Below are 288,358 nucleotides of genomic sequence, written 5' to 3' on the forward strand. Positions count from 1 at the left end.
GATTTTGGTGGCCTACTTGAGGCGGGAAAATTGTGAGAGAAGTTAGTCTGCTGGAAACCCATGAATCCATGACATTTTTAGCAAATGTTTAATTTATGGCCACTTTTTATTCACTTTCTCAGGCCTTAGGAGTCAGTGCTTCCAGTTTTATGGTGTGTGGCACAGGTGCAGATGCGTTAATAGCCCCCAATTAAAGCGTTAAGTCAGCTGCTTTCTCTATTCACACTGTTAAAAAAAAACATTCTGCCAGTGTGTTAAGGAATCAACCAACATTAACCATCCCAGCTAAACTAACAAATTACCTAGTTAAATTTAGCAATTATGTTTTATTTCTTATAAAGCTTATTTCAAAGGGACTGACAGGGCTATTCACAGTTCAGAACACAGGACCAATGTGAGTCATAGTGAATAAGATAAGACTTGAAAGGAAGAGCAACGATTCTTTGCTAACATAGAGCAAATGACCACCGATAACTGGAGCAGAATTGAGATTCATTCAGACTTACTGTAAATACATTGCTCTATACACCCCAGATTGCAACATCAAGCTTAAAACCATCTGAGGTAGTGCTGGATTTCAGTTTAGATATGTTCAATTATCTGAGAGTTGAATTACATAAATTATTGTACACCTGTCTCCATTAAAGTTAAGATTGAACTCCTAACCTCTGGCTTCATAGTATAGAAAATAGAGAAGTAAAGCTTACATAAATTGTGCCATCCCAGAATTGGTTACATTTTCCGTATTTTTTCTTTCTATCTTTTTTTAAGATCTATGACTGGCAGGATTCCTTTTCTGTAACAATGAACATGTAAACATGTAACAATGAATTTGCAGTTCATAATGTTCAACTGTTTAATTGTTTAGTTTGTGGAAAGTTCATTCTAATATTAGAAAGAGGTTACATTGCTGAGACATGATTGCCATAAAGTCTGATTTTGTGGCACAATGGAGGATATTGACAGCACGTAGTGTGATAGCATTACCAGTGACAATGACAGCAGTTACCATACAATGCTGAAGGTTTATAAGAGGGAAGATCACAATGATGGGAAGGGCGGAGACAACCCTGACTTACCCTGTACTTGCATTCTCTTCCAAAACTTCTGCCAAACTTTCCAAGTCCAGCAAATGATTGCAAGATGAACTTGCCCATTTTGTCTTATCCATACAGTCAATGGTCAAGCACAATCTAAATAAAAATCCACCACCAACTCCAAATCTAGCCTCAATTTACGGTTTTTAAATCAACGTGTTATGTAGCATGTCCATTTAAACTCCTGGTGGTAGGGGAAGCTGCTAGTTACTCTATCTCTTTCAGCAGGCCTTCCCTTGATTCATTATTCCACTGGAATAATAAATGACTCAGACCCCTCTCTGATAGGGAGGACAGAGAACAGAGTTTGGTTTTTACATGGATAAACATGCATGAGTGTGCTGGTTTTGTCCGTCTGTGCCACAGAAGATTTTACGTCCAAGGAAAAACATCAATGACTGGTTGCTCTGAATGAAATGAAAATTTATTTGGGCTGATTGCATTCTTTTTGTTACTTGAGACTGCAATGGGCCAGCAACTTGCAGATGCTCTTTTGTGAATGTTCCCTGATGAAGGCCCTACTTAGCTCTAAAAACTGTTTTTTTTTTTTTGTGTGTGTGTGCTAATATGAGGAACAATGATATTTTTCACAATGTGCATAACTTTATTATATTCTAATTCACTCATGTACAGGACTATAAAGGTGTATTCAATGTCTAAGAGCACCTGTAACACATTTAAATGATGAAAGTCTGATATGGATGCCTGCTTGCTTAATCTGGGCCAAGGTTTTGGGAGTCCCATGGTAGTGTGGGCCACTGAAGGAGGAGATTAAGTTCTGAAGTAAGAGGAGTTATGTTATGGCTATGAGGACTTTGAAAGCACATTGATCAGAAGTTCAGCAGGCTTACATTTTAGAAAGCTTATAAAAATAATGCCTTGTTTTGCATTCACATTTGGCCAGGATATGGTTGCACGGAGGAATATACAGTTTGTTAGTGTCACAGTTTCTGTGCAGGGTAGATCATTTTTCTGTGCCTGCACCGGCTCAGTGGTTAGCATTCCGATTAGCCACTCGGCTAATCGTTATTTTGGTGTGTGGGGACGATTAGTTCGAGCTTGCAGATTAGCCACTTGGCTAATCGTTATTTTTGGTTCCTGTGGGAGGATTGTTCCTGCTTGAACATTCCCTGCATTCCTGCAGGGTTACCTCTGATCTGTTTCACCTGTGGGTTGCTCACATCTTCCGCTGATTACCAGCCACACCTGTGGCTGGGTATTTAAAGCGTCAGTAGGCAGTGGAACGGTGCTTGAGTGTAACGTGTTTTGCTCTAGCCAGTTCCCTGTCGTACTTCTGAGCAAGGTGTAAGGATTTTAAGAACAAAGAAATTTAAAAGAATTCTGACTTCAGTTTGTTTGTTTTTTTGGGAAAAAGGTATTAGGACGGTATATGTCCAGATTCTGAGGTTGGCGGTTTTAAGGGGTTATTGTGTCACCGTTGGGGCACAAACCTTTCTGCCTCTTGCTAACCAGTTTCCCCCCTGCTTTTAGTTGGCCTCAGAACGTCTTCTGTTTGTTTTTGAAAAGACATTTTCTTTTTCTCTGCTTCGGGTCGAAGTCGTTTTTTCTTCTTTTCTTTTCCCTGTTCCTTTATTTTCTTTATATACTCCTTCTTCCTCAGTTACCCGTTTAGGGGTTTATTCATTTTTTGGGATACGTCCCTTAGGAGTATAGCACCCCCTTATTTCGTCTCTCACGAGACTCAGTGGTTACTGGAGTGCCCCTTTGGTAACTTATAGATCCCCTGTTTGGTCGCATCTGGTCTTCACACTTCCCCTCCCTCACAGTTAGCTGTTGGGCCTTGCTGCCAAGGACACTGTCATGGAACTGCCACGTTTGTGTCTGTGTAGTATGTCTGTGGTCCTCCATCCCTGATTAAAGCATCTTACAGGCATGGCTATTTACACACTGTGGAATGCTTAGGGTTTAGTAGATCCAGGCAGTTTACAAACTGGTTTCTGTTGATGAAAAAGTAAATGCAGTATCCCAGGCAACTTATCACTTACAGAGCATCTGCAATGGAGCTGTGAGCTAAGTTGCAGAGAAGCGTTACACATTTGTTATTGAAGTCCCCTACATCTCACACTATTGAGTTTCTCATTTCACTCACACAACCTATGAGACCAAAGCACAAATGCTACTCTGCCAGTACCTTTAGAAACTAATGAAGCCAGTGCTGATACCATTGACTGGAACACAATCTCTGCACTCTCAGAACCTGGGGCATTGTTGCTCATTTCTTGAGTTGGAAGGGAAGTTGATCTGTCTTGCAACATCTGTCTGAACATGCGCTGCATTCCCCCAGAAAGTGTATCTGTGAAATAAGAAACTTGCACTCACACATGTCCGAAATGAGGGGTGAATTAGATGTTTTAACAGGACATAAATGATGCCAGCCAGGAGCTTGATGAAACCGCCCCGCCCAGCACAAATTACACACTCAGTTCAAGTAGCAGGGTGAGTTTGGATTGAAACCAAAAGATTAGTGTAAATTATATATAAGAAGCCGCTTTTGGTATTTTTATTAAACCGAACAGGAAGACTCATGCCAAGTACTGACAGGGCGCCCAGACTTCCCCGGTCACTTATCATAATAATAATGAGAAGAAAACCATAACCTTTATGCTCCTGTCTGGATTTACTGAGGATCGGTTGCCAATATGTCTGCTTATGCAGTGTTTTCAGGCTGTAATCATACCATGATGATAACATGATTTGGGATACAATGTGGAGCATCAAATGGCTAGTATTTGTATCATTTCTATTTTTATTAGGTTTGTGAAAAGTAAAATTTAATTACAGGGCTTGAGTTATCAGTTTTTTCCTGCTCTTTCTTTTTGGATTTTGATGGAGAATTGGCTCTTCAAAATAATACATTATAACCCATGCTGCTTGAATGTGCATTAAATGCACAGTGTTTTTGTGTGTGTGTGTGTTTGTGTGGGAACGGAGAAAAATGTTTGCAACAATGTGGTCTTTTGCCCCGAAATTTGAGACACAGCTAAAATAAATACTAACAATAAACAACAGTCAGATCCAGGAGTACTAGAATTCTGAATACTCAAGTCCTTCTGAATTGGGACGAGAGTGCGAGGACAGTCAGTGAAAGGGGGGTAAATTAAACCTGAAACTGAATTTGGCAGTGCACACTTGCTTTGCAAGGACAGACTGAGTAATTAATGCTATTATTTTTAGCAACACAAAACAAATAGCTTGGACATGTCACAGAATTTTAAGGACATGACATCACTAAAAGTCCAGGTGTACAATGTCTTTGTTCTGCAGCCCATGTGTATTCCCATACCAGGAAACATCCTGCTCACATCCCTCTTTGGCAGCCTTTCAGACTCTTATCTTAAAGAAGTTTGCATTTGCATTGATTCCTCAAACAGAACAATGGGAAATGGCTGCTTGGACCTCTGTTATCCACAGAAGCATGTGTCATAGGAGCTGACTGAGAAAATGTTCTTTACTTTAAGGTTTAATAGGTTCATGGGATAGTGGATGTAAGGAGGGAGAGGTTGTTTAAACGGACCACCACCCATCATCTCCATGCTATCAGGTCCGAGAGTTTTCATTGGTCTTATCAGAGCTTTGGCCCATTTACTTGTGAGCAGACTATTCACAATAAAACCAACTTTGTGTGTGAACACATTAATGTGCACTTTGACAGATATTATTTCGATTGGACTGGCAAAAAAAACTTCCTTTGGGCTTAATTTAGTCCATTAAGCAATAAGCCGTATCTAAATGACCCTGTTTTTTCTTTGTTCCTGAGTGAAGTAAAGTCTCACAGAATAAGTCCCGTGGAACAAGCATAGAAAAATATCCACTAGACACTACATGCTGTAGTGATACTCCATGTTTACAATACAAATGGTACATTTTGAGGAAATTATTCCAGTGGTCTTTTTCACCTCACTCCTCGCCGGGCAATTCTTATGTTACATGGTCAGAATTTATCTACTGATAAATACAGAGGCTGTGTGATGATGTTGACTCAGTGGTGCCTGTTGTTGTGCTTCCTAGCCTCCCTCCAGTTGTTTCTCTTGCCTTGTTTGGGGGGGACTCTTGCAATCCTTCCCTCTCCAGGCACTTTGTTCTCCCGCCCATCTCCTCGCAGGCCCTCATAGCCAGGCCTCACAGATGGCAGCGCTGCGATAACGCTCCGGTCCGTCCCCAAGGATCAGTTCAGACGAGATGCTAATTGTCGAGCCTCCCCTCTCCCCACATACTCCCTTATTTACTCTCAGGAAAAGGGAGGGGCAGAGACTGCACTAAGAACCAGATTGGGGGCATAACTGTTGAAAATCAGTGCTGATCTTACATTTTTTTTCTAAAAGCCTTTAAATTTTAACCTGAAATTGAAGATGATGCTGAAGGCACTCACACAGGTGTGCACTGTGAAATAGCACATTATATCTACTCCTGGTGTCTCCTAGCAACAGCTGGAGGCTTCATTGTGAATAAATTTAATATTAATGCTTGTTACCGCCCTCACAGAACTCTGAATTCTATGCACCTGCTCAGGTGTACTATATTGAATGAAGTGGGCAGATTACTAATGCTCAGCCTATGGCCATGTTAATGAAGATGAAGAGAGGTATGAAGCTTAAAGTGTACATTTGCTTTGTTGTATACTGTATATCCTTAATTTAATGTCTCAGGTTCTAAAAGACCATCTAGAGTTGTTGGAAAAACTGCCTCTCTGTTGAGAAAAGATTGCAAGACTCGTTCTCTTTAATTTGTCAGATCTTAGCCAGGTCCGATCCCAATTTGAACTCTGGTTGAAAAACAATCCCTCTCATTGGATTATTTTATGACCATTAGTATAATACAGCAAATGTCCGTTTTTGCATGTTTGTTATGTTTGAAATAAAATGTACATGTGCACCTGGAACTGGTCAGACTTTTTGGCCCAGGGCCCATCCCCCTCTCCTGGTGACAGAGCTCCCTTCTGCAAAGGGCATTTTTAACTAAGCCAGAAATGTTTTAAACGGTCTTTAAAAATTTAACCCCCCGGGAGCTTGTGTGAATACAGCTTCAATATGAGTGGGTTTTGGCTCTCATCCAATCAGAGCCAGTCTGCTCTAAACAGGTCCAACTTTGGCTCATTGGCACATGTTGACACAGATCACAACTAAGATTTGCGATGTCACTGTCTGCCGTAGTTCCCCAGATCACCAAGTCTCCAGACGTTGCGTGTTGAAATGCAGGATTAGTAGCTCTTAAATTCATTGCAGCGTGGCGTTAATGCAGCCCGCCCACCATGGGCCCCAGGGGAGCTGTTGCACACAGACCAGTAGGGAGGGCAGTCAAGGCAGGGGAGTCTCTGAAGTGCCGCCTGAGCAGGGTGTTAAGTCTTTCACCGGGCTGATACTTGCAAGTAGCCACATTGGTGAGTGAGTGGTGGCGCTTCTTACAAGCAAGCGATCAGCAGGGTGTTAAATAATGTTTACATGATCTTATCTGTGGAACGTCAGTCTCATGCATCTGGGTTTTTTCCAATAATTCCTGAAGTTTTAATACCAGCACCAGTTCCCACAACTGAATTCCCATTCTTAACACGGACAGAGTCATATTTCTTTGACTGTTAGACTAACAGTGTGTGGTGAGACACCCATGAAGCAAATCTGTAACAGACATGGACTGTAGACCATTTGCAGATGGGATCTTGGTCCCCACAGAGAAATAAGATTGGAAAATAGCCAGAAAATCAGACTAATTTAGAGTAAATGAGCATGTTTAGTTTTTAATTAAATAATCTCGACAGAGAAGACACTTGGTGTGTTATACTAATGGTTATAAAGTAATGTTGCTGGTAAGAATTCAGTTAATTTACACAAACTTTCAAAATAATGTATTATCTCAGTTACTTCACCTTAGAAATATGTAAAAGATGTGTGTTCAGACAAATTTAAACACAGTGTTTTCACAAATTACCACAACTAAAAAAATAAATTAATAAACAAAAGAAAATATAGTTTTAAAAAATGTTATTTAGCTTGCTGAAAAGTAATCAAAAAACAAACCAACTAATAAATGTACAGGAATTGAAGAACCATGTACAGGAAGTAGCATACCAGTGTTACAAATGTATGGAACTACAGACTACAGTCAGTGCGAATCTCTAACTCCACATTTTTGAAGATATGAAAATTCCACTATAGTTGCACTGAGATCACATGTATAAACTGTGGGTGGTCCAATCATAAGGTTGTAGCAACCAGTCAGCATCTCTGGGATCTGGTTGATATCCAAAAAATGAAAGCGTGTGAACATAGCTCTAGATGTCCCTGGGAATCTTTTACAATGCTAAATGCATCCAAGCCACAGTAAAATGCAAGTGACATACAAGTCCCATGGATGGTGCTCTAGCTGCGTGTTGTATTCTGAAATCCGATGTTTTTCAAGAGCACTGCAGTTGCTCTTGAGTGGCATGCCCTTCGGCCTGATCTGACAGGAGAAGATTTGAAAATAGGAGGCAAGATCATGGCTAGGGTGCGTGGGCTGCTTTTCGCTGAGAAAGGAAGAAACAAGGAAATGAAGACAGACCAGATGAGGTCATTCGGTTCCTGGCAAGGAGATGAATACGGCCATGGGACGGTGGATGTTTGAGCTTTAAAAACTACACCACAATGGACGAGCCTGAAAAATATTTGACACGTGACGTGTGTAAGGCATACATAGCGTCCTCCCATGCTGTAATGTGTTCTTAGCTCTTCATATTGTTCACCTTTCTTTTTTCTTTTTGCTTCTTTCACCATTAGTTTCCTGTTTCACCCCAGAGGGTTCTGTTGACTCGCACACTGTCACTTCCCAGCACATCCTGTGGAGGCTCCACCCATGTCATTGTCCATTTCCTGTGCATGTTGAGTCTGAAGACCATGGTGCTTGCAGTCACCTTGTGGTATGGGGCAGCACTTTTTAAATCTTGAGGGACATCAAAGGAACCACTGCTAAGCACGGGCAGGAAATGGAACAGGGCATCATGTTCATTTGACCTGTTTTTGTGGGGTGATTTTCCTTTTATGGCTTGGGCTTTGCTGCCAACTGTCCTCACAGACAGAGAGACCAGAGCAAAGGCTTTCGGTTGCCATTAATGAGGGATGGTTCCTCACCCACAGTTCACAGGCAATCAATCATCAGCCAATAAAATAAATGATATTTAACAGTACACTCTTCTGTCAGTCTCGTCACAAAAACTTCTCTCTGTGGATACTGTCATTAAGCATTTATACGCATACACACATGCACACACGCACACAAACACACACACAAGCATGCATAGTCAAAGAATAAAACATTCAAGTGTGTGCCACAAGAGTCTCAAACACACACAGACAAGCTGAAGCTTGTTTCACCATGTACCCAACAGATGCACTGTCCAATGCAAGCATAACGAACGTAGAGAAAGTAACTTCTAGGGGGGGAAAAAATTGAAAACAGGATATTTATGTCTACCAAGGACTTCACAGCTTTGTCTTTGCTGTGTATTTGTGTGACAGCAAGAAAACAGTCCACTGCAGCTTCCCTGTTAAAAGACTTTACTACTATAGCAGGCCTTAAGGGGCAAATGATAGCATCTGACTAGTGTCTCTGATGGCTAATCACAGTTCAAAAACGCACAAAGATGCAAAACTACCATTTGGTACACAGAGAGAAGTGACTCATTCTTTTTTGTCTCATATAGAGGAGTGTCCTCCTACACAGGCTTCCACACGGACGGACACTGGGACAATGAGGTCCTCGAGAGGACCTGTCAATGCATTCAGCTGCCTCTTTTATTTGGGCCTGTGATTTATCTTCCATGCTTCTCTCTTGTGCTCTCTCTCTTTCTCTCCAGCCCCAGACAGGAAGGATCCTCAGTGCACAGGAGAGGAGCTTAACTGAGAGCTTAACCCAGATCAGTGAAGGAGACACTGGAGCTACTGGACCAGACCTGACAAGGGGCAGGTGGTAAACGCATTAACTAAGGGGCTCCAGCCTGGAACATCCCTTCTACTTCCACAGGCTCTCATAAATTAGATTGAAATGATAGGATGGCAATTAATTGCGAATACATATTTCATTTAGTGATGAGGCAAGTCTGAGGTAAAATAATGAATGCTTGTAGGGAACCTGTGACACACCTTATGGAGTTCCCACGGGGGACCCTCTGATCCTTGAATGCCTTGTCATTGTATGTCCCTTTTCAAAGTGAGCTCACTGCAAGTTAGTTAGGGGGTTCAAAGAAGACTTCTATCTTTGGAGTGGATTGAATGCCCTGCATCTTTATCCCATTTCGTAAAACAAACAGTTCTCATCTCCCGAACAATCCATGCATCACTGTCAAAGCAATGGGGGGGTTGGGGGTTGAGCTTATTTTGAGGAGACATAAGATGCGCCAGAGGAGTTGGTGGGTGCCCTGAATCCCTGGATCAGTGGGAACATCCCCCCACAAGGGGGTTAGGGGGTCAGGGCTTGCATTCCCTTTGGATTGGGTAGAAGATGCCAAAAGGATCACAAGAGTGCCACTATCAAATGAAGACAGGAGTGAGTTTGGGGTTTTTGACACTATGGTCTTACAGTTCTCCTGTCAGTGTGTTATGTTCCCTGGGGAAATCATGTGAGACAGACAGTGTAATTATATGGATTTTTGAGGTCAATGGGAGTATTAGAGCCACACTCTCTTCAACCACTTTGACGCCATTAAATCTGGGGTTCCTGTGCAACACTGATTCCCTGCGTGTGTGTGTGTGTGTGTGTGTCTGTATGTCTGTTCTCTTTCATGAACCATGGAATTCCAAATGGGTCAAAATATGTGAAATTGACGTCTGGAATGACACGTTGTCAACATTTTTGTCAGCATGTTGTTTAACAACACATTTACAGTACATATCAAGGTGTTGAAAAAGCCAAACAACACATTTAAAACACATGATTCCAGACATGAATTTCACATATTTTTGACCTGTTTGGTCATAGTAGGAAAGGCCAAAAAAGGAAGCAAGGACAGATAAAACAAGCAATTGGAATGAGCCCCATGAACTGGTGCAGATGTCTCAGCTCAGACCCATCAATATTACCCATTTTGTTAAATTGCATTATGGGAAAGGTTGTTCAGAATAAATAGTGAGAGTGCTGTCTGCAACTCTTATTCAGTTCGAATGAGAACGACAGTGAAAAAAGATTGATTATTCTATGATTTTCAGTGCCTTCACATCTTTGAGGATTTCAATCTTCTTAAATATGAATGCAATTATTCTGACAAATTCTAGAAGTATTTATTTTTTATCTTTAGATATTCCATGCTGAAAATATTCCATAACAAAAGAATTATTTCAAAACAAGCAAGTTCCTTATAAAACTGATAGTATAATCTGTACTCAAATATCATTATAATTAGCTTTTGTAGTATTAGCAATATGGTGCAGAGAGCAAATTTTCCAATTCTGCAGTGACAGAAACAGCAGATCTGATCTCCCCCTGCTGGTTCTTGTGTGTATTAACATTATGCAGACCAAACATCTATATATTATTTTTGACAACTTTATTGACAATTAAATCAAGTCCCAGTTTCAATGAACGTAGGGGGATGAATGGTATTAATTAAAATAATAAACAACTGTCTTCAATGTCTTTTAGAGGTGTATAAACATTAGACAGTGGTAGCGAAACATGTTGCATACTCACCTTTGGTCCAGAGTTGTTACAAAGCTTAAATCAAACCACATCAATTCCAATTGTAAAACCGTCATTCTGTGATTATTTTTAGATCCTGAGAAAAATCATTTAGTGGCCATTTTGTTTTTCAGCACCCTCAGTTATTTGTATTTCACAGTGAACAGTGTGATTTATTGCTACCCCTGCTGCTACCTTAGCTGAACAATGTATGCACAAGTGTTCTTAGTTTTGTGCAATGGATTGTTTATTTGCTTTGACCTTAGGAACCCAGTGGAAAGAGAACTGGATATGAGAGGATGTCTGTATTTTGCAGACAGGTCAGTAGGACAGATACAGCAAAACATACCAACTTTTACAAAGAAATCTCTTAGGAAGCATTGGTGGTTTGTGAAGACATATTTAATTCCACAGCCAACCCCTAAAAAACATGAAGTGCTCAGAAAGAGGCAGAAAAAAGTGTGTGCAAGTGATAACAGTGAAGAAACATTACCAGCGAAGAAACATTACTGCTCCCCTTCAGCTTGATTTACACATTCTTGACTTCACAGGAATGCAGCCTGTATGAATGGTGTGCCAAGACTGGCTAAGATGGGGTCCCCTTTGTTGTTGGAGTGGCCACTGTTTGATTCAAGATTAGGGGGACTTGTTCAGTTAAGCAGCTGAACCTCTGGAGATGGCCGTTTGAGGCTGAATTCCAGGAGTGGCAGAGGTGATGGAGAGAATTGGCCCTGACCTATCCTCCTACAACTCTATCTGTGCATCAGGAGGGGCTGAGCTTGGTTCCCTCATCCACTGGTATACAAACAGTGATAAAGATAGAGCTGTATTCTAAAGTAGTAAAACAGACTAGCCTAATGGAAGTTTACTGAGAAGTAGAAGAAATGACTGCCAGAGTTCTTCTCTGGAATTGCAGTGGCAAATTGAAGAGTAAAAGGCAAACAATGGCATATAGACTAGAGAACACAATGGTGTATATCATATAATATCAATAAACGCAAGCTGTGGTTGTGTAATGGATATATCTATTTGTCTTTCCCCTGATTTGTAAAACATCCACTATTAAAACATTCCTCCATATTTAACTGCTTTTAGACTGCTTTTAGATAATAATCACTTGCAAAATAGATTTTAATCTCACTGGGACTAACCTGGTTAAGTTAATGTTAAATGAAAAAAGATTGGTGAAGAAAGGTAAATAGATAAGCTGCAGTTGCAACAGGAGATTTAATGTTGTTCATTTTAATCTGCAGTTTAAAATTAAATAGAGCTTGTTTTACAGTTACAAGTACAATCTAACAATATGTTTATATGATATATAAAAAGATACACAGTATCTACCACTGTAGTTGCAATGTACAAATGTATTAGGGCCCTTAAAATAAAGTGGGACCCAGTCTTTTATTATTTTTATTTTATTCTGATTGTATTGTTCTTGCCTGGTCCTTCATTTCATTGTGTACACAACATTATTATAGGGACCCATAAAGAAGTAATCATTAGTTTTTTTCTGGATGCAGGAGTAGGTCAGACAATGAATACACAAACAAATTTCATCCACCCACCGATTGAGGCTGAGCAATAACAGTGCACTATACATCTGGGAATTAACTTTAACGAAAGAGATTGTTAAACTCTAGATTGTATCTACATAAAGGTAAAATGTACATTGCACATTGCTTTAACACCCCACCAAAAACCTATAAAAACTAGACTTTTTGATGAAGGAGTTGGATATTAAGCAAATTAACATTTATCTATTGCTCAGACTAATTCAATTAATGTTTTCTAAAGGAATAAAACCCCATATTCACTGATGCCTATCACCAAAGATTTATATATCATAGATAATATTATACACATGAACACATATCAGTTCAGAATCTAATCTAAAATGTTTTGTGTGCATGGTAATGGATAGTTTGGGGGATCTTAAAGTTTGACTGTGTTTTTCCATTGATATCCTCAATTAAATATTCTCTATCACTTGACTGTGGTAATGACTGAGTCTGCACAGAGAGGAAAATGATTTTTATGGCTACACCATGAGCGGCAGTTCCTAAATTAATAAAGTTCCAACATGTGTCCTACTGAAAATTTGGGACTGTCTCCAGGGACCAGACTCCTAGAAGACGGGGGACAGGGGTCATGCCTTTGAAGTTAAAAGTACTGCTGCATAGTCTTTGTAAACCTGACACACTTTGATGGTACTAATCTTGCATTATGTAGCCAAATCCAACCCTTATGAATATTGAACAGTGAAATGTTTTGCCAATTAAATATTTTGCTTTGAGTCATTTGAAACCAAGGATTGTGATGTAACAAAAATGTCCTTTAGGGGAAGTGTTTACAAAAACATTAGGCATATTTACGGTATTTACTAAAAATTTTAAATACCTATTTTTGTGATAAAAGATGCCATGCATGCTAGAACATCTATTTAAACTATACCAATAAAAACTGATCATTGAGTAAACGTTTTAATTACCTGCACCCAAAAAATGCACCCAGAACTGTGAGGCTCTGAGTTGTTGATACTTTGTTGTGTTGTCAGTGAAAAGGATCTTCTTCGTGTCATACAAAGATGTAAGAGCCCACGGAACTACTTTCACAGCCATCATTACACAAAAGGACACATAACATAAGCACACTGTCACTGATTGGCACGCATTCTAGTCTTTCTCTTCCTCAGTCTGCTCATCTGTCGCCATTTGTCCACAGACTTAAATGTGGGCTAATGCTCAGATAAGATCTGAGATGTGCACTCATAATGCAGATAATCTGACCTTTGGAGAAAGGATTTTGTCTTTAGTCTCAGAGACAAGTCGACACAGTGATACCTGACCCAATGAGACCCTGGCAAAGTGCAATTGGAGACTAGTTATCACCTAAATTCATGCAGACTGAATTGAGACCACTATTCTTTTCCCTTGCTAGATGAGGGAAAAGGATGTGGAATTAATAAATTAATAAACACAAATCCATTTGACTCAGGAAACTGTGCTTTTTGTGCTTGTTCATAGCATGCCTTTATTTTCATATTGTACTTATTCCATGACTTCTTGGTTGTTCCTTTGTGCTGTTTATTGAACACAGGACACCCTTTAATTCTTTTTATGTTTCCTGTCTTCTTTTTATTTAACAGTTATGAGCACCTAAGGATGATGATGTTTCCTCCTGCAGCAGTGGATGATTGCCACTTTCAAACCTGATTAACAGCCTGGCTGAGGCCATGCTGAGAAGGGAGTATACATTTGGGAAGCTGAGCTTTGAGAAGCTGATTGGCTGGATTAAACCCAAACTGTTTCATGCTTGCAGCCAGTGTCCTAGAGTGACTGTTTTTATTGAGTTACTGTGTTTTATTGTGTATAGATAACTGTGAAACAGTATATGTAGGGCCTATTACAGTTCTTATCTGATGGTGAAATGTCTAGCATTGTCCCTAATTTGACTCCCCATTTTCAGAGAATGGGTACTAACAGTGTCCTCCCTGGGGTTCTTCACTTAATCTTTCCTGATTAAAGAAACAGGTACCTCAATTCTAATTATAACCAGGTGTTTTATGGTAATAATGTCCCAAAGTCATGAATCAGCATGATTTTTAGGAGTGGGGTCAATACTGTACTTGATAAAAAAACAAACCTGCAAGAAAACCTTCCAGCATGCATATCTGTGCCACAGGTATTAACATTTCCCCTCCGATTTAGTGCCAATGTTTAATTTTGTGCACATACTCCTCAGTCACCTAAAACTGAATCTGCCAAAAGATAAAGTTGTGGTTAAAATATCAGTTTTTCTTCCAAGATGAAAAAAAGAGGACTGTGGAATAAGAGGGACAATGGCAATAAGGCACCAGAACCAAATAGTAATAGCACCAAATAATAATAGTAGTAGTAGTAGCAGCAGTAATAGTATCAGTAGTAGTAGTTGAAGCAGTAGTAGTAGTAGCAGAAGTAGCATCAGTAGCAGTAATAGTGTCAGTAGTAGCAGTAGTAGTCGTAGCAGTAGTAGCAGCAGCAGTAATAGTATCAGTAGCAGTATGGAGAAGCGGATTGGTCTCGGCTGCGCCGTCTGGTGGAGAGAGTACACACACCTGGGCTGCATTAGCTAATCAGCACAGGTGCTTAAAGGTGTGCTGCTCTCCACAGTTCAGATTCCTTTCTAAAAAGAAAGGAATCCTCAGCTGGGATGCTGGAGGAGCTGGACCTGGCTGGGAAGGTGGGTCAGCTACAAAGCAGGGAACTGAAAAGTTGCTGCTCTGTTGTACTTTCTTTTGTCTTTGTTATTTTAGCTTGTTGATTTAGTTAATTGTTTTTGCCCGGAACCCGTGAAGGGGAAGGGTGAAGGTGTCTGTTTATTTTATTTCATATTTGTGTGGGTGCGCTCTCTCTCTCTCTCCATACGACAGACAAGGGTGTTGCTTGGTACTGCCACATCTCCCTCCCAGGGGTGTCACGCTTGGCGTGTGACACAGTAGTAGTAGCAGCAGCAGCAGTAGTATCAATAATAGTAGTAGTAGCAGCAGCAGTAATAGTATCAGTAGCAGGGGTAGTAGCAGCAGCCACGGTAGTAGTATCAGTTGTAGTAGTAGTAATGTCAGTAATAGTAATAGTCACATGAAAGCTCAGCACCCTCCTATGAATCCCCTTCTGGAACTGATGTAGGCCCTTTCCTGATAACTAGCTGTAACCTATTCTAAACTTATGAACAGGTGATGTGAAGATAAGAGCACAGTGGAAGACATTGGTGAGTCATACAGCTCTACCGATGAAAAGATGCACAGGATAATTTATAAGCTGTGGCCATGGTGGATGATAGATGGCTAACAGGTGGGGACGCAGTGGGTTATGGGCTGGAAGCGACATGGATTACTACTAATATGACTGGATTTCCGGCTGCAGCAAGATACTGTAGATCAGGGGTGGGCAATTCTGGTCCTGGAGGGCCAGTGTGTATGCAGGTTTTTGTTTCCACCAGTTACCCTGGGTAAATGAGCTAAATGTCTGTGTACACCAATACTGGTTTACTCATAAATTATATCACAGTATAGCATTTTATATAGCGACACATGAAGAATCTTCAGTTGTCATTCATGTACCTTTCAAGACATGTAGCTAAAATATCATATGGTGGAAACATTGGGGCTAATTAAATAATTAAGACCAGAAGTTGGCATGAAATCCAGAAACAGATATTGCCCTCCTTGCCTACTTCTGCTGTAAGTCAAAAGCACATGATTCATGAACTTCTTGATCATTCCTTTCAAATGAATTTTTGTTGGGTTATACATGCTGTAAGTGCATGTTTTGTGAATGTTAAAGTTCAGAATTCAGAGAGAAACAACAGGGCTATAGGAGAACTTCATTATCTGTTAAATCAAGCACAATCCAGATTAAATATTTTGGATGAATTTGTGTTAATTTATGTCATGTTTTATATTACAATATTACACCAGTGCTAGCACTGGGGGCTGTGAGTACATCGGAGTAGTGCACTATAGACCAGAGCATTGAATTAAGGTTTTCCAGAAAGGCGTCTGCCCACAAATCTGATTAAAAGATGAAGGCAGCTTAAAAGAGAAGGAATATTTAAAAATATATATATTTATAGCAATTTGTTAAAATTCTGACATTACAAGTAATTCTATTTTTACAGTATTGCTTCTTTTTTGGGAATGTGTCCAGTGGCTTCTTTAAGGAAAAAAAAAGGAAAATAAGAAAAAAGGTTTATTTTCCAAATCTGGTCTGTGTTTGTGCAGATCTCTTGGATAACAGAGGCAGACGCTGCCAAGTGTCAGTGGAAACGAAAGCATGTTGCGTTTGTGCAGTCTCAGCTTTCCTCGTTGTAGCGCTTTGGCCCCGTCAAAGGAAACCGAATCCGTCGTTGTCTGTTATCTCTGCCTGCAAGAAGTTCTGTTCTTTGTCAGTGACCTCGCCCTCGTTACCTTGTGCCCTCCAAGGGGAGAAGGGAAAGCAGCACAGCTCCTAAACTTCAGCCATAATTAATACCATTTGCCCTGTATGTCCCAAAAGCTGGCTTACAGTTGGCTGCCAGAAGGCTCTGAAAAAACGTCCTTTGTTTGTGCCATCTTTCCCCACAGGCCAGCTCCCGATAGCTGATTTATCCATCCCTGCTCCATGGAGCCCCTCCAGGTTCCTATCACCTTGAACGTTGTGATTTATTTCTCTGTTCTTGTTAACCTGTCACAGGGATGATTAAAAAGATCTTGTCCCCTGGTACAAGCAGATTACATAACAGACAGGCCAAGTTACATACCTATATCAAGCCAGACCAGGTCAAGTTACATACCTATATCAAGCCAGACCAGGTGAAGATTGAACTCATGCACCTTTTGAAGACTAGTAAAGTGTCTTTCCCTTTTCCTAAAAATCGCTAATCATTTTCACTGAAAACAGACTGTCAAGCAGTTGTATTTTTTTGGACACTTTAGAAAACACTTTCAGTTCTTCCTCCCGATTTGTAAATGTGCCAATAGTTTTCCATTATGAAGAAAAAAACTGTGTCTCGTTGCAAACCCTAGGCAGTCAAGAGTAGACAGGATGCAAACATGGTTCTGATAAGGACTATCCATAATAATGTGTTATATATAGCAATGGCCTACTGTTGCTTTACCTGTACGGTATGTGCCATTTCATCATAGTATCTCCACCTCTTACTGACTAATTATATCTCATCACTTGCTCACTAAGCTATGGCTTTACACCCCCAACCCCTCCACTTTCTCACTCACAGCCTGAACATCCCCATTGCTCCCTCTCTCAGCCCCGGGAGGGTGAAAGAATTATAGGTTGCAGACTGCTGTAGAATCCATCAGAGCTGGCTAGCCAGGCATGGCAACAAAACTAACCCAGGGATCACTGGCAATACGCATTACCACCTCAGCTTCCAATCAGCATTAAAGTACCTCACAGCAAGGGGGAGGGCTGGCAGAAAAACATTTGGTTTCCATAAACCAATTACATTCCCCCTTAAAATAGAAATCCTTCATAAAATGGCCTGGAGAGAAAATGAAACAAAAGATGACCCGGGTCAAATAAAGTGCACCTTTACTGGATAATGGACAAAAAAAGACACTCAATGTTTTGTTGTCTGGCGTACAGAATGTAAAAGCTTGAATGGTGCCTGGCTGCGGCAGTCCTGTTTAATGTACAACCCCTAAATGAATTATTGCCGTAATAACATGGGGAGGGGAGTCTGTTTGTGTCTGAGCCATGTGCTTGTTGTGCTTTGGTGCTCCAGTCAGAAACGTACATGTCAGCAGATGGGAGAGTGTGGTTTACTCAGTTTTTAAAGTCTGGGAGGAAAACATGAACCGCACTCAAATATCAGCTTGCATTTGTTTCAGATAGAGAAAGCCTCATTAATCATGAGCGGTTTAGTTCTCGTCATTCTCCTGGAATCACCACTGCATGTGTTCTCCGGGTACACTTCCCTGTGATGTAGTACATTAATGGAACTCAGAAGAACAGGCATATGGCAGACCACCCCAGGTGTTTCTGGAAATGTGTAATATAGAGAGGCATGGTTGTGGTTAACATTTGGATGGGGTAGGTCAGGCATGTACACTGTTGGTGGCATTGTCCCCATCAGAGTCACAAGCAAGAAACTTCAGGAGCAGACTCCAGCTTCATCTCAGCATCTCTGATTTTTTCTCTGTTATTAAGTCAGACTCCCGGTGATGAAACACATGCCATCTTTTCGACTACAGATATTGATATAGATATTTCACAGACAATATTTGTGTTATTTGAGACATACTGCTTGATTGAACTTCACAATGTAAAATGCATGATTTCTTTCATGTGGAGTTCAAATCAACAACCTTTATTGTCACACATTGTACATTTCTCAGTGTACAATGCCAACATGCCTCAGTCACAGACACAATATGCATAACTCACTTGTAGCTAACTGGTAGCTACCTGCCTTTGTTAAAAAAATAAAAAAACAGCCTCTTATATTTACATTTATTTTAAAACTGCACTACTGTAAATATAGCAAGTGCATAATTTTGAGGCACATATATTTAACTGTATAGTTAATTAAATTTTTATGCTACTATTATTCTGTGAAATTCAAATGTTGTGAAAAGACTTAAAAACTAAAAATACAAAAAGCACTCAGTTATGTGATTCTGAAGTGTTGCCGTGTCCTTATGCTCTTGCCCCGCATTAATATTTTGCTTCATCCTGGCAAAATGTTATGTACATTATAAAATATTACTTGAGAGCTTTTGTACAGAAGAATAATAGTGAAATAGGGACACTGGGTAGAAGCTACAGTCTGAGACAGACCTAAGAATTACAGTTTTACAGCTATGTTGACATCGGTTCCTTTGGTGGTCACTGCTTGCAATATTTATAAGAGTTTATGGAGCAGAAAGTTCAACTCAGCATTTACCTAAATGAGTCTTTTGGATTAATAAAACCAAGAGAGACACTGTTTTCACCAATGAAAGAAAAATAACAAAAAAAAAGAATCTGTCCTCAATACACAGTTTGAATATACTGACATTTCCCAATGGTGAGGTAATAACCCAGTGCCATAGTTTTTCTTAGTCCATATCTCATTCCATAAACCAGGCTGTGTGTGGGGGATTTAAACAATACTGAGACTGTATCTGTAGGCAGTGATTTATAATCACCCCTCTGTATGAGAGAGTGGTAACATGAATAATATAACCCCTCTTGTGTTATATTATGTTGCTAGTTTTTTTTTTTTTTTTACATCATTGTTTTCACTGGTCCTCTTACTGAACCTTCTACTATTCTAGATTCTACTGTATCTGGCAAGTGGCTCCATTTGACATGGCAGCAATACTGTGGTAGTCAACAACAGCCAGTATAAATACTCATGGTTGTACGTGAAAATTCCTGGAGCCAGGTTTCTTTTTCATCAGTCTCTCTAAATCACAATAATGATGTTGCAACATCGCACTTGAGAAACAGCCAGCACCCTGAGACAAAATCAGGGTCTGGAAAATATGCATGCTGCTTCATTGATAACTGATTATATCTCCACTCCTGGCACCATCCAAAACCTTTTCTGCAAATAATAACCGACTTGAAAACATATCGCAAAAAAACACTGCAAGGTACTCGATTAATTTGAGTGATTTAATGTTAAATGAGTTTTGGAATAAAAATGTGGCTATACTGGAATAAATTTGTCTAATTACCATTTTAAAGCTGCCTAATATACAAGACAATTAATGAACGATCTCTGGGGGTCACCAGCTTACTATTCATGAAGCAGGTTAAATGGATAGTTCCTCATTATTGGCACCTTACATTTTAGAAGGCATATTTCCAAAATTATACAATTGGTAACATTCCTGTTTAAAGATATAAAATATTGAGATAGCATATTAAATGTTTTAAATTTGCTGTTTCTCATTCAGTTTTGTTATTGTTTTTGGCTCTTTCATAATTGATGATGGATAGGCTCCAGCACCTCCCATGACACTGACCTGGAGTAGAGCGAGTAGAGATAACGGATGGATGGATGAATGGATGGATGGATGGATAATTGATGATGGAAAATATGCCTCCTAACACATGGGAGTGACTGAAATACACATTACACTTTACAGTGAGCAGTTCAATCAAAGCATAGCACACTTTGTCCTTGACTAAAACATGAAATTAAGGAGTTGGATTGTTTCAATAATTAGTCGTGCTTGGCAGCTGCTATAATAAAGAACAAAAAGGTAACAGCTAAATATATAACACTATAAATTCTGAATCTAAATTTTGGAAACTGGAGTTAGACTGTGCCTGGGCCTAAATCTGTAAATCTCAAAAGGCCAGAATTTTAAAGACGTTACTATTCACTGACAACTCAAGGAAATATCATAATCCGGGAGTCTGACAGTTCTGGGCACCACATCAAAGGTGATTAAAATGGGAAGAAAAAACCCAGTGGACACTTCTTCTCTGGCTGTCTTATTTAGTGCCATTTACCTAGATGTGAGAGCGGAGTCTGGCGTCCTTCTCTATACTGTAAAATAATCACTGTATCTCATTAAATCCACAGATACTGATATCTCAGCATGTCTTTCGCAAATCTCGCAGGTGGACTACAATCACCATGGACTCAACTACTACTGATTTTTGTATAGCTACATTACGCCATTGCTGTGTTGTGGATACCCTGAAAAAAAATGCATTAAAAATTTATACTTTTTTGTGCAAACGTAACTCAATATAAACCCAACGGATCCTGACACAAGACCTGCTTTTAATTTGATTAAATTTGATTGAGACCTCAAAATTCTAAATTTGGACGCAGAAATGTCCATGGACTTAACATGGGAAGGCACCAATAATAGAGTCACAGGCAGGCACACCGACAGTGGCAACAGTGAGTCATACTGACTCTGTCCAAAGGACTTCGTTTGTGATAACATGTCGGATTCAGTAAAGCACAGCCAAAAGAGACCATCTAGGTCGATGCAAATCACCGAAAACTTAGCTACAGCACCCCATCGTTGCTCTGCACAAACTAAATATAAACATATATTAACATTTATTGATTCCCTGTACAAGGTAAGGTCATTTCAAATGCCATCTTGACCATCTTGGGAATTATATCTTTAACAATATTAACATTGGTCTAAATTCTTCAGAGTGCAAACATTTATATGGTTGTCAATCCACTGAATAGTATAAATTAGCCTCTTTGGGATAAGGTTTAAATCTTAAGCAATCTTCCCAATGGTGAGTACATGCCTTTTGAAGTACAGTAGGCATATACAGAGCTGTAGCAGTTGTCAAAGATCTGTGCTGATACCCCTTGATGGAGAGCAGGCTGATGTTAGGGCATTAGGGCCGATCAATTTCATTTCCTGTCTTTTGAGGCTTTTGGCAAATGCAGACATTTCATTTAATATGTAGGTTTATTTGTGATTAATACAATATTTATACCAACTCTGAATTCTTATGTCCACAAAACAAGAATGCACGTCCAAGAGCGATAAACCTGAATTATGGTCGCACAAATTCCGAAGAATTTGGTCATTAGCCTGAAACTATACTTTTACGCCATCTTGTGGCATTTTGTGGTACTAAAGGGATCATTCAGCTCTGTGGTTATTTGTCTGAACTATCTCGTATAATTAGCCTAGTTCCTTGAACTTATTTCCACAATGCAAGTTTCGCTCGTGATCACTTGCTTTGTATTTAAATTCTTCATTATCTATCAAATTGTTAGTTTGGCGGCCATTTTTGTAAGCTGTTGCATGTGTACCTCTTTTTATACTTCTATATTACCTGAACTTTTGCCTTCGAACCGGCGTCGCGATAATTATGTCTTCTTTATTGGTGAGCAAACAGCACCAGAAGCATTGTGTGTGTGTGTTTTAACCCTCCTGTTCTGTTCATTTTTTAGGTACAGCAAAAATGTTCCCGGGTCAATCCCCATACAGGGGGGGTTTGCAAATACATGAAATGAACCATTTTCATTTAAAATGTTGATTACACTAATTAAGGCCAGTAGAAGAAGTTTCATACTGAAAAAATAATTTTAATGATTTTCAAACTTTAAAAAGGGTCAATTTGACCCGCAACATAACAGGAGGGTTAATGATATAATCTATTTATTCCATCTGTAGGTTTGCATTGAAGCAGCATACTAATGTGTGAAACTATATATTGCATTAATATATTTTTACTTTATATAACCCATTAACTTTTATACATATAGTCTTGCTAAAATTGATATGCCAATCAAATTCTGACATACAATTAAGCCATGAGACCACCTTCATAATGAAAGGTCGCATGTATGCCTAAATAAAACACAGGTCCACGTTACATTAATGAATTTAAAGGGGGTAATACAAGTGTAAACGTTTACTTTGGGATAATTCATTTAGTTTTCTTTTTAAACATAAAGGTCAAATTTTCACGCGTCTTCATTTAGATACACTGAAATTTTAACAGGGAAAAGAAGAGTGGCTCAGACGAATGACGGTAGAGTGACGTCATGTTGAATCGCGGATTTGAGAGAGGAAAATAGCTAGCTATCCGTCTAACGTTCTCGCGTGTGCAGTTGTGCGATAAAGTCACGATTCAGTCGTCAGTTAGATAGCAGTCCAAAGTTTCTGTGCACTGCTAATTCTTTCAATTGTAGCATTTAAGTCGGAGAATTGTGTATTTTGCTAGTTGGTAAACTTGAGGTTAGCTTGCTAGTTAACACCAATTTGAGTGACTACTCACGGTGGCAATTTTGTACACGCTTAGTTATTGTTTAAAGCTAAACTCCAAAACAAAAGTAACGGCATGTCAGAAAAATGTCGTTTTTCCTCAGTTCATTTACGTTAGGCGACGAATCATGTGGTTACTAAGTTTGTTTTTCTAGTTAGGATAAGACGATAGGGTTCCTCATAGCTAACGACATAACAGTCAGAGATGCGTTTCAAGACTTTATTGCTAATTCTCATATGGTGGTTTGTGGTAATTGCAACAGCAATCGAACCAATCAGCACGGGAATCGCTGTTGGAATGGCAGCCGCTCTCTCGGGCTTCCTCGCCTGCTACCAGAACGTGTTGTATTACTTCCACGAGTGTTGCAGACAAGAATGGATATCATATAATTCATCAGGTGGGATGTTTATTCAGATCGAGCTAGTTAACTGTATCTCACAAAGCTTGCTAATTAGGTAATTCATGTTTCATATTTTAGTAAATCTGGCTTTGCCTGTATTTATATAACATCAAGCATCAGTCTAGACTGCTGTCGATCAATGACGTTAGACAGATGCGTTAGATCAGAACTAGAAAGTTATTAACTACTGTAGCTACTTAAACTCCGCATTTATTTTGTACAAAACCCCAAATGCCTTATTGACCACATACGCAGAGTGGTGGCTTATTTTGTCTTATAAGTATTTAACCTTACATGTAAATACGGTGCTATTCGCTGGTGTCCCAGGCGATTAATCAAATGCCACCCCTAAATCAGTGATTCGTCGAGCGGTATGACCACAGAACTGTATGAAAACCAATGAAGTTCAGTACTAAGAATCCTCCAGTATTCTCCACCATAGAAATGGACGCACCCTTTGAAATGTGCACTCGTTGAGCTGTATTGAATAATTTGAATTTACCCTTTCCACTTCAATCAGGGGAATCCACAGGAGTTCTGTGGAGAGTTTGAACATTTCTTGGTAGTTGGTGGGTGCGTGTCACATATAGCGTCGTAACTGGAGAGGATAGGAGGAGCCAGGTGGTGCAGCCTTAGACGTAACTGGAAACAGCCCCTACCGTGCATGCTGAGGGAAAAAAAGCTTGCTTGCATTTAATTCAATGTAGAAAACCAAGGTGATTTAACAACCGTAGAAAACCTCATCGGTAATTTTTTGTGATCATAAATTTCATTATGTATAGAAGTTTGGGAAATAATTGTTTTGGCCAAAGTCTTGGGAGAATATGTATTAAAATGTCCATATTTTAAAATATGACATTTTAATTTGTAACGTAACGATCGTTAATCAAGTTTTAGAATACCGTCGAGGAAGTTTTATTTTGCCTTCAAAAGTCTGAGCTTCCCCATTGGTTTTAATGGCAGCTCCAATGTTTTCCCGTCAACATGCGCAGTACAAGGGACTTCAAACTTAGATGAGCTCAAGGCAATGGACCCCCTATATCAGCCGAATGAACGATGAACTAGAAGGAAAACGTGGTCACGTGGTGCCATTATATTCTATACTTCCCAGTGTCAGTGATACTTCCGCATGTGGCACCACCGCAAGATGGCTGCCACGGCCCGGAAATAGAATTATATGATGAACCTACCATTAATTTGCTGTGAGTGTTGTAGAAATTCATCGAACTCCCCCCAGCGCGAATTATGTGTCAAAAGCTCATATTGTGGTAATCAGTAGAAGCAGGCAATAACTTTTCAAATTTTTCCTGGATCAAAAATTTTTCTAGGCTGAACAGAATAGAAAAAAATATTTCTATTATAACTTCTGATTTTGTTGACTAGGCGCACTGATCTCTGATTGGTTAAGAACAAACGAGATTTGTAACAGGGTCTTGAGCTAACCATAGTAGCTTTATGACTGCATCATGTGATGGGGCCTATCTGCTCAGTGGGCCTCATTCACCAATATCTTCCTAAGTTTTTTCTTAAATTTGTTCTTAAGAAAGATCCTAAGAAAAGTCTACGTCAGATTCACAGCGTGTTCTTAAACCGCAGAATTGTTCGCACATGTGGGCCTCATTCACCAACCGTTCTTAAGAAGAATTTTCTTCTTAAAACCCACTTACGCAGCTTTCACGAAGATTCTGACATTCACCAATGTTTTCTTATTTGGGATTTGTTCATAGGTATGAACAGAATCTACGCACACTTACGCACATTTGAGTGCTGACATGTTCGTGCAAAATAATTGGTTATTGCGTTTTCTTCAATTCTACAGTTGTATAATATTATAGGATTTAAATTACAATAATATATTTATCATTTATAATATTTCTTAATAATTAGTTTCATTATTTTACAAAGCATTAAGGTGCCAGGTTCCATCTCAGAGGGTGGTTGCCTCAGCGGGAGTAAATGATAAAAATCAATCCATTGTAGTGACCTTTTATTTTTGGGGGTTTCAATTATGCAATGTTTGGTCTATACTGCAAAAGCAAATGTTTACATTTTGAATACAAACTAAGCACTTAATTAACACTTTTTAAACACATGGACATGTTGAAGAAGAGAACGTCACTAGGGGAGTGACTGGCAATACATTTTTTGTGCAGTGTGTTGTGCAGGGTTTACTCCGATGCAGTTTACTGCCGGTTGATTTAATTAGCGGTATTAGTGTGACATCTATACATCTATTTTATTTTTCACACGTTGGGATATGATATCCCTGAAGATATTGGGGTGGTTTTCCGATAGATGCTTTGCTAGGCTGCAGGTGTTGCCTACCTTTTTTTTTTTTTTTCAAACTGGTGCTGTAATGTTGTCATGTTCGCCCTTGTCGTTGCCTTTGTAGGCAAAGAACTGCCATAGGGTTGACATGTACACAAGTGGAGTTCTTGAAAAAAGTATAGCAATAGTGCAGATGTAAAGTGTAATATTTACTTTTGTGTGTGCATCTAATTACTTATTTTTTATATTACATTTTAAACTTGTATGTGCATAGTTTACATCGGTGCAGAGGTTCATATTTAGTTGGAGTAATGTGACAAAAGTGACTGCCTCCATAAGCTTGTGCACACCGGAAATTCGAGTAGGAACTGTTTTGTCGAAAGTTCAAGTTGTAGTAAGTGTCTTTCTTCCGGTGGCACACAATGATGACAGTCCGCCGCTGCACTGATAGCCAACACATAGTTTCGTTTCTTAATAACTAGTATAACGTCTTTTGCTTTATTTACAAGCTTTTCGCAATGCGTAAAATTATCAAAGGATTGCTTATTTTCCTTTCCGTATCGGTTTGTTTTGTGAATGCAATCGAGCCCATCTCAACTACATTTATTGTAGGAGGAATAAGTGCTTTATTAGGAAAGAAATTGTACAACTATTTTCATGAAACTTGTGGTGACAGTTGGATTGTGTACAATTCAACGGGTAAGTTAATTATTTGAAATGTGGCATCTCATCGAAGATTAGTAAATAACTAGCTTGGATGTCAGCTGTTAGTTAACAGATAAGAACATCAACTAGCACTAGCATTGGTAGCAGGTCTGCGTTTTTCTTTTATCTTGCTAGATGGACAGTCGTCAGCCAGTCATATACGCCACTAACTATCCATTAGCGTTAGTAGCGTAACGTAGCGTTAGTTGCTAGATAGTCAGCTAGTTAGCGATCAACGAATGAATTCGTAAACTGTTAATTATAACAATTTCTTTAGCTTCGTGACTAATGCTTGACAATCTTCATGGGTAGCTCGTTAGCTTCTTGTCTGTCATTTCATGCCAATGCAGTTGTTTCCAGATGCAAGCTTCAACTTCGATCATATGGTAAACTCACTTAAAATATCAAGGCTAATTGTTATTTGTTGATTTACAACCCCCATCCCCAGGTTTGGAAATCGACCTGACGAGGAAGCTATTCGGTCAACATGTTGCCTCACGAGTTATCATGAAAGCAGTGACTGGATTCATGAATAACAAAAACCCAAAGAAGCCCCTGGTTCTGTCCCTCCATGGATGGACAGGGACAGGGAAGAACTTTGTCAGTCAGTTAATAGCTGAAAACATCTACAGAGAAGGAATGGGCAGCAACTATGTTCATCAGTTTGTGGCCACCACCCACTTTCCCCACTTAAGTCAGACTGAATCCTACAAAGTAAGTAGTGAACAAATACAGATGATGCTAATTTTGCTGCCAGAATCCACAATGCTGGAGCTGCAGTCTACCCTGCAGCTGGAAATTTTTAGACCATTTATATGACAATTTGTTTGATATCCCCCTGCAGATGCAGATGCAGGTGCATGCTATCTGGAAATATAAGCCTGTCTTTACCATGATTATGCACTTAAGTGTTACCAATATTTCAATAGCTACCACATAGGTTACATCCCTAGTGAAACCTCATTGAGTCTGACCATAATTTTCAAGCTTTTAAAATATGCTAATGCACAAACGATAATGGAGTGATTTTAATGCATACCTGTGGAACCCATGGTGTTCTTATAGACCCAGCTGCAGCAGTGGATCAAAGGGAACGTCACAAATTGCCCTCGCTCGCTGTTCATTTTTGATGAAATGGACAAGATGCATGCAGGGCTAATTGACAGCATCAAACCTTACCTGGATTATTATGAACACTTGGATGGAGTCTCCTATCGCCAAGCCATTTTCATCTTCCTTAGGTGGGTCAGACATCTGTTCTCCACCTAGTTAAGTGCTTGTGATTATCATTATGTTGAATAGTTACGTATTATAAGAAAGCACTTTGTTGTTAGAATTTGTTTGTACTCCAGGGTGGTGGCAGTGAAACATTAGACATTGTTCAGAGAAGGAGGGTTTCTGTAGGCAAGGTGTTCCCTGCTGCTGCTGCTACTTCTACTTTTACTACAGCTGTTACTACTACTACTACTACTGTTATTATCACAGAAGTGACTCCTGAGGCTGACTGAGTGTCTGGAATCTCGTCATACCAGCTGTGTAGTGCGTGCAGTCATTTGGCACTCTGCCTGTGAAGCTCTGCTGGTGGACTGCAGTGAAAAGAAGTGGCAGCTGACTGTTGGATGGCAGTGCTAGTCCTCACCCTCCAGTGCAGTGATAGGGTTGGTTTACATTTATGATTGAGCAAACACTAACTGATTTTCTGTTGGTTCTTGCGGATCCTCGCAGTAATGCAGGGGGTGAGGACATCACACGAGTTGTGTTGGATTTCTGGAGAGCAGGCAGAGATCGAGAAGAGATACAGCTGAAGGACATTGAGGGAACATTGTCTAAACAAGTCTTCAACAACAAGCAGAGTAGGTGTTGTGAGAAGATGGGCAGTATATTTTTACATTTATTATTATTTACTAATTAAAAGAAGCATTCCACTGTTCTGTCATGTCACCACATCCTCCTCCTGCCCGTCTCACCTTTTCTCTCTTTGGGTCTGCAGGTGGATTTTGGCACACCAGCCTGATTGATAAGAACCTCGTGGACTTCTTTGTCCCCTTCCTGCCTCTGGAGTATCGCCACGTTCGCATGTGTGCTCTGGCAGAAATGGAAGCTCGAAACTTACCCCTGGACGAGGAGATCGCGAACCAAGTAGCCGATGACATGACCTATTTCCCCAAGGAGGAGAAGGTCTTGTCTGTGAAGGGCTGCAAAACTATTGTAAGCAGGCTGGAATTCCACATTTAGGGGTGCTGGTGCTACAAAAAACTGTTTATGCCCTGTGCACCTCAGAACTGTAAGTCAGCCCTTCTTGGCCAAAGCATTCCAGCAGCTGAACAGCCAAGAAAGCCAGGGAAGGTTGAGCCACTGAACTCATGGATGGCCTTTCCTCGTTCCATTGTGCTCATTGAGAGGCCATCAAGCCCCGCTTCCAATAAACATCTTTGAAGGTGAATGAAGATTAAGGTTCTGGGTGGAGGGAAATGGCCCTATTTTAATCAGCTGTAGAGTATCAATGTGTCTGATCAATTGAGAAACACTAAGGTGATTTTTTTTCAGTCATTTTGGATGTAAAGTGAAATAATGTAAGAATGATAACATTCATGATTACGTAGGCTTGCACGTAGAGACCTGGCCAGTTTCAAAAAAGCAGTCAGCTTGTCCTGTTGTGAAATCCACCCTAAGAGTTTTTATGGTTATGTAACTGGACCTAAACTGATCTTCCATTCCTGAGGAAGGTATGCCTTGTGTCTTGAAACATGTAAGGGGGAATCTTCCCAAACTAGTGTTTTTATGCCATGGTTACATTGTAAAGAACAGTCCTAAATTATACTCATTAATCCACCCAGGAACCACTAAGAAGCTATTTTGTCTTAAAAACAAACATGTCAATGAAAAGACACATCAGTCTTATCACATAATTATTTACATTAAAGTTTAAATAATTGGAAAACCCAATGAGTAAATATGGTAACAAAGCACATTACAATTTTTATTTGTACCGGGTAGTTTTTGTCTTGCATATGCTACGTGCCTTTCTTGGATTGTGTTTAGTAACCATTCACTCAAGTGTGCATCTAAGTAATTTTGGTACAGTTGAGACACATTTGATTTATCCTGAGAATCAAAGTAAATTTATCTTTCTCAGTGATGGGGCGGAATCCTTAATTCAGTTGATCTGAAAGATTGGAATGACTGTGAATTTGTGTTTTGGATCTTTCCTCTATTAAAAACAAACCTTTTCATAAGAAAAAATTGGGGTGACAGTGAAAAGTACATTTTTGTCTGTTTGGCATTGTTTTGCAGTTGTCTACAGTGGACAAGGAATCAGTCTAAATGCATCTGACTGAAGGTATTACCTGAATTATACACTCACCGGCCACTTTATTAGGTACACCTGTTCAACTGCACTTTAATGCAAATATCTAATCAGCCAATCACGTGGCAGCAACTAAATGCACTTAGGCATGAAGACATGGTCAAGACGATCTGCTGAAGATCAAACCAAGCATCAGAATTGGGAAGAAAGGTGATTTAAGTGACTTTGAACGTTGCATGGTTGTTGGTGCCAGACGGGCTGGTTTGAGTATTTCAGAAACTGCTGATCTGCTGGGGTTTGCATGCACAGCCACCTCTAGGGTTTACAGAGAATGATCCGAAAAAGAGAAAATATCCAGTGATCGGCAGTTCTCTGGGCAAAAATGCCTTGTTGTTGGCAGAGGTCAGAGAAGAATGGCCAGACTGGTTCGAGCTGATAGAAAGGCAACAGTAACTCAAATAACCACTCGTTACAACCAAGGTATGCAGAAGAGCATCTCTGAACGCACAACACATCAAACCTTGAAGCAGATGGGCTGCAGCAGCAGAGCCAACCCGGTACTAGCAAGGTATTCCTGATAAAGTGGCCGGTGAGTGTATATGGCTGGTAGAGAAAATTCAGCCACACCAAAACAGGTTGAGAACCAGTATCTGACTTGGATATTATTTAAAAATGTATGTAGACCGTCTCCTCTTGCTGTGTGCAGATTAGTCTGTAATGATCGGAGTGGGAGAAATGATGCAGTTCATTTTTCTGCTACCTTAACCTGTGTGTTCCCCTTCTCTTTTTTTATAAAGTTTACCAGAATTGATTTTTACTCAAAATCGCAGTGGATGATTTCATAGTTTGGCTGCTCCTATTAAATCTTTTTACCCATTTCATTCATGGGATCATTCAGTAACATCATCAGCTTCCCTCCCGAATTTCACCACAAACATGAACAGAACAGAAACAAGTCCTGATTGTGATGTAACAACAGTGCCTTTAAATGAATGTCATCATAGCTTCTTGATTGGTAAATCTAAGAATGATGGACTAGATTCAGTCCTTTTAGTTATGCATGTTAGATGTAACTTGGTTGTTGAACTGTAAACATTACTTTGCCACATTCAGAATTTTGATGAAATAATCTTGGGCATACTGGTATTTTCCTCAAGTGTGATATCATACCTCAGGGAAAAACTGATATTATGCAGATCTTTACAGGCAGTGCCCCCAAAGTTCTATCCGGAGTTAGTCAGGCACTTAATTATAAAGTAAATTATAATGTAAAGTGAAACTTGAGCCATTGTATAATTCTGGCCACATGATTTTTCAAAATATGTTCCATTGTCTGTTACCAAGCAACAGTGGTGTGTACCAATTGAGAATTATATAGTGTTACACTATATACTAGTCTGTACAAATTTATAGACAAATGAATATCCAGGTAAAGGCTTGATAAATTCAGTTTAGTGCTACAGTATAACTTTGGTCTGGTACACGTAGCTCCATCAGAGCTATAGTTGCTGCTTGTACAGAGGCTCATCTTGGCTGTTTATTCTGCTAAAATTCAGGAGGACGAAAGCGTTTAATGTAAAATGGCCACAAAGTCAAAATGACAGCTCTCATTCTTTCTCCCAATATTTTTAATTGGCACAGTTAACACAATGCAAAGTATTCAGTGCTCAGAAACACAAGCATACCAAATGCAACGAACAGAAAAGTGCAAAAAATACCATTTGGCAGACTTCACAGAACAAAATCAAAAATCTTAGCAAAGCAAAAAAAAAAAAAGGAACATTATAGTTAAAACCTTAAAAATAGACTTATTTCCTTTTAATCTGTTTAAATGTTATTTATATATTTATATATTTTCTGATTCTGATGAGCCTCTTCTGTACATAGGACACGTTGAGCTGTGCCGGCATGGTTTCCTTCATAGCGTGGAGAGTGGTAGGGTTTGTCCAACATCTTGCTTTTCCATGCACGAATGACCACCATTTAAACCTCAAAAAGGATGCAGCACGGCAGCGTCTGTTTCCTCTCCCTTCCCCCGACTGCAGCACTCCTTCAGGTAACTGGTTGTTGCCGATGGAGCGGCACCTCTGAATCTTCCATTGAGTTCTCACAAAGTGCATTGCCTAATGTAAATCAATGCTACTCAAACTAGATGCAACAGCTTGGTGAACATTAACCCTGATTCTCTGCCACTATGTTTGTTTTGCAATGCTGTGTAACAATCTGTGAATAATTCCCAATCCAGAGAAGTTCAGTAAATGGAGCGTCCTTTATTTGATGCTGATTGATGTATTGACACTATTTCAGTCAATTATTGGTAATGTTGCTGAAGTCATATTCTCAAAATACATTTAAACACATACTTCTGATACACATTCAGGACATAATCATATCACTTCATAGAACAATAGGAAACAAGCACTGTGTAGTCAGTGCTTGCTTTGAAGTAAAGTCACAGGACTTCAATTCCAAAGTTCAGTCTGATTTTTAAAAATCTTTTCTTGGATGATTTGATGATGGGAGAAAATGGTTTAGGTATTTAATCCAGCTAAAAAAGACGGCTTAAACCATGACCCAACAAGGAATCAATATAAAAATCTTAAAATCATTATGTGCCATCAACAGAGGAAAACATGAACGTGTTGCCTGTGTGGACTGACAATAATGTACTGTCAGATGTCCACGCAAAGAAACAGCTGTTGTCCTCTTCAAAACAAACAAAACAACATAAATTCCAACCAGTTATTTTTACATACCACAGTTCCACAGAATGCCATCTACTTGAATCATTATTACCAACAATAAAAGACCCAGTAATATAACCCAAAATAACCCAGTAATGCCTAATTTGACTGTTCCATGTTTATGGGAAATATTGAAATAGATGTGTATATGAACCACAGTATATTTCAGCAAGACAGCAGTACAACACACACCCTGCAAAAATGTCATGAGTGGGGAGATGGATGATCATATAGTCAGACCATTACAGGAATAGCCCAGAGGAAATTTACTGAAACTCAAAGACTAAATCCAGAAAATTATGATTAATAAAAAGATTTGCGAGTTACACTGCTCATATTAAGTGCAGTTGACATTTGTACATACACATAACCAAGGGCATTTTCATATTTATATGTACTATATAGAAGACATCAGAATCATAGTAAAAAATATAAACAAAAACCTTGGGATCCCAGATGTTTCTTTGTTGGGTGGAAGAGTAGAGATACCAGGAGTGCAAAACTAAAAGAATTCATGGTGTGAAGATGGGTGACCATGCGTAAATAGACGACACTTAAACAACAAACAGGTTTAAAACCAAAAACGAATACACAGGCACAAAACAAAATGTAGCAAACAGGTTAAGAACTGTACAGGCAATGGGGTTAACTTAAATGACAGGCAGTAGGGTCGGACCCCTCTTCAAGGATTGGCAGAGGCAAGGAGACAGGGCAAGCATGCATGCTTAGAAACGCGATCCCAACTGAGGAGCAAGCCGCCAGGGCAACTGCCTGAGGGTGTGAGCTCTAACTGGAGCCAATGGCCAAAGCTACAGCCTGGCGTGGGTTAGTGGCCAGAGAGAGGAGAGGATGCCAGTGAGGATATCACAAGAGCGAAAGTGCAGGTGAGTACAGTAACCTTACATCCAGGGTGCGGTCAGATGTGTAGGTGCCCCATATGCCATGCCAGTGATGATGACACAGTAAATGAATGCTTTGTTATCTGAGGGCTTATTATGTTTAGACTCAGTAATAGTAACTGGCACGCCTCCACTGTGTCACTGGTTTGTCTTTCTGATCGTGATAATGTGTTCTATTGTGACATCAGTGCCTGGCATTGTACAGAACCTGCCCAGGTTTTTACAGTAACTGAATATACGGCATTCAGTTATATGGGAATGATGCAGTTTCAGCTCCTGCCGCATATTCGGCTAGTCCAGATCCAGTCTCTGACCACGAAAGGCTGTGCTTGGGGGTTCAAAGCAAGAGCCATCAGCCGCCACACACACAGACACGGAAGCCAAGTTAGTACACCAAAAAGCAAGCTTTGCAGAAACAATAGAAGCAAAATTATCAAATAATATGATGGGTGCTAAATTTGGTTCGGTTTTCCTTTTATCTTTTTTTTTTTTGCGTCTTTCAGCTACCATTGCAGAAGGAGCACTCAATGAATTTCTGTATGGAGTTGAAAATTGTAATGCCTCATAACTTGTCCCCTTTCTGTCAGTTGATTCTGACTAATGACCTTTAAAAGGAAGATGGGTTTTCTCCGAGGCAGCTTGCCCTGCCATTCCTGTGCCAGCCCCACACTTTTAGGAATCTGCAATTCAAAAAAATAAAAAATAGAACAACAAACAAACAAAAAGAAATGACAAAAACATGTTAGAGAAGATGCATGGAAGAAAAGGAAAATCAACCCAAAAAAGAGATGAGGGGAAATCACTCTGTCACATTCCCTTGTCAGGCAGAATATTTGATTCTATGTGAGGTCAAAGGCTACAGTAGTTGCTAAACAATGGCAGTTCAGATAGTGAAAATCCAATATGTCATAAAGTAGTAGCTCCTCCTGGCTGCAGTAATAATGCTTATGTGAAAATATATTCCCATGCTTTAGTCCAGTCTGAATATTACTTTTTCATTTGACAAGCTAAATGTCACAGGGAAAATTTTAGCTTGTGTTTATGCCAAAAAACCATGCAAAAACCATTTGTTATGCAGTTAAAATAAGACCATCATGCTTTCATCATTGGCAATGGTCACATTTCATTTCTGCCATGATTGCATCTGTTGGACGATGAAATGCCTGGGTTAATACTACTCTGTTTGAAATTTCCAAGACAACATTTTTCTTTCATTTCAACCTGAAATTCATGAAAAATGTTGTGCAAATGAGAAAGCAACTGATTGTATTTGTCAAAGTTAAGGTCAAAACAAAGTCTGGGTCAAATTAAGTTCTCTTTGAAGTGTGTATTGGTACAGTTAGAGGGAATTTTTGGTTTTTAAATTTAGCCGGACACCCATGGTATGCTGAAATATAGCTACTTATGTATAAAGCTTTTAAAAAAGCGCTTAAAACACTTATATTAAACCATGCTTGTCAAACTAACATTTTGTGGAAATTTGAGAAAATTCACTCAAACCCATGCAAACAGAGACTGTTTTGAAAAAAGCAGGGCTTCTGGGCTCACGTTGACAAGGGCATGATCCACTCTGTTATCACCAAATTTAGCCATCTCTGTTCTGCCACACAAATCATTCAGACGAGTCTAAAATTACCCCCACAACCCCTCCTCGACCCCTGCACCAAACCCAAGGACAACATGTTACATGCTGGTTTCAAACCGATTCCGGAAACCTCTCCCTCTCGTCATGCTTGTTCCCCTGGCATCGGCGCTTTGTGTTTTCTCGTTATTCTACACTGATGAAGATGTTGGAGAGGATGTGTGACTTCATAATGGAAATGTTGGAAAAGAACATCATTTGATTCATTACAGAACATGTGTTCACCCAAAGCATGCATAGACGCCTATAGCGATTATTACAGGAGAGAGAAGCGTTACTTCTGGGTACGAAGCCTTTTACAGTAATATATAAAAAAAACTTGCATATTAATATTAATTTATTTTTAAAAAAAGGAACAAATAACATTGTATTTGCATAATTTAACACTGCACAATCTGGCATGCTTTCCTACATTATGTGGTTCAGGTCTTTTGTGCATTCTGTAAAGCACTCCCACTTCATTACAAATTTGAGAGTAATTTATACCATCATTTTCACATACCCTGTCCTTGCTTCATGTATTAAAAATGACACCTCACAGTCAATTAATCAGTTTGGGTTTGGCTGTCTTTTAGATCATGAGAATTGAGAATATTCAAAGACCACATGAGATACATTTTCCTCAGCTGAACTTTACAGAGAATTTGAGAAACCGGACATTGTAATCGCGACCTTTCTGCATTTATGATTTCGGCCACTGCACTGCAATGTTTGCAGAAGTTGGAGCAGAAACTGCTGATACATTTCCTCAAAAATAAGCCAATTCGTTCTCTGATCTATAGGACTATTTCACCAGTGAAGTGATTCTCTCTCACATTAAAGCTGCCAAAAAACAGGAAGCTATCCACAGAGGCCTTTTAAGAAGAAACTGGCACAACTTCAAAATGTCCAACAGCCTATAAGAGCTCTTGAGTAGTGGACATTAAAAAAATATCCAGGGATTTCAAAACCAAGAAAGTCTTTACAAATAATCTTTTCTCAAAGGCATAAAATAAGATATTTCATTGTGACCAATGATTTTTTTCTCTTGCCTTATTTGTTCCGTAATAAAAGTCTCCTGTTTGTGACTGCAAGTTAGCACTGTGGCAGAAAAGCAGAGCATAAGAAGCAGAACCTTACTTGCTTTACACAGCAGTAATCGGGCTGCAATTCACACTGTGATGAACGCAGAAAATATCAGCTGAAAAAAAAAAACCTCCTTAAGTTAAATACTTATGCTCATCTCTTACAGTCCCTTACACATTACCCCTTGCTGGTTTGAATCATAAATAAAATACAGCCAACCCAGCAAAGATGGAGTGTATTTGACTCCTCATAGTTAAGGGGTAACAGAGTAGGGAACCATGCATGGTGAACGTCACAGATTCCACACCTGTGCCATCTGTCTTGTCTTACCCAGAATTCTTCCACAGTTACCAGCCCATTGGAACTGACTGTACAGAATATATTATATACATGCTTTTTGATAAAAGAATCAGAAGAGGAGAAGGAATAAAATTACACAGTAGAGAGCACAGGTATGAAATCTTCATACAGTCCAACATCACGCGTGCCTCGGCCTGACACAATGGAAAAGCGGGGGTTTGAATTGTCCTGCACTGCAGTAGCACATTTTAAAAAGAGGGTCCTCTACCCGGCTCTACCAGTAACCCCACTGTATTGGGTAGAGAACCCCCACCCTAGCCCACCCCCCTTCCCCCATGGTGCGACGCCCCTCCCAAGTCTAGTTAGATGTATGTCATAGCACCTTTGGCATTTGTGTCCAAAAAGACCTCGACGTAAGACGTGGGCACGTATCCCTCCTCTTCCTCGTTCCTGCGCACGCGCGTCCAGCCGTCGCCCTTGTCTTCCTCGATCACGTACAGCAGCTCGCCCTCCGCCACCGAGATTGTGCCTTCATTGTGACCTGGGACAGAGATGGAAAGAAGAAAGAAGGCGTGCTAAATGTCACAGACAGGGAAAGTTATGAAATAAAGTTAGTGAAATATTTTTTTAAAGCGCATGTTGTAATTTAATATTTACACTTTCTTACAACGTATTACATTACACCTTCATCCGGGTCCCGTAGAGGGATGACTCCATAATACAACAGCAACACTCCAATATAGGATGTATTTATGTTCATTGATATTGCTCTATATACACAGTACTGATGAGAGTACTGAGGTATCTGTATCTATGCAAACACAAAACAAATAGTAATTATTTGAATGTCCCATTAATATGAAAAATAACCTGTCGTCATAAAGCCTATTTATAGCTATATCTAAAACATATGTACTTTTCTGATTGTATGGGCAGATTTTGTTTGCAGGTCAGCATTGCCTGTGATTGTCCAACAAGTGGTCAATGCTGAGTAAGACATTACCTTCAAAGGGATAGAGGGCTTTGCAAGTTCCAATAGTGGGCAGTGTCTCTTCATCATCAAACTCGTCATCAAACTCTGTGCTGGGAACCTTGATCTGAGTCTCGGAACTCTGCTCCTCTGTGTAACTGCCATCTGGGCTGCTCAAGGAGGAACAGAGACAGTAACTATAGCAACAGCACCTCTCCAACAGCCATTTTGAGATATCTTTTGAATTGCTTTCCTCTGAAGGTAGAGGCTCTACTGTACCTCTCACGGTCTTGGGCGCAGTTGTTGACAGTTGTCTGAATGTTGTTCTGGGTCTCATACAGTCCACTCTGTCTCCGGGGAGGGTCACTCTTCACTGGCAACCGCCCTTCCACCTCTGCAAGCCACCCCTGTGGGGAGCGTACACAGATACAGAAACGCACAAACACACACACACACAGACACACAAACACACGCACACGCATGCACGCACGCACGCACACACGCACACACACACACACATGCGCACACACAAATGCACGCAAAACACATACACACAACACACACATGCACAGGGCAGACAAATGTAATATAATTCTGACATCATCAGAGGTTTATGTTAGAAAATGAAACGTGTACAAACTGCGTTCGATGAGCTTGACCTACAGTCTGGACCACTAAGAAAAGCCAGTACTTAGAGCCAGATCCCCAGCTGGCAGCAATAGCTCTAACTCAACAAGCTGTTCAAATAAGGTAAAAAGAGCAGGCTCTTAGAATACACTAATATTTGTTTTATGTTACTCACCACCATTCATTTTACAAGCAAACATCTGCATCTAGGGCAATCTGCAAGAGTTTCTTTCTGTTGCATAATCGTATTCAACCTGATGTTTTATGACAGCAAAATTAAGCACCTGCCTTTGTAATCAAAGTCTGACATTTGCGGTAACTCCCCTCTATTACTCAACTGGTAATTTTGCTCAAAGCATAGGTTTCAGCAATCAAATGTACATTACATATCATAAATAGGAAATATTCAATGGAAAACAATTTCTTTGTCATCCTGAATAATTCATTCATATGACACAAAGAGAAAAGAATGAGTTTATCACAGCTGCTGGTGCATCAGTTCTGCTGTACATCAGAGACCAGTGAGTTAAACAGTCTGTTTACAATCTTCCGTAAAACCTGATTAACACAATATAATCTCAACTGGAAAAGCCTTTAAACCATCCATCTACTAAACATTTAAATAATATAAAAGGGGGAGGCTGTAATCACTTTTATCTCTGCAAGCAAAAAAGAAGAGATGTCATTTTTCAATTAAGAAAATTCTAGCTGTTCTTTAACAAGAGCCAGAGAAACAGCACTAACATCCCACAGTGAGCACACTCGTGGTGTTGGCCTAGTATCCATGGTGGAATGCATAGACGCTGTCTTGGTACAACCACAATAGCTGGTTCTCCTGCACTACACGATTTACACCCGAAGTTTCAGATCACCTTGGGTTTATGTTCTGTTTTGATTAGTAAATTAGTATTAACTGACTGAAGGGGTTTCATTTGTATTAGTTTCTATCCTTATCTTTCCCCTTCACTGGTAGATGACTCTGAATCAACGCTGTCACTGTTAAAGAGGGTCCTAAAAGGGGACTAAGCCACCCACCTCAAATTTCTGCGCCTCAAACTGCAGCTTCTCTATGGTCTGGCTGATCTCAGCCAGCCGAGGGTCCACACTGCTGGGGTCTCCCATCTGTGGATTCTTCACGTAGACATCCTTCATCTTAGTCAAGGCATCCCTGAAAAGCAGGATCACTTCCATGCTTAGAACCTCTCTTTTGTTGCTTTAAAATGTTCTCATATCACTGTTTTCTATAATCGTGTTATACAGCTCAACTGGATTTTTGTGAGACAATCTGAATCCTCAGCCCTGCAAGCACATCCATGGAGCCTGAACAGTTTCTGTGTGCAGCTACCAATGGCAGCCATCTAAAAAAGAATAGTTATTTTACTTTTGGTCCATCTCCTTCTGGATTTCCTTGTTGATGTCATCAATCTTGGCCTGCAGTTTCTTCCTCCTCTGCTCGGGAGGCAAGTGGCTGAAATCTTCAGGACCAGAGCCCTAGAGGATTTGGGGGAGCAGAGAGACAAATGAGAACCTGCTAATCTCCCACTGCAACTAGTGTACATGGAACACAGAATACAGCCTTCTAACACCATTCTTAGCTGCACTATCCCCTTTTGTAGTTCCTTGTACTCTAGATGTAAAATGTGTCCGGGAACCTCAGATATACATCACTGAAATGGACTGTAGCTTATTCATATGGAAAACTTGGGACATGCAAAGTTGTTCATTCATGCTGACTGGGCTTTGTGTTAAAAACAACTAAGAAATACCATGCAATTGAAGTGCATGTTCATTTCCTCAAATGGTTTGTGGTGTCCTACTGCAAGCGAGGAATACATCCAAATAAATTCTGAGCTCCAATCAATTCTGCTAATGAGTGATGAAGTGAATTTAAAATCAAGGGGATAGTGCATCTTCACAGCAGCTGACCACTGCAAGGACACTTGAGATTAACCTTTTCAGTTCCAAGCCTTGGGCTATACACTGCATCTCCGCTCCTAAAGTTTTGCAAATGTCACATTAAAAGCTTTGCATTGGCTGATTCATCCTGATAAAAAACCTAGAGGCAATGGAAAGGGCATGGGAGGCTTTAGATTTGACTTTAAAATTGTGCTAGTTATCATATAATTTACTTTGAAATCATCTGAACAATAACGTCCCCAAAACAGGTTCAATTAAATATATATACATATACATATATATACATATATATATATATATATATATATATATAAAACGACTAAGTGAGGTCACACTGTTATTGTGCTGCAGTTCATGGTTCAAACAGTGGGTGCCACCAGTGAGCAATACAATTTCTCTCTACACACTCAACGAGCAGATGGCTTGCAAGTTCTAACAAAAGAAATGGCAGAATATATTTAATGACAGAATATTCCATGACAATATGCTTGTGCAGGTGACATTTCAGCTTGGACTGAAGAGGTTAAGACTCGAGTGAAACTTGTGCATACTGAAAAACCAGAAGCACACGGCCTAGAGGGGGGTCACGGTACTGGGTCAGCAATACATGCGACTATAATGGTGACCTTACCCCTTCATTCTGCATCAGAACGCAACACTTACCAGGCATGCAATACAATAAATGAGTTTCACTAAACATGTCAGATACTAACGAAAAACGCTTTATTTTCTATGAAAACACATAGAACACCCGTGATAACATAAATAAAAATAAAACAAATAAAAAAAGAATTACCCCATAGTAGAAAAAGTATGAGATTATAATACAGTCATATGAAGAACCATCCCGACATACCAAGTACTTACCTGCATATATAATAAAACAATTGAAAAAATCTGGGTTTGATCATACAGAATTACAGAATTTGATTCATAACCTTTTTGTTTTCCACGACCATTCTTTTGACACAACGCATTAAATGTTTCATTATCACTTTAAATTTGAAAGGTATTCAGTGATGGAATGAGAAATTTTAACTTAAACAAATACAATCAAAGTCATTTTATTTACTAAGAAAAAGCAACACAGGGCTCTAAACATCCATCAAACAGAATGCTACAATCTGGCGATAGAGCCAGGGAAGCATACATCTCTCATTAAATTAAAACATGAATCCACCCCCTACATTTTTTTGGGAAGCTATGCTACTTACAATACACTTTGGGTATGATGGAGATGGGATGGGGGAGGGGTGGACAGTTTTAATTTAATTCAAGTCTTTTAATCCTTCATATTCTGAAGACCTTCCTGAGAATGGCAGATAATCAATTTACAGAAACTTTATTGCTTTAAACCAGCACAATCAAAGGGGGGAAATTAACTACTACCTGTGAATGATAAATCTTTCAGCAATATACAATACAGGGGTCACATCACAATACTGCATTCCTTTGGATAGTATCAATGAATAGTATCAATGGTGCACAGCACAAAATGTCCTTAATGGCTCTGGTGGTGTTACATTTAAATGCCTGTCTCTGTTTCTGCGGCTACAGAAAGCTCTTAACATTTCTACACTTTCTTTTTTGCCCTTTTGATGACTAGACTGCTCTGTACTTAATGCAAACTCCTGATGGAGTGATGTACAGTCAGAGAGGGTTTCTCCCGTTCTCCACAAAATACCACGGTGCTGTTTTCACTAAAACATTGTGCTGTTTTTCTGCCTTATGGGCAAAATGCCATTCGTCTTGCAAAGTAGTAAACTGATAACCCTGCAGTCTTCTGTAAACTGTCAATATGAAAGGTATGATGAACTATATCTATTCACAGGATTATTTCAGAATATTCCCTATTCCTGAGAGAATATAGTGACCAACATTGTGGAGATAATTTGGTCTGTTTCAGCATATGGTATTTGGTTAATTCCCCCCCCCCCGGCTGGAAGATTCACTTCCCATCTGCAGCAAAAGATTGGTCTTTTTTTAGAGCCCTGCTTTGTGATTACCTTACAATGAGTGCTACCTATTTAATAGCAATCTACCTTTTTAGTCCTAAAAAACAACAACACAAAGCAAAAGAATAACAATGAATAATTCTGATCACCTCAATGAGATTCCGGACCTGAGCATTGAGAGTGATCTGACAGGACAGACAAACGGAGGCAGACAGTCACACGGACAAGACACAAAACAAAACGACAAAAAAAGGAGACAACAACAGGTGTGGGCAGTTAATCCTTTTTTTCACCACAACAACAATAAATAATTGAAATTAAAAAAGACAAAAAAACCCAACACAGAGATTAACTGTCAGATGTCAATAACGTGAGGAGCATGCTACGGTCATGCTTACCAGCTTGAGAGAAAGCTTCACGGTAGAAGGGAGAGTAATGAAAAAAAAAGAGAAAAGATAAAACAAAGTGAAGTCGGCATCAGCAGCAGATGAACGTTGGACATTTCTGGCACATATTGACACTTGAGCTGTTAGAATGTCATAGCTAAGAGGTGCTTGAAGGAGCACACCTGTGCTGAACTTCCATCGCATGATACCCAGAGCTGGCTGTGCCAAAGCGAGCAAATCAGAGCCATAATCATAGTTATTTCAATATTCTGAAATATTGCAATGAGGATAAATTGGGACAAATTACATGTTTACTTAAGCAAAGCTAGAACCCACAGAGACCACTGAAATAACAAGACATCTGGCTGGAAGAATTAAGGCCAAATCTCTACTTGGCCTAATCTGTCCCTTTGGCCTTGCCATACCAAAGCCAGTTCTGATGGCAGTAACAAACAGTTTGTGGTTAAATGAGTCTATATTACTCATCTAATACACCAGATGTCCCTGATTATAACCTAAAAGATCCTGAGTGGTGTACTGGGGGAATACAAGTTCAATATTTCAGTATGCCAGCACAGCCAACTGTGAATCTGGTAAAGTCTTTGTGTCATTATCATCCAGTGAAGTTCAGCGACAAGTTTCAGAGATGGACCACTTTTTCCCACTGAGATGACAGACACCAGCAGACTAGTCTATGCCTCTAGTCACCCAGCAGTGAAGGAGATGGAGGAGAGTGAACAGGAGAGACACCATCACATGGCACACACGCTCAGCCACACACACTTACCCACATACACACTCACACACGTACACAGAGCAGGTGGTCATGAGAAGTGTCCCACAAATACAGACAGGTGACCCACAGGGAGAGAAGACTCAGGAACAAGAAGAGGTGTTGCTGTAATGGGGTGGGGTGGAGGCCCCTGGGGTGTCAAACCTTACCCCTGCTCCCCCCCCTAAATTCAGCCAGGAGTAAAACTGGGCCACGCACTGCACCTGCACCCTGAAACGGCCTTCACGCGAGGCACTATCACACAGCACACATTCCCTGCAGAAAACACAGCTTAAAACTCAAATAAACCACAGCAGGTATTGTTCTGCCAGTGACCAAATCATATAAACACACTGTCCTTTAAAAAAAACAGACAAAACAATTTTCAACAAGCTAGATTTCAGAAATGAGTAGTGCAAAGAGATCTGATGATTTCCAAGTGCAATAATAAAGGAACAATAAGAAAAAAGACCAGCAAAACTTTTAAATGACAAATAATATGCAAAATGATCAACAAAGGAACAAATCTGAGGAAAACCTTGGTGGCATTATGGGCTGGTGTTTAAGGAAGCTGCTGTGTTTAAATCACTAAAACCTGATTCAGATTAAAATGACATGCAAATAATGCTAAATGCATTTTTAGAAACAATATGAATAAGCATAAAAATCATAGACATTACAGTCAGTAGTGTTTGTGTAAATGCTTAAAAAATAAGCTCAATTTTCCACATGTTGATAAGATTGTTGTTAATAAATTAGAGCAGTTTCCATTTCAATCACAGCTTGGCCAGGAGCTATTTCATTTGAATTATGGCAGTGTTAGCATCTTTGTCCTCACTTTGACCTGCCTGTGTTTGCTAAGCCTAACACCGTTTCTTTCTAACTGCTCATTTGCAGTTCCAAGCAGCACTACAGCCAGTAGAATATAAGGCCAGCAGATGTTTTTCAGGACCATAATTATTACTTCAGTGCAAAGAACCCCTAGGAGCCTGGGGGAGACCGGAATATGTGCACAGGCCCAGGGTGATGAATGTCAGCATAAAGCAACCAGGAGGGGCAAATTCTGGGTTCCCCTGCATTCCAAAGTGTTACGAGCACTCCAACACGCACAAGTGAAACTTCAGCCCTCCGAGGAGGATCTGGAGAAAGAGGAGGGAGCGGCTGGGGCAGCTGGAGGATGAGGACTTTTGTTTCTTGTTACGCTACGGAATTTTTTTCCTCCGTGCCTGCCTCTGTGCTTGTGACACTTTGTGAATTGACCCCTTGCTGCAATGCTGAATGTGAACAGCAGGGGGGAGGCACAGAACCACAAGCTGCGGTAACATACGGGAGAGCGATGATGTCGCCGCTTGCGACCATGTGATCCAAGTGGCCATGTGATATGACTATATCTTATTAAGGGCAGCTGCAGCCACAGACACTAGCCCCATTTAACAGATACCGAAAAGGCTCGCAAACAGAAAAAATAATCTAATTGCACAGGGGGAGGGTACAATAATTCTCCTTATTGTTCATCAGAAACATATACTACCATTTGTTATGTTTCAGTTTATCAGCTTGGGAACAATTTGCCTTAAGGGGACAAAAGTTATAATTATGTCACTGATGCTAGATAGTCTTACTAAAATCACAAGATCAGGAACTAAGCCTAACAAAGGCATTTATTAATGAAGGGGAACCTGAAGCGAGAGGGTGCACAGAGAACTAAGTGTACGTTCTGCCACACACCTCTTTTCTTTTCAAAAGCACGACTGCAGTTTCCAGCCTGCATGACTACTTCCTGTGCCAAATGATTAAGCAGAAGCCATGACACCTCAGCTTCCATCGTTAAATGTGGTTAGTGTCCGTGCAGCGTTCATTTGGCCCCCCACTCGGCCACACGCACGCACGCACACACACACACACACACACACACACTTACAACGTATTGCCTGGCCTCAAATGCGTACGTGGGCTTTCCCAGCGTCTTCTTCATGAGGTCTTTTTCGTAATAGTAAGAGTGAGCGGACAGCTGCCGTGGCGATGGCGGAAAAGAACACATCTTCATTAATAAAAACAAGCCCGCGCCGCACCTCTTCCTGAGGCGACACACCCAGGCACACGCGAACGCGCACACACGCAGTCTGATCCTCTGATATGGGTCCTGGCTCTCTTTAGCATCTGGCAGAAGATCAGAGACGGTGAGTGCGCCGGTGCCTAGTGGGGTGTGGAATAACAGGGCCCCCCACAGTGAGGCGGGCTGACACACAGGGGCCTGCTGGGATACATCACAGAGAGCCTTTACACTGCAGAGTGCAGCAGGACGCACTGAGCCTCAGCATCCCGAGTGTCTGTCGCCTCCTATTTTCACATTCTCTCTCTTGTTCAACAGGAAACTAAAACCAAATAACAGATGTTAACTTAGATATTCAACATACTGCTAATGACTATACATGAGCAGTAGCAGATCCCTGCACATTGCTCCCATATGACAACTATGTCAGCTAATTCCTGTGCGTCTCTCTCCATCCGCTCTGGCTTCACAAACAGTTGGGTCAAAGGTCAAGAGACAATTCAAGATCCAGTATCCATATCCAGGCAGTGGGATTATTTTATTTGTGTCTGTGGAGGTTATTTGTACTACACTATTGCTGTTGGACTGTCCATTTGGACAGCTGTTGAAAAGAGGTGTTTTCTTTTATAAGGCTACACACTTATGAAGGAAGACTTTTTACAAGAGATCAGTCACAGAGAAGATCAGTGCAGCATAAACTTTGCTTCGATTACTGTAAGAAAACCTCTTTTATTTATTAAATACTGATTACACTGGTCTGTGTACAGCTATATACCAACAACACCTACAAAAGTAAAATAAACTTATAAAAAATCAAAGATGATACTAATAACAGAATATTAATGTGAATGATGGTAATGAATGAGTTTGTGAATGTTTAACAGAGTATTACTGGGAGAAAAGCAACCGTTGGTGGTTTTCAATTCAATTCACTTCCAAAAATGCACATAGGCTAAATTCAAATTCATAGCCTGATTACTTTCCCTCCTCCTTCATCATCTTCCCTAGTTTTAACTTGTTTAACTATTTAACAGTTTCAACTTGTTTAAACAGTTTTAATGCACGATTGTAGATGCAAAAAGCAAAGTTCCTCTTAAAAAAAGCAATACCACAGAGAACATTACCTAATAATAAGGCAGTTAAAGGTCAACTCTGGTCACTCTATGAAGAACGAAACAACAGTCTTCATTTAGCAATAACCAAGCATTCAAACCAAACATTTTGTTTCTCCCTGCCACGCTCTGCAAGGCTATAATTTCTCATAAAGCAAACAGACTTCCACTGCTTTGCAAATTCAAAAAAAAAAGCAGTAGGAAGGATGCATAAGCCACCCTTCCTGCTGTAACGGCGAGATGGTGTGGCTTTGTTAAGCCTGTCTGAATAGCCACACAGGGGAAAGGAAGACTTCTGGCACAAAACCTGTCCCCTGAGTAGAGGCAGTAAACCACAGAACTGTCAAACTGAGACAGACTGAGCTGTATCATGATAGTCACCACCCTGATTCTATCTATTCTAATTCATCTTTTGTTGCAAAGTTCTAGATCACACATAAATCCACAGGGGTGTCTGTGTAAAATTAAATGAGCCTTTAGAGTCCTGTTTGAAGGCAGCAACATATATTTCATTGCAGCATGAGATCCTTTCAAGTACAACTCCACAGGTTCAAGGGGATGAACACATAATGTGTAGCAGTCACCTATCCTATGGCGTTTACTAGTTGCATTTTCTCTAGGCCAATGAGGGTGCGACGACGCCCTTCCTGTTGGCATCAAAAGAGAAAAAATGACTCATTCTGATTCTACTACATGCCATGCGTCAGCAGCTTTGTTTTAGCAGGTAATCTGCCTAGCCTTCTCTGACTTTCTAGTTGAGGTTTTCATTGCTTTAGCTGTCAGACCTGTAGATGATAAATGGTAAGAGAACTGGGGAATCTAGCTACCTTCAAGGTGTTCTATTTAAAAACACACCTTTCCTGGGTAACCTGCACTAGGGTAACTAGCATATCTAAACTGCAAGTCTCTATACTACATTCTTAAATGAGTGACTAGACATACAGGCTTAAAAGGCTTTATTTGTTTTGTTTATTAAGGTTAAGCTTTCAAACCCTCCTTTCAATTCATTTTATTTGCTGTTCCAGAAGAGAGGATTTTAAATTATATAGAGAAAGGGAAGGGGAAAGAACAAAACTGTTCTTTGAAACTGAAGAGGCATTTGTTTAGTACACGATTACTATAAAATCATTCATTTCCTTATTTTATGTGGCTGGAACTAGTATTCAGACTCCTTCCTGATCAGCTGGGGTTTGGGGATAACCATACTGCCACAAATGCATTACTTCATAGTGAACTTGGACCTTTACACTTTTGGTAGCACATTACAACATTGAGACAATTTTATTTGGTATTTCATTTTGCATAAGGATTGCAACTGTAAGGAGCTTTACTCCTGCCAGCATTTCTTTAAAATCAAAATATTACTGAGCAATAACTGAACAATAAAGGCAATGTTTAAGTCCAGACCGTCAACGTTCATCCCAACCAAGGATGGCAACTCGTCATTTGTTAAAGCTATCCACTAGATTCAATCAACTCGCACTGTACTGTATTGCTGTTCTAATGAGATGAACACATTGAACTGGATTTAACATGCTAGGAGTGTGCGACCAAAAGATACTTTTAGCCAGGAGAGTTTACAAACTACCTGACCAGTAAGATCCAAACCACTGTATCGAGCACGTGGTGTAACTGATTTTTGGTGGCTAGGACCTCTTGCTTCCAATGCCATTCTCTCTATGCTGAGAAGTACTGACTTTATGCTGATATGGTACCAGATTAATCTAGGCAGGCTGGTTTTAATTGAATTGTAAAACACTTTCAAAGAGACATTCAGACTGGCAAGAGTAGACGGAGATCCTGCATACTTGTCCACTCAATACCGATTCAAAGAATAACTATGACCAGAGTTGGTGTCATTCCCATACTCGTTAATGATCCTTTTGAGGTATATGAGCTGCTGTGGCCTCTGTACAGTACAACACAGATTAGGGTGTTTGTGGGAGAAGTCACTTTAACACCATTATTAATGATTTCCCCATGCTCAAAGAACTAAATTTCAGATAAAATAAAAATATTTTTCACTATAGCCTGACTGACACACGTCCAGCAGAGATCTGTACTTCTATAAAACTGTAATGCACTTCACACAAATCTCTGGTGATACTACAGGCAAAAAAGGAGGATCTGTATATTGTGCAGTATTTGACATTCCTATACTAATTTGAAGTATGCCACTCATCCAAATCAACTCCATGGTTGGAAAGACAATCTCAACTACACATTTGCAGAACTATTTTATTTTGATACCAGTAACAGTCCATAAGTCTGATATCCAAGAATTCCCATATCTGGACAATCCTTACAGCCTGGCTTATAAATCAAACGCCATACACCAATAGAATTACACAACTTCTATAGCAGACACTCCGAGACAGAACCCGAAGTGCCTTCGAGAGTATTTCCAGACAGAAAGGTTTGTCTGCAGTAAAATTATGAAAATAAAAGGGAGAATTTGCTACTGGAGACAGGCATCTACTACTCTGGGATAGAGATTAAATGAAGCTATGGAGGCATGCAAGAGCCAGCTAGACACAGAGAAAGAGAGAAGCAGAAGAGAGGCTGTATAGAGGGAACAATGGTGCCACCAAAATGACTGCAGTACTAGCAAGACTTAGTGGATTTTTGGAATTGGAATTTAGAATATCTTCTATATTTTTTTCATCAGTGAAGTCTATAGGCAAAGTATTAAGTGACGATTTAATGTCCACAAACTGTTTGGACAATTTGTATTCATATTGTGCTAGCGAATCTGAAATACAATTTGAATTTCTCTCCAAGGGGTGTCCCCAGGGCAGAGTTATCACTCACAAACTGTAAACAGATGATGTCTGAAATGATTGGACACCCCAGGCCCAAATTATCTGGGAAATTCCTGCTTGCTTTCTGCTCGGAACCCCGAGTTCCCTGTTAGTCTTCACCTGCTGTTTCAGGCGTGACCATGGAACCCCTCCATTACAGCGAGCAACAGCGCCACAGACACGCAGATCCACAAGACAACTTACCCCACGCTTCAGACTCCGGAAGCAGTGCATTTTGGGTTTGGAGGCCATGAACTCGTTGAGGCGGTGTGAGAGGGGCTCCTTGTGCTGCTTGGGAGACTGGGGGCCGTTGGGAACAGCAGAGGGTGAGGGCGAGGTGGAGGCAGGGGGGGGAGGGGGTGGCTGGTGGGGGGACGTTAACAGGGACATAAGCTACCAGTAAGAGAGATGGAGTAGTGGCAGAAAAAGGAGGAGCAGAACAAAATAGAGGATAAAAGGAAACACAAAAAACGAGAAAAATAAGGCTCAAAAAACAAAACAAGGGGACATCAAACGGAGCATCAAACCCGGTGTTCGAGCTGTTACCTTTTATCTTTTTAATAATTCCCAAAAAAACGACGGGAAAAAGGAGTTAGAACAGAGAATGTGAAAAGCGTAAGTATGTTAAAGCGAGTTGTTACAATTGAGAAGCTATTTGCCAGAGAGCACATGCAAACTCCCCTTTTTCCCTTCATCACATGCAAGCTCTCTGACTGGAAATTCAGCACAGTCTGAAAGCGAAGCCAGCACTACTGAATTTCAGGTCATCACAGCAGTGTTTCTCTCTTACCATCCCAAATGGCTGCTGACTGCCATTTCATTTGCGGACAGAAGGTGAAATTAATGAACCAAGGTTTGGGAATTTAAGTAGAATGTTTCACAGATGCATAGAGCGTGCCCCACAGAACTTCCTCTGATATTTCTGACTACCTTGACATGATAGGTTAAAAATGAAAGCATTCACAGCAGCAGGAATACTGGTTCACTTGAAACATCTGTATCAATATATGAAACTGCAGAACATGTTCTGTACCTAAATATATGATAAACACAAAAAGAAAACAGAAAAGACAGGCTGTCCCCATGGTACTTGTATGCCTCACCGCTTAATGCATTTATAACCCGAGAAATTCAAGGAAACTCATGATTTCTTATTCTAAAAGAGAAATGAATATAAAGTGCTCATCTGTTTCTTCTATGCACATTGTGGGTCATTGAGACGTACTGTGTGCAAGCTGTCCCTTCTAGGTCATATAACACCATTCACATTAACTGTACCTCAATCTACCATGACTTTCCATGGCCTGTACTTTCGTGGTATACACATTGGAAATGTCAGTGACTGAATAAGTTCATGCATCCTTTGGGCTTGACCAAAAATAGTGTACCCTGTATCTCTGGAAAGTGATAAGCATCTTCACTTCCATCTTTAAATAACACTTTTGATGCTTTAATGGCCAGATATGAGTCACAGCACATAACAGGTGTGATGTACAGGATGTGCATACAAATATAAAATGGATTCTGCTTCCTGTGGTGATCATCCACTAATGCCACAAAGACATCATGCTATTCATGTGCACCGCCCTGCCATGGTGTAGAACACACATCACATGCCCAAGTTTGAGGACTGCAGCTCAGCAGCACAAAGTTCTGGTTTACAGACGACAAATACATCCTAAACAGTTCAAACCCCTTCCCAGTCACCAATGGTGAACCGATGAGCCGTACAGTAGCAGGGGATTGTGGGAAGCCATTCCAGGCAGATCACAGAGAGGAGGGATACAGTTATTACAGGAGATGGTTGGGTGCAGCAAAGAGGTGTCCCACAAGAACCAGGAGGTGAATTATTCTTTGTTTGTTTTGGTGAATGGCAGTGGAACTCAAGGAATGCGTTAGTGCGTTAGAGGGGTGGTTCAACCAGAATTAAAATGACCAATGGCATATGGGAAAAGAAAACGATGACAAATGGCAATAAAAATACAACAGTAAAAATAATAAAGTAAAAAGTAGTAATTATGAAAACAATACGACTGATAAAAAATGTCAAGTGTACTAGTATGAACAAAAAACAAATACAAAAGACCAACAATGCAACAACAGCAACAACAATAAAAATGGAACACAGAACTTACATACCGCTGTAAAATGGTCAGACATAAACAACAACACAAGTGCTAATGTCACAAGTTAATTCACTAAAGGATTGGGATGATTCACCATTAGATTCTAAAATAAATTGGTCTGTCCTCCAGGACATTTCTGTATAGGAAGTGATGTCACAACATACGGAATATCTTCTACACTGTTCTGGTGCATGTGTGTATGGAAAACAGCCCTGTCTGCAAACGGCGTATTAGCCCAAGGTGGAGCACGGCATCTTTACCTTGTTCTTCTTGATAAAAGGCCACAGTTTGCCCTTGCTCTTGCTGCTGGGTTTTTCTGGCTTGGCCTCCCCCCTGGAGTTGGAAAGGCTGGACTCTGAAACTGTCCTCTTCATAGGCTGGCCGTAGTCTTCAAACTCCACATCACCAGGGGGCTCAAAACCAGACTTGTAAGATTCTACAACCTGCTTTGAGTCCTGTTGAGGAGGAACCATGAAACTGATTTGGCATTTGTGCAAATGTAAAATGCAAGATATGCAAGCCAATATTTTGGTTGTACTGTAAATTTATTTTGCTTTTATTTAATGAAATACATAAATCATAAATCTGTTCTCATTGCATTGCTTAAAGCATAGAAATTAGTCAGCAGATACATCAGCCCCACCGTGTTACAAATCGAATGCTATCCACTATGGCTTAAAGGCACAGACATTTGCATTGCTGAACACCTAAAATTAAAAAATCCTCCACTTTATTTGATCAATTTTATTTTTATCTGTCAGCAAGACATTTGGGTAATTAAAGAGCAGTGTATCCATGAACGAGCCTACGTCTTATTTAGAAATACTGGATATCACTGTACATGAGAAACAGACCATCTGTCCAAGCATTTTTTTACATTATTTTTTTGTGTTGTATGATTTTTTAAACTACTTTCAATCTTCATGTAGTTTAATCAATAAACTTCAGCTGCTGCTCAAGGTAATGCTAATGTGTTGGCAAACTTTCTACAGTCTTGCATCATTGTACTGTTATGGTATTTGGAAACTAAATTGTCAGTCACATTAAATTGTATATAATTAAAGTCATAAGGTCATTATGTTTACGCCTGGTCTGCATGAATGTCATACATACATGAGGTGAGCAACCCATATTTGGTGAAACAATAATGCCATATGCTTTTTATTATGCAGCACTAGACAAGGCATAAAATGTGGAAGTAGTGCTTAAAACAGATGTCCAAGGAAAGAACAAGCAATTAGCATGCTGGACGGCATTCCAATCACCCTGGCTTTCAGGCAGAGAAAGTGCTGAATGCTAATCACCTTAACCAGGTGCAAGCCACAGCACCTGACATCGCTAACATTTGGAACTCTTCAATAAATACCTGATATAAGTTCTATTTGGTACAAATTGAAAGACTTTCCTATTTTGAATTACTAGTATTTGTTTCCCTCCTATTTATAAGGATAAAGGAAGTGTGCAGAGTTTAGGACATAATGGAATAAACCACAGAAAAATAAAAGATCACACCTTTAATCAGGTGGCTTATCAATAACAGCAAAGAGAAGGCAAAACATGAAGCTCTTAGATGAGGCACTGAGAGTCAGTGTGCAGTGAAGCTCAATGGAGAGCTGTCTAGCTCCCCGCGCTGATGTTTGAACTGCACTCCGTACACCCTGTTGCGCGATATGCGGGTATGTCGCTTCAGGCCGCGAGTGTGCATGTGGCACAAGAGCCAGTTGCTTCAGTGGGCCAGTTGAAAGAAAAACACATGATTTAATCAGCTTAGCTTCCCACCGTTTACAGCTAATGAGAGCTTTAATGGCTGCCAGGGCATTTACCCCATCCACACCTACACACAACCTGTCTCCAGTAAGGCATTATATCTATGACACATTACATTATTTCAGGTTAAACTAAACCGAGTGTACTTTTACACATTTTAGTGCATTGTGTTGTTTTGGACTGACATCCTACCCTTTAATTTCCCTATTCTGCTGAATCATTTTGGAAGTAAATGTGAAATGCGAAACTAGACGAGGCCCAGGATGCATGCAGTCTGAATGGAAGACAAAAGTACTTGCAGCTGGGGAACTGCAACCGTCCCTTTTTAAATACGGTCGACTTTGAATTGCTCTGGCAGACAATTCAGAGCAACTGCAAATGTAGCATTCTCTACTAGTGAATTAATATTATATTTGAATGTAACAATGGGTTAGGTGAGTCTGAAAATTATTTTACTTTATGGAACTGCTTCTTTTGACTGGGGGATGATTCACTGAAGACTCCCCCCTCCCTACTCCTTCACTGCTGACTGTGGGCGTAACTGAGGGGCTGGCCTGCACCTGGATCCTCTCAGACAGACTCTGTGGGAGTCCGCCTGGCAACAGTTGCAGTGCTGTGGAATGGATAAGTCCCTGGGTGGGAGTGACAAAGTCAGCCTTCAGACCGTGTGCATAATTCATCTGCTTTTCATACTGCCCTCGTTTGGCTCCGAGAAACGAGGCAGGGCCACATCTGTACTTTGATTTGGCCATGGGGGCGACGTTACAAGGTTACTTTTTTCAAATAAATAAATAAAAATAGAGAGCTTTTCTGTCTTTAAATGGTTTGGTTTGGGAGCTAGACAGCTTCTCAATTGTTCTATTTGAAACCTGAAGATAAGAAACAGTAAAATGTATTTGTATCAAACAGAAGAACAGCTTGGGCAGATCTCCTGTAGAAATTTCACAGCTCACAGTACTTCACAGCTCCCAGTTCTTGCTATGATTCACAGCTTTTTGTTCTTCCTTACCGTTTGCACTGTGTGCTAATTAATTCCATCATTCTTCTTTTATATAATAACCAGTTACACTTACTGGGTGAGAATATGCTCTATAGCTTCTATAGTTAGCCTATACTTACACTTTTGGGTTCAATGGATTCTGCTGCCTTTGTCATACCATCAAGGCATTTGCTCACGATGGGTAGAACTTGCCGGTCGACCTCTGCAAAGGTTTTCATGGACTCCCCCACCCTCTCAATTCGCCTCTCCTCCATCTCTTGGATTTTCTTCAAAGATCAGGAATTGGTCAGCATATTTCATACATACTATACCATTATGGATATATTCTAAATCATAATTCACACTCAACATTAGCAATTCTACATGGTTGGGAGGACTTAATAGCCCTTTTAAAAGATGGAGTATAATCATGCATGCTTAAGATGACTGTCTTAAAGCCTTAATACACACAAACCCCAAAATATAATCTGTGATGCATTATAATAAATGGCTCCCTCAGCATATCTGGATCATGTATAGCATGGCACTGTTTTACCTATAAGACATGTAGCAAGCCTACTATTTGTACGATGTGTGGTATGAACATTTGGTATTACTGGAACATGAAAGGTGGGGTGTGTGGTATTAACTGGATGATGTGTGGTATTAAGAATGAGGTAAAATGCATGATCAGGATTGAGGCATTGTTTACAAAAAGTGTGGCATTACCTGGAAGATGTGAGGTATGAGAGTATAGTAATGTTCATTCTGTTCCTGGTTGAACTTCTGCAGGTAGGATGAGTACTCTCCCTTGCTGTCTGCTGCCATCTGGTGCCTCATCTGGGCCTGCTGTCGTGCCTGGGAGGGCAGAGGGGCGACAGGGAGGGGGGTTCACACATACGAACTGCGGGAGACACAACGCCTGACCCCCACAATGACCAATGCGTGCCCCCACACCACACAAACACACGGCCAGATGCTGACCTGAAGGTAAAGCACAGCTGGTTGAAGCAAACGTACAGTATCTCTATTACAGGCAAAGACATTCCTCAACAATGGCGAGTGAAATGAACAGCTAGACAGACAAGAAAGGAAGGTGGGTGGTACTGACAATCCAGACGTGCTTTTCATCCAGACCATTTACATCATTCTGGGAAGTAACATACATCTCTGAAGATGAAGCACATGAATAATAACACAGTCATTAAGAGAGAATACAGACCTGCTTCTCTACAAAGGGCAATGCTGACTTGCTAGGAATTATAATGACCTGTAATAACTGACAGTAGAATAATTGAGTTGCAGTCATTTTTAGCACAGTCTGGTCATCTCTTTCAGTTACCATTCTCACAGTACAGTTTCTTTTTTGTGTTTGTATACCCTTAATTCAGGCAACAAAATTTATTTATGCACAAATTCAAATCTAGAAGTTATGGGGGCTCTGCACTGTATAAACCTTTTAAATGGCCCCATCGCTGCAATATGGCACATGTCCATCCATACATAAAAACAATAATCCCAACCATGAAGGTTAAACTGCCCTTTGGGGAACCATAAACCCCAGGAAACCAAAGAAATGGCCCCATTCTTCCATTCATGTTTTTAATTTTAGAGTTTATGAAATCATCTGTTTTACAGCCAATCACACCTCTGTTCCAGCCAACCCCTTCAAAGCACGTAATCTCCTTAGAGCAGACCACACCATCTAAGGGTAAGTTAGAAACACTGTGCTCTGTACTAAATATTGATGCTCTACAAATTTCCATTAGCAGCTGGACTGCTCATCAATGACACTTGGCTGACTGCATTGTAAGCAATCCAGTGATGGTGTAAACTGAGACTGGAGGTGAGCAGCCAGACATTCTTCCCTTCCATTCGCACAGTGCTCCCCTCATCTTACTCCAGGCTGGGAGGCCAACCAATGTGCCAGACACATGTGCGTTTGGCTAGTTAGGGCGAATGAATCCGGCTTGACCATTCAGGCTGGAGCTTCTCCGAGTTTCACGTGAGGCAGCCTCTGTGTGTAATCTGCGGGTACACGCAAATGACCACAGAATGCTGCCCGGTGAGGAAGCTGTGCCAAGCGTTGGCACCCCAATCCAAATCTCAGTGGCTGCCAACATCGAGCAACCAGCAATGCCATGGGACCACAGGTATATCTAGTGCAACAAAATTATGCCCCTGAAGAGAATTAATTCATTACCACAACACACACCCAGTTTTTCAATGGTATATTCATTCAAATCATTGTTAGGGCAGTGTTTGAGGTTGAACAGGGCAGAGATTCTGTATGTAATGCAAGCATCCATGAACACCAGTGGGTGCATATCAACAGCATAGTAATAATATCAACTACCAAAATTTAAATAATCTTTAAGTTAAATTATTAGTTAAACAAAAGTACAAAATATTTAACTTTGCTGATTAACATTAATGCTGCAGTAATGCTGTGGGTGTCACAATTATCAGAATTCTGAAAACACAGGTATTCCATACAATTCTATAAATAGTGTGCAGTACTGTCAAGAAGAGTATATTACTGCAGGTGAACTGAAAAATGTAATCTGCTGAGAGCCCCTACAATCAAGTAACTGAATAATGGTGTCACCTTGGAGGGGGAAAAAATCACCTCTCCTCCCCTGTGCGATCTCCTGACTGGCAGTCCTCCAGGACAGCCGCTGTGCATCGAGCATACCCAGAAGCGTGCAGACATACGCGCAGCACTGCAGCATTAATGACGCTCAGGCGACAGACTGAGGGTTGCATTTTAAACCCTTGCCTGATGAGTACAACCTGAACAGCAGAACCAGGAGTCCCTGTCAAGCTCTCTGTGTTTTTATCTCTCGAGTTCAATGAACTTTACAAGGATTTCTGTCAACATGGAGTACCATCGTTAGCATCAGCTAAAACCAAGTCAGGAATGTGAGAGTTCCTCTGACAAACCATTTTAGTTACATTATTAGCATTCATGTACTTTTCATTCATACAGCCCACAGCTCACATTAAGGGCCTTGAATAGAGGGACATAGGAGTGAAATCTGCACCCATGACTGGCCTGAGGCCTCAAAGTATTCCCTGAAAAATATCAGAAGGATTGCTGCATTACATTTAATCTCCAGCTTAGTAGCAAACCTTATAGAACCGCATAGCTGACAGAGATCCACCCCCCCCCCCCCACCCCAACACACACACACCAAAAAGTACAAAAACAGCTAAGTTTCTGCTTATTATTTGTGTACTCTGCTTGGCAGACTACTGGTTGCAGTCCAGTAGTCTGAACCATTCATCATAGATGGGGAAGGTTCCTTTTTAAGGCATGTGGGGTGCAGCATGCGAAGTCCTTGACCACAGACTTATCTGCAGTACACTGTATGTAGTCTTATACTGAGGACAACACAAAATGAAAAGTACCAAAGGAAAATGACCTTGCAGGTCGTTCACGGTGCGTTGCATCTTGGGACACGTTGAATAACACACAATGTGACGATGCATTAAAATAATGAAGGAGACGACCAAGGAGAAACGTGTGAGAAGGGGGGTTGGCATGCTCTCAGAGCTGTACAGGAACCCTGGAAGGAGCACAGGCTGTTTAGCGGATTCTGTTTTTCATGAGATCGAGCAGGCTATGGGAAGTGTGATTACAACACAGCTAAGCCATCACATCCTACTCCTCCTCCTCCTGGAGGGCAAGAGACACTTTTAATCCTGTGTTTCAGCTCCACTACCATGAAAACAGTCATCCAACCTTTTTGTGTAATGTAACATACCGACACGCGTGTACTATTTATTCAATAAGCATTAGCTTTGAACAAAGAAAAAAAAAACTACTTCAGTTACATGCTAGAAAACAAATGCAATTACACACATGCCAAATCTCCTATTCCATATGCATTTAAAACACATTCTGCATGTGAAAAGAAGAGCAATGGAAATGTTCTGGCACTGATACAAAGGCCTCCAAACTGAAAGGTAGGAGAGCAGCTCTCCCAAGGAGGGAAGCAAATAAAACTAAACACACAATGAAATCTCTGCCCACAACATACTCTCCATCATTCCACTCGTGTCAGGTCTCAGGGAGCCTCTGCAGAGCCCATAAGATCATACTCAGGGAGAAGTGAAGAGTCAGAGCAGAAGCCGTAAGACATGCACAAATGGAAATGTGGCACGCCTACCAGGAATTACACTAAAATTACACTCAGAAAAAAGAATCCTGCCATCTGCCAATCCAAAATCTCCAACAAAGCAGCAGCAAGGCTGAACTAATTAAAATGACAGGAATATCAGTCAAGCAGAGGAGCGACATCACAGCTCACCGCCAGTCAAAAACCACAGAGCAACCAACAGTCAGAATAATCTGCACTTCAATCGCCTCGCTTCCTGTTTATTGAAAAAAAACATCAAGTTCACCATGGCAAATGCGCTGCGTAGAGGAAGTGTGTTTAAGCTGCATAGAAAGTGCCAGTTACTCAGAACCCACATTCTGGGGACTTCTACGAAACATGAACTGTTAAAGTACCATTTCAACTACTCCCTCTATCCAACTCACAGGTATAGACTGCGTTAAGTGATAAATCTGTCATTGTACAGTCAACATGAATGTCTACCATCTGGCTGTAGGTACAGAGTACCTTTCGCCAACACCAGCCATGGCCATAGATCTTTTAGTTCCATAGAGAGTCAACATCCTCAACATTCTACAAACAAAGAATTCTAGCTTAAGCAAATGTAAATAGTGGGTCCATGCATTTATGCATCTGTCTTTTTGCACTATAGCACTGTTCCAGTGTCCTACTTTATGTACTGTCCCTGATGAGACAACCATGTGCTGACCGTGTGACGCACACACATTTCCTGCAAATGATCTTCCTCTCTGTTGAAACAACAGAAGGTAACAGAAAAGCACTTCACTAAGCAAAGTCTCTCCTTCATATTTGTCCTTAGTTTCAATTAATAAATTAGGCCTAATGCATGTTTTGGCTTTTGAATGTTTTTTAGCATGCACTTTATACTGTGAGTTCAGAAATCCTCAATTAAATTTCCAGTTTAAGGAAGTTTCGTCTGAAACCAGGCCTCAAGTCAGGCAGTGGGATCTCACTAGAGGGAAGTCTTGCATTAAGCCTTGAGGGAAGTGGCTTTATGAGTTTCTGACCATCTGCAGATAGACTTGCCTAACTGCTCATAGAGCTCTGAAAACATAATTACTTAAATCTGCAAAAACATGAACTCTAAAAATATCAGAACTTCCATTAAGTTGAAAAAAAAATAAAATACAGAAAGGGCTGCTGGTTGGCCATTCCTGTTAAGCAACTGTGCTAGTTCATGGGCCCCCCAGTGGGAACATGCCAGTGCCAACTGTAGCTGACAGCACCGTAGGGCTGTCCACCAGATTAACTACCCATAAGAGGTCTTCAGCCTCCAAATGAGCCCAACTCATAGACTGTAGTGTGATAAGAACCAGCACCTGACATCTCTAGCTTCAAAGGGGAGCACAAGCGTGTCTGTGCTATCTCAAATCAATAGAAATATAGATCAGCAAAAAGAACTGGCATACCAAATTCCACAACTCTTTTTAAATGAATGACACAGCGGTAAAATAGTTTCTCCCTATTAGGAAATTTTTAATTTATGAAATCCATCTACGAACGCTCATACTTGAACATGAGTGTATCTGTTTACCTGTCTGTGCACATGTGAGTGAAAACAGTAGCTGAATGAAATATAAGCAGTAAAATATACACCTGAGTAATTGTGAAGTGTGGAAGCAGGCACATCAAATGAGGATGCTCATTTCATGCTTACAGAGGCCACGAGAGGAAAATAAACAATGCTTACATACGAGTATATGCGTGAATGAATGAATAAATGGATTGATGAATGACTGAATAATTAAATAATTTGAATGACTGATGAAATAAATGGCACAAATGCTGTCCAGTACAGTCAGGCAAAACACTCAAGAAGTTCTGGTGAGATTGTGCTCGGCATGCACAGTACGCACAGATACAGTTCATGAGCAACAAGACGGACCCCACATGACGTACAAGCATACACACATACAGTATGCGCACAGGTTAGACGGAAGACCTGGATCTTATGACAACACATGGGTAGTTTTCCCTGATACAGGGAGTATTTCTGACCAAAGATGAGTCACATCTGACTCCAAACCAATACAGGCTTGGTCTGGCTACTCATCAAGACAGAAACTGTACTGTCACATAATTAATTTTTATTCAGTTTTTCCAAGGTACTAAAGACCATCCATATGCACCTTGAAATATGCAACCATATTTAAGGTACAATATAAAGAATATTCTTTAGTTCTAATTCAAAGGCTCATTAAAATAAGATGTTACCTTTGTATAGTAAATTTTGTTGGGTTTAGAGGTATAAAGCGTCACAGAACATAAATTCATGCCTAGATGGTGAGTTAGAGAAGATCAAAACAATGAAAGAAGAGATGTTGAAACTGTTTTTCAACCGGTTGTGTATCAGGTAGATACCCCTGAAACCTTGCACAGACTAGACACTAATTCCTTGGGTGGAAGATTTTGTTTAAATGCTATTAACGTTCAAACGGATGACTGTCTTTGGTGGTGAACTGGCCGTGGAGTGACTGAGTGCACGGTGAACAGATAAACAAGTCCCCACAAACATGAAAGACGTGTTGTGAACCTACCTTGTGGGAACATCGCTTCAAGGCATGTCAGAAAACAAAAATATAGGAGTTAGCTTCAGGGTACTAGGAAGGCGATTTAACAGACTGAGTCTTGGAGTACACTATATTAATAAGTAAGCTCACTGAGCCCCAGGGTAAACCCTGAATTATGAAAATGGTAGATAATTTTTATGGAACATGTATGGTGCAAATCAGCAACAGGCATGAATTACTGGGTAAAAGAGATGTATTACTGAGTATGTAGGACAATGCATGGAGGTTATTCTTCCTTTATTTTCAGTGATTAAATACTTATGTAAAAAAAAAAAAAAAAAAACTTGGATATCAGATATTGAACCCCGTTCAAAAAGCTCAGGACACACAAGTTAGAGAAATGGAAACCTATGGATATTTTTAGCGATGGGTTTGTGTGAAACCGCTAATGTGAGGAAATTCCCCCAGCAGGGACAATAAAATGTATGAGGTCACATCAACTGCTGTTTTAACCAAAACTTGGCTCAACATACTCCGATCTTTTTGTGATTGTTTGAATTAAATTATTCTGAAAACCATGGGCATGGAGAATTGGAAGTGTTCTCTGCATTAAGAGACCTTGTTGATGTACATGCAAGCCCACACATCCATTTCTCCTTAGCTTTTATGGGAAAGTCCCTATCTTTGTGTTGTTATGGCAGGCGGCACCCAGACCAAACAATGAACATTAACAGTAAACTGTGAATCAGCCTCTTTACACAAAAGAGCCCCTACAATAACCACTATACCCCCTACCTGCTATGTAAAACCATGACTATTCTGCGATGGGGGAGCCCAATTGCTCACACAGCACAGAGAATCCAAATATCAGCAGATTCTTCCTCCACTCAGAACACAACACTTTAATGCTGCTCCATTTAGCAGGCAGCAAAATGATTGTGGGGCCACTGCAATTCTAAGTCAGACCATCCCTCATTTGAATGGATAGAGGGACACATAACAATGTGTATACATAAACACAAAAATAAACATGATGGCTGATGCTATGTGGTTTATAGGAGAACTGGACTGGTCAGGCTCCTTTTCAATCAGCATAGTGAACTGCACCAATTCAGTTTATTGGATAGAAACAGTAGAAATGCAACAAAGTAAATGGTGGAGTGAAATGAATGCACACTCACCAAAAAAAATACCATAACTAAGAATAAACTGGAGCCTATACATACTCACACACACTGGTATTAGTGTCATCCCTATTCTCTGAGTGTGTTATGAAGACACCCATATGACCGAGTCCTCCAGGTAAAGCAGGGCTTGTAGAACTGATCACTGCAAAAATATCCATATCAGTCCTGGATAAATGACTGGCATTCTCTGTCCCTCTCTGTCCTGTGTGTCAATGTCCCTGGACAGAAACTTATACTTTCACAATTTGACAGAAAAAGGGCAAGGGCCACAAATTCTGATCAACACTAACTAACAAAGACCTTTTAAAGCCCCAAGCAATACTTACTACAGTGCACTGCTTCTCAGAGCATAGCAGGACTGCGCTAATATTTACCAGCTAATGGCAGCACAGTAAAGTGATGGCAGAGTCCTCAGTTTACAGGTCATAGCGGCAACAGAATGTGATGAATCACTGATGTAGATATAAAAGCACAAATGCAGGAGTTATGAAAAACTAAAATTTCCAAGAGGGTAAAGAATAATTAAAATGCATTTTTTATTTGAAATCAAATCTGTGCTTGTTTAAGGGCAGAAAAATAAACTTAACCCCCATCTGAAATAAATAAAATATAACTTAACACTCAGTGATAAAGGCGATTAAATGGACTTTAATAATAATTTTCTGAAAACACAATGATAAAATCATTAGATGTAACAATGGAAGATGAAAACCAAACTTCACCAGTCTCAACCAAATCTCCCATTGTACTATGGTAAAATATACTATATGTCAGAGCCAACTGTATACTTACATTTGTCATAACAGGTGCATCAAAATGACGTGTGTCATTACACTAAATTCTTGTAATCCCATCTCAAAAATGTGTCCCTCTTACTGCTGTCCACTAAGTTTCAGGTTCCGGTGTATACTTTTCCTATATAGCTGCTGGGGGACATTCTCTAAACAGCAATGCTCGGATGTCAGGGAAAATCTGTGTCATTCTAGGACAGTGTGATCTGCCAGGAGAGCAAAGCTTGGTATTTAACAAAGTACAACTTCATGTGAACCTGAATAAGTATGACTGCTCTCCATTGAAGAACAATACACATTCAGGAATAAACATGCACAGTGGGTACTACGTACAACTTCTTGAAGGCCCACTTCAGAGGATCTCTTGGTATATGAGGGATCTAAAGAAACCACTGTGCAGTCCAGTGGTGCTTTAGTGTGTATGTAGAGGCAACATGAAAACAAAGTGATTGTAATGAGTTTGTGTGTGTGAGAGTACAGATGCAGATTTATCTAAGAGAGGTCAGTCCCGTGTTTGTATTTATTTATTTGTTTACCCCTGTGCTCTAGGAGGTTTTAAATGTTTGTGTACATTCCATTTACTGTGACCCTCTATGAAGCTCTGGTGGAGGGCCCACACCTTGCAAATCACATACCCTACATACACTGAAATACATGTTTGTTGTGTGACTAAGAAAATGGGAATCAAGTGAGTAATGATAGTGTCTACTTTAAAATATAGTCTGTACATAGTTTTAGGCTAGCAAGATACATTAGCCTACAAAAATATGCTTCTCTTTCTGAGTATACAGTGAGGAAACGCAACCTTCCTGACATCAGTGTTTGAACTCTTCTGCTTGTTCTGTAAATAATAAATTACAGGCATTAATAAATGATAAAGCACTACTCAAGCAGAATAGAAAACTATGGGTTTTGTGTTATTTTTTCTATTTTTTTTTTAAGACCATGAATGTTCAGGGCCAGGCAAATCACTAAATTCTAGGTAATTCCAAATGATTGGAGTTTCAAGAAAGACTTGCAGGTTTCTTCACTCAGCTGGTCTTCTGTTTTCTTAAGACAACATTATATAATCAGACTTACAATGTCCTCAGATTTTTCTAGTTTTGTACAAATACCCTTCAGGCCATAGAGAAAGACCAGGGAAAATGATCTCTAACGCAACAATCTCCAACAATGTGTGATTATATAGGAATACAATCTAATAAAGGTTCACATTGATTCACACAAGTGTTTTCACTTCCAATACTGGACAGTGTCTGTTTGAGTGGCCTCAGGGGACAGTTCAGTGATCCTGTTCTGCATTCAGACCAAGTGTTAAAGAAACACAGGGCTGAATGAGAGAGAAATGTTGTTATCTCACTTCCCCACAGAAGCTGTATTCCCGAACTGAAGGCATTGCAGCCACCATGTTTCCAGGCTGAAGAAAAGGCCCTTGTCACAAGTGTATTTGCATTATAATCACATCTAAATCACTTCAGCAATTAGATCTGTAGTCCTGACTGCTGGTGGACGAGGACTGTCCGCTCACCCATTAGCTGTATACCCTTGCAGGTTTGTGGCAGCTGCTAAATATAGTAGGTGCTCTTAAGGTGAGTCTCTATCAACCTGAGCAGGTCCTGTTTAATAACAGCTATTAAAAAGGGGCAGGAGATGCATCATGCGTCACCTTCATGCTGTCCCCCTATGTCAAATAAGCATTCTGTGAAAGCCTTGTGTGAAACTCCACAATGGTTTTTACTCTACTTCCACCTCTGAAAGGGATCAGGTAATAGAGACCTCAGAAGTAAAAGCAAAAGTCCTGTCCAGTGATCCGTACAAACTCAAGACACCTACAAGTCAAAAGACTAGCAGGGTCAGAAGAAATTGGAAATGAGAGTTTGTTCACAGTTACTGTATAGCCGCTGCTTGAGACATCGCCTATAAACTAGCTGGGACTTTGGCTTATTGTTGTCATTTACAGTCATTTCTTCATGGCTCAAACCCCCACATTCTCTCATAATGGGGTTTATAGAGATTAGTGAGGCTCGCTGTCACCCTGCACTCTGTGGGCCTGAAAGAAACACACAGCAGAAGGCTAGCGGCCCACATTGACAATACCAGCCTTGTACTGCAAGGAAACTCTAACTCCATTTACATTCATCTGCAACGTCACACTGCTCCAGTGAAGCTTGTACATTTGTATATCAGATTAAAGAGGTCTGTACATCATCGCCTTCAAAGCGGTATCCCATGAGTCTTGACGATTCAAGGGTCCACTTCCGGCACCAATCAGAGTTTATTTGAGAGGAAGGAGGTGTGAGCCGGACCCAGTCTGCATGGGCTGTTCTAGTTGTGAGGGAGAATCCCTTGGTTCCGACTCGGTTGCTCACCTTCTCCACGTCTGCCTTAGTCACGTTGATGTCTGCGTCCATCTTCTCAAAGTACTGCTGCGCCCTGTCCGCTTCTTTGCAGTCCCTCTCAAACCTGCGTTTACTCTGAAAACAGTGACCACACACAGAATGAGTGGCTTCTCATTAACCACAAACAGAGCAAGGTGGAATTTGTACAGGGAACGAAAGTAGAACAGATCTCTGCAGGTTTCATACACACCACAAGGAGCTGACAGAGTTTCCTTTGCGGGTGACTGTTGTCAAGGAGACAATGCTATTTCTCCTCTTTCCCTAGAGTATGCTTTCAATAATTAAACTTAACTGGAAGAAGTATTTTAACACATATTCAAAAAAGTGGTTAGGTACATGCTAAGCACCCACGCAGTTCTTACTGGAACAAGATCAAACGTCATACTGGAAGGTGAAGTCAGTGTCCTACCGCCCTGGACTCTAATCTGCAGGCCCTCTCATAATGAACGCCCTAAACAGCACCCTACACTACTGTCAATGACAGAGAGAGGGGTTTGTTCAGCCTCTATTTGTGATTATACTGTAAAGAGGCATCATTGTGTGCAACACCATCTGAACAAACAGTGCTTGTTCTGTGTCTATATAATTTGAGCACACTGTAGCTTCCCATAGCTCTTTCTCATACAATGAAATCATTGAAACATTGAATGTCTGAAGAAGCACAAGACTGCAATATTTCTTTTAACACTGGGTGGGGGCATTTGGAGCTGGTGGGCGGAAGGCTGTGCTGCTACAGTGCTCCGGGGTGGCAATCTACCACATGCCTGGGACTCCCTCCATTCCTCCATCGCTAATTTCCTCATTCCTACACTCCCTAATTCTGCCCCCTCCAGACGCAGATGTTGTCCAGAATGGGGGGTGGAGGCAGGCTTGCAGGGCTCTCCTCTGACATTCTGGAAGCCGTAATGGATCCATCTGAATTCGGAAATCTGATCTCTGCTCACAGCCACCCCCATATCCCCAACACTTGATATCAAGCACTGTATATGGGAGGAAAAGAGTGCCATAACCCCTGGCCTTCTGAGGACTCCTCACCCTCCGCCAGTCTAGAACGTCTGGTCACCTGTGTCTGGCTCCTTATTCATTGACCTCTCATAAATCAATATTGCAAAAACAGACGATGAGGTATAAACTGGCTAACAAGGCCCTGGGTGCCAGGGTCTGGAGCTCACCAACTTAGCCCACATGCACTCTGCCTTGAATGCAACACTGCAGTAAGACAACTGTGAGACTTACAACACAAATTACTGTTATCGTCGCGATTCTTATTCTTATTCATTTGAACTTTGTAACTTACATTTTACTTACTGCCCTTGAATTTACAGTATGGAAGTAATCAAGTACTATTTGTATGTAGAAATGGTACTAGCTATGCAGTGTGTATAGAAGTGTGAACCAGAATTCAAACTAGCAATATTGTAGGTACTTAAGTCCTACGCATTTCAACAAACTATGAATCTGAATAATTGAAAATACTTTAAAGGTAACAAAAACATTTCAGTGTCAGTTTCTTGAATTTACATGATTTTATTTCCTAGTTCAGTTGGATAGGTTTCAAAAGATTAATTTGACTTAGGTTTGCAACTTAGGTTTCTCTCAAAAGGTAAAGTACCACTTTGTTAAGTGAACCGTGGGTGGTGACCCAATTGTTTACTTTTTTTACATGAAACGTTGCATCCCTACTATATGCAGGCAGCCATAATCCACACTTCTACTGCTCTTTAAAACATCTCCAGTAATACTACTAAAATATAGTTAGTGGAGAAACTCACAGATTCCAGCTGTTTCCAGGAGTTTTCAATGTGTTGCTGTGCCTTGCGTCCATCATGGAAATGCTAAACAGGAGAAACAGAAAACAACACATAAATGATAGAAACATGGCATTAGCACACATCTGTTGCTCTTCCTTGGTGCATAAGCGGATTTGAACCATATTGACATCTTAAGGCCGATTAAGTCATCCTTGTTTGTCTCCAGACAGGATGGACACAAGAGGCAGATGGACCATATAGGCGATATAGCTCAGGAGGTAAGACCGATTGTCTGGCAGTCGGAAGGTTGCCGGTTCAAACCCCGCCCTGGGCATGTCGAAGTGTCCTTGAGCAAGACACCTAACCCCTAACCTCTAACTGCTCTGGCGAATGAGAGGCATCAATTGTAAAGCGCTTTGGATAAAAGCGCTATATAAATGCAGTCCATTTACTATTACCATTTACCATGCAGTGCAGTGTGACTCTAAGGGGAGCAATGTGCAACATTGCCAATTTGGTACATAAATCCAGAACAGCTTGGGTCAGGGGCCCACTTCCGCCCAGAACTGAAAGTCTTGGAAAAAGTCCTGTTGTGTGACCACTCCTCCTCACTGTTTCTCACACAGAAAGCACTTCAGAGGCAGCTTCTAAACAATCTCCATCAGAGCCACATTTCCACATCTGCGCCCCCTCCTCTGCTTGCATCACTAAACATGGAACACGGTCAGAGGGACCTCTTTACCACGTGCTGACAGGCGGCCTTATGAATGAAGGGTGACCAACATGAGCCTGACTGTTATAAGCAAACAAAGCCCTTTTTGGGCCTCAAATAAGTGCTTTTTTCCCTCCTCTTTTTATGTTTCCAAGATCATTCAGCCTGGAAATGGCAGTGATGTATTCAAGATTCAAATCTTCATGTGTGCACGTATGGAGGCTTTGGCCTGTCGCCACTGCTCTCAAGCAGTTCATGGACACCAGATACTGCAACTTAGGCTTTGGACTTACAAGCAAGCAGCTTGTTTTCACAGCAACACCCCAATCTGATGCTGCCTGCCACAGTACCCAGATGTGACTGCACCACCACGTGAGTTTGTGAAGATTAATTGGCTCTCTAGAGGCGCTCATCTTCTCCTTACAGGGGAACCTACAATCAGATTATCATGGAGAGGTGAGGGCGTGGGCAATCACTGGAGTGAAGTGGACTCAGGAGAGAGAGCGAGAGAGTGCGAGAGGGAGAAAGCCTTGCCAAACCAACATGTTGCACAAGGCAGGACAGCTGTCGCTCCGGACATGTTCTGTAAACGAGTGAGAAATTTTTAAAGAGTCCCCAGTGCTCCCATCAGTTAAGTCAACGAAAAAAGAAAAAACAGCTTTAGCAATCCGTCAGCCTGAAAGCTGAAATAAACAAATCCTGAGGATTCTGTATCATGCACAGCAGTTACCACTCTACAACCACTTTCAGTCCCAAAGATTTAGCGTACTCATATTAAGGCTGCATGTACAGTATGCCTTGAGACAGTATTATTCTGACAATGAAGGGACAGTGCATAAGAACATGAATGCAAATAACCCACAGTACAAAACTGCAGGTAACCACAGGCTAATTCAGACTTCTCTAAAAAGGGTCAATTCATTCTGCATTAAAAAGCAAGCATGTAATCCAAGGCCTAGCCTTGTGATTACCATTGGCAAACTCTGCACCAGCGGCTTGATTTTCATGGCAATAGATTTAATTGAACACACACTGAGTGGGTGGAAGAGCGGAAAGTAAAAGCTATTAATTATTGAAAACAAGTGCCAGAACACAGATAACTGACTGTGGTCAGTGTCAGTGTATTCCATACACACTCCCGATCCTTATATAAACACCCACACAACAATAAGCCTTGGTGTACATGCTGGATCTATCCTCTTCCATTTGGAATGCAGTGCAGAAAGAGGAACATCTGGTGCTAAACCGAATGCCGTTAACTACCATTGAATAGTCGCAAACGTTGAGCAGATATTGATACTCCAAACTAACATTTTTGTTCTTCACTTTTATGGGTTATAGTGATCACACCTATGCACAATAAGTATCCACTCTTCTTCCTTGGACCTAAGTAGTAAATCTGGACCTGAAAAACCCAGTGTCACAATATCTAAACGTCATCTTTGTAAGTAAACATGCAGCAATGCCCCACAGAAATGAGTGAAGATAAGTAGCCAAATAAAACACGAAAATGGGCAACAGCATGAAAAGTGATAAAGCAGGAAAATTACAACAAGTGACATCATAGCAATACTTGAGTGTACTCTGTCAGAAAATATTTTTCGCCATGACAACCTCTCTGAGGAGAGATAATGAGAAACAGTGTAAGAGAGAAATATCCCAGTGAGTACCCACTGAGATTGGCATAAATACATTCCCTAGCACAAAGGCTAGCAACAACAAAAGATGACCTTTTGAAAAAGGCACAAAGCAAACACCCTGCCACTGTCCTGGTGTGCAGCATGCAATGTGATGCACCTCATTATAGCACAGCAGACACCACAGGGAATGCCACACCATACAGTTCTCCTATCAATAACAATGAGAGGTAAAGTACTCTCATTTGCTGAAGACATCAGATATTTCCAAGGCTGCTATGTTGACTATGTAGATGAGAATGTAAGGCAGGGAGTGTGCGACACAGAGCATCACTGCGTGTTTGTTTACTCTGCAACATTCGATTCCTGAACAGCCATGATCCACTTGGCCCAAATCCCACACTGCAAACACAGCGTACCTAAATCCCCGCCCCCCTCCCGTGGATGGCCAACATGCCATGGCCGTGCAGCCCTGGGCTGCTGGGGCTATTAATAGAAGGGGCCAAAGCAGTGGGAATCTGATAGGCCCCCTAAGACAGACAGACCCTTCCTCAGACACGGCAGTAATGCTGAACACACCACTGAGACGGCAAAGCTTTCTGAGGAATACAGTATATTGAATATATATGGAATTAAACTATATGATAAAGAGAGTGCAATATTTCACAACATGGAAAATATAGACACACTTGTATTTACATATACACACACTTAGCCCTTGACTCTGCTACAGATACGTCACATCTCTGTAATCAAACCGAGAAAGAACCTAGCTTCCACCCTTGCTGCATACGTGTTTGCTTCCATGGTAAATTAGCATACTGCAGACTGAACTGGCTCTGGGTGGTTTACCTCACCACAAAACAACAACCACACATATGGCATGGAGGAGAAATGTGTGCTGAGGGAGGAAAACACCAAAAACTCCAAAATCTAAGATGTTTAGACTGATTAGCCATCTTGACATTTCATGCCAGCTGGGACAGAGAAAACAATTAGCCTACAAGGAGGAACTCCAACATTACATTACATTACATTACATTACATTACAGGCATTTGGCAGACGCTCTTATCCAGAGCGACGTACAACAAAGTGTATAACCATAACCAGGAACAAGTATGACGAAACCCCTAGAGAGAAGACATGTTTTGTTCTCCTGAATGACTAGGACTGTATAGTTAGTACATATAGACAGGCCTATTATCATGAAAGACTTTTTTTCAGACTGTTTGTATCTCAGCACAACTGACAGGATTGAAAAGCTGACCACCCTTGGGGTCAAACCTCATCCCATTTTTTTATTTATTTTTTATTTTTTTTATGGCCTGAAACGGCCAGATACAGAAGTATTGTTCCCGGTGGAGTCATTACCCCAATCACTCTCCGCACTTACTGATTTGAAAACTTGAGCAAAGGGCTTTTAAAGGGTAGAAAGAATTGTGCTGATGGTACTCCAAACACCAGAGCGAACCTTGCCCTGGTGGAACACTGAGCAGGCACAGCCAGCCTCACAGACTGCATCTAAGAGCTGGCATGGGCTGGGAGAAGGGTGAGAGGTCATGGGACAGCATACGTCTCTCCCCCAGCCGAGAGCACCGGCATTCTCCCTCTCAGATACAGTCCTGCACACGTGCACGTGCATGCACCGCGGCAGTTAGAACAGACAGCATGCTGTGCGCGATAAGGGGGGTGAGCGCTGCTGGAACGATGGAATCATTCTGCAAATGAACCTTTTCCCAGAAGGCCGTGTTTTTCTCCTCCTGGCTCGAGGAGATAGAGCGAAATGTAAACATGAAGCTCAGGGAAGTGTAGAAATGGTATGGCTCTCAGCTCATTTCAGGTTCAGATAAAATGCAGGGATCTCAGCCTCCACTGGTTTTGCAGGTTCTTATTTTCCTGGCTTACGCTTAATTATTGTTTGTGCTCATAAAGCCATTGTGTAAGCAAATCTTTACTGAAAAATCATCCATTCAGTGATTTCCTTTTCAATATTTCTGATTTAACTGTAATGAAATCCCAAGTTATAGCTGCCAGTGATAATTCCAAGTCTGCAATGGGGAGGTACAAAGTAAATAAAGGAATTTCAAATTAATGTTTTTAGTTCATTTACAAATAATACCCGAGAGTGAATGGAATGTCAAATTATATTCAACTTAAATGAACAAACAAGCTGGGTAAAAAAGAAGAAAAGAATAATTAATACAAACGAACAATGAAGTCACAAAGAATTAAGCAAACCCCTATAAAAAAAATGAAAAATGCGACGGATAAAAATGCGAATGGATAAAAATTCAGGCCTTGTCCTAATCTGTGCTGCAGAGGCAGAAGCACAACACTCAAAGGTTTTTTCTTCTCTCGCTCTGGACCTGGTCTGCCAAATTGCTCTGTCCTTCTTCACAAGCAGTGTTTTTCCATTTAGACATTCTGGAGGCGTCTCTAATTGGCTCAGACCCCGGAAGGCCATCTGTGCGCAGGCACTAGAATCCCTTTTTTCCAGTGAGCTCACTGTATCCTTGGACCCCAGATCTGGCAATCGAGCTGGTTGGGAAAATTTGCACTTCCAGAGAAGAGATTCCAACGAATTTATCAATAATAACAACACATTTTATTTATCAGGCGCCTTTCTGAGCACTCAATGTCACCTTACGTGATATTAAAATGGTTAGCAAAATGACAAAACACAGCACATACCGGATATGGAATTTAAAATAATTTTTAAAAACACTGGATGACTAATTATCTACAAGTTATCTACATGAGGGTAGAGGATAGCTATGTCCTGTTCACGTGAAAGCTAGTGTGAGGAGGTGAGTTTCTAAATGTTCATTAAAAATGGAGAGATTCTCAGCATTACGGAGGTGGGGAGGGAGTGTGTTGCAGAGTTTGGGATGCACAGGAGAGAGCCCGATCTCCAACATCTCATGCAAAATGATGGGCATTACTATAGAGTTAGTCCACCCTTTGCTGCTATAACAATGTCCGCTGTTCTGGGAAGGCTTTATACTCATGGTTGAAGCATTGCTGCAGGGATTTGCTTCCATTCAGCCAGCCAATATTTAGATCATAGTGTTTATTTCAGGATCATCTCAATGTTACCAAGTAACATTAATGAATTTTGTTTATTCTAGATCATTAAATGTATTTAAATGTCATTATATACAATGAATAAGAAACAAATGGTTAATGGCATAGGTAATCTATAATCCATATTTAATCAATTATTTACTGTATATTTCAGAAATTATTTTTTAAAACTATAGTGCTACTATGTGAAGAATCCAGTGGCCCCTGATACTGCATCTCAATATTTATCACCAAATTCCAGGGCAAGAACTGGAGGTTTCAGCTAAAGTAATTAGGCTAGCCTCTCATTTCCAAAGAATAAAAGTGCCAGCAGGGCTTGATCCAGCTGCACAAAATGTTCTGATACCCTTTATTGTTTCCAATAGACAGGAAGACACACTCCCTGCCAAATGAACCAAGGCCATCCTAGGATGTTTCCCAGAGGGGGAAAAAAAATCTAGCTGAGATCTCTTCTTATTCATATCTATTGCACCTCTACAATAACAACCACACAATGGCACCAAAGGAAGACTTCTTTTCCCATATGTCTCATACAGGCATATATATATAAATATACATACTCAGAAAATAGAAATAAAACCGACTGTAAACATCTTCTAGGGATAATGAAATGAGATCAAATCTTTATCTGGAGATAAAGAAATGGCATCAACAGTTTTTCCTTGGGTTTGTTTCACCATGTGGATGGAGTTTCTCTTCCAGACGGAGAGCATAATATCAATCTAACACTGTTATGCATGTGCTTAGGAGGACAAGTGCAAAGGAGGGATTTTCCATAACCTCCACTAACCTTAGTAGGCACAGCCCAGATTGAGAATTCAACAGCAGGCTGAATACAGGAGATGAGTAGGCTCACCTTCTGACCACACTGTTTAACTTAAGTCTCATCAATATGTAGGAGTGCCTTGATGACAGTCTACCTTACTGTGCTCCAATGCACCATGTGACCTTTATGAACCATCATTACCATTGTACATCACTGCCTTCAGGAGTGCTTCTCTGTGTCAAGAGGTCTTTCACTGAGGGAAGGCTTAATATGATTTCTAAACACACATTAAGAGCTCAAGGGTTTAGTGTCCTCATCCGATTTCAATCCCAGCAACTACTACCTCCCTTTGTAGACAGCTACTGCCTGAGCACACAGAACATGGCCTACATTTAAGGAAAAGAGGCATACAGATTAATATTATAGTCAAACACAACTTAATCTGAAAATGAAACAGTAACTACTCTCGTGACAAAAGCCAAAAGGAGAACCTGCCAGTTGGAAGTGAAATGGAAATTGTGGGTACAGAAACAGTGAAGAACAGGGATGCATGATATGAGAATTCTGGGGTCAATATCAATAAACAATGTTTGACTGGCCATACTGGCTGATTCCGATACTTCCCTGTTTTATACGGTACTATAAAAGAAGTACAGTAGATGAGTTCATACATTAACTTATGAAGAAAAACTGTACCATTTTATTTGTAAAACTAATTATTTCAACTGGCTTACTTTATTGTTAAGCAGAATATAGTCTAGAAAGCTACAGTCTCTGTATAGCTTTGCTTGTGAGCTTGGCAGGAAAAAGAATAAATCAAAGCACAATAAATGGAAATAAAAATCTGACTATTAGGCTACTTTTTGGGCATGAAATCTTCACTTCATTTTCAGCCTCAGCGGCACATGAAATGAGTTGCCTCTCTGCCGCATGTATGTTGCGTGACCACACTGACCCTTCATACAGGCCATAATGCTAGCTGATAGTAACACAACCCTGATATTACTGTGCATGCCTAATGAAGACAGCACACATCACTCTTTCCCTCCCTTCCAATCTGTCCAACATGCAGCTCAGCTCCCTCCCTCTTTCACCACAAACTAACCTGTTCAGTGTGACACAACACAACCTTTAAGTTAAAACATTTTTTTTAATGCCAGGGAGTGACTCTAGCACTGCATTCTTACTGTACACTAACAACCCTGATGCCCTGCCCTTATTACTATGAGTACAGCATTTACTCTGCCTCAGTAGAGCAAGTTCCCTTTAGGGCATGTGTCCACATGACTGGTCCACTACAAGACCTCCACAGAAACTCCTGATGCACATCCGTTGGGAAGAGGGGTACAGACTTCATTACCACAGGATTAATATCCAGCATAAATGTAATGTAATGGTCCTTATGTTCTCTAGATGACACCTGATGTACAGTGACCAGAAAGGCCAACAGAAGGGGCAGGACTGTCTACTGCCCTCATCCTTTATTTCACTGAAATTCACATCAGACACGAGGCCACACGGTAGTGTATATAAGTATGTGACTTTAGTATCCAAAATAATATTTGCAACTGTTAAGATGAAGATGATGAAGAATTTCTCCATAAATCTCTTTTCCCAGGCACTCAGTGTTCACCCTTGCAAAAGAGATTTCAATCTCAATGGAGTTTTCCTGGTTAAATAAATAAAATATTATATTAACCTTTTACATATTTATCAAATTCATAACTCAACCATTTTTTCAGCTGGTTGCTTTTTGAAAAGCTCACACAGAGCCTTCTTTAAGGGGAAGTATTCCCCTAAGATAAGGGGAAGTATTACAACAGAATACGGAGCTAATGATTGATCGCAATGGCTAGCACAGGCTACGAGAGAGCAAATAAAATTTAACCCACTCCCAACTGCAGATATAACCATGACAGGGAGTGCAAACGAAGAGGTCACTTGTAACTTAGGCTATTGAACTGTAGAGCACTGCTGAATAGCCTCTCTGGTTCAGAGCAGAAATATTTCCACAGAACAGTCAAAGAAAAGATTTAGTGTGCAGAGAACGTGCACACTGCAGTGTAAAGTGCTACGCCTGGTCAGCCTGGCGCACAATGGGGCATTTTCTGTAGAGTGGACCAAGGTCATGACACTGTCACAATTTCAATTGACGTGGTCTCGCACGGCTGAATAAATAACTGTACAATATCCTTCAAAATTATTTATTCTGTTCAGGCCTGAAGAAAGGAGTCTTTCAGAGCTGCCTGCATACAAAGCGCTCTGTCCTTCCTGCTAATCGCTCTTTCCCACTGATCCAAACTCGGTTTGCAGATTATTCAGGAACAGCAAAGCAGCAGCAGCCGGTTTCCACATTTGACACATCATGGTGGCCACTGCCAAACCTGCAGATACTTCTTCCGGTCTCAGCTTAGCTATAAACTCAGTAACTGGGCTGCTCTTATCTGATCTGAATCTCTGGCCTCAAGCACAATTCCTGCAGCTTTATGTTCTCATTACACACGTTGTACTTCTCTGCCATTTTCTACAGTTACGGACCCTTACGGAGAGATGCTGACAGGAACAGATTCTTAATAACAATACAGGGAACCCCTGAGTCTACAGTGTAATGAACTAATTAATGTCCAAATGGCAAATGGTACACTATCTATGTGCAATATACACATCTATGTGTGTGCATGTATACTTGTGTGCAAGCACCACTGCATGTATGTGTGTAGTTAATAGCCTGAATAAACTGAAACCACTTGTGATTCCACAATTTTCAGAAAGTTCCTCTGGCTAACATGTTTCAGAACAAAAAAACCAATGGAACTTCACACATACATATGCACATTCAGTGGTCTCCTCACAAAGTGCAAACCAGAATTATCAAATGGAAAGGTTGTGAGGAATCAGTCAATGCCAGGGGATAGCAAATGAGTGACAAAGAATGCATAAAATCAATTTAATGCTATTTACAAACTTTTGAAACAACCATTAAAGACTTGATACAGAGCTGGTAAAAGATTACTCCCTTTACCTTGCAAAAAAAGACCCAACACAGTTAGAGATTTTATGATGACCAGCAAAGAGTGTATAAGAACCAACTGAGTTTCATCTGTGGTATCACGTTTTGTTGGCAGTGTAAATTATGTGATTCCCACAATGTATGTGGCTTAATGTATTTGGGTGAGAGAATTTTTAAAAATCACCACTGGAAATGATTTAAAACTTCATGTTCTTTTTGTGGTAATAAATGATGTCACTGCATACTATTGCTTTTCAGTGGAGAGCAATGTAAGTAGCATTTTTAGGGAAAAAACCACATCAAAAGCAGTTATAACTGAATGGGTTAGTTGGCAAACAAATGTTTTCCTAATTACCATTAAATATGTCCCTATTTAGTTTATTTGAGCAGTTAATTCAAAATGAATAGGTGCGCAATTACAAGGACAGTAAGGGCATGTGATATTCAAAGTTAAAGGATGTGACTTTCCATAAATGTACAATTCATAGTTTTCTGTATTTCTGTGGGAAATACAAAAGGGGGTCACAAAAGCAGATGCATTTCCATAACAAAGAAACAGTATGTGCTCTTCTAATAAAAACTGTTAAGTATCAGATCAGCATGACCTTTGGAAAATAAAAGCTGCAAGGACTCAGAGGATGCACTGGAATTTATTTAACTAGACACAAAAGCTCAGCACACACAAAAAGTGGTCATATAAATTCTAGTGTTCACACAGTCGCTACTTTCTCTGCTATTTGAATAGTTTAATGCCCTTGTATGCGACTGCAGGTACATGCAATGAACAAATAAATGACTGCGTACTGAAGTTACAGAAATGAAATCTACTGTAAAAGATTCACGTTTTATGGATTCATATATGGGGCAGAAAGGTACAGTACAGGCTTAATGTTTTAATTAAGCACTTAATTCCACATGTAACTCCTTTTAATTTTATATACTCTTCCTGTTTGAGGGGCTGGTCTGATGCACACGCACACCACACACACACACACACACACACACACACACATTACTTCCAGCCCTCAGTCCTAAACAGAGGCCTTGTGCTGCTCTCACCAGCACTGTAAAGGGGCTGGGGGGAGGGGGAGCGTAGCTGGCCATTTCCTATTGGACATCCCCACTGACCTGGATACTTAACCCAATTTTTTCTCTGGATTAACGTTAACTGGATGGAGCAACCATTGAGCAGTTTCGAGCAGCAGAACAAAGTCATGTTAATATCAGTCACCTTATGAAGTCTAAATTTTTGTACAGAACTCCAAGGGGAGCTATGGACTGTGATGGAATTTTAATGAACTCACAAAGGAGAACAGAGTAATTTAGGGAGGGGAAGAGAACGTCCCAGGTTAACATCATGGCTGCTTCTTCCATTTCTCATAACAGCAATTTTGGATGGAATTTTCATTTTAGCCATGGGGCAGAAGAGCAACATGATCTGCATAAAACAGGCACAGTATTCTGTTCATCGCCATTCTTAACTGAAATCTCCAATGGCTACAATCCCATTCAGCTCTTATAGTGTCTTTGGAATCCAAGCAGAAAAACAAAACTGTCCCTGCATGAGATTAACAGATTATGGTCGCCTCATTAATTAAATTGCTAAAGGTAAAAAATGCTGAGAGAGCTGGTACGTAGAGACACGCCCTCGCATTATCCCAGGCGCAAGCCTAAATATGGTTGCTCACATGACCTTCCAGGTACCTATTACAGCCCATACAGAAATAAGCCCCTGCGGTTCATATCCCAACCATCATAACCAGGCTGAATGGAAGGGACTTTTTCAAATTCATTTGTGAAATGAATAATCAGGAGATTATACACATCACTGGTCCTATTCGTGAACTGCAGAAAATCCCTTTTTCCCATTAGCTTGTTTTTATGTTATAGTGAGGTGATTTGCAGTAGTTTTTCCCCAACCTCATAAAAACACAATGCACAATGATTAAATTCAGTAAATGAGCAAATTAACTATTTTGCTTGCTGTCTGTTGCTTGAAGGCCTAAAAGAAAACCATTAATTTACTTATACTGGTGAATTCTTTTGAAATGTGTATGACTGGTGACTACACTTGAATTCAAACTACTAAGATATTGCTGCAAATTTAGTTTAAATAATGAACAACTATAGCTCTGGGCTAACACAGAAGTGGAATGCACACACACATGTTGGCCAGTGGATACACTGCAAAAGGGAGGGTTCAGGGGGCATCCGACAGACACAAAGCGCGGTCTTACCGATTTCCTTTCTGTCTTGAGCTCCTGGGTGTACCGCGTCAGCTCAGAGATGATCTGTGAGGTGAGGTTCTCGGCGATGAGCTCATGCTGTCCAGCATAGTCGTTCAGCTCGTTCAAGGTTGACAGGAAGGCCCGACATGACGAATATCTGTTAGAAGAAGTGACATTGCATTTCATCACCAAGAATGACTGCACAATAAATGCAAAGCAGAGTCATGCACAATTTCAATGTCTCTGCGAGGCTTTAGTCAGAAATAAGATTCACAATTAAGGGCCTGTTATTGGGCTAGCAGCAATGTAGCAATGCTGGTATGAATAGCAAGCTCTTTACTACCTCTCCAAGGACAAAGTTTTGGGAACTGCGATCGGTCATAATCTGCAGTAATGCATAACTGTGTCCAGATTGATTTCTTGTCAATTCCATGAGCAACAGGAAAATGTCTGGCTTCAATCAAATCTGAGTTGAATTTCAGCAATCACACATTTTTTACTAGCTAGAGAATGGTAAATAACATTTCTTTCCACATCTAGAGCTGAGAAGATCTGTGTTCATCATTGAATGCCACATAAATATTCTTTAATATGTAAACATTAGTAAGATGTTTGGCAGGATGTACCGTGAATGTGTTTAATCCTAGTTATTTTAGATCTAAACCTTTCTGTTCATTTGAGCCATGCCCACACTCAAAATCAAGCAATGGCCTGTTTCTGCTGATTTTTATTCTGATTATCTAAGATCAATAATACAATAATACACAATGGGCCTCATTCATGAAATGTGTATGATCACATTTGATCATAAACTGTGTGTAAGATTTGTGTCCAAGAACATTTCAGCATTCATCATTTTTATTATCTGTATTTGCCCATGGCTGTTTCCTTATGCTAATCACATGAACAGGATTAGCATTAATCACAATAACAGTCAGCATTCATCATCTCATACACCTGGGATATGCATAAAAACAAAGATCTGCATGTGTCATAAATCCCATTTTGTCTTTTCGTAGGAACATTTTTAAGAAAAGTTTTGACTGCATAAAATAGGAGGTTAGTTTTGTTTACAAAACTCACTTGTTTTCTTCTTCCTCTTTTGAATTCTTCTTGGGTTGGTATTTCTTTGAAAGGTTCCTGTGAATAAAGACAAGTGCTTTGTTACCCTGCAATTAAATATGAGGCAATATCTGGGAAGGTGGAAGGAGGAAGAATGAAAAGCATTCTGTGCAATCAGGGAGTTGATTTTGTGCCACTCTAACTAAATATAATTGGGCTGGGCAGTTCTTTCAGAAACAAGCGATTCATTATTGTGGTAACGCATGTTGCACAACAAACATTCATTATTAAACTGATTAACAATTAATAACATATAACTGTTACTTTTGTGCTCATTCATTATAAGGGCTATCTGTATTCATAATCAGGGCAGATCTTTGATGGGTGTGATGCCTGGCTTGCTGCTTGAACCAACTCTGTGGCTCAACAAAGCTCTCAGGAGATTCACCTTGCAACAGCATGTCTGCTGTGGCAACAAATTACTATCTAGGACTTTAGATATTACCAGAATACCCAACACATTCTGTTACTGTGTAAAGCTGAAACACTAACAATGCCTCGTTCTTTACTAAACACTCTTGTCCATAACTTATCTATAACTTGTCCTTTAGTGGAGTGTGAACTAAAAGGTGGAATACAGGAATTGATTAAATGTGACTCAAAATGCTAATTTTATTAATTGTCAAAGCTTTGCAAGTGTAATGTGTTCTTTCCCTGTAACAATCCAATATTTGACTTCTGTATTTTATCAAACATTTCCAAAGGCATGTAAGATCCCTCCCACCAATATCCAATTAATATGCTGTGGGAAAAGTATCACTTCTTGATTTCAGTATTTGCGTGTACAACCACTGGCATTTGTTGCATAAGAAAGCTGGGATACTGCACCAATGAAACAAGATAACTGAAGAAAGGAAGTGATTCTATTACTTGTTCCCTTTCCATGCCCTTCATGAAGACTATTTATTATCACTGATTGCATTATTACTTTCAATGTAATTATGAAATGATAAAAAAGCAGCTATCATGCTTAACATGAAGTAGTGGCATGCCCCATACCTATACAGCACATAGAGTTTGGCACTTTTCACAGTTTCCAAAACATTAAATTCTCTACCTTCTGACCTCATGTAAACAGACAAAATTCACAAGCAACTTCACACATCCACACAATAAAGCCCCAAACTTACGGGATTTTGCATTTTTTCCTTTTTCTTTTTTATGGCAATTACATCGTCACAAATGCTCCAAGCCCACAAAGCATAATTTTTCCCATTGGATATTTTGCTACCACAGCCAATAACAACACAAAATTGACATATAAGGAAGGCGTTTTCAAAAAAACCTTGGAGTCGCCGTCTTTCAAGCCTTCTTGCTAACTAAAAATTGCCAAAAAATAGTAAACTATTGTTTTTTTTTACAGCCGTGTCATCTGTGTGGGAAAATTCTGAAATGCATTCTCTATCATTTCATGTGAAAACCCCACATAATATTGTTCCATGATTAGGGATGGGTATCGTTCAGATTTTGATGACGCATCTGCTGAAACAATCTGAAACTTCTGAAATGGTATGGTGCCTTAACCAGTAGTTTACCTTCTTCGAGCAAACAACAACATTGAAGAATGTCCTTTTAAATGCAAAGATGAATCCTTTTGGGTAAAATACAACCACACTTTAGAAAGTTTCCCTTTTGGCATTTTGACCAAGTTTAAGCTAGCTGGCTAATGGTACCTGCTGTCACTGACAGAGTGAGTGTAATAATGTTTGTTAGCACATTCATGTGACAAATAAACTTGATGATCACATTCTCTACAGATGCCAAGATGAAGAAACAGGGCCAAGTAACAGGAAATAATTTAGGAAACATTGGGTAGCACTGGTAGTGTTACAAGTAGTTTCCACCCCACTTGTAACATCTCCATTTACAGTCCATTTACATCTATTTTTACGTACAATTTCCACTGGTGTACGGTTTCTAAATAACAAACAGCAGGAACTGATCATCACTGAGGCCATACAGCATCTCATTAGAGGATACCATTGTGACTACACGTCCAACATGTAAGATCTATGATCTGAATCATTACTTGTGAAGGTCACTTCTCTCCTTAATGTATATGCTTAATGTGTATTTGGTTTGATTCTTTATTGTAATGAAATCAGCACCAGAAGCTTTGCCAAAAAGATCCTGTCAGCACAACTTCATCAGGTGTGGTTTACTTAGTGGTTCTGTGAATAGACAGATAGACTTCACGCCCAGAGCTTGACGGTAGTACTTTTTTTTTTTTTTTCAGAATCTTTCAGATGAGCTCTGTGATTCAGTTTCCCTGGAGACCCAGTGCTCTTGACCTCATTTTGTCTGTCACTGTGAAACCAACCAATATTTCTCTTTTCAGTCACCAGACAGCCAGTAACGACAAGCAAGCTCAGCTCGAGTCTGCCCAGCAACCAAGCAACCATTAACAAGCCAGCTTATTATATTTAATCAAAAACCTAGTCTGCAACAATGAATCTCATTTTAATTAACAGTGCAGCACTGTAATACACTCCAGTCTATGCAAAAAGAACCATTCTCTGAAAAGGTCAGAAACAAACAATGGCAAATGTTTAATCTCTCAAAACAACATTCAATGTTTAAATGTAATGTGTAGCCTAATGCTAAACATTCAACCTTTAACCTAGGTTGCTGCACTGCTTCAACTTACTACTACTACTACTACTACTACTATTGTACTATTTATTGTGCACTTATTCAATGATCAAAAAATCCCTGTGCTATGAGGAATAAGATCAAATCCTCCACCTATCATACCAGCACATACTTTAACTGCAATGATCATAGGATTGACTAATGCATTTTCTCTGCTATTTCTAAAGGCATAACTGACACCAGATCTTCCCACCAATATTCAGCGTGTGCAAAATGTTCACACCTTTATATATTTCTATCTTGCTCTCTTGGCGGTGGACAAGAAAGCTACCCCATCCACCGATTGGTAGGGTCTGGTCTGTTGCTAGGCAGATGTCCCTCTCTCCCTCTCCTCTCTATATGAATATAGCCAGACGTCACGTCTCAACACTGTGCTGTAGGTGCCAATATCTTAATGCTGTAAACCCTTGGTTTACAAAAATACAGACAGCATTTATTGAAGATGGTATATTGAAAGTATTTAGTAAACCATTCTTTGAGCACACACACACACACCTTTACACAGCATCTCTTCACACAGCCCTTGTACTATTACAAGAAGGAACAGTTTTACTGCATGCTCCTGAACTCATGCACAGACACTACAAATGGATGATGATAAGCTAACAATGTTACTAGCGTTTACTACATTTAAACAGCAGTGCTTTTACTGGGTGAAAGCAGTGCAGTTTAAATGAAATTTAACTACGTAAATAAATTAGGCTGAATAATCAGTCTTGTGACTTCTTTGATTTTCTATTAAACAGATTAAAAGATTATTTGTGTTTCAGGCCCAGCACTGCCCCTGAAGTGTAAGGGATGTTAAATCTGCTGTGCTGTTATAGTACGAGTGGAATGGGAAGAGATCAGCCCACACCCCCTCATCAAGGACTGTCAGGCACCATCATTATCTCCAAGGTGCCTCCCCAGAGCACTAAGGCAAGGGGTTACCAGTACTGTGGGGTGTGGAGGGGGCAAAATATGGGTCAAGGCTGAGGGGGGAATGTTGCCACTTTGTTACCATGGAAATACATACGCCACTGATCACACTTCCTGTTGCGCTGTGCTGTTCATATGCAACATCTGCTGTGCATATGTGTTTATGTAACTCTTCAACCACACCATGTGCTCTTCCAGAAAATATATCTTTTTAACAGTATGTTGCTAATAAACACTCAATAAATAAAATAAGCACTTCACACATCATACCTGGACATATTAAAGTTGTGTAAACCTTCAAAGCATTGCTTCAATACATATTCATTTCGTGATACAAAAAAACTAACTGTAAAAAATGATCTATGCACACATTTCATTCCTCTGTATACTGGAACAGAAATGACACAGCCACTACTGTTTTGTATACTTCGTGACAAATAGCATTTTCAACTTTCATGTTTAGGATATTTCAATGTAAAAAGGTGTTTTCACTCACCTAATCTGCTTTGCATAGTTGATTTCGATTTCAGACCGCTCTTTTACAAATTTGGTGTACTTCTCCACAAAGTCAATACCCCACTGTGTGTGCTTTTCCAAGTTGTCAAACTGATCCTGAAAGATAAGAGAGAAGAAAGACATCAATACAACATTCCAATGAAGGAGTCAGAAGTAGTAGGCTAAGCAGCGAATATGTTAAGAAATAATAATGTGAACCCACAGATATCCAACAGAGAACGTCACTGGATATCATAAATGTCATCCAGTGGCAATGGTCTGTGGTACAACATCTGTGACAACTACAAGAAGTGAAAAAAGATTTAATTATTTTATTCTTTAAAAAAATGCCTTGATGTAGCCTACTCTGATTAGAACACATGTTTGCCAACACACTGTGATCATACTCTAATTGTGCCAGATACCCTTTATTTTTCCAGTGAACTCTCCATCTCAGTCTTTAAGTGCTTTCCCCTGTCATCTTTTCTTTTCTCATAAGGCAAACATTTTAATAATAATCAATTAGCCGTGCCTTACTGAGGCCACTTAACATGTTACCAATTCAGTTTTAGTAAACCAGGCTCTGGATTCGTTTGGAAATATTAATACGATTGGAGAAAAATGCTAAGAAAACAAAACCGCAGCTAAACAGAACTCTCAAAAAGACCTTCCCTGCAGAAAATGCCAACTTAAACTAGGCTAAACTGGTCAAACTGGTTTAAACTGTGCTTTCAACAGCTCTGCTGGTTTTAGCTGGTTGACCAGCTATCTACCAGCTGACCAGCCTATAGTTAGCTAGTCCACTAGTTGGCCACCAGCTTATTCTACCAGCTTGACCTGCCACAGATTAGGCTAGCTATGGTCATCTAGAATTGTCGAAAGCACAGCTTAAACTATCTTAGATGGTGTTAGCTGGAATTTTCAGCAGGGTTAAGGGCTTTTTTGTACAATGTAGTTTTATTTTTCCGGAAGATTACTTCTTTATACAGTTGTGATAAATCTAAGATGAATCATGTAGCCAATAAAGATGTCTTCTTACATTACTGAATGAGATACATACAGTAATGACATGCTGCATGATTATATGGCCAATCTTCAGACATAATATAGCCTAATGTTCACAACAATGTGTAGCAGTGCAGTTAAGATCTGTCACCTCAATGGTTTCCATAATGAAGAAATCAATTTGCATAATTCTTCCTCAGCTTCAGAGATTTTTAAAAAAAAAACATGACAAGGACAATGTGTGGTTAAAGTTTCTGTGTTTTTCATTTCAAATAATCAAAACTGATCACATCGACACATCAACAGGTAGCAATCCAGCATCATGCTTCATAAAAAAAAAAATATCTAATAAGCATTTTCTGCCCTCCTAATTGGCCCCATCATAAATTGTATTACCCTAATCTCTCAGGCTGAATAAAAAAACTCTTCTGTGTGCACTGTGCTCCCGACCTGCCAAAGACTTGTACCTCCTTCAACCTTCTAGCAAACGTAATGCCCACAAGTCTTTGTGGAACAGGCATGGACAGCTTATTTTACTTGAGTTAGGCTACATGGGTTCATTGTCCTCGTCTTTCCGTATGGATCCCGCAGAGGGACACATTATTTTTCAGTGAAAGCAATCGCAAACACAACACTCTGGCTCTGTCCTAAAAATACTTCAGCATTTTGTTTCACAGAACATTTCTCACAAACTCCATAGCAACAGACTAAATTATTAATAACATAACCGCTATACCCTCTCACCTGATAAAACCATAGTAGCATTGTGCAGAATAAAAGCATTTTGCTGCTTCATAAGTATGGAATAAAATATTCATAGTTTGTTTTTATCATAGTTCCGGTACTCTATAGGCTATGGTCTACACCGCATGAGGAACAGGTGTTCATTCTGAAAGTGTTGTTGCATAAGGTCATTATCCCAGTAATTTAATAATTAATCTGAAATAGTTTGCCTAAGAATGAGATGATTCTCAGTGAACCCTCAGTGGTTTCTTAGAAACAACCAGGAAGGTGGTTATACTGCAAAAAAGAGCAGCCCTCATACCTCTGGTACCACAATTACAATCTGCCGAGTGCGTGAAAAATATACAGCATTGCTCTATTTTATTACATTTTGTAATACAAAAGATATTAGTTTCCTCAGCAAAGTAGGGACGTGTTTACATGGACACATCCCTGCACATACAGTAAAACACAATCTATAGCACTTACAAGCACAATGTTTCGTTTGTACACGTCTTGAGCACTTAAATTTTGAAAGCACACACTATGTCTATGAATTTGGAATTCAGATTTAGCAGCAAAAGCCCTGTCTTGCTTGCTGCCTCACCTTAGAAATGGCTGATATGATGATCAAGTACTGCCTCTCAGAAATACAGCTCTGATGCAGCGATTTCCTCACTTTGGTTGACTCGATAAATATTCTGATAAAGAATTCACCAGTGAAGGCAGTTTCTGTACAAAAAGCTGGGTGCAGACCGCCATTAAATGCAGTTTTCAGGCTAAAAAGTAGTGTTTCTTATCAAAGCTTCTCAGAAGTATGGGAATATATTACATATTAGTTACATATATTTTTAAAAATCACCTTGGTGTAGCTCCAACAGTTCCCCATTTTTTCCTCGACCATTTCTGTTACCTTGTCCAAGCCAATTTTTGTTAATCTGTCATCTTCTAAATGTGAGCAAGATGGTTGCTCCTAGTATACAGGTTCACTGAAAGCAGCAGGTGGAAAAAAAAGTGAAAGATGAGGAGAATGACTTACTGCTTTGATTGGGGATTCAACTGTGGTGTATCACATGTCTCAAAATGAGGCTAGAGGCACAGGAAGTGGGTTCAAGAGAGTTGAGTATTTCAGCACATTATGCGCTTTCATGCACCTTTGCATGTTTTATACTGAGATACTCAAATGGTAGCCATTACAAAATGTCACCTGCATTAGCAATCATAGACACAAGCTAAAAAAAACTGAATTAGAAAAGAAAGAGGTGGGTTGTGGTTTCAAACATGTACTGGCAAAAGTCCTAAATCTCCTGAGTACTTTTTGGGGGGATTTCCAGTGTGACATTCTGTAATACAGTGGGCAGAAAAATAAGAGTGAAAAACGTAGGTCTGTGTCATCCTGTGCAACTTTGAGCTTTAGCTCATATTATTTGTTGATCCATTTAAGCATTAATTAGACTGAGAAGAATGGTTACATTACATTACAGGCATTTAGCAGATGCTCTTATCCTGAGTGACTTACACAATGTTTTACATTGTATCCAGTTATACAGCTGGATATAGCCTACACTGCAGCAATGCAGGTTAAGTACCTAGGCAGAGTCCTACAAGGGAGTCGAACCTGTGACCTTTAGGTTAAAAGACCAACTCCTTACCCATTGCCCAGGTTAACTACACAAACAGATAACCATGAATATTTCTCTAACAGAAATACCTATATCCAGTACTGTACGTGTCATCACATTCAAGAAAGGTCAGCGCATGATTATTAAGCATTCTCTTATCATTAGTCAACTGATCAATGGTGACCACATATAGCGCATGCAGTTTCACTGACCTCAGATGTAGCTTCGCTCCAAGTTTTCTACAGACTGAGTAATAAAAGTGGCAAAATATTCTGGATGAAAGTTCAAAATGCCTGTTTTAGTTTACAGGATTGTAAATTCCAACTTTAATTGAGCTTTCTGTGGGGGACAAACAAAAAGGCTTGTTTAAGCTTTTACTGTATGCCAACGTCAACAGTTAGGCTGCCCCATAATGCTCTATTTCTCTCCTACCTCTTCCTCCCTCCATGTCACTGTCCATTTCTCCCTCTCTGCCTCTATCTCTTCCTCTCTGCTGCAGATTTGCTATCCTCCACTTTCCTAAAAAACAAGCCGATCAACTGACATTCTGCCAATTAAAGCCAGCAAACCCTTCTCTACACATTTTGTTCATTGAAATAACTGAATCAGCGCAATGCAATGGATCCCATCACAAAGCAGCAGATTTAAAATCTAACCACACTCACTCCCTTTAAGAATGTCACATTGGCTTTTACTATCATTTTCATCAGCAGTATGTCCTGTGGATTTCACTGGACACTGATAGCTTTCCTGCCCACAGACCCGTCCAATGTCCAGCAAGAGATTTGGAGCAATGAATGAGGAGGACTGGAGCTCACTACGTCCCGCCCTACATAGACAGGCAGTGCTATCTGCTCATATGGGAGAAGATTCCAGAGGGACACGGCATGTGTCACAATCCCAACTGCAAAACAGAGCCAGTTCACAAACCTGATAACATGCCATTAACTAGGCTAAGCTTAATAAACCAACACATTTGTCTCAAAACGGGGACCCAAAGGGCAAGACTGGCTGTTTGCCAGATACTTAAATCAACAACTGCAATCTTGAGTAAGGTTAAGATATCCAATGTAATTCTCTTTTATAAGGGGGTACATAGTTTAAATATTTTACCTCAGATTTGAAAATATATCAGGTAATCTGGATTTTAAAGAGTAAGCCTGCATTTTCAGTGGACTCAAATACAGTAATCAAATACAGCCTGCCATTACGAAACCCAAACAATCAGCTTATCTACTCTACAGTAATTCACTGGCAGGGCAAAACCTATGAGGATGGAAAAGCCTACAGGTGTGAGATGGCAGGTCAAGCAACAGGCTCCACCTCCGATCACGACTGTACCGACTGTGAAGGCAAGCAAGCAAATGTTTATTCTTGGATTCTTTTAAAGCCCCTGAACAGTGTGCAACTCTGGACTTGAAACCTCATGCTGTTTTTGTTTTCATACTTCCTGCTAACGGGAGGCCCAATCTGAGGCTGTTCTCACCCCTGACCCCTTTCAAGCCAACTAAAATTATCTGGGGCAGTGCAAACAATATTGAACTTGTTTCATACATCATCTGATTAGCCCGAGCATGAATGTAAATGGCTCCATGCCTTAAAGTGACAAAAAAATATTGAGAGAGAGAGAGACAGACAAAGAGAGAGACCAACAGAGAGAAAGAGAGAAATATGCACAACACTGCACTTCCATTTCATATCCTTTTATGATTCTGGAAGTCGCTGATCACCATGGTAACCCCATTCATCAACTCAGTCTGTGGAAGAAAATCGGCTGCAGATAAATCCCAGTCCAGATTTCTCCACACCAGGAAGCAAAAGGTCATTGGAAAGAAAAAATCAACTCCCATTTGATCAAAAACACAGATCCTGTCAGGTTTCCTACCCCCCTCCTTCTTCCTGGTTTGGATGTATTTCACTGTCCGGTCCAATTGTTTTTTTCTTTTTTAGAAAATTTAGTTTGTGAGTTCTGTTGACTGTGGTGTAATGTTGTACATGGCAGTCAACCCATCCATTCCTATTGTACACATACAGAGTAAACTCTGGGTATGTCCAAAGACTGCTGAAACTCAATTTAAAGCCCCTGTGTTAGACGATACAATATCTACAGTATTTATTCCAGGATAGACATGAACCTTGCAAGCACACAAAAAATCACTCCCACATTAGGCCCTGCTACTGGAAAGGGGAAGGTACATGCTCAGTATGTCATTCACTCTTAAAGCTGAAATGACATACCCTACATTTTAGGTGACATGTTTGTAACATCTGTGTGTCCATGTCAATGTCAATCATATTGGCACTGAATTAATGTTGGTGATGGTGGAATTACAGCATGTTTATTTATTCAGTTCTTTCTTGGGTCAAGAGACCAGAGTTCTCTTTTTTGTGAAGACAATGTAAAAACACTAGGCCTTCTTGATGGCAGGGTTAAAAGCCCGGCTACAGTTCCAGAGTTTAATTTCCCAGGCCTATAGCCCCTAGTGGCAGACTGGCTAGCAGTAGAAATGTCTGCAAAATATCACATAACATAGTCGAAATAAATGTAGCCTATCTCTCAGTAATCTGAGACAGCATCCAGTCTTATTTGAAAATAAAGTGTGGTGAGTCTTTATTGTCCATCTCAAAATTATAAAACCACAATTTGTATTATGCTACACTGTACAAAAACAAATAGCCTAAGCGTCCACAAGAGTCCTCTAAAAGCAGGACTTCCACAGGAAATATGGAGAGTAAAAAGTTGCACATGTTCTAGGGTGACAATGCAAACAGTAGACTTCCAGATGGATACTGTTATCGCAGATGAGAAACAGGGACATCCTTGGGCAGAGGGTTTCCGCGGGTGACAGGATAAATTTGTGGGGAGAACACAAGGTTAAACCACAGCCGATTCATTTGCAAACAAGCTCACAGCTGTCTGGACCCTTTTGTCAACATGTTCAGTTTTATCAATGACAAACAATTTGGATTAAGATGAGGTGCGGTGCAGCAAATGAGAGACTATAGTCTAATAAAATCATAAAACATATAATATGCTTTTAACTGTAATATACTCATAAAATAAAAATCAATACAGTAATCCAGTAGGATCAGGGTGCTCAGTAATTGTAATACTGAATATGTTGTGATAATACCCTAACTTTGTGTTGTAGAGCATCATTAGTTGGTACCCATTGAGCTGTCAGTTAAATGTGCAAAAAAACTTGTGACACAGTCATTACCTCTAACATGTGCAAAACCCCATTTTAAAGGGCTTTATGTAATTTCTATTGCAGCAAACTAGGCTCCTGGCTGAACTAGAGCTACCCATCCCACTTCACAACTTGGGAAAACTAGGAAAATCCCTTCAGCTCATTTTCAAATTGCAAACAACTGCCTATAAAAAGGACCTGAAATCTCAAGATCTTCTTCTTTTCCACTGTATACAGCTGCACAAAAAAATAACCGTTTCAACCGTGTTGTGCAAATCCTATGGGATTTTCTGTGAGTGTCAAGGCCTATTAAACATCCTCCATCGTAGGCGTTCTGCTATAAAGAAAAATATTTGCGAGAAGTGCTGACCCTCTATCCAACACACAGTGTCTTTGTCCGCTAGCAGGCTAGAACAATGTGACTTCAGAGAGATCTTTAACCCTTGGTCTGGAGAAGGAGGTCCGCTCGAAAGGAATGCTGGGACAAAGGGCTCCAGACGGCCACAGTTTCACTGCAAACGTTTGCCTTTTGTGATACGCAAAGCCTCCCTGCACTCGAGTGCCCCCAAAACAATGACTTCACACACAAGACCAATTATGTGACTCAAAATGTTTCTACAAAAAAAAGATTATAAACAGCTTCCCTTCAGCAGTCAAAGGCTCTTCGATTTATGAGCCGACTTGCTCAGCTCTTACTCAGACCGTTTGGGAACGACATGAGAGGGGGATAAAAAAGAAGTAGCTGCATCACTCTGGAAAAATCCCTCTAGCTGCAGGGAAGCTGGATGATTCATAAAGAATGAATGAGCTTTTCCTGTACATTACAAAACTAATGACCAAAAACTAGGCATAATATCTGTGACTGCCCTGTACCAACAAAAAGCCCTGAGAATAAATGTTTAGGTTTTGAGGGTACAGCGCACATTGTGAGAAATACAGGCACATTCCTTTTTCTAACAGTGAAGGGAATGTTTTCTCTCACTGATACTGAGTAACAAAACCTGAAAGAGGCTGTGAAACTGTCCATGGGAAGAGTCACCTGTCCAGCGCAACATTTAGGCCTACACCGCTCGGAAAACAGTGAGAGGAAACAGTACTGAAGCTCTATTACACAATGACAAGATAACAGTACATTGGCTTTTTACACGTTTCATTTAAATTAATATTATATGTGCTAATCATATTTATACAGATATAAGCATTGGCTCAAATTTGGAAAAATAAAAGGTAAAAAATGTACACAACCAGAAGCCCATTTTACCGGGTTGCCAAGTCCTGTAACTCACACTGCTTGTCATCTTCATCTGAAGAAGAACCTGGAGGTACTCCTCAAATGGGGACAGCTGAGGAGTCACCTCACCTGCGCTGGATTTAACCACATACACACTATCCAAAAAGTTTAAAAAGTCATTTCTCCACATCTTTGTGTCCTTCACGGAAGCAGAACGAAGGGTGAATGAGAGAAATAATGATCCCTTTGAGAAGACGAAAGACTCTCCAAAAAACAGAGTTGTGTCCATCAAATGAAAGAAAACATTTCAAAAGTTCCACTAGATCCCTGAACACGAGCAAGCAGGAACAATTCCCAAACTTGATGAAATCTCTCAATACTGGAGGTTCCAGTGCAAATCAAAATGCATGTAGAATTGCGCAGAACAGTGTACATACTGTAGGTAAGGAGTAAGTATAACACCACTGTTCATAGGCATGAGATTAAATTACTCAAGAAAAACCTTGTTTGACGCTGTTTGTATTACTAATCTGATTAAGTCCACAAGAAAAACCTGCAATGCTCTTGCTGCAATTAAGACATCTGACTACTGGACCTACTCTGCTATAAGCTATTGTTCTTTGTGCAAGTCTGAGTGGACTCTTATGTGATTTGAGTTTTTTGGTTTACTTTTTTAGTTAATAAATTTTGTGCATTCTTATTTCTTACATAAAAATGTATTTATGAATTTATACTACAACACAGAACAACAGACAGCACAATACATGGTTCCCAGGACCTCTTAACGGAACATTGTAAATATGGAAGACATGACAGTTGTGCATACATGGGTCAATGCCCTGAGATAGGATACCTCAAAATGCAGAGTTTATTAATAGATCATTCTCGGAGTATTGGGGAAATGGAAGCGGGTCTTCACCATTTTTATGACACACAGGTCTGGGGATAGAGGGGTGTCACACCCATCTGTAATCCGCCTCTCTGTGCCCTCAGGCATGCCATGCTATTCTGGGGTCCTGCGCTATTTTTCGACCACACTGAAGCAAGCCCACCCTCACCATTAAACCTGGTAGCACACTGTTTTTCCTATCAGCACAAGGGCAGGCATAAAACTCTACAATGGAAGCAATGGAGACCCACCGGCGGTGACATACCTATCATATCCTGTGAATTATATGCAGTCATTCAATTAAAAGCATACTAAAAAGGTCCAGCCAAAAAATAGCAGGGAGAGGTCATGAAATCATTGAGGCCAAAGTCCTGGAATTATAACATTTCACTAGTCTAAGTTGCAGGACTGTACATCAATCAATTCAAAAGGTTTTAATTAGCTTTGCACACATTTTTTGAGTCTGTATGCACTCGTAAGTGCATGTGCATGTATTTCTCTTGGTTTTTTCCCCAGTCTTTTTGTACCTGGTTATATTATCATACATGCTTTATATTACAATACAGGCATTTACCAGGGCAACCTGTATAGCTTTTTGCATTTTACAGAGTATCAATGTGTACAGCTGGATATACTGAAGCAATTCAGACTTAGCACCATGCTCAAGGGTACAGCGGCAGCATTCTAACGGGGAATCAAACCTGCAACCTTTAGGTTAGAAGCCCCAGTTCCCGAACCACTGTACTACACTGCTGCCCCTGCATGCCAGCAAGAACATTGTAAAAGCAATGACAGATTTTTTACCTGTCTAAGAAATAAATATGAAACAAGTTATGAATATTAATTTCATAAATTATTTTTCAGTGCTTCTGACTATAAACTGGGATAATCTTGGGTAAGATATATTGCTGAAAAATTCTTCCAGTCAGCCAGGTCTCTGGATGGTGGGAGTAGTCTGTTGAGCTTAAGCGGGTTATCAGCCTCATGAGGCATGAGACAGGTAATCTCTGATTCTGGCTGGTAACTCAGTGGCTATATTCTGGCCTGACTGCCTTTTATGAGACACCATCTTGTTAATGAGTCTGTGAGCTGGTCTTATGCTGGCCGAAATCAGAAGGCAGCGGACGGCGTCCAATGACCACACAGTGACCACACAGCACTTTGCAAACGTGAAATGGCCCTGCTGGCAGTGCTTCTGCACAACCTACCTGGTTGAGATGGAGAGAGCCCGTGCGAGGCAATGGGGAGCTGCTGGGGGGGCTGCAGTGCACAGAATGACCGGTATCTATGCCAACCATCACATATTATAACTTTTTGCAAACAGATCGACAAATACAGTAAATGGTGTTTATCTGAATAACAATCAATAAAGATGTGTCCTGTTATGTGCAACTGTTGCAAACACCAGGAGTAGCATATTACATTATTCAGAAGCACAACGAGAGTGATCTGTCTGCTTCTCTGTTGAAATGGATCTGTGACCGGTAAATATATTTTTCAGTAACAGGCACCATCGTCATTAAGTGAAAGGGAAGCACCACTGTTGTCTTGAACACAGGAAATCGTGTCACCATGGACACTTCTCCAGAAGTGAAGCAGAGCTGAGCTCTTCTTAAAGTCACATGGTCATTATAAGGACATTACATTTCCAATATATCTCATTGAGTTATGGGGTGGGGATGTTACTGCAAGGAGACTTCCTCAGAAACCATAATAGTATAAGTCCAGAGCAGTACAACGCACACCAAATTGATGAGCTTCAAAGTCATGATGCTCATGTTTCTCATGACAGAGTCTGCCGTCTGGTAACAATTTCAGGAAAGCAGACGTCAAAGAGAGAGGAAAATCACTATAATGACCCGAGCACTCAGTATCTGTGCTGAGATTCAGTCCTGAAGATCCCTCTGATTCCGCTCTTGTTCTTTCTTTTATCACAGAGAAGGGAAACTGATGTGCAATGACACGGACAATTGCAATCATTCCTGTTGCCACCCTTTATTCCAGTGCATTTTCACCCATCACTATCTCTCTGCAAACGAGCAGAACTATCAGGACAACGCAATGACTTCCTGTTTAATGCATGTTTCCGCTCCAGCTAAGTATTGCAGGCTGCTCTCCCCGCAAAACCCTACAGACTGTTTCCTCATATGAATCAGAGCTTTATGAAAGACTGAAATATTTACTAAACAAACAATGAACAAAATTATTGAATATGGTTACATTTAGAAAGGACATGATCTCTTTAGTTAGCATCAACGACTTGGAGGAGCTCTTGCATGTGGTCATCTTCCGTGACATTAGAGCATGACTAAGTTTTTTTTTTTTTTTTTTCTCCCCACTGTTTCTGGTATTTAACCTGCTTAATCGATAATTAAACACAACTCTGTGCAATTGCTTATGTATAACCACCAAACATCCTACTTTATGCCAAATGACTTAACACCCTATGCTCAATGAGTCCATTCTTTTACAATTGAGCACAGCCACTCAGGCAGTGTATTCAGTGAGCAAAAGGTACGAGCATCCGGCTGAAAAGTGCTCTGAAACTACGGCGTAAACGAAAGAGGAAATGATGCTGAAATTGAAGACGGAACAGCGTAATACAGCGAAACAGCCATTTTATGGAAGTAAGAACAGCTCTTTCTTTGTGTTTTTCAGGTGAGGCACAAAAGCTATCCAACCAAAAAAGGGAACCTCTGAAAAGAAGTGCACTTACTCAATAGCTTCTGAGCCACACATTTTTCACTCTTGATCTCCTGTGAACTATGACAACAAATTTAGGCTATATTTTTATTACAATTTTTTTAAACGATCAATGAATCTCATTGCCCCGTATGCCTTTAAATTGTTAGTACACTGCATTTAAAAATATATAGAATATCCTTACATTTATATAGCACTTTTCCGAATGCTCAAAGTGCTATACAGTGAAGGGGAACTCACCTCACCCACCACCAATGTGTAGCACGCACCTGGGTGATGCACGGCAGCCATTTTACGCCAGAAAGCTCACCACACATTAGCAAAGGTGGACAGGGAGAGAACACTTATTTAGCCAATTAAATCTGGGGATGGTTTTGGTGGCAAGTTGGTAAGAACGGACTGGCTGTAGATTATTTGGGATTTGGAGGTGAATTTGACTGAAGGTTTACTGTAGTCCCAATATTAAACATGTTTCAACACCACAGTCGCCCTGAAGGTACCAGCTGGTTTTTCTTGACTTGAGCTGAGGCAGACATAGAATGCAATGGACAGGCACTACCCACAAGTCCTTCAGGGAACACTAATGACAAAGCAGAGTTGATCTGTTGTGGCAGATGTGTAAAATTCCCAACAATCAGCTCACACAATTGGCAATTCATTACAGTAAACAGGATTATGTTCAACTTGGCAGCAGCATAAATCAGTAAACAGAAGGTTGTTCATTTGGTAGCATTATCAAACCATAAAAGCATTCATTAATCACTAGTTGCCTACTGAGGAAAGACAGGTACATTTTATCTGTGAACTGACTCAGTGATCAGAATGGCAAAACATATTATCCAGTAGTACTGAACTGCTATCAGCATTTAAGTGGGTATACAAATATGCCCAAAATGTTTGAAAAGGGCACGTTTCCTCTTGTCACAGCAGGAAGGAGCAACAGTCACTGTGGCGCTTGCAGTCACGTCACATGACCCGTCAGCTTGCGAATGTGCCTGGCTCATACCATGCAGTGAACCCAGACACTGAGAGTTCCTGTCATTCCACCACGGCACCTCGCCACAAAAAAACATCTAATGTCTGAGGTAGTGATGAATGCTTTTAACACATGCTAGCGGTTTACACAGCTTATTGAAAAAACCCCACTCAAGAATAATGGTTGTGTCCATTGGTCTGAAGATAGCACATTTCGCGTTTTTATGAATCTTAGCAGCATTTCTAAACATATTCATTCTACACCTCATAGGGTTGCTAGGCAACACCAGAAAGTGAGCAGTAGAGGCATACGGGTCAGGCGCTTCTGCAAAAAAAGAAGCATTTCTCAGTGGTAGTTTCTGCTTCATAATGATTTAGAGTGACTGCGGGGAAAATGTATTCTTACACTCTTGAAAAATGAGCTTTAGACATAATATAAAACCATCCCTGCAGTTGGTGATCAATACGAGCACAGTTTTAGCAGAGCACAAGCTAAAGTAGCACTTCATCTATTAGCCTAAGCATAAACTCTGTCAGCAACAGAATCAGTACCTTTCCAAAATGTCTGTAAATCCAAATAAAACACCTCACCCATAATTAAAAGCCTACTTGTGTTATTTTTCCATTTCTTTAATGTTTTCAGGCCAAATATCTGAATATGCTTTTGGCTTAAATTTGCTTGTGTACTTTTTAAAACAATGTTTTTTTTTTGTTTTTTTTACAAACTCAAAGCGTTTTGAATATTAGAACATTGCATCACAGCAGCTAGCATGTATCATCCATCCTAAGGATAATGGACTGCTACAGTGCTACTATAGTGGCTACAGTTAGGCTACTAAACATAAAAAAACTCATTTACATTTTATTGTATAAAATTGCTTTATTTTATTTAAGGTGCAGGTGCAACTGAGGTGCATTTGAAGTCTGCAAACATTTACATTTTGAGAACATCAATGAAAACAGATTCACTTAGCTAGTTAGCTATGTTGGGTATAATCTGAATTATAAGTATGCCAAGGCAACATTGTCTTAGGGATCATGACTAGTTTATTCTGGGAGTTTGTGACCGAGCATAGTGCCAGTACTGCCCTAAGAAAATGCTATTTCTACAGCATTACATTGAGTTTGGACTTTATCAGTCCATGCTCCTTCAGAAAGGACTCCTTCAGAAAGTTCTTGCTATTGTTTTTCTGTTATCTGAAAAAAAAAAAAAAAAATCTCCCTGGTCAAAGATTTTTGCCTGTCTGAAAAAAAGAAAAAATAACTAATATAAGCAGGCAGTCAATTTTTTAAAGGCATTAGAGGTCTGCACAAGCATGAAATTTAAACCCAATCCTGGCTTGTACCCAATATCTTGAGACCCAACCCGACCAAATCCGACTGGTGCTGCCAAATTTGAAAAGCGAACCCGACCCGAACTCCAAATCGCTCACAAATGCGATTTTACAATGCTTTGCTCAGCTGCTATGCACTTCAGTTATATAAATAATTTTCACACACTGCAATTTACTATATTTTATTTCCATATGAGATAGTAAACATTAGCTACACTGCTTACCAAGGCATGGTGGCCCATCAGCAGAGCAGTGTGCTAGGCTAATAAAGCACTTGTCTTACCGGTTTGTAGCGATCACATCCAGTTTTTGTCAGCTGGTTAACCAGACCCATTTGCATTAGCCTATATATCTCACTAGCGCCCTCACTGCCAGCAAAGTTTCTGCCATTTTTTGAACGGTATCTCTAAGTTCAGTGGGATCAGTCTTCTTGCCATCGTAGGTCAGAACAGCATTGCAATCCCAACGCCACAAATAACCATAGAGCTTTTCATCTGTTGTCACAACATTGACAACAAGGTCATATAATTTCCATAACCAAGCTGTTCCTGACTCATTAGAAATTTTAAGAAGTTGAAAGTTCTCTCTTTGCAAATTTTCATTTCATTCACTGCGAATTTAGGGGCTCAAACACGGACTAGAAAGGGAGTGCATGTGTGCCAAACAAGTTAAAAAACATTTATTTCTTCAAATAAATATACATTGAAACAACAAAATAATTCATTTAAACTTAATAGAAAACAAACCTGAACCCGGACAGAGCCCAAAGTTGTGTGTGCGGAAAAAAAAACGAAACCATAAACTTTGTCGGGTCCCATCAGGCTTGGTTTGGGTTGCAGACCTCTAAAAGGCATACTACGCAGGATATTTACCTTCAAAAGATTATAAAATAACCATGATAAGGCATATCTATGAGGCACTGGCAATCTCTGTCTTTATGCACTTTCGCCAAATTTAATCACCTTTGCCTTTATTTGATATTCTAAAATGTGTTTAGGTCCTTTCTGGGCATGACACTCTTTTCTGTGTGAGGAGGGATGCGTTTAGCTACTGAGCCTGTGGTTTGGGATCAGGTTTGTGCTAGCTAGCCACTGCGATGGCCCAGATACAGCAAAGCAAAAAGACAAACCGACAGGGCTCGTTCAATATAGTCAACCGTTGAATTGCTTTTTCTTGGTGGCGTCAGCTTATGTTTGCCAAGGGGATGAAAAGTGACATGCAGTTGGCTTGTTTTGTGGTGGACCTGTAAGTAATATTACCTCCAGCTATCCAGCTAGGGTTGCCAGAGGTTGGTTTTTTTTTACCAGAATGTCCGGTTTTCAACTTATTTGCACATGTCTGGTCCATGGTCCCAACCGGACAATGTGCAGTAATTTATGGGAGTACTTCCTAATGAATTAGCCTAATGTGTCAGAGACTAGACTAGGCTGGGCATTCAGGGACGAGTGGGTGGGGTTGAAGATGAGGAGGAGACTTGACCATGGGTTCGCACAGGATAAAAAATCCTGCATAGTATGCCTTCAAATTCAACCATTTTTTAATTCCTGAGTAAATAACACATGATGATATATGGATTTGGAAATGCGTAGAGACTTCAGAATATGAAGGAATATGAATTAGAGACATCAAAATATGATTTTTTGCTACTGAATTCAGCTACAACCTGTTGGCAAGCTCCAGATATGGTACCTTCTTCCTGCATCAAACCTCCATCTCAGTCAGACTGCTAAGTAATGTCCTACTAAGTTTGCAAAGAAGGAAAATTACATTTTTAAAATAATAGTGATACTTTCACTGACCCATGATTGTAGCAAAGCAGGCCGACAAAGCTCTTTTGTGCTAGCTCACAGAGTATAACCGAAAGAACAGCAATTTTTATACAACAGTGATCACAGTACAAGTAGAATCTATGGCGGACGTGAGGCCCAAGGAAGCAGCTCTGGGGTGCACATCACCATGTGTTGATTAACAGAGGACACAGGTGTCTCCAGAATTTACAAGAGGCATAATCACAGAGGCTTTCCCAGCAGCAAACACGTTTACACATGTTTAGGGGGACGTCACACTAACAACTGCAGGAACTTCTCATATTTGGATGTGATGACTCTTATGCACGTGTTGGTACTGCTATTTTTGGTCAAGGACAGTTTTCACTTCTACTGATCGTGACCACTCCTGTTCCATGTTGCATCTTTTGGTCTGGCAGGCCAGCTCTTCCTTTGTGCTATGTCTGTTTTATACTGAAACTGAAACTGTCCACCTTTTACAGGAATCATGATGTGAGAATGAGGTCCACCGAACATTGTTATATAGAGAGTGTACAGAAAAAAACACAACTGGGACCTGGCCTATGATTATGTAAAGTTAGACTACTGACTCCCAAATGACCACTAAAATGTAAAAATAGTAGGCCTATGTTTTCTACATTGGGTGAAATTCCCTCCCCCTCCTATTCAAAATTCCCTCACTCTCCCTATTTACAGTTGACCAACAGAGATTATGGGAATTATGGAACATAATTTACTCCCTTCCTCTCTGTCTCCAGTCAATGTTGTGGAGACAGCATTCCCTTCATCTCTGGCATAGAATTTCCACCTTATTAGACTACACTTTGGAACTGTGGGCATAGTAATGAGTGATGACCAATGAGAGCCTAGATCAGAGGCAAACTCACTCATCGCTGTCCAGTCCTGCTAGTCAGACATTAATAACAGGGACACCCTGCAGCTGGGCGAGAGGTCCCTACATAGTGCCCCCCGGGGCACATCCTGCTAGCGTCCCTGACCCCCTGCTGCAGGAGGAAACAAGCAGGGTCGGGTTGCAGCCCTGGAAATGCCTAGATAACTAATGCACAAAACAGAGAAAACAGCAGGGACATTTCTATAAAAAGGAATCCTTTTTATACAAATAAATCATCTGGCTCATCTGATCAGGAGACAAGAATAATGCAAACAGAGCCGAATATAGCTCACAGAAAATGGGTCCTTTCATGAAGCATGAGTATCAATGGTAAAGCAACACAGTAAATGGAAAACATCCGATCTCTGACCAAAGCAAGTGGTTTAAATTTGGCATGTGTGTCTGTGGTTTGTGGATAACACTGGACACTTAGAGACCACTTACAGAACAGCATGTGAGTCCCAACATAAGTTACCAAAGTTGTCTGGACTCACCAATTTATCTCCTCAATGTCATTAGTGAGGTGGCAGGCATGCCGTTCCAATTAAAATACTAACTCAATCTGGACATTCCTCAAACTGCCTGTCAACAAGTAGGTCACAGAAATATATACTTTCAGCTATGAATGGCAAATAAATAAAAAAATTCTCAAACATGGCACCAACTAAGAATGATTAAACACACTGTGTAATAAAAGAAAGAGTCTGCCAGGTAATGTGTAGCATAACATTCCATATGCACTTAAAACTGAGACACGGGCAAGTGACACAACATTGCCAAAACTACATTGCTAATACTCACAATCCATATTCCAGATTTCGTAAGAATGTTAGACCATGTTAGACTCTATTGCTTTCAGATGTACTACAGTTATCATAAGCTATGTTGCATAGGCCTAAATATTCTCAGACAAAAAGAACCTTCTAGTTTGTCTTGTGTAGCCCACTGTGCTCCAGTATGTTTCAAGTCAAGAGTGTCGGTTATCTATTCTCTTTCCATTAAAACCCATGACTGACTTACAGCTCTAATCGTGACACTCTACCGATTGATCATCTTCACAACATCAGCAGCTCTGGATGAAGGCTTCTAAGCAGAGTCTGTATTGATGTCCAAGCAGTTCAGAACCAAGGCTGATTATACAGCAATAACACTGAGCGGTCGAGGCTGCCTTTTAGAACGAACTTACCCTCAGCTGCTGGGCTTTCACCAGCGTCTCCACTTTCCCCAAATCCATGGTGGTCCTGCACCTACAGCCTACAGAGTCAGGAGCCGAAAGGGCGGTGTACTCTCTGGTTCACTCTGATCAAACCTAACATTAGCTAAACAGAACTGAAACGTGCTATCTGGTAAAACGCATCACATCTGTCTCAACGTCCAGGCAAAGGAGGCATGCATACTTCTGATTCTGTTCTGTATCCTTATTTCATCAATAGATCACAATGGCACAGTTAATCTGATGCTCTGTACCTTCCAGTATCAAATAGTTATGTGCAATTTTTCAAAAGTGCCTTTAAAAATTTTTTTTTAAAATAAAATACATACAAATATTAATAAAACCAAGTTTTTTATAATGTTGCGCAGGAAAACCATTAATGACTTAAACAAAGGCAAGAATAGGCTATACTTATACCACACTATTGTGGCATTTATGAGTAAATAAACACAAATGCAAGCTGTATTACATTCTGAAGCAAACTCATGGTTTCATGATGGAAATGCACTACAATCACTTTTCACAGGATAGGAACTGTATTAGGGCAGAAAAGGTTATATGAATCTATTTTAAAAGGTTAGAAAAATGTCAAATGTCTAACTGATTAAACATGACAGAGAAATGTCTGTGATATGGTGTGCTGCCAAGTTCATTGTAGTGCTTTTCCTGTTTATAGTAGTTTTTTGAAGTTATTAAATAGTCTTTTCTTTTTCTAACCCATAGAGAAACAATCACATGTTCCCCACATTTGACTTCCTCCTTCAATAGACGCATTTGTGTGCCGGGCTGGGAGGGGACAGGCAATACACAGGACGCTTGTGTCCTTACTTAACAATTTCTTACGCAAAAACAAATGGCATTTCTGAGGCCGCTCAGCTTCTGATGAAATTAAGCCAGGAAATATAGACCAAGCCAAAGACCTTAGGCCTCATTGTTAGCTGAGACCAGTACAACAGTTAACTACTTGGTGGGCTCTAGTTTGAGAGTATATGAATGGGAGATGTATTAGCTACAGCAGTACTAAAATGAAGATGGTTATTGGCAAATATGGATTAAATATGTAAAAAAATACAGAGTCTAAATATGAGGCAATTTAACGTTTTTTATCTTTTATTTTATTTTTTTAATTTTTATGTGGACACAAAAACTAAATGTGGACCAGATTTAATGGGTCACTCCTCTTTTGTCTAGACTGTTCAATATTCTGGACTGAGTAACTGGCAAAAGTAGCAATCTGCTGGTCGATAGAAATTCAATTCTGGCCGGCCGTATGAAAAGGGGAACTGTGGTCGTCCCCAGCCCTTAACATACTGTGAAGGGACTGCAGTTCTCTGTACCCTGGAGTGCCCACTGAGCCCCCTGAATAACATTGTGTTTACAAAGACCTTGCATCCTTTGAGCAACCAAAAACCTCTGCTGCAAAATATAAGCAAATTGAAATTTACAATGGTCAAAAAATAGCCTAGTACTCATCAATTGCCATTATTATTACAATTTTAATAATGATTAGGCTATATTGTTTTATTTTATACCCCGTCAAGTTTAAGATCCAAGTTAGAACATGGTAAAGCATATTCATAACTATTTTTTGTTTCTTGCAGGAAGATTACATGAAAACTTCTGTAAACTGGTGGATACGTGCTGTGGTCTGGATTTTATGGGACGCATGTGCGCATGGTGTCATAGGCCAAATACTTACGCCAGATTTTATTTAAGACTTGGGTAATGCAGATAATGACGAACCTGCAGCTAAAACTTATCAAAGCTGCACAAGCGTGGCATGATATTAAGAGGCCTAAAGTACCCACTCCACCAGCATGCTAATAAACCTCATGTGCGCAGACAAACACAAAGATAACCACAAAATGACATTTCTTTCCTACCTGTCAATACACTATTTGTGAGCATGAAAGAAAAGTAACCAAAGACCCCATATTTACAGCCAAGCTATGGCACACTCATGCATTATCCTTAGTATCTATTTCTGAGGGAAAAAAGCCTCAGTGTTCATAAGTGACAAAGTATATAGTTCAGAGGACACAGCTTTAAACTGCACACCATCTGTTCAGTAGCTAAGGTGCTGCTGTTCAAACTGAGACTATGCTAAAACACATGACCATCAAGAAGGATTAAATACAGCATTCAACTTCAGCCATTAAGATAATGACGGCCCCTTACGAGCAGCCTTAAATATGTTCTTAAGTGGCTGCCATACTGAACGCAGTGACCTCCTGAGCTGAAGCGGGCTGACATTAGTATGCTTAAATAGAAATGCAAAACTTTTTTAAACAAGTATTATTATTATTATTTTTTTTCCGGTTAAGAAAGCTTCTGTTTTTTTATAGGGACTTCCTGTTTCACTTGTTCTGCTCCAAATTTGATCATTCAGAGTAATGCCTACCCATTAGAACAAGGTAGAGGAGTAAAAAAATAAATAAATAAATTTAGACACAGGGTTAAAAATGCTCTAGGCACTGTTTCAAGGCTAATAATTCATTTTAGGTGCTTTGCAAGGAAATGTAACTTCACTGAGGCGCTAACCTTGCCCTCTTAAATCACCCTTCCTTTCACTAAGCTAAAAAAAGCTGCAGTATAACACCGGAAATGAATTTTTATCACAGCATTCAAGATTTCTATAATCACACAAAAGGTAAAACACAATCAAAACCAAATTTGACACAATATAAAAGTTTTTGCCTGGTTGCAGTATAAAACTTAAAAATTCAAATTCAGCAATGGCAAAGATCTCTCACTACTACCTTACATTACTATACAGTGAAACTGCAATATGAAGTCATGTTCCATTTATTCTACTTGTTTCGTAAGTAGGCTAAATATCAAACCTTTCTGCTGCCATTTTCATTTGGGCAATGATCGACACAAGAACAATGGTACAGGGAAAAAAAGGCTTTTACATTCTTTTTTTAACCTGATCGAAAACAAACAAATTACTCTGACTCTAGGAACTCAGGAATATTACAGTTTGAGGGGGTGAAAAAAACGAATGTTGTAGCTTGTTGAAAACCTTGGCAACACTGGTGCGTTAGTAGGTCACTACAACCGTGTATTACCAGTAACCTCTCAACTTCATAAAGGCAGTCAATAAACACAAAGATATTACTTTTCATGTGTATTAGGGCTATACAGATAAAGGAGATTACTCTCTGTGCAGTCATAGTGTGTCTCCATAGGTCTCCTTCAGAATGCTGCAGACAATGCTAAGATAGGCAACAAAGGCATTAAACCTTGCGGCTCAGGTTCAGACTCCTCCTAAGCTACGGCTGCCATGACTACATATGACATTAAGCAAGCCTGAAATGTACACACTGCCAGGTTTCAGACTAACAGAAATACTTGCAATTTGAATTGCATAGCGCAGCAGAATTTTTGCTAGCCTGAATAGTGTTTGTTGGTTGAAGACTATACTGGCCATCTTAATATCAATAGGTTGAAAGCAGTAGGTGCAACTGACACATGCATGCATGCTAGCAGCTAATAACGTAATACCTTCAGGCAGCTAACAATTAAGTTTGTAATACTGTAATTATTTTGCAAACCTGAGTGTACAAGACGTCGTGGTATTCTGCAAAAACAGAACTGAGAGTTTGACTAACCTGCATTAAAATAAGTGTTTTAAGTGACCTAAAGAAAAATGTAACAAAGCCAATCAAACATTCAAACTTAAGCTTACACTTAGCTATTTAAAAAGCTAGTACCAGCTACATACTTACTGGAAAGCTTTTTCAACAATCAATGTGGTTTTAAGAGGAGCGCCTAAGAAACAACTAATTTCATAAGTGTTACTGTCTTTCTAAGATTGAGTAAGCTGCCCAACCTCCAGAAAATCCTCACTGTGCAATGGTTGCTCCATAGTACAAGATTTCCTTGGTATTTTGAGTAACCTCTATCTTCCACAATTTGTAGACATTTGTGGGGCCTCATATAAAAAAACAGTCATACACATGTTTCCATCCTTTAAAGGAATTTCTTCAAGTATTTTAATACAAAGCGTGACTATAAATACATTGTACATCATAAAAAGTTATTACGCTTTACAATACCTTTACCACATTAATACTGCTATACATCAGAAAACTTCACTGTTCAAAGATTAGGAATGTGGTACGTTACTACATTAAATGACTAATACCGACTTTTCATAATACAAACGTGACTACCTTCTCCGCAACAGTGTTTTACTTTGGTTTTAAGGAGCCCGTTTTCTTAATGGGGAGATGGAAGTAAAATCCAGAGAACAGTTTGGAGGTATTAGTTTAGCAGCCTTGTGAGGCAGTTGCACCTCTCTGCTCATGGATGACTGTGCACGTGTTTAGAGTAAATAACCTATTGAGGTAGAGTTCCTCTTTCTCGCCAAGGGATATGCATTTTCTGGCCTACAGAGAGTGAGTATGTGGATAGAGTCAGGAAGAGTCATGAGGAAGCAAGGTATCCATAGGCTGAGTCAGCCAGATGAAGCTCGAGCTCAGGAGAAGCGCGCCTCTCCTGGCTTATTGAGTTTTGTGCAAAGTGGTAGTTGGGACATTTTCCTCTCAAGGGAAACGGCGTATTGGTTCATATCCCTTCCAGCGCACTGCTGTTTCCCCCCTGGCCAAACTGATTTACATAAGCCAGATAAAAATAACAATACTTACCTGTAAAATGAAGTACATGTTTAAAACTCCTCAGAAAATAGGTAAGAGGTGTTACCTATTTAATTAATTAGCAGCAATGCCTGAGTAATGACGACTGCATCTTAGTATGTCATTCATTTCTCATATCCCAAAAAAAAAAATTTAATTAAAAGAATGATTCCATTCTTTATGAGTTCAAATGCAATGTCTGGGAATAGGTTATGATAAAAAACTGTTACAATTGAAAAGTGTGAACACAGCCAGTTTTATTGAAAATACTTTAAATGTATGCAATTAACAAGCCATTATATAATTACTTTACCAACTACATTAGGCCAATTAATGCTTTAATTGAAACATAGCTAATGCATCGAATACTCAATAGCAGCTAATGGTACACATGGTGCACTCGTCTCTAAATCACAATTCCAATGTCACAGATGATTTGAAGAATTTACTTTTTTCAAATTTGAGCAAGATATGACAAAAATAAAAAAGTAAAATTTAACTGGATGTCTCTGCTTATTAGGGCGCAACAAAAATAGCAACAGCCATACTGTAATCTTCATATTCCCATGCTGCAGTTTACGACACATGGCCTGAGCAGACCAGTGTCTGGGACGAGTGAGTAAACACTCTGGAATTCTACTTCACCAGATGACTCCTTCTATGGTGTAATCTAGCATGTGCACAGACAAGATATGAGAAAATAAACGCAAGCAAACACTACTGGAATTGAAAAACAAATAGAGAGATTATGTCCATCAAGAACAATACTTTCCTGGTGTTGTCAAATGGGACTTCTGGTATTCTAGGTTTATTGAAAAAAAAAGAAAAAAAAAAGCTGGATGGGTCTTCATCACATACAGTAATAAAATCAGCTGTTCAGTGTATAATAATCTGAAAATTTGTTCTAGCAATCCATCCAAAATCCTTAAATTGGATCATATACTGGATATTTATTATCTGATATGGCTCCAATTCCTATACGGTGTAATCTGACCCTAAATTTTGATGACAAATAATGATGGATTGAGGTGTGGTAAAAACCGCTTCACAATGTCCTGAAATGCACAACCCAGCCTGAAGCATACCAAGTGGTATAAACCCTCAGTCAGACAGCTAGCCTACATGTCAGTAACTCAGTTTAAAAAGACCATCACACACTTGCAAATCACTAACATCACGTAGATAGTAAAATACTCTCATTCTGTAATTTTGACACACTTTCTTGTAGCTATATCCTATGACAGTGAACTACTGTATGATTCTTCAGGACACGCCACATGGTGCGAACTAACAGACATGCCTTCTGGCAGTTATCCTACATTCTGCATTCTCAAGGGCTTTATTAGTAAGGGAAATCATGTGTCAGGACATTATGATGTCACTAAACTCAGGTATATTAAACTGAATTTAAATTTACATTGAAAACTTTATTACTAGTAATAACTGAAGTAATAATGTAATTCAGGTTTGATGTTACTACACACATTCTTTCATTTATGTGGTTTTGTAATCTATTTTCATCATGTATATCAAAATATTGGGTGAAGCTTGTTGTTTTTTTTTTTTCTCAGTAGTTATTTATTGTATCGCTTGCTAGCTGGCCATCATTCAAGCAATACGTGCCGTGCACAATGAACCATTCTGCGACATCATCGTGGACTATGCTAACGTTAGCATAGTTCGATTGGATTTATTGCATTCTGCTGCCTGGCAGAAAGCACTGACTATTAGCCACCTTATGCGTGTAGCAAAGGAACTGCATCTGACGAAGTCTGTGGTGTGTATCAAGCAGACACGTTTTTGTTTTTCTTAAAATGTTACAAATTTTACAGCGTGCGTAAACTGGTATAGCTCATGTTAGTTTCCCATGTACCTGTTAGGCATGCATAAGTAGCTTGCAAGGTCCAGAAAATCTGTGCAAGTCCTTCGATGCAGCCTGAAGTGTGTAACCCATCGTTATATCCTTATTTTCAGAGAAGCGACAACGTGCAGTATGTTCGATCATGCTGAATGATGATGTGAATTAAAATGCTGCGACAACACCTTGAATAACTATATAAATGAAAAGAACGTGTCGGTGCCTAAAAGTTAAATAAAAAAAAGCTTGAAAATAGAGTAGCCTAAGCTATATTATCAGCAAGGACCTTGATGGAACAACACTACCAATATGAAAGGTACAGTACAGTAAGATAGCTACAGCTTGGTACCAACCAGGATTGCTATAGGACGCATAATATAGAAGAAAGCTAAACTGACATTACATTTTGTGTCGTATAAACTGGCTAACTAGCGAGCGAGCTAATGTTAATTGTTCCACGCGCCATACGGGGTATATGGCTACATTGAGAACCGTTATCTCATAAGCGCGTCAATTCCCGAATAGCTGGCTATCTAAAGAACATAAAACGGGCTTACCCATAGCTCTGTCCCCCAGCTCATGGTTCCTAGGAAATTTCGTCGTAAAAATCCACGATTTGGACAAGTGTGTCAACAGTCAGGATAGCAGTGTGCACTTGCGTTATTTTGTGCGTTGTGGTTCGTTTGTTCTCCTATTCAATGTGGCTCTTTCACCTCCTCATTCTGTCTTCCACAAAATGGCTAGGAGCTGCAGCATAATCTTCAAACAGAATGCAGCACGAGCACCCGCCTCAACCAATGACAGCTGCACATGCGCGTGCACTGTGCAAGAGAAAAGACGCAGCCATATAAGAGATAATTACTGTTGAAATATGGTGGTGTGGGGTGCATTTAATTTTTTTCCCAGGTAAACATAAATATTTATTTTTGCAACAGTTTGTACACTATTTCAACCACGTACAGAAATATAAACAATACCGTCCAGGTAATCAAATCCCAATCACACCACTGTATATGTACTCTGTTTTTGGATTGCAACGTGGAGTTGTTTTTCTAAGGCTCTATATGAATGCTGGCCTTTTCATGATGTACCATCACACGACTGTTTAGAGTCTTAATTGTTTGTTATTGCTTATTTGTTTATTATTATGCATCCTGTTTATGCAGTTGCTCGGGACAATGTAACACAATAGTCGCTGTTTACATGTGAACGCAAAATAAACCTAAATCAGAACGTTTACGTTTTTTTTTTTGTTTTTTTTGGTAGCCTGAACGTATATGATACGTAACGAAACAAGGAAAACGCACACATTAAGAAATTAGAATTACGGATTATATAGAATTTTCCCGAAATCTATAACGTTACAGTGGTGTAAAATGAGTCACAAAATCAGTGATGCAGTCAATGTTCTCTTATTTTTAAATAAACTATGACAAACATGTTTTGAGTGATCTATTTTTAATTAGATAATTCTACATGACCCTGGATAAATGTTTTAAACTACATAAACCTCCTTAATAGAGTTGTGCATCTTCTAGTTCTTCAATTTTATTTTATGATTAGGCTACTTATTCCGTGTGTCCTCCCTAGTTGACTTACTATCATGTACTTATTTAATGGCTTAAATAATGTGGTACAATTGTGTATTTTCCATTTGCAGCTACTAGCGTAAATGGAAAATTCCCTACGGTTAGATTATTTATTTTTAATGTTTTATTCATAATACATAATAATAATAATAATTGGTCATGGGAAGGGATTCAGAGTGGAGAATTATTATTTTATTATCCATAGTCAAAGGAAACTTAATTTATATATTATTTAATTTTAAGATGAAGTTTATGCTTGAGGACTCACGAACTGATGCAAAGGTGCATAGTGACATCTATTGGGTAGTGTCCACTTTAACTGGCAAGTGATACACTTTTTATACTCTTTGTTTAGGATGATTAATCACCTATATTTTCTAAAATATGCCCTTCTGAGAGTGATATTTATCATTATGTTATGAAAGAAAATAGTGAAATGCGGACTATGATTGGCGTTCTGTTTGTTCTAATTTTCTAGGCACGTAACCAAGGCGGAACCATTGTTTAAGGGCCAGTGAAATGTTTCTTATGGACCATCTTTTGGTGTAGCACACTGTTTGGTAATTCGGAAACAGCATGGTAGGATGGATAGCGTGGTGAAGCTGGTAGTATTTATTTGTATCGTAATAAGTTAATGAAGGTAGTACGTAGATACGTTAAAATCAATCTATATGCATTTCATGTAACACTTTCTATGCATAATTTAGCAGTTTGCTGTCGTGCCAGGGAATGGTAACTAACATTAGCTAGCTAGCCTACTGACAATTCCACTTAGCTAACTTAATTCTATCTGAACAGATGCTAGCTGGCTGAATAACTCACGTAGATAAAATGACATACATTGCATAAGAGTGGTTATTGAATCGTTTTAAGAAGTTGATCGTTGCGGGTGAGCAAAGGTCTACGTTGGAGAGATCAAGTTGAACAACTCGGAGTTATTTAGTTACTGCTCAGCCGAAGTAATAATGTCCAAAATTAAGCCAAAAAAGTCTGCCATGGCCGTCGTATCGAAGACGCCAAGCAACAACAAGCCAAAAGCTGGGAAGAAAAAGAAGTTTTGGAAATATTCTGAAAATGTGACATCAGCACAGCATAAGAAGAAAAACCTATTTGCTCTTCCTCCCAATGATCCCCAACTGTTCTCAACTAACTGGAAAGCACTGCAAGAGGTAGGTCAAGCTGGCATTCTTTGAAAAAAAAAAAAAACAAGCTTGTATTTGTATGTAATAGCAATTATTGAACACATTTAGTTTTATAGCTCTGCTTTTACACCCAAGTCTCAGCAAGGTCAATTTTCATTAGTGGTAAAATCATTGAATTGAGGTTGCCACTTTTTTTTCAGGCATTAAAAATGAGCACCAAGGTGAAAGAGACTGCAGTTGATCAACTTGATAAGAACCAGAGCTCCAGCCATGGGAACGTTCAGAAGAACCATTCTGAACATACTGCCAACAAGACTGATAATGTCAAACCTACACAGGTGTACCCAAAAAACAAAGATGGTCCTGTTCCATTCAAACTTAGTGAGAATAGCAGTCTTCTGCCCTCTGAGTCCAAGCAGTCCAAGGGGCTGAAAAGGAAACATAAAGATGGAAAGGCACTGGTAGAGACCAGTGAACAGAAAAGTAAAAAGAAGGGAATTAAGAAGGTTGAGGAACAAGCTGTGAAGAAGCCAACAGAGTAGGTGTAATTTTTTTTGTTTGTTTGTTTTTTCTGTCATTCAACCCATCATTTTGTCATGCCGTTATTTTCTTTGTATGAGAAATGTAAACTGCTGTCATATTTCTCTTCTACAACATATTTGTGCTTCTGCCTGTTTTTTGTACTCAGCTTCACTCTTTAGTCCAGTCCTCTAAATCTAACACCATCTTTTTCACTGAACTTTGCAGGAATTTCAGCTTTTAGAAAGCTGTAAGTAATTGTGAAGGGTAGAATTATCCAAGGTAATGAGCATGCTACTGTATTGTGGCCATGCACAGTGGATATAGAGGCACAGTAAGTTTACAACCAAATAGTACGCCACTTTAACCTGGTTTGCCAAATGTGTTCTTTGTCAGAGAAGATATCTGGTTTGACGATGTGGACCCAGATGACATGGAGGCCACTGTGGGGACGGAAGCAGCTGACATAATCCGCAGGAGGCGGGGGACCAAGACAGACCAGAAATCCTCAGATGCCACACTTGTGAAGGAGCATGCTTTTGAGGGGTGGGTAATGTCCTGACACCGCTATCTGTAAATGATCTTTTCTTTGGTCTGTTAAAGTTTTTTGGCTTTTTTTTCCCCCTCTCTAACCACATAGACTGACCAAAGCGGTGGCTATGGACTGTGAGATGGTGGGAGTTGGGCCTGAAGGCGAGGAAAGCATTGTGGCGAGAGTATCTCTCGTGAATCATTTTGGAAAGTGCATCTATGACAAATACGTGAAGCCCACAGAGCGAGTGACTGACTACAGGACAGCAGTCAGTGGCATTCGACCAAAAGACATAATCAATGGTGAGTCCGTAAAACATTTTATTTGAACTTTTAAAAATTATGTACATACTTGTTTTAGACAGTTGCTGCAAATATCACAGGTCTTAGAAAATGGTGGCAAAATGGCTCTTTCAAGGTGGTCTAAAAGATATCATTTTTTCATGTTAAACTTCTTGTTGGATGGAGGGCAAGTACCTACATATGTTTGAATGCTTCATTCTGAAATTATGCGCTGCATTCCAATAAGTCAGGTTGACTCCAGCATATTCTTTTTTTGCAGGGGAACATGTGAAGACTGTGCAGAAGGAAGTAGCTGATATTTTACAGGGAAGAATTCTTGTGGGGCATGCCATACACAATGATCTCAAGGTATACTACTGCTTAATGCTTCATAAAGAAAACACGTGTATAACATATTTTCAGAAAGCACCCTTGGCAAATTAATATCTTTACCTTTCAGATTTTGTTCCTGGATCACCCAAAGAAGAAAATCAGAGACACCCAGAAATACAAGCCATTTAAGAAAACTGTGAAGGTGATTTTTTTTCTTAAAAGCAATGCATTATTGAATGCAAGTTTGTTTTTGTTTTTTTTCCTTCATAAACACAATTTGCCAAAGTGTTTGATTGGTTGAATCCTGGCCTCAAAGGGAAGAAATGCGTTGTGCAGTAATATGCCATGAAAAGGAACTTGCATTTTAAATCTTTGGGGAAAGATGGAAATAGGCATGACTCAGTCTGCTCTCTTTTTCTGTTTTTCCTCAGAGTGGTCGGCCTTCATTAAAACTTCTCTGTGAGAAGATACTCCATGTCAAAGTCCAGCAGGGTGAACATTCATCTGTAAGAACTGGTTAAATACGCATTGCATGTTTTAGTAAAACATGTTCATTATAAATAGTTCATTATTATTTATTTTCCTCAATGGCTCATTTTTTGTTGTCTCTTATAGGTACAGGATGCCCAAGCAACAATGCGTCTCTACACATTAGTGAAAAAGCAGTGGGAGATGGATATCAAAGCCCGACATAAAGCAAATGGATCAACAGAGGAAAAGACTGAAAGAAAACCCAGGCTTCCAAAGAGCAAATCCAGCTAAGGACAAGTTGATTTGATATAAAACTGATATATATCCAATATTTTTTGGAATCACGTTTACACGCTCAGTTTAGGGTATGCTTTTACTGTCATCTCAAGAAATGTGCATGGATTTTGCTGAAGAATCATACACATGCCAAGAACGATCTGTGCAAGTTTTTAAAACCGTCTCCCCTACTCCTCAATACACAGTCAACAAGGAGTTGCCATAAAAATAATGGTGCATCCATTGTACTAATAAAATAACTTCCATTCTCAATTCATTCAAACATGCATTGCTTTGTTGTAAAGCAAATTGTTTATTAGAGTTGACTCTTTTAAATCTTTCTTGAAATCTTAATCTCCTGTTTAATGAATAGATATTGACGATTACTTTTGAATTAGTATTTCTTAAGTTATATGGATATGGTAACTGCACATTGCAAACATATTAGCTGTTCTAGTTGTACTGCAGTTTTGTGGTTTAGGGGGTTTAAACCTAAGGTTTGAACTCCAGCTAAGCAAACTGCAATTGATCCTCAGTGTTCAGAGTCAACAGATTATTTGAGCTTAGATGCTGACAAAAGTGCAAAAACATCTGAACTAAAATAAAAGGGAAAAAAATAAGGTGAGCAGATGTTTTGGTCTCTCAGAACTTCAATACTGGAAGGTACAGCGGTCATGCACGCATAAAAAGACTATACCTTGCTATATCTTGCACTGTTTGTGATGCATGTGATTTTCCATTGTGGTTGAATGAATATCAATACATTTGCGCATTCAGAGATTATCTGGTTACATCTAGTCACATACTTTCCTGTTTGGAGTTGTCATGTTATGTTCCTGCAATGTAATTCAGCTGATAATTTGGTAATTGTCTCGGTGAGAGGTATCAAGTCCATTTTAACCCAGTCTGTCTTATCACCAGTTAATACTAAATGATACCCTATCTCTTTAGTGTTATCAAAAGGTGGTTGTGGGAGGTGGCCTAGGTATTTTGAATTGTGATCATCCGGTTGATCATTGCTTTCAAGATGAGTGCAACAACAATCTTGAAAAAAAAAAAAGTTAATGTACGTGGGACCAAAATTAACCTGGTCTTCATGCAGTGGTTGCAATTTTTCATTCATTTTTGTGCTGCACTTTGTAAGCTAAACATACTGAAGAATGAAACTTGGTTATTGTATATTCTTTTTCCATAAAACAGCCTTGCTAGTCTCCATGTGCTTTGTAGTGAGTTTTTTGGTACTGTGAGAAAAAAAGCCCACGAGGCATTTCAGAACAGAATCAAGTTGTATTTGATACCTGAACTATATTTGAGGAATTATCCTTTTGTAAAAAAAAAACAAAATGGTCTGGAAAATTGGATGAACCATTTAAAAAATGTATATCCTTGACTTTGTTCTCATCTAGTGATAAACTGGGTCTTGTTGCTTATATTTAGTATTGTGTATTCTTAAATTGTTCTGCCAATATCCTTTGTGTCCAGATGTAAAATTCTTAGTTTTTGAACATGCCATGATGTGTTAAGCACCTGTTAACAATGGGTGTGGCGGAAATAGCTGAGACCAGTGATTAGAAGGGGTGTCCACATACTTTTGGAAATGTAGTGTATTTTTTACTGCTAGAACCAGTCTGCTGAGGTTTTTTTTTTTCTTTAAGATCAGCGAATGATTCTGATCAAGAAACCAGGTGACCTGAGCTAGCTGTGTAATCAACTGATGAACTCCTGTGCTACTAAAGTTCAAGTAACAACAAAAGCTAGCAGCTCTCCATGACTGGGAGTTGGGACCATTGGCTTAAAGACTTCAGATGGTCATTTTTGCATCACTTGGAAAGCTAGTTCTGCAATGGATAACACTACAGGAAAAAGTAGAGATCATGTAGAAAGGTGTTTATTTTTCATATAGGAAAACAAAACACTGATAAACAAGCACTGTTTATTAGCTTTTCAAGTTCATTATCCCAAAACAAAGCACAAAAAAACAACCAAACCGAAATAGCCTTACTATGTGATGGTACACACACACCCTTTACAACAATCCAAGGCTCAGAACACAAAAACAGAAGTTGAGGGTGGGACATTGTATTCCATTACAATGGATTAAAGTCCTAATTAATTTGTCCAAATGGGCCACAGTTTGAGTTTAGACCAATTAGAATGCTGATAAAATATAACAACCATTTCATCTCTCCAACCATTCACAGACAGTTATGTGTATAGCAGTACCAATGTACACATACCTGTAAAAGCATTTCATCTGACTAGTTGAAATGAAAAGGTACTGGACATGTGATGCTAGAGTGCCTAACAGTCTTCATTCACTGAATACTAGTGTTAATGGAATAAACACAGCGGTCAAACACACCAAAGCATCGAAGAGCTGTAATCAGGCATTGTCAGACAGAGAAAGTGTCTATACAGTCAGTCATTTAACTTTATTTACAACCTTGGTATGTTGGGTGTCAAATATCACTTTTTCTATATAGATTATGCAGTAACTTTACAGTATACTGTTTGCTGGTGGTGAATGTAATGTATGTACAGAAGCTGGTGCGTTAAATGATCCTTACTGTAAGGGTCATAAGCATTTTTCTTCTTAAAATAACCCTGCAAACACCATTTATGGATGTGCCTGATGAGTTCCAGTTTACAGCGCAACCTTCAGCCCAGCATTCTGATATTGATATTAGTGCTGAAAGCTGAACTAGGTTGGTGATCCAAAGAAAAAAAGATGGGTTGTGCCAGCAGCTGCTTTGTCACTGTTATTTTGAATCCATTTTGCTGTAAAAGGTGGCCATGTACACACCTCCACTACCGGCTAATAAATACTGTATACAGTGCAAACATGACAGGAGGAATGTTACAGGAGAGAAAATGAAAATATCAGCTCTGACAAAATTTTAATTTCACTACCAATTGGCCATCCAGACAATGTAAAGACATAGTCTGTCCAGGTTCACATGTTGCTTCTTCTCCTTATAACCTGGAGGACTAGGCCATGATTAAACATTTTTCCACTACACATGCCAGACACACAAATACGTCCCTGAATCAAAAACCATAGAAATCTTGCCTGGCAAAAGTCTTGGAGAGGGGCTTTCAAGTCAAGCAACATCACACTGTAAAGGATAAATTGTCCCAGACTGACTGATTAAGAATGAAAAAAACAGGAAATGATTAGGCATATTTTTGGAGCTACATAGCAGAAAATTAACCATTCTTGTTTGTATTATGCCACACAAAAAACCACAACCACACTTCAGCTTCACCACTGGCCTTTGAGTTAAGTATCAAGTAGGACATAAGTTCACAAAATAGAGATTTAGCAAAGATTTTACCCATGCAATGAGAAAGCTCTTATTTTTTGTTCCTGTGGTTAATATATTGTAGGTATATATTCGTTTTGCCTTAATACCCAAACATGCATTGTCTTTTCAAGAAGAAAAAAAAAACTAAATTAAAAGTACCATCACTTGCTGTACAGAAAGCCATGGTCACAATAAATACATTAAGAATTATTTTGCTGAATCACCAAAACTGTTCATTCACATTTCCTGCCCAATAGCATCCAATGACTTTGCTTAAACAAACATCATGGTCAATAATATTGTCTTTTTCCATAACATCTTCAATACCTTTGGATAATACCAGCAACCTGAAGTATACATAAACATTCTGTGTTAAAGACACAGTAGCCTTTTCCTCATAAAACCTCAAAATGAAAAAAAAAATAAATCAAAAAGGCACACAAAAAAGCATAGCAATGTTAAATAGAACATAATTTAAAAAGCATATTTTCCCACTCATAAGTACCACACATTTGGATACGGCTGAAACCCCTTGAGAAAAGAACCCTCCCCCATTACAGTTCCCAGGCAGTACAGAAGGTGTGTTTCGGCAAAAGAAATAAAATCAGTAACAGAAATGAAACAGTTCTGACGTGAGACTGAATCAACATGAGCAGCTATCCAGTGTACTATTCTACATTAGGATCTAGAATCAGCAGCTGAGAGAGGGGTCATTGGGATGTGTTCCCAACATGATGGTGTGCGGAGGGGCGTCACTGTGCCTCCCCATCGGTCGTCCCTGTTAGCTTCTCCTCATCCCCCGGTTTCTGATGCTGGAGTCGAGCATAACTCACAGCATCTCCCCTGAGAGGGGGGTGAAGGAAGAGTGGGGAGCAGAAGAAGATTAATTGAAATGGCCGATGTCTTAGTCACAGAAATAATTATGTACATTACTTACTTTAATTACTTTGCTAATGGTTAACAACATTAGTGCCACTGTTAACATTTTCATTTAGTTATTAGTAACTAGAATTTTGCAGGTTTCTCAATGTTCCTTAATCTTAGCTTTAGTTCATTATTACGATTATACAGCTGACTTATGAACCAAGTCTACACAAATATTAGTCACGTTGGCAAAGCATATTTAATCAATTAAATAACAATGAATTTAATTATATTTAATTGAGAGAGGGAGAGAAAAGGGGCGAGAAAGAGAGAATTTGAGTGGATAAAATCTACTATCTTGTCATATTCACTGAGTACACATTCTTTTAGTTGGTCAATTCATGAAATTGAAATTGAGGACTAAAGGCATTCTGCACGATGGCCAAAGATGCACGCACAGCATTACATTTTTCAATAACCATTACATTTTGGTATTAACTGCATCTTCATAACACACAAAAACATGCTTATATACTAAATGAAAATGTAAGTTATTTATCAAATCAAGAAATGAACTGAAATGTAATTCATTCAATGTCCATAATGTTTTATGGCATTTATTTCTAAATGAATTAATTGTAAATTTCAGTTCCATTCAGTCAATTGGGAAATGTTACATTATGTATTATGAAGATTCAATAGTCTAATTTTACAGTATTATCAACAAGGTGCCATTAGCAACTGCACTAGGAATTTTAGTTGGAGTGAGAATGCTTTGGTAGCTCTGAATACTCAGTTATGAAAAAAAATCAGGAAATTGGTCTCACTTCTTCCCCAGTGAAGCCAGGCCATACAGGACTCCTGTTGCAAAGGCGATTGCGTTCCCAAATAACGTGGTGATAGACAGACTCAGAAAGACGGGAAACAGTGCCATCCTGCACACAACAGAGCAGTCTTACCATCAAAAGACACTCATAACAGACAAAGGCATGTAATACTTGTTCTGATTTTTATCATTTGGATGATTTTAAAACCAAGGGTTCAGACAGCCCTGTGTTCTCAAATAAATATAAAATTCAAATGAATTAACATCAGGCTGATTCAGGTGACGACAGGCATACTTTCAGAAATCTGTAGGTGAACCTTTCAGCGCCACACGCTTGTAAAACAGAATCATTTGAAAATCCATGCGCCGTTTGGATTTCTCAGATAAAGGCCAGAGTAGAGATGTGTGAAAACGTGACTTTACCCGCAGTAGAAGAATGCTTTCTGCCAGGGTTTGAGCCGGTCAGCTCGGGCTGCCACGGCGTTGGCAAACTCAATGAACTGACAGCAGAAAGGAACCTCGCACAGGAACAGCACACAGGCATTCAATCTTCAAAGGAGAGACAGCATTAGACCAGAGGTAATGGAGCACAGTACATTCATACACCAGGAGTTTTAAACAAAAGGGCTACATTTCTGTAAACAAAGAGGACAATAATTGTAATATTCAGAATATATTTTCTCCTCCAAGGGGAATAAACCAAAACACAAATACACCCAAATAATAAATGCGGTGCTGTGCCATCAAGACTGGAGATATGCATTTGGCAGGAATATTAATAAGAGTCTGATGAAAATGTCAGGAAATATAACAAAAAGGTCTGAAGACATTTTAACTGCTGCACATTCAAATTTTGTTTGCAGTAAATGAATATCCACTATTCAAATTCCACAATGTCCAAGTACATTTCAGTAAAATTACACAACTTCACAAAACAATTCAAAGCAAGAAGGCTGACTAAATGAAATCACCTAGCAACAGCTAAAGAGGGCATCATCTTCTAAGGTAAGACATAACCAAAAAAAAAAAAACTATAGCCTAATCTGCAAAAAAAGTTTGCAAAAAATATGCACGTAAATAAACACAAGCAGGTGCTGCATGCAACATCCAGCAGGTAGTAGAATACCTTGATAGTTTGTTCATGTTCTATTCACAGGTTGGAATACTTCATTATGATTACCTTTGTCCATCACTTGCACTAATATAAAGTACAAGTAGCATTACACAGGGAGAGAAAGAACAACTCTTTGCGTCCATTAAAATGACATGTAGTAAAGTCTCTACAGGAGGTGATATATTTTTCTCAGCTGCTCCACACAGAACTAAAATGATCATCATATACTTCAGGGCATGTATACAACCTCATAAAAAGAGCTATCAAGCCCCTGACCGTGCATTGCAGATCGACTGTAAAGCCAAATATTTGTACTTACACCATCCACACACCCGCTGCGATGTTCAGGGGGTTGACAGTGACACAGTTCCACACTCCTGCCACAGCACAGGCTGTGGGAAGAAATACAGGCTGCTTGTTTGCTTGTTTTCCACAGTCAAACAGAATTTTATCAACACATAAGAGTTACTTCTGCAAGACTACAAATACATACTGATTGGCACTGTGAAATACTAGAACTGTTCACAGTTAGAATTTTAAAACCTAATCCTCTATGTATTTTCTGTATAATGAATGCTTTGCAGTGACAAGGTTTGCAAACCATCCAGTCAGTCCACAGATTGGGGTATTCCAACTTACAAACTTCTTGTAGCCATAATTGGTTATGAAATATTCTCACAATTTTATCCTTTTGAAGGATGTTTTTTTGAATGTTTTATTTTGTTCCCAAAATTCTAAATCAGTGTTCTAGAACTCCATAGCTTTAGTACATCAGCATTAGAATGTTCTGACCCATGCAATGATACAGCCCATCCACTGTGTAAGTAAAATGATATTTGATATCTAGATGAGATTTTAAATAGGCAGAATTGCACATTGCATTTTCATGTTTATGTGTTTTGTTCTTTCTGTTTAACATCACTCCTTCAATGTTAAATTCTGCCATTTCCAGTCTGGTGTAAAGTGTGGTCAACAGTCTGGCCTAGCCACTGCTGCACACACGCTGGTCCACAGCAGGGGGCATTCACAAATACACAGAACAGAGAAACACACAAGATTAACAGAACAAATTCTCTCCTCAGCTGTTTTAAATATCTGCACTGTTTATTACCCGATGTATTTTCCAAACTGGCAGTATACCTTACACAGAATACACTGAACATGCAGTCAGCCATGAACACAATACAGCTGCAGCTACTCCAATATCACCACAAGGGATTGGGGGACAGGAGAATACTGCAGGGAAACTGCAACACAGGTCCAGTCAACTGAAAGCACCGCTTCAGAATCACACAGACAGGCACACTGTGGACAGGGAGACCAATAATGGTGAAAAACGGACTATTCCACTTCCACAAGATGAGCATTAAAAAAGTCTGTGGGGTGGCTAACGGAGGCCGAGGCTCTGCTGTGAAGAGGATGGCATTAGCACGTGACAACGGAGTGCACCATTACAGGATCAGCAGCGGCCGTCCGAGATGTGGGACTGCTTTGTGTGCAGAGACAGGAGGGCACTGAAAAGCCTGGAGGATGAAAGCCTGCTTGTTCACTGCGTGAATATTAATTCTGCTCAATTCTACCATCTCTACTCTCAGAGCGTTGAAAACTAGACGGGATATCCACATTGGTGGCAGGCGGTTTATTAGTCTTGCGGGTAAGGGAGAGGACAGGCACACTTCCCACTTAGTGTTTCACGTGGTGAGATATCTTCAGAACACAAAAGTAAATCCCAGATTAAATGAAGCCAACAGTGCAAATGACAGTTCAGCTCCATTATAGCTCTGTGGCATGGGGTTCATATTAAACAATGCCAGAAGATTTGCATTTCACACCTCAATGTGTTTTTATTTGAAGGTCTGCAGTATAATCAATGGGTGGCCTATGTAGGCAAATACTGAAATATAATTTCAGTTGTCTCCCAGACGAAAACAGCAGCACCAGATTTTCGGCTCTGGATTTATTTCCTTTCAGAAACAAGGGCAACTGCAGGTCAGTGAAAGACAGATGTGAACATAATGCATCTGTTGCATAAGGATCTGGGAAGGCCAGGAACTACAATCTGGGACAAAGATTGGAAAAGCTGAAACTGAGGCCATATTTATTATTAGTTTTCAGCCAAAGCCTGAAACTACGGAGTCTGGTAACACGCAAAGACAATGGGCAGAACAGTGGCAACACAATCTGAGGCCACTTCTGAATGGGTTTGTTGTGTATCTTTTTAGGCATTCTCAACCCAAGGCAAACCAGACCAAATGTTATCATCAGGAATGGTTTGCGTAAGTATCGACCACTTTCTTGTCACATGCGTCTTGTTACCAAAGAACAGGTTATGCAAACAGGAGTTACATCTTCCACAACCCGAAACAACTTCTGTATTGTTGTGGCACATGTAAAGAAAAAAATGTGTTTTGATGGAAAGCAAATGTCAGCTGCTTCCAAGAAGGAATAGGAATCCCTTTGTAGGCTGACTACAGCCTCACTATTAAAACAAAGGTGCAATTCAAGGTATGAAAGGCACACCGACCTGAACACAAATGAGATTGCAAGCTAGGTAAAGTCTAATGTGATACGATCGATGTAAACAGCATACCTATATGAGGTTTTTACTTGCTAAGACTAGACGGAATACTTACAGATTCCGCCGATGACACCAGCGATCTTGCAGAGCCATCTGTACCACCAAGACATGCCATCGTCCTCAGTGTTGGCCTTGTTGACAGCACTAGGCTGCTCTGCGGAGCTCATTTTACTTCAGTGAATTATTCAGTGTTCTGCCGTATAGGTTACAGCTCACTAAACTCTAGCCACAGGCTAAGCACCAATGTTCGGTTTGGGAATACAACCTCAGCTTTTCTGCGGTGCAAGGGTACGCATTAAAACAACTTTTCTTTTGGTATGCTGTTAAGTTAATTAACGCTATATGGTATAATTTATTATTCAAAAGTGTCCATCAATGTAGCTTTAAGATGCATTTAGTTGACTGCTAGGTTTAGCTATCGAGGTAACATTAGCAGACGCGTGGCTAACTTATCACTAGCTTGCTGCTGACGTCCACCCTTTAGTTCTGTTAAGTTAGATAGCTTGCTAGCTATCTTTTCTGTCAAAGAATAATAACACGTTTTAAGTCAGTTCTCTTCCATAAACACAAATACAAAAATACCATACAGCGCCTTGCTCTGATTCTCACCCACACTTGACTCTTTCATCCGATCAACTTTTAGACGTTGTTACATTAAGGCGAGCAGCGGTGGGCTAACGTCAGTGTTTTTCTTCCTTCCAAACAAACAGCCCTTTAGAAATCGGACAGCCTTACTAGCTATTTTCTAGTACAACGTTAGTCTGTTTCATTTACATAAGTAACTATAATTTTGGTATTTTTGTTTTATGTGTCATATTCGTTCTCCGCTGTCAGCACCAGCCCTTTCTTTTGTTGTTGGTTGTTTCCCTGGGTTTGTCCTCGTTGCATTGTGGGTGGGACGGAACTGGCTTACGTCATTTGAGTAGAACGAAGACGCCAGCATATGCAAACAGGAAGACTGAGTTTTTTTTTATTTAAATATATAATTTCAATATAACCCGCATTGCAACATTTCTAGGCTCACTTGTTCCTTGAAACATCGCACTTGTTTCAATAAGGATTTGTAAATTAATTAATTCGGTGTCCTTAATTACAGCAGAAAAGAAGCATGGGAAAGAAAGGTTTGAAAGATAATTACCCAGCTACCTACTGAGATGAGCCTTTGAAACATTTTAAAACTCTTTTTCTGCATGCCTGATTTCAGAGCCAGCTTTTTGGCAATGTGTTTACCATTTTCTAAACACAAAAGTCTCAGGCCATTTTCAAATAATTGTGGTGCATACCCATTCCATGTTATTGGCTGGGGAAAAGCGCTTTAATCAACTTGGTGACAACAAAATTGGAAATAATCAATGAACATTTTCTGAAGACACTGCATGTACATGTAATAGACACATAACATGAAAACATAAAATATAATTATATTTGAAATAATCAAAATGCAATTACAAAGGCTGCTACACAGGTGAGCCATATTAAGTTGAACACCAATTAGCAGTATGTGCTGGCTATAAACTAGTTTGCTGCTACACAGGTGAGCCATATTAAGTTGAACACCAATTAGCAGTATGTGTTAGCTATAAACTAGTTTGCTGCTACACAGGTGAGCCATATTAAGTTGAACACCAATTAGCAGTATGTGTTAGCTATAAAATAGTTTTGACAATCAGCACTTCCATATGTGAATTTACAAAGCAACAGGCAAATAACAGAGTTCCAAAGAAACCATAGGCAGTACCCAAAATGTAGGTGGTTAAGGAAAAGTACTGAAAATTATATTATATTACTGAGCATCACTCATATTTGCCTTTTTGGTGGATTATGACTAAATGTTCAGGACATACACTTAATATGCAGTTCACAAATTTGCTCTGAGTCACTTTGACTAACACCATTTCCACTGCATCATACTGTATTGGAGATGGTAAATTTGAGTCTTTTAGGATTGTTACTGAGATCACTTTGATTTTAGTTTTCTGAAGCCATTCAGTGGTTGACTTGGATGTGTGCTTTGGATCGTTATCATGTTGGAAAGTGAAATTCGTCTTCATCTTCAGCTTTCTGACAGGGATCAGCAGGTTTTGTCCCAAAATATCTTGATATTTTGAGCTATTCATTATCCCCATTATCCTGATTAGATATGGGTTTCTTTGGGTGATGAGCTGTGTTGTCTTTGTGCCGAACATATTATTTAGAATTAAAAACTTCAACCTTGGTCTCATCAGTCCATAAGATATTTATCCACATGGATTGGGGTGATTTAATGTGACAAATTTTTGTAAAATTTATCCAGGCTTGGATATTCTTTTTTTTTTTTTTTTGCAAGAAATGGCTTCACCCTACCCCATTGCCCAATTAATAGCCCAAATGTGCAGAATACAAGGGATTGTTGTCACATGCAGGAAGTGACCAGTTCCGGCCAGATATTCTTGAATTTTCTGCAGGCCGCTTGGTCACCTCCTTGATAAGTTTTCTCCTTGTCTTGCCATCAGCTTTAGTGGGATATCCTGATCTTGCCAATATACCCATGGTGCCACATTTTCTCCACTTATTGGTGATGGTCGTCACAGTGTTGCATGGTACATCTGTTGCATTTATAAAAGGGTTATGCAACCAGGGCATTGTAGGTTTTTTATTTTCAATTATTTTTCCTAAAAATGGTATATTTGTTTTTCATTTGAATTGTGTTGAATGAAAGGTCACATTAAATGAAAAAGAAAAAATGGTCTGACACAATTTATCTTGATTTACATCACAAAACATGCAGTTTAAATAAGGGTTTGTAGACTTTTTATATCCACAGTAAATAAATAAATATTCTTATTAATTTATTTATTTCATTTTTAAATGTACATATTTGGTTTAAGAGAAGGTTAAAAGAAGAGGTGCAAGTTTAAATGGTTTTAAATAAATGCACTACCTGACAAATAAGGACTGAACTAAAGCCAAAAGAATCCTTCATCCAAAGTCTTCCTCTAGCTGTACTGCCAGAATTGCCAACTGTAGTGTGATGACAAGCGGCTTTTCCATGCTCTCCTGAATCAATAGGCTGCGGTAATGAGCCTTCATAACACTTGATTGGCCAATGCAAAACTGGGGAAAAAAAGAATGGAAAGCACCAAAAATAATGCGAAATACATTATTTATATGTCTAACGAAATGCATGTTTGCATAGAAGATACATTTAAGAGCAAGAGGCTCCAGACTTGAGAAAAAGGTTAAGCTTCTCTTGACTGGATTTTGACTGTGCACCCTGCATTAAACAGTGCTTATTGTGTGGATTTATGGATCCTGGCTGAAACACCTTCCCTGCTGAGATGATCATTAGCATCATTTTATGGACTGCATGGGAATAATGCATAATGAATGACAAAATGGAGATAATGCAACACATGTAAGTTGTCTCCAGGAGATGGCAGTGTTGCTTATGGGTCTTGTGAATAGTCATGCTACAATATTTTTAATGTTTAGGTGAGCATCTTCTTTCTTAGATGACAGAACATACCCAATTATTTAATTTAAAAAGAAAAATAACCTCAGACTTGCTTTTCTTATTGTCGCAAGTGACAACTCCCCTGTGTTGTCGATCAAGTACACAGTAAAATGTAAATTTAACTCATAACAGATGAGATTTGGTGAGACCAAATAAATATAGCCAAGTTTGAGGACGTCTGTAGTGTAAATTCTATTTACCTTTAACATATCTTCAGCAACTCCAATCTAAGAAATGATTTACAATGAAGCTATTTTTAAATGTTGCAAATTTGCTAAATTATAAAAGTAACAGCATTTGCTATACATCTTTCAATGGTGCTAGACAATGCATTGGCTAAGTTGACAATACTGCTCGTCAGCTTGTCAGAAATATTCTGCCTTTGGAAGAGTGACAGGTGTGCTGTCAAGTCGCAGATTGGTCTTTCTGGAATCTGGATAAGAGGGTGGCATTTTCATCAGGGGGATAAAGTCAGTCTTAGAATAAAACACAATAAACCATCTCATTTGGGAGTGACAGCAGCACTCTCATACATCTTCAGATTGCCTGTCCACCATTTTATCCCAGCTTGAGTCAGAAAGTGACAAAAAAATGTCAGTATGCCCAAGCAAGGTCGCTGACAGAGTGGACGTCATTCTGTGACTGGGGCTAGTGTGAAATCTTAGCTTTAGCTTTAACTGTTTTTTTCAGTGTGTTACAAAATTTATTTTTTATTTTTTTATTTTTATATTCAGCAGTGGAATGTAAATAAAGCTTACTAACAAAAGGGAATATTCTATTTGTGGACAACTAGGCTTTGAGATTTCTTAAATGTAAAAACATTCTTAAGATGAACTACCAGCTATGACCACAGGGGAGCACTCACAGCACATACATTTTTTGTATTTTCTCGCATCCTTTGCTTACAGTACATAGCTTACAGTTTAAGCTATGGTCCACTTGTACAGCCATATATTTACTAAAGACAATTTGGTGCAGATTTCTGTATGTACATATAGAAGATTGTAATTTGGCTTCATAAATTATTACACCCACCACAATAATCTTTGAATGTTACATTGCACTACGTGTGTTGTGCACATAACAGAGATGCTACAGACAGTATAGAGAGAGAATGCCTGTTCCCTGGAAATCTTTTAGAAGATTAATGGGAACAAGCAAACATTTGAGGAAAGACATACAGCCTCAATTATTTATAGTACTGCAAGAATGGTTGACTGCAATATAAAACAATCATTACAATAGATAACCTGTGAATGCCTCTGGGAAGATGGAGATAAGGGCCTGCGGGCGGGAAGATATTTATACACAGAAAGGTCAGGCCTGCTGATAAGCTTCTGACTCGGCAGGCCAATTGTTTCACCGCAGACTTCCTCTCCTTACCTACATGTCCATGAGATCTACATGGGAGCCTGAAAGGGTCAGTACTGGAGAGAGCTGAGAAAAAGCAATGTCCCTCCATGCACCACTGAATTAGTCATTGTGTCATGATGAAAATCAGTAATAAAATGAATCGATCAATTTTTTTTCTTCAGCCCAGTGTGAACATTACAGGGCTCAAAGGGACAGACAGCACTGTGGACATTTGCTTCAAGTGGCCCGGCAGAAACGATGGGAGCTTTTACAGCAAGCCGTTTTGGAAAAATGCCTGGTGTGATTAACCTGCCTCCGCTGGGCCCACTGGGGGTTATGTGCCAAAACTCATTATGATTGAGCTTTGACATTTCATAGTAATAAAGTCCTTTACAGTGAGCGGGAGGGCATTGTGAGCGATGAGGAAAGCAAGCGACACATGCAGGCATAGAGGAAGATGACCAGTGAGCTAGGAACCCTCCGGGACAGGCCATGGATCCTGTGTTTTTCCAGATCTGTGGCCTGAATGGCGGAGGACTGTCCATCCCTGTCCCCTCCTCATCATCAACTCGACAGGGGTAAAAGGGTAGAAAAGGAGGATCACACTCTACCGACACTCCACGATTAAGAACACAAAAGACCAGGACAGAAGTTATACACACACAGTAATGTACCAAATTTGTAGGCAGCAAAGGGATATTGCATGCCCCCCTTCCATCTCCCTTTTGGTAGAAAGTGGCTTCTGTGTAACACATATGCTGCAAGCCTACAGAACGAGAATTTGAAAGGGGTAATGCTTGAATTCTGATCAAGGAGGTTTAGAAGAGAGAGTGCATGTCCCTGAGACATGTGTTTGATACACTAAATATTTACTGTTCTTCACCCAGACAAGCTGGCCCATCTAAGTCTCCACTGCTGGGCCTGGTCTCTGCTATCTCTGCTTGCCTGCCTCCCTCTGCCTTCTGTGCTGATTGATAGTTTGGCCAGCTATCCTTACTCTGTAACGGCAGCTACAGACTGTATGTAAGACTAGAGATAAGGTCACCTCCCTTTTCTTAGAATCTAGTCACGAAAAGCAGTACAAGTCATCTTCGAGACACAGTGTTGTACATCACAGCAAAAAACTTTTTACTTTCGTTGCCCACTGTCTGTCCATGTTCCAGTCTCCATTTTTGAAGTTAATTATTTGTGCTGCACCTCTAGCTGAGGCAGGCTTTTAATCTATGGATAAACAGCTAAACAAGGTATAGCAGTTCACAGAAGATGGCAATGGGTATTAGCTTAGGAGGTGAATAATGCAGTTTACAGTTGAAATATGCAGTTTACAGTACTTTACAGCGGTTCATCTTTCACCTCAAAAGCAGTCTTTAAAGAGAGCTTGGGTACCATTCAAAGAGATAAGTCTGATGGAGTAAGGCTGACATTTGCCTAACATGGAGAAAACTTTGAAGATGAGTGCTACGTCTTCTATTTATCCATGCTGTGAGTCACCTCTTACTCATTCAGAAAGAATGAGTCATGTGGATAAGTATTGGTACACACAACGTATTCTCATTATAAACCCAGAGAATGCTGATGGCTTATGCTGCATACAGATATGAATCCCAGATATGTTTCTCTCGCTGTTTGTTGAAAGTCCTCGCTTCCAATGTCAAATCCTTTCAAACCGATATGCCATCACTTAACCAAAGAAAAGATATGAAGCATATCATAGGGAGCACCAGAAGGTGCCAGCATGTTTATTATCCCAGACAGTAATTGTGCAAACTGCAATGATGCCCTCTGTCATTTTGCTGATATTTACAAGGCCAAGTCTTTTCAAAGCGGGGGTTGGAATTGAATCTCTGGTGTACTGATATAACTGGATGCATAAAAGCATGAGCGATTTCTGTCACAGCACACATCATGCAGCCAGAGATGTCTGAGGGAAAAAGGAGTATCAGCATGATTTTTTTCCCATTATAATTCAAATAGAGCTTTGAGAACTGACTGAAAATTACAATTAGAATATGTAAAAGGTATCCTCCAAGTAGCCAATGTAAAACATTGAAAAAGCATAAAGCAGGGGGCTCTGCGGCATGTGTCCAAGGAAAGCAATGGTTTTTATGCGGTAAAGTGGCTTATAGTCTGGAATCTGTTTGTGGCCAGGGGTCCTTAAAGGAAATGCAGGGAGTTAACTGGTCACAGCATTGTCCAGGTTGTGAAGGTTTCAGCAGGCAAGACACTGCCTGTCTAAATACAAAGAAGTCCCTCCTATGGACAACTGGTTGCCTGCAGTCTGTCTGCAACATCTGCGTACGACGTTGTTGACCGTGCTGCCCAGGGCTGCACAACTCAGCTGGTGGACAGCTGAACTCAAAGGGGGCTGGCTCCATGTGCTCGGGTGGAGAGGAGTGCTAATCAGCGCTCATCTGAATAGTCCACGAATGTTGCAGAAATGGGAGAGTGGGAGCCCCACAGTCGGTGAGCCAGAGTAAGTGAGTGAGTGAGTGAGTCAGTGAATCAATGTGGGACACTTCCTGTTCTCAGGATGCCTATTAAGAGTCACAGACAAAAAGACCTGACTCAGAATCCCTGCCCTCCTCCTGGCAGGGCTTAAGCAGGCAGCCATTACCGTTTTAATTATAGCTGCGGTTCTGTCTTTCAGGCTTGCTCGTTAGCGCATTAGCGAGCTCTCCTCTTTGCCCTTCCCCCAGCCTCCCGGTAAGAGGAATGCTGGCACTTGCTCTTCTTTAACAAACAGGCTTGTTTTCCATGCCAGTCACCCTCACTGCCCTGCAGAGGAGTCCAGCTCTAGCAGCAGGTGAGGGCAGTGGGGTGAGACGATCAGCCCTGGGGAACACCAAGACAGACAAGAACAGATTTCTCCTACCGTAGAACATGCTTCGCTTTCTCTCACTCAAATACATAGACATTTACTGTCTAACCTCAGAAGGTGCTTCCCTCTTTTTCTTATAGTCCCTTCTAACATATGGGGGCTTACACAAACACATAAATACATGCACGGAGCTAACTGCAAAACTGTACAACCATGTCTCAAACACGCAGGAGCTTACAGCTTGCTCTATCGCTCCTACACGCAGACATACACACAGGACTAAGACACAATTGTGAGCCAAATCATTGTTCAAATACACATATATACGCATCAGCTCATTGCCTCTGTTCAAAGTTAATTTACTCACATACACAGTCCTGTTGTCTAACTGGAAAGAGCCAAAATGATCTCTCATACATATGAACCAGCTGTGTACTTGTGTATTCCATATGGCAGCCTTACCAATAGGATAAAATGGAGCAGTCCACAGCATCCAAAGCAAGACTAATCACATTGTGCTGGGAAGCTTATCGCCTCCAGCTGGACTAAAAACGATTTAATTTCACACACAGAACAGCAACAACAAATATTTCAATGTCAGTATGCCATGAATGGCTCAGGCTGAAGGTAGTATGTGTCCCAAAAGTACGTGCATGGGTGTTGAAATTCAAATATGTGGAGGGTACCTATTTACGTAAAAAATCTGTATACATATTTTAGTATCAGAGTATATGAAATGAATTATACTTGCTCTTTTAAAAAAAATAATAGGCAATATTGAGCGAGTAAACTGGACAATTCAGTTGGGCAGGTTTAGTGTATACACATTTATGACAGAAGATGAAAAACCAGGCCGGTATTTCTCTCTGTAGGGCAATATGTACGCCACATGACAAGGCACATACATCACTTCAGTTAATAACAACAGAGAGAGAAAAAAAGACCATTCCAATATAGATGAGTCATTTTCAACCTTGTTAACTGCAAAACACAGGAGAGGCTACAATAAATGATTGTAATCTTTTACTAGGCTTCGTGATTATCTCAGATTTTACATGAATTTCAAAAATGGTATAAATATTTTGTTACAACAAAAGAAAGTGGCTTTTGTGTGGACCACACACTATAGCCTATCAAAGATCCTACCACTTTTTGACATCTCATATCCTGTCACTGTTGAGAATACAAAATTCAACTGACAGCAAGAATCCTCTTCAACCACACCTGCCCGATTCATCATTATCCATCTCTAGTGGTGGGGATGACAGTAGCATGTCATTTTTTGTATGCCTTCTGTATGTTGTAGAAAAAAATACATAGTACTTCTAATACATAAGTGCATGAAAAATGTATTCTGTCCTGTCAAAAATGTTTTAAATTAAAACTCAATGTCCCATAATTCAATAATCACATTTAACCAGATACTATACAGATATTAGATTTTAAGTGTTTTGTTGTTCCAGTATTAATGTAACTGAGATTTATATTGTACATGCCAAAGACATGATTAGGAGCAATGCTCAGGAAAAACGTTATCACTTGTCGAGCCAAACTGATCTCCAGTTATGAAAGACCTATAAATCACAGTTAATGGTTATTTTTCTTGACTACTCAGTTTCTCAGTGAACCCCAGATGCAGCATTGGACATTGTAATTGACCCAGTCACTCAAACTCTTGCTTGCGTCTCTAACCTAAAAAACCAGGATTCCAACCCACACCGTAAGCGTGTGATCAAAACTGGGGAAAAGGCCAAGGTGTCACTCCTGACTTTCATACTCAGTGAGACATTGTGATTGCCTGTCCCTTCTCCTCAAACCAAACCCAATGACTCCATGATCCACTGCAGAGTCCCTCCCTTCTCTCCTCTGTAGAGCAACACCGCAACTGTAAACCATTTCTTTAGTTTTCAAAAACAGCCTTCCTCACAGCATACCCTTTAATGTTCAATAGGACTTCACTGCCAAAATAAAAACAATTCAAATATTTTCTACAGACTTGCTCAATATGATTTCAATACGGATCTGACAATGCACTTCCAAGTTATGATGTCATACAAAAGATAAATACTTTCCTATATTTTTGGGCAGAAATGGCTCTTTTTACAGGTATGGGTGTGTATAGCTGTACTATACTATAAAAAGTGTGCATTCTAAAACAGCAGAACAAAAAAGTTTGCGTTTCAACCCTGAAGACAGGCCATTTCTACGTTTGTTTATCCAAATACCATTTTAGGACATGAAGACTAGGCCAAAATGTTTCGGAGCCAAACACAATTCAAAAATTCCCAAAATACACAAAACACAGTTACACAACACACTACTACAATATAAAATGTTTTCCTGAAACCTCTTAGCATATACACAGAAAAACAGAAATATCCAGCTAAAAAAATATTCCCCACAACAAAGCATTTTCTCAAGAACAACAACATACACAGCAAAAACAAGTTTGACTGTTACATTAAGAACTTTATTTCCTTTGGTGTTTTGCAAAACATACGCATCTTACAGGGTAATAGACCTGGTACTAAACAAGTTAATTTAATACTAATTACTAAAATAAAATCAAACTATCATTAAATTAAAAATACCTCGCTAATAAATTACAAAGCACTGCAGTTACTGTTCTGGGTTTAATACAAGTGAGAAAAAAGAGGCACAAAGTAAAATAAATCTCTATACAGATGAATAAGTATCTCCATGAACAGAGCAGTGAGTCAGTTTTGACACATTTGGGTGATGACAAAGACAACTGAGCTATAGAGATAGGAACGCTTTGGAAGGGTAGGGTACTGCAATGTGTGGGATTTACATTGTGGCTGTACAGATGGAACTGCTATGTCAAACTATCGGTGGAATGTACTAATCACACCCAACACTTACTTTTAAACAGATAGGACAAACTGATTTTGAATCCCCTCTCACAATACAAACCAGATGGTCATTTTGAAAGTAATTAGTGTTCCCACTTCACTATCCATTCTCCATAACTAAATGAGTTCCATCTTCAGTTAGGCACTTTAGCTGTAACACCTTTTTTCACATGATACTTGAGGACTAGAAACACAATGCTGAGGTATAATGTCATCCTAATCCAATCAGAATAATCCATCTGTAAACTAAAATTGAGACTTTGCTGCACTATCAAAAAACTGTGGCTACAACATGGGTTCAAACATTATATCAGTATAACCCCCAAACTTGCCACTTAAAGAGTGTCTGACCTTGGCATGAGACAACTCTTTCTAAGGTGAGCACATGCTAATGCATTTAGGTCACCCAGCAAAGGAAAACGAATGAACCTTAATCGCACCCGATTCTGGCCCACAACTGTGACCAAGACCAAGGTGTGGGGTGTTAAAAATGTGCTTTGTGTGAAGCAATTAACACTATTTCTACACTGCGCTTTTCAAGCCTGCCAACCCTACAGCACATAACTCTGAGGTGACATAAAGACCATTTCATTTGTATGTCCACCAGTATTCTCTTGGCACTTTCTGCATTATGGAGAGCAGACAGACTGGCCAAAAATAAGTTGAATAAGCGGAGAAGGATTTGAATCCCGTAGTGGAAATCCCACGCAGTGCAGAAAGCTGTCAATGAGCGGGTCCCTAGCCTGCTGGATTTCCCTTACTGAGGCTGTGCAAAGCCCACCACTCCTTTAAGCTGCTCCATAATGTGCGTTCCCCTTCGGAAACCAGCGATACGCATGTCAGTGGAGCATAAGCCTCATGCCTCAAGTAGAATGCAGGATTACATATACACAAGTGCTGAGAATTACACATTGTGGACATCAAACCCCTTTTTCACCAGCAAACTCCACCAGTAGTGTTAATCTACACTCACTCAGACTCAGTTTTCTTATCTTCCCACAATGTCACTGTGCAGCTTTTTAATAAAAAAAAACAGGGGTTTACTGCAAGCTGGAGAATGGTCATCAAAAATATTAATTTCATCATCCTTAATATAAATATATACATTTGTCTTGTCATATAAAAGCTACTTTGCATTACTTCTTCACAGTAAATATATATGCTTTGCCACACCTTTGAATGGAGAAACAACCTTTCGCACAACAGTTCTCCTCGAGTCTGAAAGCCTGACTCGCAATAAGGCTATTTACACTCCTGAAAGATGGAAGACTCCTGCTGGAGCTGTGGGCTTTGGGGTGATCCCTGGTCCCCGAATCCCTGGCACTGGTCTTCATCTACGGCAGGCTGGAAATGTCCCTCTTGGGCGGGGGACCATCTGGCTTACAGCTGCCCCCGTTAGCCTTGTCCTCGAAGATCATCACCCTGGAACAGACACAGCAATTAGGTGGGAAATCCAAGATATGTCACAAAGCACCACATTCCATAAGGGAGTGGAGGAAGAGGGAGAGGCTTCCATATCCTGACAAACTGGAGGGCAGTACGGATGACACAGCAGTTGCTGTAACCCTCAAGACTGAACTTAGTCTGATGCACTGACAGATGAACATGTGCATATTGTAAATCTTGTCAGATTCAGCCTCGGGAGCTGTTAGCAAAACAACACATGCAGTGCTTGAAGGTTTCAGCTTTTTACTACATTTACTTGCATGCAACAGTACATATTTTATTCATTTGAATCATGATTGCTGCACATTTCTGACTTGTTTCTAGTCTCCAGTTACCAAATTTACTGCACACAGTGGGCACATCTGGATTAGATTATTAGGTTTTGCAACTTTTCCAAGGTGTATTTTGAATAGATCCCAGCAGCGATCTGTCCAGCAATTTATATGAAAGGTGCCTTGTTTCAAATCCCACTTGGAACACTAGTTTAGCAACTGAGTATACAGGCACATCACATATTTTTCCAAGCTGAACCCAAGAGGCAAACAGCTCATATTATGACTAAGAGTGGATCGTAGGCTCCATGGTAATACTACGCTACTCAGATTAACAGGACCCATTTTTCACTGATAAAGGTTATGTCACTAAGCCCTTAAAACCGATAGTCTCATTACCACCATGCATAGACCTTCTCTGTACCGATGCCGATCTGTTATCAGACAACTGTCAAATTTTCTTGAAATGCATTTTATCTCACTAGTGTAGACTGCAGGAACCATTCCTTCCTAAATGAGTGCACGGTGTAGGTCAGGGGGGAAAAAGGCTCCAGATTGAAATTAAATATGGTTTTTGGTGCCTAACAGCTGCGAGGCCCTCTGCAGATGAGCTCCTGGACGTCCCACTGCGTTAATGAGGGACTTGCTTCTCAACACGGGACGCTGCTCTGCGGGCGCTGACAAGGTTTATCCCTGAATGACAGAGAGGGCAGACAGTTCTATTCAAAGCAAACGTCTTTACTTTCCTTTCTTGGCTCACCTCTGCAAAGCTTCCGTAAGCCTGTAAGTGCACTGATCCCCACAGATAAACTAGCGCACAGGAAATTATACTCCCTTGTGAAGAGCTAGCCGAGCCTAGCTCATCTACGGTAAAACACTTCTCCTCGTTTCTCAGTCTTCCCACACTGCCCTGCCTGTGCGTAGGATCCCACCTGCTGGCTAAATCACCACTAATCAACGTCCTGTATGACAACTTAAACAGGTTTAATGCCCTCGTCAGGGCTGCGAGATTTCTCTCATGTCCAGGATTATCTGGGTGGCTAGGCATGGTAATTGGCATCTCAGGATTTCCTCTGCCACAGGCTGCTTTTCCTGCCAGTCCCTGACAATCTACAAGCAATAATTAAAGTTTGAGAGTCGGAGGAAACTTCCCCCCAACCAGTACCCCACCTCTGCATTCCTTTGCCCATTCCTGAGTGCTCTACCCTCATACAGTCGGTAATACTAAACTGAGGTTTACAGAGCTGGGTTCAATACTACGCTTGACATGACACTTGTATCTTATCTGTTGCGGGTTCATTTACACTCTGACCAAGCTTTGTTTTATAAACTCTATTAAGGTCTTTGCAACAAAGACAGGATTTGCGTAGAGTCATTGTGTGCAAGCAATTAGTCTGTACTCTGGCACTCAGTTGGCAATCATGCACAATGAAGTCCTCCACAAACCCTCATTTGTTAAGACTGAACTTATTTTTTCCTGTAATTACAGCAGCCTAATTGTCCCTTCAATTGATCCATCCCCTTTTTTCTTTGTGCGGGAGAGAAAATTGAAAGAGAGATTGAGTGTATGTGAGAGAGGGGGGGGGGGGGAACCCCAGTTGCAGATTTCTCCTGCCAACTTGGAGGGCATCCAAACTGATGCCAAGCACAGCAAGAGGCAGTAGAAACAAAACTTTTTTTTCCAGTTTGCAGACAAAGGTGGTTTAAGGAGGCAGTATTACATTCTTTCTCTCACAGCACTATGGAGCTGGTGAATGAAGCCTTATCTAATGCAGGCAAAAAAGGAACTGAAATTGTGCAAGAGGAAAGGAAAACCCTGAAGCCAGGATTAGCCCACAGCATGACATCTAATATTAGGATTCTGCACTTGAATTCACAGCATTATCCTCTGCCATGCTGGGAGGTACACTGAGAGCTGTGTGCATTTGTGTTCAGCATGCTTGCGGATAAAATGATCCAACATTAGCATTCTGTCGATCCGCAGATAAGATTTTAGTATCAGAATCAGAGCACGATGTAAATGTGTCCTGCCAATGTCTTCAATTTGCATATTACAAAAGGTTTCTGAAAATGCATCTTCTAAAGTTTTTCTCTTTGAAGGCAGCACACCAATTCTTTGCTTGTTTGCAACAAAAAGCCACAATACTTTTCATTATATATACCCTTCTGGTGTGGCTAATGGGGAAAACTATGAAAGTTTTCTGTCAAGTAAGCTACCGCAAGGTTATGTCAGAGCAGCACTCTGCAGTTGTGTTTCTTTTCCCAGGTAATTCATGCTCCTGTTAAAATACTAGAACAACCAATGTTCCTTCTTACAGTTCTGGAAGGACAAACAGCATTACAAATCAGTTACGTAATTACATGAATCGCTAAGAAGAGTATCTACTCCCTTCAGTCTGTCTGGGGACAGGTCGCAGTGAGCTCATTGGTCGCGAGTGATTCCACCAGTTTAGGTGAGGTCATCCTCATTTTGCCAAGTCAGCTGACAGGTTGAGGACCAAATGGAGGAGAAATAATGAATGGACATGGGATTATACAAGAGGATTTGCCCGATATATGGTCTCCACAGCTTGTACACACATAACAACTGATACGCCATAAAGCAACACACACCTGATGTTCCTGACATTTAGGGGCCCAAGCACCAAGGATGCGTCGGACCCCTATTGTTCTTGCTCAGATTCTTCTTATTTATCTTCCACCCCTCGCTAAATTTTCACTCCTTTACCATACTCAAAAACTCACAAATTTGGAAGGCATGCGCGGTATGGCTGCCAATTTATTATGCATGACACCCATGTAAGTGACACTCTAGGTGGCACTAAAACATATTGGATTTTCTGTCATTTTATATTTTTTTGAAAAACCCAATTCTCACCAAATTTGCCATGCGTGACCTACAGCACGTTGCTGTGTTGCTGTATTATTATATGGTATTGTACCTTATCAGACCTGTGTTTTGTAGTTGACCCAATGACCTTCGGTATGTACTTATTGTACATCGCTTTGGATAAAAGCGTCTCCCAAATAAATGCAATGTTAAATTGTGAAGGAAATTTTGATGCATCAAAAAATGGCCTGTAATTTAAATTGAGAAAAAAATGGCTGACCTCACCCAAAATATGTGAATGGCCACAAATGTATGTTATTTGCAACAGAACTTGCATGCTAGATAGCCACATTGCGGATGACCATGCAATGGCTCGCACTGTAATACTACAATACTGCATTTGCCTTGGCAGCAGGAAGAGATCAGAGACATGGGTAGGCAATAAAATATGAATACATCAAAATAACCCTTTTTATATGATCATCACAAATTTGTTATTTATTATTTAAGTAATAATAATAATCTTGTGAAGTGTGGGTTATTAGCTGGTGTGCGGTGACACAAGTTAGCTAACTAGCAAATATGTGTCACCTCACAGCAGTTAACCGCATAAAACTAAACTAGTTAATGTTAGTTACTAACTCCAGCTGACAAATCTATTGCAGTCGCGACGTGTTCCTCTCTGTACAAAAGTACATTACATCGTACTCCCCCTAAGTGGCGTGGAGAACTTTTGTTGTATCAATTGGTTATGCAGCGTTTCTCTTCTTTTCATCGATTCTTGATTGATTCTGGTGCATGCACAAAAGTATTTAAAGCAGATCCATTCAGTGCCAAACCAGAATAATTACATAGCGTATTCATTAATATATTTAAATACGTGCGTTGTCCTGACTGAAGTGCAATCATGCTTGGATGGAACAAAACCCAAAAACATCACAGGCAATCTAGGGCCAGGGTTGCCTAGTCTGCCATAATTTTTGCAACCTAACATGAAACAGACCATGTGACTAAATGTTGCAAACCTGGATCTGTGTTAACAAAAGTGTAGCCAGTGGCCACACTCCAGTCTGAAATATAATATGGGGACCAATGCACCTACTCCTCCTCACATGGCGTAACTCACACACTCACACACTCCACACACACACACCATATACTCACAGCTTTAGAACAGCTGAGCGCTTTCCCAGCATCATCTTGACAAAGTCTCTGTAGTTGATGGTGTCACTGCTGCCCCCTGTCACCTCTGAGATCATCTTCTTCATCTCAAGGTGAGTCTTTGGCACTCCCAGCTTCTCCATCATCCTTTTGAGCCCCATCATGTCTGACACACACACACATTATCATGTAAAAGCTCATCACGCATGCAGTATAGACATGATCACAAAAGTGAGTCAGTAGTGAATATGCATGTTCAGTTGTTTTTCATTGCAAGTCCCTATGGGGAGCCTCTCACACCATCATATTCACTGTTAGGCAAACCCTGAACTCCCAAGGCAACCTATCAACATCAACACGTTTTTATTCAGATTCACAGATTACCACAGCATTTTAAATGAATAACACGTACAATTATTTTTACAAAAAAAAAAAAAAAGCCTACAGCACAGCTAGAAAACATTATTTAGCACACTTTTGATTCATGTATTTAACACAACAACTCACACTGATTCAAATAACAGCTCAGTGTTTAGGTTTCATCTAGAAAACAATGCAACATGGAATTATGGTGTTTTAAATGACAAAACTTTACCAAACCCTTGAATCATATTAGTAGGCAAGTGGCACTGAATACACACAACTGTGAAGTCACACTGTGATTAATTAAAGGATATCAAAAGAAGTCTACAACTTTTCATTGCCACCTGCACTTGTTAGATTGGATTGGATTTTATTTGAAGTGAATATACACACATTGCATGAAATACATTTTGGAGACTTCTTAATTTTCTGCAAGGCAAATGGTGTTAATAGACTAACAGATCATGGCCATGTTCTGGTTTTTATTAGTGGGGACATTTTCACAAAACTACAGATGCATTTAACAACTTGAAAGGATTCTTCCTTTATGACTAAACAGAACATAAACTAAAATGATTACTGTACGATCCGGCACATTATTTTGTGGATATACACTTTTCATTTCTTCTTTTGTTGGACAATCAAACCATGTCCGTTTAGGTTTTACACACAGACATGCTTGTTCTGAGTCGATGCATCAATGTTGCTCATTTTGTTGTGAATCAATGTGAACAGTGATCATACACTCACCAATCTCTCCCTGGTCATTGAGATCAAATTCTGCGTATTTGTCTGAAAGAGAGAAAAATAAACCCAATGTAACAGCAAAATATGTATTTGTTGCCTCGCAGTGGACACTGGCTACAGACAGTGGTGTGGTGAAGCCTTGGGACACATGTTTCTGGGACAGATGACAGCAGGGCCGGTACAGGCTGGTCTCCGGATGGGAGACAGTGGCAGCCTGGGCCAGCCGTTCGGATCCAAGCGCTGACGATCCCGCTCGTGAGCTAACGGCCCGTCGGGAGCCATCGAGCAGTGAGGCTAGTCAAGCTGAGCAGAAGTGAGACCAGGGGAAAACAAGCCCTGGAATGGCCAATAGCAGAGCAGCAGGGCGCTCAGCCACGCCTCCCCCCCCCCCCCCCGCCTCCGTGCACTGACAGCAGAGAGGTGAGCTGACGGGAGGCATGAGAAGACAGAGCCAGCTGCCCGGCAGGTGGGCCAGACAGGCTCAGGGTAGGGCTGACAGGGGAACAAAGGCAGCGGTAATGAGCCCTCAAGGGCCAGACTGTCCTGATCAGAGCCATGGGTGACGTGCGAATGAACGCCCTCTCACACAGGCCTGTGCAGAGTGAAGGGGCTGGACACACGAGAGAATCAAAGTTCTTCAGTGCTAAATATTAAACTAAACTTGTACAAGTGTAATTCACTTATAGAGTGGCATTACTATACAAATAAACAGGAGTGGTTAAAACAGTAATCGATTATTATAAAAGTGTGCACATTTACATTACTTAAGAACTCACAAGAAGACTCCTTGCAAATCATGTTGCTAGACAGTCAAATTAACTATGTTAACGAGAATGTATTTGATTCTCTTGTCATGTGATGTGGGAAAAACTGTCACTGCATTTCTGTAGAAGAGGTTGTCAAGAGTAATGTCACTCCTCTAAGCAATTAAAGATGTGCAAATTTTCAATTAAAATTCACAGAATGACTTGGTAAGCGAATATTAGAAGTTTTCTAGGTGAGTCTTAAATCTTAGTAGCTAAATGATCTAAATGACCATTCAGACTGCTGACTGAAGTAACTTTGTAAATGACCCACTGATGCTGATTTCAGCAACTGCTTTGGGTGACCTCGTCAACATTCAAGCCAAATTAGAGCAAGAGGTGGGGACAAATTTAATAAAAAGAGTTCATGCAAAAAATAGCGGCCCCGACTTGTTTATTTGAATAGCAGTATCGCAATATCTAGGGGATGTTTGACCCTGTGGCCTATATTTTATAAGGATGTTGCGTTATGAACACTTTATTTCAGTATCTCTCTCAGCACTTCACACAAAAGTCTGAATTAAATGCTGCATGTTTAGGTATGATGTAGCTAAGTAGCGGAGACACACTCCAAATAAATTACTTGGCAAATTAAAATGTCTTTCCCCCTTTATCACTTCCCTGTGGCCTACTGAGCACCTTGTTCTTAGCAAAACATCTTCTGTCTGCGCTGAAACTCATTTCACTACAGTTCAGCACTTCAACTTACTAGCAGTAGAGCTACCTTCAGAATAAGTGCATACAGCACGTGGCTGTGAAAGCAGGGGAGACTGGAGTGCTCAACACCCTCCTGAAGCTTATGGCTTTCAAATTTAAACAGAATTATGCTGCATTTTTTGCCTTACACTTATTGAAATCAATCCATAAAAAAAGTTACTTGATAATTCTGCTTCAGTATGTGCTATACAAATATGGTCATAATGCAACAAAAGTAATGAAAGCTTCTCTTCTTGATTAAATAAAAGTAAATATTTAATATTTTAAGTAATTTTTTCATCATTATCAATAGATTGCTATTGCTACATATCACTTTTCATTATTATTTTCTGCTGTGATAATTTGATGCTGCTTTAGCTGAAGGTCCCAAAAGAAATCTCATAAATGTCTAACCATGAGAAAGCTAGACCGTTTCCCATCCATTCATCCGTTTCCGTTAACAGCGCCTGGCAACTGAGCTGCACAATATCCTCATAATTACAATGCGATCGCCTCCGTAACAGTGGCATTTGAAAGGCAAATGGTTCTGAAGGCAGGAACAAAGCACACACTGTACAGCACATTCAAACACCCGCTCTCAGTGAAAAACAAACGTCTACACACCGAGCATGCAACACTTTCGAAAGGCGGCCGCTCCTGTTTGAACCTGTTTTCTACGGAAGATATTTCTTAGGTGCCTTAATTGAAACACAATGAGCTGCTTGCCAGGCACTCACTCTCTGTGCCTAGTGGAGCTATTAAGATAGATCACTGGATTAACCCATAGCAGGCCTGGTTACAATGGACAGACTGTTTAGAGGCAGACTTGAGCCCTGTAACTGTGTCACCGTGTGAGCTGGGAACAATGCCAATGTTGTTAATGAACTCTGGGCACAGGGCCCCCAAATTCCGCCCTGTCCTATCACAAGGAGGGCCTGTGTGTCCCCCGACTGCCCCTCCTCATTCGCGCAGGGCTGTCCCGCCCACAGGCCCCTCGGCCGAAAGCGCACACATCCGTCGCGAACAAACAATCGCTTCCTCGGGAGGAGGAGTATGAGTTCCCAGAATTCTCCTCGCTCTGGGCCTCTCTCCATCCTCAACGGTAGATCTTTTCAGGTGAGCACGGCGAATGAAACAAATGCAATTCACACATCTGTGGTGGGGGTAAAAAGCTGTGGGAGGAAGTGTGCTGGCTATGGATTCTCTCCTCTACTCTTCTTCTTCCACCCATTACTAAAGTTCTCATCTAGCTACATGCTTGTGAGCAGCTTACACCAAGAGCAGTGAGAAATGTGCTGAAGCAGAGAGACTATTCTCCTGAGGGTGTCAGCCTTTCCTTTTCTGATAAATATCCAAAGGAAAAAAAAACATGGCTCCAGCCTCTTTCTGCCCAACATACTGTTTACATTCTTGTGTGCAAAGCTGTAGGTAATCATCATAAAATATATGCACTGGGACGATGGGGGTTTGCCTTAAACCTCAGTGTGCTTTTTTAACTAAATCTGAGCCTGGTAACCAGGAAAACCGCGTGTTCTCACTGAGTCATGGCTAAGCAAATAAACAGGAAGAACCGCAGCACACGTCCAGCAAATCTGACGTTCTGCATTCCTTCACTACCACAGCTGCTTTCCCACTGCAGGCCTCTTGGGCCAAAAAAAGGCCAGACCTACCCAGCAAAGCAGGGGAAGGAATGTTTAAATAAATTATTCAGTGTACAAGAAGGAACTAAAGCTGCAAGAAATCCCTTGAATGATGTAGGCTTAGGGTACACTAACCCCCAAAGACTCACCACTGTGCCCTTCACCACAACCATAAACATCTGTATATGGACAGATGAAAAATAACTGTTTTTAGGATCTTCTAATGAATATTTCCTATACTAGTCTTAGCTTTTCATGCAAAGTAAAGTCTTTTGAAAATACCTATATGCTAGCTTTTCTAAGTATTATAAACATTTGGATGTCATCTGAACTACTCCTATGCCAATCAGCCACCATGCCATACAAAGAGCAAGGTACTGCAATCTAGTGGCAGTGCTCTAGTCTAGGCCTTCCAAGCATAAAAGTTACTTTTAAAGGAATCCAGCTTCTCGGCCAGGTCTTCCTCATCACTGTACTTTTGGTCCTCAAGGTACTCCTGCAGAATAAATAAGGGAAACAAAGAATATGTAAGAATATTTGACATGCAGATATATGTTCAAACAGAAGGCTCACATGCAGCTGGGGGGTTGGGGGGAGGGCTTGGAGGAGCTTGTGGGATTCTTGTGTCCACCAGGAAGGGATGTAGTTCTTCAGCCCTTAAGCCACAGTAACAATCAGTTGAAACCCAGTATGTTTCTCTTTATCAAGCAGTGTGTAAAAGAGCTCTGCTTTCTGTGCCCCTGGTCCCATTTTCAGGGCTATTTGCCTTGTTTTTGTTTTGTCAGCTTAGCTTGTGCATTTGAGGCAGGATAGAAACGTGACTTTTAATGAAAAATAAGCCAAGAATGAGGGCCTCCAAATGTGGAGTCAAACCATTCACAGCAGCCTGTGTCACTCCAAGTGCCCCAGATAGTACCCATGGCAACAATGGGGGAGGTGGGGGGGCTGTTGAAACACACCTCGCTGCAATGCTAACTGCTCCCTCTCTGTTGTCCTCATCAGCACTGATCTCTGAACAGGGATCGATGTCAGAGGTCAGTGCTGCAGAGGAGTGAGGAAGAGGTGTGGAATGCAAGCAGTGTCAAGGTCATAAATGCTGAAGAAACATTAACAAGCCACTCTGCTGTATGCCGTAAGCTTGTGCCAGCCCTGAGAATGTCAGACTATGAGACAATGGCTGGGGGGGGGGGGCATAGTTGTTTCAGTAAATTGTTATCTTTATGACTGGGCACTTTTGTACTTTATAGACCCAATGCAATGAAAATGAGCTTCAATACCACCACTGATAGGGTAGGTTTGGTCTCATCAAAGTCAGAGTCAGTGTCACTTTCCATGTAGTTCCTTTAATGGGATGTCTATGAGAAGTGAAACTGTAAATACTCATTATAGAAGGAGCCCAACCTCTTAGTCCGCTAACACAGACCGAACAGACACTGCTACATAAACAAAGGACCAGAAGGAACAGGCCTAGGCTAATTATTTTAAAATCCGTTTGCTTTAATCAATATTAACACTTGCACCTGTATTGTCTAGTCATGCTGCTGGTATGAGATCAAAGGACTGGCTTGTTACAAACATTTCACATAATAGTAAGCTAGCCAGCAGCAACTGTTTGCACTTGGAGACTAGGCATTATCTTCAGTGAGGGTACTTCACCCGCAAATAAATAATATTTATATACACGGAAAACTGGTATTAAAATAAGGCAGAGGCTCTGAGAGTGGAACATTTGGTATTCCTCAACACAAGCACAAATTCACTCTAAAATGTATAGCCTAATACTGTGTTTATATGAGACTGAAGACTGGAAGCTCAGGTACTCTTGAGAAGTGGACAAACACCACACTCACAGGGCTTCCAAACCAAAGTTCACCAGAAAGAGCTCATGCACGATAACAGCAATTATTGCCCAACCAGAGCAGCGTACTCAAGTCCTTGCAGTTTCTGGGTCAGCCTGAGGGCTGGACTATGAGGGTGCTGACAGGTCGCCAGATGACATGTCAAATTCCCCCACTCCCGAGGAATGGAGCAGAGCAGAAACAAAGTTATGTGGGAGTGGTGTAGGAGACAACTTTGGCAGGAAAGGAATGAACTATTCATTTCCCAGCAAAAGCTGCACATTGGTGTGGGGGGGATGTCAGGGCCGACCTCTCCCGGAGCACTGGTATTATCATGAAACCACTGGATGAGGGCCATGTGTGCTGGGAGCCCAGCTAACGTTCATCCTGCAGCAGATTCCTCAGTTTATTAAAATAGTGAGCTGGCTGCTCATGTGGAGCAGAGGCAGTCAGCAAAACCCAAGAGAGATTCATGAGTGGAGCCAGAGGTGACCTGCATTTCTGAGGGCTTCAGTGACTGAGTGAGTGAGTGAGTAAGTGAGCGTGTGTGTGTGTGTGTGTGTGTGTACAAGAGTAAGCTATTGTGTGTACAGTGGTGTAAGGGTATGTGTGGGATGTACTGACAAAAGAAACCATTTCAAAAGTAGCACGGCCATGAGCCTGAGTCAACTTAGATACAAAACGACTGCAACAGCAAAAAAACTGCCACAGAGGGACCTTCCACACAGAAACACAACAGGCTCAAGTACTGCAAACACAGAAGCTACTGCCCACAGATATCAAAATAATGTCCTTAAAGAGCCACACCATGTACTAGTGAAACCTAACTAGGGCACACAGTATCAACTGCTGCAAATATTAAATCAGCAAATGTGGGAATACTGCTCAATTTCATGATATTAAGATACGGGCTGCAATAATACCATTGTGGAGAGGAATCACATTTCACAGCCACATAAACTTTTACGATATTATGCCACTTATGTCAGAAGCAAGAACAAGTGAAGAAATGTGTAGCTTTTCTGGAAGTGACAGTAAAATAAGTGAAGTACACTGCACTTAGATGTGCACAATCACATGCCCTGTTCTCATCCTCTTTATTCTACCTCCACAAGTTTTTCTTTTATAAGTAGCTAGAAGTTGCTGCAGCTCACTGCTTTCTGACAAATGCACAAGTTAACTTTGTGTTTAAATCCTATCAATGTGTCCTTGTTTGCCTCTTGTAGCACGCTATGATTTTGGTCTGTGTGAGGTCAATTTGCTGGTTAAAAAAAAAGAACTTCAGTCAGCAAACACACTGTGACCTTCATATGACTCTGCAGCTGTATTAAGCAGTTTTACTTGCCTGCAAACTGGACAAAAACTCCACCAATCTCTTTACAACTGTTTAAAAGGGTTTGTGTAATGTATTCGCTGAACAGATTATCCTATGCCATTTAGGGTGACATTAACAGTTTAGCTGGGGTCAGCTACAGTGGGTTTAAGGTCCTAGTCACCACACAGTCCAGTGTAGGCCTAATTATGACTGGTGTGATGGGAACAAGGGGTCATTGCATGTTTTCCCGTGTTGCATTTGCTGTCCAGCAAGTTACATCATGTCTTTAAGTAAGTGTTGCTGTCACAATGTAATCGGTCTGACTTGACCAGTGGACTGCCAAAACATGACACAGCTAAAAAGTACAGAAGCAACTCAGTACTCCGAATCTAAGTAGGCTATATGTATCTGGCTGCAAACCAGTCAAATATACATAATACATAAACACTGATCTATCACGGGTTGTCTGTCAACATTCTTTAGGGTACGTGTAATCTATATTTTTTCACGTCAACACACAGCAGCTTTATTCTATTCTAATGTATAATAATGTGCGCTGCTGACCTTCATACGTGTGTGCTATTGTTGATCCGTTTGTAGACATTGCTGCTTACGAGTAAGCATGTTTAAATAGCACAAACTGTTCCCACCTTCTATTCACTGCGAACTGATTTCCTCAGCACTTTAGCTTCTCATGAGACCAAATGGCACAGGCACCGGCCTCCTTGTCAAACAGCCAGCCCCAGGCTGAGAGCAGCTGTGTGAGTAGCGACAAGGAGCTAACTGGTGAGAGACCGGCTCAAATGGCGTGCCACACAACCAGTCCACACAATGGTCTCATTCTTCCATTGGCCACCTGTTGCCCCTCTGCACACAAGGAGATGACCAGCTCTACAGGGACTCTGGTCAGTACAGTCAAAGGTAGGGGAAGGTTTAAACCACACAGGGATCTCGCTTTCGTGCGATAATGTAAACTGGGTCAGACCGAAGGGTGGGATACACGCTTCACTTTTCTTGCTAAGCGTGCTCCACAAATGGCTTGTAGCTAACTAAGACAATAAATTCTGGTCGGATTAATGCGTGCTCCATCCAAAAACCCGACAGTTGTGACATAGGCATGCAACAATTGGCCAGCTAGTACAGTTAGCTACCCTCTTAGAATGACGGACACAACTGCATGGAAGTTGGGTTGCAAACTCACGTTGGAAATATTACTGAATTACGCGCCAACACAATTTGCATAACAAGATGCCATATTAATAACAGATTTGTTGGAAAATTTCTTAAATTCGCCAGCGAACCGATAAACTAGATTGCAAGGTTTGATAATTTATGGAGCCATCTTCTGCAGTAGCTGGTTTGCCGCTTTCTAGTTACCCAGTCAAAATTTTAGCTATAGCCTACAGGAAGGAGATAGCGGTGTAGCTATGGAACGCCGATGAAAAAGCTGGAGAGCGACAGCTAGCTCACATTAGCAACCAAAAGCTAGCTTTCATATAATTATTACATTTGCAAATAACTACCAATCGAAGATTCACCCATACCTTGTTGATTTCTTCCAGTTTATCCCTTTGTTGGGCTTTTAGTAATCCAAACGTTTTCCCACCTGCAAAAATATTCTGTTAAAACCACGAAATTTTCAGTTTGAATATCATCCACCCTCCACTATGGGGCTCTAACCTTAGCAGACATTCCCATGGAAGTCACTGGATTAAACGTTCCTTTGGCTAGCTGATTAGCTATACAATTTCAGTAGTTTTGTCTTTTACGTACCTTGTCGATTTTGATTTGAAGGCATTTTGTACGCTTTTGCAAAGAAATTGAACGAAAATCACAAATTCAGCTAACGCTCCTGTCTCCCCGCACTTCTCCTCCTCACACGGTTCTAAACCAAAACGCACGGGTCGCCAGGGAACGGACACATTGATGCTCCGCGTGCTTGTGGATATCGTAAAATCTATCAGCAAACCCCGGTGGTGTAAATTGAAACTACACCAAGAAGTCACACATCGTTTCACCGCGATTATAAACGGGGCCGTACCATCGCATATTAAAAAATTGTCTCCCAAATTGATGTTATGCATACTTGTTTATGTTTACCAATACATCATCTGCAGCCTCTTTAGAATTATTCGTAATATATGCCTCTATATGGTTAATTGAATTCAAATTATTTCTTTTTTGTGATATTATTGGTCTTGTTATTTCTCCTCTGCTGATCTCTGAAAATTAAGTGATTGAATGAACCACGTTTTTTTTTTTTTTTTTTCCAGAACTTTACTCAGTCGAGCTGCTGTATCTTCTGCTGTCTCCTAAAACTAAATTTGAAAAATCTGTTAGGAATAGAGAGCAACTCCTTTGGGAACTATATGTGTTGTCTATGTTTAGTTCTCTGATTAACCAGTTACATTCAATAAGCAGCAAATTAGTATTTTTTTTTAAGGAAAACACTTAGTGTTCTATAAGCAATCCTGTAGGTTCACAGATTTATTATAAATTAAAGGCACCATGTGGCTGAGTTGTATCCCTCTAATTAATTTTGAACAATTGATATAAAAAACAGCAAAAAACAAAATCATACTGTTTAATGAAATAACACAGATGGCTGTAAGTTGACATTTTAGTCTAAAAAAGGTTTTAATCATGTCCCCATGTTTTGTTTATTTTGTGGATGACAGGGACACAGTAAGACCCTTTCCATTGCCAAAGCTCAGCCGTATCAACCTGGCCACATAATTCTCTGTTTTGAGTTTAATTGGTTTGTTATTTCCTCCATTTCCTCCTAAGCTAATGTGCTGTAAACTTTATGGCACAAAGTGGTTGCGGTGCGTCACTCATAAATGTAATCCAATATTATCTGGATGCTATCAATCACTCTTTTTTTGGAAGTTTAATTGCGCTTTTCTCTTCATTTGTTTTTTTTTCTTCCTTTCCAAAGTTTTCTGCTTCATATGGAGAACAACACAGGCTCATATGCTGACAAAATTATAGGCCAAAATAAATGCATTGCTTGATAAGACCATAAGGTGGTAAATTTTCAAAAATAGATGGATTAATTATTTTCTCCTGATGTAATGAAAAGTGTTCTGGCTGCCATCGTCTCAACTAGATCATACCAGTTTTTCACAGGAAAACAGTTCTTGGCCAATCACAAAAAAAAACATGCATACTGCTTTTTATCTTTGCTTTCAGCTGTGTGAGAATGGGATGGACAGGACTCCAGAAATGTCAGACAGAAAAGATACATGAAAGGTTGTGAAAAGTTGTTTTATTTATCCTGATATGAATTAAACATTCAGTAGGAATATTACACATAAGAAATCAATGATAATTCCAGTAATTATACAATGGTAAATATGTTCTGGTATTTGTTTTCATCACTGTTATGAAGATTTTTGTATGTAAATGTGAACCCCTCATGTAAACTTTTTGTTGTTGTTGTTTTTATGTTAAATGAACCTGTAACCATATGAATGCTACATTTGTTATATCCAAAATAAAATATAAATATCCACAGTGAATATCCAGTTCAAACAGTGTGTTCAGGGTTAAGATTTGAGAATGTATTTTTATTTCAGATGTATGTTTGTGATGCATGTACTTCTTTCCTAAGCGGGTAATAGCCCCACCATGTGGACAATATGGGTAATGGACGACCCTGACTAACCAGAAGACCAACAGTAAAATGAAAAGAATTAAAATGATTAAAATATACGATCTCCCCACCCCTTCCACCTTTCCCTTCACTTACAATTTAAAAAGCTGTTCTCAAAAATCAGAGAACATTAATTTAATTATGCTCATCAAAAAAATTATATTTATATGTGAGATTGAACAAGGTCAGTCAGTAGAGGGCTTCCATTTCATATGTCTGAATGGACAAATTGAAACAGATCCATTATTCAGCAGATATTTCTTCTATTAAACTTCTCCGATGCTTTGATTGGAGCTGGAATGCATTGCTTTCCCATTATGTAGCAGATAATTGAATAAAAGACTTCAAAATAGGAAGCCAAACTGAGTCTCTGTTCCTAGTTAGGGAGTGTATAGAGGGTAAAGGCCTTATTTTTAATTTAACCGCACTGATTAGAAATGGCTCACTTTGAAATTAATCTAACAGATGAGGCAGAACTCCACTAATCCCCTTCCTAAATCAACATTATTTTAACTTGAATGAATATGCTGGAGTCTCAGGTTTCACAGAAGTGTTTTAGTTGTTCTTGAATTAATCAAACGACATTGCAAAACCATGAAAAGGAATGCAATATAGAGCATCCACAGTAACAGTCTTCCATAAAGCTTTCTCTCAATGCGTTTATTCCAGAACTGGAGAAGTGAGAAAGCAGTGCCACATGTGACGCTTGCATTACTTTGTATATCTAACTGGCATCAGTCCCTGTTTGGAAGTAATGCAAGGGTTCAATGATGAGTGTAGAAACAGCAGGGAGAGGGTTATTCTGCTCCCACTGTTATTGCTCTCTCCCAGAGGTCAGAGGTCATCCAATCCAGAGCACACCACATCATGCTGTCTGACCACTGATTGTCTGCTCGGCGATCTTCTCACTGTTTTTAGACCTTTGACACCTCCGCGCAGCCCTGGGGCAAGTGGAGCACGATGTCCTGCAGGCTGCGCCTTTCCTCTTTGATTTCCTCAATGTCTCGGTCCACCTGGAGGATCTGGGCCTCCTGGTCTTGTGCCGCGTCGTGAAGAGCCTGCATCTTCCCGCTCAGGGCTGGGCTCTCCACACTGTGTCTCAGGAAGCCGAGCCAGTTCTCTGTCTCCCTCAGGATTCTGTCAAACTTCTCAGTGGCCACCTCCCTTTCTGTTTATAATGGGAAAGATAGTTCATGGTAATTTTAAAGATGACAATTCCTTCAAATGTAGTTCCAAGTAGCTCCCCTACCATATCTGCCAGAGCATTTGGGTGGCGGTATAGTATAATGGGTAAGGAGCTGGTCTTGTAGCCTAAAGGTCACAGGATCGATTCCTGGGTAGGACACTGCCGTTGTACCCTTGGGCAAGGTACTCAACCTGCATTGCTTCAGTATATATCCAGCTGTATAACTGGATACAGTGTAAATGCTATGTAGAAGTTGTGTAAGTCGCTCTGAATAAGAGCGTCTGCTAAATGCCTGTAATATAATGTAATTTGGTGGTTCTTATTAGAAAAGAATCCAAAATGCCCCAGCTTAACAGCAAATGTCACATTCTGGAAAAGTTTGGAGAGGATTTTTTATGTTTGTGTATTTAAAAGGGTTTTATAGCACTCTTTTAACAGAAAAAGTACATAAACGACTCCCTTTTATTTAGCCTCCTTTTATCTTACATAATGTTGTGGGTTTGTACAATTTTGAATGTTCCAAACAGAAAGAAACACCAGAAGATTAAAGGATTTGCAGAGAAATAGCTTTTCTGTCATGGAAAGATTTGCTGCCTTGAACATAACAAAAAAACTGAAAAGAAAAACACATAGTGATTTTATACCCTTTATCTCACTGGACTCAAAAATAATGCCTGTGAATAGTGAGGGAAACTCATAATACACAACTATTGAGAAACCCGAGGAATTAGCTTGAAAATGTTTGTGACTGTCAAGGAAGAGAATTTTCTCATACCAATTTTACTAAGCAGTTCTGTGAGTGTCATGGAATAGTTCTCCAGTTTGAGTTTTGCAGCTTCAATGCTCTCTCTCATGCCACCCACTGTATCTTCAGTCTGAAATTGCAATCAGATGAAACATGTCACAATACAAGCCTTCAATTATAGTCTGGCAGAATGAGGGTAGTGTAATTTCACTCCAACGACCAACATGGCCTAAATTATATGAATACATTAAATCTGACAGTACTTGTTTTGCATTATATATGAAAAGCAAATGTAATACAGAACAAATATGTTTCCCCTTAATATTTTCAGAGGCCTCTAAATAAATTAAAATTGTACTTCAGAATCTCCCAAAAGAGGTATATGAAAAGATCTGCTTTTTTTTACTCCTCATTTGCCAGTGTGATGTCTAGGATTTTGACCCTGCCATTACCTCATTAGTGCCATCCATCTGCACCTCTGCAGTTCTGCGCTCCTGGTATTCCAGTTGCTGCAGAACTGCGTCCACTGAGGAGCTCAGCTGCGCAGCTGCTCTCTTGGTTGATTTTGCCTGGGAGCAAGTATCCTTTGCTTCCTGTACCCCGAGAAAAGAAAACCCATTTGTTTCAATAACAGAATCAGACCGGGTCATTTGTTTGGATGCCATAGTAAAGCATTGTTTGTGTGTAAAACTGAGCTCTAAATCTCAAGACTAGCAAGCATAATATTCTTAAAGCAGTATGTTCACTGAGATTAATAGCTGATGAGCAGAACACCCTATCCCTGTATATATGAAATATTTCCATTGTTCATTTGACATTTGCAGGTTTTATTTTTCATCTTGCTGTCACTTTCAGAGAGGCTTTTCAGGAGCAAGCTTAACCCTCTGACTCACACTGGCGACAGTATCTGAGAGGCTCTTTGCTTGGGAGGCTGTGCTGTTGGATAGGGTGGAATTCTCCAGTGCGAGTTTCACAATCCTTTCTGCCTGCTTTGCCTTTTTCCTGGCATCTCCCAGAATATTCTCCTCCACCATTCTCTCCTTCTTCACGGCAGCTTTTGTCTGGGCCTGCGTTCGAGGCCACTCTTTCTTCATGTCTGCAAAAGCGGTAAAATCCATCAGGGTTTTGACAATAAAGGCCTATCAAGCAATCAGTCTGTGGTAAAGGTACAGAAAATTCATTGTTTCAAAAGAAAGTGCTGTGAATTATCACTACCACCTTAATATGTAAATTTATATCAAATGATTTCAGTTTGAACCTCATACAGTTGATGTCTGGTAAAAAATAAAATAACAAGCTTAATGTTTGTTGTTTGCCATTGTGACATGGCAATGTCATGAATTTCCTGTTCTATTCTGTCATACTGATTCATGGATTTCCTTGAAATGTTCCTGATGTAAAATAATTTTCAGTGTCAAGACTGTACATGTGGCTCAAAGTAAAACAGAAACTGACAAAAGATACAAAGAAAACAGCCATGCCCTTGAGTGTCTGGTATTGCTACAGGACAAGAAAGTTGCAGCCACCCAGGCCTGCAAACAAAAGCATTGTGTGCTTTGTGGGCAGCGCAAGCAAGCACCTTCGAGTTCTTTCATTAGCGCTGAGGATTCAGATTCAACCTCTTTCCCCTTCACCACGGAAGAAAGAGCGGCAGCCTTGGTCTCCAGGATCCGCGCTGACAGCTTAGCGTGGGCGTGGGAGAGAAGACGGGTGAATAATAACAGACACGGCGCTACAGCAGAGCCTGAAACCACGTGGCCTCTTCCCTCAGCACAACTCCCGCGTCTGACTCCGGTAGTAACACGCTGCTGCATAACAGGAGGCCTGACACGGGTGATTTGGATTGACGAGAATGGCCTTTGATTACGCTCACACTCGGCTACACCTTTGAATGGTCCTTTGATTACACATCAAGAGATCATCTCTCCAGCGCTGACACGGGCACCAGCCGTGCAGCTAGGGAAAGTAGAATGCATGCTTCACGTACCAGCGGATGTCATCGTGGCTGTCAGCTGCAGCTCCTTCCACAGAAAGCCACCAGAATCATATGCAAGCGTGGCTGCCAGACGGCCTTGGTGTAAAATCATAGGAACGGGACAGGTGGGATTTGTTTTACCTGGTCGAACTTCTGGATAGTTTCCGTGTGCTTCTGCATGCTCTCGATGTGAGCTGCCAGCTCCTCTTCGATCTTGAGGACCAGCTCCTCTTTGGATTGGGCCTGCAGGTTTAACTCCCCAGTTCTGTTGATCAGGTCCTGAGAAAGAATCGACCGTAGCTGTACAAGACTTATTCCCATCAGACACCTATACCAGATCTATATTGTGCTTATACATTTTTAGCTGATTTGAACAGCTGAATCAGATGTGTGTCAAATAGACACCTTTCAAAATCAGAATAATTGAAGTGTTACTGGAGGATAACTTTTTTTCCTCCTTGTGTCTCTATCCTTTCTCTCTCATAATATCCTCCCTTTCCCTTTTCAATCTGTCAATTCTGATGGCACATATCCACTAAAATGGTGAAATTGCCATTATTGTTAGGTTGTGCAAATGTAACCATTGTTTAGCTGTTGTCTTGTACCTTCAGCAACATAAGCCAAGGTTTTAACCTACATACCTCTGTTTGTTCCTGGACCAAGGTGAGTTGGGAATCATTTGTCCCTTGCTGCACAGAGTAGGTGAAATTGACCAAGGCACCAGCAATCTGGGCAGAATCTTGTTGAATGGATCTGAACACCCCCTTGGCCTCTGACAGTGTCTCATTTGCCTGTGCTGTCAGGTTCTCTTTAGCTTGATGCATTTCCAGGAGCCTGGGGAAGAGGGAATTGAGAAAGCAATTTGTATGTTTTTAAGAGACATGGCCATTGATATCCCTTAATATCACTGTGAGCATTTACCACAATGATGTGATCTGCATATTTATCATGTTAGTAGTTATTGTAGTAGTGCTTTTGTACAGGATCATACTATCATGGCTGTGGAATAAAGATAATGGTAGAAGGCTAATACCAGTCCAAATTCATAATTTTAATGCAATGTTCTTTTGAGCACTATATCTGACTTGCATACATTTTTTTGTCTATATATTTCAAAATCAAGGCTGGCTTTAAGCAGAAAGACTTTCTAAAGGTACTATAGAGAAACAAAACTCGACAGAGAACACCAAAGTCAAGAGAATATATTGTGTGTGGTGCACTCAGATGGTGACGAGGTGCATTACTGAGCATCCTTCCTCCTCTCTTACAACAGCATGAAAATGGAATTATGAAGGGACGAATTCAGCCGACTTAATGTTATAATGAGAAGTACTTTCATCCTATGCTTTGTCAGACAGACATGCACAAATGCACGGGGCGATCAATATATGCCTGCACGCAAACATGAACGCAAGCAGGAACACGGGCTCTCAGACACACAGTAGAGCAGGCATCACTCTAAATTTTCATCAGTTTAATTGCATGAACAGTACTGCAGAATATTTCAGAGATCTGTTTCATAACCAGGCGATTGAAATTGCTTTACCTTTCCCATCCCACTGCCAAATTGGGTACGTTCCCCAGCATTTATTCAGAAACCAAGAAACCGACTACTTGAACAAGTGACATGCAACAATATGAACACTGCCTGGCTCAAACCTCAGACAGAGTGCAGCTTCAGTGCCCCAGAAAAATGGATCCAATAAAACCAGGGCAGTGGAAACTAGTTCGAGAAAAATCTCCTTCATGTGAAATGCAAAACAAAATGTCTTTGCTTGCAGCTCTGAATATTGACAGCAGTCCTTTTTTGCACTGTTGACAATTTGCTTCACACAAACATACAATCCAAGCAATCTCCTGGCATAATATACAGATACATCACCCGAAACTAATAGGCTCATAGTGGTCACTGTCCCCTATTGGTAAATATTGCTTTCAGATCAATGTATGGAGAATTGAATCACCAGAGGGTGAAAAAACCAATTGGTCTATGCAATGCAAATTAAATGACATAAAAATCCTTTAAAAGACATGGGCAGAAAAGTGCAGGTGAAGATTAGAATAAGAAAACATGTATTAAAATGTGTATTAGGTCATACCTTGTACATGCTACTGTGTGCACCGTGGCTCAGGACCAACAGAGTCATTGGTGCATGAAAAACTGCAGCTTCAATATTGTTATCACATTTGTGAGGCACAACAGCAGCCTCTCAGGCATCGATTTCTCTCTGTGCATTAAAGTGGCTCTTCAGTGGATGAGCTGTTTTTTGTACTTACTGCTCTGTTAGGCTCCTAATGTGCACCTCAGTGGAATTATCCTCTAGAAGGGCCATCAAAAGCGAGAAGGTCTGGTTTGACGCCATCAAAGCCTTCTCGGCTATTGATTCAATGTGACTAGCTGCTTCTTTGTGACTAACGGGTAGAACGAGAAAAATGTCGATTAGAGGAGTAGAATCATTAAACAACTTCGACTAGGAAATATTCTGCCAAGTATGATGATATGCCTACCTTTTTCCCAGGACCTGGGATTCATTCACCAGCATATTCCATTGGTTTGGCTTCGTCGGGACTTCAAAAGGAATTACCTTGTAAACAAATATTGATACACATTTGTTGGCAAGTATTATGAATCAAAGTGCAGGTTTAGAAATAATGTTAAGCTTGGAAAATGTGACAAAAGAAAAGTTTTTTTGGAGCACTAATGTTAATTTTCTTTTGAAGAATATGTTCCGTGCTGTCAAATTTTGGTGCTGGTAAGATGCAATTCCCCTTTGTGTATCATTTTTATAACACTTTCACAGCTGCAAAAATAAACTAGACTGTTTTCACAGAGATAATTAACTGAATTGATTGTTTATATTCTTAGGTGGAAAATAGAACATACATTCTATTGACACTTTTGATTTGGGAAGTTGTTAAATCTGACCAATGTGGCCAAAATAAAAACTGATAAAACTGGTAAAACTGAAATGCATGCTTCTGTCATATACTCTCTCATTGCATGTGTTAACATATTCACCGTGGTTGTTAGGAAACCATTTTTTAATGCAGTTCATTTTGTATGGCTAGATAAATATTGCCTGTCCCTGGAGTAAAATTTAATTTGAAAAATATCATTTTTCCTTAATAAAAAAGGAAATTGAATCAAGATATCTAATATGCACACTTTTCTTTTCATTTCAGCCCATGTTCTGCTTGTTACCGAGGAATTGCATTCCACTGCCCCAGGCCTGCAGTCAAACAGGTTGAGGACAAATAGAATTTCAGCCAAACAAGACACTCATTTCAATGAAATCAACTAATATGGAAGCAATATCTATTAGCAATTCCAATTCCCCAGAGTCAACATCATGACTATAACAGCTCCAACAGTGAATATAAAATATATGATATATAGACACACACACACACACAGAAAATAGAGCACATACTGCTTCTTAAATTCTTAACTGATGTAAAAGAATATGTTATTGGATTAATGCATTACCACTGAAGCATTATCAGTCAGAAATGACATTTTCCTGATTTAAATTCTGGTAAGGCATGCAGGAGCCCACATTGGCCATATTGACTTTAATGCCTGTGTCCTACCATGTTACCCAGTGTGTGAACCGCCTTTCTCAGCTGTGCTTGGGCGGCGCTGGCTGAGGCTGCAGGGCGTGTCAGAGCCCCGCACACCCTCATGTGCCCCTGCTCCTCATTCTCCTCACTGCTGCAGTTCATCGCCTTGGCGATGCCGCCCAGTTGGATCGCCAATGTCTGCGCAGATGTCTCCAGCTGCGTAAACTGGCTGACAAAGGCCTCCCGGGCCTCTGCAAAACAAATGAAAGAGATTAACATTTCATTTATTTGGTCAGCTCACGCCGCTGCAAGGGTGTCTCGTGGATTATCCATTTATAAAACAGCAGTTTTGCTTGGAGCAATTAAGTCAAAACACTTTATCCAAGTGTGGAGTCTAAAAAAAATCCCACCAGGGACCAAGGCCTATAAAGCCCTGTTTAAGCGTCCCAGTCCTGAGCCAGCTCTCCACACTGCTGTGCCGTGATGATATGACATATCCCAAATCTCAAAGGCAATTCTCATGCAATTTGCATTAACGGGCTGGATGGCATGTCACAACCGATTAATATCAGTACATCCTTTTCTTTCCAGTGTTGTGCGCTACATGGCTCACTGCTCTCATGGAGCATAAGTTATCCCCTCAAGTGCGTGACGATCGCACACGACAGCTAAAATACTGCAGGGATGCTGCAAATAGCAACGCTGTACTGCACGCCAGAGACGTACTTATTTGAGATATTGGGATTACAGAAATGGTTGATGTCACGTTTCGGTTACAATAGGATTTTTACAGTAGATTACAAAATAGTACTTTTTTATTCAGGGCTTCAGGAGATTTTGTGGTATACCAGAGTGTCTAATCCTGGTATTGAAGATATAATACCTTTCCTTTCATTGAGCTAAGATGGCAGTTGGGGCAAACTCAGTATTTTCATCAGAGCGCTGAGACTGAAGCTCTGCATGCAGATGGTATGCTTCATATCAGTATACCTAAAATACATATGGAACTGAGAAGCTCACAGAGTATAGGTTAGATTGACAGCACTCCCACATTGTGCTGGAGGTACTGTGTCACCTTGAATAGCCAGGAAGTCCTCAAGCGCATTGGGAAGGGTGTCCTCCCCCTGCAGAGCCTGGTGCTGTAGGCCCTGCCGGCCCCTGCAGCTGTAGTGCTCCACCAGTTTCTCCAGACTCTGCAGCCTCACCCGTAGCTTCTCTGCCTGAAATGCAGCCACACGCAACCCATGTTAAAGTGTCAGACTTTGCAAGCATTCGTCAAGTGTTCGTCTCACGTAAAATCTCTGACCAGCGTGCAAGCTGTAAATTCCAATGTTGGGCATCGCAATTTGGCTGTCATTAAAACTGACTCTTCAGGTGGAACTTGCTGTTAGCAATGATTTGTACATCTGACATTAGTGGGAGAATACAAATTAGATATATTTTGCCTCAACTCAACAGGCCCTGCTTCTCTTCATTATTTATCACAGCAAGCTAGAAAAAAATGTGCTGTCCAGGTAATTATAAATTAATCAAGACAAGAGGTGCTGATCTTGCAAACAGAGCTACTGCAGCACTGCTGCGCAGGAGCATCAGAACCCCTGGGTGAGGATGTTCAATTGTTTTTTAGGTGGTGAGCAGAGAGGTAAATGAGTGTTTCTACATTACAGAGAAACACTGGCGTATGACCCTTCCCCTGCACTTTGTTCAAGACGGTATCTTAAAGGTCCAGGAAATTACCTTTTGCAGATATTCTAAGCAGTAAGTAGATGGTAAGCTCTATATTCTTAACATTTAAAGTCTCTTGTTGAAGCTCATTATGAATGTTAATGAGAGAGTGTGGTTTAAAAAGAACGCCCATAGCAAACACATTGTGGCACCAAATTGAACAAGAAAGGGCACATGACAGAAGAACCAAAGGAAGGTACCATCTGGTTTTTATTTTTGTGGGCATTATAATACAGCGCATTTTGGGATATCAACATGCTTTAGAAAAGACAAAGCTACGTCAACCACCACCAAAGTGTTGCAATATACATGTAGTGAACACCTAAGTCTAGCTGTGTTCTCGGTGTGTGTGTGTGTGCGTGCGTATACACACCTGATCCCTCACAAGGCTGTAGCAAATGGGACATTCTTCACACTGATGTGTGGCTCTGTTTTTGAAGTAGTTGAGCTCACATTTGTCACACTTGTTCCCCACAAACCCCTCCCGGCAGGAGCATGTCCCATTGCTGTGGCACTGCATGGTGATGGAGCCCATAGGGTCACAGTTACATGCTGCATTGTGCAGAGAACAAGAGGACAGCACTCTTAGATACAGATGTAAATATGATGTCAATAGCATGTGGGTCAGTTTTATGTGACAAGGTTTTGTGCCTGTTGGGGTCACATACCTCTGCATCCCCAGGAAGAGAAACCAAAGAAACCTTTTCGACAGGAATCACACACAAGCCCCTCCACTCCTGGGCGACACACACACTGCCCCGTGATTGGGTGACAAGCAGGGGAGGAAGACCCAATGGGATTACAGTTACATCTGAAGAAAAACAGCAGAAAGAGGCACTGCAGGCATGTAATTAAGAAACTGCAGTTACTTTGACAAGCTTTTATGACCCAGGAATGAAATGGACCCAGGAACAGAACCATGGCTGCGTATGTGTCTGCTGCTTATGTGTCTGCATTGAGCCAATCAGGGATATATATATATTCTTTAGCAGTCGAACACTGATAATGGGCTTAACAATAAAAGTACTTATTCATACTTATATTTTATGTCTTTTAAGAAAAACATATAACATTCTGATAAAAAATAGTGTACACGGCTGTTATTAAGAAATGTCTGAAATTATGAGGCATTTTTTAAGTGTAGCACTTAACACTTTTGCAAATGGGTAATTATCAACCACTTAGTACAACCTGCACATTTACAAATTCATCAGTTCATGGCTCTGAATTCTCATTTTTGATGTGAAATGAAGATTGACTATTTAGTACTTTTAGCGGTAATATCATGGTTTACATAAATATTTCTCCGGTGCATTGTTTAATTATCATTCCGCTGTGGTCTGAGATCTATTCAAGCCCAATCTCTAAAGTAACCCCCCTGCCCCAGAGCAGTCAAGGAAGACACAGCTCCAGGAGGTCCTGGTTTTCTGATGAGACATCAAAGTGGGGTGCTGTTATTACAGCGTAGTGTGTTATTAAGTGTAGGTGTACTACACTGATTTCCAAACCCATGTTTCTGAATCTGGCCAGCCGATCAATACTACTGCTGATTTAGTGCTGAAACTCTCTGCTCACCAGCCAACGTCATCATGTTCAGAACAGTTATCAATTGACCAGCCTGATAAATGAAGTGCAGAAAACTTTTGGTTTCTTAAAAAGAATGTCGTCCTTCATGACTGAATGACTATGGGCTGAATGAATGAAGGATCCAAGCCAATAAATTCCACCTGCCTTGACCTTCTCATTTAGGGCAATGATTTGTACAGTATACATGTGTGGTCATACCGGAGGAAATAGGAAAGTGAGCACTGCAGTTCAGCCCAAGTTCTCAGCAGAAGCCTTAGTGCATGGCTCGGAGCACAGGACCACCTCCACACACTCACTTCTCACATCCCAGCCCGGGCCTCAGATTGAAGTAACCAGTCGCACAGTGGCCGCAGTCTCGCCCGGTCACATGACCCAGGCATAAACACTGACCCGTTTGAGGATGACAGTCTTCTAACGATCCAACAACTCCTGCTGGGTTACACCTGCAAGCTAGGAATCACAATCAATTTGGAGTAATGTCAGATACAGTACAGATTTGTTTGTAACAGTTCCTCATCTAGAACCCATTTTGTTATTTGTTTTGGAATTTCCTATTGACCATGCTTCATTTGGCCACTGACTGCACCCTACAATTCATATTAAAAGCCACACAGAGTGTACTGTAGGAGAGAAATGCTGACTGGGGAGCAGCGGGGGGAGGCGGTGGCACCACTGCCACTTATGTAGTGGTGACACAATAATCCCTAGCCTGCCAGAGTCCACTCTACCTTGACAAAGCCAATGGTGGTTCATTACCATGATCATGGTCAGCTAGCAACATTATTTTCTTTATATTTTTTCCAGACAATCCAAATTGAGGACAATGCTCAAGGGTAGAGCGGCTGTGTCCCGCTCAGATGAATCTAGGGCTCAGCACAAAAATCAGTAGCTAAACTGCCTCTTCCCCCTGCAGGCTTAAAAGGCTCCTTGGTAAGGACAGCACACCCCTTGTCAGACCATTCACGTTTCAACTCTGTCTGTAGCTCTCTCAAAGACAGAAGAAGAAGCAGGCTTGGGACAGAGTGCGTTTCCCTCAGAATCTTGTTATTTCTGCTGCTCTCTGTGTTATAAATTGAGCTTGTCTGAGGCTCCCTTCAACATCTCTGCCGTTCTGAGGGATGAAGGGTGTCTCCTTTGCCACTGTTTCACATCTCTGCCCAGAAGAGACAGGAGATGAACCGTCCCTTACATCATTGTGACAATACCATTCAGCAGGCCAAATCAAGTTAAGTGCTCAAGCATCTTTCACAAGATAACAAAATGGCACATATATATATATATATTATTTCCCCCTCCTTGTTAGTACACTTAATGGAAGATAATAGGCTGCTCTACAGGAAATCCACTTGTATGGCAATTTGGCTTCAGTGGTAATTTGGTCCTATTTCAGCTTAGATTTTTTGAAAAAGCTCATTCAAAACAAAATGTGCTCTGCTGCTTCGATTCTTCTCAAATCCCCATGGAGTTGCTGACTGAACTCTTAAAATGATAATAAACCTTTTTGATCCCCTCTCACCCACTCTGTAAACATTAAGATAGCTTGAGGGCATCCCTTTTAAACATATCATATTTTTATTCTGTTATATTTTGCTTGTATTTAATGTGCTCCCTGTGAAATGGCTTTCACCCCCTCAGACACCCACGTTCACACTTGTTGGTGTTCTGGTCCAGTGCGTTTCCATAGTAACCCTGTTGGCAGCGCTGGCAATGGTCACCCTCTGTATGGTGTAAGCACTTAAGGCAGCGGCCTGTCAAGTGGTCACACACGCCCACTGCATTTGGGTCAACGTTGCCGTGACAATTGCAGGGAGTGCAGGGCCTTGGTACACCAGATTTTCCCATGGGGTCTCCATAGAAACCATCATCACAAATTTCACACCTTGTACCTGTGAGAGCACATGAAAAGAATGGGCAAAACCATAAATATGCTTAGCAAAAAAAAAAAAAAAAAAAAAATTAAATGTACAATAATGAATTCCTAAAAGGAAAAATTCACCCCATTCAGTTTCATGCATATTTTATTACCAGATAAATTTTGATTCATTTTCGCAAACTCTACATCAATTTGTTTTGTGATTTTTTCAATTTCTGTAGTGCTTGGTAAAACTGGTCTTCCAATTTGGTGTTGTAGCATAATATGTATCTCTTTGAAAGTTTAAACTAGGTACAGCTAGTTAGCCATGGCCTAGGTAACTAGAACAAGCTATCAAACTTATGGGAGAGGGCTTTATCTGGTGCCCTAGGCAACCATCTTTATCACCTATACCTACAAAATGTCTTGCAAGAGATTTAAAAATAGGCCCACAAAGAAAGAAAAAGAAAAAGAACAATACCAAAGATAGGCTCTTGCAGTAATAATATTCTTATCTCAATGAGTTCAGTACAAGAAACATATTTTTTGTTTATGATAATCTGTATTTCAAATGTAATTCAATATCTGAAAATGAATCAAGCAGATAAGCACAATCATGGTCAAGATAATCACTGGTCCAAAATCTATTGGTCTTCTCAAACATCATACTTGCTAGAGGTTGGTAGGTTTGCAGTTACTGTGTATTGTATTGTGAAGTTAGTATCATCATCCACAAATCATGAAAATATCTTTTTTTAGGGGAAATTTTCCTTTTATACAATACAATAATGACAGTCATAACTACATTTTTATAAATAAATGTATAGACACATTCAAGCCCATGGCTATCCATGTTACTGTAACTTCAGGCCAAACTGAGGAAATAAAAGGAGGGCTGTTAAAGACTAAAATATGACTGATTGGTCTGATTGATCACAGAATTATTTGTTATCATCATTAATTTGACTATGTGAAGCTGCATAATGAATGTGCCAGATGTGTTCAAAATTCATAGAAAAGCTTACTCACCCCTTCGACCAGGAGGGCAATTGGTACAGACCACCTCCCCAGACTCTGGAACCTGGGCACAGCTGGTCTGTTCTGGGCAGGGACAGGGTTGGCAGTTGCCTGAGCTGCCCATCAAAGCATTTCCATAGTAACCATCCATGCAGAGCTCACAGGCAGGTCCTGTGGTGAAGTCTGTGCACTGACAAACACCTGAGGGAGTGAGGACACAGGAGCTTCTGACTTCAAATTGGGTTTTCAAATAGGACGAGCTACATGCTGTTACAGTAGTGAGATGAAGAACACATTCTCCATGACAACAAACACAAACAGGGCATTGCTGCTATCCAATGGTGAAAATGACACCCTCACAAATCTGTATGAGGTTTCTGCGTACAAAAGCAGATGAGTTTTCATGCTCAGCATCTTTTGAAATATGCTCTTCCCTTAGGGTGTATATATACAGGTTCAGCATAAGCCTTTGTTGCAATTTGAAACATATCAACATGACTGATTGATAAGAACAAAACGCTGTTGTGGTTCCCTCCCTATCTGGACATATCAAGAGAGCACAGTCTGCGCTTCTCTTTCCTTACAGCAGATGGCGATGTGTTCCTGGCCATAATTTTCTGATGCCCAGAACATAAATATAATGACAGGAATGATAAAATCTCAGCATAAATTAATCCAGGTATAGAGATTATTTCCTTCCATAAGTGAAGTGTAAACAAATTAGCAAATACATGTCAACATACTGTGCTGTGTAATTGAAATCAACACAGACTGCAGTGTTCTACATACGTCTCTCCACAGGCGCAAGGAAATTATTGCAATTACTGCATTGCATTCAATTGAATTTAGAATTGTATTGCAGTGATTGTACAAGCACACATATAAAGATGCAGATGTTATTCAATTCTGAGAAATGTGAGAGATTGAGTTTAGGGCCATTTCCAGGCATGACGAATATAGGTGGTTGCCTAGGGTGCCATTCCTTCCAACTTTCTGGGGGGGTTGTCAAACAAAGAGAAAAAATAAACTAAAAAATAAAATAAAAAATCCACCCAGTCCGCAATCGCTACTTCTTCACCTTTTGTGATTTCGCCTAGGGCAGCACAAAGGCTGCAACCGGCCATTCCTGAAGTACACTGTTTTTCCACTACAGCAGCTGTTTGACCTACAGGTGGGCCTTTGGCCATTTCAAGGTGGTTGATTAACCTCCTGAATGGCAATACTTCCAAGATTAAGATATTTCATTGTAAAGTCAATGTATTTCTTAGAGCAGGGCCTTTATAATAGAAGTAAGGTCAATAAAAAACTCTTTGACCAGCACACACTGATACAGATTTCAAATGTATGATCTCATATGGAAGAATTCACTATTCACAGAAAACAAACCAAATGGAACCGGTGAAATAAAATCTTGAAGTAATTCACCTTTGAGCATCTTTTGCCTCGAGTAGCCATAGCAACATACACAAGAAATCTATCATTGATGACCCACCACAAGGATAAGCACATCTCAAACAACTATTGAATTACACACAGTTATGTTACATCACTCAACCAGGACTACAACTTATGAAACACAATCGGAAACACAACTTTACTGATAAAATGTTGAAGATGTGAAGTTACAGAAGAACTACTGTTTATGGCAAATACAGGCCACTTAACCACAAAGGGAGGGAATGACTGAGAAAAAAAACAAGTTTCAGAAAATAATTAGAAAAATTATGAAACTTTTCTGCTCTTGTGATGCTTGATTTTAGAAGAAATTATTAACAGAGATCTTGGACGCACTAACACAGCTACTGTGTTAACGTTTGATCTGTGCATGGGCTGCCTCCTCCCATTTCTCCCATCCATCCAGAGCAACCCTTCACCCTGCTGCTGGGGGGGCGGAGATGCTTTGTGGGGTGGGGGAGGAGGGAGGACTGCAGATTAAACGGTTCACACGATGAACAAGATTTTGTATGTGAGGCACGGAGCACACACTGGGAAAACACAGTGCTGCCTTCAGCGTGCTGTGAAGAGGAACCGTTTATCATAAACACACTGTAGACCCACAGCTCCCCAAGCCTTGTGCATGCAAAGACAATGCATGTACACAGAAATAACTGACAACAGGAACTGAATTTTCTGCGCAGAACCGGCCATTTTGAGACTGCGATTACACAAAAGAGATTAGACTCACAGAGAATGCAAATGGTATTTAAAATGTTCCAGGAGGCTTTTCAGTTTGTAGGGAGATGAGGGTCACTGAGCCCAGAGCAGCATATTCTTGGGAAAGCTAGAATTCTCTCTCTCTCTCTCTCTCTCTCTCTCTCTCTCGCTCTCTCTCTCTCTCTCTCTCTCTCTCTCTCTCTCATGTTTATTTATTCCTCAGAATTGGAATCATAAGCCCTCCCACATAATATCCAATCTTGGGAGGTCCGGGGTGAGCGCAACAGTTTGTGTAAATAAATAATGTTTATTAGAGACTTTCATGTAAACAGACTAAGCAGATCACAGTCTCCGACCACGTGGGGTTAGGAGGAAATTAAAGGCAGCCATATCCAAATCTGTTAATTTCCCCTGCTCACCTCTCTGCTTTACAGAGCTGTAATATGTGACAGATGTGCTGCTCCTAGTTTGTATAGATGGGTATGTCTGACTCTGACTCAGAGTTTATTTAACAGCTGTCATGCATTCTTCTATAAAGATTCTTGTGCAGACAAAAACACACGTGGAGCTGCCTACATGCAGTAATACATGAGCTATGTACAGTAGAGGGGAGTTTTGTGTCTATTTAAATACGTGGCAAAATTTCACACCCTTTCAGACACACGAGACGTCAGCATGCATGCAATTCTGGGGAGTGTTGGGGGTTGGTCTGTGCGGCTGCTGATGGATTCTTAATCCAGCGATGTAAAAGCCACCAAGCAAAGCGACAAAACCGCACTGGGCAATGGTGCAGAAGGAGGAAAACCTCACAGCAAGCGCAGAGTGGAGGGACACTATTAATGGATTGTGACGGTTTTTCTTTTTCCAAAACACAGAGAAAGAAAAATTGCCTGTTGGTGTGGTAGGCGTGCAAAGAGGCTTAGTTGACTTTTCTTGAGGGTGCAATTTCCAGGATTTTTGTGTAAAGTTTAGGATGCTTTAAAATGATTTCTTAAAATGGCTGTGGACCTACATTTTTCTCTTGATGTAAATTTCACATTCACAAGCCATACTCATCACTGAACAATTCTGTAAGAACCAACTTTCCATCCCTCTTTGCGTAGATATGTGGTTTGCACTTATAGAGAGGATCTGACAGCTGCTGACAGCAGTCGATTCACAGCCATTTTATAGTTTCCTACCAATCTGCACTCATCACAGCAAGAGCATGTGATTAGTATTGACAGGCAAAAGTAGGAAAATCACCTCCATGCAGTTAGCTGCAGTTGCCTGGGAAAACATCCTTAGAGATGAACCTTTTTATAACATCAGCAAAACCGCTGCCTAATTGGGGCGGGTGTTAGCTGGGAAGGCGAGGGGTAACTGATTCAGATTTAGTCGTCTTTAAAAATACAGACCAGTAATCTCCTGAATGTTCCATTTGATGGAATTTGGAGTCCCTGGTCACCGTGAGCGAGGGCAATGGGAGCGCTGGATCATACAAGGGGAAATTATCGCCTGTAAAGATGAGCCGGCCTTCTCTTAATGAGGACACACAGAGCGGCCCAGGGAGAGAGAGCTGTCGAAGCAAGCTGACCACATAATTCCCTCTCTGATCTCAATGAACTTTCTGCTGAGGAAAAGCACTTGCAAAAAATAGATATAACCTCTTCCAACAGTGCAATCCATAAGTATTTGGAGAACAGGAAAACTTCTGTGGCTCTGTATTCCAGCACATAGGATTTGATATAAAATAATCATTATGAAGTTAAACTTCAGACCAGTGGTTCCCAACCCTGTTCCTGAAGATCTGCTGTCTGGAAGGTTTTCACTTCAACCCTAAGACATCGCACATCATTCAACAGCTAAAGATCTTATTGAGTTGCAAATGAGTAGAATCAGGTGCATCAAATTAGGGTTGAAATGAATTATGAAACCCTACAGGATGGAAGATCTCCACGAACAGTGAACCACCAGTTTAGACCGTCAGCTTTAATTGGAGGGTATTTGCATCCATATTGGGTGATCTGTGTTGGAATTACAACCCTTTTTACACATAGTTCCTCCATTTTAGGGGCCCAAAAGTAATTGAACAAATTAACATAATCTTAAATAAAGTTGTCATTTTAATTTTAAATAAAGACATTACGAGACACTGAGTATCTTCTATGGTGTTGTCTGCCAGGTTGATGAAGACTTGACTTATTTACCTTATTAAAAACGCTACATCATTTTTGCTCTCACTCCACAGAGAATTTTAGAAAAATGAATAGCATTGCCACTGCTGGTTCATATAGACAAGCAAATCAGTCCCAGCCTTCCTCTCTTGGTGAAAACACAGTCCTAAGACATGAATATTGAATGTACCTGGTGACCAGGTGACACCAGCTGCATTCCAAACAGCTTCCTTCCTTCCTTCTGATCCCGGAACACCAGTCAGCAAGTTTGAGGATAGTGTAACACACTGAGTACTGGTCTAAGATAAGCAGGGATTGAGGCGAACAGTTCAGAGTGCAAACACTGTGTATGGTGAAGGAAGAGAGGAGCCAGATATTAATTTGGGCAGGGGGGAAATTTTTGGGGAGCTTTTGGAGGTGAAGGAGCAGCTAATGGTTTTGGAAAGACCTGGAAGCCTAGACTAAAACTGAACCTCAAATGCCAAGGAAGGAGAAAGCTACACTGGAAGACTGCCATAGAGGAACATACTGAGTGGATATGCTACAGGGAATATTATGTGTTCAATTTGCTTTGCCGATTAATAGTTTTACCTCCTGTGCTGTCTGGCTCCTCTAAAAATGAGTTTGCATATTTATTTATTTATTTAACTTCCCAAACCCTGAAGTCAGTTGCCCCCCACTCCAATTTATGACTTGCATTCTGTTCCTAATTTTATGGATGGCATGCTTTGAATTAACAAACAAAAACTGTACGTGTGTCTGAAGGACATATGCGAAACTTCATTAGCCCAGCAGCACTCTGCTCCCTGAAACGAATTTGCTTCTTCCACATGCAAATATTAACATTTCCAATCTGTTGTGCTGTGCTACAACAAATAGAAATGGCACAAGTTGGAAAGCATTAATAAATCATGATTACGATGTACCCCTTGTTCTGCTTGCCTGGGTATCCAGTATAAAATCCAGTCCTCTTTCTGCTGTACCCAAGAATTCATTATGTAATTGCATGCAATTAAAACATATTTTCCATTAGGCTTCAGTTTAGCAATGCGGTTGAACAATCCCTTTTGTGACAACTATTTTTGTAAGTACTGAGAATCACACTAATTTTTCATGCAGAAAGACTTCAAGACACGCTAAATGCTGTAAAGAGGAACCTAATGAGTAAATACTTTACATTTCCTTTGAAGTTAAAAGGTTTGCATAAAAAATAATCAAAGAACCCACCTCTGGTCTCTTGGGAAAGCTAGAATTCTCTCTCTCTCTCTCTTTCTCTTGTTTTTTCCCTTCCCCTTTATTATGACTGAATGCTCAAGTTGTTTATGTATGTAGCAATGTGGATGTTCACCAGAACATGTGAACCAGCTCTATTTTCCCCAGCATTGTCTATTGTCCTGAGACTTAATTGTATGAGCACAGCAACAGTAATATTTCACGCAGAGAGCTGTTTCTGTGCATTGAGGTAATAATGTAGAAGACAGTGATATCTGAAATGTTCTTTGAAACGATTTACCGAAAATGCCCCATCTCTTTGCGGAAGCCTCTGGAGTCTGACAGGCTTAAAGATCGAGAGTCTCTCTTTCTTCTCCTTCCTCTTTTGACAACTGCAGAGGCTCAGATCTCACTTTATTTAGTTTTTCTCTGCATTTGTACTCCTGCATACTGTGTGCACTGTCAACAGCCTGGGTGAAAAAAAAAATTCCTGCTGATCCCAGTCTGAACCATTGCCAGCGAATAACCTTTACAATTTTACTACCAAACAATAAAAGGAAAGCTTAGGACTGTCCTCATTTAAAGGAAGGGGGATATTACGAGCACAGGCAGATGTCTGTCCTCTGCTTGAGCGTAAGCAGCGATCACAGACCTTCTCTCTGCAGCCCTGCAGGTAATGGAGAGGCCCTGAATCAGTGTCAGCATTTTTGTAAAGAGCCAGGAGTGGAGAGTGAGCCGACATCACATGTCTGTCGAAAGATGTAACGGCCCCGCCTTTCACCGAACACTTTCTTTTAATGGATTTCAGAACGAGAGAACGAGAGAGAGAGAGAGAGAGAGAGAGAGAGAGAGAGAGAGAGAGAGAATTCTAGCCTCCCTAAGAGACAAGAGGTAGAGAGCGAGGAAGGTATTGCAATAAAATAAATCAGACAGAAGAGATAAATGCTGGGAAAATGCATGCCATTCTCATTAATTCTACAGGCGCACCCCCCCTCCCCCCACCTTTTCCCCCTCCCATTTGATGCAATAAATGCTCAGACGTGCAGGTGATAGAGCTGATATTCTATCTGCACTTAAATGCACAGGAAAGTGAACTGTGCAGAATGACGAGGCGAAAGCTGAGATTGAAAGGTGGTCTGATCTTTATCAGCTGAATCGCAGGAAGGGAAAGGCAGGGCAACCCACTAAAAAACCCAAATGAATCAGCTGGAATTATTCCCAACTGCCAGGCAGATAACACGATAATTTTATCCCTAAATTAATAACAATTAGCTGAAGACCTATTAAGGAGGGCAATTAAAAAGGACAGAACCACTGACCCCTTCCCCCTTGGTCCCTAGACAGTTGGTGTAAATAAAGCAGAATCAGGGATCTTTCTGTAAAAGTCCTTCATAAATTGTGAGTCACAGGCTATGGCGGATGTTGCAGACATATTACCTTATTAAACCACTTAATATTGCCAGAAGTGCTGATGTCTCCTCCACCATGAACAATGTGCATCAATATTTAACAGACAATATCTGTCTGACACTGGTCACACTTAGAACCGCCCAGTTCTGCAGAGGAGTCTTTCATAAGACTAGAGAAAACCTCCAGGGAGTGTACCCATAAAACCACTGCAAAGCACATTATATTAGAGTGTGAAGGTATTTACTACTCACAATGGCATTTACATGTCTTAAATAGACAAATCTGAGCCACAGTCTCATGAGCCACATATGTTATTTGGTGTTTGAACAGGGAGACCCCAAAACAGTAGAGTAGATTAATGCAATTCAAATCAACTTGATCAGACCTAATGGGATTTCTCATGACTTGTGGCCCAACAGTAAGACATTAAAGCATAAGCAGAAAGCTGTGTATTGGGTGAAAGAGAAATGCCTGGGTCAAATGACTGCAGAATGAATTGTTCTCAGGAGGACATTATAGGCAACATGGAGCACTAGTGTGAAATCTATGTTCAAAATTTCTGAATAAAGAGTCAAAATAACATTTGAACATATAAACACCTGAACAGAATGACCAATTATCTCATTCTATATGCTATAAGCTGCTAGTTGGCGAGTTATACCAGATAAAAGTTTTTTTGTTGCCTGAATTATTGTCAGATTTACTAAGTTTAATGCATATGTTACCAAAATGAAATTTGTTGCAGAGCGCAACATATCCTGAATGAAAATGCGTTATATGAGGTGAGGTACTGTGATGCAGTCATTACATTCACTTCTTATGTCCTCTGTGGGCTGTACATTTATTTCAGGGCAGTTTGCTAGCATGCGCCCATCAGTGTTGTCTAACAGGAAACATGGATAGAATGCTACAGAGATTTTTCTTACCTCAATGCTGAACATCTCATAGTGAGTCCATTGAAACAGACTCCTAACTAGGGATGTGAACGACACATTTCTGACCATCAATTAGTTGCTCTCTAAAAATGACTAATCGTTTTTTTTTTTTTTTTTTTTTTTTTGTTACCGTTTGTAGGACACCACTCAAGGCCGTAACTTTAGTTTGAATATATAGTTTGTGGAAGGATTATTTCTGGTGAATTGAAAATAGGCCACTGCAGATTACTGATCAGTAAGGCTGGGTGTTTGTCATGGAAAATATAGGCTGAAGTCGTGGACCAGTCATGGAACAGCAGTTGAAAATAATGGAAAACTGAAAGAAAAGCGGAATAAATCTGTTTTTTTAAACATTCATGTATGAAATTATTTAGTAGTTCTCATGTGCAGAAGTGGGAAATGATTAATAATAATAATAATAATAATAATAATAATAATAATAATAATAATAAGTAATACATTTTATTTATATAGCACTTTTCATCATACAGAGATGATCCCAAAGTGCTTTGCCGAAGGCCGGTACATCATATAGGATACGTTAAGGTTGACAGTTACCATCCAAAACTGCAGAAAATCACAGAGAGCGTTAAAAATGGAGGAAACTGTGGTAATGGAAAAAAAAAAATGGGGGAAGTCACACAATTCGTGGCACCTGCTACTACTGTGACAAGCACCCAGCCTTAACAACATATCACAACATTGTCTGACTTGGGGAGAGAGGCTGCTGGCAGCGGCTACATCGCGCAGGAGTATATTGTGGCTCAACGAATGACAGTAGGTCCCGAAACTCTTTGCCCTCTACCATGCATACAGGGAGCATGTCTTCCATTGCAATTTTAGTCAGTTAAACCTGTTGTGGTTTCAGCTGGACAGCTGTCACACTGACGAGGTCTCACTACAAAGTAGGATGCTTGTTGATCCCTTGGCCTCAATGCTTAGGTGGGTCAACATGATAGATGTTGACATGTGGCATGCAAATGTTGCTGGGAACCAAGAGTGTAATTTTATTTGAATATTGGGGGGTTGAAATTCATAGACCCAAGAACTATGGAGGAGTTACAATTTTTGAAGAACAGATGAAATGATCATTGTAGGAGCCATTTATGTTTATTGTTGGCATGTCATATTATTTTGTTTAGATATATTTTGCAGTATAATGTTTGGACACTTGGTGGCGGTGATTAGATGCACAGGGTTGTATTTTAAGGGCAAAGGTAACAGGAAATAGTAGCATGGGAAATGGAAGGCACAGGAAGGGTTAGCACAAACAGTTCTCACCAGATCAACCACTAACCAACACGCTACAGCTTGGAACAGTAGAACTGGAAACAAACCGGGTACGTTCATCTTATACAACTGCTTGCTACCTCAATAAACAACAAACTAAACTGCTAACAACTGGAAAATCCATTGTATTTGGTCTGCGTAAGATTTCACCCCAACCTGTGTAGTAATAGTAAATGGAAAAATTGCCATTACAATCATTTCTGGTGAATTCAAAGAGAAAAATACTACAGATTACTGAGTCAGTAAGGCTGGTTGTTGAAAATCACAGAAAACAAATGGGAAGAAATCTGAGGGGGTTTTTTCAATGTTAATTTATTAAATTAGCCTAATTAATAGATCTTATGCACAGCAGCACAGTTGAAATAACATGTGCAACTGCAACAACAGTAAGAAGTGCTTGAAGTTTAGGCTGCTGAATTTACTCACTTTTTTGACCTGTTGTGTAATATTGGGGGGTGGGGGGGGTGGGGGGTGGATAACACCCCTCTCCCCCTCCCTTTACAAAATCATTAAACATGGCACTCTTTTGCCAGCTGGCCATCTTTTCAAACTTTACGTAAAGTGAATGACAACTCCCAACAACAGGTAACTAGATTATGACGGTTTACATAACAGACACTTGATCCAAAAGTGACTTTGGAGCAATTGACTGTACCAATTTCCTGTTGATAATGATTCATTGGGCACAGGAACCAAAAGTATATCATTATGCAGAGATATAGGGACTAGGCATTATAACTAACAGGAGATATAAGTATGGGCAGTGGGCAATGTCAACAATTATTTTTATCATTTTATCATTTATCGAGTTTAAAGCCAAATTGGATTTGGATGTTTTACAATTCTTTTGACTGATATATGTTTTTAATTCAAGCTGTTGTCTAATAGCTTTATTGATCCTGACTTTCATCAGGAAAGTAAATAAATACCTATTATTATGTATAGATCCTAGATGCTTTGTCATGACTCTTTTGAAGTCACACACAACCTGCACATTCACTGTGTATACCCAGTCATAAGCCCCTAGGCCTCACAAAAAGCATTTAATAGTGGCTTATGATATTTAAAATGACATTTAAAGTTTGCGGCAGTTTTTAGTAGAAAAATCATTTTCAATAAATACCGTGCTATTTTAAGGAAAAAAGCCTCACGAGAATTACAGCACAAATCTTGTATGCTGCAATTGGTGAGTTCTAAATTCCCCCCCGACTGAATTTGGAGAGGAAGAGTAGTGAAGATGAAGAGGTTGGCAGGCAGGAGGGCTGACGGAGGAAATGGGATATGGGACGTTGTGAGGAACACATCAGGGAAATGCTTACCTGTCTCCGGGTGGCAGTCTCCATGTTGGTTGCAGGTGCAGGGCACGCAGCGGACAAAGGCGCTACCATTGGGGACTTCCCTCTTGTACCCTGGGGCGCAGCGCTCACAGAACTGTCCCACGTGGCCTGGGGGACAGGTGCACTCCTCCACCCAGGGAGCGGGGGCGTAGGGGCTGTGGGAGGGGGCGGCTGAGCCCAAAGTGACTCTCGACAGCTGCGAGGTGTCTGAGAAGAGAAGAGAAGGGACGCTCCTTATTCGGCTGCTCCCACGCGCTTATACGTGTGCCACCATCACATGACACCCGCTGTGGCGCCAGTGCTACTAATTTATGTCACTTACTCAGAGACCAGGGTTTGTACTGGAGCTATTCGGGTTCAAGGACCCTGCTGAAGGGCGCGACAGCAGCGGGACAGGGGCGCGGGTGGCTTGACACCCCGACTCTCTGACTCGGTACGATCCTTCCTCTCATTAGCTCGACAGGCCATTATCATTGAAGGCAGCCTCAGGCTGGAACCTCATTAAGCCAGTCACAGTGCAGTGCTTGCCTGTCCTACGGTTAGCGCTACCAACCGGTGTCTCGCTCCCCTGCCCTCAGGCTCTACCCCGCCCGCTCAGAGCATCTTTAATAAAATGAATAAATAAATCAATAAACCGAAGGAGGGGGAAAGAAAGAGGCGGAGGGATTACAGCTAATGTGCCCGGGGATCTCCACAGCACATGAATAATGATCAAAACATGCCGCATCCTCGTACCTGCGCCGAAGGTCTCCGGCAACCCGTCAACACAGCAGAAGGTCATTGCTGTGGTGCTGGGCCATTCCAACACGGGTTGGGGGAGGCACCAGGAATGGGGCAGGAGGGCCGCAATATGCTTGGATCCTTCAATACCCTTTCCTGCTTGCAGCCAGATCAGGAGATATTGGACTCAATGAGAGCATGGTGGCTGACATGCATTTTTAATTGCTACCAGTAGCCTGGAATTTCAGCATTTGACTGCGATATGGATTACCTGAAGTAACATCTCTTGTGAAAATGTTACATTCTGATAAATGTAATGCCCATCCATTTTATTTTATTTTTTTGTGGAGGGAGGAGGCACTTTCTTTTCAAGTGAGACATGCAGCCATTGTTGATAAGCTACTTATTACACAGACATTTCCCAAAGATTGTTTAAAGTGCTGCTCAATGCTTGTCCCCCTTGTATTTCAAAGTAAAGAAAAGGTTGAATTTTTCCCCGCTGTGCCACTATCAGCATTCTTTAATCCATTGCTCGCTTCTTTTGATGGTGCATGGCAGCCATCAGATATGAATGATCTCCTGTCTATGCACTGCTGCAGCAAATAAATGACCTTGACTGGTGGAGCTTGAGGTTCCCTGAATTGCACATGCTCAAAAGTATTTATTCACTGATGAAATGTCTGACTTTATTTTTTATCTTTTATCTTCCTATTTTTCTTATCTTTCACCCAATTTGGAATGCCTGGTCATATTTGTAGGCACTCATCGTTGAAACACGCTTAAGAAATATGTGAGGTTGGCAGATAGATGTGGGATGAATCAAAGCAGTCACTCTTGTGGATTGAGACAGGGGCTACCCTGCCAACTAACACCCTGTCCCTTGTGCAACACTATAGTCAGTTATGTGGAGCCTTGCAGGGCTTTAATATCAGGTGTTGGGGTGTGTCACTGAACGTGTACGTCAGCTAGATGTGCCACTTGACAGCCTTTCCTGATCAGACAGTTCTTGACAAAGTCCTGTTCTTTCTGTGCCACACACGCCCTGGATCTCTGCTTCAGACTTCTGTAATTCCAACAACCAATTACTGAGTGAGAGGCCATATGAGGTCAGCTGACTAGTCCTCTTCACCAGTATCTCAGAAAAGCACAAATGAGAGACAGCTTTCATGTGAAAATGTCCTTCCCCTTATATTGAACCAACCTTAATAAAGTGTTCTCATCCCAGTAATGCCAGAGTGGAAAAAGCAGATGTCATTGGCAGTGGATTCCCAAAGACTGTCTGAAATTACCAGCTGCCAATACAGAACGCCCCGAGGGTTACCTGCTGAAAAACCTCCTCTTTAATCTTCCCTTCCAGTGACAGGTGAACGGATTCATTCCACTGTCTGTGCAGCGAGATATTACAGCCTTGGTTTCTGACGTTAAGAAACACATAGGCGCAAAGAAAAAGGTAAAGGGTGATATGATGAATGATGCACCATACGAATAAATAGTGAGTCACAGATATTTTGATAGATGATAGACATAACAGACTGACAGAAATTGATAGATCAAGAGTTTTAGAGAGATTAATGGTTAGACAGAGACTGGTGGGGATCTATAGGGACATACACTGCATGCACACAGGGGATGATAGGTGGATGATATGAGTGCCGAGAGTGCAGACAGGCTGACGAACGTAGACAAATTTCAACAAACAGAAAGGCAGAATGATGGGCAGACGATGAGTTGTTTGCTCCCTGGCACTCACAGTTGTGTCCCCCAGCATTGCTGATTTTTAGAGCAGTGAGATTGAAGAGAAGTTGCCGGAACTCCAGTGCAGACAAAGAGGGCCTCAGTCCCCCTCCCCTGTCATTCAGCCTGAGAGCACAGAAGAAGAAACAGACCAAACATAGCACTTTTATATCTGAATATAGTAGGGAGGCAGGGACTGGCAGACTGCAAAGACTGGTTTGCCAACAGAAACCTTCCCAGAGGACAGAAACAAACATATCTACATTAACAATCTGTGAGAGATTTTGTGAGTGTGTGTGTGTGTGTGTGAGCGAGCGTGTGTGTGTGTGAGAGCGAGCGTGCGTGCGTGCGTGCGTGTGTGTGTGTGAATGCTCCAACCCTCTTTTTCAGGACAGCCACCAAGACTGCAGGATTGGAGCGGTATGTGTTATATTAAGTATCATTAATGCCTTTCTTATAAGTAAGGAACACATTAACAAATCTATTTTAACATGTTGAACCATGTAATTGAAAGGGTTCTTTAGTAATAAGCAGTGATTCTTTGAATCTGAGCAAAGCATTAACTATGTGACCTCTTTACAATGACAACACACTTTTAATCAGACCAAAGTGAAAGGAAATGGATTTCATTAAACACTTTCTTTAGCACTGTAAGTGTAGCCGGAAGAATATATGTAGGAAAAGATCAAGCAAGAAGATCTAAAATCTGCCTATACAACAAACATACATACAGACACACACATACATGCACACTTGCTGCTGATGTGATAACCACAACTACCCTGCATGCATAATTATACCCCTCTTGCCATGTCTGCTGGCAGTTTGCAAGTACACATTTCTGCTCACTGGAGACCACATTCACAACTACAAATCATGGTGCAGGGCTATCTCTGCACTCGTCAACTCAAACTGTAGTTTCTCTGAATTGTTTACATACTGGGACTGAAACTACATCACAAAGATCAGACTGTCAGACATCTAATTCACCATTTGGTCTGTTATCTGCCCTTGGAAGCTTCAAAGCACTCAGCCAACATGGTCAGAGCATACCAGTATAAAGTGGAAGTTGTTGCTGCTGACTTTGTAATTTGGTTTAATTATTGCCTGATGTAGTGTCTCTACATAGTAGCTCACAGACATTCCAAAAATAGACAAAGCTGTCTCTTACAAAAATATCAGAAAACCCTTAATATTTAATGTCACCATAGTGCCCACTAGGAGAGAAGTTACATTTATTGATAACATTAAAAATAAGTGTTGTATTGTAGATTGACCTGAACCAAAAACAAATAATATGGAAGAAATCAGTACTTACTGAATTCTCCCTGATTATTAATTACATATGCACAGGCCAGGAGGAAAGGGCGTGCCCTGCCCCCCTCTCTTTCAGTAGATAAAATATTTGTCTTTTTTAACAGTTAGTTGGAAATGAGCATATGAGGCCTGCATCTAGGTCTGGCCTTCTACATTTCATCTCTGGTCTTTTTGGAATATTCTGCTGTCTTTTTGTTTTTGAGTTTCGGTCTTGGCACATCCTTAGGATTACTTTGGGACAAACATGCTGTGGTTTGGTATCTTTTTCCTTCATTTCTTGTGTGACTGTAACCTATCAATGTCTGTAACATGTTTTTTTTATTTTTATTGAGAGTTGAAGCTCATCTAGACGTGAATATTTGTCGTAACTTAATACATTTCAATTTTTTTTATCTGGTTATGAGTTGTACATTTTGATAAAGGTTGATCAAACAGGTGGCTCTGTCCCTCAACAAATTCAGAAATTCAACTGATAATTGATATCTTTGATAGTAATCACCAAATCAAATCAAATAAACATAGTTACATGTTGGATAAGTGAGGTGTTTAAGCTGTCAATGCACTTGGGTTTGGTATTCAGAGTGCTAGACGTTAAACAAGGGTATTACTGGTTAAAACTGCGGGATTCTCTTGGAAAAACGTTTTTTTAAACAAAAATACACATAAAATTCTTTGATCAGTGCATCTGAAAGTTGCAAAGTATTTTATATTTTCCTTCATAGCATTATTATCATGAATAAAAATAGCATAGGTGAGCACTGCTTTATTGGAAATACAGCAAATTCCAGGGGATCAGACTCTAAAGGAGGAAGATGTAGAGAAAGATAAGCACAGAATTTTTGTATGTACAACGTGATAAGGTGATGGACCAGGGATTGACAATGAGCAAACCTGGGCAGTGGGGACAGCCTAATCAAAGCAGATCTACAGTTGTTACAGCGTTTATCCAAAAAGATAATACATGGGAGAAATATCACTGGTCATCATGGCAGTTACAGTCCCCAGGCACTGTGAGAGAAATATAACAATGTACACTGCCATTTCTCATAATGGGGTAATCTCTCACAAACCCACACTGGCCCATATAACAAAGCACTCCTGGGATTGCTTCTTGATTCAATATATGAATTAAATATTTGAACGTTTTATCTTGCCACAGATAGAGCTGGAAGTCCCAGAACTTAGAAAACTTTGTCATTGTTAAGGACAATGCCAGCTTCCACTGCTGTGTGCTGCTGTGCATGCCAATGTATGCCTTGCTATGGGATTTCCTCTCTTCATGAACCCTATGGAGAATTTATTTTTTCCTGCCAGATGTTGGATGATCATAATTCCCACGTGTAGGTAATACATCATTAAGACATAGAAGAGACATGTAAGGACACAGATGCAGACTCAAGATAAGGAGGAGGTTCTGCTAAGCAAGTTAAGGAAAAAATTGGGCCTAAAGGATATCAGAGTCTGGATGTGGACAAACCGAAATACTACATTTATAGGGCGAAAGTTACCTTTCCTGAAGTAATGTGCCTTATAGCCAAATTTCTATTACATCTTGGACAAAATATAAGAGGAAAAACGACTATGCAAAATATGTCTACATTTATGCTACACATATATCTCCTTTTGGCAGTTATTGGCATGCTCATTACGTTGCTGTGACAGTTATACAATTAAGTTTAATACATTCTACAATGCCGCATCATCAATAGTATGCCAACATAGCAATAGATCAAAGTGAGCTGCACGCGTTCGACTTAAAGGCTGTAATGAATGTATAACCCTTAGGTTCAGGTAAACATAGACGGATTTAAATAACGCGAACAAGGTCATTACAAGGCATTCACCACAGGTGTCTCCTACACACAAGCGTGGCTCACCTTCCTCTGACTTGCTTATTCCTGCTGAGCGTTAAAGTCCGTGCATTACATACAAAGCTCTACAAAGGCGTAACCAGCCAATACCCTGAATTGATGAAGCTGCCCATTGTCAAATAATAAACAAAAAACAATTATTTAAAGGAAATTAAATTGAAATGGAATGCATTGCAAAGACAGCTTACTTCCACTACACCTACACTATGCACAACACTTGTCAGTAACATTTATGATCACAATAAGAGGGAAAAGCATGGTACTACTCATTTACTTAATCTCTGCTGCAATTATTTATTATATTCTATTTTGTGTATATTAAAAAAAAAACTTTTAATAGCAAAATTAGATTTAAAAAAATAATAATACTTCATGTTGCAAAGGAAGTTTTGTGAAGAAATATACAGATTTGACCCTCTTATGTCAACAGAACTGTACTGTAAACATGTTAAATCTCGTGAACACATCTGCCTTCCCCTGCTCCTACCCCAAGTTTTGATGGGCTATCGGATGGGGATCTGAAAATGCAGAAGCTGAGAATCTCCTGGGTAATATCACATAGAGACTTTTCCTTTTTCTTCCTAAAATGTACCCAGCATCTGGTGACAACATGAGCTCCACTTATTCAGGTTAATATATTCACTCTGACTAACATTAATTAGAAATTCTGTCACTCAGCAGCCATGTAGAAGGTACAAAGTGCTGATGTGTTTTCATGTTTATTTATATTTCTAACAAGTTTCTGACAGGGATGTGGAACACATGGTAATGTGCCTAGTTTTGATTTATGTCAATAAAAGTGAGGACTGAGCTGTGTTTCATGTTGAAGACAGTCACAAAGACATGGTTGAGCCAGCATAGAGCTAGATGGGCCAGAATAGGTGGGCTTCACATTTGGGTGTTCAGCCCAGATAAATGGGTGGGCTAGAATGCTAGGATACACACACACACACACACACACACACACACATACACACACACAAACACTGGAACTGCAAGGGGTTTAAGTTTGGACAGATGCCATAATCCTCCTCTGGTCTAAATTCTTAAAATAGAAATAAATGTTTTTTCCTCTATGGCTCAGACATGATCTGCAGATTTCTAATGATGTCCACAAAGCTCTTCTCCCTAGAGTGCGGATTTGATAACAGTCCTCTCAGCAGGAACAGCAGGTTTGGAGCAGAATGCAAGTGCTCTTCTCAAAAGGGTGAAGGGCTCGTTACTGATTCTCTGTCACCAGTAATGACATACTATAGTACAGAGCAGAAAGAGTTTCCACAATGAAGCTTCTACTGAGCATCAATCTTGGAGGATTGTTATTCTTTCGTACATAAGAAGGTGTAACTATAGTTTGAACTGACCAGTATTCCCATATGAAGTCATAGCTGCTCTCAAACCCTTAAAAATTCAACTGGCAGCCAAATCATCTGCATCACAGAGGTGAGAATCTTGATTTAATTTATTATGGGATGTACAGTATAAAATAGCACTACTGAAGTAAATACAAAATGCTACTTCAAAGTAGGCTGCTATCAAAGCTGTGTGTGAATATACCATGCACACAAGATGCCATACATCTTTAGTGGGTGGTGAACTTTTTTGGTTATGCAATTTTCTATTGAACATACTGTAGGCAGCTTAAAATAGTTTCACTGATTTTCACAGACAGTAAAGAGATGGTTCTGATCAAAGGTATTCATTTTATCTCCCTCCTTTTACTTTACACAATAGGCTATGCAAATCCTTGCTCAGGTACTATTTGGTTATGATAATTTTAGAAAATATAATTTTTAAAATACAGTACTAAAATAACAGTCTGTGCACTCTGGTATGCTTTCCAAAGCCATATAAGATACATACACTGAAAAAAAGGCTTGATTGGTTAAATAAAAAAAATGATTTCAATTTGTTACACCTACAATTTTTAGGTTTTCTCAATTGCAAATTTTAGGTTCATTAAAATGATAATGTAATGTAACCTCATAATGGGGACCAATAGTGAAGAGAATACTTAGAAGATGTGTTCAGCTGAGGTTGCAGCTCGCCTGCTGTGCTGGGTGCTCACCTGAGAGAGAAGGTGTGCTGGGGAGCTTGAACAGAGTGAAGGCTGGGCTCAGGTGAAAGGTCGGCAGAGACAGAGACATCAGATCCCTGAAGGACCACAGTCAGTTGCTGTGGAAGGAGCTCTGGGCTCTCTGCCACAAAGGTGATTGCAAGCAGCTGGCCATAGCTGAGCAGCTGGTTCCCCAAAAACTTCTCTGTAAGGAAACGGAAGGGCACGAGAAGTAATTAGTTCAGTCTGGATTTTCAGTCTTCCTCTAGGGGAAGAGTGACGCTTTGTCTTGACCACTTCATTTCAGCAAGCTGCCAAACAGCACATCAAATGAATATGTGTAGCATAACAACGGGGGAGCTTTCAAATCCCAAGGCATCATACTCCTAAACTTCCCATCTCGCTAATCTCCCAGGGCAGTTTAGCTGGAGGAATTCCATTTTAAACCACCACTGCACATGTGCACTGCTGGAACATGTCAGATGCTCTCCTTCTCCCAACAGTCCCACTGGAGAACGTTCTCCCCAGTGGTGTATGTCTCCAACACCAAGCTGGGGATTCGGGCATCTTTTTGTCTTTTTGTACTTTTCCAAAAGAAACGTTTACAGTTCCCTATCCTGTGAGGGTTGTACATTGAATTCTGCGAAGATAAGAGAAAATAGCAATTCAATCCCGTGCCATTTGCTGGTCTGTAGCATGGCTGCGCTTTGATCATTAGAATTCCCAGTGTTAGTGCAACCCCACTGTGAAAGCGGAATATTTCCTGAAAATGAGTTCACTCCATACTGTGATGTGCTGTTCTCAAGCCCCTTATGACTCACTCAAACTGCTGGGTGTCACACACACTGTGACCAGACCTAGCAAATGTATAATTAGCTTGATTGTTTTTCTTGATTTCAAGTAAATGGGGGAAAAATGCTTCTTATTCCTAAGCAGAAAGTCCACAGTGCTTATTGCAATTATTTTATACCTCTGTCTGGCATCACTCAGGAGGATACCTTAACCTTCGGAAATTTTCAAGTCATGGAGTCACAATACAGCAATATTTATTGGACCAGAACTTGTGATGAATATAGATGAATCTGATTAATATTTTCCTCATATCAGTTGTATCAGCTTATTTTGATTAATAATAAAAATTCACATTTAATCAGTCAACTTCCACAGGCAACCTGAATTTAGAACATGGTAATATAGAACAGCATGGCAGAGCTGTGGTCATTAACCAGAGGTGGGTAGAGTAGCCAAAAACTGTACTCAAGTAAACGTATTGTTACTTTAAAATAATAATGACTCAAGTAGAAGTAAAAGTAGTCATCCAAATAATTACTTGAGTAAGAGTAAGAAAGTATCTTGTGAAAAGACTACTCAAGTACTGAGTTACTTCATATAATCTGATTTAATGTTGAAATAAGCAGAGCAAGATGAACATAAAAATCCAAATGTCCAAAATATAAAATTGTAAATGCTTGTCCAATAGAAATAAACAAAATATAAAATAGCCATGTGCAAAATCAAATATGGCCTAAATCATATCCCTTTAAATAAAACAATACACAGGAGGTTCGTCAGAAGAGGAGGATTTTCGCTTTCTGTTGTACTCTATTAAGTCTGTATACCTCATCAGTTTGTTGGGGTGAACCCTCCGTTGACAGAGAAAATATCAATGAGGCTACAGGGGATTTATCCATTAAAATAGACTCATCATCACAACAAAGAGGAGCCTGCTCAAATTCAAACAGAAACTTTATATGTGGAAAACATAATGCTTTGTCGCACCATTATTGTACCTTATGATGCACTTATCCACAATATTCCAAAGTCCCATGATGCCTTGCGCGGAATATGTGCAGAACTTCCGGTTTAGCGTAAACAAACTTTATGTATGCTATGCAATGTTATGCAATGTTCCAGCGCTCACGTCCTGACTGTTGCATGCTTCACAAAAACTATTACACTACTAACTAACGCTTACATTACAGTGTGAAATATCCACATTAATACCAGTAACCTATTTAAACACACTCAATTTCAAAAATAACGTATATAACCAAAGTATTTTTAACAATAATAGCCTACTTACATAGCAATGATGAAATCTTATCCGTGTTCAGTAGATGGAGACAGAGACAGTAAATCAACAATACAGTTCAATCCGCTTCTGTTTTGCTCCAGAAAACGATGTCAGCTAGGTCTATCAGCAAACATGCGGCTTAGCTATGCCCAGAAGTCCTCAATCATAATAGTATTTCCCAAGAAATTACGAATAATAGTTGACCACGTTTCGTGAGTGAATGCATAAGTGAATGCGATGATAAGAAAAATTTAGGTTACGCTGACCTAAAAAACGCTATTCCAAAAGCAAAATTAGACATGTTATACATCATTAGAAAGCTTATACTCTCACCTACTGAATAAATGAATTGTCAATCAAGCCAGACTGTACTAAAAAGGGCGACAACGCCGTAAACAAGGCGTGTGGTATTAGGCACAGCTATTTTGGAAGGTAACGAGGCATCACAAATGCGCGTATATTTCACAAACGGATTGTCCAAGACAATAAATGACCACTCAGTCAAATAGTTAGCTATCCACAGCCAAAACTAACCTACAACTTACCGCCACATATTTTCTCAAGTTCGAAGTTGAGTTCTTGTAGGATGAAATGCCCACATTTCTAGGCAGACAAAGAAGGCAGCGCATAATGTAACTACTGTTTTTGGTAGTCTGTAAGTAAAACATAGTTTGAACGTGAGGCCAGGGGTGTTCTGCCTCCTACGAATCACCCGCCGTTGTTTCAGCCATTGTTGTCGCCCGCTCATCCTTCTGTGTGCTGTGACTGGCTACGTTTTATTGGTGAAACGGAGTGTCCATTTATGCATTATGTGCAGGCCTACTGTAGGCTGTGGTGTTTGTGGCTGGCCTTGAGTTTGCCTGGCCATATGTGCATGGGGGCTCCATGGAGACAGTTTATATCCCCAGACAGACTGTCGTTAATGCAGTTTCAGAACTTTGGTGATGACGTGGTATCAGACATGCTTGTCAGTATGTTCCACCTCAGTAATATATAATCAACTCTATATTTTGGACTTGCTAAATTTGCTATGGTCACCCTTAGAGGCTTTTGAAGGCACTGCTGCCCTTGATGCCACCTTTCCCTCCAGGTTCCTGGCCTTGAAGCTGGCTTCTTCTGCTTACACTTCCTTTGAAGAATGCAATGTTCCAAATGCAGCTGTGAATATTTTTGCATGATTTGTCTCCTGAATGCCCTCTGCTAAAACATAAAAGCAGGCTTACTGCTCAATCACAAGGTTTTTCTTTTACAGTTTCCAGCACTGCTCTTGCAAGGATTCTGGCATTTCAGAAGGAAGGCACAATCCTTTCTCTTTTGTGTGTTGTTTTTTTTTATCTGAAAAGGTATTCCTTCCCCCCTCTTCTCTATGCTTCTTTCAATAACTCCTCATTCCCAGAATCACAGCCGTCGCTATCTCCATGCCAACTGCAGCAATCTCATCGTTGGCTGACAGATGCTTGCAGAGTGTAACGCTCTTCTTTGCACGCCCATCCTCTCCTCATGTATCAGGACACAATCAACATGGAAGCAGAAATGTGCTGGTTCTAATACAAGTCAGGCCCACCTGAAGTTTCTGCATTGAACTATGAGTAAACAAGGTTGAACTCCCACCAATTATAGGCATGGGTATTCTGAAGTTGCTGTATTGTCGGCTGATATTCCCAGGATAATAGAAAACATGCCTGCATTCTGCGTCTTACTTCTGTTTCATTTCATGAAGATGCCAACAGATCTAATTCCTTTTTAAATAGAAAGTGTTACTGGGAAGAAATGAGAATAGATGAAAAATGGTTTAACAAGAATAACTAAAATTGCTTTTCCTGCATTGTTCTTCGTGGCATTGTCAGTCAGAATTATTCCTTATTGTGAAAAATGACAGCGGATTACAGTGAAAAATAGAGAAATAAGAAAACTGCTGCAGTCTAATCTTTGAAGTGGCTGCGCACACGCAAAAGAGGAGATAGAAGAGAAAATGAGATCATTAAGCACAGTACTGGACGTATAGATCTCAGCAATTTACGATGTAACAAACAACAAACAAGAGCTGGGACAGTGTGATAAGAGGACACAATAAGGCACACTGAGAGATGAGCACTAGTCAGTGGTTAGTGGCCAACTGACACAAATGATTGATTGAGTTTCAAAAAACCAATATACGCAGGAAAACCCCTAATACTTCCCCGGGTTCACAGTAGCTCTTCATTCTGCCTTTTCTCACAATTCCTTGAAAAAACAGGAAATTTCATGGGTCTGGTGATCAAAATTCCAAATTTGGCTTTTGCAAAGATATTTCTGCGGCTGTCAGTTGCCTGTCCCGGTGTACCATTCCTCTCATCTACTTTGACCCCTGAGTATTCTTTGGCTTTGGAATTTATGCCCGAGTGGAAGCCCAGATCTTTTTGTCCTCTCCTCTCTTCAACCTACACCAAACGATTCTTTCTTCTGTTTGCATTTTCAAGGTTGTACCTTGCGGTGTTATGTGCGGGACTTTATCTTTGTGTGATGACATTTCAGATGGCTGCCAAACAAGTGGCCTGTCCTTCAGTGCTAATATGAGAATAAAATTAGTCTGAAATATGTTTTAGTGGGAAGGGGGTCTAATTACTCCCCAGGGTTTTGTAATTTGCAGAGGAAACAAGAGCAACAGGCTGGGGCAATAGCACACACTATGGTGATAAACACATAAATTACATAGTGCTGAGCAAACTGAACAACAGCTTACTGAAAAAGAATGAAGGCTTCTTTTCTAAGCACAAGTCTTCATATAGATTAGATAGAGGAAAATAAAACAAGAATCCACAAATATAATCTATTCTTAGGCAAGGAATCATATTTGCTGAATAATGTATTTTAAGATTTAACACATTTTTTTGTGTTCTATATAATCCTGGGTCAGAATTTGGATAGAATTTAGTTGCTAATGTAGGAATGTGAAATGCTCATATCAGTACATGCCACACCAAAGCCCAGCAAAGTATTTCATTTTTCAACAAAGCAATTGCAATGGGAATAACACAATAATGTTGCTGTTCTACAAAAGGATGCAGAGCCAGCTGACCTTCAGTAATAAATTCTGGGGAGGTGATATTTCAGTTAAAAACAGATACAAATATAATAGCATAATTAATGTCGGCTGCAAGATGTGGGGCATGCTGTTCCAGAATATTACATCTTTGTCTGAGCAGCATATTACTAGTCTCAATAGAATCTCTTGACCCCTTTCACCATTCATATTTCAAATATCAACCAAGATCCAGTGGCTCTGGCTTAGTCATCTTTTACCTCAAGTGATGATGAAAAAAGTGATCAGTTCATACCAAAACATATTTTGAGCTAACTTCGCATCTTTTTTCTCTTTTCAAGGGATTGCTACCCTAAACTCATTTCTGTTTAAATATGTATGTAAATTGAATGATTTTATATTCATACGCAGTTTGTAATGGAATATATCATATTGGCTGGAACCATCTGTATATTTTACAACCACCAGACAAATTAAACTTCTGAAATATAATGGCTAGTATCAGAGTTACAACATGACTTTCAGTAAACAAGCAGTTTCAAGCGATGTTATATTACACTTGTAAAAAAAAAAAACACCTTAAATTAAAGTGCACATTTTCCAGAGTGGCTGGGGAGAGGTTCTGGATTAGACTCGTACCACGTCAGTGAACGTGTAATTGTTTTCTTATCATTGGAAGGGATGTTGGAGACTTATTTGTATCACCGTAACTGCACTGCAAGCTATATTTGTATCACCATCACCACACCTGTGCTTAACTCACCTGGGGCATTATAGAAGCCAATGTCATCCTCACTGTAGGGCAGCAGGTACACCTCCCCCTCTTTCCAGATCAATGGAGACTCCAGCTCACTATAGAACTCCCCTATCCAGCCATCTGGGTCTAGGGACATTGGACAGAAATAAAGGCAATTCTTCTCTCCTCTCCACCGTTTATCATCTTCAGAGTTTCACAGCAACTAAGGCTATATATTACTCTGGATATATCAGGATTCAAGAGAATAGTCTGAGCTATGGGGCAATGCACAAATTAGGATGGGACCTTTTGACACAAGCTAGTCATCCATAAACTGAAAAGAGCACTTTACAAATGGGGCCGTGCAGTAACCAGGGCAGTGCCAGGGTGGGGGTGGGATGGACAGAAGGGAAGAGAGTCTCAGCGTGAAGCCTGATTATCTTTACTCCAGAGCAGAACTACCTGCCTCACTGATTACCTTCCACAAAGTCAGAGGTGATGCTGATTGCTGAGTAGTGGGAGGAGGACTTGCAGGCCACTGAGTGGCCAAAGCAGAAGCAGCTCTCACAGCCCACAGGGTTGTCAGACACCAGGTTAAACGAGCCAGGCTTACACCTGTAACATTGAGAGAAAGGTTATAGTGCCAATGACCACAGGCTGCTTGTTAACACCACTGTCAACCATGAAACATATAAAACAGAATTTTTATATATTGTGTCCCAGTGAAATGTATTTGGACAAACATGAATATTTGTTTAAAAGGAAAGGTCCAGGCCAAAACAGGTCAGAATTTGCAAATTGGTAATGTAAAAAAATCAGAATCAATGGCAGTCCAGGATAGTGGAGGGGGGGGGATTTATGACTGGAGTTGTTTGAGACACAAATTTATTACAAACTAACTACTGTTTTTTAAATCACTTACATAGACCGGACATTATATTATTTGGTCGGGGCCAAAAACTGAACATGTACAAATAATTTGAAAACTGGACATTCCAGTTGAAAACAGGGCATCTGTTTTCCCTAGTTTCAGCCCCTTAGAGACAAGATTTTGCCTTGCTTCCCCGCTAATCAATGTTCTGCAGTACTCCTACTGAGGAAAATCAATCATTTATCAAGAGGACATAACGATTTTTGCAATGCTAGCAGCCTCAATTGTCCAGAATGCATCAGGGGGATTGTGAGCATGGCCACGATCTCCAACTTTGTTTTTAGCCTTTTAGCCAAGAACTACTAGCTAGCTAGCTAATGTCAATGTTAATCTAGCTGGCTGTGTATGGGGTGCTCCTTCTCATGAAGGGGGGCTTAAGTAGTAATGTAGGAAAATAACACACTGGAGCAGGTCCAGAAGAAGGGTTAACTTGCGAATGGCTATGAAGTAAAATATATTACATATATCAGATAACCAGCCCTGGAATTAATTGCACGTCACTGCTATACATTCACTAACAATGTTGGTAATGTGTTCTAGCCTGGAGTTTTTCTTTAATACTGCAAACTCATAGGTTTATTATGTTTACAGTATTTACCAAAAATATGTTTTTCTTTCCTTGATTAAGAGTCTAAATGTATTTTAAATTTTAAATAATAAAATAAGCCATAGTCTAGGATTGTCTTGTTGATGCAATGAGACACATTCAGAGAGCACAGACAAGTAAAGGGTTGTTTCAAAAGTTCCATGCTTCATGGGGAATGGGTGCTTATGACAGGAACCATCCTGTCCACTGCTGCCCTCCTTCCTTTGCAGTTCACTACACTGAAACCTAGTTCATTTACAGGGGGAGCAAATAGCCAAACTTGTTTTGATGAAAATATTGATTCTGTCATTGTACATCTAAATTGCTTGAAACATTAACCATGTTTTAAAGGTCCAGGAAACTGGATTCAATTTGTGGTTATACCCCCCAGAAGTGTACCCCACAATTTTCTGACACATCATATGTAAAGCATTCCTCATCACTAGCTAGGTTAGACCTGGTTAGAGCAGATTGTTCCATGCAGTATTTACCTTACACTACAAAACAAAATAAGGCAACATCTTTACCATCGTATAGTTAAATCTGAAGATCGTTCAATAGGTAACAGCATTGTAACATTGAGCTATTGTACACTAACATTAGACTCTATAGCAGTCTCACTCTGGACATTAGACCTGAATAAAGACAGTCTTTGATTCCACATGTCTAAGCTTGAAAGTTATTTATTATGTCGCTAGCCAATGGCAGGCGTACTTCCCGATCCATCTTGTTCTGCGACAAGTTCTGGTTCAAGCACTGCAAATACCAACTGTACGGATTATTGTAATATTGCAATGCCCGTGGGCTCCAGAAATAAAACCCATTTCTTGTAGGTCCCTTTATTTTTGTGAAAAGAAAAAAGTCTATTGCTTTCTCCACATCCATAGAAGGGGCAATGCTTAGGTATGTTCAACTTAGCTTGCCTTACTCGCACAAAAGCGGCAAAAGCGTCATTTAAATATTAAATGTAGGCACAGGCTTTTATATATTTGTTTTTGTTTTTTCAAGAATAATTTAAAAATATTTATTGGCCATTTGTGAATGCAAAAACGTTTTAAGACAAGCAGCAAATAATTCTCAGATTTCAGTTCCCTGGACCTTTAAATTTAAATTTCTTTAATTTCTTTTGCACTCTTGATTGCACATCATGCTTGTACCTGTAGATTACCGTACACAGTGCCTTGAAATTTTTTTTGGCCCCGTCCTGATTTACTCTATTATTGCATTTGTCACACTGAATGGTTTCAGATGTTTAGACAAAATGTAACATTAAAGGAAAACACACAAAAAAAAACACAAAAACTGAATACAAACTAAATAAAACAAATCGGTTTTAAATAACAAATTCTATTGAAAGTCATTTAATGAAAAAAAGTTATCAAACACCATTAATTGATAATTAGATTCAGATGATTGAGTGCAGCTAGGCTTAATTGAAAACAAGCCCTGTTGACTCTAAACCTCACTCATATTTAACCTCACCATCAGAGTGAAGTAGTCACCTCAAAGCTTCAACAAGCACACTATACAACCACCAAAAAAAATCCAGTAGAGATTAGAAAAAAAGCTGTTGAAATATATCATTCTGGAAAGGCTGGAAAGCCATTTCTAAGGCTCTTGGACTTGTCCGAACCACAGTGGGAGCCCTTATGTCCAAATGGAGAACACTTGAAACAGTGGTGAATCTTCCCAGGAGTGGCCAGCCTGCCAAAATTATCCAAGGGTGCAGTGACAACTCATTCGGGAAAGTATAAAAGATCCCAGAAGAACATTTAAATAACTACTGGCTTTGCAAAAAGCTCCTGGACAATCTAAGCCTTTTGGGATAATGTTCTACAGACAGATAAGTCAAAAGTGAAACTTTTTGGATGACATGGGTCCCATTATGTCCGGCATAAAGCACACACAGCGTTTCACAGGAAGAACATCTTGCTAACAGTCAAACATGGTGGTGGTAGTATAATGGTGTGGGGATGATTTGCTGCCTTGAAACCTGGATGACTTGCCATTATTGAAGGAACCATGAATTCTGCTCCCTACCAGAAAACTCTTAAGGAGAATGTCCGGTCATCTCTCTGTGAGCTGAAGCTGACGTGTAATTGGATGATCCAGCAAGACAATGATCCACAATACAAAAGCAAGCCCACATCTGAATGAAATTAAACAAAATTCTGGAGTGGCCTTGTCAAATTCCTGACTTGAACCCAGGCAGGCAGGACCTGAAACGAGCAGTTCATGCTTGAACACCTACCAATTGGTTGAATTACAGCATTTAAAGAAGAACAAAAATAAGAGTGGGCTAAAATTCCTCCACAATGATGTGAAAGACTGATATAAAATAATAGGAAGTATTTGGTTGCAGTTATTGCTCCTAACAATGGTGCAACCCGTTATTATGTTTAAGGGGGCAATTACTTTTTCACATGAGTGATATGGGTGTTTGATTACTTTTCCATTAAATACATTAAATAATAATTTTAAAAATGTATTTTGTGTTTACTCAGGTTTCCTTTGTCTAATTTTACATTTTGTCTAAACCACTCTGTGTGACAAATATGCAATAAAAGAGGAAATCAGGAAGGGAGCAAATACCGTTTCATGGCACTGTATGATGGATATGATGTTTATGGAAAAATAATTAAATGTTAGCAAAGCTGAAATATATTTTTACAAGTAAATACGAGAGTGACAAGCCTCAAGTGAATCCAGAAAATGACAAGATACATTTATATAATAAGGTTATTCATTCAGTGCATCTCGATGCAGTTTATTGGTAATATGAGAACAATCTGACAGCAAGTGATTTATGCAGTTATTTAATTTCGCTAACTGGTAGAACGGGTTTGAAAAACTGTTTAATTTTGCAAGGGATTTTTGAGGTGTTGAAGTGTTAAATATTGTGAGAAGAAAAATTAAGGTTTCTCCAAATGTGTGTAAACAATTGAGAATTGTGGCTTCTCTGGGTATAAATCTCAGGAACCACACATTCTATTTGGCTGAAACCTGCAATACATGGGGCATTCAATAAAATAAAATAATATTCTTGAAAATATTTTCTCTGCTACATGTTTCTATCATCCAAGACACTTGTATTATTAACCTTTTTTCTGCTGGGTCTCAGGAGGATATGGGGCTAGCGCTACCAGTGTAGAAAAGACAAAAGAGGAAACTGCAGGGAGCACCTGTCACATGTGTGTCCCTCGACGTTTTCCTTGCAGGGACACCGTCCATCCAAAGGAGAGCAGACACTCACACTGCCGGAAGGATGACACTCACACGGCCTGGGGATGACAATGACCTGCCACTGTGAGCAGGGGGCAGTACCCCCGCCCCGAGTTCCCCACCCCACCTATTCAGGGAGGACGGCTATAGACGCCGCACCACTTGCCTCCGGATTATAAAGTCTAAGTGCGCGTGAAGGTCAGACGGGGGTGTCAGAACCCACCTGGGCATGGCGGAAACAAGGCCCGCCCGCGCAAAGCAACAAACTGCGATTCGCTGGAGATGCATTTCAGTTTTTGCCAAGGGAGACATCCCATGCGCTGAGGATTCTCAGAGCCCCCAATTGTTTTCTTTCTCTTTTTTTCTGTCCAACACACACACACACACACACACACATACACCAAAACACACACATCTGACCGCTTTCATTGATTGACTGTATTTCCACAGAGCTGTAATGCAGAATCAATGTTTTAACGAGAACACCATAAAGAATAATTCAATTATCCGACAGCTCCTTTATGTTGTTCTGCTCCACCGGCTTGAGTAATTCATACTCAACTATAACTGGTTGGGAGTGTGTGTATGGGTGTGTGTACGTATATACTGTAGGTGTGGGTATGGGTGTGCATATATGTGAGTGTGTATGCATGCGTTTCAGTATAAGGAGTACACATTTAAAATGTATTTCTTTATAATGCGATTCATGCAGGGGACAGTATGTTCTGACATGAATATTCATAGTTTGCGCTCTCACCTGGGAGAAACAAAATGCCTTGATTTTTTTCTGCTCAAACTAATCTCTGGCAAGCCTTCTGATTACAGGGACATGTGTAGCAGCACACGCTGAACAAAGGAAGGGTTGTAATTCATATGCAGTTCAACACTGACACTTCTTCCCACTACATTAAAAAAGGAGGTTGGGTCATTGAGACCTGTAATGGAGATCACATTAATAAATCACAGAGGTCCATCACCATGAGCAATACAGCACCATTCATGCCATGGGGAAGATACCAGTACAAATGCTCCATTATGCCTGGGCAACCTAATAGTGTTGCGCTGTGTAACTCAAATTATTTATAATCACAGCATTCTCTGTATGAAGTCGATTGATGGGTTTGTCCGTGATCTGATAATAACTTGGTTAATCAGAGCCCTGCGTCCTGGTGTGGGGGCAGACAGGCAGAAAACTGTGCTCTCCTCCAGCAAGTGCTGTCACCTCACCTGCAGCCGGCGGGCCCCAGTGAGTGGAATCCGGCCTGACAGTTGTCACATTTCTCCCCGGTTACACTCTGTCTGCAGTGACACACTCCGTCATTCCCACACTGCAGGCTTGAGGACCCTGGTTGGGGGAGGGAGGGGGTGGGGGCAGAGAATGGTTAGAGGGAGGGGGACATTTGTCAGTGGACACTGCAAAGACATTTAAAAGACAACTATCACCATGAGTCCTACAAACTTCACTACTAAAAAAGATTGCCACTACTACAATTATCAGTACTACATCTGCAACAATTATCACTACAATGAGCACAGCTACCAATGTCTGCCACAATGACTACAACTGCAACAATGATGACAATGAACAGTATTATGCCTACAATAACTGAACCTATTACTACTTCAAAGGCTACAAGTACTGTAAAGTACATTTATTTTTACCCTAATTATAGCTACAATTATTTATCTGACAACAACTAACCCAATTACAGAAATTATAACGGTATTTAGGAGATTCTCTTATATAGAGTGACTTATACAGGTTAATTTTATGTTTATTTTAACAAACAATCCATTTATACAGCTGGATATTTACCGAAGTGATTCAAGTTAAGTACCTTGCTCAAGGATACAACGGCTCCTCCTGTGAATCGAACCCCCAACCTTGCAAGCCTAGTTTCTTAACCATTATGCTGCATGGTCACCTATCTACCACTACTGTCACTGCGACAAATAAAACAACAACTATATCACTGCTACAATGATTATTAGTACAACTATTGCTACTGATAAAAAGAGAGCAAAACACCTGACAGTTAAACATATTTTGCAGAGATAAAGACAGCCAGAGGTGTACAGACTTAGAAGTGCTGTGGACTGTCTGGTTGGGCCTTTGATCAACATTATTCATCCAGACTGCTCATGTGCAGCATGAGAGAACATTAATCAGTATATATGTCAAGACACGATAATATGCTGAAAATTTATGGCTGCTGGATTATATTGCCATTCAAAAGGGTGGGGCTGCAGCTCTAGGTAGCCTCTACAGCTCTAGGAAGTGCTGCATTGGAGGACAGAAGTGACCTTTGTCAATTTCATGGTTTTATTGGAAATGTAATTAACAGTGATTGCACATCACAGGGGTTTTAAGTACCACATAACGCAATCCACACTGCTTTTGTCACCTTGCATGACCACGTTTCATCAGCCTGTCAGAGGTATAACAACAGGATTGGGTCGTGTGGTGCAGAAGAGCTGTCATCCTGAGCAACTGGTCTCACCCAGGATGCTGCAGTTGCAGGGTAGGCATCCATCCTCTTGGGAAATGCGATAGAAGTTGTCCTTGCAGCGTTCACAGTGTGGGCCATCTGTGTTGTCCCGGCAGTTCACACAGAGGCCCCCGCTGCCTGTACTGCGATATAGCTCTGAGTCGAACACACACTCATCTGTCTGGCCACTGCAGTTACACACTGCAGAGAGAGCGAAATGAAGAGAGATTAGCATTTGAAAATTTAGCCTAAAATGTATTTGAGTCCATGGGCAATTTCCCTAAAGTAATAACATCTGATCTGGAGTCCAGTATAACATAACTGCTCAGGAAACTCAGTTGAAAGATTCTGCCAAATAACTATTTTAAAAATTGACATGAGAGCAACCTTTATCTTGTAAAGGAGAACATTTTTCAGGGGATTAAATTGTGCAGGGATTCAGCCTATTTTCAACACAAGTAGCAATGAAGAAGATGTTTGAGTCTGAAACTGGTTGTGTGTACCTGAATACCAACATAAACCGTTTTGTTTTGTGTTGTTTTGTACCTGAGTTTTGACCTCTGGCAATAAGTCAGCTGAAGCCTTGCAATACTTAATCTCCGGTAAGTGTTGACCATTGCAAGATAAGGGTTGCTCTATCTTCTTTTTGGTTATTACTTTGCCAATTTTAGAACAGCTTATGTTTTCCCCACATCTTGTTTTTACAACGTACCCAGTTTATCATTACTCCAACTGTGTATTGAGTTTGAAATAACTGCAGAATTATTTTTCTTTGAGTGGGGAATTGTTTTGGCATTTTCTCTACTGTCATTTCAATAGGAAATTTTAGTCACATGTGTACAGAAGATTGATAAATTTGGAGTAAATGATAAACATATTTTGGCAATCTACCAGATCAAAGATTACAGTTTCATTGCTCAATGTAAAGAAACCTTTGTAGAATGAAAGAAACAGAATGCCCTGCCTAGAGAAAAATATCCCGGCTTAAACACAATACCAGAGAAAAAACAATGTTGTGTATTGATGTTCGCACAATTACACTTAATTCCTCATATAAAATAGGAGAGGGAATCAAGTTTGTCTGTGACAGAAAATGATTGCCCTTTTCTTTGTCTCAACGTCAGATACTGACGGAAGAGACACCCTTTGTCAATTACCTACTTTATAGTTTGACAGGAGCGGCATATGGCACAATTTTCAGATGAGTGCATTGTAAATCAAAAGATTGGTGTAGCAAGCTGAAGTAATTTTTTGTTGGATACAGGGATTATGTGTACTTATTGCTTGCTTGTTTCACATTTGTCGCTTTTTTTAAATATGCAGTCTGCTCAAGAAACCATCTGTTTTATTCAAAGTGCTACTGTAATTAAAAAGCATGTTGCTTAATAGATTTGAGCATATAAACAATTAACTCTGTGCTCTGCTTTGTGTATTTACCAGTCAGCCAAATTCACTGGTTTATTTCAAATTGCCCCAATGCCTCTGCTCATCCAAAATTCAAAATGTGTTACAAAGCATACTGACAGGCACAGATACACATGCCCAAGTGTACTCACTCATATCTACCCACATATTATAAACAGTATGTTAGAAAAAAAGAGTATTTATGCATTTAACAACTAAATACATAAATTATATGGATTTTGTGTACCACATGTTGAATTCATTCAATCAAATCCAGTCATAAGCAAATTAAATGAGAGCCTTTTTTTAGTTCTCTGCCACCAAATTATTCTTTGGTGGCAGAGAACTGGCTTCTCCTGAACTGGGGTTCCGTTGGCCTCTAACCCCTTAGTTAGTCACTGTTCTACTTTTGCGAAGTTAGTGCTCTCTTCGGCCCTTGCCCTTAGAGAGTGGCACACTTACATCGGCACTCATTGGCTGAATCAGCAGTTGCTCTTGCCCATGGCCTGTCCTGGTAAAATGGCTGACATTTTTGGCAGTCTATTCCATCGGTATGATGCTGGCAGGCACAGACCAGCTTCCCGTCGTCCCCAGTCACACACTCACTTGCATGGCCGTTGCATTTGCACCTAATTCATTGTACACACACACACCGGTACTCAAACACAGACACGCACACACACACACACACATCATGAGCGCACACACAGACACACACGGATGGACACACACAAGGAAAATGGGCAGAAAGGGGAAAGGAAGCATCGAATGAGAAAGTATTTTCCCACCGTAGGAAGCCGTCACATCACATTACATTTCTCAAACTTAAATATTGCCTAGGAAAAGGTTGTGTTTTTATCCCCATTGGTGACTTTGGCCCTTCTTGTATGTCTGTAATACTTTGCTACTTGTATATTTAATACTCCTCGGCACACACTGTCCTACAGAATCATGAACCATGTGCCAGTTGTGAGGAGCCAGACTCGCACTCTAATGAGGCCAAACGCATAACGTGGGAAGAGCACTTCCTGGCTGCCTGGTAAACAGCCGTGTCAAGCTTCAGAGAGCATGAGGATATTTCATCCATATACGCAGTGCTAATTGCAAGCACATTTATTTTCCATTTTACTTTGAAGATTGTGATCATTCAACAGTCAAGTGCAACAGCTGTTCACTGGACATGCATGATCCAGCACATGGAGAAAGCAGGCACTCACACATGCTGTAAAACAAAACTGAGAAAATGTAAAAAGGAAAAACTTGGTGATGATAGTGAAAAACCACGTTGAACAGGGTGGTATCATCACATTACATAAGATGCAAAGAACAAGATATCCCAGCAAAAAAAAGAAGTATATAGATTAAAACAATGTGCTTATCAAGTTACAGTCTAAACCCTTTAAACAGCTATCGGCGATGTACGCTCTCCCCCTGTTTTTTCATTATTTTATGAAATGTGGAGATCTGGGGCATGTGGAACACCATCAGTGGAGGATTATATGGGTCTGTCCATTTTAAAAGGAGCTTGGCAGAGGCAAAGTCAACACCAAGCTATCAAACTCACAAATCTCTTTCTCCAACAACGCTGGCTTAATTTTGGCAGTTTGTGTAGACAGGATATTAATTTTGAGGAAGTGTTATGTTTTTTCTCTGTCTGTCCACTGTTTCCCAGTCACAGTTAATCAAAGATAGTCTGTTAAAAGCAAAAGTATTGAGATATTGAGACCATTTTTGTCGTTTTGGCTCTGGCCTTCAGCACATTGTATATGAAATAAAACAATGAATATGAAGGTAGTGACAACTTTAAGCTTTAATTTGAGGGTATTTACATCCATATCAGGTGATCCATATAGGGTTGCAATTCCTACCCTCAAATTAAAGCTGACAGTTAGTACTTTATCCTCAAATTGATAGTTTTATGTCAAATCCAATGTGATGAAGCACAGAGCCAAAAAAAGCAAAAACTGTGTCACTGTCCAGTACTGAACTGTATTTAACTGTATTAACCTACCACACAGAAAAACTTATTGGTTTGTTCTTTAATTTTTTTGGGGAAAAAACGAACAAAAACATGAACATTTTGAGTTATGTACAGCATCATTATGATATAATATAAAAAATGAATTACTAATTAGCAAACAATATTTTAATTTCAGCTGTGATAAAATATTTGTAATAGTGACATTTAATGCTGAGGAGCAGAACTTGATGGATAAGTAAATAAATACCATATATGGATACTTTCAATAAAGCCAAGCTATAAATTTGAGAGTTTACTTAGGTGCAGTTCACTGTCTGTTTACAAATTTAGACATACCAGAACACACTAATTTATGTACTGTTGACTGAATGGTGAAAGCTCATTTTACCAACAGCCTGCCATGTAACTTGGTAAATATCAAAAGATCTAACCTTGCCCCAGAAATAAATGTGCCGAGGGTTTGCTCTCGCAAGGGGTTCAGAAATAAATTTCAGAGACAAGCCCTTTTCAAAGGCACGTCTTTTACCTGGCTCCCACAGAAAAATCAGAGATGGAGTAGTAGTAGGAACGGAGGACCTTGGCGTCCTTGAAGAACTCATCTCCAAAGGTGTTCAGTCTGTCTAATGAGATGAGCAGGTCTGTGGCTGTCACCCACTCCTGGAGAAGAAGGGAGGGAGGAGAGGCGGAAAGGAGTGTTTGGGAGAAAGAGGGTTATTTGTAGTTATAGCCTTTGGCAACATTTGAGCAAGATATGCTCACAAATCATGCTGAATTTTGAATTTGGTAACAATGGAGCAGAAGATGTCAGGACGCAGAGAGAGGAAGGATTTAAAAATGGATAAAATGAGTGCAAACACAGGAGGGTGAGGTCAAGACATAGGAAATCGAAATTGACAATGTGGCGTTATCTGTTCCTACAGAAATACCCCAGAAACCACGGCAAAGTTTTACAAGTTAGGACTGTGCTGGAAAACTCAAAGGCAGTTTAATCTAATGTTGTCTCAGCCTCTCTCCCCTGTGATATGTTTGAAATTCGTGGAGGGCACTAGGGGCTGAGCTGCAGATGAAAACAGTCGCTACGGTTCACGCGCTGTGACTCAGCATTTTAACTTATTAGGCTGCCAAAGAGCCGGCTAGGGAGAGACTGCGAGGACACAGCTGTGTCCCAGGACATCGCTTCATGCCAGTGACTATCAGGGCCTGTCTGGTGCAAGAACTTTGACTGAGAAAAGGTCGCATTCCGACAAGCAACAAACTGGCAATAAATTAAAATATATCTGAGGAGTAAGGATTACAGGGTGAAACAGAAGTGGCCCCAAACCCTTTGGGAGGTGCCAGATTTGAAAGCATGGTGTCATGTGAGTGAGAGAAGAATTGGCCTGCAGGAACTCTAGCTTCAGTGTCTTTACTTCAAAATTGAGTAGAGTAAACATGCAGCATAGAAACTGAGCCTGTTTGCATTGGCACTATGTAGGAAAGAACTGAATCACAGTTGGAAACATTGGGCAAGGGTCTGTTTGGCAAATCTGTTTGGCAAGTAATAATGTGGTGCCGAAGTGTGAAAAGCCTTCAATTAAAGCCGATATGTTAATGAATAATGTGACAACTCATGTATGCCTATCCTCTTCTTCCAGTCCATACTTCCCTCTCTCTCTGATCCCCCCCCCCCCCCAAGCTCCTTACGGATTTCAAATGCTGCCTGCCCCTGGCACAGATTGCCTGAGCGATGTGGGACCGAATTGGCTTGCAGGTCGCGTTTAGGCTTGCTTATCAACACACTGCTTGACACCGTGCCTCTCCACTAATGGGGTTTCATGCAAGCGGGCGCCTTGGGCATCGGGGCTGTGGGTTAAAATACATGGTCATCCTTCATATGCTACCCTAGGCCATATCTCTGTAAATATATGAGTGAATGGAGAGCAGAGCAGGGCCAGGCCGTGAACATCACACAGGTGGATGTGGGAAACACTTATAGTGCAAATAGACAAAAAAAATAGGTTGAGTTCTTAAAACCCCAACAAGGTCAGAGGAGAGCACAGTCTGGGAAGTTGTGTCCAAGTTAAATAACCGAGCTGCGCAGCGGTGCACCCGGCTCTTATAACACTTCTGCATTAATCATAATGAAAAATGAATCCCGCCCTTCAAATGGAGAAATTTTATTTGCCTTTCTGTGAGGGATTCACTGCTACCATATCCGGAGATTCATGGCAGTGGTAATTGCTGTGGTGCTGTGATCAGTAATCCGTCCATTACAAATTTGGAAAGGCATGACCCTGCTGCCTGTAGTGAAAGGTTACAGGCAGGGTGATCTGATTGCGCCGCTTGTCCGCTGATAAATTTCATCAGGAATGTCACCGGGCCTGGGCAGCTATTTAAAAAAAGCTTGCTCAGGAAAAATCCGCATACTCCCCCTCAAACGTCTCATTGACGGCGAGTTTCCGTTTCTTTAAATTCTGCAGCTCTATACTGTGACTTGATCTGAATTTCATGAACTGCTGCCTCCCCAGGGAGCAATTGAAAATGAAACATTTTGCTAGCTACACAACCTATCGGGAATATTTGGAGAGAGGCCAGAGAGCATGAGGACAGTACAGACATTACAGAATATTTATAATTTACACTACATTGGGTTGATCTACTTTTTTATTCCTTCCATAGTGTGTATTTTGCACTTGAAATTAAACTTAGCTTGAACCCAACTCTTTCAGGAACCTGGAGTAAATAAAGCATTCCACAAACTGTAAACATCTTTCAGAATGGAAAATGTGGTCTAATGCAGCACGACTGTTTTTGATTTATGTCCCAACACAGACTAGTTTATTAAGTTTTTAGTGCAGCTGTAAGCCATGGCTCATGCAAGAAAAAAGTCATCATACCACGTGAAGGAAATGTACATAATGCTAATCATTTAAGAAACCAAATGCTTAAAGGGGATCTTCAGCCTGAATCAATTGATGGCAGATTGTTCTGTCCACTGATGATATGATAAAAAAGAGATAATTTACTTTGTCATTTTCAAGATCCGTCTCCCATCTTGGAAAAAAAACTGCTCAAGTGACATGTTTTACTAAGCAGGATAACAAGAAATAAATTCTTCATCAAGGCAGCTAAAATAAAGTTTCTTTCGGGCACTGAAAAACAGTAGCTACATTAATAATATGATAGTTAAAGTTAATCAAAAGAAAGCCAATGCAAAAGGGAAGGCTAGTTGAGCTCTTCCAAAACATGAAGGAATTTTCTTTTATATGGTGAAAGAGGTCAAAATAAAAATAAAAATGCAAATTTTATGTTTAATTTCGGTGAACAGTGCTGCCACATGGCTAATAGATTTAGTGAAGTTCAGTTGCAGCATTGCATTGTGGTTCCTTTTGCTAGAAATTCTCATTCCTAAAAAACTATTGTGAGGCAGTTTCACTGGACAGTACAATAGCTAATGTATTTCCTTTAAAATGGAGTAAGAAACAGACACAACCTTGTGCAATTGATAGGATATTTAAAGTAATTTCAAAAGTAAAAAGAGCATGTTTGTGAAGTTAATGGCTACAGGAAACAGCTAAAAACATAAAGGAGCAAGAGTCTGTCAAGTAAAAACATTTCTGCACAATTATTCAAAAAAAAAAAAAAAAAATGGGGACGAATCCCAGGACTGGCACTGCTCATGGAAATCACTGGGAGAGATGGCCAAGAAAAAGTAAACAATCTTCACAGGTAGATAATGCAACAGAATCATCAGCGTAATGGAGCCACACAATGACACCCAGCCTCCTGTGAGCTGTCAGATCAGCTCTGGCTCATGAAAAGTGTGGTTTGATATGCGGAAGGTATAATGGCACCACCCACCTGGTGATTAGGAGACTGAGACAATCAGCGGACAGAGGTCATAGCACACACTTTTCCACAACTCAGTGGCTGACACTGCATCACTAATCTCCCTTTGAACGGGAACCACGGAAAAAAGCCTGGGGAGAAGGAGGAACCCATTCAGATGGGAACAGCATAATGCCTGTCCATCAATCACCACCTCACAAAACCACCTGCTGAGAGTATATCCCCTGTGCTGTCCACAGTGACCTTTAGGTGCACTAAAGGGACTAATAGGGGACTAAGGGCGTTTTCATATTAGGTACGATTGCTTCATACCGTGCCTGAGTATGATTGCCCACCCTCTCCACTCCCCCGCCGCTCAGCTTTCACATTAGTAATGTTGTTCCGTACCCGAGTACACTTGCGTCAACTACGCAACATTTGTTAATGTTGTTGCTCCAGTGTAGAAAAGTGCGCCAATCGCAAGATCCCAAGCCCATACAATGGAGTCGACCTTCGCACTATGCCTACTGTTATTGATATTTTGGAGACAATGTCAAGAACGACCCTCTCGCCTGGCTTCCTACTTTATCAGCTATGGCCCTGCGGTTCAGAGGATGAGATCGGCGCGTGCTGTGCGCATACGCAGATTTCGGAGGAGACAGGCAGCGTTGAGAAATGCCTTTGTTACTCTACTCGCTGACTGCTACTTGCGCTCGTCAATAAGGTGAGAAACAGACCAGTTGATGACCAGCATAGTTATGACGTCACATTCTAAATAGCAGTCCACTTCCGAGTTTTGGTACAGTTGTTTTCACACCTGATGCAAACCATTCCGGAGTACACATGAAGCGTACTCGAGACCACCTTTTCAAGTGGACCCAGGCACGGTTCATTGATCCGTACCCGGGTACGGTACACAGTGTTCACACTAATCAAACAAACTGGACTTTGGGGTCAAGTGTACTCGGATCCGGGCCCGGGTCCCTGATGTGAAAGCCTCCTAAGGTAGTACAACACTGATGCAGAGGAGCATGACTTCAACTTTCTCATTATCATCAAACAACCCCAGTAAGCTCCAACCACTCACCCCAATACAGAGCAGAGTACTGATAAATCTTGTGTAACTAGGGGGAGGCTAGTTGCACAGCCTCTGGTCCACATATTCCTGTTCTGAGTTAAGTGTTGAGCATACACCGGCTGGCTGCCCTGCATCAACCCAAACACTTCCCCCAGGGGACAGCCTCTGATTGACGGTGACAAAGTCCACCATCACTTCTCTTAATGCCAAAAGCCTGTCTCTCATAGAAAGTGCAGACTGATACAGCTGCATAAATGCGGTCCCCCTTAGTTCTGACTTAATAATTTTTAAATTCCATTGTTAAAGTCCATCATGTCCTCACTCTAGCTCATTATCATTCATTGCCAGGTTTCTAATTTTTCACACAAGCTTTCCTGCTTCATCCAGAACAGAAAAAGTGTGTGTGTGTGTGTGTGTGAGAGAGAGAGAGAGAGAGAGATGAAGTGAGCGAGAAAGAAACCATTTAATGGATGACTGAGCAAATTAAATTTGAATTCACTGAATGGCTTTTGTCATCTCTGGATTTTAGAAAAGTATTTTTTACAAACTTTGAAATAGAATCCTTTGAAGGAATCTATTGCTTCAAAAGGAAGATCGACTAATGTTGCTGGAAGGTAAGGGGTTGTTTATTTTGCAATGACAAAGAAGAAAGGGATACATATAAGCACATACACAACAACTTCATTATTGACATGACACAACTAAAGCAATACCCAAGCTTCACTGACCCTTCTATTGAACATATTTTTTGAGATGTATGTGGGATAACATATGGCAGAGGATGCGTTTGGCACCCAACAGAGATCTCTCTTCTGTCATCCACCACTGAGCTTAAATATTGCTTCTTTTTCATGTCTTTTCTTTAAAGACTTTTCCCAGACAGAGCTGACATGTTTAAAGATGAGAAAATAATAACTCAGAAGTCTTTACACAGTATATGGTCTCATCTGCACCATGGGGAAAGCACCATCATTGAGTCCAAGGATTAAAATATTAATAAAAAGAGGGATGCAATTCCCATTATAAACCTCATGAAATATGCATGTTCTGTATGAGTTATCCAGTGAATGCTTCTGAATGTATCAAGGAGATGAGCAGAGTTCATTTTATGGTCTGATGACAATTCTAATACAAACCATAAGTAATATTCCTCAAAAAGTGAGGAGTACAGGTATAATATTTAGGAATCACAAGTTCACTTCTGCAATATATCCTGATTATAGTCACTTAATCTGAATGGGATTAAAAAATGAATTTATTTCTGTATTTTGTGGATTTTAGACAACAGGACATGTCAAGGTATGCAAGATTATGTCCCTATACTCATATCGTACTTAAACTTCAATAGTGCTATTAAATAATAATAAAACAAATATTACATTGTAACTAGCTACATTTTACGTTTGTACAATTGTACTGCTATGATGCAGCCACTTAACTCAAAAGCAAGAGCTTTGCTTCTTCATTTGAAGATACTATTTTGGACCTGTCTGAAACTGATTCCAGGCCTTAGGGGACACACAGTCTTCATTGGAATGGGAGGAGGAAAGAATGGGGCTTGTCTGCACCTTGGGGATTATGGGTAACTAAAGGAGAGATGCCACCACAGGCCATCCAGTTGTAAAGTCCAGACGTTGAGACTGCGGTTGGTGTCAGCCCGGGGGGCTGGTCTGATGTGATGTGACACTCCCCTCTAGATACTGCACTTGTCACAGGCTCAGCAGGGTACCTCCACTGCTGGCCTACCATCAACAGAACTTAAATACTATGTGCAATATAAGTTTATCTTCTGTTATGGATCAGAGTTAACCAACACAGTTATTCTGGCAACTCCCCACCAACAAGTTTAAGAAATTATCTTCTAGTTGTCATGCTCAACTTCGGTTGAGGGAAATACAGGGATATATCACTTCAAAGAAAATAAAATTGAGTATCTTATGGGGCAAACACATGCTGATCACATATAACCTTCATACTCATCATCACTTTGACCTGACTCTTCCAGTAATGTGGTGACAAGATGATTTGCTATTTATTATCTATAAATTAATTGTTCAATAGTGGCCAGCTTTAACCACCCCTAACAAATATTCTGCCAATGTCAGAGAAAACCAGAATCAGATTGAACAGATGTTAAATGTTCATTCATCTAACAACTAACAAGACAGCGCCCTGGCCTCTGTGCTAATTACAGAATCATAGGGTGTAAAATGTTGCCCAAGGCAATTTCAACTGGCATGGTTTATTTGACAGTCAATCAAAGTCTGCTTCATGTGTCCTGCACAAAGCACTGAAGAGTACATGTTAGTGTGTCCTGGGTGAAAAGCAAATTAGACTAGATGGTTCCCGTTATTATACAGTCACCAAAGGGCACAAGTAGGACTTCAAACCCTTCCAATTCATCTTTAGAGGAATTGTTCTCTACTGAAGATGGAAACTTTTTTTCATTTGCATCCATGTATAAAGAAGAATGCAGGTATGCACACACTTTATATCCTTCATTTTTTATACAGTCCGGAATAAAACCCTTGAGAGAGAGTTGCCACTTCTACCTTATTAAAGCAAGCCATTTCATACAGGCCTGGTGCCTTGGCTGTGGTAATCTGATGAGGACCATTACTACGCAGAACGAGCATGTCAAAAGCTTGTAACAATGCACTTCACAAGGCAAAATCAAATGCTGTGCTGGTACTGCTATGCACTACGTGGTACCACTTTTCTGTCTGTGTTGTTGCAGCCTCGCTCTAGGGTGCATATGTGCCTAATCCCGCAGAATGTGTCAAGGTGTCAACAGGCACACGTTGCTGTTCACTTCTGTCAGGAAAGGTCAGCTCACCATTGTGACAACATGATAGACATCATCAGACCTGCACAACCACTATGTTACAATCAATGCATTGCCATTCAAATATCAAATGGGAGAGAAAAAAGACGTCATTTATGAAATAGCTTTATTGATTTTCCGATCAAATGGAAAAAGAATGAAAAATTATTTCACTTCACGTTCAAGAAATAGAAAATAATAACGATAATAGAAGAATTGCAGCAAAGAGAAGAGAATCTGTCCATTTTTATCTGCTTCTCCAAAGATTTTTATTGATGCAGTACTGAACTTTTATACTGGAAGCTTCTTTCAGCTTTAAAGGGAACTCTCCAAATAATAGGTCAGTTGAGTATATCCTAATCTTAATTAAAACTGAGTTTATGTTAATTAATTTTTTTGTTATTTTGTACTGTAATTATACATGAACATGAACACACTGAGCCTGAAAGTGCCTACATTCCATTAACCTCCTCTTCTTTCCTGAAGGCAAAGTCCTCCTCAAACATGTGCTCTTGTGACCTGCTGACAAGTCATATACATTCAAGCAAAAGCAATTAATAAAAATAATTGGGGAATAAATGTAAAGGTGTAGTTTGCAATCGACCGCTGTAAATCAGACACTCAGCAGGGAGTTCACTTAATCTTTCGGAAGCTTAAAGTTTTACTTTTATTTTGAGATGGGATTCTAGTGTTTGTAGCATGCATTAGATTATGAATAAGGAGAAAATACTGCTTCTTTGTTAAATTTGTAGCCAAGAGAGTATACGTATTTTGAAAGCAATAGTAATTGTGCTCCTGGGTAGCTCATCCTGTTAAGGTGCTCTTCCTGTGTATAAATGGGCCCCATTGTTTGATATCGATCAGGACGATGCGATACTGACTGTGGCCAGCAGCCCCTACGGGGCAGTGCCTAATTGTGTCTCATCGCTCACCAGCAACCCCAGCTGGTTAATTGGGTAGCCACAGTCTGTTTAAGCTCAGTGAGTGACATTCCACAACTCATTTCTGTGCTCAACTTGTGGACTGCAGTGTCAAGAGAATCTGTGGCTGACATTGCATGATTCAGAAGACAGCATCTCTGGCCTCCTGAACAGAAAGTAGGGGTTGAAGTGATCAGTGTTTGCAAAGACAACTGGGCCTTCCAAATTGGGAGAGAAAAACTGTCTTGTTGTTTTTTCTTCAGTGGTTAATACAAACACAGGGATTTTATCCCCAGGTAAACTTCTTAATTATAAGCCTCATGCATGTGTGTGTGTCTACGCTTAAAAATATTCCCTGGACCATAAGCTGGCAATTACTTGCTCATATTTGTAGCCTGCTAGATGGGGTCATGAGAAGACAGCAATAGGAAAAATCCAAGCATTTAAGATGAAATGAGACCAACAAGTTTATATTCATGTTTACTCCAACAAAGAATGTAATAGAGTGAAAAATGAAAATTTCTAATTCTGGATTGGACCACACTCCACAGTGTGCAGTTATATTTAATCAATGCTCATTGTATCGATTGCTGATTGTAGCTCATCTGCTGTTGATTCAGGTAACCACAGACAAGCAAGCATGTGCTCTCCTTTGAAGCAAGTGAAGTCAGCCTTATCTTATCACACATCAGTTTGCAGGTTCGGCTCATACAGATTTGAGTTGGTGGAAAACCTGCTGGTTAATAGGCAGACTTAGGTGCGCCTGATCAAGTGGTGGTAAGCACTGAGACATTTTCATCCTATTTTAGCATAAATGTTCGCCATGTTTTAACATTATGGGTAAACCAAGGACTGAGTTTGTGTGCTAACAAACTTCAGTTTTGGAGTGCAGAAGAACATTAGCAGCAGAGTACATATCTAATGATATGTATTCAGCGCAACATGTCTATTAAAATGGTGCTGCAGGCTATAACACAGTCCTATACAGTTAGGAGTATGAGCCTTACTCAACTGTATGAGGCAGAAGGCAGTGGCATGCAATCATAGCCAGAGTCACAGGTGGGACGCAACAGTTGTTTGCTTCAGCAAAGCAGCTGGAATTGCGAGCCCTGCAATACTCCCTGGATACAAATGACAAAGATCATCAACAAAAAATATCTAGATGTAAGAATCTAAATAGGGCCTCCTGATGGTTTTGCTGAAGACCACAGAGCTCTGAAACAGTAAGTGAATGCATAAGGCACAATTTAGAAGTAACATTAAACGAAACACCAGCTTTTCTCTCTTCAAATTACAGCTAATTAAAACCCAGAGTGAGTAATTACAGCTCCTGTGAATTAATGGGAATGTCAGGCCTGTAATGGTACATGGAGTGCAGCGGCACAGCATCAAGCCTTTAATCTTAAATTCAGAAGAGTGCAGTGATGTAGAGCCTGGGGAGCATGATCATTACATTCAACATCAAGTTTTCCCTACTTCCAGGGAAGACAACAATTCCAAAAATGCATGCAATGAATCAGTTCCAAAAACACAATCCCTACTTAGCTTGCCAGACAATGAGATGCTGAATATGCATGAATGCTTATTATGATGCTAAACCTGACAGAAATTGACTTAACTTTAACACATACCAGTGGGAGGTGTCCTGCTCACTTTGGTATTTTTTTAAAATTTATACCAGCCTATAAGAAATAACTTGTGGTTGAGATGAATTCACTTAATAAACTTAGTCTTTGGATTTACTCAATAGAATTGTGAACAGTGGTTGCATGAAATATAATTAAGTATTTATAAAATGTAGAAATCTATATTTTCCACACTTAAATTATGTTGAAATAACTTTAAAGAAGTTATCCGAGCATACTTATTAAAATTAGGATTAACAATGGAAAGTTAACTTAATCTAAGTCACAAATAATACCATACACGAACTTCAAAAAAATGAGTTAGGTTAACAAGCAAAAGCAAAACAAATATTTTTATTTATTTATTTATTATTATTATTTTTTTTTTTGAGTGTACAATGTTTGCTGGAAAAATAAAAAATAAAAACATTAAACTTAATTCAACCCCCAAGGGATTTTGCTGAGAAACGTCTTTATCAAGCTCTGCTGTGCAGATTAGCATACATTTCAGCTGATGGGTGTTCTTTTTTAAAACCCCAGCCACTGAAATAATGTTTGACAGGAGGGGGGACAGGAAGGATATCATAGATTAAAGGAGGACTCATGCTGACAACATTTTGGCAAAGGGGCTTCTTTAAAGAGGGGAAATGTACGTCCTGCCACTTCATACCTGCAGGATACAGAGGCACTGATAATACAAAAAAAAACTAAAATAACTCAGACTGTCAGAATATGGCTGCTTCCCTCTTTTTGAGAAATGGAGCTGTATATTCATATGCTGTAAATTGTTTCTGCCTATTCACAATATCCACTCACTCACATGTATCTCTGTGTATTTAAAACATACCATCTTTTTTAAAGCTTCTGGATTAAAATGGGGTAGTATGACATTAATGGATTACTACAGCGACCCAAGCATGCACACACGCTCACAAGCAACATCTTACCTGAAGCACTGGGCTCTGGTCAAAGTTGTAGGCACTTGGACGCCCCTCAAGTGTGGAGAATGCCACATTTCCACCCGTCAGTGGTGAGATATCACTGAACTCGTCTGTGCAGAGGGCTGTTCTTTCATCATCTCCAGGACGGATGTATCCCTTGGCATCTTTTCCATATGTCTTTTCACAGGATGAGCTGTAGTACTGGTACGGTAGCCAGGGCCCTCCTTCTTTTGAGCGCTTATAGATAGCGAAGCTCTCTGGGCGACTGGTGTGGAACTTCAGCCGGATGTATGTGACCTCAAATGCTTTCCCTGTGGACAATAGAAGCAAGGCTCACAGTGGGGAAACAGACGGAGCTATAGCTACAATGTGCTGAATGAGAATGCAACATAAATAACGCAACATGAAGAAAATGGTACTTTATACTGCTGTTGTCATTTTTGCAATAAAAAGGGACCATTTGAAAGTTTAGAGCCAGGGGGAAGAACTATAACAATGAAAATAAAAAGGTAGACATTCAGTAGAATTGAAGACATCTGGTCTTTAATGGTGAGGCTTCTTGTCTTTGCCCCACATGGATCTGCACAGATCTTCAAGGAGGAACCTTGGTCTGATCCCAAATAACAAACATGCTCTCAGGGAGTTAGGAGTATGGCTGTAAATAAACTGTCTTCATATTAAGCTGAAAGTAAAAAGGTTGCAAACATATTGTATGTTGCAATTGTAAAAATGTTTGAATTACAGAATTTTAGCCCTGATAAGATGAAGGGAAAAATTAATGATTCCCCTTAAACGAAGATAGATATCAAAAAATTATAATTGTAATGAGGCCACATTTCCAGATGCAGCATGGAAATAATGGTCTCTTGGGGCTATACAGCATTAATTGCACTGTAGGGGCACAACGTTCTGATGTGGGCACAGAGACAAATGGCTTGAATTGTACTTGTGTTTGTATTCCTAGGTTGCTACAACAGGCACAAGGCTAACAATACAGAATTAAAATCAACTTCCAAGCTCTGTCACATCTAAATGTGCAGGCCAAGGAATTAAACGTCATGTTATTTTGTGGAGATTTTCCAGAGTTCCATTAATGATCCATTTAAATTATGTTGAAAGAAGCTGAGAAAAGGAAGATCTAGAGACAGCGCGAGAGAAACTGCTTCTTTGAACATTTAAAGTATGCTAATTTATAATTTATGAATCTCTGAATCTCGGTAAAAAGCATAACTGTATAATTTTTCCTGCAGCCAATGTGCTGCTCATAGGATACAGTAGCACTGTTTTGGTTGAGAAAATCCATTTTGAGGTGAATACATATCCCATCTATAAAACATTTAGGTGTATTCAGTTGCAGAAAAAACTCACTTTAGATTTTTGAATAAATAATTGAGGCTCATGGTCACAAATCAGGTACTGAAATGTCAGCTACTGGAAAGAGAATCTAATTTGGAAGAATGGTGCCAAAACAACATTTTCAGGAATTGTGAATCACTCACATGCAACAAGTATATTTACAGTGGCAGGTTGGTGTCATTTGCTCAACATCCTGAGACTCCTCTGGCTGGGCATGGCACTCCTCTCTCACATCACTCTGGTGAATTATATCAATACCCCTTCAGCTCCAAGTCACTTGAACACTCTTCCTCTAGGCTCTGATTTTCCTTTTTTTTTTTACACCTTTGTACTTCATCTCCTCTTCCCCACTACTTCACAGTCTGTACCCTTTTTCAGCAATCAAAGCAAATGTATTACTTAGAGCATTTTGTGCTCTTATCTCCTGAATTTGAGCAGAAGTACAAGCACCACAATGTTTATTCTGGAGACCTCTTGCACAGGGCTGGCATCTCTTAATGCATGGTGTCTTACTGATCCAGCCTCAAAATTAAATTAGATAGAGGCACAGGCACTTTCAAGGGATTGGGGAACCTTTTATTAATTTGCTCCTGAACCTAATTTTGGCAGTAAGTAAGTGTAGTTTTTTTTGGACAGAGTTTCAGAAACAGCAGATACAACCTCAAAATACCAATGTAAAAGCTGATAAATGACTTGCCGTTTCATTTATTTATTTATTTTTCAAAATCAAATGAAACAGGTAAGGCATGGACTTATTATTTACCTATGCTTGCTTAGCTACATCGTCACCACCATCCTTAAGCACTTTATGTGAACCAACAAATCCATGTGACCCAGCATTGACCCATGGACTGCTAGCTTCTCACTGTTCACACAGTTCAATATGATGAAACTGATCAAATATGCAGTGATGTCCTAGATAACTTGAAAGAAGTCATACACTGTCACATTTCTCTCACACATTTTTGCGTGAGAAATGTAACAACAATAAGGGAAAAAAAACCCAATTCACTAAAGTATTTAAAATAAGCAGTTATTACAGTAAAAATATGCTGGTTTCAAATGGTGAAGCAACAACCATGTAAACTGAAAGGTTCAATGAAAGCACTGTGTGGTATACAGTCCTGTTCTATAGAAGAAGAAATGGCAGTTAGTGTTAAAATATTGAGCCCTCGAAGTTCCAAAAACCTATATTTTTAAAATCTTGTGTGTGCAAGATATTTATCTAGTGCACTAAAGATCTGTATCATGTGCAGACAATATCTCTATTTTGTGGGAACAACATCAGTAACTTGTGGGAACAAGTCGCTCTCAGTTAAATTAATAAATCTATCATTGTCATCCACAGGGCTTGACATTAACACTCGCCACCCACCAAATGCAGGTAGCATCTGGCAGCAGCTTGTAACTCTGTCACTCTTACCAGCCACTTTGGCGGGGGATCTTTTGGTAGCATTTACTATGAAAAAAAATCATTGTAGTTTACAAAAAGTGATACTACATGATACTACAACTCCCACAAGCACAATGTACACACTGGGTGCATACTGTGTGCTTGTGGCAGTGTTTTGCTTAACTGGTGGCACACGGTGCGTGCCAATACTGTTATCTTACAATTGCAATTTTAAAATAAATTAAAAGTAAATAAATAAATAAATAAATAAATAAATAAAAGTGCATCTGCAGAGCTTCAACGTTGACGTTATTAAATAAATATTAGCATATTATATTCACATAATGCTCAATACCATCAGATGTAACCAGTTCTTCTCAGTTAGGCTATAGGCAAGTAATTAGATAAAAAAAATTTGTTAGCATATTTAAAAATTGATTCATTTTAATTGCACAAATTTTATCAATGTTATTTTATGTTGGTGCTGCCCTTTGCAGGATAAGTTAACATGTCGAACTTGATGAAAGCAATATTTTTTGAACCTTACATATGTTTTGTTTTGGGATTGAAGATCACAAAATTATGGCAACATTGGAGCGGGCATATTTTTTCACCTGTAAAGATCAAGCACTCATTAAGAGAAAGCAACCCTAACTAGCAAATCCAACATAGCCAGTGTGGCCAAAATGAGCAATGAAGCCTGGCAGATAATTGCAGATAAATAGGCCCATGCCTATGTAATAAGACTTTTATTCAATTGCTCTCTGATAATGTCACCACACTGTGACAGCACCATGCATGGCCAGGAAATCTGAACACACTGTTATGCCTTTTGAATGCAAGGTACACTTTCCTGACTGCTTGGAAGGTTATAATATGGCTTTAATTATGGCCTATTTCTCAATTTATTTCTTAAAGATTTGTCTCTGCGTTCTAATTTCCCCATTTTCCTACTATATGTATTGTGTTATCTTGAATCCTGTTTTTTGGTTTTATTTTGCTTTTATTCTTGTCCTCAAATGAGAAGAACTTTGTGTTGCATTTTATGTATGAAACAAATGACTTTATTATGATATTATCATCGTTCCCAACAGCATATAAAAATGTGCCGGTGCAAGGAAGCGGAGCTCAATACAGTGTATATCACTGTTAGGACTTGCTACGCTCCGAGCTAGCAATATGCACAACTATTAATTGCTGGAGGTAAATAATTCCCTCACAACTAAATTACCAGTGCTCATAAAGATTAAAGATAAAAAATAATGGCTTGTTCATTGACAAGAACCTCACTTTCATTTTTGCTGTTCATGTGTGTAATTTCACCAGCTAACTTAAGCATAAACCTGTGATTTTGCAGGTTTGAGCTTAAGACTGCCTAAATGGTGAACTTGCTTTGTGAAACAGAAAATGTAATATATTATTAAGGCATATTGTAATTAAAATCCAAAACTGTTATGTCTGAACTATGTAAGTATGGTAAGGTCTTTAGCCATTCATTATGGTCATTCATTAATATACAGGATATTATGTTATGACCCTTGTGCCACAAATATATAAACATATATAAACTATATGTATTAATATGTGATATTTTGCCATAAAATCAGGTTAAAGTTGACTAGGACTTTAAAGTTCACACTGACAATAAAAAGTAACAAACAAAACAAGGCCATACATCATACAATTTCTACTCATATAGCTAAATGCACTGTTCATGCTCCTGGGGGTTGTCCAAGAAAGTAGGGCAATGACAAGAGTGCAAATTCACTGTCAATTAGAAAATTTGTCAATTGGAGTCATTGTACATGTTGGCTTGTTAGCAATTTCTCAGCGGTCTAGGAAAAAGCATAATACAACCTCAAATGTAAGAATTATTAGATTTTTCTGAAAAGAGTTCACTGGCTGTTGGACCCTTAAATTTGCCATGCCCACATTTACTGTTCCTGGCTATTTAAGGTAACATGGAATCTTGGTGGTTCTAGTTTTAATAATTTAGGTGAACAAACCATAAGGGGGAATTTGCTGCAATGCGTTTGAGGTGGTTAGTGGCAGTGACATTAATTAAAACCAGGTAAACTATTTTCACATTACTGTGAATACCGGCTGTCTCCATAATGGATGCAAGACCAATAGAAGCAGCAGACACTCGTAAAATGTTATTTGGGGGACTATACGCAAAGAATTGTAACCATACGCATATCATTTATTGATTTAAGTCGCAGCAACCGTAATAACTTGCTCCCACAAGTTACAGATGTTGTTCCCCCAAGATACAGATCTTTTGCACTCAAGATAATATCTTGTGCTGAGAAGATAAAAACAAAATTTTTTGGAACTTCAGGGTCTCTGTAGGAAAGTGGAAACCGCATATAGAAAATTATTGGTCTAATGCTAGTACTGGAAGTGTTATTGAGCCTGGACATTAGAGGAATTGCTCACTTAACCTGACAAAAATGGAATATTTTTCAGCACTTTCTCCACATTTCAGATAAGTTAACACACAAAAAAACAAGAACAAAAAAAAAAAGATTGGCTCAAAAAATTGAGTGAAATAAAAGATTTGGTTCAAGTAAGGACTACTAAAATACTGCAATCATGATACTGAACTTTCAGAAACAGTGTACAGTAGGTCAGCCTGTGGAATCGCCACTACCAGAGCAAAAGCAGCAAGTGAAGCAGTCACTGCAGGTAAAATAGGTGAGCCTGGAAGGTACAGAGATGCTTTCTGCACAGCTGGGAAAGCAAAGCTCTTGTCTGAAATGGTCTCCCCTTTGGTCTCATGATTAGTTCATGTCTCTGTTTCATGACAGTAACAGCTGCCATGGCCGAAGGCATGATGACATATTGCATTGACTTTATGTTGGTCATGAGCTCTGTGATGAATTATAATCAAACTTTTTTTTTGTTCCTTTCTTGGTGGCAATGCCACACACTTTGCACAGACTTAGTAGAATTGTTGCACATTAATTTCATTCCCCCAATCCCCTTTTGGTTTTTAAACATACCAGATCAGAAGCAAACGGAGAGTGACATTTGCAATGAATGTCTTGACAGTAAAATGACATATTTCATGTGCTTTTTGAATATTCATATTTTTTGGTATTTAGCATAAAACAAACACTGGCCGATTGGCCCACTTTGATTCATCAAGAGTGATACATGCAATAAGTTACATACTGAGTACAGGAGATATAACAGTGATTTCTTCTTGAGCATGAAATAAATGACAGACCTCTTCTATTTGACTACTATCATTCATTTTGTAGTATTTTAATAATATACTTCCACATAGTATATACATTGTTGAATTGAGAAATTGTGAGAAGTATGTGTCATTTAGAGTTTCATAAGTTCATCACAGAGTTTCAACAAAGATGAAAAGATGCCAAACTAAAACTAAATTAGAACACATTTGTCACTTTTACTTCTTTTCTCCCACTTAAACCAATGACTAAAAAAGTGGAAAAAATATGAATACATTCCAATGAAATGCAATGCATACACTGTTTTCATACAAGCCATTTTCCCCACAGTATAGCACCAGTGATCATTTCTCACAGCAAGGCTTTTTTAGTTTTTTTAAATGTCTTTCTGTCTTTCCATCCCAACGACAATTTTATTCCACTACAGTGAAATTGGCTGTGCACCGTTTAATCTCCCAATGGGGGTGAGCTTAACAGGTATACTAGTAACAACGAGTTAGAAATAATACCACAAACATAACAACGAGGCAGAAAAATGACTCAAACCATATTACATTCCCTGCTATGAAATTCTGTTTAACTAGTTCAGACATGTGTGGAATCCTCAGTCAGCCAGATAGCTCATTATCTTCTTCACCAACAGCCACATTGCTTTATCGCACAGGTTCATTTAACGCAAACTGCTTTTATGAGATTTTGTGGGTGACGTGTATAGGAGAGGGTTTAATGTGGACTTGATAAAATGAAACTAGACGATGGCTGCTAAGTTATTTTGCTGATCAGAACAAATGCGAATTCCTCATAGCATGCTGCAGATTTACTCCCTAAATCCCTCAACTTCATGTGTACTGTTTTTATTTTATATTTACATTTTAATTATGTTTATGAATTTCTTTATTAATTTTAAATGGCTCTTTAATTAGAAGGTATCCACAATGATAAACATTATGACGTGTGAATAGGCAGAAGAACCTTTGAGATCCTGGCAACTCCCAAGGTGTCCACAGTCTGCATTAACAGGACCAGTCCACAATTTCCAGGAGCAAACTTCCCCGGTAGCATAGCAACAGCACAGTTGTAAGAGCAAAACCTTAAATCATACAGTTAACAACGTAAAAGCAGCTGTCTGACCCGTACTTGTTTTTTTCTGAAAATGATGTTGAGACTCAGCTTGTAGTCACAATATTTATCCCAACATTTACAGGAAGGTAACATTTGGCATCTGTGTGCAGAAGATATATTTGAAGTGTCACTGAGAGGCAGATTAAAATCGTCTGCATGTTGAAATGTGTTACCTTGGGAGTAATCTGAAAAACCTTGTGAAAACTTGAATTTAAGGCTGTGCAGATGATGTGGCAATATGGTGACCATAATTAAGCCTTTATCAGAGTGTATTAAAAGATTACCGATGCTAAATATTTCAAGAGACGGGGTTATATCAATATTCACAGCAGGCTTCGGGGCATATGTAAACACTTCTGATTTGTAATTGCAGACACTTTTTTATCCTGAGACTTATCAACATTCTCCTCAGTGTTCACAACAATGCCATCTATTAGAACTGTGAAGGCAAATGATAAGGTTAGGGATTTAAAAGAAACAGGCATACTTTGGAACAGCATCTCAGACTCTTCCATGAGAACAATATATAAAATATAATGTTTAAAGGGTTGATGTGTCCAGCTAAAACACATTTTAACCAAGTAAATACATTTTCGCTACAGGTAGTACCTCTCCGGTCTAATAAAACAATGCAGAATGGAACCAATTGCTTTTAATTTTGCATCATTGCATTTTTTCACCCCAGACAGGAAGTTATTTGGTTTACCATCAGACAATTAAAACCAGATGTGGTTTGCCTCGCATGTGTCTGGGAAACGCTTGACCCTGTTTCAGTGTTCAGTATTTTTTATCCCTCTTGTGTTTTGTTTGTTCTCCGCGTAAATTCTTGACCCGGTTGTAGGCTGTCCCTGTGGCGCTTTTCATGTGTGAGGGTATGCGTGTTGTTTTAAAGTTCCCCTTGGCTGGGGTTTGTTTTGATTGGGCTGGGAAGAAAACAAATCCTACAGGAAGAGCCTCAACTGCAGCACAGCTGGCAGAGGCACCCACATTAAAAGGGAAGAGACTGCGATCCTCTCTGTGTGCAAAGAAACACAGGCCTGACTATCTGCCTCCTTCCTTAGAACGACCCTGACACTATGAATTAGGATGTACTGGGTTGCCATATCTCTGGCCATGACTGTTGCATTGTGTAGTATTTTTTTCCATGTTGTGCTTTAGCAAGAACTTAGCAAGGGCTTAGGTGTGTGATACCTTAGTTCTTATTCTTGAAGACAAGAAGAATGCTCTTATTAGTAAAGTATTTGCAGGCACACACTAATTAAGGAATCTAAATTAATTTCCTTTTTAAATGTAGTCAATTAAAAGTATTCTTGGACTGATGATAGTACATAGTAGAATGTGCTATTGTCTGGTGGCTCATTTGTGCTCCTGCAAGGTATGATCAATACTTATTTTTTCATAGTTGAAAATTAAGCTGGTGAACATATTGTTTTAAGGGCTATTGTGTCCTATAACAAAGGTTAAAGCGAACCCCTTTTATTGGTATTATTTGACTATTCTGGATGTTTCTGACTGCCTAGACAAACTCTATAGTTTAGTCTAAATGCATACAGTAATGACACCCACTCAAACCATTGCATGTTTTCCCAGTTGCTGCCAAATCACCAATAGCAAAATCTGGATGACAATTAATATACAAATCCATTCTTATGACAATATAATATTATACAATCATATATGATTTACCAATAGTAGAAACATAGTTTCTGTGTTTAAGTTGACCTGAATTATGGTATGAATAACTGGTGCATAACACAGATGAAAAATACTTCAGACAATCTTACTGCAAGTTAAAGATTAAGAATACAACATTTGGATTTTCTCAGACCAAAAACACATTAATACCAGTGATTAAATGAAATAGTCTTTAGGCATCAGAGTAGAATGAGCCCATTGTTCTGTACACAACAAAGGGCCAGGCATGCTCATGTTTTCAGTATTCTCCTTCTCCCTCTCCCCATACATAAATTCAATTTTCTCAAAATTCACAATTACAGAGCATTTGTGCTGGACCTCTGCTTCAGTGGACTGTGACCAGCCATATCTGTATTTCTCTATTTGCCACTTAAAAGTTCCTAGAAGAGGAGCATTGATATATGTCTTCAATTATCTGAACCAGCATGACTTTAAGCCATGTGCGGGGCGATGCAGTTTTGCATACAAGTGCTGAAGCATTAAATAAGAGCACAAAAGGTACATTTAAAAAGATAGCCATTTTGCTCTGGGGAATTTCAGTTTTTTTCCTCTCTTCTGAAATGTACTTCATATGACTTTTACCATTCTCATAACACTTTATGAGCACTTTAAAGGCTTTGTGTTTCAGACTCCTGGTTGTAACCAGAATTTGAAAAACTTAGGTACATGACAAGCAATCAAGAATATTCTACCTTTGTACAGTTTAGCAGGTGATCAGCCAGGAAAGCAGCCAGATGGATAAGAATGAGTGATTATGGCTCTCTTACCCAAGTGCAGGGTGAGGTTGACGGACCTGGGGTGCTGTATTCTGTAGAACATAGACTGGCTCTGCCACCATGTGGGCTCCTCATCGCTGTGGAAGTCAGTCAGGTAGGTGACGTTGTGGTGCTGCTGGGGGTCCGATGCATCGCAACGGTGGCAGGAGCGCATGGGACCAGCCTGCATGCAGTAGTCCTCAGGAGGAAGACCGCACACGTTGGAGGCCATCACGGTCTTGTTAAAGGCTGCATTCTCAAACTTTGGCAGGCAGCGACTGAGGGAACCCTCTTCATCGTAGCAGGAATCCATGCCCGCTAAAACCAGGCATGAGCGGATTGAGGTGAAAAGCAGGAGACTGAGCAGGGTGTTTTCCATGGTGGAACAGGCAGGAGGCACAGGCAGACAAACGGGGAGAGACAGACTGGAGGTGCGGACACATGGGACAGATGATTCAGAGTTCTGTTATGAGTTAGTTCCTCAGTCTGTAGTTCCTCAGTCTACTCTTTCCCCCCTGCTCTCCACTTCAATGTGCCCTCCCACTGCTAACTTCAGAAGAGCCCTTCTGTGATCCTCAGACACAAGGGATAGGGTGAAAATGGGACAGGAATGTTCCAGATGCTTTCCCCCTACTGGATGAAATGGTAACTACCCTAGAAATAAAAGTGTATGGAATTAATTTAGCCAGGAGCGAGTAGATATTACAGGCCAAATGTTAGTATTTCATGTCTTGTGGTATTTACATAAAACATGTTAGATGAAGTATTGCATTTGGGCTTTGATACCACAATTCAAAATAAAAAAAAATTTAACAACAACATTTTTACGTCATTATAAAATTATAAAACAGTTTTATCATGGTATAACACAGTGGAAGATCTTATCATGGCAAAACTATATATTAGTGCATTACTTTCAGATATATATCTTTCTTGAACCCGATATATCAGATATATATGTGGAACAGAATATGTTTTGGATAGAAGTTTTGAGTAACAATTATATTTTGTGACATAAAAGCTCTCAGACACTATGCTGAAATATTGCTTTTTAAGGTCTATTCTTTTCAAATGTGATGTAAAATATTGATGTTTAACTCCATCTACAAAGACATTATACATTCAATCATTCTTAGTCATTATTTGCTAGATTTTAAAATAAATTATTTGATACATTTCATAATACATATAGTTCATGAGGGAAAACATAAGAAAGGTATTTTAAGTTCACTGGTGACAGAAGACTATGCAGAAATGATAGCTTTTGAAAATTTTACGTTTGGACGAACAGAAATGGAAATGAGACTATGGATCGCTTAGCATCTTCTTTGACTTGGTGCCTCAGAATCCTTTCAGTTTGATTGCTGTGTAGGAGGACCCCTGGGGACATCCCAAAACTCTTTATCTGTGAGGGAGGTAGAAGTCGAAAGGGAGATGGGAGTGCATTTGAAACTCATTTCTCCAAAGGTATGCTCACCTACCATGTGCAAGCAATTGCCTTGTTCGTGCTAGCTGTACTCAATAGAGAATGACTCATCCATTGTTTGCTCAATATGGAAACCAGCAACTTCCTGCAGATGTAGTAGATTCAGAGAAATTGAACTGAAGCATCAAAAAGACAAACAAAAAAAGAAAAACCATGTAGATAATTTTTTTTTTTAATATTAAGAAAACCATTAGGCACAGGCCAAAATTTTGGCTTACCAAAATCAACTGTCTCGAACATCATTAAGAAGATGGCTAGCTCAGAAATTACAAAGGGCCATGTAGGCCAAGATCTCTACAGTTGATGACTGAAAGAATAATACAAGATATGTGCTCCCAAATGGGAAACATGGAAATGAAGCATGCTTTATAAAATTGCTAAATCTGTAAGTATATGGCCTGTAATATCCAAAATTATCAATACACTGTACAGAGCACTATGAGTATGAATTTGGCTCTTTGAGAGAAGGTTTGAATCTTAATCTGCCCAGTGGTAATTCTATGTTGACAGGGCTATAGCACTTGTCAAAGACCTGTGCTGATACACCTTAACAGGCAGATGTTAGCATTAGGGCTGATCAATTTCATTTCCTGTGCTTAGAGGCTTTCTGCAAATGCAAATATTTCACTTAAAACATTGTTTTTTGTGATTAATATATTTATAATTATTTAGAAGGGTTATACACTGTGATCTGTGATGGCCATTGCATTATATAATAATAATAATAATAACGCATTTTGCATTTTACCTTGATTACGTATATTTATGCAACTTTTGTTGCTTGCAATGCGTTGCCATTTCAAGCAATAAGACCATTACACAAGGTAATTTGCAAGTAATTTAAATTGTAGTCAATCACCAATCACCATCAGAATAAAGTGCATTACATGTTTTTGTCCTTAATGTCGCTGGCAGTCCTTTCAACTGAAATGAAAAGCTTTATGTGCATTCACAATTTTGGATCTTCTGTAAAACAAGAACGAATTTCCGAAATGTCACATTAGCTAAATTAACGTTACAGATCAAAATGCAAGTGTATTAGTTTGCGTACGACCTGTAACTCTACTCTGATTGGCTATGGCATTAAATCAGTTGCATGAAGTTGAGCTGCTTGGAACCACTTGCAACTAAATTGCAATTGAGTTGCAAGTAAATTGCAGGGGTGATATATGAAGCAATCCTAGAGCAATGTGACTGCTTTGTGTCAGAAGACCCTTAGATATCCCCATGGCTGTTGACGCCTACACTGAATCCACAGAACAGAGAAAAGGAGCGGTATAATGCAACACATAAACTGAGAAGGGCCTAGGTGGAGAGGATCTACATCATATGGTCAAGATGACCCATTGCCAGATGGGCAAGAGGAAGAGGGTTATATTTTATATATTTTAGTTGCCAGAGGACAACATGAGAGGTTTTGGGCCATCGCCAGGCAGTTCAGCTCAAGTTCAAGACTATATTCATATTTTCCATCTATTATGGGGCAGTAGCCCAATAAAAGTTCTGTTTGTTCTTATGCAAGTGCTATACTCTTCAATATTTAATATTCAGGCATCTTGGATTCAGCACCCAGACCTGTTTTTGTTGTTCAGTTGAGCTCAACAACATTTTCCCTCATAGTCTGCACTAATTTCTCAGGCCAAATAGATTTAAAAAAATGTTTTAATCATTATAACCAACATGATTACCTCATACACTATAATGAATGATGAAGTTTCATTTTAAATGTGGGCATATTTGTATAATCGTGGTTATTGACAATAACATTGCTGATAGTAAAACCTACACCATTTGCGACCTATTGTGAATGGAATGTTCATGAGCAAAAGTGTAACCACTGCAATGGGAGGCAGGGGAATGGCAATGATTTCTGAATGGCCGATTTCTCTGGCATGTTCCTAGCACAAGCTTTAGAGGTATCCTGTGAAACAAAATTTAGATTTTCAAAAAGAGCATTCATTTTGTATTTGACAGACACTTTTATCCAAAGCGACGTACAATAAATGAATACCGAAGGTCATTGGAACAACTACAAAACACAGGTCCGATAAGGTACAATACTCATTTTGTAGCAGTTATTCATAGCCATGAACACATTAAGTCCGGTTCACACAGTAAACATTACTCTCTAACCTATACTAAGTCAAACTAGGGGTCATGACATGTTACAACATTAAGATAATGATACAAAGTACAATAATATGAAAATATGAAAAAAGCAGAAGACACTATTTAATAATAAGTTCTGTGAAAAGACCCTGAGGGCTCATGGAGAGGTTACATGGATCATCAAATAAAAGATATCACTGTATTTTGCCATTAATGTTTTTATAAACAAGACCAGGTCAAAATCGAATACAAGACTGGACCTAACACACGTGATCCGGCTGACCAATGGTGTAACTTCATAACTCGGCCGACCAATGGTGTAACTTCATCACACAGTCATTCAGACGCAGACATTCGCCTTTGTAGGGCTGGCCCCGCTATTGCATAACATAGCATGTGGATTTTGGGTACTGATGCAATGATATGTATTTGATTAAACAATGATTTATTATAGACCGTGGAACACAGAGGCTGTTGCAAAAGTATTAGGTCACCTTGTGAATGAGGTGAGTGGAAAAATGAGGTGATTACATCAACTTAATATCACAGCTGTTGTAAATCTATGACAAATAATAAATAAATAAATAAATAAATAACACTAAAAGCGACTAATAGTCTGTTTGCCTCTGTTATTTGTTTGTTCGCCAACACCTTCATTATTCTATATGCAGAGGGCTGGACTAAGCCACAGCCTTTTCACTTGCCTGGGGCTTACTCACGTAACATTTCTTTTAACTTAGTAAGATGAGAGAATCACAGTTTACTGAGGAGACATTAATGTGCTTCATCTTTGCAATTGTTTTCAAGCTTCTTGTTTGCCTATACCAGAAATGCTAGGTTGTGGGGGTCTATGCTATGTGAGGTGACTGCAGTGAAAATTCATTGTTTTGACCAGACAACCACGCAGCAGGCTAGAGCTCACAAATCTTCATTTGAGGCAGCAGAATGAGGGGGTGTCAGTGACTCCTCAGGTGGACTTGCATCAGCAGCATGGGTGCCAAGTCCAATAATGAATCAGGGTTTTATGTAGGCCGCCCTGCGGGACATTACCAAGCCTGGCATAGACCTGCACATTGATATGCCAACTGTTGTGCATTTCCAACCAATTAATGAAGTTTAAAGCTGATGGTCTTGGGAGGACCATCTACTATAGTTGCTAAAGAACACTATAGATTGGGAAGTTTGACTGTCTGACAAAGAAGAAGATGATATTGTAACAGTCATGCCATAAATTTGTCTTTAACTTGTGAGATGGACTGGGATATAGTATGGCCTGTACATCCATCTTGGGCATATGATGGCATTGTCCAAGCTCAACAACAAGGAAAGGGCACTCAATTCGGAATCGCACACAAAACATCTATAACAAGGCATAGGTAAATGTAACAGATTTGCAGCTTCTGTTGCTTCCAGTGGTGGACACAAATGCTACTTCCCGGTAACTGTCGTGGTAGACATGGTGGGCTGGTTGAGTTCAACCTCTGGATATCTGTTAGCCCACAGTGCTGCACAATGTCTCTGCTTATGCCATGGGTGCCCATTCAGCTAGCGGATTCATTCTTGAGCAGTGAGGCAGAGCACAATCTCTGCCATGTACGTTTCTGTACTAGTCACTACTGCTATAACAGGATGCACCACTCAGGAGTCCAATAAATAAAACATATTTTGAACTTGCCCATATTATATTCCATGTATGCTGTTTGAATTTTTGCCTACCTGTATGAAGGGAACAGAGGGAATCTAGTTTTAGTTTATGGTATATGAGAGAAGGGCAATATGCCTTGATATGGGTAACCGGTTCATGGTCCGCACAATTTACACTGTTACAAAGTGCCTTGTTGTACAGAGGTAATAAATAAATAAAGGGAGAGGGTGAACGACAGTGGTGTGTGTGTGTGTTGGGGGGGGGTTGAGCCTGAGCACAGACTTTGGCATTTGGATGAGCAGATATATGAGCACCCAGATTTATAACATGGCCGTTCCCATATCTTTCTTTGATTGCTGTGATTTATTAACACTCTGTCACAGCTGAGGCAGGGACATTGTAAATGGGGCAGATCAATTTGCAATGAAATCCTCCGCTGACAGGGAGTGCGGGTGGGCTAGTTTGAATTCCTTCTGACTGCCTGTGGTTCTGGCATTACAATGAAAAATAATACCTCATGTTGCATACAGGCAATGCCTACATTCTAGTACTGCCATTCCAACAAATTAGTTTATTGTGCACCTCAAGATCTATCTATTCTGTGCATTCTGTAATTTGTGACATGTTTATGTGCTTTCATTTGTCAATTTTGCCAGTAAACATATTTGTAAAACTTTGAACTGAGTATGATGAAGCTGAAAATAGCAATGAATAATTAAAATGTTTGATTATTAGGAAGGTAGTTTCCTCTTGTTGCATTATATACAGGGACAGGCAAAGCATCCATTAAAACTGAAGGTTAGAGATGTAAATGGCAAGCCAAAAACACAGCACATGCTTGTTTGCATAAATGCAAAAAGTGCAATGCATGCTATTGTGACCACTAGCATACATAGCCAACAGACTGTTGCAGAAGGCAAGCAACCTTTCTTGTTTCATTATTATAGTTTGGGCTCTTTTGGACTATTTAGACTTGCTGATTAACCCTGAAGGAACTGAACGAGACAAAATGTTATAAAACCATGGGTTTATGACATCATCCTCTATCGACATGATAGAGCTTTGACATAGACCATATTATAATATGACAGAGAAATGGATGATGACTGACTGAGGAAGACAGTCATAGTTAGATTGTAAAAGGGGTTTCTTCAAGATAGTATGTCAGAAAATGGTTGCTGAAAATAAGGTTGCTGATTGCTTGGCACACAGAGAAAGGAGTCCATAGCTCATCTAATAAACCACATTGACTATTCTTTTGTGGTGAAAATTTGATGGGTTGTGCCAACAAAAGGATCACTCGCTTGTAAGCACTATTCACTACCACTTCTGGGTGCCTGGAAACCTGTCCTGTCACAGAACACTGAGGAGGTTATTGTATAACTATTAACAGGCAGAAGATCTTTGAAGAGGTTATTGTATACTGTAACGATTAATAGGCACAATATCATTTTTATACAAACACAGCTAAATAATTTGTGTTGATGGAGTTATTGTTTTCCTCAATGAATGTTTGACATGCTGTTAGTCACATGGAATGCTGCTTGAATTCAAATGTATATAGTAATTTTCAATAAACATAGCTACATTGGAATCTTGACAAAATAGATGCTTGACCATGTCACCTCAAATGTGAGTTTAGTCAGAGGCCTGACTGCTGATTCACATGGATTATTTTACATACTCATCACCAAAGTTCACCTACATGTAATGTACCATATTACAGCAACAAAAAAAGAGATTCTCTAAATTGTGCACAAGTTGTTTTCATATTTAACACATACTCGTGGTTTTGTTGCCCAGTGTTCTCTGGTGAGGGTTTTCGTGAGGTAGGCAGGTAGAAAGGTTGACTGAACACATGGAAATTCATGTCATTCTACGTTCAGGCAATGTAGAACCTTTAGTGAATTTGAGGTTGAATAGCATTTTAACTAGTTAAATTTTTTCTATTGAGTATTTATTTTTACAAACACAGAACAACATTAAGGAATATTAACACATTTTTTCACACAGGGCTAATTGCATTGCTGCTTTAGCCTGCACGATACCACGTCCAATTACACATCACCCAAGAGCTATGTTTGGCTGGCCAACTGAACTTACTAACTAAGCATGAGCATAAAGGACAATTATCATAAGCAGTTAGGTTAATTGGCACCATGCAGCAGAGTCAGAATGACATGGGTCACCCACTCGAAAATAAATGCAATGTTTAGTGTAAAATATGTTAGCCTACTCATAATGATTTCAGGACACAATAGATATCTCCCATGATCCAAACTTGGGTCGTGACCCAAGGTTTGTCACTACTGACCAAGATAAAACAGACATTTGTGTTTATAGTTTTTTGAGTAACAGTAGTGATGTACCCACTGCTGCACTATACAGCACAGAACCCTTTCCATCAAGCTGTACCCCACAATTTTGCAGTTGGCTGGTAGTTGGCTGTCTGCAAGGCCTACAGTACTTCATCCTACACCTCCCTGCTCTCCATGCAATCTTGCCTTCGGTGAAACATGCATCATCCCAGACAACACTGCAACCCCAGTGGCCCTCAACTTCTCCTTCTCCCACACTTCCCAACAATCTGGCAAGGAAGGTGGATCTGGGCCGCTTGTTTCCTGCTAGACATTTTCTGTTCACTCCTTATCTCATTTATCCATATCTTTATTTGAACCCCATGCTGTGGCTGTTACTAACCCCCAAATAGCTTATTATAGTTCTCTAAACTCTACCATCCACCAGCCCCCCACCCTACACCATAATTACATGTGAGCCCTACATGATAACAGCCTTAAAACCATAATTTTTAGTGCTACAATCACAAGCCTTGTATAACTGGGGCTAACAACCAGCTAAGCAAACTACTGATATTCCACAGTTAAGTTTCAAAAAGTTTTGTCGCATTCAGACTTAATCTTATGCAGACAATCAAAAATTTTAGAGGCTGGGGGATTGGTGAAAGATTTACAGCTAACATAAATCTGTGTATTGTCTGCATAGTAATGGAAGCTAAATCCATAGTTTCATATGATCTGCCCTAGAGGTAGCATATAAATAAGAGCTGAGCTCTGAGGGGCTCCCTGAGTGACTACAGCTGTGACAGATTTAGAGCTGTTGATGGTTACAAACTAGTGCCTGTTATTTGCCAGCAGCCCTAGAAACCTTTAGCCTGCTCATGCTAAACAGCTGCAGTTAACAGATGTTGGGCTTGGCTGGTTATTGGATGGTAGACAGAAGTGACTGAACAGGTTAATTGTATAAGTGATGTTGGCGGGCCAGCAGGGGGTCCCTGCATTGCAGTTATGGGGCAATATGCAGTAGATGGTGCTGTCCTACATATGAAACAATGTTTAAAAGTAAGAAGAAAAAAAAAACATTATTCTTACTCACTGTGACCATTAAAGCTTCCACGGGGTTATCAAAGTAGCAGTAGTGCCTTAGCCAAAGCAATTAATCATTCCCCTTACAAATGATGGCTGAAGAGACCCTGCAGTCCCTATCCACCCGCAGTGCTTAATCCATGCCGGATCCTGTGGGAACAGGATTCAGGACCTCTCAGATTAGGACTGTCCGGGACCCATTTCCATGTATCCGGCACCTCTTGTAGGGGAAGGAAAACAATTATATATGAATAAAGATCCATGCGTCACACCAATGATAGTGTCTGTGATCGCAATCTCATCCCCCCACCCACCCGGTCCGTGATCACATTTTCATCCCCCTCATCTGCAATCGCGGAATCTCTTCCCCTGCTTTTCCACAGGTTTTTTTTTTTTTGTTTGTTTTGTTTTTTTGTTCTGGAACCTCAGAGATAAATTAGCCATCTCCCTCACATGGGCACTTTTTCCAGCAGCTTCACAGGGTCACAGCAAAGTGAACTGAATTCTTCCTTTAAATTCTTCAACTCCACCCTAAACCCGTCAAAGGATGTACTATTCATAGTACCTACTTTTTTTAATAGCTTATTTGATCATGTGATTGTTGCTACATAACTGTTACATTTTTGCTGTGGGGAAGAGGTTGGTGCATTTGAAAAAAAAAAAAAAAATCAGTTCCCCAAAAAATGTTTTTAATATGAAAGCAAAGATGTTCAGTTTCAATGAGATGTGATGGTTAATGCCATGCATTTGTTTTCACTTCAGGTGGGGAAGGTTCTCCAGATATCACTAATAAATAATTTAGAAAAGAACGGTGTGTTCAATAGGTATACGCATCACACTCCAAACACATTCAATTTCTGCTGTATCCATTTGTGAAAACAGCATGTTTTTAGCATAGGAAAATCAAGAGCACAGCTCATACTTGTGGAGAATACAAATCTGTATATTTCCCAGGGAGTTTCTGCTTCTGGTGAATGGCAAACAACCTGAGTACAAGTCAAAAGTCGAAATGTGAAAGCAATGGAGCATAATTCTGGTCTGCATGTATCAGCAAGTGAATTAAGCAATTAAAATTGAATTCATTTTAAAGCAAATTCAGTTTCATAAGAATTATCCAAGCCCAACACAAAAAACTCCTAATTTGAAAAAAGATAAAGAAATTGGACCAGAACATTAATCACAGTGGACTAGGTTTGAAAATGTCCCCAGACTTACTGTTCAGATGGTTTACAGGATCAAATATGGCACTAAGATCCAATAGGATATGAACTGTAAGAGATCCTGAGTCAGCAGATATTATGAGGTCATTCACAATATATACTAGGTCAATCTTTGCACTATGATTGGAAAGAAAATCACATTGAACTACAGTAATCCCTCAACAGCTGCAGGGGTTACATTCATGAATCAACCTGCAGTTTAAAATCAGCTCAGCTTGAGAATAGATAATCAGGGAGTGATACCAGGGAGATTTGCTTATAACCTATAACACACATCAAAATAATAAAAAAACACAATAAAGAAGAACATGTCCATTGACATAGGAATACCAAGAAAATATGTTATTTCAGAAGGCAATAACAATATTACCATTGTAGACAAAGCCTCACTAACTAGGAATGCAATATTTTAGTAATATCTTTTCTGCTAGGAAGCTAGATGTGCGAGTAAAAGTAATCTTTTTGTGTTATTGTCGGTAGAAATTGAAAAATGTTTGCACTTTGGTTTCTGTTTCAATAAATGTGCTTAAACTAACTTAATCCTTCTCCACCTAAAGTAAAAAAATAAAATAAAAAAAACCCACAGATGGCCTGATACTTTTGGCCTGTACTGTCAAAGTTATGCTATTTATTCATGCACACACAAAACAATAGAGTAACATTAGCAACATTGTACAGAGACCAACAACATGGAGGAATCATCTGTCAGCAGGGCACGGGAGCTTTCATAAGTGGACGTCATCCATAATTCGCCTGATGCAACCTTCCACTAGAAAAACTGGACAACCTAAAGTTATGCATATTCATCAGTAAGCGTGTGGGGCACTGGTGGGTCAATTCCCTCTGCAAAACAACCTTTTTGCAGAGGTACGTGCTGTAGGCCGCTGAGGAACAAAAAGAAATTATGAAGGAACTGGTCAAGTCCACTTGCAGCGTGTCTGCGGTCACAGATGAGTCAACAGATGGCACAGACAAGCCATTTACCCAGATTTGACTAACTCGTGGGAGCTGTTAAAAAGGCTTTAAAGTGTTTTCCAAACAGAACACTGCGCTACGTGTTTGTAATAATGGAGCAAGGTTCAGATCTGCCAATAAAACTTACACCTGAGCCATGAAAAATGAGACTGCAAAATGAAACTGCTCAGTTGCTATTCTGGTGCCGTGCCATTCCTATTACCTCAGTTTCTGTTGAATGTGGAGAGCTGAAAATGGACATCTCACCAAGCACGGTTGTGCTAGCACAGCTGAGGGAGCTGTGCCATTATATTTAATTATTTATTTATCTATTAGAGAGAATAGTAATGCCATTAATATTACAGAGATGGCAGATATGCCTCATTTTCACTGCTGCTTTACTCTCCAAAATAGAGGTGTGGAAGTCATCTAGGTGATGTTATGTGAGAGTATTTCTAAAAATGTCATCTGCAGAAATGGGTGTGAGAATAAATTAATGTTGAGTTGTCTTTTCACACCCCCGTGATGGCAATGGCTTTTTTTTTTCTTCCAGAATTAGATATAATCATGCTTAAAGATGCCTTTGTGTCATTTGTGGCACTTTATCTAAAATAATTTATCACACCTAGCCATTCCCTATATTTTCACAGATTCCATACTCTTAGTGAAATATTACATATTTCAATAAATATTCTCTAGATTGTATTTATGTGCATACTTCTCTATATCAGTACAATATCAAAATGAGCACCTTCCAAATATTCATTCATGCCAGATACCATACAGCAGCTCTCCCACCAGTAACCACAAAGCCAGTCAGACTGCGCTCCCAATAAGTACTCTGGATTCTCCACCACAAACATTTATGTGAAACAGAAAGTACACCCTCTTTCAATTCTAAGGTTTTACATATTAGGTGATAACTAACGCATCTTAGGTGCTAACTAACTCATCAAATCCTCATTTTACAACACACAAACACACACACACACACACACACACGACTACACTGTTACACATGAGGGTACATAAATACACAATATGTGTTTATTTACTCCTGTGTATATGTTAGTTAGCAAAAGGGATAGCTAGACTATTGTGAACGGCCACAGTGAGTCATTCCTTTTTCACACACAGGAGCAAACTATGCATTCCGCCAAACCCACTATGCTGCCAGATAGTTAAGCGTGATTCATCACTTCAGAGAAGCATTTCCAGTGCTCCAGAGTCCAGTGGCAGGGTGATCCAGCCGATGCTTGGCATTGAGCATGGTGATCTTAGTCTAGTGTATGGCTGCTCACTCATGGAAACCCATTTCATAAAGCTCTTAGCGAACAGTTCTTGTGTTGGTGTTGTTTCCAGTTCATGGAAGTGTCATGAGGACCAATGCTTTTTACTCGCTACATGCCTCAGCACTCAGTGGCCCTGTTCTGTGAGCTTGTGTGGACTACTGCTTCACGATTGAGCTGTGTTGCTCCTATATGTTTCCTCTTCACAATAGCAGCACTTACAGTTGACTGGGGTAGCTCTAGCAGGGCAGAAATTTGATGAACTGACTTGTCGGAAAGGTGGTATCCTGTGACTGTGCCACATTGAATGTCACTTGAGCTCTTCAGTATGACCCATTCTACAGCCAATGATTGTCAATGGCGATTGCATAGCTGTATGCTTGATTTTATGCACCTTTTAGCAACAGGCGTGGCTGAAATAGCTGAAACCACTAAATAGAAAGGGTGTCCACATACTTTTGGAAATGTAGTATAGATAGATCACATAGCATAGGCTCATCAAAATAGGCAATTCTGCCTGTCCAGTCCGAAAGTTTACAAGCGTGCACCTATGCTTTCTAGCCCTGGAGTACTTCACACCAAAAATAAACAGTTTCAGAAAACAGTGGGCAAACCATTAAATGTGTTTTGCAGGAAGTTAAAGAGAGGTTTCAACCTGTGACAAAATAAAGAAAGAAATGAAACACAGTTTATTCTCAAAACAAAAACAACATGATTCTGTTCCAGTTTGTACTCTTGCCAGATATGCATTTGTTGCAACTGCAGTGTGCAGAATTCTTAGCTGCCGGTCCCAACCCTTTTTCATAGGCCCTTGAAGTGCCCTCTATGCAGGCCTTAAATGATCTTGCACATGTAGCGTCCCTCTCCAAGGGGATTCAGGCAGATCCTTAAGAGCTCTGTAGTGTGTAACTTTCAAACAAAGCTGGCAATTCTCTCTAAAGTAATAAAAACAAATATTTTCACAGTCTTAAACTGTAAAATCTTCCCTGGAATATTGGTAATCTCAGGTATGTTTGGCCTGGCATGCAACTCAAAGCCAGACAGCAGTCTTTTCAGATCCCTTTCCCAATTAAAGAACATCTCTGTCACCCAAGAGCTGCTGGTACCTGTTCTAACAGAGTGTCCAGATAGATGGATAGATATAGATCTATATAGCTCTTTCGTTAACTAGATATTGATCTATCTTGCTAGCAAGCTGGCTAACAAGAGACAGATATCTGACAATGAGAAGTATTTTCATGTTTTTTTTCACCCATGTCTCTTTAGGGGCTCCATATATTTTAATATTAGTTCATCACATATGTTGTCAACTTAAAGCTGTGAAAGTGGTCGACATGATACTTAAAGAAAGAGTCCATCGTAGAGGCTGCATCAATAGATACATGTGTTTAAGAAGAACATGACTACGTGGTTTCTTTTAAAGCAGTTAGCAGAGTGTATTGAATTGTCACACATTCATTCCAAATCTTGTACATTTGAGTATTAATTGATTAGTCTCACACATATTTTTTTTCTTTTTTTAACTCAACAACAATTTCACACAATAATAAAAGCATAGTTACCAAAAAAACGACTGTGCAAGGCAACATACACTAGCATGATACTTGAAGGAAAAGGCCAACTTAGTGGGGGTGTTAAAGAACAACACAAACGTGATTCACAACACAGATTCCTTTATCAGGCAGTTTACAGAGTGTGCTGATTTTGGATTGTCACGTGTATACACATATATATTGAGTACTTGTGCGCTATCACTGTGCGAGCATTGTGAAAATAAAACTGCCTCAGCTAGCGTACACCGACAGATATTTTTACAAGATTAACAGGTTTTTCAATGTTTGTCATGTAGATTTCAGTGTTTTCTTGTTAAAAGTTTGAAATACTGTATTTGTCAAAAAGGTGTTTTGTATATCTTTAGGGTAGTAAAATTGCAATGCATGAGGCCGAACAGAATACTCTTGACTTATGGTAGGCATTCGACATTATGCATCATGATAGTTCCCTACAAATGATTGCAGTCTTCAACAGATGCAGTGAGTTCAGATGAAGACTGCTAAAATGTTGAAATGGTGATTGTTTGTAGCATTACGCAGTTGTAAAAGTAATATTACACAGAAACACTTTCTATTGGCAGCCGCAGGTTATAATTCTGAGCAAAAGGTAGTGGTGCTTGCTAGACGTGTAATAATATACTTAATATAATAAGTGGCCTTGTGCAACTACATATTATTGAAGAGAAATAACGGCGTCATCAAAGATGTATATTTGCCATATAGCCACATATCATCTCCTTTTGTTTCTATAGTTATGTCAGACACTGATAAATATTTGTTATTGCTATCTCGCTAGCCATATATCTCTCTATATCTCTCTCTAGTTAGCCTAGCTAGCAACCTCTCTATCCCTCTCACTAGCTGGCTAGTGATCGCTCCATATCTCTCTCACTAGTTAGCTGCCTAGGTAGCGACCTCACTATCCCTCTCACTAGCTGGCTAGTGATCTCCATATCTCTCTCACTAGTTAGCTGCCTAGGTAGCAATCTCTCTATCTCCCTCACTAACTAGCCAGGAAGCAAGTTGAAAACTGCCATCCAAGTGTCATATTAAGAGGCTTGTCCCTGTACTCTTTTTTAAAAATGTTACATAAGTTACCAGGAGTAATTGTACCATAATGATAAGTTGTTCGTCGATTTTTCCTCACTGAGCGGAACAATAATTCGTAAAATGGTATCATATCGGTTGGAGAAGTAGGAAGCCCGAAACTCTGATTGACTGTTAGCCAAATTTGCTGGGCGATGCCCGCAAAAAGTTAAACTGTGGGCAACTTTCGTTGCTCGGTCACCCAGTTCCTTGCGTTACCGGGCGTCACTCAGCTGCGTAGAGAATGAATGGACTTCTGGCAATTCGGTTGACGAGTTGGTCGCTGTGTGAATACACCATTAGAGTAAGAGAATATATGAGATCTTAATTTACATGCATAAATGTTGTCTCTAGTTAGCAAACTAGTGCTTTGAATGATGCAATATACCATTTAAGGACATGACAGAAGAACAGGGTGTCTGGGCCTCAGACAGGGTCTCCCTATCTTAACCAGGCCCACACAGTCTGGCTAAATAAGGTCTTTTATGTGGTTAGCCCACTGCTGGGACACTGCCTATGACACTGCAGGTAACAAAAAGGTAGAGTGGCCCAAATATCCTGAGCCCAGGCAGCAGGTGTTTGTCACATCTACTCACCAGAATTAAATATGGCTTGTGGCTTGAGGGAGAGGAGAGATAAAGAAAACCCTCCTGTACTGGCAGCTGGTGTCTTCAATTCACCGCATGTCCCTGCATGACCTTTCAACCACCAGCCTTTGACTCTGCCCCACCTCCACTAACCCACTCTCCATAGCCCTGCTGCTCTCTGCACAACAGCTCCAAGCTGATGTTTGGTTATTATGCTCAACAAACACAGCTGCTTTCTTTTCTTTCTTTTGGGTCTGGGACTTCACCCAAGGCAAAAGCATTCATGCTTGCAGTAATAATGGAGATAGGCAACAGGGATGGAAAATGCATGACTAGTTGCCATGAAACTATTAACTAATTGCATGACATTGTGTGGCCAATGCCTCTTTCCTGCCCTCTTGCAGAGCCTAAATAAACGATGTGCGTTTCATCCTCTGTTTTAAAATCACTTCACCCTGTGTATTTGCTACCAGAATGCAGACTGTCTGAAGTTTTTACAATTCTTCAAAATGCAGCCCATCTTACATGTGATACAGTACTACTCGGTGGCAGTTCCCTTTACCCTTCAATGCTTATGATTTACTCAATATGATTTTACAGTGGTTTAGACTAGATTTACCATGAGAACTTTTGGTTTTCTGTTTGCCTCTTAACACAGCGCTAATAAAGTGCAGGCGCTTACATATTGCTTTTGCCTTGTCTGGCTTCAAATAAAAGTTCAGTTTAATACACCTACAGGCATTTCAACAACAGTCTACTGTTCCTTGGAGGACTACTGGGTGAGTATTGACAAAGGCTAGCAATGATTAATGTCTGCTCTTTAGATTTGTTTTATAAATATCTTGCATACTAATTATACTTCACTTCATCTAATGAAATTTTATACTGTATTCATTCTCTTAACAATTAATGATTTTTATTCTTACTTTATAGTATGATTCCATTAATACATTGCACTATTATACTGTAGAAACTTGGCAAACACATTATGCAGCATTTTGTATCTGTCAGTCTTCGCAAATCTGCCTTTCAATTTTGTCTTATGGTGCTAAACATATCCTTGAAGAGTCCTGCTCAGAAATGTTTGTTGGGGTTGGGGATTAAATGTTCACATTTTACAGGGAGATTATGGAGCAGTACTGCCTTTGAGTTGTATTCTATTTCTGACCAGGCCTCCATTTCCTAGCAGTGCATCAATAACATTTAACAGGATTTACAGAGAGACCAGCTTCTGAGATCTCCCAATCATCTTATTTTGAGACTTTCTTGTTAAATTGGAGTTATGCAGTATATTTTGCAATGAAATGGAAATTCTGGAAGAGCCACATGGTATTTCTTTATTAGCTCAATATTATATTGTAGCGAGTAACTTTTTAAGCAAAATAAAAGTAATAGGAGGCATTACAGAGAAATTCAGAATAAAAAAAAAAAGGAAAATCCCGACCAACCAGCTTCTATTAGGCAGTTACCCAAGGACACATGGTGCTGCCTTTCATGGTTTTAGCGGCTGAAGAATTACGGGAATAGCTCATCAGCTGGACATGAACAATTTATATTTAGACAGGAGTAGATACTACAGGTACTTTACATTATCTTCACTATTGAAGGCAGAGAGAAATAAAATATGAAAAAACTAATGCTAGGTTAATAGCCTGCCACTTATTCTGCACCGTATATACATATGAAATATATATAATTTGCTCAGGAAAAAAATGCAAGTGTGCAATCAGATTTTCATTTTTTAAATTCTAATTAATTTCATATGTACATCCAGTTCATAAATAATTTGTTTGTTTAAAGTCCCCTCTAGAATTGTTATCTCACCTGTACATTCATTTATATGACCTTATATTATTACTAATGTACTGCCTGTTTATCTGTTTACGTTAATAAATGAACTAAATTTTAAAATACAGCGTACCCTCAACTGTAAAATTATCAGATGAACTTTCTTTAGAATGTAATAAAAGTAAATAGGTGCAAGAACATGGATTGTAACTAGTATGAAACATGAAAAGGTTGCAGTTATTGACTTTGATTTCACAAAAGCAACACATTTTCAAAGTTCAATGGTGAGTGGATAAGGTCAAATATGAGCTATGTCATTGTATCCTTGAGCAAAGTACTTAGCCTGAATTGCTTCAGTAAAATATTCAGCCACGTAAATGAATTGTACGTATGCTGTGGAAGCTGTTCTGGAAAAGAGAATCTCCTAAATACCTAAAATGTAAATGTAACACTACTCAGCTGACAGCTTATGGTATCTCTCTCTCTCTCTCTCTCTCTCTCTCTATATATATATATATATATATATATATATATATATTATATATATATATATATATATATATATATATGGCCAATAAATCAGAATTTATTTTCTGTAATTTCATTTTTCAAAGCTAGTAAGTGTAAGTAGGTAGATCTTACCTTTTAGTGTAACTTGTATTAACTTCATTAGGGATTGATGCTTCTGCACAGGACTTCCTGTTTGACCTCACGTGTAACAGAATGAATTAACATGGTGCTTGATAGTATATAGTGTAAACACAATTCAATTGATGTTATTGCAAAACAGTGTCACTTTATTGACCCATCTCTTTTAGCACTGAGAAGGAAAAACTTCAACCTTTTCAGAAAAACTAAATGTTTTTAGACACGAGGGAAAAAATTTCCCCCCTGGAACTGTGTACACAGCCAATTCGATTTGATAAGATCATGAGTTTTCTGTTATTGTCTTTCTAACTACTTTCTGTGTATATCATGTGTGTCAGAAAGTTCAGGCTTCTAGGACTTGAGGGCAGACTTAACAGGCATATGTACTCTATCTTTATATTTAGACATCAAGATTTCTTTTTTAATCACTTTATTTTTCAGACTTGGACACAGATTGCACAGCCAGGGCCTCTGTCCATCTAATGTCAATGCATTTAAATATCAGCCAAGAAGTCCAAAGAAAAGGGGATAAATATAATTTGTTCAGATCATATGTCAAGCAATGATTCCAATTCAACATTCCTTCCATGACAGATTTGACATATTCCTGTATACCATACACACATACTTTGGTTCTCTAAAAGGATCACTTATAATAGAACAATAGCTATAAAGCTTTTCAATTTAAACACAAGCATGTTTCTCAGTTATTGTCTGATTTAGGATTAAACTGTATTTCTGTCTTGTCGAATGATGCTTCTCTAAGCATCCCTACTTTCCCACTCTGTTAAACTAGTCCAAAGAGCAAACACATAGTGTCGATAGTCTTTGAAGGAAGGAATGCATAGAGGCAATTAGACATATTTTTTACTTTAGTAATGCATTTACAATTCTTTTTCCTGAAGGGTTTATGTGTCCGGTGTGTATTTTCACTCAATATTTCTTTGAGTCTGTCAATTTGCATATTTTTCTCTAAATTTATATTTTTACACTCCCCATGCCTCAGATCTACACTTTCTGTTGTGGCCTTACAAACATGCACGGGGTTAAATGGATGGGGTGTCTGCCACACAAATAATTAGGTCTGAATAATTTCTCCCAATAAGATCTATATCTCTTGCAAAGTGACTTATGCTCGTGTCAAAGTTGCAGTTCTTGCGGGGATTCTGTCTCTTGTCACACAGGGTTTAGTCAGCTACAGAGTAATGTGGTCACGGGTGCAGGCTGCAGGTGAGGTTTTATGGCTGATTTGCTGGGCTCATTGAAGTGGGGCAGTGGAAGCCTGGGCCACTCTTTATACCCTTGGCAGATCTGCAATTGCTCTCAGAGCTTCTTTATATTTAATGAGCTGGTAATTTACACACTTTTTCATCTCCTGCACCTCCTCTCTCTTGCTGTAGAGGCTCACGTCACAGTGGGAAGCCCCAAGTCTACAGGATGTTTTGTGGGAATGAAAATAGACCAGATGCTCAGGATGTACGCTCCTGTTCTCAAATTTGTTTTAGTATTACTGTGAATAATGAAGACTATAATGAAACACAGCTAACACATCGGTGTAATGTCCTTTTTTTATCATTTCATTTCATTTTTTGATGTTTCAACTGTACAATTCAGGTCTACACGTGCTTCTGCTCGACTCCTACTGCTCCAACCCAGGCTATACAGTACATGATTTTTCACCACCCCTCAATAAGTACTGTGCAGCCTTTCCCTTCCTGATATCTATGGACAGAAACAACGCAGCAACCCTCACCAAATATCAACAGCCTTCGTTTAGCAGCCATTTGATGAAAGGCTTGTGTCAACATACACAGGTTGATCCGCTACAGTTGAATAAATAAAACATGATGACAGTGGCGTGCAAGGCTTTTGCTGACTCTCTGGGGGCGAGATGAATGATCCAGCTGCGGTCTATTGGAGGTTTTCCAGGCTCAAGTGTAATACATTGGTTGCACTTAAATCTGAATTTCTACAGCAGTGGTGCCAATATTTTCAGGTGCACCATGGAGACCATCTTGCATGCTGTTGACACGGTGATAATAAGAGCTTACTTTACTTTCCCGAATGCTAATTAATTTGATGACATATAGCACATAAGCTGTGAAAATTCAGCCCCCACTGCAGTGAAACTCATCAAACTACATGTGAGTAGCCCAGGATAATCTCCCACCACTTATTTGTTAGCAAGTTAGCCTGCCAAATAAATCCCCATTTCAGTGGAAAAAACCCAAGTACAGCACCCTCACCCATATATTAGAGCAGTTTGTCATTGTAATGAGTATTCAGTTGCTGCCAGCACTGTCTATAAGATACAAAAGTGCTGCAATAAGTCATAAAAGTTACTGAAAACTATCAAGGGAAAACAACTAATCAAGGATGTGTCATTTTAAACCTGAGTCCAGGATTAAGATATTGATTTGTGGTGCATTATAAACATTTTTTGTTGACATATTTCTTTTTAAACAATTGGAATAAATGTCATTTCAAATACTTAGATTTGGGAACTTGGGAACTCCAGTGGCTATTTTTGTATGCTTTTTGGAGCCAAAAAAGAAATTAGAGGATGGTTCATCGTACACAGTAAAATGTCCAGTGTCAATTAAAGCATAACAGAGTACATATGGTCCAATAGAGATCATATGTACTCTGTAAGAGTTGATTTACCCTGGCTATTTTACTGTGTAGGAATGTCAAGCAGGGGTGTGTCTTGGTGTCAAGATATGCGCCATCTCCTTTCTTTGCCATTTCTCATTCAAAGGCACAGCAATGGATGGTGGTAGTACTGACAGCATTGTACAACAATTTGTGACAGGATATTAATTGTTCACCCATTTAGCCCATCAGGACTGCATGCAGGTAATGTTAGTTTGCTTGATAGATCACCGATATGTAGGTAGGCCACAAAAAACATTTATGCCCACTGGGGTAAATTTAAGGAGAAAGAGGCAATAATGCAGTATTTCGGTGCCTTAGTGGTTGAATGGAAGCTTGAGAGCACATAGAATTATTTGACAAATTTTGCACAGCACTTTCCCTAGTATTTGTTATATGGAAACTGAGATGGCTGACATTAACTAAATTAATGTTAGGTAGCACCTGCCTGGCACTGAAATTTAACTTGTTTTGGGGCACACCATTCTATGAGTATCATAAGGTGCACTTCCTAGGAATCTCCGCTATAATTGGTCTGTCCTGCAGCTGGAGCTTCTGCTCCATCCCTTTGGGGGAAAGTGTGCACTATCCTGCATGCTATGATGTGGCTTTGGCCACTCTGCTGAACTTTGTCCTGACACAGTTATTTAGCCTGCTGTGGTCCCTCCCAGTGGGGCAGCCAGTTCCCCCCCAGTCTAGAAATTATGAAGCCAACTATAGACCGATGAGGGTTGCAGTTTGAAATTATTTGGTACTTCTACCCATTGTTCAGCTAGCATGCCCAACAGATTGTGCACAGCAATAGCACTGTGTTTCAGCAGGGAGCATGTGCTGATCTGTACCCTTAAATTTAAAGGTGAAGTTGTGGCACTGAGCACAGACACAAACACACAAATCAGCCATTCCAAATAAGGGAACAAAATAGAGGAATATTTTTTAGATAATGGATAGATAATGGATGGATGGATATTTAACTCCTTTGGTTGTTTATTCAAAGGTATTAGTAAAACTCAATATCACACCTTAACATTGAAGAATTGCATAGTCTATACAACGTGTTACATTCCCCTTCAAGTAAAATCAGGGAGTGTATCTTGTGATTGCACTATAAATGTATACAGTAGCAATGAATACTGTCGTGCAGGGCTCTGGAGCCCCGCCCCCCTCTGGCCACAACTGACACTCCGTTCTACTTCACCTTTGTCTTACCGGCCCAACCTGCAGCACCGTGGACAGCGCCAGTGGGATAAGGCTGGTATTCAGCACCACCGCTCCCTGCTCAAACCTGGACAGCGCCGCTAGGTCTCTGATCCAATGATTTATTCAGGTCACCGGCAGCATGCCAGGAATGCACCACACCTGCTGGCACTTAACCTGAGTGGCTGCTGGCCCTATTTAGGCCTCGCAGCCTGGCTCTGGGGGAGAGCTGGGCCTTCCTCTCCCAGAGACGAAACTTGGTGTTCTGATGCTCTCTACAGACTCGTACATGGCCTGAACCCTGGTTTTCCAAGACGCGCAGTCCATTCGACCCTTGTTTGTGTTATTTTCGAATCCCGCTTTTCTTTTCAAAATATAAGCCCCTTCACGGGCAATTTATTCCGCAGTTTGCCTCGTCTGTGGCACGTTTCCATAGCAGTACACTGAAGTATATAAAGGTTTTCTTGGAAATGCGTATATGGAAAGATCAGATCTGAAAAATACAGCTTATCAAAAAGGGAAGGAATTCACCCTTGCATTCGTATTACTTCCCCAGACTTTTTGCAGTACTTCTCTCTCAGAGTTCAGACCCTTTACACTGCAGAGTTGAGACCTCGCAGTGTGATACCATCCTCCCTCAAGACCCTTATGCCCCCTAGCAGTGCTTCTAATCTAGTGTCCTGGAAAGGGAAAGATGTGCTTAATTATCATGATGATTAATAGTGTGGCTTCACCCAGGAAAAGCCATAACCAAGAGGCCTAGATTCTCTTGGGAACTTCCATGTAGTACATAAAAAATAGTAGCTCTCGGAGGAGCAAGCAACTGAAACACATAGATTCATTAAAAGGCAAAGAGAAGGCCTAATTCACATGTACAACCCATGCACATGGCCTGTATTCTTACAGGTCATTCATGTCTCAGCTTGCCTTACAAGCTCGATTATGCTCTCAATTATTTCCATTGTATTGCACAGGTAGACAAAAGACTGTGGGTTTCCAGGAACAAGATGGTGCAGCCCAACTGGAGAGGACATAAAGCAAGACTATAACCACAAATCTGAATAGCTGTCACAAACACTGTAAAAATATTTTTGTGTCCCTATTATCTAGAGACGGCTGTCTTGGGATTTAGATTTAAACCCCTGAAACATCTGGTAATGGTAAAATTAAATTTTACATTTGAGAATAATGCAGAGCAGAGGTTAGGAAAAGACTCCTTGGAAGATAATTTGGAGGTTTTATGCCAGCATGAGACTTGTACTGTTTTATGAATATGCAACAGAAAGCAATGTTAATATTCCTGGACAAGAGCATCTGCAAGTATATGTGTCCTTGACAATTGTTTTAAACAACGTGTAGCTGTTACTAGTGTATTATATACAGTACTTCAGGGGTTATGACAATTATACTTATGTTTGACTTAATATTAGAATGAAGAATGAAAAGGAAGCCATATTTATCATCGTGTAAATGCATTCAGGTTGAACACAACAACATGAAGAAATTCTACCTCCTTGATCCCTGGATTTTGTAATTAGCTGACTGTTGATTAAAAAGGGCACTGGAGAAAGGAAGAAGGCCGGCAATTACTCTGTATTAATCCAAGAGAATAGGGTCATTAACATGCTGAATGCTTCTTGCTTGAAGTTCAATTTGAATTTACTCCGTTATACTGCAATTTGCACTTTTAATTTGTCTTTCCCATAATTGTGTATGCATGGATTACAGCTGAGCTGAGTAAAAATGGAGACTCCACATTTATTTGCTCCAGTAAGTTAGTTTCAGGGCTTGACCAAATTTGCAACTTCAGTCTTTTCTTGTGGTTGACATGACAATCAGTTTTGACTAGCAGCTGTCTCTTCGTTGCTAACAACTGCAAATGTCATTGTCACCTTAGTTTTGTAAAAATAAATGCATTCTCATATTTATATTGTAATATTCCAAACAACCGTTGAAAAATTGATTTTTCACTTGGGCATTGTAATTCACCAAGCAGCGTCCCAAATGAATATATAATTACTCTAATTACAACATCACATGGACACACTAGAGATTAATCTTATTTTGCAGAGTGTAATTTCAGTTTGTTGTATTTAAGTACAATGACTATATAAGTATTAGATTGAGCTGATATGTTTCAAGGCTTTTCTATCAAGTTTTTTATTTTCCTCCATTTTTAAAAAACTATGACCTCACACATCAACTTAACTCATACTGAACAGCTTACATTGAGCTGTTTATTCACAGATTTCTACTGACTAGTACTTTTTGAACAGCATTAAGTTATATGCATTTTTTATGATTCAGGGTTCACAAAACATTGGAAGCATATGGTTATATGAAATAATCCGTTTCTTTGACCCAAGCTACTCCAACGCTTTATTTTAATGGCAGTCTATAGTGAGATGTATAGCAAAGAAAATGTGTATACTTAAAAATTCAATCTTTGTAACATTAGGCCAAATGAACCGTGCTCCCTCTACCATGCAAGAGGCAATAGTGTCCATTTACTGTAATGAAGTCAGAGACACATAAGGATTTCTGTGTTCATTTAAGAAGCACTGGAGGAGAGCATGAGACACAAGAAGCTGGAGATACATGACACATGTAGGCAGCCACCAGGCCATGAATCAATAGCAAGCATTTCATGTAACAGGAACACGGACTGGGGAGATCCAGTAGGAGCAAACATACAGTACAATGCACGACCAAGAGCAAGCCAAGAGGAAGACTTTTAAACAACAGTCAAATACAAAAGAACTATGGCACCTCCAGGCCATGCTGCCATGCAGAGATCTGTGTTCTAGTTTCCTTGTCTGGCTTAATGAGCAGGTACCAAACAGGGGAAATTGAAAGAGCAAAATGACTGCATGCATATGGTTATTGTGAAAGTAAGATTTAAGATCCACTTCTGTTTAGTAAAGAGAAATTTATTCTATCTATAATGTTATTTGATATATCTATCCGGGTGCTTACAACAATGACATAATTTAAAGTCATTTGAACATTGACTTCTTCAATTTGTCCTCCTGAGCCACCATAAGTTATATCCTCGGAGTGCAAACAGTGGATAGCTTTTCGTTCAGTAAGTATGCAAACAATCTATCAGTCAATCAGTAAATAAATATGATTTTAAAGCCAATCAACGTTGTGCATCTGGTAGAATATTTACTTGGACGTCATTTATGACAGTCCCTTGCAAGTATTTTATCTCAAAAACTTGTCACATTGAGGGTGAAATAAATAAGTAAATAAAAAAACGAATAGGTATTGTAGATAAATATAACTGAGTTCAATAAAACGTAAATGTTAGAATCCAAGCATGAGATCTGAAATAACTTATTAACTTAGAAATAACTAATAAATTATCACAATGCTTAAATTTGTTTAATACCATTACAACAAGCTTAAAGCTGATCTATTTACAAAGACAAGTTAGTGTGCAAGGCAGGTTATTCTGCAGTGATGCACACGTACTGCATCCTGGATAGTCTTGTAAGGACAAGACAATATTAAAACAAGCAACAACAAAAAAAAAAACTCAAATAGCAAGCACACTAAAATGTTGTATTTATCAAGCTTGAAAGGAAAATTCACATACAGGAGCCAACATATAGTAATCTGTGGATTTTCACATTGTTTTATTGTTCAGGTTATGACAAGAGAACACAAGAAAGCTATTTAAGGTGAAAACATTTTATTTCATGAATCATAAATCATAAAGTTTGAGTTTGAAATATTTGATGCCCACATTAAATATTTTAAAATGTATCTGTTCTGTAACTATTCTATAATTTGAGCTCTCACGTTAAGTTGATGCATGCATTAAATAGACATAAGACAGAAATGCTCACAGACAGGCTTAGATTTATCCTGCACACCCAATGAAATCAGATAAAAGAGACTAAGTAATTTTTTAACCTCATGAATTATAATTGAAACCACCTTCTTCTGTCACAATGCATGCAGTTTTTCTAAGCAAATGAGATCCCAGAGGCCAAAATGCATGTTGGTTCCACATGTTGTTTGGAGAAATGTCAGATTATTTATCACCTGTCACCGAGGCTATGCAGCATTGCATATAATATTTTTGAAATAATTTGGCCTGAAGTGTGTACTGTTGGTAAATGGACATTTCAATACCAAGGTCAGCAGATCACACAGGAAAGCATTTGCTTGTTTTGGCTGTAGACCCGGGGCCATCAGGGACAAGTGGAGGTTATAAAAGAAGAAGTAGAAATGGTTGCCTGGAGGCCAGTGTAGAATGATAAACATTGATGGCCAGAGAAAGCTTTACTGAATCCCATACTTCTCAGACAAATGACAGAAAGATAGACTGCTGAACTTTGAGGAGGCATCTCAAGCATTTTCAAGGACACAGACGTTAATACAGAATTCCTTCTGTAGAGAGTGCCCTGATGAATACATTCTCCAGCACAGTTTCTTCACAACATAACAAAAGTGAGATAACTTGAAGGTGAAACTGCTGCCATGAAATGTCTGGAACATTATTTTCATAAAATAACAAATTAGTACATTTTCTGAAAGCAAGCATAGCACATTCAGTAATTAGGTTGATCTGCTGTATATCAACAGCAGTTGACACAATTGGCTTTACCCCTGGCTAAAGTTGGCCAAAAGTCTTCATATTACCTTAGTATACAGGACATGCACCCTCTGGCTTCTCACCAGTTGCTTGAAGATTACCAGTTGTTAGTAGTGAGACATCAACATGTGGACTAGCTGCAGATCTCCCTTAATGGAATGCATCCATCCATCCATTATACCTGCTTATCTGGGGGGTGCTGGAGCCTATCCCAGTGTGCATTGGGCGAGAGGCAGGAATAATGGAATGCATGCAAATGCATATATCCATTGAATCCTTCTCTCACCCTTGCAGCGGTGGACATTTCAGACCTCACATGGTTTGCCTCATATTATTCAATGAGTCTCCAATGCATTATGAGTTAATATGGTAATCACTACTTCAAACTGAACTGAATTGAAACCTATACATATATTCATGGGACCTTTAAATGATAAACATGTAACAAATTTTAGAGGCAAGGGCTGCTGGTACAGTAAATTGGTTTATAACAGACATCAATGAGCAATCTATTTCTTTAGTCTTTAATGCCTGAAAAATGATGCAAAAGTTCACATCAAAGTTCAGAGGTTATTGCCTGCTGGCAGTGAATGAATACTATAGACACTCTTGCAATCATGGAACCAGTGTTTGTTTGATATTCAGCTGTGGAGGCCCATTTTTTAAACCTTTTTAAACTAATTACTACTTGCCACAGTTAGTGTGTAAGACACAGTTCCATATGAACAAAGATATGAGTACAGTAATGAGTAAACACAACTAAAACAATAATTAAGAACTATAACAGAAAGCAGTGAACAAATCTTACAGTTGCTGGTTGGCCAGGTCCATTGAATTGTGGTTCATTTATGTTATAGTTTAGGCATTTAGCAGATGCTTTTATCCAGCTGGCATACTTTCATATGATATTCATTCGTACAGCTGGATATAAGTAATTCAAGGTAAGTGCCTTTCTCATGGCAGTGCTCTACCTGGGAATCAAACCAACAACTTCAGACTTGAAAGCCTAGTTCTCTAATCAGTGACACGCTGGTTCCTCATGAATCACAATTTGTCTATGAAAAATATACTTTTCCTACAGCACAAAAGGGACATTTGCAGGCATATACAGTCCCATAAAAAAGAAACTATGGGCTCATTCCAATCAGTTATTTAATCCATCCTTGTCTCCTCGGTCCTTGCCTGACCTGGAAATTGATTGAGATCCGACACCTTTAAGGACATTCTAATCTATTAAATTCTCCTTGGATGAGTGAGGAGCTTGGAGCCTCCTGGAGGGTGCTTCAGCAAGGATACATGAGTGCATCTTTTGTGGAAGTATCTTCTAAGAATGCATGGCGTATAAATGATCGACCTGTGGATCCACCTCTCCACATCTGCCATGTCTGTAATTGACATGGCTTCAAACTGATGCTTAACAGAGTAAAAATGTTCCATTGACCTAATACATGTTTCCTTGATTCCTCCATACTCACATCCTTTCCTCGTGTCCTTTAGTTGCATCCTCCAATGGGTGGAGCTACGGAAGGAGGAAAGTATGCAAAAAAAGGATGCAAGGAGTGAAAACAAGTGGATAATAAATAATTGGAATGAGCCCTATGATGGTTCCCTTGTACTGGCTCATTGTTCTAATTAGCTTCTTAGTTGGTATGGAATCAAGAAGTAAGGATGCATTTCCATACATGGCATCTGCGTAATGACAAAGTAAAATCTTATTTCATTTTTCAATGTACTGATGAGGGTTAGTTATGCCCTTATATGTAAACCCATAGAACTATAGAAAGTGTTCTGTTCTTTCTTTTTTACATCGCTGTGAAAATAAATATATATTCCCTTACACTCCTTCCTGTACTTTCAGCTGTTTCATCACATCCCACAGCCTCCTGTCTTGTAGGCAGATCTCCACCTGCGTTTGGGGCTGCGGTCTTTTCTTCATCTTTTGATTCATTTCTACAGTTCTTTGCTTTTGTCTTTACTGCCAAACTCCAGATGCTGTTTGTGGGATAAACAATCCCACATCTATCATGCAAATGGCACTGATCCATTGAGAGACACGTGCAGTTTCACCCACCCAGCCTTATAACACAAAGATTTTACATTATCCACATACATACAGAAGCCACCATTCAGATAATCAATAAACACTGTTAAAAGCCTTTTTTGTTTGAAATGCTCTTGTCTGTGAAGAACCATTAGAAAAAAAGGTACAATCTGACGCATTTAAATTTAATGCAGATTGGAAGCATTTGTGCTAGTAGAGCAGTTTTCATACATTAATCTCTTGTATTATCTGTGCTCAAGGCAAATTGAGCCAATTATTAAATGTACTGCACTCTGAGTATTAATTCAGGAAGTGGGAATGTGACATGTGTTATATTATTACAGGCTGTTGGTACGGGAACAAGAACTGCTGCATGAATTAGTAGTGAAATGCTTATTTATCACTCCACAGGCAGAGAACTGAGCCTTCTGCAATGGGCTGAATTTAAAAAATTGCTTTTCACAAAAATGTCTGCCTCTTCATTAGCACAGAAGGAGCATACAGGAAGTGCTCTAATCTGGCTGAGTGGAAACTGTTGAAATGCTTGGCTTCCAAAGGAGCACATGGTAGCAAGGAAGAAAGCCTGAACTATGACTGCAGCGAACAAAATGGGGAAATTAGCTTTAAATAAATTTAAATGAAGCTTGATCGATGATGAACAGAAATGATTGCCCATTACTAGACTTTTGATTGTAGAAGAAGGCACAAATTGCACCTAACATTTAACAGGTTTGGAGTGAATTCTGTGGTCGAAAAAAATTATTGACATCTTTGGATGCCTTCTGTCTTCTCAACAAACGATGTCAATGAAACTCAGAAAGATTAAGCTCATTAGAGAGACCAGCATTTCAGGTCCATGCTTTATTAAGGTGACAAATGCAATAAAGCCACCTTCACAAACCAACCACACTGCAGCACCCAGTGTCGAATGCGGCATTGATTGCGAGGTATGCCAGATTAATTGCAGGGTGTGAAAGAACTAAGATCTGTTGCTATGTTGAATGTTCAATTCAAAAACAGACTGACAGCCTTCTTGCCACTTCTCCCATCTTCTGATCATAACAGGCTCCATCTCACCTAGCAGCTTAAAGGGCAGGTTTAGTAATGTTTAAAGTCACATGTCTTCAGACTTTTTTCTACATGTTTTAGTCATAGCTCAGTGCCCTCTGTGTGGGTGGTTGTGTTTAGATTTCTGACAGAATGCACGCCCAAACAGAGGATTTTGGTGTACTGTAATTTTTTCTCTCGTAAACAACTCCAAATTGAGTATTGGTACACTACTGCTACATGAGGGTATTTATACTATGCTCTACCATGTACACCTTCTTTGGACATTTTTTCTAATTAATAAGAAAATGGTTTAGAAGATATGTTTATGCCTATATACTTCTGTTTCCAGTTGTTTAATATTCTTTCATATGCAGAATACATTACATATGTGAATGAATGACAAAATATAATCTGACCATAAATAATAGGCACCATTACTATATATTTTGAACATATATAGCACATTAAACAATATAGCCACAATGTATTGTGAAATACATTTTACAGATGAACATTATTAATTATATACAGATATGAATATGTATAAATATACTTTGATATATACCATTTTTCCCTTTTGAGTTATTAGCCATTGATATTTGTAAATAAGCACTGGATAGAGTGATCCTGACACCAAGCCTCCTATTTCAAACACACTTTCTGGCCTTCATTCCTTTAACTGTTCCACTCAACTTTGTGTCCCCTTCCCAGAGGATACACAAATGCTCAATCACCTGGGAATGCGACAGGGCATATGAGGATGTGTAAATGTTTAAACTGGTTCAGTTGTGTAAATGAACACTTTTCCAACGCAGCAGTTTCTGAGGAGTGTCTGTGCTTCTTCGCAAGGAGGTCCTGGGAATTCTCATTTACTGAAGATTAGTTGAGTACTCTGTAATCCTGTTTGACATTTCACCTCTCCAAGGGGAAAGTCCGTGCTCTGACTCTGAAGACTCTCATGTCAATGTTCTAGTGGTTAAACCTTGCGTACACTGGAAATATATACACACATCTGGTGTGTGGAGTGGAGAAAATGAGATAGAAAATGAGAGAAAGACACATTATGATTATAAGTTGTACAGCAAATAGCCTGTTTTGTACATGTAGCAAGGGGATGGGGACTAGACTAACTCAGCAGCTTGCTGTGCTCTAGCAGCGCTGATCATCCATTACGTTACATTACATTTGGCAGACACTTTTATCCAAAGGGGCGTATAATAAGTACATACTGAAGGTCATTGAAACAACTACAGAACACTGCCGATAAAATACAATTAAGATACAAGTGTCTGATTTCTCATCAGTTATACATAGCCACAAACTTCCAATCTAGTTCATGCAGTAAGCATAGGCTAAGTCAGTAAATTTATGGCAAGTCGAACTAGAAATGAGGCATCATTACAACAAGAGATATGATAAAGTGCTACAACACCAAGATGATATCAGAAGTGAACAAAAGTGCTAGATGAAGAAACAAGCATTACATGAAAGTTCTATCAAGATACGAGGATAAAAGCGATATAAGACAGTACTCTGAGGCTGGGTTAACCCTATGGAGGAGTAGTATCAGAGTTAGTCAAGGTACAGCCTCAAGAGATGTGCCTTCAGACCACGGTGGAACATAGACAGTGACTGAGTGATTAATTGAGGAATGGGGAATTCCTCAGTTACTGCTGGGGATAAGCTCTGTGGTCAGGATGAGCGAGAACCATTCACATGGATGGCAGGAAGTTGCCCTGCTGCAGCAGAGCAGAGTGATCAAGCTGGCGTGTTGGGTTGAATTATGTCCCGTAGCTAGGCGGGGACTGTCCTCTTGGCTGCAGTGTAGGCCAGAGTCAAGACTTTGAATCTGGACCCGGAAGTGACCAGTAACCAGAGGAGTGACCTCAGCAGGGGAGTGTCACAGGTCAACATAGTAAGGTTGAAGACTGTCAGAAGTTGGACAGCTGCATTATGGATGAGTTGTAGAGGCTGTATGGCACAGGCTTGTGGGCTTGCAAAAAGGGAGTTGCAGTAGTCTAGTAATCATGCATGCATATTTAGATAATACCACATTCTACACTGTACAGGAAGAAGAGTCCAGCACTCCAGCAGCTTCAGATTCCTCCATCCTTTATTTGCATCTAATATTTTTTTCCTTGCCTCTGCAGGATGAAACCTCAGCTTATTTCCCTCAGCTGGATTACCTTTCATACAGTTGCTGCACACAGGTGAATCTCCCCATTGTTACAAATACCCCAGGCTTTTCAGGAAGGGAAAAAACAAAGTGATACTGCTGCAAAATAACAAAGGAATATTAAGCTGTCATTCACACACTACCTATGAGCAGCAACCTTTAATCAGTTTTCACCTGACCCCTTTCGCATAGGTGTTCCATTTTCAATCCTCTCCTGTCCACTTAGTCCATCCCCTCCTGTGTTGAGCATGGATCACACACACTTCTCCATTACCCCGCACCTCCTACTAAGTATGCAACAGCACACAATATCTGAAGGCAGCACTGACACATATGTGGTATGCCTTATTTTTGTTCCTTTTCTTTCTGTCATATTCCCTTCTCAGCTTCCTCAGTAGTATTTTTGATTTGATGAGGCAAAAGTCAGAACTTTGTAATAAATGACCTTTAAGGATTTCTAAAGCTCATTATTCCTCATCCAGCCACCGCAGACTCCATGGGGAATGCAGCAAAGCAACACTAGTGAAGTACACCCCGTCTGCTCTATTGTGAACCCTTGAGGAGGAAGTGAAAGGCTCAGCATGGTCCTTCACTCAAGCCTCTGTCTCCTAGAATAAAATTAGCGGTCACTGGTGAGAGTTGCAAGTGTTGAAACCACTTCAATTTGTCCATAGCTTCAGACATCAGACACACAATAGTAGATTGCAGTGCTCACACCATCATAGTCAATACCCATCCCTGAAACATTTAAGGGATTTTCTAAATCATAGGCAACATTAAAAAAAAAAAAAATTGCTCATACCATATACCTGAAGTTTTGCACTATTTATCAAAACTTATGACAGGAGCTCCGACATGGAGTATTGACCCGATCCACTTGTTCTTATTGCAGTGAGGCAACTTGTGGTCCAGCCTGATCCCTAACCATACCAGTGGCAGTCATGGACTGAGAGTGGTACATAATTGGAAATAGTATTATCTAGAGGGAGGGTTTTAGTAAAAGCAATAACGTCTCTTTTGGTCATTGAATACCTGACATCTGTCTGCACCAGTTGCAGTCCTCTGTCACAATACAGTAAATGTGCAGCTCAGATGGGAGATTGCAGAGTGAAAAGAAGTGCTGGCTGGCTATATACGTAATGCCTCATTTGTCAGTCAGAATGGAATCATTCCTAAGTTCTCAAGCAAACAGTTGGATTTATCTGGCAAAAAGTTGTCAAACAATATGAGATACGTTCTTAGTCTCCACCTGAAATTTTGAAACTGTAAACAACAGACAGCAGATAAACAAATATATAGTATACATAGTATTTATGGGTTTGGCCATTATGTAGAAATAAAACTTTGAGAATACATTCTGGGGAACTGATATGAATTCTAAGCTCTCATAATTTTTGTGATTTTCTACTTTCCATGATCAAAATTATTAGTTGTCATATTTACTTTTTATCTAATGATTGCAGGCTCGTTCCATCACAGAAAAGTCATTTGTCGATAGGGAGAGTCCACCAATATCTACAGTAATCTTTTTCAGTATAGGAATGATGCCAGATTGGATGACAATGGATGATGGATACTGATAGCCTGAGGAATTATTTTAAAGTATGGTTTGTTGATTGACAACTGACAATGTCTTAAAATATGTAGTCAATAGATGCTTAAAAAGCTGCTGCAACTACAATCGAGTTGGTGATGTTGGCAAAAGACTGAAACACAAGGGACTCTAGACAATGAATATTGCTGAAACACCTCTCTTTAAACATTTGTTAAGCTTACATACATTGTCCTTAGTCTTGTTGCTCCAAAAACTCACAATTGCACTCTTTCCGTAAACATGTAGCTACATAATGTTGTTACAAGCATAAACATTTCCATGGTTGGAAATGCACAATGTTAGGTGGAATTTAGCATTTATTAGTTAAATAAGGCTTGCACAAGCTGCAATGTCAACAGATCACGTACAGACAAGCATGATAGAGTAACTGGGAGATCAGCTATCAGCAGGTCAGCTATTTATGGATTTCAGTGTACCTTTTAATTAATACTAATAAAACGATGTTTGTCACCTGTGCACATTACTGAATTGGATTAAACCAAGCTATAGATGCTAACTAGCCAGCCAGTTAACTAGCTAACTTGTTTTGGTTTTGTGCTTAGCATCAAAGCTAATTAGCCAATAAATAATTTCTAACCAATAAATACATGGTTCACAGACACGCAAAACAAATCTAAAATCAGAATTGCCCTTTCAGTGGCTTTAGCATGAGCTAGCTGGTTTGTTAACTGCATGGCTGCACTGAGTTGTCGACTTTGTGAGTGAAGAGGCTGGTGGCGTGTGATTGGCTGAAGTGTGGGTGTCTGGAGAACCCTTCCAGGCTGCAGCCTCAGTCAACCATCGTGGCAAAAAAGACATACAAGCTCCATATACTAGTTTCCTGGTGCTTTTAGTGTGTATTTATACATTTTATTAATTACTTGTAATGTAATACATGCTTTAACCCTGATTATTTTACTGAGGTTTTAACCCCATGCAGAATAGAATGGCATCGCAGATGTTATAATAAAGCCCTGTCTGTTCCACAAGTTCCGAAGCAGACTTTGCATTTCAGCTACACTCCTAGGATCTGTAACAGCCTTTCTGCCCTTCTGAGGTTAGAGCAGAACTGACTTCTGGTAAAACTTCACTAAAGAGGTCTTTTTTTGCGTTTATCTCTGTGGAAGCTTTTGCCCTTGATAGTTTTTTTTTTTTACTTTACTTTTTACTTCTTCTCTTATATCATACTGTCTCACTCTATTTTAAAATGTCTGTTAAGCATTTTCTGCACCTGCAAGAAAATTGCTGAATAAATGAAGCTAGTATTATTATACTAGGATTCTCTCCAGAAGTCTTTACTGTTACTACCGGTGAGATTGATTGAAATGGTGTGGTGCACTTCTAGTTGAAGAGATTGACCCTTAAATTAAATGAAACATTCTTAGCAACTGTGATGGCATATGCAATTAGTCCAAATGGGAATTAAGTTTTTTAGAGTCAGTCAAACCAGCCTTTGTGCTATATGCTCATTAGGACTGAACATTTAAGCTGCAGCCTGAAAATTGTGGTGCCCAGGCTAGATGCAGGAGCTTTACAAAGAAGAAATGAGCTTCCATCCAACGAACCTAGTCACCTCTGCATCACTGTTTTAAATGTTTTTTTCAATATTGGTTGTTCCTTTATTGGCTGCCAATTTTGAGAACTACATTTTATTCCATGTCTAGTGTTGCATGATAATAACTAGATGGCATTTTGTTGCACCTAATATTGGATATCTGTGTCTATCATTAAAACATACAACATACAAAGAAGCATACAATGTAATGACCTTGGAAGGACAATCACTATTGTACACCAGTAAAAAGTGAAATTAAGGGATTGTCTACTTTATTACATGAAATAAATGTATTTATTGATTTGCTTTAAAATGTATTTTTCTCATAAAATACATGTGCACTTATCTCAGTTTATGTCAACAATTATAATTTGAGTTGACTCAACACCATACAATGAAGTAAAATCAATTAGGACCAAAGAACTGGCTAGGACCAGTATTTCCTATACTGCTGCAAGTGTGATCCATCTACATATTCCTGATGATGAGGATACAGTCCACAACAGAAAAAAATGATTTATTTATTTATTTATTTATTTATTTATTTATTTATTTATTTATTTATTATTATTATTATTATTATTATTATTATTTTGGACTTGTAGTACCAAGTTTTATCACATTTTTGAGAGGGCAAAAATCATATGTGACCAGTTAGACTAAATAAATAAATAAATAAATAAATCTGATTTGGGCAAGTCCCGACTGACTATCTATGCAGTTTTTTTTTTTTCAACCCATTTCAGAATGAACATGTAAGCCTTTTAGTGATGAACTGTAATTACATAACATAATGTACTGTAACATACTGTAACATAACTTAAAATATCACAATGACGAGAACAGGCCTGTCAGCCCGACAAAGCTTGCCTTCAAATGCATTATCTCATGGTTGTCATATTATTTTAAATATGAACATTTTTTTCACATTGGATGCTAGAATTCGCTCTACACATTTTAAATTACGGCCAGTTGTCTAAAAGGAGAATTATCATGATTGTCAAAAATTTGAATTAGAGAGGACTATTGTAGACTATTGAGGCAGTTATTTGTGAGGAGGAGGGTTTACTGACATTTGTTTTAACTCTGTAGGTCAAATGGGAAGGATTTGAATTTTTGTGTGCAGTGGTCTACACACCAAGGTGTCCCATTGAACAGTTAAAAGTAATCAGCAAAATACCAGCATGGTTCAGGCAATCTTATACATATCAGAAAAAAAAGTCACTCACATACAGATCACAAAAAACAACATTGTCAGTCACATACAGATCAGGAAGAAAATAAAAAAACATTCAAAAAGAATATCCCCATGTCAATTTGCATACAAATCAGCCAGGTAGTTTTGCCACAGCTGGAGAAATATACTGGAAGCATAATAAAACCAGCTACAATAGGGTGCCTAAACACTTGAGTTCTTGGTTTTCTAATTAGTGTTAGAACAGGAGTGATCCAAGTAAATCGTCTAGACAGTGTTTTGACATTTCGTACTTGATCTTTCATCTCTAAATCAACAATCCCCGTCCTCCTGATTCAGCAGGTACAGTATGTCAATAAAATATGTAGCTGGAAGGTGAATATAAAATCAATGTAATAAACTGAGTTGTATAAATTGAATCCACATTTATTGAAGCATACTAAAGCCATGGTAGATCACTTTACATTTGCAACAAGCACAAACAGTGGGGTTGAAAGGCATTTTCACCTTTCAGCAAGATTTAACATGAATGACATACCTCTGGACATACCAGTGTACATAACATGTACATACACAGTAAATATATTGTACGTACTTCTGAAGTTATTGTGATTTTACAGGTATTAGGGCTTCCTTATAGGAACAATTTCCCCCAAAAAAAGAAGTATTTTGATCTGCAGATGATTATACAAACACCCATAGAATGAGAAGTGGGTGTAGCAAGTTCCATGCTTCCCTTGCCTCAAGCTGCCATAGTTCATTGCAAAGGCTTTGTCTATAATGACTGAGAGATGTTGGCGAAATGATTGTTGGGATTTTTTTAGAACTTATATACATATATATATATATTTGTTAGAACACTACCACAACAAGCACAAGTAATAACATAGGCATTTAATAAAGGAAGATTCTATTAGCACCCAGGTGTCCGTAGCCAACAATGCTATTTGCATCCAGGCACACATTAGATACTGTATGTGTGTATGTACTGTATGTATATTTTAGAAACAGCATCAGGGTCCTGATCTGCTACACTGCTTAAAGGACAAAGGTGAGGGGGTGTTTCCATGAGGCCGGACCAAGTCTGACAGTCTCTGCCACCCCGTAGCGGGCATCAGGGACCGCCACATGGACTCATATTATCTCAGATCCCAAGCTGTAGCATGCTGTGCTTCAGAACCGGGACTTAAAAACTTGTTAACATAACCTGTAAGTGGCTAGAGCCACAGCTTGTTGGGCTTTGTGGAGCCGGGGGACGGGGGGTGAGGGGGCCGGGTGTAAATAGCTGAATAGCTGCCGTGTGACTATTCTCACCCAGGTGCAAATAGACACTCCGTTTAATAAAATAGGGGGATTCTTCTTTTAATGGATAGGATGTTTGCCCAGATCACAGGGTAAACACTCTTTCTTTAAAAACACATGAATAAATTAAGCAAACTAATACCCATCTTAAAACTAAATTCAAGGATGAAACTAAATCAGAGATCCTGTTTGATCAAAGATCAAAAGGAGACAAGACACGTTTAGCCTTATAAAGAATTAGATTGGTACGGTTGGCCACAAGGTTGGATGGTGTCTTTCAGCTGTGTGCCAATTCTGGGCCACCTTCTTTGGCTTCTCAGGTGCAAAGAGCTGCTGGTTTACATTTCTCAATGAAACTTGAACTCAGTGAGGAGCTTTGCATCATTTTAAACCGTCTTATTTTAGTTGACAATCAATCTTATGATTTAAGTTTCATAGTAAGAGTGAGGTCTGGCTTTTTCCATGCCATTTAAATCTGCTCTGCCCAGTAAGAGAGGAACTGATTCAGAGTTTAGAGAAGAGTATGCAGCATACAGAAATATCAACTATTATTCAACAATGAATGAATGTAAATGAATGCATGCTACAAAATAATCTGATAAACAGGAATCACAGTGGGCATTTCTTAATCACACAAAACAATTATGAACAGACTCAGGACAATTAGCAGTTTAAAGGTTTAACATTTTTAGCCTCTCTTATCTCAACTGCACTCTTATAGTGGCTTTCTAAACCTAATTAATAGCTTGAGTTTCAATAAAAATGATTATTTTCAACTCCATTGTTGCTACCACAGGAATATTATAGCATATTTGTAGGTTTTGTGTGCAAATATTTAATGTGAGAACCCATGGGAATATCAGACATATATCTATCAAAGAATTTTGTGCTGGACAGTACTGGAAGAAGTCAGAGTCAATTTATGGTTTAGCAGACAGTTTAATTTGTCCCTTTCGAAGCAATTGTTCTTGAGTCATGCTTAATGTATCACAATGCAGTGGGCACACGATGCAATGAAGGAGCATATTGATGAGTGACAATGCCAATTACAATATTCATGTTCATAACACTGTGTTCATTACTTTTTAATGCAACCATAATCACTTCACTCTTCTCTATAATGAAAGAAAATATGCATGTAATTTTAATTCAGCCTCAGAAGATGCTGGAATTGTAATTTTTTAAATTACATTACATCCCAGGTCCGGGTTGGACAGATATAAATCCAAGATACTTCCTTGACTGCCTCCTCTGTGCTGGAGCCAGAATCAATACTTAAACCACTGATTTCCCATTTGTAAAGCCTTATCTGCACACAAGTGCCTTTTAAGCCCAGTTTTATTCATTGCATGATTTCATTCTACATTTATGGAAGGCAAAGACCAGGGCAGGCAGAGCATTTCAATTTGGATAACAGCACAGGCCACAGTATGAAAACTAGACCAAACAAACTTGATATGGGTTCAAATCCCAAGTGTGGAACTGCTGTAGTATCCTTGAGTAAGATATGTTTTCTCAACTGAACCAATAAATTCAACTGTATAAATTCATATTTTTAGAAAATGTAAGCAATGTACCTGACCACAGATGTACCTCATTATACAGTCTTGCTAAACACTGTAAATGGTGCCCATCAGCAACCTGGAAATGGAATGATTCTTCACTACTGTTTCTTCACCACAAACCATTCCATTTCATAGATAATGTTTAATGTTGTCAATGAAACCAAAAACTGATAGAGATGACTGTATTGATCCCATTGTCCCTGTCCTGCTTTCAGATAATCAATACTTAGTTCTATTGTGAAACAGCCCACAATATCAGAGTGTTCATTAACTAAGATGTGTTTAAATACGCAGTGTGGTGTGACTAATAACTATTTTGATAGTTTGCCACAATAACAATGATAAAATCTTGACCATAATTTTTTATATAAATAATTGTGTCTATTTTCCTCTGCCAAAATTAAAATTGCATAATGTGTTCGTATTGCATTGAATGGAGGCAAATGCTACACAAATAGCCAATCATATGACAAATAAATATACGCAGCGGTAACCTAGTAGGGATACGCACAACAACTTCTGCAGCTGATAATAAAATGACTGAAGACAAAAGTTCATCTGACCACAAAGAAGTCCCCACTGTAAGCTCCAACCATAAAGAAACTGTCAACAAGAAAGGTCAAATGAATCCTGTCATATGTCACAAATTATGCTGCAAACCAGTGGTGAAAAAAAAAAAACATGCAACACCATAAATATTTTCCACCATCTGAAACGGTACCATCTGTTCGAGCACACAGTTTGAGTTCAAGGCACCACCAAAGTAGTAGTTGCTCAAGCACCACTAAGATACCAGTATAACTGTTATGAGTGACGACGCTGATCAGGATAAGCGGGTATAGATGATGGATGGATAGATGTTATGAGTGATGTGCAACCAAAGCAACAAACAATTGCTGCTGCCATTTATAGCGCTGTGCTACACTATGAAATAAATAATGACAGAAACATACCAATAGTGCATTATCATACTGTCTTGCTAAAGACATGCTGCCTGTGGAAAAGGAACGATTCAAGAGGCTTATATGGATCATTGAGCCAAGATATCACCTCCCTGGCAATATTATGTTTTGCTCACCATACTGCTACAGCTCTATGCATAAATGGAAGGTTTGAATATGAACTTTTATCAACATATTGACTGATCTGAAAAAATTTTCTATCATATTTTTGCCCATATCATCTAGGTCTAGTACCAATATAATTATGGTAGATTATAAGTTTTTAATTGTGTGGTAATGAAGGCTTGTTAAATTTAATCATGAGTGCGTCTCTCTCAAACTTGTTTGTTTTGTGACCTGTCATCTGTTCTACTTTTAAGTTCCAATAGGATCAGGAAATATTAACTTTGCCCTTCCTGTTCTCGTTATCCCCGAAGACCAGTTTCATAATACAGACACATCATACATTGATACTGTAAATATAGCCAAATGACAGAAAATGACAGTAGATTTATGCATTGTTGTCCCCCCATATCACAGACAGGACCGGAAAAATGTGTGGCATGACTTGCCTTGGAATAGTACTTTATTTTCACAAGATTCCATCTTTCAAATCTTTTGTTTATTATGCGGGTTCAACATAAGCCTATGCGAATGGAGTGAAAATTGAGTGAAATTGATGAACTGTCTTTGCGGGTGTGAATGGTCTAAAAAGGCCACTATGCCACTGATAGTTCGGTCAGACAAATCATAATTGAATATAAGTAAAATCTATTGAGATTAATGAAAATTGAACTTTGGTGTCAGGGTCCTGTCTCTTCTAATATATTTTTATATTAGTAGCTATAAGCCAGCCAAACTAATGACAGGGAGTGACCACTACAAATCCCCCATGGGGATCACATGAGAAGCAGAGCCTACAGGTGGATGCTGGGGTGTTGGCACAAAACCTTTTCTGTAAGGCATGCAGGGCAAGTCATCAGCAGGGCATGCACAGATAAGGTAGCCAGGTTAACTAGTCTTCCCAATTAAGGTGTAAGCAAAGGTGATTGCTACTTCTCAAACTGTCAGCCCAAACTAGCTCCGCAAGGTTTGTATCATTCGGCTCTGAGAAGAGCAAGAGGAATCAAGCACACAGTGCATCCATGAGACGGCCATTTACTGTCTCTGAGGCTGAAATGCAGAGGTTTTCTTCCACCCTACCTTAGACTATCTCTCCCTCTCTCTCTCTCTCTCTCTCTCTCTTGCTCTCTTTCCCCTTATGTACATTTTCCTTGTAATGCTGTCAGAAACACAAGATTAGTTATTCAATCATGCTGAAGAGGCATATGCTTATAGATAAGGACTGATGAAGTATCCCAGAAGAGCCTCTTCTGAACCTATTCCATATGTCAGAGGGAGATTGGATCGCCTTATCTCAACCGGAGGTTTGCAATACCCTCCTTTCCTCTCTCACCATCCCTGCTCTTTCTGAGCTCCATTTGCACACACAGCCACTGAGGCACACGACGCTTTAGCTTAGCAGCATCCCGAGAGCTGTGCCCTGATGCTACAGAGGGGCCTATAATATCTATTGGCTGGTTCTGATTGGGATGCCCAACGCCGTTAAATTAAAAACATAATGTGCAATGGGAAATGTTATAAAATAAAGGCTTCTGGCATGCTGACAATTTAGGCATGCCTTTTGTTTTGTTTCTAGTCACACATAACTATTTCTATTTCAAATAACCTTTAATCTATTAAATGTTTTGTTTACAAATTACTTTTTGTGCTGAACATAAAACGGCAGTGAAATGTTTATTATTGGAGATTACTTTATTCCTTCATATCTGTCCAAAGGAAAAGTTGCACTGTTAGCTAACTCTGCGATAGAGTGGATGTGTCATGGTTTTGGCTGATGCCACCATTCCTTTTCCTTCCTGCGCCTTTTCTTCAGTTATTACGGCCATTGGTTTTTTCATGCACCTTTTCTTCAGTTATTACGGCCATTGAGTTGATTGAATTATACACGTGCAGATTTCCTTTTACAAGTTGCACCTGTTGGTGTTCTATTTAAACCCTGAGCAAGCCGATAAGCTTTGCTTCAGTGTCACTTATGTTGCACGAGAGCCGGTATTCTGTCAAGTGAGGTAAAGGTAAAGGTAAAGGTAAAGGTAAAGGTAAAGGTAAAGGTAAAGGTAAAGGTAAAGGTAAAGGTAAAGGTAAAGGTAAAGGTAAAGGTAAAGGTAAAGGTAAAGGTAAAGGTAAAGGTAAAGGTAAAGGTAAAGGTAAAGGTAAAAGAGCTGCGATATTGGATTGTTGTGGCTATAAAATTAGCACAACAGTCTTTAGCTTTTTTAGATTGTTGGCAACAAGTTAGTGCCACAATCTAAGCTCAGTATTCTTTCTTTAGGGTTTTACTTTTTCAGCCTCGGTTCGAGGTCTGTTTTCTTTGAGTTGCCCCGTTTTCTGCTCTGGCAGTTTTGTTTTATTTTCATACTCCTTAAGCCTTAGTTCTTTTTTACCCAGTACGTGGGTTGTGTAGAGCTTTTCTTTGGGATACTCTCCCTAAGGAGTATTGTTTTCCTTTCCCTTGTCTCTTGAGACTTTGTGGCTATTTTACTTCTGGTTAATAGCTTAAAGAACCCCCTGTTCAGTTGCGGTTGGTCTCCCAAAACTCCAACTCCCTCACAATGTATGCTTTCATATCTTTTATCTTTTATGTTCTGAAATGGACTGCCCAATTGCTCCCCAAAATATAAAGAAAATATACAAGGAAATCTTGTATAATTAAAAATGAAATGAATGAAAAAAGAATCATTCCAGAGTAGGGAAATGCAGAGGTAGAATTGGCCTTTGCTGTGTTACACTGCATATTCCATACATATCTTGATTTTTGGATTGTGCATAACAGGTAACCCATATTTCTTTAGCCATGCATTGCTGGATTGTTAGGCAGCCCCTAAAGGGACAGCACTCTTTGAAGGGGACAAGACATTCATTCAGTGTAACATTTGGCCTCTGAGTTGTAAATCACAGTTGTGCTCTTTTACTACATACTAGCCAGATTGCACTTAATCTGTCTTTCTGGCAGTTATTGAAGAGAGACAGCCTAGCTCAGATGTAAAATATCTCAAGTGTAGCTTACATACAGCATACAGCACTAACAGATTAGTTTCGGTGTTCCCCTAACTTGCACCTACTACTTTGGATCTACGCACTCCACCAGCAATAACAATATAGTCATTGTACACATTTGTTTTATCATTATGAAATGTATTCTGCATTTTATGAAATGAAAACAAATGCCCTCCAGTCTGTTTACAATACGCTCCAAAACTGATTCTAGCACAATGTTTTATAGCTGGTTTGATGTGATAGGAGGCCTGGGAACCATTCTGATGTCATTGGAAATCAATAGGCAACATCTGCATGGGGGTAATATCCCTTCTGCTCTACCATCCTGAACATAAATATCCTATCCACAGTAGTAGAAATGTGTTGTTGAGCAGAACTTAATGTTTATCTTCTCAATATGTAAATCAGAAAATTCATCCTTATAAAAATAATTGACAAAAATTAGTCCAACATAAAACCTCTTATAAAAAATATTAGAAATATCTTTACTGTTTGCTCCATCACTTTCTATACCTTTACCATATCAGAGAAAATCAGATGCAAACATTTCATTTTTTAACTCACTATATGTGCTTAGAAACTTCAAATTCTAGTCCTTCGGTTATTATTACAATGACTACTCCTACCGCTGTTACTACTACTACACAGATGTTTAGTGTTAAATCAACTCTTACATAGTATATGTAACATGTCTTACTTGAATCATGTACTTTGAGTTGAATTAAAACTGGAAATTGTACTGTGTACCAGTAATAATAATAGTAATCATAATCCTGATCATGATCACAATTATATCATATCAATACACATCACATCAAATATCTAAGTTCAGTTACTTTAGGTTAAAGCTGCTCGTCACAAAGATCATCTTTCAGACTTGGGTCTCAACAAATACATGAACAAGCATTCAAAAATTCCACTCCTTCAGCATGAGTTCATGATCTTTAATGAAATAACCCCATCAGGAAACACTAACTGGAAACTAGTGGTACATGTGATTTAGTAGTACCATAAGGAGGAGAGTATTAACAATTGCAATCAAACCACATGGATCTAAAACCTGTATGAACAATACATTTGATCTTCCCACAGTAATTATATAGTAATTACATTAACTCTACTGTGCAGTGATATAAGTTGTTCTCTAAATCAAGGGAATTTGTAGGAGGAAACATTCATGTGGCAAAGAAAGAAAATTGTACTAACCCACTCCACATCAATAAAATCAACACCCCTATTGTTCTGTTATGCACTAGACGTGAGATGGTCAGTAAGTAACCCATGAAGCATAGCTCGCTCTCTGGCCCTCAATAAACGTATTCAGTGAAAAACTCTTCAAGCCTCTCATGTGGGTCCTGCAACATTTGACTAGAGGTTATGGGGATATGCCTGTACAGTAATTAAATGCATTCAAGTCTGACCAGTACTGTAGAGGCAATGTCTGCAAGTAGAATGAATGAAATGAACTCAGGAAGACTGTAGCCTTGGGCAGCCTTGGGGAGGTCTGAGCACTTTTGTTCATAACCTTATTCCATCACTTCATTTTGACAAAAGAGAACAAAAGTCCAGAGTACAGCCGGGTTGAGTGTTAATTTAATGGAGGGCTGCAGTAGCCAGCACAGAAGTAGGTATAGGTATAGTAGAGGAAGGAGAAGGTAATTACTGTAGGTGCAGGATATCGAAGACAAAACAATAGTCTTTGACCAACAATGATTTTTACGAGCATCTGCAAGACTAGTATCCAATATAATTATACCATAAATGTGATACAGTGCAGCATACAGAAAGTGTAAAACTATGAGAAGTCCTGACATAAATGTTTGGAACATTCCCTCATTCCCCTACAACAGAATGTAACTTGGAAAATGCACCAAGAGAGAGAGTGCTCAAAGGAATCAGTTCAGATTATTTAAGTGGTGAATTTTATTCATTGTAAAATGGTAATGATAAATAATGGATGACTGATTAAACAATTAGTGACATATGTTATACAATCGAGCACAGGTAACACATGCACAGGTAACAAGCTACCATAATTCCTGTGGATGCAGAAGCTTATTTAGTAATGCATTAAATAAACAACTGAATTGTGTTACCATGTGAAGTCAACGACCTTGGAAAAAATTCTACCCTGCCCTCCCTTTCCTCTTTTTTCCTCCACCATTCAGAAAACAATGTACAAAAATAAAAAAGGAAAACGTTAGTCATAGGTCTATAGAATGCTTGTCAACATAAAATTAGCCTTGTTTACTGCCTTAAACAACAGCCATTGCAGTACATACACACTCAGTGGGAGTTACCCCCACCTTCTCCATCCTTTAACACGGTGATTGGCTGTGTTAAATCTTGTCTATGGCAACATGTATAAACTAGGCCATTTATCAGAGTTAAATTCAGATATGAGCGGGCCAGCCTTGGGAATCCTTAATCAGAGATACCTCATCCAGCATTTTTTTCTGTTTCTCCATGGTATTATTTTTGCACTGGCAATGGGTTTGTTGTTCAGCTTCTCTCGTATTCTGTGGTATTCCATCAACTCAACACCCCACAATGCTTTTCTATACATCAATATTGCAGACATGCTGCATAATAGGAATTGCACTGTCATGCTGATGACTGATGTTGCAAAGCTCCAGATGTTGCCATTTTCCAAAGAGCCACATTGCATTTTATTCATCTTCATTGACGTTGATCAAGGTCAAAGAAAGGTAAAATAAAAAAGTATTTGAATGTTGTATTCATTTATCAGTCATTGAGGTTAAAAAAGAACATTTCAAAATCATCTTCCAGAATTAAATCGAATTGCTTCCCCCCACCCATTTTTGTTCCATTTTGGAATGGCCAGTTATGCCATTCCAGCAGATAAGCATGGGCTCTCCTCTGAAGCATGTGATGTCACCGCTGCTTTGGCCAGTCAGAAACAGTTGGCACTGGCAGGGTCCAGATCCAATAATCGACCATGGGACCTATCCATGCGCTCGAAAAGCAGCCCCTACCTAACTCACTTACATTCATAAGCACACTTAGTGACACAGTACTCTGATAGTTATTAATGGCTCAGAGATCTAATACACAAGGCATTTTGGACATGATGTAGATACTGTAATAGGTTTGTGTTTACTGGTCATAAGTTTTCAGGAATGTTGTACGGAATTCAGTTTATTGGTTGAAATAAATAAAGACAAAATGAACAAATGTGAAAAATGTTTTATTTAGTCTGAAAAACTGGTGAATTCAGGTAAATTTCATTAATTTAGTTAGAAAAAAAGTGAATTCTGCCATCTGCCAGCAAATAATCTTTTCTGAAAAATCCCATAATCCCTTTTTGTGATGTCACAGACTGAAAGCATCCACCTGGGGGTATGCTGTACTGTCCCTGTGCTTATCTATCAGAGGTATGTTATTCCTTCTAGTTGGCTAATTCAAGGAATATTAAAAACCACTGCATGTTCACTGACCACTTGTAGACAAAAAGACAAAAAAGAAAAAAATACACAAGATAAATCATATCAAAAAAGACATGGGACAAAAATTAAACTTCAGTTGCAGAAGGTAGGTAAGACATTCAATGAAACATAACCATACCGATGGCGCCACGTGCATTGAAGAAAGAAGATTAATAAAGTGCTGATGGAATGACGTAGTGAAAATTTGAGCAGTCACTGGATAGGTACAATTCTACAAATGTGAAGTTCTGGACTTGATTGATCTAAAACTATTTCCTGAGGGCAAGCTGGTGAATAGGTAGTAGGCTGGGTGTACGGAGTCTTTTAAACTTTTCAGTCCAATCTGTTGGATTCAGGTCTTGTATATCTCTAAGAGAGAAAGGGGAGTTCATTGGCAATTTTTTTTTTCTCAGAATTTCTGAGCCGTACTGTTATTGAGAAAGTGGGTATGGATTCGGTTACATGATGAAACAGAAGCATCCCCTCTCTTGACACCTTGAACTTCCTCAGTTGCCTTAGGAAGAAAAATCTCTGGTGTACCTTTTTGATGGACATGGAGGAGTCTTACCACTTCAGAGAGGACATGCTTGTTTTCAGGAACTTAAAACTGCAGCTGAGAGTTTGTTTTACATTTATGATAACAAACGCCCACATTAATTTAGGTTCTGAACCCTGTATTCTCACAGGTTCTTCATAGCTCTGATCAGCAAATTGAGTGAAATAATTGATATCATTTTAAATTTAACATCTGTTTATATTCTGAATTTGTGTTATTATATCTGCTTCACTCACAAATGATTTCATCAAATATTATTATAGTATTAATAAAATAATTACCTTTTGATCACTGAAGACTTATGGAATTAAGGATGGTTGCCAAGGGTACATATAAGCAAAAATGAATAAATACAATTATGGGCCACAAGCCTTACAATAGCAATTAGTGAAGATATTTAGATGTTAGCTTTGCAATGTCACATTTAATTAATGGTGATATATGGTCAGAAGAAAAGAGAACCAAGTGTTAATTAATGTAATTGCTCATTCATGCCAACATTCAGTAAAACATGTCATTTATTGTGAAGAATGTGTTGTCGGGGAAGTGAGGATTATGTGAAATATGTTTCATTTTCCAGCGGTCTTACCCATTAACACCCTCATTCGATGTCTAGCACTCTGAATACTGAACACAGGTGTATCAACAATTAAAATCCCTCACTTATCCAACATGTAAAATAAATTCAGTCAATTCATTTGATAATTATTATCAAAGATATCAATTATTAATTAATTTGTTGAATTCACAGATAGGCAGAGAAACCTGTTGGATCAACCTTTATCAAATGGACAACTCACAACCAGGTTAAAATTAAGAAATATACGACAAATATTCATGTCTGATCTGAAGACGAGGTTCAACTACCTTTAAAAAATGGACAGGTTACAGTTGCACAAGAAATGAAAGAAGGAAAATGCCAAAGCAAATACCATGAGAGAACCAAGACCAAAGTCTCAAAATTAAAAAAGTACAGCTGAGTATTCCAAAAAGCCAGGGAGGTAAATGCAAAAATGCCAGGTGAGCTGTAAGGCATACATTTCAAATCTTGCGCAATACACAACACCGCCCCCCGATACAAGGTTCCGCAGATTGTAAACAGCAGATATGCACCTCAGAATGTCCACCGTGACAGATGTGACTGGCTGAGAAAGAACTACTTTCTTCCTCCTTACTCTAACTAGCTAAAGAAAAGTCTGCATTTTTAGAGGTTATATGAGGGAGGGGACATGGTTGAGAGAGCGAGGGGGCAACATGGCTGTGCTGATTTGGTGAGTGTGGGGGTAGGGTTACAGACAGAGACTGTCTTGTCTGAAAATTGACAAATTAAACTTATTTTATGTTGTTAGTATTGTTAAGCACATATTTTTATTAAAAGATTCTTGGTTTTAAGATCAAACAAGACTATGTTGGGAGGTAATTCAGCTCAGCTATCAAAGAAAGAATCGTGGTACTACTGTTCCTGACAATAAGAGGTTCATTTATGTAGACAAATAATTGTTAAATCTCACCAGTTGCGATTTCCATGTTCAGGTAAAATATTTTCCAAGTAACGAAACCAAATCATACGACACTGGTTTCTGCTTGAAACTGGAACTACTTCCATAAAAATGTAGATTTCAACTGTCATGCCTCAACAACCATTATCTATATAGACAGTACGATTTTCATTCAATGATTTCAATATCACAGATTGCATTAAAATTTCATCAAAAGGAACATTCTCCTTGTGCCACTCAGGGTCTCTCTGTGTTTTAATCTCCTTCAGAAGGAAATAAAGCCTCAAATAAACTTTCAAAGGAGAGAGAACTCATCAGAAGACCTCTGAGGTGACACTACTCACCCAAGGATGTTTACTTTCATGTTTGTGGAGCGGGGAGGGGCTAGAGAATAAAAAGATGCATTCCTGTGGTTACACAAATATACTGTCTGTTTCTCAAAGGTGATAATCTAAAAACTACATATCCGACAGTGTTAAATTATTCCAATAATACTGTACCATTAAAGTATGTTGTTTGATTTGGCTTTAGTTGTGGATTAATCCCTATAAGAGACCACAATTTTCATTTGACTGTAAATCCCACCCCTAAATTCATCAAGATTATTCAGGCCATTTAGTTGTGAAATGGTACAATTTGTATTGACTTCACACTGATGCAAAAGGAAATTGTCTAATACATTTGAATCACTACAAAAAATTATGTTTTCCATGCTCAAGTAAACCTTTCAAAACTTGACTGTGCATTGGTGATTTCCTTTGTTATAGATGGAACTGAATTGAAAATATATGTGAAACTGAAGGTGCAACTGGGAGTACTTTCTTTTAATTTCTCATGACACAGACAGCAAAGTGTGACATGGAAGATAATGGTCACACTGTGACCTCTATGGGACAGTACTTCCTGCTCGCGTGTCACTAGTGAAAGCCAATGGTGGGTCTGTGTAGCTGAAGATAATAAACTGCCATCTCAGAGGTTCCACTGAGACCTCTCCCGGGCTATAATGGAAGAATACCTGCGACCCAGAAGCCTATGACCCAGTGTTGACACCCTCCAAGACCAGATCCCAGTAGTCCAATTCCATCTTGCCAGGCCTTAACAATTTCTACTTGCTTCTTGACCTCATGCAGAGCCCATTCTGCTATTCCAGAACAGATACAGAAAAGGGCATTAATGAAGTTTGAAATGGTATTGTTTTGGTTCATTGCATGTCTTTCATATTAATTGGGCTGTCGTATATCGAAGCCATACCCTTTTGAATGTATGTAGTCCTTTTACTCATATAAGATGCGACACTGATTGGGTCGCTGGACCAAATCTGACTGCTGTACATTGTTTTAATAGCACAGTCACGGTCTGTGCTTAGGTGACGTTTCATCCATTATTGCAGGAATTATTTCACTCTGGGGTTCCCTGGCTGGGAGCTGGGCCTTATGATTGACTCAACATGTCAATGCAAAGGTGCCTCTCAATTACGCAAGAAACTCCAAGTTATTATAGCCTTTGAGACAAAATGAGAAACAATGCTCCTTTGACTCCCTTTCGCCTTATCAAATGCCCCCACCATACCAGTTTAATTCTTTATTCTAATTGACGGTCATTCTGAAATACATCATTTGACTCGTGGTGCTCTTTTAGATCAAAATGCCGATTGTCTCAATGAAACACGACACACATTCATAAATGTGCCATTTGGACAGCTGTGGAAGCGCACACGTTGACCGGCACAGTTAGCGTAACGCGTGTCCTGTTTCTTTCAGAGGCTTTTTGGTCATGTATGACCCCCAGATGGGCCACATTAAAAAAACACTTCTTGGAAGCAATTGCCCACAGCACCCCTGGGCTTCAGGATAAAGAGTTGCCCTTAAGTTCTGAGGAGAAGGTGAAGAGGGCACCTTGCAGAAAGCTAATTCATTTCAAAATGTCAATGACTGTAGTCATTCCAAATCACACACATTGAGTTTACATATCCTCCTCTGGGCATGCCACAGTTCTAGACATGTATTGGCAGTTTCTTTATTTTGTGTTCCACTTTTTTTTTTTTTTTGGTTGTCCGATCCCAAAATGATGAGCTTCAGAGTTGTTTCACACATGTATAAAATATTAATTTTAGAATATCCCTACAGAGAGCAGAGAAAAGGGGATTTGACTTTTGAGGGGTCTGACTTTTGAGTCGCCTAGATATAAACAAAGTCAAGATTCCCTTTTTATGAAATGCAATGTATGTTTTAACACTAATCAAATACAATATAATTCAGGAACATCTATGTGTCTGAATCCCTTGTTGCTTTAAGCTCCACAGAACTGATGGACAGAAAGCATTTGCTCAATGAATCTGTTCAGTGACAAAGAAATAAAAACTTGGTTATGCCTTGATGCTTTTCTTATTTGTCGCACCTGCCAGAATGTAAATGCAAAATAGAGGTATGCGCATTACACACAGATTCATTTTTGGAGCATTCCAAAGGGAACACAATCCATCTTGCTGAACCACCTCCTATTTATTTCTTTACTTGTTTCTGTTTTTTAAGCATGTCTTTGGGTGGATTGAGCCTAACAGTACTCTACAAAAGGGAATATTATGCACTCATTCAAAACATCCTCCAAGAGTTAGAGAATTTCTGACATGGCCCTCAGATAACTGGTACATAGTGCAGAACTTGTTTATTTTTACTCAAGATTATAAATAGAAATATGAATTAGGGTACTGCATTGAGGAGCATTGTATCATTATAATAAATTTGATTCCAGTCACAGCATATTCATACAATTTTACATGACTACAATTTTTACATTTATCATACTTTCAATATGAAAGCACCCTGGGGCCTGAAAGATTAAAGCTGCTTCTCTCTCCACTTGTGCTCTTCGAAGCCTTGCCCTACCGTGTTTTAATATTTACCATTCCAGTTAAGAACTCTCATTTATTGATCTGAATGATCAGAGTGTAACACATGCATGTTCCTTGGCAGAGTGGCAAAACATAGCCTTTGATTGATGATGTGATTTACATTTCTTCTACCTTGGCTGTCCAGCTCTTAAACCACCCAACAGACAGACAAATGACACTCTTTATGTTCTTTATGAGGGCTAAGGTTCTAAGCTCAACATTCTTCAAATCTTTAAGGGCAATGGAAACAGGTGTGCTAAATAAATTCCTTTCGATTCGGCCCTCTGAAATTGTGGACAGCTTTTCCGGTCTTAAATTGTACATCCCATTATATTTTGGAACATATAACAACCCTTTGTCCTAAAAAAGAAAATAAACCTCAATAAACCTGCCTATGCCTAGAGCAGGTAGCAGCACTATGCTGGAAAAATTTAAACATTTGCAAACTTGTATGTGTTAAACAGACAAAGGACCTACTACCTACTACCTCACCGCAGCACAGGGATGAAAAGGAAACTCTAAGCCACATTTATTTTTAAAGACTGAGAAATACCATGTGTTCCAAATGATTGACCCTGTTTTTCCCCAAGCAATTGTGCAATGACACTGGACTCTCAAAGCTCAGTGAGCAAATGTCAGTCATAGGTGCCCTTCCATTTGTTTCCCTTTTATGTGTAAAAAAATCATACCTGAAAGAGGTGACATCCAAAATCCTTCTTTTACTGGGGCTGATCAAGGAAGCCAGTAAGGTTGTTCCTCAGGTCCTCTAGGCTGTTTTTACAATCTCTCCATGTGGATGTTTCCGCACGCTGCTATGCAAGCCAATAAAGGTGCTTGAGGCGATGTATTGATGGAACTGCAACTGTTCATTCAGGCAAGCTCCTGTTCACGGTCACGTCTGTGCTACTCTCCAAACTAGTCGAGGCTCATGCCATTCCATTATAAATCAAGGTTATCAAATAGATAGACTAAAAAGTGATTATAAAAGCCATGCTGCACACAGAAAAACATAAGTCATATTTGTATGGCAAAAGGTATGCAAATGTTGACCAGAGAAACTCGCTGCTCTAGTACTATGAATGAGAATGTATGCTGCTCATTTCCAAAGACACTGATGAGTTAATTACATAGTTACTATGTTAATAATATGGAGATGAGGATGTTTGGAGCCATATATTTTCATCTGTTATTTTTATTTATTTATTTTTTTTTACAAAGTTTTTACATTTCTCTCAATTTTAAATGTGAAATCATAACCATAGGCTATAAATAAGCAGCATAGAAAGACATGCGCTGTCCTCCAAAACATGCGCTGTCCAGCCACTTATATTTGCACTGTAGTGCACCAGTAGAGCCATTCTTAAGTCATGCAATGAGACATTGTCACTCTTGCCAATTTAGACCCTTCATCCATGGGTTTGATGATACAAGACCACTGACACTGATGAGCAAATAAGACTGTATTAAATAAACAATACAAATGATGAGTTATGTTGTATGCTCAAAATTGAATTTTACAGCCATGTACTGTATACCAGCAGTGCTTTTGGTGTCAGAAAGAAGAAAAAAAACCAAATACCTACAGTAAAATGCTGCAGTTGATTTCTGAAGTTATGGGATTGTTTTGCATCTACTGGTCCTGCAGCTCTTGTTATGGTCATTTTGGTCATGTCCAGAACACTGCCAGGAACATTCAAAGATTTCCCCCAACATGTCACATATGGCCTTTTGGGAAAAATTGTATTCCTCATTATTTACTCAAATTTCTCATTATTTGAGCATGGGTATTATTCAAAACATGTATTTGTCATATTTGTACTGTAATGTACTTTCTAATGTAATTTCTAAGCGTTTGTGTGCTCAGTAATGACCCCACTCTCACGCTCTCTTAAAATGATACTCTTTTCCTGCAACACTAGCAAAGCAACACTATTAGCAATGGAGAGGATCTTTTCCCACTGATTTGCTTTGCTGGATTGTTAATGTGGGATGTGGGATGTAACTTCCTATGGTCCTAGGTAACTTCATGTTTACTTAAAAACCGAGTCTGGGATTTAATCATCGTTTATTTAACCTTTGCCTAACAACTCAAACATTACACTTTTTCTTCACTAACTCATTTTTTGGTGTGCTAGCTTTAGTTATTGCTGAACTCCACAATAACTAAAAAAATGTGTTTGTGAAGAAAATAATTATTTATTTTTATTGTTAGTCAAAGTTTAAAAGGACAAATGTTAACTGAATCCCAGCCAGAGGCAGCTATTCTGACCCACAGCCTGGGGCTTTTGTACGGTTTTGAATTTACATTCTTTACATGAAAAGTATTGGTTTACTTTTCCTCTGGTGGTAGTCATATTTTGACTTAACCGCATTGTTTAAATGACTGGAAACAAAAGTAAAATATCCATCCAAACCCTAAACCCATTCTATGATGTTTTCAGCATCTCGGGAAGTTATGTAGTGAACAGCAGGCAAAAATGGTAGAGCTGCTGAGTGAACTAAGGTGAAGCGTAATAAATAATAAGGTAATAAAGTAATTGTGTTCAAAAATAACTATTGTTCTGAACCAAATGGTGACCAAAAAAGAAACAAATGAACAAACATGGCTCAACTCAAACTCAAGTTTTGGACAGAATGGTTCTTAAATCCACAACTTCCCGTGAAGAAATCCAAACCTGGATTTTTAACACAATGTCTACCTTTCCACTGGTTAAACAATGTGATTTTGACTGGAAGTCCCTGAATGAAGGAAGTGGGTACAGAGGAATTGAGGTGGTGTGGGTTGTAAATGAAACATGACAACTCTGCTAGGTCTGTGCTTGAACTCCATGCTCAGACACTGCTTGATTAAAGTTTCAGAATTGATTCACAACCCATGCAGGCTAAGCATTGAGCCAGTGGTCGTAGGCGGATGGTTTTGTAATCACAGGAACAATTTTCATACGGTGGAGTTCATTCTGGTGCATTTATCCCTTCTAATTAACTCTAATCAGGGCACCTTGTGCACTGTTCTTGTGACTCATATTTCTCACAGATTGAGGAAAGAGATTACATGGACTGTGTGTCAATTGGAGACATGTGCTGGGACATGTGTTTCCCAGAAATACTTGGACGAGTGCTGCTTCAGAATAAACCCAGCATGACCTGACCAAGGGAATAATGGGAATTCAATGTATGGATTGTAGAACTAATTAATTCAAACCCATCTGAGCTCAAACTTCAAGGGCTTTGATAAGACTACAAGAGGAACCAGCTATATGTATGCTTCTGCTCTCTGAATTGAAAAAAAAATGACAAAAAAAGGTAAATAGAGACATGGAAAGTGAAAGACAATTACATATGCTGATTACTTTGTATTTGGAAAAATAGCAATTAATTCAAACTGTAAATAACTTACATTTTTAAAATGGAAATAGATAGTATATCTGTTGTAAACTCTCAGAGAAGCAGAATTTATGACTTTCCTTGGTGTTCAATAGCCAGAACATTGCCTCGCTTATCACATTGTAAATGTTATTTTTATACTATGGGACTGTGTAAAAAATATTACATATATTTAAACAGTAGTGCATATATTCAATAAGACATATTTAGATTGATTTTTAGATTTAAATCTTTTACTCGATACACGCAACCATGTTGTGCGGAAATCATTTGTACAAATTCAGTTTTCTTCAAATCAGCCATGATCAAAGTGTGTGTGTGCATGTGTGTGTGCGTGATCACACATTCATTTTCAAAGGTTCTTAATTTAATTTTATTTTTTTAGAGAAAGAGAAAAAACATAGTACCTTCTTTTCTGTCCATTCAAAAAAAAAAAAAAAGCTCTATCATAGACCTCAGTATAATCCATAAAAATAATAAATGGCGAGTGAAAGAAATTAGCTGAAAATGCTCCCCCAATTTCAACTTTGTATATCAAGGCTTGCACTGTAGGCCTTCTTACCAGACAGCCTGTGTAAAATGAAATGGTGCTGTAATTAAGCACAAGGGATGGCTGGGTGAACTCTGCATATACGCTGAGCCAAGGCCCTAATAAAACCCTTTGATCCTCTTTGAGTGGAGCATATTGTACATCACGCAAACTTCCACAAAACACTCTAGCACATAGCCCTTTTCATGTTTCCAGGGAAACTGGTTTGGAAAACATTTCAGATCCTCTTTTTTAAATTTCCCTGGGTCAATTTCACCTTGTGCCCTGCAGTGGTACAAGTACATACCTATCTGTATTCTCAAGGGAACCAAAATTCAACAATACTTCTCGCCACAAAGGGATTTGTGACCACTTGAGCACATTCTCTGCAAAGCTCTATTGCAGCCCAACCAGCCAAAATGTGTGGAAAATATGTTGTCTGAAGAGGAAAAGTAGAAAGCCTGTGTTTGAAGAGGAAAGCACAAAGCAAATTAGATGCCTATGCCTATGAACCTTGCCGTCTACTTGGCACTGAAACACTACAGAAACCGTATTTTCCAAAAATGACATCTAAACCTTCAGGAAATATATGTATGCTGCCACATAGACCCGCATTTTTCAGTTTAACCGCTATTGCTATCAATGCTCAAAATCAGCTTTACTAATTATTTCGAAATGAATACCTGTAATGCATTTAATGTCACGCAAACATGTTTTTACCAAGACTATGTTCTTATCCACACAGCTGTATGTAGTGTGACAAAGAGTATCATCAGTTCATTGTCTAACTTTGGAAGCCTTATCTATAGATGAAAACACATGAAGTAAGTAAATTTTCCCTCTGGCAAGGGCTTAGGGCGAGGACACTTCCCAGTGCTCTTTGCAACTATAGTAAATTGTCAGCAGAGTCTAGAGACAGACAGTGACAATTCAAACAAAAATGTGGTAGAGTAAATAAGTTTGATAATGAGTTTGGATTACTAAGTCTCATCCCAGACCCAAGGGAAGCTTTTTCTTAAGGTGTTGTTTTTATCCCTATTTAATGGGGGGCAGTAATCAATAACCAATTGTCTGAGTTTTGAAAATGTGAAAACAAAATTAAAGATCACTACTTTCTCCAGTAGTATATCCCTACTTGAAGGCAAATAGTGGAAGTTTGTTCATTTCCATTTTATCTGCTACTTAAATGTAATACTCTGGAACAGTGAAATGTACTTAGGAACAGTGAAAATACATTTTCCAAACTATAAAAGCTACTCTCTGATTTGGATAATTGCACAACTATTCAGACAAGGGCTAGAGCAATAGCAAAAAATCTATCACAGGGCACACACACCATTCACTCCCGCACTCATACCTATGGGCAATTTAGAGTCTCCAGTTAGCCTACCTGCATGTCTTTGGACTGTGGGAGGAAACCGGAGTATCCGGAAGAAACCCAGGCGGACACGGGGAGAACATACAAACTCCACACAGAAAGGGTCAGGCCGGGATTCAAACCCAATACCTCCTTGCTGAGAGGCAGATTTATGATCATTTGGGAGGAAAATTCCAAAGCCTTTATTAAAACGAATAACTATCAGAGAAAGATAATGCTATCCTCAGACACAGTAAACATATCCTATGCTCAATCCGGCTTTTTCCAGGGCTTTTTCCAAAGCTCAGAGCTGGTGCACACAGTGGCTGATTTCCTTTCCACCCCACCTTTGGAGAGGGAGGGGTTGAGGGGTTGCATTTTTAAGGGTTAATAAATATGCCCCCCTTATCCATCTGCTGCTGAAGAAGTGAGGACAAGAATGTTTAAGAGCCGGTTACATTCATTGCTGAAGCACTTTCCACATTATCGTTGTCACAATACTTCTTCATCAGACACACACACACACACACACACCCACCAACCCCCACCCCCCCCCCCCCCCCACACACACACACACACACATTGTGCTTTGTGCTTTCCTGTGAGGATAGCGAGTCCTTGTTATTGTGTGCTGTTGTATGCACAGCAGTACCTGTTGTCCCTCCTCCACGTTTTCATTATTCTCCACTTTGCCAAGAACATGTACAAGAGATATAACGGTTAACTGTTTCCCAGTGAGTACACACAATGTGCTTTTCTGATCTGATTAATGTACTAATTAAGACAGAGGAAACTTGCATCCCAAGGGCAGTTTCCCCAGCAATACTAATTAAATCTCAGAAGAATGAGTGATCCTCACAGAGATCAAATGTGACGTTGTATTGCAAAATGAAGTTGCCAACAGTAGTGATCGTTGCTGGAGTCCAGGGACTACACCCTGCCTCATCTCTGCTGCTCATATCATGGATATCCATGACTCTCCTCTCACTGCCTGTTGTCTGCCTTTTACTTTGCCAATATATGTCCAAATCACCATGCAGGCACAACTTTGTGTGTGTGTATGTGTTTTTTTTTTCTTTTCTTTTTTTAATGATAATTTACATGGCCACCCTAATTTATTAAAGGAAGTGTGACTGTATTTCTAATTTTGCATTTCATGTGTTTTGCTTACCATTCATACTATTCAATGATTCAAGCCAAAAATGCTTCTGTCCAGGATCTCCAGCACAATTACATTACATTACATTACAGGCATTTAGCAGACGCTCTTATCCAGAGCGACTTACACAACTTTTTTACATAGCACTTTACATTGTATCCATTTATACAGCTGGATATATACTGAAGCAATTTCGGTTAAGTACCTTGCTCAAGGGTACAACGGCAGTGTCCTTACCCGGGATTCGGACCTACAACCTTTCGGTTACAAGCGCAGTTCCTTACCCACTGTGCCACACTCCACACTCCGTCCTACAATGTTGTTGGTTCAGGAAGCATCATTTTAAGTAAGGTACATATATTCCATATGTAGAAATTTTAGACAATTTAAATACACCAGCTGTGATCTGTTTATCATTCTATAAGCTCTCCATAAACTTAATTTATCATAGTTACTAATCCATATAAAACTGTCATTCAAAAAAACAATGTTTTAAAGTGGGTTTAAGTGTCACATAATGCTTGTCATATGCAGTGATTCAATAATATTTTTACTTTCATTACTATTATCTTTAAAATACATATTTTTCAAAATTCTGCTTGAAAAAAGAAAAACTGTAATCTTTAACATGTCATCAATCAAAAAAATCCAACATGTATGTTAATTTACAGCTCTTAGATCATATATTTAAACCCCATAACTCACTTTTACATAAAATATACAAATACTGTACATATTAGAACAATAGGGATCATTCCTACCATTTTCTGTTTGCATCATTGCAGCACTGGTATCAGAGATGTGCCTACAAGATACAGGAATTTCAACACCACCAAAGCTAAAGAAGTAAATGCTGAACCTTGTGTTATTTGCCTTTATTTATCTTGTAACACATAATTGGAATATAATTTTAATTACAATTGTAATAATTTAAGTGAATTCATTTTGTTGAATGGAGATTCTGTTATAGGCCATTTTCACCTCCAACCCATGTGAGAAAATACTGTTCAATAGGTTGTCCTTTCTTCTGGAGAGTAGAGGGATGTTGGCCAGTTACCAGGGTTTAAGACAAGGTAGTAGTCTACTATGGATACACTGCTAGGGCTGGAGACAGATGTCAAGAGGGCTTTGGCAATGAAGGAATTATTGGTGGTAGTCTTTTTTTGATAATGAAAAAGCATATGTGCTGTGAAAGGTTTCGGTTAGAGGAACCAGGGGTGGGGGGCGGGGAGGGGTGCAGAATATACATTTGAATCCTGGATTTTTTGTTTGGGGGTACTACACAGGTGAGAGTAGGAGCAGACCTGTCAGATACGGTCAGGGTGGAAAGCGGAACCCATCAGGGCAGCGTGATCAGCCCGTAACTTTTTAATATTATGATTAACGATGCGTTTCATAATGAGTCCTTGGACGTGCTGGTCTATTTGTATGCAGACAATGGGGCATTATGGAGGACGGGGGGGAATGCCAATTTTGTCATTGGTTAATTCCAGCAGGCCATTCAAGAAATAGAGGTACAGTCTGCACCCAGGGAAATTAGGTTCTCAGTCTTCAAGTCCTGCTGTGGCTTATTTACAAACCAGGCTATCAGTAATAATGTGAAAGTGCATTGATCTTTCTATTCTTTTCTGTGAATTTATACAGATGGATCTAAGGACCCAGTGCCTGGTCACACTGTGACTGGTTTGGTGGCACCGGAATTTTATGTGGGCCTGATCTGTCTGTATACTCCACAGAGGTGGTGGCTATTCTTAAAGCGAACCCCACCTGTTAAAACTTGTAGGCCTTAATATGGTGTAAATGCCTTAAATCATTTAAATATGCTATTAAAACCATGTGGAAGATTTTAGCTGTAGTAAAAAAAAATTAAAATCCTTCAACTTGTAGGTCGCCATTGTTATTATCGTCACAATGCACTCTGGGTAATGACGTCAAATAGTTGCACTTGTCGCCGGTCCATTGCTCTTATCCATTGAGCGGCATTAAAAATATGTTCTGTTCAGTCTTTTCAATTCCAAAAGCGTTACGCTTTCTAACAGCCGCTGTTCAAACTATCGTTTTTGGTTAAACTGAAACGTGTCACCATATATAAATGTATATATAGACAATGGGGATCAATAATAACGTTACGATATTAGCTTTAACAGGTGATAATACCTCCTTTAAATGCATGATCCCTAAATTATAATATGTGATAATATGCCAAGATGTTTATGGAATCCTTCCTATTCACAGATATCCAAATTCTGTGGCATTGTATTAATATTTTTCTATATTAATAACCGCAACTGCAGGACAAAACAACTGAGTTAACCTCCACTGCAACCATTTTACATCATTTACCCAAAGTGTATAGCGCATTTGAAATAATGGCAACCTCCATTGGTCAAAATTTCTATTCCTTTTTTTTTTTTAAATAACTGAAATCTTTTGTCTGGTTTTTACAACGTAATTCCATAGTTGAGGCCATTTACAACATATTAAGCAATACAAGTCTTAACAGACAGGGGTTCCCTTTAAGGCCTTAGGGTGGATGGTGTCTGTGAAATTGGGGAGCTCGGAGATGGAGGTGTTGATCCAGCAGGCAGTGCAGTCATAATGGCAGGCCTTGTGGGATGGGAGGCATCTGTACAGGATGCAACAGACAGTGGAGAGCATAATGTAAGGGGCAGTAGGCGGAATGGAGTAGTGATGTGTGTGTGGGCCACGCGTGGCATAATCCTCGGTTTAGGGTTGGCAGAAATGCGACGGAAGACTGTGCAGCGTGTCATGTGGCTCAAACAGTTGAACATGTGTTGTTTGAATGCCCAAGCTATGTGTTAGAGAGAGACAGATGGAGGAGATAATTAGTGGATGGGGGTCGGGCTGATTTTACTCTTTCCAGTGTATTAGGGCACTCAGGGATAAGTGATATTCAGCTGTATCTGCTGGAATTCCTTTAAGATACAGGACTATATTTCAGGATTTAATAGCAATGTTCCTTTCACCATAGTTAAGGCTAGAAATACAGTTTGTCAGGGATCCAGTGAGTGGTGGTATGCGCCATGTAGGTGTAACCAACCAATAAAAACCAGAGAAGAAGAAGTGGACCGTGCTGAAGACATGTGCCACTTGCTGAGAGATTTTCTAAAAGCACACAATATCATGATCAAAGGAAATTCCAGAAGAAATGAGAAAAAAAGTTGTTAAAATATATCAGACTGGAAAAGAGTTGCAGAGCCATTTCTAAGGCTCTGGGACTCCACCAAACCACAATGACAGTCATCATCGCCAAATAGATAACTTGGAACGGTGGTGGATCTGCCTAGGCATGGCCTGCCTGCCAAAATTTCTCCAAGGGCGCAGCAACAACTCATCCAAGAAGTCACAAAATATCCCAGAAGAACATCCAAAGAACTGCAGGCCTCTCTAACCAATTAGTTAAGTGACTGTAAAGTGACTGAAAATAGCAAAATGGGAATTATGAGTCCCTAAATATAGCCTACTGTAGCCTACCTCACAACTGAAACGGTTAGTAATAGTACGCAATTTCTCAGTATTAGAGAATATTTCCCAGTGCATGCTTTGGTACAAATAAACATTCAATGTGAATGCATATTTCTGCACTGAATAACTTTCACATTCGTTCTCCACTATCCATAGGCAACTGGCTTCCTCTTGTGGTTAACATTAGTATGTAGCCTATTTCAGAACATAGCCTAGGGTTACAAAAAACACTTGATAAGTGCATTACGTAATTTCATTGTTTCTAAGTTTATTAACAGATGCTTTGAGATGAGACCCTTAAATAGTTTTGTTTTAAGATAAGACGATTGATGTTATTGTCTCAGCTTTTCTTTCACTTGAAACTGCACAGAATTGCGCTCAGCCTTCACCACAAAGCAAAGCAATTGCCAAACCCGCAACTTAATTGGAAGGAGATCAGTATTATTTTGTAAATGTAGGCTCGTCGGATGCCCTTCACATGTGTGAGAGGAAAAAGTGCTTTTCAACAGGATTGGTGTTGGGTTTCTGATGTTGCCAGCCTGTTAGCTATAGGTTGAACTGGGACGCTGCCGTGTATTGTAACAATTATCTATATATATATATATATATATATATATATATATATATATATATAACAAAGCGGCATTGCAGATTGCAGTAAACATTGATCATAAAATTCCGGACGGACAATCGTAAGCCACATGTATTTCTTAAAGGGATAGCTAATTTAGCTAGTTCACATTTTTAAGCCGAGATCTGTTGAGCTACTCACCAGAAATAGTGATAAATTCGGGATCTCAAGCTCTCCTAACTCGTGTATGCTTTGTTTGCCAAACAACATTGATTTAATGGGGGCTGAGAATCACCACCTGACAGATATTTAATGAAGTCACTATTATAAAAAGCAAATGTAAACACATTGTCGTATGTTTATTTGCTTGCATGAACAGATATCATATAATTTGAAATGATTTTGATATGACCTGTGTTCCAAAGACGCAGCATTCCAGGGGGACTAGGAGGGCATTAGGTTGTGGATTGGGTATAGTCATTGTGTATTACCTGTTGTAGCTTTTGAGATTTCAAGAACAGCAATAGTGTCAAGGTGGTCACTGCTAGTTAAACATTATTCAGGTTATGGCTGTAGCAATACTTGCCATTTAGCAAGCCAGGAGGCGAACTCCTAGCCCTTTGATGAGTTGGGAAACCTGTCAATTAATAGGCTATATGCATTGTCGGCTTATACAGAGCCTAGCAGACCACAAGTGTGCCGCTGTGGCCAATTATGTGCTTTCTTGTGCTTTTTGGTCTAATGTGTTGGACATGCTATCAGCCTCCCTTGTTCTGATGTATGTTTCTGTGACTGTTTGTTGACGTTTTGACCAGCCTGCAGTCAAGCACTGGCTGGGCTGAGCCCTGTTTATGGTTCTGATGTCTACCTTGACCTACTTTCCCAATTGCCTAAGTTGTACAACCCAACACATTGTTGACTAGTTTACAATGTTAGACCTCTAGAATGGGTATTATCAATTGGAGGATGAAGCCCTCCAACTGACCAAAAACTGCATTCACTATAAAGCATTCACTAAAAGCAGCATTCAGAAAATGGCATTTTCGAAGAAAGCCACAAGGGCTTACCAACTCTCATGCAACCTCCCAGCAGACCATGGAGAAAGTAATGGCAGGAATTAATTTGCAGGAAGTGATTGCTTTCTTGGATGACTTAATTATTTTTTCCGACACGCTGGAAGAGCATGAGGAATGCTTAATGAGAGTCCTCAAGCAGATTGCTGAATTTGGACTAAATCTGTTTCCCACAAAATGCAGATTCTTTCAAACGTCCATGAATTACTTTGTGCATGTACAGTAAAATCTGCTGATGGAATATAACCAGATCCAGAGAAAATCTCTGCCATTAAGAAGTGGCCTAACACGGTCAGGTTATTACTGGTGGTTTGTAGAGAACTATTCAAAATACTCAGGTCTTTAGATGATCTGTTAGTTTTCTTCAAGGCATAGGAACTCTAACTACAGACAGAGGGTAAAGTCTCAGTCATTAGGAGACAAGTGGACATATCAATGTCAGAGAGACTTTGAATTATTGACAAATTAACATCTGCTGCAGTTTTAGGTTTTGCAGATTGGAAAATGCCTTAGGTAGTGCACACTAATGCCAGAACTACTGGTCTAGGTTCTGCTTTATGTTGGATTCAAGAAGGTAAAAACAGAGTTGTTGCATATGGTAGGCAATTAGCAAGAAATTAAAGACTCATTTTAAAGTACTGACTGAAAACAATCCACTGACATATGTAGTGACCAGTGTCAAGCTGGATGGTACAAGCCATAGATGGTTAGCTGCACTTGCAATGTACAATTTCAACATTCGTTACAAGCCTGGGAAATGGAACCTGGATGCAGACAGACTGACTCTGAGACCCCAGGACTGAAGAGTTGGACAAAAAGATAACCACTCTCATGGGCCTTGGTAAACATCCTCCTGAAGAATTGAAAATTCTGGACCTTTTGTGTGTGTGATCTTTTGTTTGCACCACAGTGTTAGAGAATGGCTTAACTCTGTCTAAGGTGGAGAAGCACCAGGTGATGATGACCGCAATCCTGCTCTGGAAATTGCGGCTATTTAAACACTGTGTGATGAGCCTGCTGTTCCTTCTGAGCTGGAGGAACAGGGACACTAGCCCAGACAACCCTTTCTGCCTGACCTGACCAAAGATGATAGTAAAAGATTGCCAAGAGATCATGCGAATTTGGCTTGTGTTATAGATGTAATCTAAAAGGGGCTAAATTCTGACGAGATTAACCAGAAACAAGAAATGGCAGTGCATGTTTTTTTTTTTTTTTAAGATAAAGGCCAAAGCACAAGTTAATATATGGGGTTTTATGCCATCATATCTTTAGTCAGCAGGGTGAAACATTCAACCTGTTGGGGATTCCTAGTTGTTGCTGAGACCAGGTGGTATAATGGGCTGTCAATGAAACTGGTCATATGACGTATGAAAAAACTTTAGACCTAGCAAGAGAGAGATTTTACTGGCCCACTCCGTCAACCTTAAATGCAAGACATATAAAGGTTGTTTTAGGCATAATGCTAGAATGCAAATGCCAACTAGATTGGTAAATATCAAAGTATATGGTCCCCTTTAATTAGTCTATGGATTTTTTTAACATTAGCCAGATGCAAAGTAAATATTTTAGTTATAACCAATCACTTCACCAAGTATGTGCCGGCTTATCCCACTCAAACTGCAGAAACTGTAGCTCCTACATTGTAGGAAATTTTAATTTGCCATTACAGGTTCCCCTGCACTTCAGAGTGATTAAGGGGCAAATTGTGAATCAGAAACTGTCTGAGTTATGAAGTCGAGTTGGAGTGAAGTCATGCACAACAACATACCATCCACAGGGAGACCCAGCAGAGAGGTTTAATCATACGTTGTCGGACCTCCTTGGAATGCTCAGTGACAAGAAGGAAAATAGGAGGAAGTGTGTATGTCCACTAGAACACACGTACAACTGCATCAGGAGTGATGCAAATTAAGAGTCTCCTTTGCTTCTCATGTTTGAGAAACAGCATGGGAAGTTAATTTGTACCTTGTTGAACCAGATATACTTGAAGGCCTCCTGCACATCCTGCAGGTTATGACAGGATGGAAAACCAGCTGTTGGTCACAAATGATAGCTTGGTGTTATGATAGAACTTGCCTTTGCCTTGCTTATAGCATCAATACAACAAACAACAAACTGCAGTTTTACTACACTAACATTACGTATTTTGAGTTGGACGAAGATGTCAGTTTTAAGCAGGGGAGGATGTAACACATATTTGGTTTCTCCTGTGGGGAAAATGAAAGGGGCAATGGGAATTTAAAAAAGTGTATCCCTTTAAGACAATTTCAGGCTTTTTTGTTTTGTTTTACATCATTGTACATTCAGCAATCAAATGCTTTACAGCTCTACATTAAGGACGGCATGAGGAGCTATTGGTGGGAAAGCATATGGTATGGGCCATTCTGAACAGAAGACGTGTGCTAATCGTGCAGAGTTAGGGAACGAATAATAGCATGTGCATGTGCCTGATTAGCTAATAGAGAAGTTTCAATTCTCTATTAGCTAATCTCTGTATCCACTGAACTGGAGCTTGGAAGTCCTGCAAGGACTTCCAAGTATCAAAAGTATCAAAGTATCCTGCATCGGAAACGATGGAGGAGCCATTTCCTACATAGAGAAATTATTCTTAGTCTTAATGACATAGGTATGACACAGACATGCTCTGAAAAATGTATTTAAGGTTTGAATTCTTACTTTCTAGCTCAGACCAGTAGATATCACTGTAAACTCACACTGTCACTAGAATCTTCTAATATGTGAATGCATGCAGGGCAACTGGTCCTGATAATACTTGCCACTGTTTGGGAACTATTTTTTTCTGTTGTCTCCTGGAACGTGTTATACCAAAAGCACGGAGAGCTTAATGCATTACACCTAATCTTAAGTAACCCTAACAAAAAGGAAGCGACTTTCAACCAGTGGCCATTATGTCTGCCTTAATGAAATCACTTGAAACAATTGCGGTCAGTGCAAGACAAATTAGATCCAGATAAATTCTCCTAATTGAGATGGCTGTAGTTCAGGAGATTTAGTAACCAATATAAGCATAATCCCAAATCTGTAGAGAAACCGAAAGGGTGCTTTTCATAGACATTAGTCAGCATTTTATGCAATCCAGCCTGATATTCCTCTTTCGGAAATTCTTCAGTATCAAATGAATCTAAACTGCATGGATATGATATGACGTTTCTTTGTAACAGACTGCAATCAGGGTTAATGATCCTATATAACTGTTAAGCACCTCAGTGTGTTACCTCACACCCTATTTTACTCTATACAGAAATGGTTGTATTACCATTGTGTCAAATCCAGTTTTAATCAAATTATCTGGTGATTCTATTTTAGTACCTGCAACTCTGACAAGTAACAAAGACAAGCTTAACCTCTTTAGAGAAAGTATACAGTAAACTGTCTTGTTGAGTGGTGTGATAAAAATGAATTGATTCATTTGAACACCAGGCAAACAAAGGAAATGGTCTTTTGCCTGCAACCTTATGCTAATATTCAATTGTGATTCATAATGAATTTATTAAGCAGTCAAGATCATGCAGATTTAAAAAATATTTTTGTGCAAATATGTGTTGAAATGTACATTATCTGTTAATTATAATCTAACAAACTGTTGCAGCAAATTTACTTCCGTTAAACTGACGAATATCACCAACAAAATGTCTTACTTTGTTTGATATACACTGAGTCTGCAGTGAAATAAAGCAACACCATGCACAAGCTGTGAATCCCCTATTATTTATCCGTTCTAAAATGGTTTGCACCAAGTGAGTGAGCTAAAATGGTAATTTTGTATTTAATTTTTCTATATAAATATGGAATGTAAATTAACTCACAATCTTAAAATATCTATATAGCAAACAAAATATTCTAACCTAAAGATAGGAGTAAGCAAACTACACTGCATTTATTTAAATGTCTGGATAATATCTGCATTGCACTGTAACACATGCCAACTATATATATCTTAAAAAAGAAGAAAACACTTTTGTCTTGGAGCCAGAGCTGCTGGAGTGTCTGCAGTTGACACTGACGCTAATGAACGCTATGAAAAGTTGCTCTGTAGGTGTTGTACTGAGGTGAGATAGTGGGCCAAGAGGGCCACAAAAGCTCATGGTTAAGAATTACTTAATGCAGAGGTGTTTGATAATAAGTGAAGAAGACCCCCCCACACACACACACACACACACACAAGTGAGTGTAAATTAATGAAAACTTACAACCTGAGAGTGAAAATGGTTGCACACCACTTCGTGAAATTAGCCCCTGATTTGTTTGTCATTGTGAAACTAAGTATCAAATTAATCTCCTGGCAGTGGATTATGAAACAGGAACACGTGCTTGCCCCTACCCGCAAAGAGGGGCTTTAATGCATGAATTTTCCTGGAAAATCATACAGTTGCTCTTGGTCTCTTTCCTCTGGGCTTACCTCCTCTTCTGAGTCCACATTTCAAAGCAGGAAAGCATTTGATCCATCTTCTAGGAAAGAGCTGTAAAGGGACAGTGCCATATGAGTATTGTAAAGATGCACTGCATCACAGTTTGAGAATGATATCAAGGTGTATCGTAATGTTTCTTCCCCTTGACATGAGTCCTGGCTATGGCCTTTTTCATCATTTTACCTCAATCTAGACTCATCAATATTCCAAACCAGTCCTCTGCAAATCCCAGTAAATTAGCCAGTCAGTTTAGCTCTACATAATAAAAGACTCAACATCTTTCAGACAGGGAGGGGGAATAATGGGACATTTCTTTAACACTGCTATCTTTGCCCGCTGACCCCACTGCACATCTCTGTCAATATCCTAATTCAGTTCTCTAAATAGCGTACACAACCAGGCCAAAGGTATGTCAATCATTTCACATTTTGACCCAAAAACGCATCTTGATTAAATAAACACTCATAATATTGATATTGATCCCCAAGCCTAAAGTTACCAATTTGGAGAGCCCAATGTGTAGTTGATGCTGCTCATTGTCGCAACTACCCCTGTTAGTTCCTACAAAATGTGATGTCACGACACTGCTTCTGACAGTTAAGCTTATCCGGACTTCAGTGTAGCTTGTAAAGGAAGACTGACCAGAGAGGGTCAGTAGTGTGGAGCATGGATTTCCTGGCAGTTGTGACAGGGCACGGCCAATTATATGTGCTGCCCTGTGCAGTTTCTGGCCACAGCCAGGAACTGAGGCCAGAGTGTGGGGTCATTCCACACACTTAGGGCCACGCAGCTCAGCCACAGTGAATTAGATTCCTGCTTTTTGTGGTGAAAATTGCCAGAAGCAGGTGATGAACCTTTATTGTAGCAAAGAAAATTCTGAATTTTCAAGGATCGTGCAGGAATAATGAATTTGAGAAAATCACAGTTGAAATAAAAACAACCGACAGAGAAAAGCACAGCCATGTTGTAGAGTGAGTGAGGCCAGGCTGGTCGGATCATAAACCTTACAGAGAAGGCTGTTCACGTCTCACACAGTCACTGAGAAGGCCTGTCATATCAAACACAGTCACAATGAAGTGGACAGTGCCATCTAAATCCAACCCTAACTGCCAAGAAACTGAAAATGCTCAGTAAACTAAGGAGCCAGAGAGAAAGAGCCAAGCCCTGCTAATCTGCCCAGCCAAGAAACAGGGTCCCTCAGGGAGAGATGTATTGCACGTTTGTCTGGGGACTTGTAAGTCACAGCACTCTTTTCATAAAAGGGAGAAAAAACAGACAGCTGAATAAAAATGATAGTACAGACTCCCAAGATGCAGTAACACAAGTGTCTGTTGGATGAGAACCAATGGAACTTCACTGAAAATTAGTTCACCAAGAGTGAAAGTCAGCTCACACACAAGTCACATGACCAGTATCAGAACAAAGCTGACCTCACACAAAATAAAATTTGTGATTGTGTTGGGTCAGAATCTGAGTACAAAATGATGACAGTGTCTATGCACGCATGGTGTTGTAAATGTGTCATATCTTCATAAGATTCCATTTGTGAATACAATTAAATGTGCTTCCTAATGAAACACCACCCCTATGGCAATAGCCCAGCATTTCAGATAACCCTAATATTCAGATTTGCTGATAAAGAGTTCTGCTATGCTCCTGTACACATGCTTTGGTTTGCTGCTCATAAGCTACCATTGATATTCACTGCCCTGAGTCAGAGCAACCCACTTCTATCCCAGGTGTTTGATGTAGCAAGTTTGCCACTTCACCTCCTATTCTTGCACTTGGGAAGGTTAGTTCCTTTCCCCTCTACAGTATTGATATCCAAAAATACTGAGAACGAAAACTGTGGCCTTTTTTGCGTTTAATACTTTTTGCTCTGCAACTGCAATTTATCTATCCCACATGCAAAAATATGCCATATGTTCACAATAAGGAATCCAACAGTCAAAAAATAAACAATAGATTTGTTTGCTGTTACAAGGGTAAACAATGAAGATTAAATGGTGAATCGTGTAACTTCTCAAGGTAGCTTCACAAAAGTATTAATTCGTAAATGTAAAGTGGGAACACATACCCAAATAAAGTAACATAGGATTCAGCACTCACAGATACTCACCGCAAATTTCAAAACTATGATCCTATGGTATGGATGATAGTAATGTTCTGCAACTGTATGCGCTTATTCACTTAATCTTCCCTTTTTGCCCGATTTAGAATGCTCCTCTGGAGCATGTGATGCCAATCGCTAGTTCTTATCACACTGGAATTCACAGCTTGGGCTCACACAGACATGTGTCAGAGGAAGTCACTTCATATGTGAATTAACAGGCATGTGCAGAGATCACAGTGAGGCCCAGTCCACACACCAGAACAGGGTCTTAGATGGATGAGCCAGCCGGCAGTCCTGCTTTTGGAATTCTGGGATGTTCATCCATAAAACGGGTTAATGTCACACCATAGTGACTGCCACAGCAATACAGCCCTGGCTGTGTCTGATCACTGTCATAATTGCCTATCCAAAGATTCTTATAGCTTTGCTTTTAGTTTTCTCAGTCAGTGAAAAATGTGCATTGTTGTTTTGTTTTAGACCAGTAGCAGCTTTCATTATTTTCACATTTGCATCACCATCCTAAATAAAATAAAAAATCAACTGTTTGATCCAACTCAATTAGATTTTCAAAATTGACTTATTCTTCAAATGATTTTCACTGGTAAGATTTTAAATTGTCTTTTGTAAACTGTTTGAATTGTGACTTTGTGACACAACACAATTTTCCCACATCTTAATTTCTTTAATAGACTTTAATATTTTGAAAAAAGTTCAATAATTTAATTTTTCAACCAATGAAAAATAAAATTTTGATAATACTAATTTCATTTTATGCTGTTTGCACACCACAAACTCTTCATCTTGGTTCCAAACTCCAGAACTTATCCTAGACCATGACTCTTCAACTTGTGTGAATGCTAGTGTAATACTAATCAATTTATTCATCTTACAGTTCAGTGAAACTTAATTTTTATTCTTTGCAATAAGAATGATTTTCCTTTAAGTATATGTGCTTGTGTGTAATTCATTGTATGTTTTAGTAACGATGTATCTATACACGGGGACATTGTGGCTTCCTGACCATGGGAATGACACTTTTCTGAGTCACGTTCCCCATGAACTTTTCTGCTCAACCGAGGCATAATCAAGTGCCGGTCCCCTTACTCTTGTGACCCTGCAAAAAACTCACTTGATCTTAGGAATCAGTTTGGAGCAGGAAAACCCCTTTTAGGAGGAAATTTATTTAACACGCTTAAACATTAATGCAGTAATCAATGGTTTATCTATCAGTGTTTGATGGACAGCTCCAATACCATGAGCCAAGCAAATGTTTGTGTGCCCCAAAACAATCCATCAACCAGGTTCCAGGAAACACACGTGGGATTCACCAAAAACTTAACTTTACTCTGAGGGTAAAGACACTTATCTGCCCGACTAGATGCACTATAGACCTTGACAGACTACTGCACGTCCCAACTCGCACCTCGCTTGATCACCGAAACCTGCCGGCCTACCGCGATTCACAGAGAAAAAACAAGTTTATTTCCCTCCGAGAGCAGTTTTGAAGAACAAGTACAGACTTTTTCTCCTATATCTCCCTTGTGGCTGGACCCAAATGAAAGATCTGTGCACATCCAGAGTCGTTTTGACTGAAACCCATCGCGACCCAAAAAACCCAGTCTTCCACCTGCTGTGACTGTGGACCAGCTGACACATCACCTAACAGAATTAAGGATTGGCCTCCCCCTTTTTTTGCTGTTCAGTATTGAAACTTTTTTTTATTTAACGCTGACATCAAACCA

General features: G+C 39.7%; 6 protein-coding genes and 1 long non-coding RNA gene across 34 annotated transcripts; 2 read left to right on the forward strand and 5 right to left on the reverse strand.

The window, feature by feature from the left end:
* The first annotated feature begins 22,755 nt into the window (after positions 1-22,755).
* On the forward strand, positions 22,756-29,603 carry tor1 (torsin family 1). Of its 2 annotated transcripts, none has more exons than XM_064307319.1 (5): positions 22,756-23,384; positions 26,809-27,074; positions 27,426-27,601; positions 28,086-28,213; positions 28,351-29,603. In XM_064307319.1, exons 1-5 carry the CDS (start codon positions 23,192-23,194, stop codon positions 28,593-28,595), a joined length of 1,008 nt encoding a protein of 335 aa, XP_064163389.1. In that variant the 5' UTR covers positions 22,756-23,191; the 3' UTR covers positions 28,596-29,603. The 2 variants fall into 2 exon arrangements, with proteins under 2 accessions (XP_064163389.1, XP_064163390.1); XM_064307320.1 differs by lacking the exon at positions 22,756-23,384 and adding an exon at positions 25,905-26,354.
* Positions 29,604-31,277: 1,674 nt separating this feature from the next.
* On the reverse strand, positions 31,278-108,022 carry LOC135239007 (formin-binding protein 1). 27 transcript variants are annotated; one of them, XM_064307294.1, is made up of 20 exons: positions 107,808-108,022; positions 83,189-83,304; positions 79,084-79,140; positions 78,010-78,157; positions 66,584-66,646; positions 64,782-64,886; positions 60,462-60,476; positions 54,512-54,640; positions 53,923-54,069; positions 51,297-51,491; positions 49,115-49,303; positions 42,185-42,199; positions 41,936-41,971; positions 39,296-39,405; positions 38,950-39,082; positions 37,567-37,694; positions 37,321-37,460; positions 36,700-36,858; positions 36,072-36,132; positions 31,278-33,990 (listed from the first exon to the last, which is right to left on the reverse strand). In XM_064307294.1, the coding sequence occupies exons 1-19, from the start codon at positions 107,829-107,831 to the stop codon at positions 36,077-36,079; spliced, it is 1,965 nt and encodes a 654-aa protein (XP_064163364.1). In that variant the 5' UTR covers positions 107,832-108,022; the 3' UTR covers positions 31,278-33,990; positions 36,072-36,076. The 27 variants fall into 27 exon arrangements, with proteins under 27 accessions (XP_064163364.1, XP_064163359.1, XP_064163366.1 ...); XM_064307289.1 differs by lacking the exon at positions 107,808-108,022 and adding an exon at positions 100,726-100,843; XM_064307296.1 differs by lacking the exon at positions 107,808-108,022 and adding an exon at positions 100,726-100,842 and having other exon boundaries at positions 49,115-49,273.
* LOC135239011 (uncharacterized) lies at positions 46,303-49,108 on the reverse strand. The gene is made up of 2 exons (XR_010325240.1): positions 48,416-49,108; positions 46,303-48,268 (listed from the first exon to the last, which is right to left on the reverse strand). It is a non-coding gene; the product is annotated as an uncharacterized LOC135239011 (long non-coding RNA).
* A 1,360-nt stretch (positions 108,023-109,382) lies between the features above and the next one.
* On the forward strand, positions 109,383-113,608 carry rexo4 (REX4 homolog, 3'-5' exonuclease). Its single transcript, XM_064306902.1, has 8 exons — positions 109,383-110,008; positions 110,182-110,519; positions 110,897-111,046; positions 111,141-111,334; positions 111,594-111,682; positions 111,774-111,848; positions 112,078-112,152; positions 112,262-113,608. The coding sequence occupies exons 1-8, from the start codon at positions 109,805-109,807 to the stop codon at positions 112,406-112,408; spliced, it is 1,272 nt and encodes a 423-aa protein (XP_064162972.1). The 5' UTR covers positions 109,383-109,804; the 3' UTR covers positions 112,409-113,608.
* Positions 113,609-114,265: 657 nt separating this feature from the next.
* Positions 114,266-122,049, reverse strand: cacfd1 (calcium channel flower domain containing 1). Its single transcript, XM_064306903.1, has 6 exons — positions 121,690-122,049; positions 121,136-121,234; positions 118,822-118,894; positions 117,812-117,937; positions 117,390-117,497; positions 114,266-116,541 (listed from the first exon to the last, which is right to left on the reverse strand). Exons 1-6 carry the CDS (start codon positions 121,706-121,708, stop codon positions 116,451-116,453), a joined length of 516 nt encoding a protein of 171 aa, XP_064162973.1. The 5' UTR covers positions 121,709-122,049; the 3' UTR covers positions 114,266-116,450.
* A 9,143-nt stretch (positions 122,050-131,192) lies between these two features.
* On the reverse strand, positions 131,193-146,695 carry aif1l (allograft inflammatory factor 1-like). Its single transcript, XM_064307130.1, has 6 exons — positions 146,502-146,695; positions 146,273-146,334; positions 142,005-142,071; positions 138,440-138,481; positions 137,330-137,492; positions 131,193-133,039 (listed from the first exon to the last, which is right to left on the reverse strand). The coding sequence occupies exons 1-6, from the start codon at positions 146,524-146,526 to the stop codon at positions 132,952-132,954; spliced, it is 447 nt and encodes a 148-aa protein (XP_064163200.1). The 5' UTR covers positions 146,527-146,695; the 3' UTR covers positions 131,193-132,951.
* A 1,284-nt stretch (positions 146,696-147,979) lies between these two features.
* On the reverse strand, positions 147,980-217,945 carry lamc3 (laminin, gamma 3). The gene is made up of 28 exons (XM_064307718.1): positions 217,397-217,945; positions 207,867-208,171; positions 197,192-197,322; positions 195,147-195,313; positions 193,293-193,481; positions 192,019-192,136; positions 190,752-190,850; positions 186,531-186,667; positions 186,080-186,199; positions 180,233-180,425; positions 174,996-175,105; positions 172,508-172,732; positions 162,044-162,232; positions 160,806-161,048; positions 159,459-159,612; positions 158,244-158,386; positions 157,949-158,127; positions 156,926-157,070; positions 155,881-156,101; positions 154,798-154,874; positions 154,567-154,701; positions 152,931-153,123; positions 152,431-152,568; positions 151,894-151,996; positions 151,208-151,410; positions 150,767-150,907; positions 150,345-150,444; positions 147,980-149,551 (listed from the first exon to the last, which is right to left on the reverse strand). Exons 1-28 carry the CDS (start codon positions 217,761-217,763, stop codon positions 149,298-149,300), a joined length of 4,779 nt encoding a protein of 1,592 aa, XP_064163788.1. The 5' UTR covers positions 217,764-217,945; the 3' UTR covers positions 147,980-149,297.
* Positions 217,946-288,358: the final 70,413 nt, after the last annotated feature.

The sequence above is a fragment of the Anguilla rostrata genome, chromosome 14 (genome assembly GCF_018555375.3).
Source record: "Anguilla rostrata isolate EN2019 chromosome 14, ASM1855537v3, whole genome shotgun sequence".
NCBI lineage: Eukaryota > Metazoa > Chordata > Actinopteri > Anguilliformes > Anguillidae > Anguilla > Anguilla rostrata.

What these genes read in the sequence shown, in the direction of transcription:
- rexo4 (XM_064306902.1), top strand. Translation starts at nt 109,805, where the DNA reads ATGTCCAAAATTAAGCCAAAAAAGTCTGCCATGGCCGTCGTATCGAAG. An exon ending in GCTGTGAAGAAGCCAACAGA is followed by an intron (nt 110,520 to 110,896) that starts GTAGGTGTAATT and finishes GTTCTTTGTCAG; the next exon opens with AGAAGATATCTGGTTTGACG. An exon ending in CCATACACAATGATCTCAAG is followed by an intron (nt 111,683 to 111,773) that starts GTATACTACTGC and finishes TTTACCTTTCAG; the next exon opens with ATTTTGTTCCTGGATCACCC.
- tor1 (XM_064307319.1), top strand. Translation starts at nt 23,192, where the DNA reads ATGCGTTTCAAGACTTTATTGCTAATTCTCATATGGTGGTTTGTGGTA. An exon ending in GATATCATATAATTCATCAG is followed by an intron (nt 23,385 to 26,808) that starts GTGGGATGTTTA and finishes CCCCATCCCCAG; the next exon opens with GTTTGGAAATCGACCTGACG. An exon ending in AGTCTTCAACAACAAGCAGA is followed by an intron (nt 28,214 to 28,350) that starts GTAGGTGTTGTG and finishes TTGGGTCTGCAG; the next exon opens with GTGGATTTTGGCACACCAGC.
- lamc3 (XM_064307718.1), bottom strand. Translation starts at nt 217,763, where the DNA reads ATGGAAAACACCCTGCTCAGTCTCCTGCTTTTCACCTCAATCCGCTCA. An exon ending in CTGCAACTGCAGCATCCTGG is followed by an intron (nt 192,137 to 193,292) that starts GTGAGACCAGTT and finishes TCCCCCAACCAG; the next exon opens with GGTCCTCAAGCCTGCAGTGT. An exon ending in CTCTTCCTGGGGATGCAGAG is followed by an intron (nt 158,128 to 158,243) that starts GTATGTGACCCC and finishes TGCACAATGCAG; the next exon opens with CATGTAACTGTGACCCTATG.
- cacfd1 (XM_064306903.1), bottom strand. An exon ending in GCAGCGGGTGTGTGGATGGT is followed by an intron (nt 117,938 to 118,821) that starts GTAAGTACAAAT and finishes TCTCCTTTGAAG; the next exon opens with ATTGAATGCCTGTGTGCTGT. An exon ending in CTGGCTTCACTGGGGAAGAA is followed by an intron (nt 116,542 to 117,389) that starts GTGAGACCAATT and finishes CCCCCCTCTCAG; the next exon opens with GGGAGATGCTGTGAGTTATG.
- LOC135239007 (XM_064307289.1), bottom strand. Translation starts at nt 100,773, where the DNA reads ATGGATTTGGGGAAAGTGGAGACGCTGGTGAAAGCCCAGCAGCTGAGG. An exon ending in TGAAAGCCCAGCAGCTGAGG is followed by an intron (nt 83,305 to 100,725) that starts GTAAGTTCGTTC and finishes CTTATCTTTCAG; the next exon opens with GATCAGTTTGACAACTTGGA. An exon ending in AAAGAGGAAGAAGAAAACAA is followed by an intron (nt 78,158 to 79,083) that starts GTGAGTTTTGTA and finishes TTCTTCTAACAG; the next exon opens with ATATTCGTCATGTCGGGCCT.
- aif1l (XM_064307130.1), bottom strand. Translation starts at nt 146,526, where the DNA reads ATGCCTTCAAATCAAAATCGACAAG. An exon ending in AACTGGAAGAAATCAACAAG is followed by an intron (nt 142,072 to 146,272) that starts GTATGGGTGAAT and finishes TTTATTCTGCAG; the next exon opens with GAGTACCTTGAGGACCAAAA. An exon ending in GAAGCTGGATTCCTTTAAAA is followed by an intron (nt 138,482 to 142,004) that starts GTAACTTTTATG and finishes TCTCTCTTTCAG; the next exon opens with ACAAATACGCAGAATTTGAT.